General features: G+C 28.5%; 5 protein-coding genes and 1 long non-coding RNA gene across 9 annotated transcripts; all 6 read left to right on the forward strand.

Annotated features, from left to right (window-relative positions):
- Nucleotides 1–11588: 11588 nt before the first annotated feature.
- On the forward strand, nucleotides 11589–12728 carry LOC100207247 (basic proline-rich protein). The gene is made up of 3 exons (XM_065809835.1): nucleotides 11589–11700; nucleotides 11955–12031; nucleotides 12134–12728. Exons 2-3 carry the CDS (start codon nucleotides 11962–11964, stop codon nucleotides 12511–12513), a joined length of 450 nt encoding a protein of 149 aa, XP_065665907.1. The 5' UTR covers nucleotides 11589–11700; nucleotides 11955–11961; the 3' UTR covers nucleotides 12514–12728.
- A 37276-nt stretch (nucleotides 12729–50004) lies between these two features.
- LOC136086792 (uncharacterized) lies at nucleotides 50005–55034 on the forward strand. The gene is made up of 4 exons (XM_065809281.1): nucleotides 50005–50150; nucleotides 51736–51785; nucleotides 54319–54459; nucleotides 54583–55034. The coding sequence occupies exons 1-4, from the start codon at nucleotides 50005–50007 to the stop codon at nucleotides 55032–55034; spliced, it is 789 nt and encodes a 262-aa protein (XP_065665353.1).
- A 17011-nt stretch (nucleotides 55035–72045) lies between these two features.
- Nucleotides 72046–73977, forward strand: LOC136087170 (uncharacterized). The gene is made up of 3 exons (XR_010641596.1): nucleotides 72046–72118; nucleotides 72233–72492; nucleotides 72675–73977. It is a non-coding gene; the product is annotated as an uncharacterized LOC136087170 (long non-coding RNA).
- Nucleotides 73978–85077: 11100 nt separating this feature from the next.
- Nucleotides 85078–189672, forward strand: LOC101234272 (cytoplasmic dynein 2 intermediate chain 1). 4 transcript variants are annotated; one of them, XM_065809836.1, is made up of 31 exons: nucleotides 85078–85386; nucleotides 113508–113555; nucleotides 123334–123377; nucleotides 124385–124418; nucleotides 125113–125592; nucleotides 125774–125950; nucleotides 139111–139131; nucleotides 139232–139282; nucleotides 141898–141937; nucleotides 145578–145741; nucleotides 145818–145931; nucleotides 147928–148036; nucleotides 148170–148258; nucleotides 149210–149336; nucleotides 157141–157220; nucleotides 157310–157380; nucleotides 157642–157717; nucleotides 158071–158179; nucleotides 162604–162667; nucleotides 163502–163527; nucleotides 163619–163677; nucleotides 164004–164061; nucleotides 166878–166941; nucleotides 170512–170596; nucleotides 173972–174038; nucleotides 174115–174173; nucleotides 174262–174307; nucleotides 174386–174506; nucleotides 180071–180133; nucleotides 180358–180430; nucleotides 189445–189672. In XM_065809836.1, exons 1-31 carry the CDS (start codon nucleotides 85372–85374, stop codon nucleotides 189565–189567), a joined length of 2757 nt encoding a protein of 918 aa, XP_065665908.1. In that variant the 5' UTR covers nucleotides 85078–85371; the 3' UTR covers nucleotides 189568–189672. The 4 variants fall into 4 exon arrangements, 3 of the variants coding, with proteins under 3 accessions (XP_065665908.1, XP_065665910.1, XP_065665909.1); XM_065809838.1 differs by lacking the exon at nucleotides 139232–139282; XM_065809837.1 differs by lacking the exon at nucleotides 113508–113555 and having other exon boundaries at nucleotides 85237–85386.
- Nucleotides 127464–130941, forward strand: LOC136087427 (uncharacterized). The gene is made up of 6 exons (XM_065810193.1): nucleotides 127464–127523; nucleotides 127821–127924; nucleotides 128016–128372; nucleotides 128507–130096; nucleotides 130255–130507; nucleotides 130717–130941. The coding sequence occupies exons 1-6, from the start codon at nucleotides 127464–127466 to the stop codon at nucleotides 130939–130941; spliced, it is 2589 nt and encodes an 862-aa protein (XP_065666265.1).
- A 1920-nt stretch (nucleotides 189673–191592) lies between the features above and the next one.
- On the forward strand, nucleotides 191593–192297 carry LOC100209495 (cilia- and flagella-associated protein 300). The gene has a single exon (XM_065809282.1). The coding sequence runs from the start codon at nucleotides 191593–191595 to the stop codon at nucleotides 192295–192297; it is 705 nt and encodes a 234-aa protein (XP_065665354.1).
- Nucleotides 192298–210000: the final 17703 nt, after the last annotated feature.

A 210000-nucleotide genomic window follows, 5' to 3' on the forward strand; every position in this document is an offset into this window, starting at 1 on the left:
TTTTTACTTCTTTCTTGTTGTACTTTAAATATTCAATCAGATATTTCAAGAATTGAAACATTTTTTGATATTATAGTACTAAAACATCATCAACATATCTACTGTGAGTTTTACATTAACCTCCCATATTTGGTGGTTGTCTGGTATGAATTTGTTTTTTAATTTATTTCCAATTTTTTAATTAATTTTTTAAATTTATTGTTCAAATTTTGAAAAAAAAATTTTTTTTTTAGGTTGGGTGGAGAGGTGGGGGGTAGGGGGTAGGCAGGTGGTGGGCATACGCCCTTTCGTAATAGAAACACCACTTTTATACGTAAGATTGTATAACATAATTTTATATTGTTTACTAATTTTACTCATTATAGTAAAGATATAAATATTTATAAAATCAAGTCGTTTTTGATCCTAGGGTGTGATACACCAATCGCCACCACACCCACCTCTATTGCTAACATTCACCTCTCGTATATTTTAGTGGTTTACTATAAATTTAAAACAACTTTTTTGTGTATTTATATTGCTTATGTTCAGTTTTATACGGGCGAGGTGGTTGTTTGGTGCCCCTCTGTCCATCCGATACACCCGGTGGTTAGAGTTTAACATAAAGTTGTAACCCACTCTTACACCTATCTTTTGACACCAAGATATTTGTATTTCGATAAGAATTGGCAAAGTTATGACAATTTAAGTGAAGAAAAACATTATTTTGACCACAGTTTCTTCAACAAATCCATATATAGAAAAATCGCTACTTAAACCGTCATAACTCTTGAACCAATTGTTCGACTTTAATAATTTTTTCACCTTTAAAATACTGTAATAATCTTCTTTCTAATGATATATAACATTATAGTATTCAAACAATTTGAAATTTTTTACTCACGTACCTAATAATATAGTATTACTAATGATATATAATAACTATATACGATACGTTATAATAACTATAAACGATATAGATATAAATATTATAGATTAATATACACGACTAATTTATAATAATATGTTATAATTTATAATATATTTCTACTAAAATAATATTAATAATATATATAATAACTATATATGTTACGTTATAACAACTATAAACAATATAGATATAAATATTATAGATTAATATATACGACTAATTTATAATAATATTATATAATTGTTATATACTTATAATATAATATTACTAATGATATATAATAACTATCTATGATACGTTATAACAACTATAAACGTTATAGATATAAATATTATAGATTAATATATACGACTAATTTATAATAATATTATATAATTTTTAATATATGTAATATATTTCTAATAAAATAATACTAATAATATATATAACTAGTAATTATTTCAAATAAATTGTAAAATAGGCTTTTTACAAAACTATAACCTTTCCTTTTTCAAGGTAAACAAGCAATGGAAAAGTCTCATAGTCTCATAGACCACATCAAACAAAGTTTTTTTTAAGTTAGGACTTGTTTACTCGAAGAACTTCACCTGTACACCAAAAGTATTTTTTAGTGTCGATTTTCATTATTTTATGTTGAATAAATTTCCCAACAAGATAATTAAAACATCATTTAGAATGACAGCCAAGATGTTTGTTTTTTGTTGATTTGCTAACTGAGACAGACTTGCATTCTTTAATTTTTCACTTAACTCTTTTTTCTGTTTTGCAATCAAAATAACGGGTGATGCGGAAGTTATCGGACAAAATAAAAACGTCAATAACTTATTTATAAATAAAAAAACAAACTACTATTATATTTTTTTTAATTAAAGCATTTATCTTTTAATAAAAATATATTATTTTTTATATGAAAAAACACCACCATCTGCAATTGATCTCAATTTTGCTCTGACGCCTTTCATATGCAACTGTAAAAAGTTTAAATCAATTTCTTGTAGTTTTAGTTTAATGCGATCAATCAAAACTTGCTCTGTTAAAGCTTGCCAATTTCCCTCGTAAACCTTCTGTGCCAAATGTCCCCAAAAATTTTCAATTGGTCGTGCTTGAGGCACATTTGGGGATTGGATTCTTTATCAACGTATTAGACATATTGGTCCATCCAATTTAGAGAATCTTTAGAATAATGAGAACTTGCTAAATCTGGCCAAAATAAATAGTTAAAGTCTCCATGATACTTGTGAATAAATGAAAGAAGTCGTTTTTCTAAACATTCATTAATATAGATTGATGAATTGATCGCTACAGCCTTGAAAGTGCGAAACAATTGTTCGGACATACCACGGTCAGATATGGCTATCCACATTAATAATGTTTTTGGAAATTTTTCTTTTCCTATAAAACGAAAACTTTCTGGGCATGTCTTTTTGCAGTTTGTGTAGTATCCAGAATCTCCAGGCATGTTGTCCCCTGCAAAACAAAAGTATTTTTCGTCATCGATGACTATCTTTGTTGTTCTATAGTGTATTTTGGAGTCTTTTCACGTTTTCTATATTTAATATTCATTTTTTTTAACTGACGACCAATTGTCGATTGATTTACACCGAAATTAATACCTATTTTTCTCTTACTGACCCCTTTTCGATTGTTGAAAAGTCTCGTTAATTCGGCTTTTTTTTCTCTAGTCCAGGATGTCGGACGACCAGGGTGCTTTCTATCAGAAAACGATTGAACAGTTTCAAGTCTTTTTAGGTTATCATATATTGTACTTCGAGCAAATCTTTTCTTTTCAAAATGATTTACGATTTTTTTTTTTTTTATATTAGGTTTATTTACAAAAAACATTTTTAGTCGCTTTCGAAAAGATTCTCGTTCAGCTGCATTTAACCTCATTTTAAATAATTGTGTTTCAAATAATAAAGTTTATATTTTATAGAACGTTTATGCCTACGCATAAAACCACAAAAACTAATTATTATGCTCAAATAATGAAATTAGGATTTGTCCGATAACTTCCGCATCACCCGTTATCTTGTTCTTTTCTTTCAGTAAGAATAACTATTCTCTCAATGGGCTCTGGAAAAGTTCTAATAACTGATTGTAAATTACTGAACAGCTCATAGTTTATTAAGTCTATTCGCTTACTACCATGCATTTTAGTTTTGTAAAAATATTTAGGTTCACATTTAACTTCCATAACAAACCTATAAAAATCCAACTGTGCTCTTAATATTTTTTTGCTTTCAAATGTGTCAACTAACAAAACATATTCATCATCTGCTTCTTTTGAGGTCAACCACATCTTCGTCCTCAATTCTAACAATTCATTAATCGATTTAGCTTTTTTTAAGAAGGCTTTATCTTCAGCTGATTTTTTAGCTTTATGCTTTTCAGACAAACTTTCCCTCATTTCAAACTTTAATTCTTAATGACGTTGTTTGTATTTATCTTTCCTTTTATTAAAGTTTGTTGAAGCTTTTTTTTAACAATGAGTCACGCTTATCTAAAGTCTTTTTATCCAACAAGTCTAGTGTTTTGTTTTTATACCAGATAGTATAAGCTCGTATAGTTTGTATTTTGGCATTTGGCTTTGTACGAATTAAAAAATCCAATACCGCCAAGTCACTTTCTGACGCTTTGTTTGTTGTTGGAACATTCTCTGCAGCCTTACTAATATTATCAGAAGGATGCCAATATTTACCTCCAGGAAGTTGATCAGCAGATTGTCTTTCCCGAACAACTAACAAAGAATGACAAATTACTTCTAATGTCTGCTGTGTTAAAATATTTAAATCAGTGTCATTAGTCTCTTCAAATAATTTATCATACAAAATATCTTTATGAATATTAACATCACTTTCACTGAATATAGGTGTTTTCGAGATCATAATCGATGATGCATTTTTACACAAATCTGAAAGTTTCATTTTTAGGGTTAACAAAAATGGATTCGTATCAAGAATACTCTTTTGTGATTCAATTATCTGCCAAAGTGGACCTGTAATTATTCTATCTACTATTCCAAGAGCCTACACTTCTGCTAAATATAATTTGTTGCTAATATCTTCTTTAACTGCAAGTAAAAGATTATTTTGATTTGGCCAATTTTGAAGAAACTCTAAAATATCTTTTGAATGAAAATACAAAGCTGCAGCATTATAATATAATATATTAAATCTGTTACCAACAAAGGGTGCAAGCATACACTTACTTTGTCCTTTACCAGCAAGAAATGCATTTAAATACCAAGCAACTCCAGCTTCATCACTTCCCCTTACATGAAAAGCTTTACATACAATTCTTTTCAATCTAGTGGCACCTGATTCAGCAGAATGCAAAAATATTTTTATAACTACTACTTAAAACTTTTCAAATGAAGTGTTTTATTAGTTTCTGTTGCAAAGTTAGATAATAAATGCAATTTACAAAAAAAATAAGACATTTCAATGAAATCTGCTTGCTCGCCTTTTTTTAAACCTTCCCAGTTCTTTATAACTTTAGACAGTAACTTTTTCCTCATATCTTTAAGCTTTGAATTAAACAGTGGATTAACTGACCCAAGATCAGACATGGTAGTTTTAAAAGAACATACAAGGTTAGAAAAATCGTTTTCCTTGCTGCTACTTTCTAAAATGTCACATATATCATCTAATGTTTTGGTTAACGCATTAATAGTATAATCTGCATCACTGCCAGCCATTTCACATAATCCAAAAGATAAAGTACTTCCATTTGTGGTAGTAACTTGAAATTTTGAAAATGTCTATGATGTTTAGTGGTACCGTTACTGTCAAGACAATTGCCTGAATTAATTTCTACAGTGTTTATCATTTCTTCTGCAACTTGAAGTTGAGCAAGTGCTAAAAACTCAGTCATAAATCGAGATTTTGTACCAATTGAGGGAAGCTTATCTATATCTATCTTGCTAGTTTTTTTAAAATAATTGTGATAACTTCATTAACTTTGTTCATGCTGACATTCAAAGAAACTAACTCCATAATGACTTCTCTTATATCATTAGAATGCCTTCCGTTTTGAAATGTTATTATTCTGCGATCATGGAGAAGAGAACTTAAATTAAAATCTTTATTTTCTTTGCTTAATACTCTAGTGTTAGGAGAGTCGGTATCCTTTTTAGGATTATTTAAACTGTTAGAAGACAAATTTTCATGTTTATTTACTACCATGCTAAACTTCTTGTTTACATAATACAATTTTTTGCATGTAATTCTTTTTTTCTCATGAAGGAGTGCAACTTTATTGTCACTTTATTCAAGCTTAACTGACAAAAGTTTAACTCTTTTATTAAGATTTTTAATAACTTTATTATAAAAATCTTTTAATTCTTTTATTTCCTTATTTTGTTTCTTTTTTAATTGATGAATCTTTGCTTTATTACTTGCATGTAATAGTTTATATGTCCTTCTAGGGTCGTTAGATGTAAATTTTTTTTTTCATATTACTTATACGAACATTAGCAGATTTGAACTTATTTAAACAACCAGATGAAGCAAGATTCAATTTGTTTAAACAGTTTTTTGAGGTTTATTGGTTCAATTTTCCTTTTTTACCCTTCGTTTTATTTTTTTCACTTGATATGCATAATTCACAACTAGTTTCCGAAATAGGTGGTTTAAAGAGCATCAGGTTATATATATCTCTTCTTTTACTTTTTTTTTTTTAACAATTTAAATTTATTTACAACAATTTTAATTTTGTTGTACAAGCTCAAATTATTGTCAGTTACTGAAAACAAATTGGATAATCGGCTTCTGAAATTCGAGCACACCATTTTCAAAGAATTATCACTCAAGCATAGATACCAATAATATAATTCTTTATTATTCATTATGATAAGGCTAATTTTATACAAATACTGTGTTATACAATTGAATTATTATATTGTTTTTCCAAATTAGTTACCGAAATAATTTTTGAAACAATATAAGGACGGACTGAAAGGGAGAAGAGGACGGGATTTAGTAGGTTTTAACTTAAATTTAAAAATTAAGCTGAATAACCGAATATTAGCATAAAGTTTTTTTAAAGTTATTTTAGACCAACTTATTCGTCACAAAAACTTCATCACAAAACCAAAAACAAAACAAAACAAAAAAATAGAAACAAAGAAAAATAGTTATATATTATTTTAAAGAATACTAGAACGCAAATAAAATAACTTTAAGCTAAAATAGTTACAAAAACTTAATTAAAATCGCTCCTACAGCCAGATAAATTGATATTGAAAGTTCTAGCAGATATTTTATGAAAGATTAATCATTTTACTTTTCATAAAACGTTTTACTATGGCATAATAAATTAAAAAAATCGGTCTAAATTTAATCCGAAAAAGTCTTTTTTTATATAAAAAACTTCGCAAATTTTGTCAACGGAATTTGTCACGTGACTGAAGTGCCTACTATTATTCCCCGCTTTTACATTATCTTTGTCTACTACATATTCTATTTTTTATTGTTTTTACACCTCGCAAAATTATAACACGGAAAACCCAGTAACCCAAATGAATGACTTTGTTTTTACTATCATTTTTACTCCTTCAAAATATTTAAACAAAACATTTTTCTTTTTCTATAAAATACGCATATCATCAGAATAGAAAAAATAAATAAATTCAGTTTTTATAACAAATCGCTTTTGATTTTATATATACATTGGCGTAGCAAAGGTCATTATCGCACAGGACAAAAATGGGTCTAAAAAGTATTGAATGGTTATTAAGCTCTTAAACTTTATTATTCTCAGACGCACTTGGTACTTTATTCTACAGTGGATTATCCTTAGTTTAGCTTTCCAATGCTTAGAAAGAGTAGAAAGAGAGGGTGCTTTTATTTTTTGAATATCAGCAATTCCATGACACGCCTAATGCGTTTTTAATCGAGAAAACAAAAGTTTGCGGTATTTAGAATTTTAAAATAAAAAACAAACTTTATTATAAAGTTGAAATAGCCTTAATACCAGACTGAAATATCAAAACTAAACTTTTCATAATCCTTTTTTATATTTTTACAGATAAAAAAATAAAAAAGCTAAAAATACGCGCGTCACCACGTTTCATCGATTTGTCACTTCGTGACGCTCTTAATTGTGTAATAACTTTTAAAAATTGTAAGTAAAAAATAAATAAAAAATTGTCCGAAAGAACATATATTTTTTTACCAAAATAATATAAATTTAAGATATTTTTTATACACATAGATATTTTAAAACTGCATTTCCTCGATAAAAGCAAAACATCGAGGCATGTGGAATTGCTGATATGATTTATTTGAATAAGATGTTTCATAGATGAATCACCTTAACAAGAAACTCAGAAGTTCACTTTATTTCTGAGTCTTCTTTTCTCCATCTTGGTATATTCTTGGAGAAAAGTCTTAAACACAGTTCTTTCAAGACATCTTGTCATCTGTTAATATCAGTGTGCACAAGCTAGCAATAACTAACAGAGCTTAAAGATTTGTGCTGACAGAGTTAGATTTGTGCTGAGTTTCACAGAAAAACACATTAGAAAGCCAGTGTACAAGACTGGTGATGGTTTTAGCAACCGCGAAAAGTTTCTAAACATGTCAATAAACAAAACTTAAAAAAATATTAGATAATGAAACTTTTTTTTTACATTTTTTTTGTTTTTGCACTTTTTTCAAAAATAAAAGTTAATAATTCTTGCGCTCCTTAATTGAAGAATAATATTTAATTGCAATTAGTTAATAAAAGAAAATCTGAAAACGATGCAATAATAATAATGCAATAATAAAGAATGTGAAAATCATTAAATCAAACGTGAAATTTTATAAAAGTTATATTAAATCATTTCATCAAAATTAGCGCATTGGATAAAGATGGATTTCCGCTTACAGGAAATTTCGCGGAACGGAAAGGAAAAGAAAATCATCCAATCATGTTACAAAAAAATTTAATGCACAGCTTTTATTCTGCTTGACTGGATAATTTTCCGTTCTGTTCCGCTTAAAATTTCTTGTAAACGGATATCCGCCTTAATGTACATTAAATTATTTCAATTATTTAATATTTGATATAAACTTTTATTCAAAAGTTGATAAAACTTTTGATAAAACTTTTATTAAAAAAGTTTTTAACTTCTGTTTATTATTGAAAGACAGGAGGAGGAGGGGGTAGGGGGGCGGGGAAAGAGAGTGAAAAGGAGCACACACTTTTACCCTAAACGACGTATCCACAACTAAAATATATTGTTATCCATCTAAAATATATCTTTATTTTTACACTGATTTCCATCATTTATATAAGATTTTGATAAAGATATTTATAAGAAGGAAACATTTTCGATACTAGGATGTATCAACCCAATCACATCTATTCTCAATTTGAGTTAATAAAAACTGAATTTTTTTCATCATTAAAATTTTTTACTTAAATCTTCAGACTTTTGACCACAGTTTATTCAACTTTTAAAATTTGTTATTCAAAACTATTTGTAGAATAGAAATCGCTAAACTTATATATTTTATTCACATTAAAATACTTTGTCTAAACCGTTTTAATTAAACAACCTTGTCATTAACTAATTTTAAAATTCTAAAATACTAAAAACTTTTAAAATAAATAGAGTACAAATGAATAATAAATAAATGAAAGAGACAAAAAATGTTTTTAAAATCTTATTCTGCATTATATTTGCATTAATGAAACCCTCTTATTTACCTAGCCGTTATGCATTTCTTATTACCGCAATCATTAATGACTCATTTTACGGCTAACTATCAATGCAAAGCTTTTGCTTAAGTTATTTTTTGTAAGTTTTTAAAAAAAAACAGTTTACATGTAAACGTTTATTAACCCTGTATTTAAAATAGTTCATTTAATAAGTTTTGTTTTCGTAACAAAAGAGCCTAATCACAACAGTATCAAAAGAAAAATTCTTATCTCACAGCTAATTTAAAGCACTCAGTAAACACATTAGTAGTTATTAGTAAGTACACAAGTAATTTAAAGCAGGTGTTACAGTCTGATAATTTTTTTAATCTTATTTAAACTTAATGTACTGAAAATTATAGTTGTATTTAAGAAAAGAGTTTTAGCCTAGATTTATTAAGCTAAATATTAAAGTTATTTTATATATACAGCTTACTTACCATATCCTTTTCCCTCCTCTAATTCTCAATATATATAACTAATTTGATTTTTTATTTTCCAAATATTTAGTACATTTAAATGAGATAATATCTAAATAATCGTATATATATATATATATATATATATATATATATATATATAAACAACTTTAAAATACATTTTAAAGTTGTTTATATATATATATATATAAACAACTTTAAAATGTATTCTACTAAATAGAGTGCTTAATGTTCTTAAAAGAACAGTAGTAGAAAAATTAGTAGAAAATCACTTAACAAAAATTTTTTTATTTAACACTGTGTTTCATCATAAAGACTGATCAGAAAATTTCTGATGAGTCTTTATTAATGAAACACAGCGTTAAATGAAAAATATTTTTATTAAGTGATTTTCTACTAATTAAGACATATATATATATATATATATATATATATATATATATATATATATATATATATATATATATATATATATATATATATATATATATATATATATATATATATATATATATATATGTATATATATATATATTAATATATATATATATATATATATATATATATATATATATATATATATATATATATATATATATATATATATATATATATGTATGTATGTATATATGAAAGTATCGCCAGTTGTTGCTCAAAATACCATCAGTTAATGCTCTCGTTAATGCGCGATTGTGAAGACCGTACATCAAGGAAGTAGAAAGAGTTAAAAGTTTGCTTACCATACCCCTCCCCATCATATTGTAAATGTTTGTGAGCCTAACACAGTTAGGGTAATCCGGCAAGTTAATATTGTATAAAATAACAACAATATAAACACAATATAAATTTTACAGAGAAGAAAGTTTTCACGATATTTTATGTTTTTTCTTCCCATTCTCTTATTTTTTTTCAATTCAATCAAGATTCAAACATATATTCAAAATATTAATTTCATAAATGAATTATACCTGTAATATTAACTTAATTTCTTGTAAAACCTCTCAACATTATTAATTCTATCGAATTCTAATACGTATGTAATGTAAAAGTTGTATTCCACTTTTTCCGTTACTCAGTTTTTTTACTTTATTTATTAATTTTTATCATCGTTCCTGCTGTCTTATGCTTAAAATTTTTTTATTTTAACTCTTACAGCTAAGTTATTTCTCTTTGTTCAGTTATCTTTACTTTTATAATTTATGTTTCAGTTTTTTGATTTTTGGCGAAATAGTTTTTTTATTTTTTGATGACATTTTTTTTATTATTAATAAAAACTATCAAACGTGACACTATTTTTTTAAAGGAAATAACAATTATAAATAATACAAATATGAATACACAAAAATATAATATTATTAAAAATAAGTATAAACATAAAAAAAGTAAATTATGAATAGGAGAATTATGAAAATTCACGAAACATGAGTTTTTTTTTGTTTTTTTGTTTATCTAAATATTTTACAGACCCATAGGTTGTTGCCCTAGCAACAAGCAATTTGATCGATCCTAATCTTGATTGTAAATTATTCGCACACCGTGATCTAATTGAAATATTTTTGTACTATCGAATTTTATTTATTAATTGTTTGCCATATTTATACCCAAAATAATCATTAAAATTGACATCATTTTGATAAAAATCTTCTTATTGATAACTTCACCGAGACCGACACCGACGATGATTGATAATATCAATCATCTTTCTATTCTCGCTTTTTTTTTCTTCATAAGAATTTTTTCACTTCCAGTTACCTTTCGACAGTTTTACTTGCAGTTATGTTATCAAATGAGAAATAATCTAACAATGAACAATCTCAAAATTGTATAGCTTTAAATCAAATATTTTTAAGATAAATATGTTTACTTCCCTTCCTTGTCCTTTTTTTCTCAATAAAAGCCCTTGCAAAACTTTACCAATATAAGCAATTCAATTCTTTTTAATTTACGAATATATTCATTATTGCTACTTTCAAGCAATAAAAGAACGCAGATCTAAAAAAACTGCTGCAAAGTCCTACAGAGGTTTGCTCATATTCGGTTAGATTTGACCTTCAGTCAATTTTTCGCAAAAAAAAATTTCTTTATTAAACAATTAAGCAAAGTTATTGGAATTATTTTAGATATTTTTTCAAGTTAAATAAAATTTAAAAATTGAATTAAGCTTTGTTTATTTTTGAATTTTTGAGTTTTTCTTTTTTTTTCCTTACTGATTTTTTTTCATTATTTTTCCGATTTCATTTTAACTATTGCCGATAATAAATTTTTAAACCATAATAAATTTTTACTGCTTTGTGTTGTTTTCAATTGACTAATCAAATGTAACGAAAAAATCAAATTTAACCAATCAAATATAACAAAAAGATTAAATGCATTTACAACCAATCAAATGCAACCAAAAAATCAGACTCAACTACAATTGCCTGTGCGTTTAATCTTTCGACAAAATCACGCAAGATCGGTGCTGAGTTTGTATGCATGACCAGACATCCTCTATGGTTGATCACATTTAAATGGATAACCAATGGCACTATTTTGAATCTAAATTTTGACCAATCAAAAAACTGTGGATGATTGGGTTGTTTTCACAGTAGATGAGCATTCCTAAACTTAAAAATGTAATCCAAATTGCAAGAATCATTAAGAGCTTTTGTGACCAAGCGAAAGGTAGGAAAAAAAAAAAAGTTTCTTCTAACTATTTTTTTAAATTTTCTAAAATATTTTATTTTTGCTAAAAACTTTTTGGCACTTACTTTTCTTTTAATACAATTTTATTTTGTATCAATTCAATCTGTAATAAAATATTATTGAACTTTTTTTTACTCAACCTCAAGTAAAATATTATTTAACTTTTCTTTACTTTTACTTTGTATTTTATTAATTATTATGTATTAATTTTATTTTATTATTACTTTTTTTAGATTCATAATGGCTATGCGACTTGTCTTGGCATGCCTCGTTTTGGGGGTGGCTGCTACTCAGGCCAAAACTTTACACGGTAAAATATTTTTTATATATATAAAATAGCACATCATTATTATATATTTGTATATATTTATATTTTATGTAAGTGTATTTATTCAAAAACTTTGTCGTTTAGAAATGTTGAAACGTGATGCCAATCCATGCGGTAGTTATTGCCCATCTGTATGTGCTCCTGCTTGTGCACCAGTTTGTTGTTATCCACCACCTCCTCCACCCCCACCCCCACCACCACCACCACCACCACCACCTCCACCACCACCACCACCAGCACCACTTCCAGGTAATCCAGGACCTCCAGGACGACCAGGACCACCAGGAGCACCAGGACCAGCTGGACCACCAGGACTTCCAGGACCTCCAGGACCACCAGGAGCACCAGGACAAGGAGGACTTCCAGGACAACCTGCACCACCACCACCACCCTGCCCACCAGTTTGCGTTGCTCAATGTGTTCCAACATGCCCACAATATTGTTGTCCCGCAAAGAGAAAGTAAACTATTCATTTTAGCTAGCACATTTTCTAATTCAAATATATTCCTGACTCAGACGTTTTGAAAAAATGTCCACGATAGCAATTGAAGCGATTCAAAGTAGACCACGGGCGGAGAGATTTTGTTTATTGATGAAAATGGTAGAAGAGATACGAAATGAAATATATTATACATACATATAATGTAAAACGTTAAACTAATATCATTTTCTTTAATAATATTGTTGTTTTTTTTATACATTTTGTTCATTTTACTCAACAGGTTTTTCATATTTATTATACAGAGCTAAAATTTTCTTGAAAATATGCATAATATGTTAATAATTTTAGATAAGTTTTAATAAGTTTTCATGGTTTCTATAATTATCATGGTCAATGATTGTAACATTTAAAAACGAGCAAAAAAGTTAGTAAAAGTACATTCATTCTTAATGAATTTACTTAAAAAGTGCCTGAAGCTTTTATTTTAAGACATTTAAACTAATGAGCAAAGATCATTAAAGTGTTCTTAGTCCTAGCAGTTCTAAAAAAATGAGTTATTGAAAAATATATGTGTTATTGAAGAAAAAAATTGTAGTATAACAAACTGACAACTGTTTACACAAATATTTTGAACACAATATGTGTTAGAGTAAAAGTGCTCAGTAATATGTAATACAAATCTGAAAAGTTGTTAAAAACAAAGTAAGAAAGCTTAATGATGAATTTATTCTAGTGCTTGCAGTGAGGGTAGCTCAGCTTTCAAAACCTTTTAATTTTTCAGTGCATAATATTGAGCTGCTAGCAACCTGAGCTTATATGGATTACAAAGGGTTTGCGTAAGTCTTCAAAAATTAAACAAAAATTATACATTAATTACTTAAAATGTAAAGCAAATGAAAATAAAATTATATATAAAAATTACGCTAAACTTTTTGAAAGCCTCAAAAAAAAAAAAAAAAAAAAATATTATTTACATATACTAGATGAATATAAATTAAATTTTAAGCGTACTTGGTTTATAATAAAAGAAATTACTGGCAGCAAAAAAAGTACATCTCAACCTTTGCCAAACATAGTTAAACATAATAATGAATTTTTATATGATAAAAGACAAATTACGGAAGAGTTTAATAAATATTTTGTGTCTGTAGGACCAAATCTTGCAAAAAACATTCCTATAGCAAACAGTTTAATGATTGATCTATGTTTCCCTCAAAACTCTTACTTAAACTCTTTTGAATTATCTTTTGGAGAGTTTGAAATTGCATTTAAAATGTTGAAATCTAACAAAGCAGCAGGCCCTGATGGTATTAAAAAGGGCAACATTATTATAAGTTCATTTAATGTTTTAAAAGATATACTCTTTAAGATTTTTTCAATATCAATTAAACAGGGAATTTTTCCACAAGCTCTAAAATTAGCAAAAGTCATACCAATATTAAAAGGTGGGGACATTGAGAATATAAGTAACTATCGTCCAATTTCACTACTTTTTGTATTCTCTAATGTTTTAGAAAGAATTTTGTACAATAAAATTTATAATCATCTTACTATAAACAATTTATTATACAGCAATCAATATGGATTCCAAAAAAACAATTCCACTGAACATGCCATTTTACAATTTACAAGAAATATATCTGACTCATTTGAAAATTCTCAATTTACTTTAGGTGTTTTCATTGACTTGGCAAAAGCTTTTGATACTATTGATTACAAAATTCTTTTTAAAAAGTTGGAGTTGTACGGAATTATTGGAAATATATTAATTTAGTTTAAAAGTTACCTAAATAATCGGAATTTGCTTATGCGGATGATAACGTATCATCTAATTTGTGAAATATTTCATGTGGAGTTCCTCAAGGATCCGTATTAGGACCCCTCCTATTTCTTATATATATTAATGATCTACCAAAAGCTTCTAACCTAATGAAAATTATGTTTGCTGATGATTCTAACTTATTTGTTTCTCATAAAAATATTTTTACACTTTTTAGCAACATGAACATTGAACTAGACAAAATTTCCGAATGGTTTAGAGTAAACAAACTATCATTAAATATTGATAAAACTAAATGGATTCTTTTTCATCCTTATGGTAAAAAGCACCAGCTGCCTTGCAGCTTACCCTATCTTTTTATCGATAGCATAATTATTAAAAGAGTTCTAGTGACAAGATTTTTAAGTGTATATATCAATGAAAATCGTAATTGGAAAAGCCACATTGCTAACTTGTGATTGCAATAAAATTTCAAAGAGTATAGGTATTTTATACAAAATAAGAAACTTTCTAGATAAACATACCTTAATTCAGTTATATTATTCGCTAATTCATTGCCATATTAATTATGCAAAAATTGCTTGGGGTAGCACTTATAAAAGTAAACTTAAACCTCTCTATCGGCAACAGAAACATGTAGCACGCCTTATAAATTTTAAGGACCGTTTTGCTCACGCCAAGCCTCTTTTACATGATATGAAAGCACTCAATATATATGAGTTAAATGTTTTTAATATTCTTTGTTTTATGTATAAATGCAAGACCCACCTATCACCCGTTTCTTTTCGTAACTTGCATTTTCAAAGAGATTGAAATAAATACATTTTAAGGAACGATAATTTAATTCGACAACCTTTTTCTCAAACTAATTTTGGAAAAATTTCATTTTATGGTCTGCGAAATGAAAATTTTCATTCAATGGTCTGCGAAATTTCATTTCGCAGACCATTTTTATGGAATAAGTATAGTTCTAAATACTTCGAAAGATTTTTCTAAAGAATGTAATTTTGATTCTTTTAAACAAAATCTTAAAAAACTCATTTTTTCAACTGAAAATATACCAATCTACTTTTAAATTTTAAATTTTTTGAAAATCCCTTATCTATATTAGTATATGTATATATTTAATAAGGTTTTTGTTCTTACGTTTTTACTCCCTTTTTATTTAGTTTAGTTTGTTTCGCCGGAAAAAAATCTATAAAAAAAAAATAACAAATAGCTGGAGTAAGAAGAAAGCATAAATTAGCCTTATCACCGAGCCCCATTAAAAACGCTTCTAAATATCCGTGTCATATAAAAAGCAACATAAAAAAAAGATGGTATACAATTATTTCTTATCTTATGTTATTAATTTATTTAAACAAAGAAAACCAGTATAAAAGATATTATAAAATTTTAATAAACAGTTCTGATAAAAACAAAATCTTTAACTCTTCATTATGGGATACCATTTAAATTAAGAGTAGTATTTGTTATGTTTGTATATTTCTATAAACTTTTGAAACATATGGCCGATAGAACTTCTATAGAAATCTATAAAGTTCTATAGAATCTCTGTTAATTTCTATAGAACTTTTTTTTCTTCTATTTTTTCTATAGAAAATATTTTTTATAGGAATTTCTATAGAAAATTAATAGACATTCTATAGAAATTCTATAGAAATTTTATAGAATTTCTATAGGCTATATGTTTCAAAAGTTTATAAAAATTCAATAGAACTTTTTTTCCTGGGTGTGTCGTAGTAATGAAATAAACCTTGAAATCTTTAAGAACGGATTCTTTTAATTCTTTAAGAACTAATAGAATCCGAATTATGGTTTTCAGTATAAAATTCCAAAAGCTATTGAAAATAAATAGAAATATAGACATATTATTATAATATAGAAATTATTATTAAATAAATTAATAAATATTAAATTTATGCATTTTTTTCTTTAGGTAAATAAATATAATTAAAATCAAAATATACGATTTTTTCATTTATGGTAGTTGAGGAATCAGTTACAGTAGACGGTGCCATATTACGGTAGGTGAAGAATCGTACTAGATCTTAAAATTGAATTAAAAATAACATTAAAAAAAAATTTTTTTTACTCATATTTGAATAATATAATTTAGTTAATAATTGAGTATAAATTATTAATCCGAAAACAATAAATCTAAATCTGTTTTGGTTATGAAGTTTTAAAGTTAAAAGTTTTCTTAAAATCACGGTAGTGGAAGACATGACCCTACTTTATAAAAATATTTACAGTAGAAGATTAAGAAAATAATAATAATAATAATAATACTAATAATAATAATAGTAATAATAATAGTTTTTAAGTAATTAATAATAATAATAAAAAAAGAAATTTTAAAGAAACATAAGTTACTTTTAAGTTATTGTTATAAAATCAATTATATCTTTGAATACTAAGTCGATTCAAATAGATGTTATGGCTTCAGTATTTTATCTATTAGTATTGCAATACGACGTTTTATAGATAATTAAGCGACAAAATAAAATTTAAATTACACAATTTGCTTTTAAAAACGGCATATTGTTCAGAAGTATACCAACACCAATGTATTAAATTGTATTTAGGTTCATTGTCAAACATGTTAATACGACAACTTTTTTACGTTTTTTTAAAACTTTACTTACCTTTTAAATTTTATTTACAACTTATATACATAAAAAAAATGCTCGAGGGCAAACAAATATTCAAAAATATTACTAGCGGTAATTATACCAATTATACCAATTAACTATTAGTTATGCCAATTAACTATTAGCAATAGTTATTAATATAAATATTATTAATATTATTAATATAAATATTATTAATATAAATTTATTATATTAATAATATTTAATATAATAATAATATAATATTTAATATAATAATAATATTTAATATAATAATAATATAATAATAATTAATATAAATATATATATAAATATTATTAATATAAATATTAGCAATTAACAATTAACAATTAATTATACCAATTAACTATTAGCGGTAATTATACCAAATATACCAATTAACATTATACCAATTAACTATCATAAAAAGTATAACTATAAACTATAATATCAGTTATTCATTATTACATCTCTTCAAAAAATATAGTTCTTAAGTAACATTTAAGTCATTGGCTTTCTTTGTTCTCTGGTTGACCGTCCGAGCGATGGTAATAAGTTATCGGCAATTTCTCTAATTAAAAATTAGAGAAACTGCCGTAAATTTCCTCCTCAGCATCAGCAGTTCTATCTTTAATTTCTTCTTTTTTTAGTAATAGTAGTAAATGTACTTAAACCTTCTAATACACTTTCTTCACTCTCATTATCTTCACTAATAATAATTTCACTTGAGGCGTTTGTAGAGTTTGATGCGGAAGCTAATTTTCATATTCCAATATTTATGTTTGAGAGTATGACGGTTACAGTACCGATTCTAAAAGTTGCCGCAAGTGGTTGTGATATTACCTGAATTTCTATTTTTTTCTGCTCTTGAAGGGTAGACCCCAGACGCTTTTATTTTTTCGAAAAGCAGGTGCAGACACTTCTTGGTTTCCAACGTTGGTGCTGCGTTGTACTAAAATAACGCTAGTGACAAACATATTTGTGCCTTTGCAGCTGTTTATTTTACTGTGTAATCATTACGTCCCACAATTCCATTTCCTGATGGTCTATATGCAATCGATCTTTCTCCAAACTGCAAATCGACTTGGTCCACATTCAATCATTGTTAAATATGGTAACCTTTTGTAGGGAGTCACACCACATGCGATAAGGTATGGCATATCTGGTATATCTGGCACTCTATTTTCCCATTTTATTAGTGCTGGAATAATTAAATTACATTGAAAACATTTGCGCACACATTCTTCAACATCTTTCAACGTGCAAGATTCTTTGTTGCACTGTAAAAGTTGTCAAACCAACGCCGCTCAAAGTGACTCTTATAAATTTCTTCTTCAATATTTACTCCATTTGTTCTTTAAAATTTCTTCGTCAAATTTCATTTAAGCAGAAATTTTGAACTCTTGTCAACACGTCAGCTTTGTTTTTGGAGGACGAATTCCACTTCAACGCAATGTTCATATTATATTTTTTAATTAAGTTATGTAATTGAGAATGTCTTTGTAAATAAGCATTTTTGATAATCCTTTTGATTGAACCCTATGACTTTCAACCAACACACTTTTTAACCATCCATAAACAGTTACTGAATTGGTGAATACTGATAGATTCTTCAAACTCCACTTAGCAGCTAGGTTTATCTATCTAGGTACAATGCACAACAGCATCTCATTCAGCAATAATAATGTGCATGGCATCATTAATACTTCGAAGGCAGGCTGCATCCGTAATTATTAAGCTATCATATTCTACCATTGCAATGCTAATTGCATCACATCACATTGTGGTGTGATGCAAGCATTTTTTTAATTCCTTAAATTAATACTTGCATAAGTCTATTTTTAATCTCTTTAATATTTTATTTTTCTCTTACAGGATCACTAGCTTTCAATCGGTGCAATATTTCAACCAACCTTGACTGAGCTTGATTTCCAATTAGATTATCCCAAACATCTCCTTGGCTTTAACTCTTTGTAAAACTGAAGGCAATTCTGAGCCAGTTTCTAGCAAGATAGTGTCTTAAAAAGTGACGGCATGCTGAAAGAAGTTTCCCACGTGTTATTTATTCATTTTTAACAACTTGTGAATTTGAAATGATGTCTCCACGTTTCCTACAAAGATTTTTATTTTTATTTCTAAATAAATGCAAACTCAACAACTGAGTAGCATCACCTTGCTATGCTTCTTTGGTTACCAATCCATACCACGCTAAATGATTTTTAGCGTGACGACATTTCCAACTTATGTTTTTTTCAAATTAAGAATTATGCCGTTGATGTAGTGATCAATTGTTTCACTAATGCGTGCATTAAAATTCAGCAATCTGCCTAGGATTGAAGACATAATTTTTGCGGCAGAATCTAACCGAAAACTAAGACATGTAAGAATTTTACTTCTTTGTATAATTTCCTCTGATGCTTCCACAAAATTGGATCAATGTGTTTTGCATATAGATGCATCTGAGATCAAGCATTAAAAATTTGTCACCAACAATTCTCCATCTTCTCACTATTTTAACAAAAGAGGAACTATGCTCTGATTCAACTTGCAAGAGTCCAAAAACGGTCGTATTTTCCCTTTATTTTCCGGTGGTTGTATCTTTTCTTTATTTTCTTAAGTGCTATTAACAGGACAATCCCTTCTGTTTTTTTTTCACCTTCGTTTTATGTTGCAAATTTTCCACCCATGAGTCCATCTCTTCATTACTTTTATGCATCAACTGGGATTTTACCCTATTCTGCCAGAGAAAATTCGTTTTGGTTCACCTTGTTTCCATATGTATTTATGAGTCTACTTTGTACTGTCAAAATAAGCATCAAAATCCTTGTCCTTTATGCCAACAAATTTGTTTTTCTACAAAGCCATATTCAATTTTTTCATTACACAAATACAATTATCCATAAAGATTAATGACATCCATACCAATAAATATATCAATATCTTTGACTACATTTTTAGAATCTTTACTGATGTTTTTAGTTGTTTTTCTTCAATGATCAATTTTACTGTAGATTTTTCCACTGTTTTCACAAGTTTACACTTACACCACGAGTTTGTTACTGATATGAACACCGGCTTTCTGAGCCATTTTGTTTTAAATAATAGTTTGAGAACATCCGATGTTATTATTTTCCTGCAAAAGTGTTCACCTGCACAATGCATATTGGAAGCGTCGTTAGTTGTTTAGAAAGGTGTGAACAGAACAGAACAGCTGGCGCTTACCATATTTGATTTTCCCTGATGCAATGAGAAAAATCTCGCAATGTGCCCAGTTTTTGTCTACATAGAAAGCATTTTATTGCATCATTAAGAGTTTATTTCTTGAAAAAACAGATTCGGGCAACATCTCCTGGCTTACCGCAATGTGACAGTTAAAATTGGTAGCGGATGGTTTCTTAACGTTTTTATAAAATCTAGATATTGTTACTTTTCTGTTGTTTTTTCCGCCAGAAGTAATCTAGCATGGTTTAATGCATCCTGCAAATTGATTTTGAATATTTTTACTTGTGCTCGTGGCTGCTTTGAAACTTCACCGGAAAATCCAGTTATAAATGCTCTCTGTGATATTTCTTTGCTTTCAAAATTGGCTAGCCTCATAAGTTGATGCCAACTAGCCAAATACAAATTGATGAACTCGCCTCCATTCTATCTCTGATTTCTGATTAGAAATAGGCTTCTAAAAAATTAACACAAATGCACCTTATTGAGCCTTTTCAATATCCACAGCGGAAATATTCTTAGTTCTCCTCAAGTTACTCGTATAATGCAAATGCAAACTACTTTTAAAGAACAACGGAATAATCAAAGACAGCGCATTTTTGCAGCTCTCCAAACAGTTTGACTATATCAAACCACATTAAAACATCTCCAGACCCATAAAAATTTTCAATAATTGTTGTCATGCTACTAGGATAGTTTGGTAATACGACAAATTAGTTTAGGTTTTCGAGGGTGTCCTTGTATATAAAAATAGCTTACGGCTATCGCTAATAAATAACATCAATAAATAACTTGTGTAATTATAACAAGTGTAGCAATAAATTTATTCTTGTATTGATAAGAAGCCCACACTATCTTATTGCTTTTAACTCAGATAAACGTTAACTCAGATAAAACTCAAATTTTTCACATAATTGTTATTGCAATTATCTAGATCTTCCTATATTAATGAACGGAAATGTACTCGATGAGTTATCTACTCTTTATCTTTTAGAATTAACTCTTACTTCCAGTCTTAATGCCCTTTCTCTTTTAGACAAGGTGCAAAAACGCATTGAAAAGCTGCTTTTGCAGCCAACTTAAAACCATTATTACACCGTCGTAATGTCGCTTTGCTTTTTCTTTTCTACAAATACTATAATGGGCGCAGCCTCTCTTGTGTCATCTACTAAAGTTTAATCTCGTGTTACTCTCTATTCAATTAAGTTTCATCCTTTTACTGCGGCTGTTCCTAAGTGCTCCAACGATTCTTATTTGTCTAGTTTTTTCCCTCGAAAATCAGTTCTTTGGAACTCGCTTAATCGTGTACTTGCTCTATAAATTTCATTTTTTTTCTTCCAGTAACTTCCAGCTCTAGTAATGGTTGCTTGCAGCCATGTTGGAAGTAAAGGTGTTGAAAAAAAATTAAAAAAATAAACAATGAAAAAATTATAAATCTCAAAACTCCGTAATAAGCCACACAGAATGAGAGGCCCTCCGGTTTAAATCTTAACAAAAAAAAAATTTATTTGTTTTTATACAGTATGCAAAAAAAAAAAAAAAATCGTTCACTGTAAGAAATTTAATTTTAAAGATTGCATTAAAAATAATGAGTTGTCCGTTAAATTATTTGAAATATTTTTTAGATATCTTATCAAGTATTGCTAAAAGGTTTTGTTTGTGTACTGTAGTTATTTGTACTTAGTGTATTGGTAAATTAATTGCTTTTCAAACGTATTAAATATTACACAATCGAATCGGTGAGAAGAAGAGTACTAGTCCATTTTTTATTATTAGCACTATTTTTCATAATTTCATTTAACTTATGTCGATCTCTGGGCAGGGTTGGAAAGTAATGTTTTTGTCACGGAAGGAAATGGATACACTTAATTGTAAATTAAAAAGAAAAGAAAAACGCGTAGATGGTTCTGATAATATTTTAGAAACTACCTATAAAACAATAGTAATTGGAATTAAGGACATTACTTGTAGAATTCTAAAGTTTCTGCTATAGGCCTTCAAAACTTGCGTCACGGAAGGAACGATAGAAAGGCTGTAAAATTAACTTTCTACTTAGGGTTTAAATTCTATCAAACTTAATAGAGATACAGCAAAAAAAAATTTTTTTAAAAAGGTGTAAGACCTTTAATTTAAATTTACAAAAGTGTTCTTGGCAAGTATTAAAGTTTTTTTTTATTCCAAATCAATTAAAGTCAATTAATGTCATGGAAGGACATGTCATGGAAGGACAAAAAGTACACAACAATGAAGTTATCATATAATTCTTTTTTAAGCAAACAAAAAAATTTTCATAGACTTTATATATTTTTTTATCATTGTCAATAACTTTTTTCTCTTTCAGCTTCCCTATTCTTTTTTTCCCATGACAACGATTTAAAAACATCTGATGATTTTTTAAAGGTGCTGTTTAAGTCAATTGAATTTAGATTTAATCTTCTAACATGGTGAACCTTAAAAGTTCCAGGAGTGTAAATGCTATCATTTAAATTTGGTGACTCAATGTCTTTTGCGTCTAAGTAGACTACTGTAATGTCACGCAGCCGATCAGCTACTTCAAAAAACTGTTTAGCATTTTCAATTACAACTTTAGTTGACAAAACTTCCCTGTAAACTTGATTTTTGATAGTTCCACCAATTCCATCATGGGGTCCTTTTAAAAGGATGTGCCTCACCATAACTCCAAGTCAATGTAATATTTTCAGGGTAATAAGAGAAGGATCGAAAGACAAATTGAGATTGGAACTGAGCAGCACATCCGTCACTCCAGAAATGGAAAGTGGAAACTGATGGAGCTATACCTTTGATCATGCTTATAAGCCGGTTGTTGTTTATAAATGCAACATTGCGATCATGTTTCATTTCATTTGATATGATTGCTACTGGAAACTTCACCAAATTAAAATTTTTAGCCATTTTAACTCTGAAAACTGACGGAAAATATTATACTTATGCATTCTCATTTTGTTACCACCAACCATTTCTGATAAAAGCATTGCAGCTTCTTCACCAATAGCTTTTTCTTGAACTTTGCAAATAACTTTATTTGAGGTTATCCAACGGTAATATAAAAAAACATCAATTTTTTTAAATTCTTGACACAAATCAGATATTATGGTTCTTCCAGGACATTTTAAACAATTGCCTTTCATGCATATAAGTGACTTGACAGAGCATAAATCAAGTTCAACAAGATCCAGTGGTTCAGCTGAAAGATTTTCAACAAATCCATTTTTTTTCTTTGATGAAATATTATTTTATTTCCTGTCGCAAAAGTTGGCTATTTTCACAAGTCTCACACCGACAATCCTTTTCTGGTGTTTTACTTAGCATAAACAGGTTATTTTCAGCATTGATAACTTCTCGCAACTGATGATAAGTGATTTTAATGTCATTCTCTTTGTCAAATAAGTAAACAAGTACTCTGTATGTAAATAGCATGCAATGCTTTGAACGATAGACTTTGACACCATCAGATTTCCCACAGTAAACAGTATCTTTCCTACTTGGGGAACAATAGCTTATGTCTGGTTGTTCCAAAAATTGAACTTTTTTTTCTTTGTTTACCTGTATCATTGATGGCTTTCTAATTTTAAAAGATAGCTTTCTTCTATAATTAAAAAAAATGTTGCTTTTTTTTTTCGGTGATAAACTTTGCACAAGAGCAGATAAAACTTAAACTTGAAGTCGACTTTTTTTTAGCATAGCTCGTTTTAATTTGGCTAATGAACGATATCCCTTTTGATTAGTTGTTCCATATTTGTGTAATGTTTCCATCTGAAAATAAGATAATGCTTATCCAAAGAGAAAAAATGAGTAAAAATAAACGTATTAATAAAATACATAAGGAATTATAATAAATCATATAATAACATACAAAAATCAAAGAATAAATCTATTGCGGCGGTGAATACCACCACCTCAAGCTGAGAATTTCGCTAGAGTGGCGGTAATTTTTTTAAGATGTGGCAAGCGACTTAAAACGAGGCAAAACTGAAAAAACACAACAAAAGCTTGTGAAAAAATGGATTTACTTAAGGGACAATGCTTTCAAACAGCAACTGAAGCTCAAGAATTTATTACACAATTTGCAGAAGCTCATTGGCATCCTCGGCGCCAAAGAAATAATGTTACAGCTTTATTATATAATAAGAAAGTAAGTATGTCACATTTTATGTAAGGTCACATTTTATGTAAGGTCACATTTACGCATCTTTAGAAAAACATTTTTTTATTTTTCTGTGACAAACTAAATTTTGTATGCAATAGTTCTATGTGTTTACCAATATTAATTCTTCAAAATGATAAAAAGTATTATTAGTTATCTCATATTATTAATAGATAATTGATTTTTGTTGTTAGAGTTCACCTGTTAATGTTAATGTTTTTGTAAATGCAATGCATTTAAGTGAAGCTGCACCGAGCAGTGAACGCCTTAGAGATGAGTAATAAGTTAAAAAAAGTTTAGCAGAGTAAGCTCTTTGTGAGACTAATTTGAGTTCAGCTGTCTCATCTTGGGATCTTAGTGTTGATGGTTATCTTCCTTTAATTTGTAAAGACTCCAATAGTCACATGCTTGGCCTGGGCATTTACATTCGTAAGAATTCACTCATTTGTCGTGAAACTAGGTTTGAATCTACAGACTATTCTTTTATGTGCTTTCGTTTAGCACCACTTCACTTTATCGCCTTTCTCCTTGTTCTATATCGCTCTCCTTCATCTCAAGACTGCACTCTTTTTGATGTTATTTCTGATCCTATTGACCAAGCCCTCTCTCTTTATCCATCAGCTAATATAGTTGTTGTCGGTTATATATATATATATATATATATATATATATATATATATATATATATATATATATATATATATATATATATATATATATATATATACATAAAAAATTGAGACAATTTTAATTTTTTCAAGGATACTATATATAGTTTCCGATTGCTCTAATGTTAAATTTATTAAGGTGGTAGGTCCCCATTCAATCTACTATCTTTAAAAAGTACCATAGAAAGTTTTCTATTATTTAATTAATTTTCTTTGTATTAAAAAAACTATAAAATAAATTAAAAATAATAAAAAAATTAATACGGCATTAATTATCGGGGTAAAAAGGCAAAAAACGACCCTACAATGGTACAAGGACAACTCTATGTTGCATAATCCGATCGCTATCAATTTTGCAGGTAGCATTCATACATGCATGTTTACAAAATGTAATAAGAAAATTTATTATTTAAATTTTATGGTATTTTTTATAAAAAAATATATTTAACTATCAATAACTGACTTTGCCTTTGCAGATTAATGCTGATTTTGGTACATTTTGTTGACACTAGTGTATTAAACATATTGTGAAAAATTCAAGTCAATTAGAGTTATAAAACTTGAGATATCTTTGTACCAAGTATGAAAATGTAAATTCAGAAAAAGCGATTGTTTAAAATTTTGTATAAAAATATAAGTAGTTTTGCGTTATACAAATCCAATAAGCTCTAGGTGCGTTGCGTGATGGAAACAAGAAGTATTTTAGCAGTTAGAAGCAGAAAAATGCACAATAAGATATCTAAGGAAAAGAAGAGATACTTGAATATCAGAAAACGTTTTTTCGTAAAAATATTATTTACAAAAAAGTTTAATTTTTTTTTTATATTAACACAAAAATTGAGTGTTTTGCAACAAAAAATAGTTGTTTTAGATGTAAAATTGAAGTTCCTTGATAAATTTTTCATAAGAATCAATAAAAAATTTTTTTTTTTGAGAAAATCTCAAAAAAAAGGGGTTGTACCACCTTCATATTAGTTTCCATTCTATGTTTGAATATAAACAAAATATTTTAATTTATATTGATTTGGGAAATGTTTAAAGCATTCATCTGTTTTAGAAATGGGTTTGCATAGGTAAGCTTGTTTTTATGAAGTATAAGTCTTGAAGCAAGGATCTGCCGTCTATAGAGGAAACCTAATTTAATTTTACTTGCCCATGCTATATTGGCGTATCATAGATAACTGTGTATAAAGAAAAAATAAAAAAATTTTAAACTTTTAAACTATAGATAAAGTCTTGCTTTATAGAGTAGACCAACGTTTTTTGAAATTTTTGTGTTAATGGCATTTATATAAGAGTTCCATCGTAAGTTCTCGTCAATAAGCACACCAAGAAACTTAGATGATTGGGCTCGTTTAATAATTGTGTTATCTAAACCAAGAGTTAATAAAATTGATGGAAAAGCTCTTTGGTTGCAGTGAAATAAAATGTATTTAATTTTGTTTGAGTTTAATGACAATTCGTGAGCTTTGAGCCATTTCTTAAGTTTTATAAGTTCTCAGCTTGTGATTATAAAATGATCACTGATTGAGCTAGAAGAATTAAACAGATTGGTATCGTCTGCAAAAATTATGCAATTTAACTTGGACGAAACATTTGGAAGGTTGTTGACAAAAGTTAAAAACAAAAGAAGGAGCTAAAATAGGTCCATGAGGAACCCCACATTTGATTTTCAAATGATTTGAGTGGTCATAGTGATTTATAGTAACACATTGTTGTTTATTTTCTAGTTTATTAGCCATTTTATTAACCATTTTATAGTTTGATTTTTATGCCATATTTTTCCATTTTTCAAAGTAGTATTGCTTGGTCTACTGTGTCAAACGTTTTTGTCAGATCAATAAAGACTCCAAAATACAAATTTTTTACCATTGAAGGAAGTGCTAATGTTATTGATAAAATCTAGGATCGCATATTCCGGTAAATGTTGGGTTTAAAATCTGTATTGACTTTCACTTAAGATTCTGTGTTCTATTAAATATTTATACAGTCTGTTGTAAATTAATTTTTCAATGAGTTTAGAAAATATGGGGAGATTTAAAATTGGTCTTTATTGCTCATAGCAAATATATTTAAAAATATAGGTACAATTTTTGGTATTTTTAATTTATATGAGATAATCCCGTTTTTAATTAAAGAACTGAAGATATTAAAAATAGGTCTTTTATAGCAGGAAAAAAAAGCACAACATTGCTAATAATGTTGTTAATACCCGGAGTCTTATTCTGTTAATTGATTACTGTTTTTAGCTCATCTAAGTATATAACCTTAAAATCTGGCAAGGAACACTCTTAGTCATTAAAATAATTTTGAAATAATTTTTTTGAGCCTTTTATTTTTGATGCAAGGTTTAGACCAGTGTTAACAAACAAATGAACTTTTACTACTTTGTCTTTGTAATCAATACCGTTTTCCATTATTCTGGAGGGTAAAATCTCACAAACTATTTAATTTTACCATAGTTTCTTTCGTTACATCCCACGTTTTATTTTTTTCTTTTTTTAAATAGTTTTTTATATTCTTATTAAACATTATGAATAGATTCGTCAACAGTAAAATTATTAGAAGTAAATCTTTAATTGCTAAAACACTTAATCAGCATTTTGTCAGTTTAGGTTCAAATTTAGAGTCAAAAATAGAAACTAATGAAATAAAGTCATACCTTACTCTTAATATGACCTTCAAGATGGATAGTTATGAAACTGAAAAGGAACTCTTAGATGCAGTATATCTTTTAAAAGTAAACAAAAGTGTTGGGTTTAATAGTATTAGTGGTAATGTTATTAAAACGTAGATAAAATACTTAACAATCCCTCTTTTAAATATTTTTAATCTCTCTATAAAACTAGGTGTTTATCCAGAAAAACCTAAATTTGCGGGGGTCATACCGATTTTCAAATCAGGAGAAATTTATGATCTTGAAAATTACATACCAATTTCAATTATCCCTTGCTTCTCTTAAATCTTAGAGCGAATTATTTATAATCAAATTTTGACTTTTCGAAATATAAATAATATTCTATATAATAAACAATTTGATTTCAGCTAGGGTATTCAACTGATCATGCCATTATTAATATTGTTCACGATATATTTAAAGCATTTGACAAAAGTAAGTTTACTTTCGGAGATCTTAGAAAAGCTTTTGTTACAGTAGACTATAACATTCTTTTAAAAAAACTCAAAAACTATGGTATTAAAAGCACATATTTAGAATGTTTCAAAAGTTTTCTAAACAACAGAAAACAATACATATCACATGAAAAAGGAAAATCTAATTACATGACTATAACTAGCGGTGTTCCGCAAGGCTCAATTCTGGGTCTACTTTTATTTCTTATTTATGTAAATGGTTTCCTTAAGTTTTCAAACATTTTAATTTCAGTTTTATTTGCAGATGATACGAATTTATTTTATTTTAATGAAGACGTCAACCTTTTATTTAAAATAGTAAACAAGGAATTATTAAATCTAGCGGAATGATTTAAGGCAAACAAGTTGTCCTTAAATTTAAATAAAACTAAAAATACTTTTTCATAGACTTTACGATAAAGAAAATATTCCATTAAAACTTCCTGATATTTATATTGGCAACTCTAAAGAATTTAGAGTCATCATTTAAGTTTTTAGGAGTGATACTTGACGAAAACGTGACATGGAGAGAACACATAAGAACAATAGAAGATAAAATTTTAAAATATATTGGCATACTATACAAAGCTAAGCATTTATTAAACCAAAACTGCTCAAAAACCTTATATGTCTTCCTCATACATCGTTATATTAACTATGCAAATGTTGCATGGTGCAGCTCTAATGTAAGTAAAATTAAAAAACTGCTCAGTAGACAAAAACACGCAGTCAGAATTATTACAAGTGCAGGTTTATTCGCACATTCTAAAGAATTATTTAAAAATCATCGCATACTCAATGCTTTTCAGTTAAATATTTATCAAATTCTTATATTTATGTACAAACTTCATAATAAAATAACTCCTTTAAAATTTTGTACTCAAGATTTTCAAACTACATTTATGAGCAACCTAAAATACACTATTTAATTACCAAGTTTTTTATTGCCCTCAGAGGTCCTAAATTATGGAACACTTTATTAAATAACGAGCTGAAAAATTGTTCTTTTCTTTCTCTATTCAAACAAAAACTCAAACAAAAACTTATTTACGATGTTAAGGAATTAAATTCTTTTTGAAATTTTTTTTTTCTTTTTTCTTTTGGGGTTTGACTAAAATAAATTTATACTAAGAATGTAATCTTGGACACACAAATTCTGCTTATAACCTATTTCTTGACATCTTTCTTGAATATTATAATAAACGAATATTATAATAAAATGGTAATTTAAATTTTAAAGAAAATTTAAATTATCCTATTAACTTATCTTTAGTTAAAAGGTGCGATTATTTTTTATTTTATTTTTACGATTTTCTTTTGATTACAGATAAGTAACTGATCTTAACATACTGGCATTTAAAATTTATTTATTTTAATTTCAGTTTCTTGTTTTGAGAAATGTTTATTATAATACTCAAGAAAGATGTCAAGAAATGTTTTCCATTTATAGTCGTTTTTTTTTAAATTTAGTCGGCCAGTCGGGTATTTGTCACATTTATGTTAAGTGATTTTTTTTGAGAACCTTTTTTTATTATAAAAAGTCAACACTTTTTTAGGAATTCGCGCCCCCATCCCCTTATTTTATTCCTAGAATCAAACATTTAAATATTTTCTTGATTTAAATTTTGCAATCTGAGTTTGTTTTTTTCCGTTCCGTTTGAATTTTATTATTATTATGTCCTTAATTTAGCATATTGTTATACATCAATAACTTTTCTAGATTAAATACTTTCCAAAAGTTTTGAAAAATAGTATATATTATTTAATCATAATTTTTTAAAAAGGCATGCAAAAATATACATTATTAAAAAAAAATAAACAAATCATATTTTAATTAGATAAATTCTTCTCTCCTTATTGCCTTTTCCAACCATCTTCTTATATTTATATAAAAGGCATTACACTGTTGGCTATAATTATTATCAGGTGATGAAATATATTCTAGAGTTTCTTTAACAGTCATATCGGAATAAGCATTTCTTGTTGGATTTTAACATTGATAAGAACTCTTCAGTTGGGTTCAACTCAGGAGAATGTGGTAATAAAAACCTGTGAGAAATATTTTTTTCTCTTGGTAATTGAAGTACTGCAGCTGCTTTATGAAATTTTGCATTTATTATAAGAATTTTATTTAGATTTGCTGCAAAGAATGATACTAGTTTGTTATTGATGAAATCAATAAATGATTGTGTATCGTATGCGCCGCTTTTGTGGAAGCATTCAACTCCTACATCGGAAATTAAGCCCACGAGGCTAACATTCTGTTCTTTATGTGCAGGAGCTGTCAAGTATGCTTTTGTATCTTTTGGAGAATATTTTGAAGAACAATGAGCACACTGTATGTTTATTGAATCCGGTTTCGTCTAAACCAAATTTGAATAAGCCATTCTAGCAATTTCCGCCGCAAAAATTGATCTCTGCTTTCTTCTTCAAAAATTAATCTCTGATTTATTCTTTCCATGGTGTTTCGTTCTTGAGGAATAATTGCTAATCTTTTTCGTGTCAAATTTAATTTCTTTAATATACCTACGGGAAACAAACGAGATCAAAACGTTTTTATCATGTTGTTTTCAAATTTGCGTTTGAATTTTTTTGAATGACGGCGTTATTACAGAACACGGAATTAAAAAATATTGTCTGTTCAATGTTTTTTTTTACAGAACTTTTGATTTTATACGTTTCTTTTTACTGTTGATGACGTGAAGGGTATATTATTATCACTACTTTTTTTAACACGAATAGCAGCATTTCGATTTAAATTACAAGCTTTAGATATTTCCTTGATTGAATATTTTTTACAACTTCTCATTGAAATAATCGTATTTTTAGTTTCTTCTGTAATTGCTTTCCGTACTTTTCTTTATATTGGTATCTAAAATATAAGGATTAAAATTAATTTTATAAATGCACTTATAACTTTGCAAGCGTGCACTTATAACTTTGAAAACGTGCACTTATAACTTTGCAAATGAGCACTTATAACTTTGCAAAACCCTGTATATAAACTACATGTCTAACTTCTATCCGAAAAGTGAAGCCGCTTTTTGCCTTTTTTACAAATGGCGGATTAAATTTGTAAACAAATATTTTTAACTTTTCTTTTCTTAAATGAAGTAAAAATATTTTAAATTTAAATTCTATTTATGTAAAAGTGTTAAGCGGAAATTAGAATACTTGTAAAATAATAATTTATGGTTCCTTAAATTATTTTCGATTAAAAGAAATAAAAGTTTAAATTGAAAAGTAAAACAACAGACGCTTTTGAAGCATTTTTATAAATTAAACACGCTCCGGACAAACAGTAACACGCTCCGGACAAACAGTAAGGCCCCCACAAAGATTAGACCAATGATATATTATATAAACTAGATGTCTAACTTGCTGGATTTTACTGGAAAAAAAATGAAGCCGCTTTTTTTTGTTTATAACAATAGTCCGCCATTTGTAAAAAGGGCAAAAGCTGAAGCCGAAGTGTGGAATAAACGTTAAAAACGCAAGTCCAAAGCTCCCAATAAATTAAAGATAATTCAAAAAGTAAGTTTTAATAATTATAAAAAGTATTTTAATTCAATAATGAAAATGTTTCAAAAGCATTTTTATGAATTAAAATATAGCACTATTTGTAAAAAAGCAGAAAGCGGCTTTACTTTTCGGATCAAAGTTAGACATCTAGTTTATATAGTACATCATTGCTTTGCAGTACGTTATGCCTTTGAGAATCATTTTTAACTTGAGCGATATCATTGCTATATCTTCCTTTACCATTATCATTGCTATATCTTCCTTTACCATTATCTTTTAGTCAATTAAAAAACATCGTTGACTGATTCATTTAAACTCTGTAAGTCTGTACGGCAACGCAGGTGGGAAATGTGACGCGGATATAACCAATTTGCAGTTTCGACGTCAAGCGACAAGGTATTATGCTTTTTCACTACACCTGGTATCCACGACTGGTCCCATTTTTTACCCAAACATTGTCACCCCCTTTGAATTTCGTGTTTACGCCTTTCTCATCTACCTTCCTTTGAGTATCGACACTTGGGATAAAACAAGTTGGTTTTTCTTGAATTGCTTAGATGGACTTTTAGTACAACTAAATATTGTCTTGTTGTACAGAGTGATTGAAAAATGTAAGCGAGCAACTGTTCTTTTTATCGTTCTGTGTATGCGTTCAACTATACCGTTATTGTGAGCTCGTGCTCACAATAACGGTATAGTTGAACGTCATGTGCTGCTCAATATTCCAAATTAACATACTATTCTTCAGCAAAACTTGTTAATGTGTTAGAACAAAATTCGTTGTCCATTAGAAGACAAACTGGCGGTCCAAATAAAGAGAATATTTCTTTAGGCTTCCGACAACTTTAATAGCTGTTTTAGTTTCTAGTTTACGCCATATCGTATACCGCGACGGATCACCGTCAATTGTTGACAAGTACAGTTCAGCACCTGCATGCCTCACATCAATGGCAACCCAATTCCAATTTTGTTTACTCTTAGTTGACCATGCTTCCACCTTACGGAGTAAGGATCAGTGGAGATGAGCAAGGATGTTTTGTTACATTTTTGCAGTTTCCACACTTTCATCCACAAATATATCATCAATGCAGTTATCTTATGCTTTTTTTATGGTTGGATTTAAATTGAGCACATGCTGAAGAATTGTGGTAATTATTGTTAGAGCCACATTGATGCCAAAACAAATTCTGGTAAAACAGAACCGTTTCCTATTTACAATCACCGTTTAATATGGCCAAAGTTTTTTTATCGGCTTTTATAGGCTTTTTAATGATCAAGAACTTTTGCGTTTTTTACTTTTCTATAACGACGCAGTTTTTCTTGACAAAAGTCCACATTTGCTGTGTGACAGTTTAAGAATTTGTTGAGAGCTCGGAAATTTCCGACTGGACGTTTTGTTGTTGTTTTCTCACACAACGCACATTAGCGGACTTTTGGTGGTCCCAATGTTAGTTCGTTATACGGTACAAGAATGCCATAGTTTATCAATTCACTTATTTCTTTGCGGTAACTATGTTCGTGCTCTTCTTCTGGTTTATCTTGTATTCACAAGTGGCGCTATTAGTTACAGGCTCATTGATCCAGTTTTATGACGTCATCCACTTTTTTCCGTCGAACTTTGCTGTGAAGTTCTGATGTTTTATTTCTTTCATTTCGTTCTCTTCATTCCTTTTTGTATTAATGACATCACGTTTTATTTTGTTTTTTTTATTTTCGTTTTTTCTTGTTGTAGTAACGACGCCGTATTTTATTTCGTTTATCTTGTTCTCTTTATTTCTTGTCGTATTAATGACACGACAAGAAATAAAGAGAACAATGATAAAATAGTGGTTCATATTTATATTCAGGTTTCCAAGTAAGATTAACACATTCATGTTTTAATCATACTCGTCAATAGATATAATAAGCTTAATAGATATTGCAACACACATTTTTAAAATTTTGCATTGAGGAGACAATGAAAAGAATTTATACCATCTTTAAAGAACTTCAAAATAAGAAGCTGCGCTTATGGATGACACAAAGAACATAAAATGTTTTAGGATTCATTTCAAAAAGCCTCGCTATAACAGCTTTTTATTTTTTTGTTTTTTGTTAGCCCATAAGATAGAACTTGATAGTCAAGAATATATAAATTTGGTTTTTTTCCTGATTTAAAAACGCGTATGAAAGTCTTTTTATAAGGTATCGTTTATTGTGAGAAAAGAAAATTTCGGAATTGTCGATACCTATTTCAGGAGTTCATCTTACTGGTTGTATAAATATGTTTATTTATTCTTTGAAAAATACGTCTGTAGTACAACATGAAATAATTGAATTGTATTTTGCTTTTTTTCCAGTATCCTTTGCAAAAGAGCTCGCCAGAACAGCCTCTCTTTAGGAACCAACATTTATTGTTGCTTGTGTACGGTAGCTTAATTTTGTCTTCCTGTAATATCAAAATTAAAAAATAATAATAAGTTAACAATAACAAAATTACTTCTTTACCATTCCTTGTCGGAATGGTAAAGAAGTAATTGTAAAATTGTTTGCAACAGAAAAAAATATTTCATTGCTATTCTAATACACAAGTCACGTACTTTCAAATGGTTCTTAATTCATCATCTTGCAGTTATAATAAGTCGCCTTAAAAGCGTCTTTTTTCTGAACTGTACATAAAATCAATTTCAATCTTTTAAAAACTTCTCTGTGTGTCAAAAATGTCATCAAGCTAATCAGTTTTTATTTAGGATCATCACTGAGAAAAACAAGCGAAGTTTTTGTGGCATTTGATATAGACTCACAAAATAACCCATTTGAGTCTAGCTTAGCATTCAAAAAACAGAAATATTTCTATTATGTTGCTATAGAAAGACTGTCAGCCTTGATTGCTCGTTTCAAAAATTTGTTAGGGTAATAATAGTTTCCTATTTAACTGGAGCTTTTTCACTACTTTTAGTGGTACCTCTTATCAGCTTATTATACCAATAACTATACTAACTACATAAAATAACTATATAAAAGAACCTGCTAAAGTTATCCTGTATATTGAAACAAATAATTGTATAAACGATTTGTCTGTAACTGCCATGGAAAAGTTAAAAAATCTTCTTTCCTTCATTTTGAAATCTTTCTTGTTCAATAATCATACCTACACCAATCCGATTCGATAATGTAGGATCAAATTAGGGGTCATGTATAGATTACGTCACGCTCTAGGGAGATTAGTGGTTTTTGACATCTCATACGCAACTTGTAATTAAAGTGTTACGATGTTGCGACGGAAGTGGAAAGGAAGGGGGGAGAGAAAGGGGTCAAAAACTGTTGAAAAATGAATGATATAATTTATGGACGATCTCATACGACAATACGTTTAGCCAATAAATTAAAAATGAGTAATTATAATATTAATGGTAACTCAAATTTGTTTAATGAACACTTGAACTGCATGGTCTCCACCTTCATACGCAAGGATCTGGTAGGTTAGCCATGAGAGTCTGACATGATAAAGTTAAAGAAAATTTTAATTCCGAAAGTGTGCTAAATGGCATATTCTTAATTATGCAGTCACTACACTACCAGTCAGAAAAGTCTTTGACAAGAACGTCGTACAAAAACTTGTTGATTAAGTTGCATTTAGCATAAATCTAAAAAAAATAACTATCCCATAAAATGCCTATTCGACTATTGGCCACTGCTTTATTCCAGCACTTGCAATGGTACTTAATTGCCATGTAAAAATATAAGTTAAAAATAAAACAATAGTATAAAAAAGTATGGAATAAATAAAAAATAATAATAAACAATTTAAATTATTCAGTAAATATAAAAAGTGTATAGTATTAAAAACTTTAAATAGATAATCTAATTATAAATAATATAATAATAAGATAAATAATATAATAGATAATCTAATTATAAATAATTTAATAATAAGATAAATAATATAATATAATAGATAATCTAATTATAAATAATATAATAATAAGATAAATAATATAATATAATAGATAATCTAATTATAAATAATATAATAATAAGATAAATAATATAATATAATAGATAATCTAATTATAAATAATATAATAATAAGATAAATAATATAATATAATAGATAATCTAATTATAAATAATATAATAATAAGATAAATAATATAATATAATAGATAATCTAATTATAAATAATATAATAGCGGATAACATACGTAACTAAATAATAATAAAAGATAAAGTAACTAAGAAAAATCATCGAAAAAAAAACTACAGTTTAAAGATGATTTAACTATGATTGAAAGGAGCTTAGTCAGTGTCTTTTAATTTACACTCCACTCACTACTAGTTTTATGCATGCCAAGCGTCAAATTTAAGTGCAAAACTCTAAACTCGCACCAAAAGATACCAAACACTACTTTTTCGATTTTGTAAATTATGTGACAAAATCTTTTCAGCATTTCAGCAGAACTAATTCGAATATATGTTAACTTGATTAGCATGAAAGAATTTAAATATATGTCAACTTATATTATTATGTACTGTTCTTTGTGTTTAAACGTAAAACTTGCACATTTCCAATTTCTTTTCACAATTTGTAATTCTTGAAAGATTTTTCTTTTAAGAAATATAATATGCAATTTACAAAATGAAAACTATTACTTTTTTATTATGATTTAAATTTATAACTTTATTAAACGAATTTATATCATCGTGTTCCAATTGACAAGACTATATGATCTTATGCCTCCTCCCTCCTCCAAAAAAATAAATGAATTAAAAAATGATTTATTGATCACAAAATTTATCACATCAAGTGTAAAGTACAAGTTGTCATAAATGTTGCACATACAAGTTCACTTTTCTGACTTTTTTGTGTGAAAATTTACTAATGATGTCATCAAAATCAAGTGTGTCGGCCATTTCATGTTTAATTAAAGTTATACCCAGACTTGACAAACGTTCTTGGCCTATAGTAGTTCTCGTCTAGCTTTTATTAAAATGAGTTTACTGGAATTTTTTTCTCACGAAGCAACTGTGACTAGTATTGTGAGGAAAATGCGAATAGCAATTAACGTTTTAGGATAAACATCAGTTAATGAATATTTATAAATAGGTGCAAAATATCAATTTGGGTAGATTTTTATATTTTATCAATTTGGGTAGGAGTTTTCCATTATTGCCGCAGTTAGATATTTAAAACTTGCCATTTCTGACTAAAAATTAGAAGAATCTAAATCTGCCATGTAAATTTGTGATAAATTTTTGGGTTTTGTCTTAAGTTCATCCACTGAACTTTAAGAGATTGAATGCCCACAGAGGAAGTCAAAATTGGAGGATACTGCAGATGCAGTCTCCAACCGCCACTAAATTCGTATAATAATGCTGTGAAGCAAAAGTTTACTCTGGTATACGAATTCTGTTTCAGCTGTGAGGAGGTAAATGTTGTTTTCAGTTTTATAAAGTGTTTTACTTTATGAATCTGAAAGCAACTTTTACCTCCTCACAGCTGTAAAACAGAATTCGAATCCCAGAGTTACCTTGTGATTTTACATTCTCTTTACTTTGCGTACCTTCAATTCCGTTCTGGTTGGCTGTTTCTCCGGCATCTTTGTTAATGCTGTCCACTCCTACATCTCTCGAATTTTGAATGAAAGCTTTCAAACGTTTTATTTTTTTTGTTGCAATGTCGATTGAAATAGTGTCATACTTGAGCAGTTTGTTTTTCAGTTAAAGAAAGAATTTGACACCAGAAATCAAACAAACACAAAAAAATGAAATCAATTTGAATGACAAGATCTCTTCAACTGCAAACTGTAATAACTGTCATGAGATTGTGGATAATGAGTTTTTAAACTTGGAGAATTTCTTTACTTTGTCTGTGCAATGGTTTTATTGCTTCTTTTTTTGGCAGATTGCCTTGTGTCGCTGTTTTCTTTTAATGAAAAGGTCAATATTTTTGTCAGTTTTTCCCATCTTAATGTAGAATTAAAAAAAAAAGTTTAAAATAGCTTGAACTATTTCAAAAAATATAATCATGAATGGGGAAACCATAGTTGCATGGACACTAGCAAGATTTAAAGTGTGAGCTGCACATAAAAAACAAATTTTGATGACTCACAGAGAGAATGGATGTGAGCTTGGATGTCATTGCATTTTTTAGACATATTGGCTCCATTGTTACAACCTTGGCTGTAGCAATCAAAAAACCATCTTTTTTAGTTTTTCAGTGACCTCTGTTGATCTCTGATGAACATTTAACTGTTTTTTGATGAAGTCCACAAATAATTTCCTGAATTGTACAGGTTTCATCATTGATGTGGACAGAGTTGATTATTTGAACCATCTGCATCTTGTATGAAGCATCTGTAGTGCAGTGAAACAGAAAGAAGTAGTATTTAGCTTCTTTTTTGTTTGACAGTATTTTGTCTCCGACAATCTGCCCGAGTAACTCATTTAACTCCTTTTAAATTTAAGGAGAAAAGTAGGACGTTGAGGGTGTTTTTTCTATACCAGAGATGTGACGTGTCCCGCCACTAAAAGATAATAATGGCTTATCAACTCAATCAAGTTCAAAAAAGTTTTATTGTTTTGTTTACCGATGAAAAAATTGTACATTGAATGGGAAGATGATTGGGAAGACAAATGTAACTTCCTTTTTGTTAAGTGATTAATTAATGCGGATAAGATCACAGAAGATGCAGATGATTTTTTTAATAATAATTAGGAATCAGGAGCTAAGTAGTCAATGTGACCAATTAACTAATGTGGAGCAAATAGATAATTAAAAATGCAGATGTTACAGCTGGGAACTGAGTTTACAGATCTCCAAACGCAATTTAACTTATTAGGCTCTCATTTAGAAAAAGTAAATAGTATGCTAAAACAAGAGGAGCAGTTCTAACTTTTTTGAAAAAAAAAATTAAAAACAGTACAACGTAAATTTGCATCTGCTCGTGCTCAAAATGCAAGGTTGCTAAAAAATATGAAACAAAAAAAATTGCCAAATTTTGTTATATAAAACAAAACGGTTGCCAAACTTGCAAATGTTTTGTTAGCGGTCATAAAGATTTAATTGTTGTTTGTTCTTATTTATACTATGCAATATTGGTTCTTCTGAAATGTTCTGTGGATTTAAGTGTAGTAAACTTGATACTATATAAGTTGATAGCAGAGCCGTAACCGCCGGGGGGGCCAGGAGGCATAGGCCCCCCAATAATTAAAAAAAAAATATTTTTTTTCAACGTCATGCCTTAAAAAAATACTTTTTTTCAATCCAAGAAACCCCAGGCTCCTCCCAATATCAAAATTGTGATTACGGCTCTGGATAGACAATTAGTTAAGCAATATATTTATATTAAGTTATGTTGTAAAAAACTTTATTCTAAGTTAAGCTGGCGTAGTACTGCAAGACGATCTAAAGTTGCTTTTATTTACCATCAATTGTTAGCTCGTTCAGATTTAAAAATAGATTAGTCTAAGTTAGGTTTTGTTGTGCAGTTAAGTGTTTCTGATGCTTCGGGGTAAGGGTTAGTTAGACTAAATATAGAAGGCTAAGACATATTTTGTGTAATCTCGGTGCAAAGATTCTCTCATTTGAGTCCAAGATGAGACAAGAACAAGAAACGCGAATCATGCAAGTTAGTAAAAAACATACTGCTGTTAAGTCCATGTTACTTTATCCATCTGTAAATGATGCACCTTGCTCAGTCCCTGCATTAATGATTAAGATCTTGAAAATATATATTGAAGAAGTTTTTAATAATCTTCAAATTTGGGACCATCTCAATTTTGATGTTGGTTTCGGTAATGATTATGGCTCTTTTTTGCTGGGGATTAGGGTGGTAAATATATAAAATTTTATTTTGAAGTTATTAATTCGAAATTATCTGGATTTATGGTGTTCATTTATTTTGTATCAAGGTTCAGGTTGTTGAAAATTTATTGCCTTTATTATTGGGCATTATACCAACAACATTAAAAGAATTCCTTTGTCAGATTTTAAATTATAAGGCAAAAAAATTAAGTTGTTCTTAGGAGGGTATTTTGATTTCATTAATGATGTTCTAAGACATCATGGTTCAGCTGTTAGCATTTCGTGTTCTGCATACCTAGTTGAGTTAAAACAGAAGAAGTCATGCACCTATGCCTCACACACCTGTTAATTGTAATACACTTGGTAGAACAATACAATCTTTTGAAAGGGCTTACAAAACTAACTTGTGTGAAGATAGACAAAAACTTTAGGTAAATTTAATTGTTCAATTTTGTTTTTGCTCCTGGGATTTTTCCAATAATAACTTTAAAAAATATATAATATGCCTACTGCTTTGCATACTATGTTAGGAATAGAGTTAAATCTGTATAAATTATTGTTAAAGGAATGTAAGAAATTAGATTGCTAGGCTAGTTTATTACTATCTAATATTGAAGATGTGAGCAAGAGTGAGAAGTGGGTTGCTAAAAGCTTTGAATATTCTAATACAGCTGAAATCTTACACTTATTAGGTTATTATGTAGCTAATTTGAAGACATAACAAATCTACAGGCTCGATGTACAGCCAGTAAATATTTCTTAATAAGAACACATTTACCAAAACTCCTCTGATAAAAAAAAACTTTTGCAAGCATTAGGTGTTTAATTACAAAACACAACTATAGTACTGATTCGGTGCAGTGTGGTATGTGCCTAGGGTGGTTTCGTCAACACTTTCAAACTTTTGATGATTCTGAAAAAAGTTTAGTGTGTGATATAGAGAGCTACAAGTGTTTAAGATGTCAGGGTGAAAATATAGAAAGTCTTGATATTTATATATTCGGAAAAAATTAGATTTATAAAAGCGGAACTCAAAGTTTTAGGGGCCGACTATAATTGATTGCAGATAGAGTAAAAGGATCATGAAAAAAAAAATACAAAACTAAACTTGGGCATATATAGAAAAATACAGATTCTGACACATTTCACATTTAAACCATAATCCTAACCATAATCTCATATCATATTTCAAGTATAATACTATCCATAATTTCTTAACTCATTTCAAACATAATCTTTACCATAATCTCATAACATATTTCGGTCATAATCCTAACCGTAATTTCATATCATATTTTAACTATGATCTTAACCATAATTTCTTTACTTATTTCAACTATTATGTTTACTATAATCTCATATCATATTTCAACTATAATACTATCCATAATTTCTAAACTTGTTTCAACCATAGTCTTAACCATGATCTCATATCATATTTCAACCATTATTCCATCCATAATTTCTGAGCTAATAGCAAAAAGGAAAAAAATAAAACAAATAGGAAATAACGTAATATAAAAAAAAATTTCAAAACTACAAAATTAGTATTATAATTTTTTTGGCTTACTTGTTCTTATAGGTGGATAATATAGCTCAAGAGTAAATGTAATATTGCTCAAGCGTAATAGAAAATCACACCTATTAAAGCAGAAAAACTTCCAGATTGTCCAATTTGTGCATCTTTAGAGTTTAATGTCTACTTTGTATAGGCTTATCAATTTTTTATTGTCAACCCATAAGTTGAACGACTCAGGATATCCATACCACTTAACCAATGACTTGTTTTTTAGTTTGCGATTAACTTTTTCAATCTTAAATACTTTTTGATCAGTTTTTTGCAGTTCCTGTTCATAAAAAGTACCTTGTATTTCTTCACCATTATTGTCAGTTATTTTATATGTTGGCAGATCTGTGAACTGAATCTGTGACACAATAAAAACTTCCTCAGTCCATCTCGGTGTGTATCCTTTTTCAAACGCTGTCTTCTTTTTAGTTATCCTAACTCTATCACTAATTAAAAACTTTAGTTTAGCAGGCTCTGATCGTACATTTCCATTTAGATTTAACCTAAAAATATTCTCATTCTTTTTATTGCCTGCTGAAACTGGTGTCATTTTAATTTAAGAATGTCTTGTGTTGTTGTATTTATTTACCATTTCATCTAAAACGTTGATATATTTTCTAGTAGAATTAGCTGAAAAGTACTCGAACATTTTCTCTTTCATTGTTCTATTCCAACATTCAACTGCACAACTTTTTTCTTCATATTCAGTTGAAAATAACTCAACACCTAACGCTTTAACATGCTTATTATAAAATTCTAAGCCTTTATTAACCCATATTTTTTGACTCTTTATTTCTTTAAAGATTTTATTTAAAGCATCAGCAACATCAACTCCAGTTTTACTCTTCAATGGAGCAATACATCCATACTTTTAAAATACATCTATCACCATTAATAAGTATTTTATACCGTCATTGAATTCGGAGAAAGATTTCATGTCGACCAAATCACTAGCCCATATTTCATCAATTCCATTTACAATAACTTTTCTTTTTCTCAAATGTTTTATAACAGACTCATGAAGTTCGTTTACAAGTTTGTTAGTCCATTTTAGTTCTTTATCCTTGTCTTTTTTACTGATCGTTAGTAGTTTTTTTGAACACCTAATCCAAACTTTGCTTTGGTTGATATGATAGGCTTTATAATACTTCGTTCAATTTTTTCATGTATCGTTGGATTTTTTATAGCATCTATTTCTTCGAGCCAGTGACGGATTTACCATATGCGAGGCCATAGGCAAGTTTTCTATTATATTAGTTGAGTTTTTAATTCTTGTGTTCTATTGTGTTTTGGATATTTATTAGAACGTAACGAAGCAAAAAACGCACATAGGTTTTAAATGTACATTAAGTATTTTTTTTATTTTGGATGAAGATGCACTAATAAGACTACTCAAAATGCGATACCATTTATTTTTTTCGCAGATTTTAGGAGGATCGATTACATTGACTTAAAACTTAACCTTTCTGACTTTTAAAGACGCAAACTCATCAATTAAATCAGAACAGTCCAAAGACCGATTTATTTTATTTTCAATGGAAATTAAAGCTAATGCAGATAAGCGGTCTTGACCCATAGTGGAACGTAAATAGTTTTTTATGAGTTTTAATTTGGAAAATGACCTCTCTGCGCTTGCCACTGAAATAGGGGAAGTTAGTAAAATTCGTAGGGCAATAAATAAATTTGGAAAAATTCGATTAAAGAATTTGCCGTAATATACTTCAAAATTTCCAGTGCATCTTTCGATTCCGCCAAAGCTTCCATTCTTAAAAATGTATTTATTTCCGAGTATAACTCTTCATGGTTCACGTCCGATTCTTCTGTACTAGGATTTCTCAGTGATATTTCTAAATTTTTACAATCATTCAACAATTCATTTGCATCTAAACTTTGCATTTTTTCGGTACGGGTTAAAAAACCTAATATTTTGTTGTATGAATCAAGCATTTTGAATCTTTCATTTAAGCTTACTAATGCAACATCAATTATTGCATTAAAAAAATCTACTTTATATTTAGAATTTCCATTTAGAGGTGTATCAGTTCCTTCATATTCAAAAAAACGTCGTTTTCGGCTAAGCCGCACTTGAGGGAATACTGGCTCAGTACTTAATTTTATAGCTATTTCTTCAGATTTTTTAATAATCGCTTTAAATGATTCATCACTTCTGAATGATTCTAAAAAAATTTTCAAATCTAATCAAAAGTCTAATCAAAAGCCAGCGTAAGGAGTGTATATAAAAGCCACAACAATAATAAGGGAAGTACCAGTCGTAAATCAAAGAACCCAAGATGGCTTTAACAGCAATGCAAGGAGAGTCTCCAACTTTAGACTTCACCAACTCACCAAGGATATTCCCAGGGTGGGGGCAGTAACAGTATGGCTACATTTGCTAACAGATGAAGTATGGCTGAATATATAGGTGTTTAATCCATTGTGGATTCGATGAAGTATGGCTACATTTGCTAACAGTTATTGACTATTGTCAATAAATGTTAGCAAATGTAGCCATACTTCATCGAATCCACAATGGATAAAACACCTATACATGGAATAAACACTGATTTATGGCTCAAAGAGAAACCGCTACAACAAATACCCGGAACCAGCATAACATCCCATCACTGCTCAGATTATGTCTTGTGCAACAGTAAAAATGTAAAGACAATATTATATAAAATAAATAAACAAACAAACAAAAAGTCATTCAGTTAGGAGGATGGAAAAACAGAAAAAGCCTTTGAGACGTGTAGGTGTATATGGGCAAAGATATATTTGTCACAGTCATTGTCAATGTATATGAGACTAGAAACCTCATACTCTTTCATATGGTTGCCAGGCATTATGTATAACGCAAAAAAAAATTGCTACATACATAATAATGTATGTAGCAATTTTGTATATGTAAAGTTGAATATTTTATAAAAATACTGTTTATAAAAATACTGTACGCATACATTATATTGAATTTTAATAAATGAGTTTCGTTGTTTATATTTATTGTACTAAGAAAATTTTGTTATATTACTTGTACTAAGAAAAAAAAATGCGAGGCCACCTGAGCGCGAGGCCACCGGCAAATGCCTGCTTTGCCTGTGCTTAAAACCGCCGCTGCTTCGAGCATAATTTTATCAGCTTCATTCCTTCTTGCTATATCTGTAAAGCAAGATCATAATGATAAACTGCATTATCAACTCTATCTACAGGTTTACTCTATTCTTAATATGTGTCAGTAGAAGTTAATCGTTCATCTAAATTAGTACCAGGACCAGCAACGTTTATACCTGGTATATGCATTTCACCTGGTAAATTCGACCTAGGTAGTTTTATTTTATTTGTTATTGAATTAATTGAACTAACTAAATTACCTCCTGTTTTTGCAGATACAAATTGATTTTTTGTTGTTCCGCAAATAGCATAAATTCCACGTAACATATTTCTATTGTTTTTACTCACGACGCTTCGCGGATTTAGTGTACTTTTTTTATTTTTACATGTGAAACAGTACATTTTTTTATGTAAAGTAAATAAAAAATGGACATTATAGATTTATCATGGATAATAAGATGTTACCAAAAAGTATAAGAGGAATTATTGTTGGAAAGTCAGGTTGTGAAAAAACTAGTTTATTATTAAATTTACTTCAAGACCTGGTTAGTTAGATTATAATAATTTACAAATTTTTGGAAAGTTTTTAAACCAGAATACAAAATATTAAAAAGATCTTTTGATTTTGATCAAAATATTAAAAAGATCTTTTGATTTTGATCAAAATATTAAAAAGATCTTTTGATTTTGATCAAAATATTAAAAAGATCTTTTGATTTTGATCAAAATATTAAAAAAATCTTTTGATTATTTAATCTCAAGACAAAATAGAAAAATTAAATTTAAAGCCAGAATTTATTTATTGATGACATTTCAAAAATTTTAAATGAGAAAACAGATATAGAGTGTAATTTTTTTAAAACAGCAAGTGTGATGTATCAGATCCTGAAGATCTTGATATTCATAAAAATAATTTGATGATATTTGATGATTAACAATTAACGAAACAAAATAAGTATGAAAAAAATTATATAAGAGGAAGACATAGTAATGTAGATTGTTTCTATCTTGCACAAAATTATTTTATGTTACGTAGACAAACTATACAAGAAAATACAAATTTTTTTTGGTTATTTCAACAAGGTTCGAAGAATTTAAATCATATTTATAAAGATCATGTTTTAAGTGACATGAAAAAGGAAGAGTTTACAAGATTTTCTATTGTGCTGGTCAATGCCTCATGGACTTGTTGTCATAGATCTATCTTCTAAAATAGATTATGAAAATTATAAAAGTGGTTAAATACTTTTTATATATCAACTTGTGAATGTTTTTAATAAAATTATAATGTATATATAAAAAAAAAAATGTTGTCTTTTTATATATTATTAAATGAGAAAAGTACTTGTATAATAACTAGTTTTGCTCTTATTATACAACTAAGTAGAGATAAAGATTATGAAATGGCATTAGTTAGTCTTGATAAATACTACAGTTTTCGAAATGTCGAATCTTCAAAAAACGATTTTAGATATAGTTCAGATAATGTGGCAACTTGAATTGATATATACCTTCCAGAAGGCAGTTATCAGATTGAAGATATAAATAAATATATTGAAAAAAGTATTGTTGCAAATAGTAAGTATAGTGTTGGAGCTGAAACTAATATTATAATTGTAGCAGATAATAACTCATTTAAAACCACTTTAAATATTAAGGCAATTTACAAAGTTGATTTTACGCCTGCAACTTCAATTGGACCTAATCTTGGTTTTAACAGTCAAGTATATTTAACGGGATCTCATGAATTTGATATGTTTATTATTAACAATATAAGTTTAATAAATGATATAATAGAACCTCATATGTAAATGGAACAACAGGAAACATATATTCATTTTTCCCAAATGTAGGTCCTGGATTTAAAATTATTTAAGAACCGTTAAACCTAATTTACATACCAATAACACTAGAAATAATTTCAAAAATAAAGACTAAATTGGTTGATGAAGATGGAAGTCCGATGAATTTCCGATGAAGAAGAAGAATTGGCTATTAGATTTCATATAAGAAAAAAAAAATAAGAGAAAAAATTTTTTTTTTTTATAATATATGTAAAAACAAAATGGGTAAATATACTAATATTAAAGTAAATATTTCAAAGAGGCAATTAAAAAAAATTAAAAAGCAGTTGATGAAGATGGTTATGGAGCTAATATTAAATTATCGCATTCAGATCTTAATGTTGAACATGTATTAGCTGTAAATAATAGACAATGGGATACAATTAGAAAAGCATATGAAGAAGGTACTTAGCGTAATACTTAATTTATGTAAATCACAACTCTTACACAATTCTAAGACAGAGGGAGGATTTATTGGTGCTCTTTTACCTTTACTTTCTACAGCTAGAAGATTTTTAGCATCAAGTGTTATACCTTCACTTGCAACAGGACTACTTACAGGAGTAGGTTCAGCAGCTGGATCAACAATGCTTAATAAAATTGCTGGAAACGGTACAATGTACATGAAAAAGAATGGACACGGAGTTAAATTAACATCTGCAAGATCCAGTTTATATTTAAGACCATGGAGTAAAGGAGGTTCTTTAGGTAATAGTTTGTACTTACGTGCTAGAAATGGTTATACACCGGCAGGTTCAGGTTTATTATTAGGACCAAATTCTCCATTTGCTAATATTCCATTTTTGAATATGATTCTTTGATTTTCTTGAAATAACTCATTATAAAAAATATTTTTTAAATAAATAAGATATTTAAATAAAAAAAATATTTAATAAAAAACTCATTAAAAAATATTTTTATATATAATAAAATGCCAAGAAACAGCATGACAGTGCATAATTTCATAAATAAATATAAAAAACCTAAACCTTCTCAAATACTTTTTAAACCACATAAGGACTTACAGCATCCTGCAATATTAATAAATGGAAGATATGACGTATTTGCACAACAAGACATTAATATAAAATTTTTATCACAGCAAAATGTTTTTTAAAACTTGGCTTATTTGTAAGAAAAGGAGTTGCATTAGTTTCATTAAAACATGAACTTAGATTAAAAATGTTAAATTTACAAGATTGTATAATAACAAAGTCTGTTGATGATATTGTAGTAGCTATTGTAAATAATTCTTATTCTGATGTGTTAATAAAAAAAGGAGGTTGTTTTTGTTCTGTTAATCGATTGTGTTAATTTTTTAATTTTTTTTCATTAAAATGGAATATAATTGTAATAACATGTATAATGATATTTATTCAGCTATACCAATTGTACCTGTTGAAAATAATAATTCTGAAAAACAAGTTCTTTTTGAAAACCAAGCTCCCATTAAAAACCAAGCTCATTTATAATAAAAGAAAATTCGAACATAGATTTTAACTTAAGAAAAAAAGAAAAACAAAAAAGAAAGAAAAAAAAAAAAAGATAATTTTTATAGTTTTTATTTTTGTTATTGTTGTATTTGTTATTTTTATATTTTAAAAATTAAATTTTTTTTTTTTTTATGTTACTACAATTTATTATTAGATTACTTATTTTGATGTATAGTATTGGGTGTTTATTTTTATTATTGTTTTTATATTTTTAATTTACATTTCTCTTAACTTTGATTAGTTTTTTACTTATTTATTTGATTTGACAACTTTCTTCAATATTTTTGTTTTTGTTATAAATTACCGTTTGTTTGGCTGCATTATTGTTTAACTTCCATTATTATTATTATTTATTATAACTGTTAGTTTTTTCAATGTTGTAATCAGTTGTTCCTAATAATCTATTCATACGCATTATTTTATTTTAACAACTATTAATAACATAACTATTTACTTCCTACTTATTGTTTCTTTCATTCTCTCTAATATTGCGGTTCCACTATGGCTTTAAAATGCCATTTGTGTAAAAAATTAGTTAGCCAAAATTGCCGCTCATCTCAATTTATTATTTGTTTATATTGGACTCATACAAAATGTTACTGGCTTAATGATACTAAGTTCAGTTTACTAAAATTAAGTCGCTCATTGCGGAACTGTGTAAACTGTATTAAAAGTGTCTTTCACAGATGTACAAGATAATGAATTTAAATTGCTATTTTTTTCTGATAAAATTCTTAAAACTGATGATCTATCTCTGTCTACAAACCTTTTCCCGTCTTTTCATTTAAATAAGTCTCTAATCAAATTAATAATTATGTTTCATCTCGTGTTTTAGATTCTGAGGAAGAAATTTCTACTTTGTTAGACATAGTTTGTAAATATTATGACACAAACGAATTATGTACACTTGATTTTAATAAAATAAGCGCTCTCTCCTTTTTCATCTTAACATATCATCGTTACAAAAACGCAAAAAAGATTTAAATATAATACTATACTTATTGGTATAACTGAAACAAGGTTAAAATAAGGAACATCCTCTATTCATCCAATTCTCATTGATAATTACAATACTGAACGCACACCAAAGGAATCCTCTTGTGGTGGTGCATTATTATATTTATCAAAAATCTAATTTACTCAAGAAGAGCTGATTTAATGATTTGCACACCTAATTGTTTAGAATCCACATTTGTTGGAGTTATTTTTTCTGAAAAGTCTAATATTATTGTTAGTTGCATTTATAGACAACCTTGCATGGATATTAATATTTTTAATAATATCATGTTTGTCTTGCTTCAAAAAGTATATGCTGAAAATAAACCTATTTGCTTACTTGGTGATCATAATATTGATCTGATGCAATCAAATAATGACGTTGCGACGTCTGATTTTTTTAACTTATTTTCTTTTTATAATATTCTTCCTTTTATTACTTTGTCAAATAGAATTACTGATCACTCTACTACAATTACTGGTCACTCTGCTACAATTACTGATCACTCTGCTACAATTACTGATCACTCTGCTACAATTATTGATCACTCTGCTACAATTACTGATCACTCTGCTACAATTATTTCATTACTGATCACTCTGCTACAATTATTTCATTATTTCAATTATTACGATCCATTCCAAACACACATGGCAAACTCCAAGAAAAATTAATGGTAAGGGGCCATCCATAAAGGACGCCATGCTAATAGGGGAAGGAGGGGGGAGGTTTAAAGATAAAAGAAAAAAAAATGACAAGGAGGAGGTGGTCATCAGAGTAAGACGTCACGTTGTAGAATTTTTTTATTTTAGTTTTAATAGCATGGAAAACTATGTAAACATGTGCTTTTATGAAGCCAACGGTAGGGAATGTAATATATATATATATACATATATATATATAAATATATATATATATATATATATATATATATATATATATATATATATATGTATATATATATGTGTATATATATATATATATATATATATATATATATATATATATATATATATATATACATATATGTATATATATATATATGTATAAATATCATATATATATATATATATATATATATATATATATATATATATATATATATATATTTTGACTATATATATATATTTTGACTAGAGATGCAGAGCTCAATGCTCCGCACCTCTAGTCAAAAATTTGGGAAGGGTTTGCCACTCTTGTGCCAATATCTCACGCAAATTGTGAAATGTGAAAGTCTTGAATGTTGCTTCTTGAAAAGGAGCTCTTATTTTCATGTATCCCTTGTCGAAATCTGCATCTACCTACTCCAATCTGCTGGTCAGAAAATGTTTTGAAAGCTGTCGCTAGCAAAAATTATCCTCCTTATTTGTAGCCTTTTTTGTTGCCTCTAATATTCAGAACCCCAATCCTCAATGATTAAAATTATTTAAACTTCCTTTATACAACTTGTTTTGTCCCTCTGTGCAATCAAATTTGTCTCAGAGAATCTGCAAGCATTGTTACTTGTACTTTGCCTCCCAGGTCATGTTAAAAAAGCATCTCACCACACTTTTGCGAGTTAAACCTGTTTGCATTGCAGCCAAGGGCAAATGAGAGTTAATGGCTATAATTGCGGTAGAAGAGAACACAGCCTTTGCTGAATGGTTTGATGAGGACGAAATTAAAACCAAGGGCCTTAATATTCCAAATGATGCGATTATTTCAGACGAATTGGATTGCCCTATTCCAATCATATCAATTGACAAGTATTTAAAAAATCCTTGGATGGACAAAGAGCTGCGCACGTCCCATAGCACACTTTGATAAAATTTAATATATAATGGTAATAAATAATGGTAATAAAACAAAAAACTTTTTTCACGAAGGCCTACACGAACAAACGTGGAAATATCCATTAAGCTGCTGAATAATATTTAAACACAGAAAAATGTTATTTATATGAAAAATTTCAATAAAAATGTGTGAATTTAGAACGGATTTTATTTTTAATAATAAAGGCAGGGGGTCCCATTTTTATGAAACCCTTTTTAATGAGGGTATCGGAAAAAAAATAAAATCGTCAAGAAAGGAGGAGGAGGGGATTAAAAATTGTCTAAAATGGTGACGGCCTTTAACACCAAATCCGAACAATGCGCTTAAAAGATGTGGCATTACAATTTATAACGGAATGATATATGGTTTTGATAAAATAGCAATTGAAGTAAACAAGTATTTTATCTGATCTTGACCTAATTTAACAACAAAAAATAATTTATATCTGGTCGATTGCAACATCTAATCTTGATTATTTCAAATGATCATTTGAGGAATTTGAAACTGCTTTTAGTATGCTAAAATCAAACAAAAATTCATACGGAATTATTAAAGAGATTCTTTTTAAGATTTTTTCATCTTAAATTTTTTTTTTCGGATCAGTTTAAAGTAGCAAAAGTTAGACCGATATTCAAAGGAGGAGATCTAACAAATGTTAATAAATATCGCCCAATAACTCTTCTTCCAGTTTTTTCAAAATTCTACAAAGAACTATGTATAACAGAATTTAATGTATCATTAAGATACATTAAATTCTGTTATTGAAATTTATGTATCATTAAGATTTCATTAAGATGTATAACATACATCTTAATGAAAACCATTTTGTTATTTAACCATCAGTATGGATTTATAAAAAATAACTCTACGGAACACGCAATTCTCCAGTTAACACGTAGTATCACTGAATCGCTTGAAAAATCTAAGTATACCTTAGGCATCTTCATTGACTTATCTAAAGCCTTATACAATAGACCACAAAGTTCTTTTTAAAAAACTCAAACATTACGAAATAACTAGAAATGTTCTTAGATGTATTTTTACAGGTCAAATCAGCTAGTTTTAATTATTATTTTTATTTACTATTTAGTATTATTGAATTTGACAGGTTTATATTAGTACTTTATATTAGTACTTATTATTCCTTGCAAATATTTTTTTTTTTTTTTTTTTTTTAAATATTTTGCCGTTTAAAAATATTACAATAACCAATTATATTTTACAATTTTTACATTAGTAACGACAGGACTTCTAGAAGATCATGTGGATCTTGTCATGAAGCCCTTTACAATATATGGTTAATTTTTGATAAAAATACAATGTCTTAAGTGAAATAATAATAATAATACAACTTTATGCAAAAACATGTAAAAACCAAGATAAAATTTTAAAAAGCCAAGATTAAAAAATAAATAAAATATACAAAATAGAACAACAACGAATAAACAAACAAACAAAACAAAAAAACAATTAAAAGTAAATCAAAATATTTTCAATTAAAAATATAATTCTTTTAAGTTTTTGTTTGAATGAGGCAAAAGTCAGTTGGGTAGAAAAATCAAAATTTGGTAAGACTATTTTGTTCCAGAGATAAGGACCTCGATAAGAAACAAAAAACTGGTCTTTGCTTTTATGGCAAAAAAGGGCAATAAGATTGTTATTAATTCGAAGATTATATTTGTTTTTAGGTTTCATACAATAAAGATTTTGTAATACGTTTGGCAACAAATTTTCTCTACATTTATACATGAAACATAAAATGTTAAAGACATTTTGTTGATATACATTTAAAATATTCATAAAATATTGATGTAACAATTTTATTGAAAATATATTTGATTTGATTCGCTTTGTATTGGATTCGCGCATGGTCATAGGAGATATTGAGACGTTTTGGAACATTGCTTTAATTTTACTTTAAGTAGAAAAGAGTAGGTTAAATGAGAAAAAGTTATCTCTAAAAATTTGAGCAGAGTAGTGACTTCGCTACCACCCCCCCCCCCCAAAGAAAGTGGATATGGGGTAGCCTAAGGGCCTTTTTGCGAAGTTGTGGATCTTTTTTTTTATGTAATAGCAAGTGAAAAAGTTGCCGTTTTTCAAGATCTATAAATTGTTTTTTGAATAAATGGCTCACGGTGTAAGTTAACTTAAGTTTCGCGGGGCTAGCTTTTATGGAAAAAAAATTTTTTTTTAATTAATTAAATATTTTCACTATTGAATAAATGTTTTTTTACAAAATTATTATTATTAGTTTAAATCTTATAACAATATTTAGAAAAACTAATTGTAAAAAAAATTTAAGTTAGGCATGATGTATTGCTCAAGATATGAAAACAACTAATCACACTTTTCATTTTAGGTGTTCAACCTTTTTCAGAAAATTTTAGGTGTTCAACCTTTTTCAGAAAATTTTAGGTGTTCAACCTTTTTCAGAAAATTTTAGGTGTTCAACCTTTTTCAGAAAATTTTAGGTGTTCAACCTTTTTCAGAAAATTTTAGGTGTTCAACCTTTTTCAGAAAATTTTAGGTGTTCAACCTTTTTCAGAAAATTTTAGGTGTTCAACCTTTTTCAGAAAATTTTAGGTGTTCAACCTTTTTCAGAAAATTTTAGGTGTTCAACCTTTTTCAGAAAATTTTAGGTGTTCAACCTTTTTCAGAAAATTTGTTTTTACTTGAAAAACTACTTCGTGAAATTCAACATTTTTTCTTACAAGATGAAAATAAAAAAACTTTGGTATTATTTGGATTGTCGAGTGTCGGAAAAACACATGTTGCCAGAAGATATTGTCAAACTTATTATAACTTCTATTAAAACTTTGTTTGGATAGACGCAGCATTTGGAAAGTTGCAAACTTCTATGAGAAACCAATGTCAAATATTAGGACTTGAAGTCCATGATTCAAATGGTGATTAATGAATATAGAAGTGATTGTTGAAAAAGTTCATTACTGTTATAAAAATGAAAAGACTTTGTATATTTTCGACAAAGTCGACTATAAAAGCATTAAAAATTTTTCAATGTACTTTTCTAGAAAACCGAATTCATTTACATCTCAATGGAGAACATGGTCAAATAAAGTAAATAAAATGTTTGTAGATGTTTTTTCTTCTGACGAAGCATTCGCTTATGTAAAAAATACTGCTAAAGAAAACACAAATGAAAACATAAAAAACTAAATTATCGAACTTGGTTATCATCCGTTTGCCATTACTCAGGCAGTAAAATACATGCACGATATTTCGATTGAAAAATACATAGATTGATATAGACTAAATCTTTCGGAAATATTAGACAATAATAGCTTTCCTACTGAAGAAGAATCAAAATCTGTAATAAAAGCAATTAATTTAGTTTTATTAAAATTACAAATATCAAAACCTCTTCCATTTAAACTATTAAACTGTTTATCTCGTTGCGATTGTCAAAACATCAGTAAACAATTTATATTCCAAATTTCAAATGGAAATAAACGATGAACATTTAATAAATGAAGCAATTTGATTACTAATGAGTTATTCTTTACTAAACTGCTGCGATGAAAAAAAATATTCATTGTACGAACTAACACAGTTGACATGCAAATGAAAAAATTCAAGCACAGATACGTATTTTAATCTACTCGAAAATTATTATACATTTAAGTTAAACGAAGCAAAAAACCACTTGGATGACGGAAACCATTCTGTTTTTCATTTTATCTATATGTTTTGCGATAACAGAAATAGATTTTCAAAAACTTTTCATCATAAGACAACTTCTATTGAAAAATTATTAGTATGTAAAGGTTTATTTGAAGAAGCAATCGAAATATTGAAAAATATTTCGAAGTTTTAATGAAGAAACCTATGGTGAAAAAAATAAACTCACACTTTATACAAAACTTAGTATCGCAAGTTGTTTTTGCCACATGGGAAAATATAACGAAGCTTAAGAAAACTATTATTCTGTTAATAAAAAATAAACTGAAATTTTAGGTATTAATCATTCAACTACAAAGATAAAAAAGCATAATACCGCACTCTGCTTGTGCTATCTGTGAAAAAATAAGGAAGCTTTAGAAATTTATTATTCTCTTGATAAATTAAAAACTAAAATTTTAGTTATTAACCACCCATCTTTAATGACAAGGAAACATAATATTGCACACTGTTTGTACGCACTCTGTTTATGGGATATGGGAAAATATAACGAAGCTTTAGAAATTTATCATTCTGTTGATGAAATACGAACTAAAATTTTAGGTATGTACCATCCATCTACAATGGCAACAAAACATAATATTGCAAGGTGTTTGCTAGATATGTGAAAATATAACAAAGCTTTAGAAATATGTTATTCTCTTGGTAAAATAAATGAAATTTTAGGTATCAACCATTCAGACACAATGGCAACAAAGCATAATATCGCACACTGTTTGTACGATATGGGAAAATATAACAAAACTTTAGAAATTTGTTACTCTGTTAATAAAATAGACATCAAAACTTTAGGTAACAACCATCCAAATACAATGACAACAAATTGTAATATCGCACTCTGTTTAAACTTCGTTACCTCATATCACAGGCATACTGTGAAGCGTCTGTCTTTAGATATGAGGTCACGAGTTTTTCTCGTTAAAACAGAAAGTTCTTCATTAAATAGGCTAGTAAATTTGGCAGAGGCAGGCATTGAAAATTTAGAACCAAAGGTATTAACATATTTTCAAAAACATTCAATACCCACTAATGTTGCTGGATTATATGTTGCAATTATCAATAAGGGAGTTAGTCAAAATTTATACGCGTGTAAATTAGTAGGCCAAGTCTGGTTCTGATTTGTGGACGATTCTAATAGATTGAGCTCACCATCATCCACTAATTTTCTCTTTATCTATGTATGTTTTTTTTCACTTAAATTATTTAATTCTAACTCTTTTAGCTCAACGTGTACAGACTTATGATGTGTACAGACTTGTGGTTTTTCAGAAGTTTTGTCTTACATGATGGTAAAACTGAGAAAATGTAACATGATTTGCTTGTTCAGGATTATGCACCAATTGATTGTGCCAACCAACATTAACTATCTGAAAAAAAGTGGATAAACCATAGGATCAAAGTTAACTGAGTTACTCGATATAACTTTTATAGGACGACCTCTCGAGAAAATAACAGCTTTCCTGGAAACAGGTGGAGCACCATTCTCACCAAAGAATACAACTGCAATTTCATTATGTGAAGACAGATTATAACAAAGTTTATCCTGTCCTTCAAGTAAAGAAATTTTTCTACTGAGACTGAATGCCCTTCTATAGCTGCCTGATGAATTTCTTTATCTTCTACTTCAGTTTGCAAATGAAATATTAAAACATGCCAGCTAAGATCATTGTCACGTTGTTGCGTTCTAAGATTTACTGCAGCAAGAGAATCATAGATATATAGTTGGCAATGTGTTGGGGAAATATCTTGATCTGGCCTAAGATTACCTAAACAATGAAAAGCTTTACCACATATTCTAAAACATGGTGGCCCATGGTTCCTAGGATGAACCACATTAGCTGTAAATGAAGCAAAAGAAAGTCACACATTATAATTTCTAATACATTTAAAAAAAGTTCATATTGGAACTATGATCTCTATATATCATTGTCGATCTTAATCTTTTTAGTAGTGTTAGTAGTGCTCTTTCGAGCGTGTTTGACGCGGTATCCTTTGCAGCCGTTGCAACCGAGGTAGTGACGAGAAAGCGTCACAGTTCATTTTTCTGTAAGCAAACATGAGCGAAAGCGTATGAAAATATCTAACGTACGTAAACTTCAAATTAAGTAATGTTAAAACATACTAAAACATTTATCAAGTTTTAAAGTTTGACTTTCAGTTGTAAATTGCATTGCGTCAAGCTGTTCTTAAATTTGATCTATAGCATTTATTTTCGTTAAAAAAATTATATAGTTTTAAAAATTTTCGGTTATCAAAGTGTTATCATGGCCGAGTGGATAGCGCGCCAAGCAGGCTTCTGAACAAATAAACCGTATTCGAGTCCTACCACTGTTGACTTTCTTCTTTTTTTTTTAATTTTTTTTTATTATTTTAAAATACAAAATACTTTTGAAGTTTTATAGAGATTAAATACAAACATATGTAGCGATATTATACACTTTAACAATCTTTATAAGACAGACCTGCTACTCCAGAAGGTGCTGCTGTGGAGGCAAAAAAAAAAAAAGCATAAAGCTGGAAAAAACTTTAAAACTTTCTTTTGACAAAAGTTTTTTTTACTAGATTTTATTTTTTACAACAAACTTATGCTGCAGTCGTTTTTGGAAAAGCCCTAATATGTTTATTACGTATTTCGAGAAAAACAAAAAAAAAATCATTTGGAGAAACTCTTTGTAAAACGCTTTTTGAAACGAATAATTTTTATCAATTTTTTCTGAACTCTTTGAAAATATGTATTCAATAACGTTTGTAGACATCTAAACTAGCTTATTTTGTAAAAAAGTCAAAATTTTTTTTTTTTTTTACTTTGCAGTATGGATAACACAACGAATATGTTGAAATGAGATAATTAGACGCAAAATTTAAAAGCTCTTAACAAAAGTCACTACAGTACACTACTTGTAGTACACTACTTGTAGTACACTACTTGTAGTACACTACTTGTAAACCAAAAAAATTAAAATTACAGTTCAGTGCACTTAAAAATTTAAGTATAGTTTATTGTTGTTTGCAAAGAAACAATAATTCGTTTTTTAAATAAAAATTAATTTTTTTAAAACTTTGATGTATAGGCAGGTTTGGCACTTAACAATCCCTATATAAACAATATATATAAACAAGTATGTTGTTTGTTTATGTGCATTGTTTATAAAAATTAAAAAATCCACTTATATAACGTTTTATTCCAGATCATATGTAATATAAGTAAACTTTTCTAATAATTACAAATCTTTTTTGCTCAAGCTGTTTTGGTTTGATTTTTTATATGTATGTTATAGAGTTTTCCCGTTGACAAGTGACTTTGAAAATTTTGCCATTATGAGAGGATAAATATGTAAACAAACTGCGATTTGTAATTGTTTTAATTTGATTTTGGTATTAGCGTAGTTTAATAATAAACTTTCCATTAGAATAAACCTTTTTTTAATTTAAATAAAATAAATAACAAGTTTAAAAACTTAAATATCTACTGTAAAGAAATGTCTTATTATAAAATACTTGATCTGCCTTCCAAAAGCAGATTTGATAAAAAAATTCTAATTATAAATGGCATAGATCCTTACTCAATACCAGACAGCGAATTCAAACACAGTTAAGAAACTTCTCCAGCTGTAACTTACGCTGATATAGTAAACTAAATTGTGTTTTCACCAAGTTCTTATACAGCTGAGAATACGAAGGATGAAAAATGACTATCTTTCACAAGTTCAACCACAGCACATAAGGTGTTATAATCTTGTAAACCAGTGAAGTATATGACTGCTTGAGCATTATTTTTAAAAAAATGTTCAGAAATTAATGCTTCTGTTGCATCATTTAAATTTTTTTGATTTTGATCAATTAAAGATTCATGTTTCTTATTTAACATCCTGATTTCATCATTCAATTTATCAACTATATTTTTTTTACTAACTTCTGATGAACTTTCTTGGCATAAATTGATTTCAACTTCTTCAATATCTAAAACAATAACAAACAAAAAAGATATTCGTACTTTTTAAAGTAACAAAAATTGAAATTTGATTTATTAGTTCCCTTAAGAACTCATTAACGAAAGAGTACCTTTGTCAAATTTACTTCTTTTATTATCAATAACTTCAGGAACTTGCATTGTTTTTTTTTTTTTTTTACGTCGTTTTAATCAATCTGCTTTTAATTCTAAATCATATTTCAATTTCATTGACAAAAATTGCAAAATCTTTTTCAAATAGTTTTGCTGGTTTTCCTAAAATACAAAATACGTAATAAATATAACACAACATAAAAGATAAAAAAATAACTAGAACAGATTTTATACTAATTTTATTGTAAATTTAAACTACAACCTATTTGAAGACTTATATACACAGTATATACAGTATCTCACCGTTGATAAAGTGTTTTCCACAAACTAGTAAAGTTGAAACAATTGTTGACAACTGTTTTTGAGATAAGTTCTGTTTAATGAAGCTAACCATCTCCTTTTACGTTCCTCTGAAAGAGAGCGCGACTCTTCGTCATAATTAGTAATTCCAGGAAGCCTGAAAAATCTGATGTCTAATAGCTCTTTTTGAGTTAATGAGCAACCAAACACTCCACAAGAAGAAACCATATCAATATTTAACATATGTAATACCTATTATGTAACAAAAATAATATTTTATAATGTTTTATAAATAAAAAAATGCTCGCAATTAAAATCAATTTAAAATACTGCACAATTATTTTTTTTATATCGGCTTTGTTTACATTTTTATCTTCTCATAATGGCAAAATTTTCAAAGTCGCGTGTCTACGGGAACAATCTATAGAGTGTTCCCGTTGCAACCAGATTTCAGATTTTTCAGGCTTTCTATACCTTTTATAAGTAGAGTTTTTTTATCATATCTGCTTTTGGAAGGCAGATCAAGTGTTTTGTAATAAGACATTTCTTTACAGTAGATATTTAAGTTTTTAAACTTGATATTTATTTAAATAAAAAAGGTTAAACTAATGCAAAGTTGATTATTAAGCCACGCTGATACCAAAATCAAATTAAAACAATTACAAATCACTTTTAAAATGAATACCGCTAACAGTTTGTTTACAGTTTTATCCTCTCATAATGGCAAAATTTTCAAAGTCACGTGTATACGGAAACACTCTATATTTAAAAAAATTGACAAGGTTGAAAAAATCCTCGCAGTCGGAAAGTCACGTAATTTTGCAAAATAAAAATAGCGTAAGTTGTTACCATCTTGGATGGGGAAAACAAATAGTTTAGTTAATAAAGCTGGAGAATAAGTGAATTAAAAAGTTTAAAAAAAGAAATTTCGGTTTATGAATACTTTAAAAAATTAGATTTTAACGCCGCAGAAAGGTATCCAAACAAACTTGCAATCCTTGAAATCAACCAATGTCCATACGAGTTCATTGCAAATACTTGTAAAGATGATTCCAACTGAATAGCAATGAGTTCAAAACAATGATGTTTATAATTATTTAATAAAAAAACCACCGGGGGGGGGGGGAGGGGGTCATGGGGCTTTGCTTCTCCCCCTATTCCAGAAAAAATTTTTAAAATTATAATTATCAGAGAAAAACATATATGTAAAATATTTTTAATTGTAACACGTTTTCAAAATGAACAAATTAATAATAATAAAAATAATAAAAAGCCAATTAGTTATAATAATTATTTTAAAATTGATAGCAGCTTTAAAACAAGTCTTGTTCAATAAAGACCTTTCCTGCTCGGTCAGGATCTAGGTCGTGCAATCTTTACATTAGGAACAACAAGTTTGATAAACATTTTTCTAATTTAATTTAATAATTATAAAATATGAATTCATCATAACTAGCATAAAAAAATGATTGACTATAAAATATGGAATATTTTAGTAAAACTATAATAAAGTTTTACTAAAATATTCTATATTTAAATTTCTAAGGGAAATCTCATTCATTGGTTCACTTTTTAATTATACTTATAGTATTATTGTATTTAGAATATCATCTTTGCTTTTAAAATACTTTAGACCAAAAGTTAAAATACTTTAGAATTACAATTACAATTTATAGATTATAAACATTTTATATATAAAATTATTAACTGCAATGAATAATAGGGTCGGACCAAGCCAACTTTGCGCTTCAGCCAAACAAAGAAAACTGCGCCCCATTTACCCACCTCTCCTCCAAAAAAAAACTTAAATTAAGAAGTGGTTTATTGATCACAAAATTTATCATATCAAGTGTGAAGTACAAATTCGGATGAATGTTGCACAAATTTCAGTTCAAGTTCATTTTCCTGGTTTTTTTTAAGGTAAATTTACTAACTAATGTCATCAAAATCAAGGATGTCAGTCATTTCATGCTTAACTAAAACTATAGCCAGACTTGACAAACGTTCTTGGTCTATAGTGGATCTCGTGTAGCTTTTTATAAGCTTAAGTTTACTGAAATTTCTTTCACACATAACAACTGTGATTGTTGTGAGGAAAATGTGAATAGCAATTATAGTGTTAGGATAAACATCATTCAATGAATATTTATAACTAGGTGCAAAATGTTAATTTGGCTAGATTTCGAAGTTTTAAATATCAAGTTGCTGCAATGATTGAAGTTTTCCATCATAGCAGCAACTTGATATTTAAAACTTGCCATTTCTGACTAAAAATTAGAAGAATCTAAATATGCCTCGTAAATTTGAGATAAATTTTTGGCTTTTGTCCTTATCCACTGAACTTTTAGAAATTGAATGAACACAGAGAAAGTCAAAATTAGCGGATACTGCAGGTACAGTTGCAAACCACCAATCAACTTGTATAATAATACTGTGAAGCACAAGGTTACACTGGGATCCAAATTCTGTTGTGAGAAGCAGTGAGGAGGTGAAAGTTGTTTTCAGATTCATAAAGAGTCATTCTCATTATTATGCGTACCTTCAATTTAATTCTGATTGGCTGTTTCTCTAATATCTTTAATAATTTTGTTCTCGTTTTGGTATGTTTTTCTTTTTCTTTTTGGTATTTTTTTTGTTCTCTTTTTGGTTTTGGTATCTTTAATAATTTTGTTCACTCCTACATCTCTCAAATTTTAAATGAAAGCCTTCAAACGTTACATTTTTTTTGTTGCAATGCCAATTGAAATGTTTTTATACTTGAGCAGTTTGTTTTCCCCGTCAATTAAAGAAAGAATTTGACACCAGAAATCAAACAGACACAAAAAAATGAAATCAATTGAAAGATCTTCTTGTAAAAGAGATCCCGATTTTTCGATTGATTTTGAGATTCAATGAAGTCCACAAAGCTTTCTTCAATTGCACAGGTTTTCATTATTGATGTGGACATACTTGATTATTTGGATCTTTGTGCTCCTAGTGGGAGGCATCTGTAGTGCAGTCAAGCAGAACGGAGTAGTATTTAGCTTCTGTGATTTTTTACATTATTTCATTTTTGACTTTTTGCCCGAGTAACTCAATCAGCTCATTTTAAATTTGAGAAGAAAAGTAGGACGTTGTGGTTTTATTTGCTTTAACAGATGCAATGTGTTCAGCCACTAAAGGATAATAATGGCTTGTCAACTCAATCAAGTTCAGAAAAAATTCACAGTTTTGTTGACCGATGATTTCTGTTGTAACAAAATGGCATCAACAATTACTATCAAAATATCTCTCTACTTTTTTATCTCTCCTGAGATAACTCTCTGCATATCAGAATCCATGAAACCTCTTTCTTTAAGGTTTTTTCCAATTAGACTACTATATCCGGTGATCATTGTTCATTCGTGTTCAGGAGTTCTTGAGTTTAGTTTTTTCAGTCACAAAATCCTTTTGAATTTTCTGAATAAACTGTTGGTTTTTGTAGTTAAAAATAATAAACATCATAAACAAAACAATTAATCTTTTTTTATTATATTTTTGGATTATTTGTGAAAAATTCGTCTTGATTTTGGCTGATAAAAATCTCCTCTTCACTTAATTTTAAATGATAATCTGAACTTAAGTCACTAATGTGAGCTGTTTAAAAAACTTTATCTGTTGAATTTTCATTAGCTTCAATACAAATAGTCTCTAAAATAATTAGTTTTTCCATTGCAGGATTTGTTTCAGCACTTCTTAAACCAATTGTGTAGATTCTCATCACTTTCTAGGCACTGTTTTCTTTTCTTTTTAAATTAAGCACCAGATTTTTGGCGTGATTTATTATAAAACCCTAATGTTTAGAAGTTATCAGCTATGTTATAGCTAAGTTTTGGAAAGCAATGATGCTTGTAGCTAGCTTATGCAGGTTTTTTCTGCAAATGAGTTTTTGAAAATTGGATTTCTGCAAGGAGGCGCAATTTAAATTTTCTGGTCAACATCAAAGAGACGCCATAAAAATTTATTTTTATTTTCAAGTGATAATCATTTTTTTAATTTATTTTTTGGGGAACTTTTTTTATTATTATAAACTTAGTTATTTATCTAAATATAAATACTCCAATTTTATGTTTAACGTTTAATGCGCTGAGTTACTGTTTAATGCGCTTACTTACATTTGTTATAACGAATGTAATTGAGTAAAATAGAATCTGCTAACGTGTGATTGGCTATATATTGTTCTTTTTAATTGTTGTTAATAACATGAAGTTTTTTGATATTATGTAAAAATTAATAAAGGAGGTGGGGGGGGGGGGGAAGAATCATGATAAGCTTGGGGTGGGAAAGGTTTTTTCCAAGAGATGATGCTGGTTGGCATAATCTATTGGTGCACAACCCTAAACATGCAACACTGATTAGAAATTATGTTAATGTTTATTAAATAAAAAATCTGAATTAATTTCTAAATGTAGGCACGAAAATAAATACCTCTTAAAAAATTATAAAAACAAATGACCAAATTAAACTATCCCCATTCCAAAGAAAATTATTTCATAATTACTTCCCGTTAACAAAAAAATATAATAATTAAAAATTTTTTATAATAATTTGTAACTTCCTGTAAAATATTTTTTTCTATAAATTGAATTTTTTTTGAGACTTAGTAACTCTTCCTGATGATCCAGCAATGGTGAAACTTCAAGTCGAAGATAAAAGTTAGATAAGTGTTTTTTACTAATTTATATATATATATATATATATATATATATATATATATATATATATATATATATATATATATATATATATATACATATATATATAATAAATAAAACTACATATTTTTTATAACTATTAGCTTGATGCTAAATGCAATAATCTGGTAAAAAATCTGATTTTTTATTGTGGAAAAACAATTACAAAACAAGTACAAAAAAAAATGCGTTAAAAAATGGCAACACTTGGATATTAGTTCGCTTTTTTTGTATAATAATTCTTTGGGATTTTTACATCATAAAAGTATTAGTTTTTCGTAAAAGCATTATAGGCTTTTTTAGTTATGTTGTTGTAGGCGGAGTGCTTTTTAGGATAGACCATTTTGAATTGGGTGTTGTTTTTAACTTATCCATTGTTTCCCATTAGTATTTTAAAAGCGTGGTTGAATTTTTAAGTTTTTTATTTTTAAACGACTGCTTGTGGTTTGCCCATCAAGCAGTCATATGGTGGGTTAAACCAGATTCTATTTCTTGTTCTTTTTCGTTTGGTAGCTACTCTGGTATTGTATTCTGCCTTTGACGAGTTAAATATTTTTTTATCAGAAGAATTTTGAGAGTTGTCTCGATAAAGACCCCGATCGCTGATGGTAACAGTTTACGAATTTGAATATATTTAATGAATTTAATAATGAATTTAATATATTTAAATATACAGATCAACCTCAGGTCCATCATAGCAGCCTATTGTGACGTCGAAACTGTCGTTAGTTGACTTCTTTTTCCAAGTTTCATTGTTGAAAAATAACAATGACAGTGGAATTTTTTTAAATTTTATAGATTTTACTAAGCCATATATATATATATATATATATATATATATATATATATATATATATATATATATATATATATATATATATATATATATATATATATATATATATATATATATATATATATAATAGTACTAGAAATTTCGGACCCATAAAATAGGTTATGATAGGTCTGATTCACACCTCCTACTTATATTTTACTCATTTTTAATATGTTACAGAAAATAGTAGAAAGTAATGATTTTAGCTTCATTAGAGATCTGATTTAACATTTCCTTTTACGTTGTTTGAGCATTTTATGCATATACAATGCTCAAACAAGGTTGAGCATTGTATATGCATATCAAAAAAATCGTTACAACGTTGATATATATAAAAGTTGACTTAAATCTTTTGACCTATAACATCAAAGCCTTTGTTTCCATGTGTGTGTGTGTGTATGTGTGTGTGTGTTTTAACTATAAGCTTTTAAACTTGGTTCTGTTTTATTATTTATCTTTATTTAATAATGCAGAAGAAATTAAAAAAAATCGATACGGTAAGCGAATCGACCTAGCTAAAAAGCTGATAAAATATGCCGACAATTTATTTCAGCACTCACCCGAGTCATATTTTACAAATGCGGAAAATATTTAGCAAAAAGTATCTGGAATATATTTAGCCTTTATTGAAAGGTTACAAAAAAGATATCTCTTATAAATAAATTTTTTTAAATATAAATAGATATCTCAAATAAATATATATTTAAACTTATGAAAAAACTTTCAACAAAATCATAAAAAAGGCTTTAACTTATATATCTTTTAAACAAATTTATTTAAAATGATACATAGTTAAATATTTAGTAAAATAACAAAAACAAAAACAAACAAACCATAATATTTGTCAATTTTCTTAGAAAACAATTAACGTAGATGAAAGCACAACTTTTGTAATGAACTTACTTATCTAATCCAGTTATAATAGCCACCATTTACAGGACTGAGGCCTAGCACAGCCTATAATAAAAAAAACAATTTTATAACAATTAAAAATATTTATTACAGATAGAGACGGTTTAATATTTATAAAAAAATTAAGTAGCTACATTGTGGGAAATTATTAATTGAAAAAATAAAGAAAACATCATACATGCCTATAAAAGAAACACAGTTTTTTTAGATGAATGCCTATTCTATCAATTATTTGACTTTGACTTTTATCAATTGTCATTGAATAAGCCAATCTGACCGGAAACTGACAAATTTTCAGAACAAAAGGGGAAATAGAATCTAATGGAGGCAACTGAATTCGAGGAACAAAGACCGGTTTACCACCAAAATAGGTGTCCATACCTCTGCATCAATACAATTGTTTTGAAGAGAACAAACTTTATTTTTTAATTATTTTTTGATTATTTTGTTAATTATTTTAAAGAGATGTATAACCCAGCTTATGTGCAAAATAAAGTGAAATGAAGTATATGTGGCAAACCACGCTTTTGAAATTCAATAACCTGAATCTGAGTTACAACTTTCTCTAATGCACCATGCTTGAAAATATCATTTAGGAGATTATTTCATCTAATTTTAAATACTCTAGTAACTAAGTCAGTTTTATCATTTACATTCTGTCCTGGATATAAATTTTAAGTAGTCTCGCGCCATTTGGGGTTACAGGTAAAGGTAATAAAAAGATCTGGTTTACCATACTTTTTAATCATAGCCATGGCATTTCAAAAGTTTCCTTTTAAAGCTATAAGATTTTTTACATCAGTTGACGGCAAAACTAAAATACACCCTAAAATTATGATTATTTCCGAGATTGTTTACATGTTCACGTTAGGCATCATACTGCTCCCTTCCTAATGCGTTTTGGTTATTACGGGTGAAAGCAAGACTTTGTCCTTTAATTTTGACACATGCATCAACAGCATATTGCTGAAATAGTTTCTTGCTATAAAATATTAAACAGAAGCTTTATCTTCCTGAATGTCTATAAATGTAAAATTAAAATAATTCAACATGATTTCTAACCAATGTTGCATGTTCAGGGTTGTGCAGCAATAAATTATACAAACCAGCATCACCTCTTCGAAAAAAAAGTGGATAAACCATAAAATCTAAGTTGACTAACATGTTCGATATAATTTTCAGAGGATGGACTCTTATATATATTTTTTCTAACAGCTTTCCTGAAAACAGGTGGAGCACCACCTTCACTAACAAATACAACTGCAACTTTATTATGTGAAGGCAGATTATAACCACGTTTATTTCGCCCTTCAGATAAAGACATTTGTACAACTCAGGCTGAGTGACCTACTATAGCTGTTTAATGAACTTCTTCATCTTCTACTTCAGTCATGTTTTTAAATGCAAGAGCGCTTTATTGACTATAGTTTGCAATGAAACATTAAATCACGTAAACAAAGATCATTGCCACGTTGATGCATTATAAAACTTACTGCTGCTAGTGGGTCATATATAAACAGTTGATTATATGTTGTGGGAACATCTTGATATGGCCTAAGAATACCTAAATAACTGACCTTAGCTTGCCCACATATTCTAAACCTTTCTAAATCTAGAGCAGCAATAATTTCCCCTGGTTGTTTTGCAACTAGTTTAGTAGTGGCAATCCGAGCTGAACACCTAGTAACTGAAAGCTTACAAAAAGAGATTCCTGTTGGTTATTTTAAAATCTTTCACCTAGCCGGACTGCATCTAAAGAATACTTTAAGAGCTAGGATATTACCAAAAAAATTCTTGATCTTGGCGCAAGATTTAACTGCATATACTCAAGCTAAATCAATGCCATGGGGGGTACAAGAAATATATATGTCTAATCTGTAAAAATAGAGCTTGCACCTTGATATAAATAGCAGAAATATCACATCACAAATCAGATTCGCAATTTCCACTCTCTTTTTTTCTTGGTGTCTTCAATACAAAGAAAGCTTTATTTTACCTCCTAGCCATTTTTGTTGAAATTAATGTTTACTAAGCGAAGAATAAGTTGTTATAACTTATATATATGCAATGTATAAGTTCTATATATTTTATATTTATTCAGGTTAACCGGGATATGCTCCGTGTTTTCAAGGACCATTTTTTTTTCTATTTGAAATAAAAAAATAAAAATTAAATTCAAACTTTAAATGTTTTTAAGTTATAGACAGTACATATTTCTTTATTTACAAAAGCTTAAATCAACAAAATTTTATATAATAAAAAAAAAAAATTTAATTTTGCTTAATGGGGCATTTAGCTCCAGCATGCTAAACATATACTTTTACATTGTTTGTAGGCTATACTCACCAAATGCTTTAAATGGCATTTACTGTAAATGTTCAGTAAATGACATTTACTGAAGATTTGACAGTGTCACACAAAAATAAATTGTGACTATGACATGCACTTGGTTACAAAAAAAGGTTCTTGGATTTATGTTAGAACCATTATCATAGCCTTGCTCTCTGATGTAAGCTATAGATAATTCCAAGTGTTGCATTTTATCCAAAACTGATCGAAAAATTTTATGAACGGAAGTGCCATCAATTTAAATAAACGTAATAAACGATTCTTGAAAGATTTTTTTTTTTGTTGATATTATAACAACAAAAGAGTCTTCTGCGTTAAAATTTGAATACAGCAACAAAGTAGAAAATGCGCAACATTTAAGAAAAATGTTTTAAGAGAACTAAAAACAGAGAAAAAAATCAAATAAATATCTGACAATAGAACAAAGGACAGCTTTTAGAAAAATAAAAACTGATAAAGACGTTGCTATATACCAGTTTGACAGACAACAGGTTTTTTAAGAATTGAACATTCTAAAGTTTTGTGTAAAAATTTGTGAACGAATTGGTCCGACATAAATTTTAAATGAAGACCCTACTACAAGTTACGCGACAAAAATTAAAAGATATTTTTCAAAACTAAACAAAAAAAATGTTGTTCTAAAGAGGAATGCAATAAAATATATCTAAGTGATTCTATCCGACCTTGTATGTTTGAGTAATCGAGCCTCGTATTACTGAGTAATCAAAGCTCATAAACGTGAAAAATTCTTTGAGATAATTATTTCTACAGTTGGCACACCAAACTATGGACTAATAGAGTACTTAGTTAAGCAATAACACCAGTCTTAAACATAAAACTACTTTGACTTTGAATAAAATAGAAGAAACTTGGAATATTGAGCCAACAATGAGATTCAAGTGTTTTTTGATGTTGTACTCGTTAGTTTCGTAAAAAGAAGTATTTTTGTATTTTTAGAACAATTAAATTACAATTTATCATATAAAAACTGAATAAAACTTAGTATACCTAAAACAAAACAACTCATAGATTTTTGCTTATTTCAATGTTATTTTCATTGGAAAATTCTTGTAATGGAGAACTCAAGCCTAATTAGACTCTCTTTCACGGTGATTCTCTTTTCCAGAATTTCATTAAAATAATGCGACTAAAATGGCATTGACAATGAATCTTGCACTTAAACTAAAATCATTTTTAAGATACGTTAATGATAGTAATGCAAGATTTTCTTACATCAAACAAGCAAAATAATTCCAAGACATTTTAAATTGATAACATCCTGGTATACAACATACACAAAAAAAGTTGAAAACGAGAAAAAAAAACTTAAATTTTTTTAAATTGATATAACCATTATAAATAGCACCATAGGAAAACATGAATACAAAGTATATTTAAAAGAAGCAATCACTAACTTTCAGATAAAACCGCATTTATTGCAAAGTAAATATTTTAACCGCCATATTTGAAGGATTTCTCCACAGAGCTTACTAAATCTATAATAAATCTTATTTTCAAAACAAACTAAGTTTTTTTACTGACATGTTTATTAAAAATGGGTAGATGAAAAGCAATTGAGGAGTATTACAGACCAATTACATCAAAAAAAGTCTGATTGAAAACACAATTCCATTAGAGTGCAATAATTTTTTTGTACTGATGTGGGTACCAGACCTTTCACCAACTTTGAAAAATATTCCCAATTTACGTAAATTTTACTTCTATACATAAAAAGAAAGATCACCTTATATTATACAAAGTACATAAACCTGAATATATTTTTAAAGAAATAATTGATTCTAAAAGAAAAAATGCAGTTGTTGGTTGTACCTATTATCACCCTTCCATGTAAATTCATAATTTTCAAAATCAAAATTTTGTTATTAATTTATTGTAAAAACTTACTAAAAGAAAATAAAACGTTATGCTAATGGGAGACTTTAACATTAATCTTCTTAATTATGAAAACTCACCTCAAATATCAATTTTCATTTACAATATGAGCTCAAATGCTTTTTTTCTTTACATTTTATTGATATTATCAAAAACTCTTATCAATAACATTTTTGTTAACTTTTGCTCTAGCAACATTATATCAGATAATTTAATAATTTTTATCTCAGATAATTTAGCACAATTTATACAAATCCCTAGTTTTCACTCCAAATATATAACAGAAAAGGTATAATATAAGGTATAGTATAATATAATATAGTATAATATATAACGGAATGCGCTACCAAAGATTCACTATTAATCCTTTTCTAGATGATGTTAAAAGTAGTCATTGATCCCATTTAATAAACGACTAAGACCATCTAATCAATCTGTTAAATTGTTTATGCAAAAGTTTGAAAATGTTCTAGACATAGTATTACATATACTCCATTAAACCTCTTACAAAAAGCAGTCTATTAAACCTGTTTGTTACAGTTTTTTTTCCAACTGTAACAATCAGGTAGAGGGAACCTGAGCATCAATACATGCATAAATACAGTTGTCATCAAATACAGTTCATTTTCTGAACTATCTTTTCAAGAGTTTGAAAGATCTTTCAAAACTCTAAAAAAAAAAAATCAACTCAGGTTCCTTCTCCCAGGTTGTTATAGATAGTAAAAAACATATATGTCAAATATATATATGACATCAGTCTTAAATTAGCAAAAAAAACTCCTTATACTAATGCTACATTTAGAGATATTTTATTTACCAAATAATGAATGAAATTAGTGATAGATAAAATATTTTGTCTAGTGCCTTTTGAGTTATTTTTAGGTTTTTCTATGAGTCTTGAGTAGTAATTTTTTTCAAGTTTTTACAATAGATTTTTGTATTCTTTATATTTTTTATCATTTTCAGATTTTGTTTTAAGATATTTTATTAAATGCTTATGCTTTACCTTTGATAATTTTTTAAATCCCGCGGTCACCCAAGAGTTGTTTATATTTTTTGGATCTATTGTTTTTTCATTGATATGAATGTTTTTGTCATATACCGTAAAACGAGGTGATTTAAAACACTGGGGTGAGTTGATACAGATTATATGTTTTGTATTTTTGAGGTCTCTACCAAAACTATTTGGATAAAAAAATATAAACATTTGATAATTTTTAACCTTAGGTAGGGTGACTTGATACATGTATCAGCTCACCCCAGAACCTCATATATGCATCAAATCACACCAGAAAAAGTGTGGTACTTCTCATTGCTACTTTATTATTTATTTATTTATTATAATATATATTTATTATAATATTCAAGCTATGAGTTATTCTTTTTTTTTTTCTCCTCAGATAAGATTGTTTAACTGACTGAGTGGGGATTCCCGTTAATTTACATGGACGTTCGACGTTTAATTAAAGGCTATCTAAATAAAGCAGGACGAAATGTGTCAAAGTTTATAATAATATACCATGTGAGGATTGGGATTTTTAAAGAGATATAAAAATCCTCTTAGTACAAGAATATCACCGTTAAAAGAAATCGTGCAGCTGCATATCTATTTTGATAATTGGGAGTGCACTCTTGAAAGAGTGTACCCTTTCAGTATTTTCAACTATAAATAGTTGAACAAATTTGACAAACATCCAGGTACGGACTGACAATCCAGGTTCGTTGCAGACAATTCAAGTTTCTAGAAAACGTTACTTGAACTTTTATTATTCATGTAAAATATTCAACTGATTTTTTTTGTGTTATTTTCATTAATAAAATTTTTTGAAAAACTTCAACATTGTCTGAATTGACTCCTTTATCCTTTTAAAGTGATACTCAATGAAAACTGTTTGGTGTATCAACTCACCCCCTATCCTGACATGATATAATGGGTTTTAAAAATAATAATAATAAAGGAAATAAAAATATAAAAAAAACAAGTACATATTGTTGTTAAACACATAGTCACAAGGAGTATAACAAAAAAATGGAGATACTGAATGTTAACTTTTGCATCTGTTTTAAGTAATCCCGTTTTACGGTATGGAGTAAATGTTTCAAAAGAATTATTGTATATTATGTCTGTATTATCATTAAAGTAAATATGCTTCCAGTGCAGGAGAGATAATTGGTTTTTAAATTGTTTTCTGGGTAATTCCGCATCAAATCACCCAAAAATTAGAAAATTTTGAAACATGGGTCTTCAAATTTTTTAAAAACCTCTTTGGCTGTTGCATCTTAAAAAGAAAAGTTAACATATAAAATTTTAGCTAAAAATGTTGAGAGGTTGACAAGATACTGCAATTTTAATACTGACCTGGTTTCCTAAAATGACCCAGTTTTTATAACACTCTGAAAAAACATTTTTCTAAAAATAATAAGAAATAAAAATGGCAAAAACATGAAAATAAACATATATAATGTTTTTTTTGATGCTGAATTCAATTAATGTACTTAAAATGCTAAAATATAAAATAAACATGCTTAAAAATTAATAAAACAACTAGTTTCTATAAAACAACTTTGGGGCCCAATATCTCAAAACAACCCCATCAAAAAAAATTTTTTTTTGCTGTTTATATTTTCAGCTGCTTATAATCTTACTAGGCACAAAAAATCTAACTGGAAAAACGACTGAAACATACGGAACTTTAATTTCAAAGATGTATCAAATTTTCAATAAGCTATTTTAAAAAACTTTCAAATAGAATTCTGTAAAATATTATATTTAGTTAAAAGACTCCTTAAAAAAAAAAACAATTTTGTTATATTTAAGGAAGTCTTAATTATATGATAACTTAGTTATTTGAACTTAACAACTGAAAAAAACATCCTGCTTTGTTTTCTATAAAAACTGAATTAGTGTGATGTGGATGTGCATTTGTTTTTAAAATTTTGACAACTTTTGTAAAAGTTTATAATAACTAGTTTATAAAAAGTTTAGTTAAAAAACAGCATTCGTAAATTTTATTTAAATTTTAACAAATTAACAATTTAATATATATATAAATTGTATATATATATAAATATATCTATAAAGAAAATTAACAATATCTATCAGTGTAAAAAATTATACAACAGTGGGATTCTGAAAAGGTTTGAATTATTTCTATATTAAATTTTTTTTTTTACTAAAAATTAAGTAGGAAAATTCTTTTATTTAAGTAGGAGAATTCTTTTAATTAAGTAGGAGAATTCTCTTTTTTTTAGGAAATACATTTATACAAAGTAGTTTATTATAAGATGTGTTCTATTGGGTTAATGACATCAGATGCATGCAAAGGCCAACAAAATGTTATTGGAACTTTAAGCAACGAAGAAAAAATAGCTATATCATTACGCTGTAACATTGAACTATCAAACTTAACAAAATTATGTGAAAAACATGCTACAAATTATTTGAAAATGTATCCTATATGGCAGAAAGCATGCTGTGATCCATTCAAAAAAACATACAAAGAAAATTACAAGTAAGTAAAAGTGGAATTTAAGTATTTTAATATATATATTTTTTTAATTTGTGTTTTCCAAAACATAAACAATGTTTTAAACAATTGTGAAGATAAGCTATATACAACTATACATACAATTATACTATATACAAAATACATAAAGCTATATCCAGTTATATATACAATTCAATTACTTTTAGAAAATCTTAGAGTAGTTAAGATAAATGAGTCACAAGACATGATGAGAAGTAGCTTAAATATTGCTCCTGGGAAGAAACTTTGCAAACCCTGTAAGCAAAAGATTGCCAAAAAAGCAGATCTTAAAGAAGAAAAGCAAAGTCAGGGTGAACAAGATGAAGATTTTCTAATATCATTATTCAAATCAAAAAGACAGGAGATCAATGAAGAACTTGAAAATTTTAATATATCTCCTCTAAAATCTCATTCAAAGTCATCAAAACATATACTTTCAGAAGGAAAGCGAAAAGTTGCGCTCATCAACGAAATGGTAAGTAACCTTTCTAGAAAAACTGAAAGTCAATTCAATGTTTCCTCAAAACTGTGTTATGAACCAAATGACATTAAAAAGAAGGCTGAAAACTTTGATAAAAATTATGAGCTTGATAAAAGAAAAAATTCTATGTTCTGACAAAACCCAGTGGGCACAGGACCTAAATAAGACGTCCTTTGAACGTTCAAAAGACGTCCGAAACGTTCAATAGACGTTTAAAAGACGTCTTTTTTACGTCTTGTGCCCACTGGGAAGAACTATTGTTGAACTTCTAACACTGGCACCCTCAAGTTGGTCAATATTAGAAGTACAAAATAACTTTGCAGTTACAGAATAACAAGCAAAAAAGGCTAGACAACTTTTTAATAAAAAAGGATTGTTATCTATCTCACCTTTGTATAAAGGGAAAGTCTTACAAAAAGAAATAGAAGATTCTGTTAAACTTTTTTATGATTCAAGTGATTTATGTAGAACTATGGTTTAGAACTTTAGGTTGTTATGTCGCTGTAGTCTCTGATGATAAGTGGTGGATCAGCATTGTAACTAAAACCAACTTAGAAGAAGTTGATGCTAAAGTTAAGTTTCTTCATCCAAATGGTCCATCAATCTGTTTTAACTGGCCTGAAAGAGACGACTACTGTTTTATTCCAAACACCAACATATTGATAAAAACTATCTGTTCCACAAGCTTGCTCTAGTTCTGGAGAAACTATGTGTTTGAAAATGCTGAAATAGAGGAAGTACAAGTAAAATGGGAGCAATATTGTAAACTATTACAAACACAGTCCAAATAACTTTCATCTTTGATACCTCTACAAATCTTGTATATTTAAGTAACTTTTTAAATTACGATTAACTTTATTTTATTTACAAATATTTTTTGGGAATTTCTTGAAAAAGTAATACATCTTTGAAATTAAAGTTCCGTATGTTTTAGTTGTTTTTCCAGTTAGATTTTTTGTGCCTATTAAGATTATAAACAGCTGAAAATATTAACAGCAAAAAAAAAAATTTTTTGATGGGGGTGTTTTGAGATATTGAGCCCCAAAGTTGGTTTATAGAAACTAGTTGTTTTATTAATTTTTATGCATGTTCTTTTTATATTTAAGCATTTTAAGTACATTTATTGAATTCAGCATCAAAAAAACATTATGTATGTTCATTTTCATGTTTTTGCCATTTTTATTTCTTATTATTTTAAGGAAAATGTTTTTTCAGAGTGTTATGAAAACCGGGTCATTTTGGGAAACCAGGTAAGTATTAAAATTGCAACATCTTGTCAACCGCTAAACTTTTTTAGCTGAAATTTTGCATGCAATATTTTTTTATAATTAGGAATAATGTGTCAAAATATAACACAAAAGGAAGACACATGGTTCAATGGACTGGGTGATTTGATGTGGAATTGCCCTTCTGTTGGTTTAGTTAAAAGAGCCTATTTTAATTTTATTTGATTTAGTCTTATTTTCAGAGTTTGAGTTAATTGACAAAAATATTGGAAAATGATGAGATATATCCGATTTGCGGATACCTGTTTGGGTATAAAAAGATATTATCAATCAAAGACGCTGAGTTTTTTGTTACACTGTTTGGACGATTAATCAAGGGAATAGTTCCAGTTTTAAATAGAGCCGTAGAAATTTTTATTTTTATTTTCTCCATTGTATAGAAAACAATCCTATTTAGGTCTTCAATCAATTGATGAAACCAAAATGGTCAAGTCTTGCTCACGCCATCAGGCGATTGATAACAACAGCTTAATAAAATATTTTTTTATTATTATATAATTTATATAGTATACAATTTCAATGGTTAGAATTTCTTTATTGCCATCAGACGCACTTAAATCATTCCAAACATAACAAACAATATTTCGTTCACATGTATAAGAACTTCTCACCGTTTATTTATTCAAATTTAATTTAAGATGAGAAATATAAAAGTTTGAAGGATTTAAATCATTCGAAATCCACGTTTTAGTAAAGTAAACTATATTAAAACAATTTTTTGTTTTCTCTAACAGATTGAAAAGTTTTTCAAAATTGTTAATAAGGTTTCAAATGTTTATTTGGAGAATTCTAATTTTATTTGAATTTTTCTCACCACTCTCACCAAAAAGAAATCCTTCTAATTCCCTTGGGAATTTGAATTATTTGTAGCAGAATTTTTCTACAAATAATCAAACATAGGGAGTGATATAAGCAATCCGTAGGCGTGCCGTGGAAAAAAACTATATCGGGGTTAATATTTTTTTTTACTATTAATTTTAGGAAAATTGAAACTTAGGAATTCAAAACCACTTGTTTCAGCCTTGCCTTTTTTTAGGAGCAATTAGTTTTAAAAAATTTATTTTTATGTTTAGAAACTCCACCCCATCAATTTAATGTTTGGGATGGGCTTCTAAATTCTCAGCAAGAAGTTCTAACATTTTATAACAGTATACTTGTCTTCACTGCGTAGTTTTTTAACTTCCTCCCATAATTTTTTACGAATCTCGATGTTTCCTTCGAAAATTCTTCGTTTATAAACATACCATTTAAACGCTAGTTTTTCACAACGTTTTGAATTTTGTTTTTTTCCGGGTAGTTTAAGAGCTTCAGAACTATTTTTCTAGGTAGTTTATTATTTCTAGGTAGTTAATTATCTCTGTTATGTTGCTTTGTCCACTCGATGCGTTCTTTTCGCAAACACTTTGCTGTCAATTTTTAATTGCTTTTTCAATATTTTTTTACTGTATTTTCACACTCACTCTTGGTTTTAGAAGGATTTCTTCAATTCATACTATTTGTCGATTATTTCGACTAGGTTTATTTTCTGAGCCAGTTACCTATTACTTTTTTTTTTATTACGATTGTTTCTTGAAAACTTAGACTTATTTTTCTTTTTTTTTTTAATTTTATTTTTAGGTGCCCCAAGAAGACCTAACGTTCTTGTCACAGAGCACCGCAAAATATGCTCAGAGCTCGTTTTAAACCCTGGATCTCTTGCTTCTCAAGCCAGCGCTCTAACCACTTTGCTAGAACCGCGTTAACATTGCCTAAATAAATATTCAAAAATATTCAGGCGGTGAGTTCAATAGGGACTGTTCAAACAATACACTTTTTATTGGTGTTCCCTTCCTTCCTCTATGTGACATTTTGTGGCATTTTAAAAAAAATTCATAAGTGTATATTTTATATGTAACAGTTCATGTTTGTAACAATTAAGAACACAGCAAGCATTGTTTTAGTGAATTTGCAGTGGACCTATATAGGCGTTTTTTTAGCGTTCATTGGAGTTTCGCTCATCGGTTACTTAGTAGATCATATAAGGCAGCCGCTATAAATGGCTAGCCGATAACTTTTCGACATGTTTATTGTGGCTAGTTATCGGCTAAATACTTTTGGCAACTTTTTGGTTTGAGTAATCAGTGAGCGAAACTGCAGTGGTCCGCTCAAAATGCTTATACAGGTCTATTGAAATTCTGTACACATTTTTCACTGTTTGGTTCTTTTTACTTGTCCATAACTTTTAAACAATTTGATGGCTTTTAAAATGATTAAATGAAAGTATAATTCCTGCTTGGTCATAACTTATTGGAACCATTCCTCTACCATGTTAAAGGCACTTCTGAATTATTGGTGGCCACAAAAATACCATCAAGATTATGCTCTTTGAAATAACTCTTGGCACAATGAATTGTTTTCTTATCTTGGATTTTTGTCTGGTCCATAAAATCATGATCAGCTAAAGTTATCTTGTACTGGCAATTATAAAATCATGATCAGTTAAAGTCATCTTGTACTGCATATGCATCATGATTGGTGTTTGTTTGTTTGTTTGCAGCTCTCAATTAAATTGGCCTCCTGGCTTTATCACCCTTGGAGTAAAACGTCGCTTCTTTAGGACCCAAGACTGCAGCAAGTTCTTCAAGAGCACTGATGAATGATTTGGTAAGTTTTGTGTCTCTCATTAACCTATTTGGTGCAATTTTAACAAGTCTTTTTTTTTCTGTGTTTAGTGATCTTCTTGAAAGTAATCTCATGTAAACTCCTAATCTGATTTTTTTAAATTTTTCAACCAAGTTATTTAATATTTTTACAGTTCGAACAATTTCATTCTTCTCCTGTCATAAGAAGCAGACCCTTTCATGGCAATATCTAGAATTTTTTTAAGTTAACTGTCCTAATCGCATGCTTGGGGTTGACTTTTTAATACTGTATTTTTAATTTCAAACAACTCTTTTTTAATATCCCGATCTAAAGCCTGGACGTTCACTGGCTTTTTGATAAAGTACAAGATCTTATTTTTTTGAAATATGCAGTGATAAAAATTTTAGTTTGAAATTTTTTTTGTCATGCCACACTAAAGCAAACCACCCCCTCCCCATGTAATATTTGGTGACACTTTCCAATATCCCTTCCTCCCCTCCCCCCTAAGATAGTCATGTATTGTTTGAACAGCCCCAAATTTGAAAATATTAAACCTAAAAATATTATAAGAGTTTTAGGTTAACAAGAAGAAATATTAAGAACATAAAACAGATTTTGCATTAATATTCAGGGCCGTCACAAGGGATGAGAGAAGGGGATTGTAAAATGTGTTTTATTTAAAAATTAGTTGGCAAATTTGGATCTTTAGTTGGCAGTCAGCAAATATCAGCTAAGGAGGACCTTTTTTGTTGTTTTAAGGTCTCAGCCGGCAAAAATCATATACATCTTCTCTCCGCCGATTTTAGGATCCAAACCTTTTTTTTTAACAACTTCTCTGTTGCTTTGAGTATAGACTTTTTTGGTTTCTCTAATTTGTTGGTTTTTTTATTTTTTCGAGGTTTTTAATCGAAGTTTCTATATTTATAAAACAAATATGGAAACTTCGATTAAACTGTTGAAAAAAACGCGTCTGTTTGTATTAAAATTTTGCTTCACGCCTCATTTCTTACCGATGATGCTTATTGGGCTAGAGCGGTAATTGAACTTTGAATCTTTTGGGTCTAATCCAGAACTCTAACCTTTACGTCACGGTTGCTTTCAAATCATTTAAATATTTTAAATTTTAAGCTTCTTAAACAATTGCATTGCAAAGATCATCTGCTAAACATTTTCAACATCATAAAAGCTTTTAACAACTAAACCAATTCTCAGCAATAACAGCAGTATTGTCTAAAAGATTCTTATAAACTTCAGGTTTTATATTGCTTTTGGTTATCGGGTTTGCAATTACTCTCGCAATATTTATTGCTAATAAAGTTTCTTTTATTTTATATTACTTTTTCTTATTCAATGTAAAGTTTTTTAATTAAAATTTTTTATTTCAACACGTGTTTTACTTCAACAGTGTGATTCATTGGAACTTAGTCCTTCAGTCAGTACTAGTCAAACTTAGGTTATTTAAAAATATATTTAAAACTAACAAAAGCGCACAAACACATATAGGGCATCCAGTAGGTGCTTAAAGGCAAAATTATCATTAAAATATTTAGTATCTGAAGCAAATGTATTCTCTTTGTCCTCACTAAAAATGATTGAAAAAGTTTTATCGATTGCGACGTGTTAATTAAGGTTGTTAATCCATGGAATTTTATACTGCTTTTAAAAAAGCACATCAAAAAAATTTTATACATAAAAGTTTATCTCTCTGTATTAAATTTATATGTTCAACTTTTATACTAAATTTAGAAGAACTTTTTTGTTATTTATCATTGCAAGCTTTTCTTCCATGTTTATTTATTGCGTCCCTTTCTCCTCCAATTCTCACCATTACGTGACTAGTTTTATTATTACTACACATTGCAATTCGCCATTTCATGCAAATTGATCTAAAACAAACTTATATATTGCTCAAACTATAAGTTTCTATCTTTTAATATACATCCAATAAATGCGGTTTTTCAATAAGGTATATTGGGTTGAACTGTAAACTTCATGACAATGAGGTTTACCACTACTAAGTTTCAGTTTATGCTCAACAGCTTCTTTAAACAAGGAAAGAAATTAAAGAATTAATCAAAAGTAATAAATTAACACAAATGTTATTTTAAAGTTTAGAAATATTTTTTATAAAGCAATGAAATATTAAACAAAAATTAACAGACCCTTTAAAGGGTATTCAATAGGTGCTAAGAGTCAAAATCATTATTAAAAAAATGAGCATTTTAAGCAACCGTGACCTTTTTGTTCTTGCTAAAAATCATTAAATGACTTTTAGCGATTGCGACGTGCTAATCTAGGTGTTTTATACTGCTTTTAAAAAAGCATATAACATTTTTTTTAAATATTAATATTAACAAACTCTGAATTAAATTTATACATTCAATTTTTAGACTAAGTTTAAAAGAACACTTTTTTTATTTGTGGTAGAAATCTTTTATACAGCTTTTTTTTTTTTTTTTTTTCGGTTTATTAGATTTCTTATTTGCTTCATAAACTGCAAGCCGTTTCATAAATTGCAATTTAACACCGTCTTGGTGTTAAATTACACTGTTTGGTGTATTCTATGCTGCACACCATTTTAGTGTTAATTTACACCGTTTTGGTATTAAATTATAACGTTTTGGTGTATTTCATGCTGCACACCTTTTTAGTTTTAATTCACACCGTTTTAGTGTTTATTTAGACTGTTTTCATTATTTTAGACTAGTTTTAAACAAACAAAAAAAACATAAAATATGTTCCTCTTTATGTTCTACTTATTAAAACAGTTCTTCAAAATTGTCTTCATCGTTGATTTAAAGTTAATAATTTCAATAGTTGACCTATTGATAAAAGAAGACTTTTTTAATACAGACTGCCAACATTTCCCAAAATGATTGGATACTCTAGGTTAAATGTGTAAAAAAAAACCATAGTTTGGCATGTATAATGTCATTAAGCTTTTTTAGGAGGCAACTACAACAACAAGATATTCGCTGCGTGTAAGCGACGTCTGGGTTTGGTTATTAATAGTTGAGCAAGGATTTAAATAAAAGACAATAGCCATTAAAAGGATGTCATCATCGTAATCCTAAAAAAAAAAAATCATGATTTTTTATCTTTATTATCGATATAGGAAAGTCCAACTAAACAAGTTTAACTTCTTACTAAGCTGAAAAAAAATTATTATAATACACTACCATGTTATACTAGTAGCATTTTCAGCGCCACAAGTATGCCATGATATACATATATATATATATATATATATATATATATATATATATATATATATATATATATATATATATATATATATATATATATATATATATATATATATATATATATATATATATACATCATATAAATACACAAACACACATACATTTATATATAAAAGGAAAACGATGGATAAAATGGCCATAACTATTTAATGGCTACGTTTATTAAATTCATAAAATAAACTCTTTCTTGATAAAACATAAAATTTGAAAATTAATTTATTCTCACATTTCTCATTTCTAAAACTTAACATAACCACATTTATAAATGGATAAAAGGTTATGATTTTTAAAGTCGCATATTTGTTTCAATTTTCTATTTTGATAGGGAAAATTTTTTTTTTTTAACAATACTTTTTTTTTCTTTCTCAATATATATTTCATAAAAAACTGATTTTACAATAGGGCTAGTTTTACAATATAAGGGGGGGGGGGGGTTCGTAGTATATATTTACAATACAAGGATTTAGTATCGTTATAAATACAATACCGTGAAGTTAATAAGTTCTTCAAAATTACTTTATAAAGTTAATAAGATTTCAAAGAAAGTTTCTTTTTAAAAAAAAATAAAAATATAAGTTTCAGTTGTCAAATTGAAAGTGAAAATTATTATTAAATTTTTTAAAACCTTAATATAACGTAAGGCAAAGTTACAAGTTTAAATGTATAAAATCGTTATTCTAGTAACATTAAAACAAAACATCTATTGGGCTTGCGCAATTACAAAATATAGAAATAAAACAAGCTATACAGTTGCATATATATATATATATATATATATATATATATATATATATATATATATATATATATATATATATATATATATATATATAAAAACATATTTATGCCTTCGTACATATTCGTGGTTTAAATAATAAAATCGTGGCGATTAACCCACGACCTTAAAAAATATACACACAACCTTCACCATCTCTGGATGGCTAGGGTCATGCACACATTCCGTTTTAACGCTGGTTTAATATCCAATTGTTTTTATTTTGTATATGTTATTGTAATCAAGACCTATACTTACCTATATTCACCATACTTAAATGGTGAATGTTAAGTCTTGATTATTACTATTGCTTAGGGGTCGTCCATAAAGTACGTACGCCAAAAATTTTGAAATTTGACCCCCCCTCCCCCCTGTTGCCATGCGTACTTTTATATCTCCACCCCTCCTTAAAAGTACGTACGTTTCTCAAATACCTACCCCCTCAAATATCCCCCCCCCATCCCTCCTTTATTTTTTTTCTCAATAAAAAAATTTATTAAAAAAAAAAAAATTTATTAAAAAAAAAAAAAGAGGGTACCTTAGATACTTTATACGACCCCAAAGTCCTTTGTTTGCGCATTTTAAAAACTTCTGTAAGTATATATGCAAATAATAATTTAAATAAATTTAAAATACATCGAAGGTTCTGGCCCACTGTGCAGCGCACAGTGGGCCAGAATGCACTTTTACTGGACAAATTCATAACTAATTTGATATTAGAGCTATATTCACTAAAATTAGTATGAGTACTAATATGATGTCTGCGCTTTTTGTGAAGGTAATATTTTTTTATTTCGTTGCTATGGATACCTTTATTTTGCTTAGCAACAATCTACTTTTGTTATCTGCAGATATTTTATAAGTGCTATATTCACTAAATTTGGCATGAGTACCAATATGAGATCACACTTCTTACAAAAGTGATAATTTTTTAAATTTAGTTGTTATGGATACTTATATTGCTTAGTTACCGGATACTTTCCTTAGTTACAAAGTGGTAAATTGATATTTGAATATCTTATCGGATTTTTGACCCACCTATATTGAATAAAAATTGAGTATTTAGGTAAATAATGTTTTAGGAATAATAAAAGCAAAAAATAGTGCAAGAAAACGTTATCAATTTTAAATTACATCAAAAAAATATAAAACAATAATATCGTTTGAAGATTGTTTAAGTAATTGTTAAACATCTGAAGGAAATGCTTTATGATTTGTTTGGTGTGATGTTGATTTACGCAATGATGAAATAACAGGATCACTGGAAACTAGGAGTCTATTGATAAGATCAGTATTTGTTGCTTTTCTGGATGTTTTTCGGCTGAAATTTTCGCGATAAGATTTAAAGTCTTTATTTCTAGCCTCTTGAGCTTCCTCTGACATAAGTCCGATGGGTAATATAAGGCTTTTAATTATGTCATGTCCATGTCTCAATACTTTGTAAACTGATTGAGCCATGTAATACCATGGATAAAGGGACACATATAGTCTAAAAGTGTCAAAACAATAATCCTTGAACTTTAAGCAGTCTATTTCATATCCTGAAGAAAGCGTTACCAAGATAATGTAAAATCTGAATATAAGGTTTTGGTCAATACCCAGAATTTCAGCTGTTTGTTCATATGCTGCAAAAGCACGCCTTAAGGTATTGTCATCATTACTTGTTCCAGAACCACCACTTTTAGGGAAATCAACAACAAGTCCCATTTTGTTCATAAAATCAGTCTGAATCTTTTGTTTAGCTACAGATGCCTTTTCTTTGTGTTTTTTAGATCTTGCTTGCCACTTTCTTGTTTCTTTTTTATATGCAATGTGCAATAACATCTCAAAAAATCGAATCCATGCATGAAGACTGGAAAGAACATATTTGAACTCTCTGTTAGTATAATCTATATAAAGGATATCAAGACTATTTATATTTTTTGGAGAGACACCACACACTGAACAGCATTGGTATGAGTTATTTTTTTCAAATAATATTGTTTGAACCTTCCCATCAATCATTGTAAGTTCAATAATACAATTCACTTCAATAGAAGATCCGCAAACCTCTAATAAAATCATACTTAAGCTTTCTATCTCACTTTTAATGTACTGATCTTCTTCAATCACAGATTCCTTGGATTCCATTTTGTATGCAAATCTTATGGGTCTACAATAGGCTGTGGAGGACGACTTTTGATTTCTCCAAATAGGCACCTTTTCGTTGCTGTTGTTAAATCCAGTCAAATCCAATGGGACAAGACAAGTAATAAATAATGGTTCTTCACGCTTTAAATCTCTGTCAATGTCGGGTTCTGATAAAACTTGTTTATAAATGCTTTGGCCAGTAGCACCATCAAAACCAGCCTTACACGTTAGTGTCATTGTTTTTATTGCTTTGTCGTTCAATATCAAGTGCCTTAGCACAGGCTCCTGAACTGCACAGATTCTTTGCAAAGTATGAGTCATTAAATCTTTTAAAGGAACTGAAGCTGAATAGTCCTCCACTGTTATGTTTGCAGGATAACATTTCAATTTTGCATCTCTGACATCATTGTAAGCGGGGTAGATGTTATATTCTTTCTCCAAGGCTCCGCTTCTAATCAATTGATAGGAAGCTTTTGTCAGACTTGCATCAATTATTAAAGCCAGTGCTTCGTCTGCTGAATATTTAGTTGCTTTATCTGTATTTGATATATTTAAAACATTCTTGGCAGCAATAACAACAGATTCATCTCTAAATTTTTTATTAGCAGCAAAAAATAATTCATTGGATGAATGAGATTCAATTAAACAAGATACACGCCGTTTTTTAGTTTTATTAGAACTATTATCAAATGCAACTGGTTTTCGACCACGTCTACTTGCAGTTGGTTCATTGTCTTTTTTTCTGACAATTAAATATTCATTAAGCCAGTTCACAAACTTCTTTTCAAAATTTTTCACAGTATAGTTTGCAGATTTCCACTTTTTTTTACACAAGTAAACAAATCGTTGAACAGCATGTCTAAAATCAACGTCTTTAAAATCAGCAAATTTTGGCTGAATAAATTTTAATATATCTTCAGTAATATTTTGTTTTGAAATACTAAGATTGTTTTTTTGGAGAAAATTATGAATGTCTAAGTTTAACAAAACCATATCTAAATAAATATTGTAACAAGTATTTTGTATTTAAAAGTAAAATGTTATAATATATATGCCGCCTGGACTACTAATACTTGTTAGTAATTAAGTTACTACAAGTGTTAGTAATTAAAATTAAAAGTAATTAAATTACTGTCAGTGTTAGTAATTAAATTACTAACAACTACCGAAAATATGTTGTTGCTATGTTATGCAAAGTAAGGTATCCATAGTAACCAAAAAAAGTTAACCTCATAAGAATTCTGAATCTCATTTTAATACATACCCCCAATATTGTGTATTTAGCGCAAGTAAAATACTGTTAAAACAAAGTTAATGTAAAAATGAGTTGTTGCTATGCAAAATTTAGTACCATAGCAACCAAGTTAGAACATACATAAAATCTGAACGGGGATTTAAGGGGACGAGAAATCAATTAAAACTCGATTGAAGCATCATATAGATCAAATAAATATAAGACAACACGTGACAAATTGTGGTAATTATTAGTTATTGTGCGGCAAAAAATAAGTTTCTTAAGAAATTTTTTTTTTTAATCTGTGATTTTCAAAGTATAACTGAGATAACATGCTATGACAAATTTATTTCACACATTGGTTTTTTTTATCTCTAAATACTCTAGAATAACATGTACTAATTTTTTGTTTCAAAAACGCAGATGTAATTGAAATATAACACAACGTTGATGTCACCGTTAATTATTTATTTATAATTTTTTTTATTTTTTATTTTATCTCAATATTCAAATGCTTAGAGTCCTGGTAACTAAGGGTTTAATATAAATAAATTATCAATAGATTTCTCCTATTATATGTAGATACTAAAATTAAATAGGTTTTCAAGATTAGACAACTAAAATTTTTCCCATTTTGTCCACCTACTGGCCCACTGTGCGCTGGTTTAAACTAATAACCGACTGACGGCAATTTTTTTACGCACTACACGAAAATGTGTAGTGAATCTTAAACCTAAGCTTTTTTATCTTCGCAACCGAATAATAAAACCGCGCTTAACACTTCTTACTTTTAAACTTGTAAACAATCTTTTTTTAAGGTTTTAAAAAGTAAACATTTTTTATTAAATGAAATTATTTAGTACTAAATGAAAAAAAGAAGAATGGTAATTAAAATTTTTTTTTGTAGCATACTTAATTTTAAATAAACTAGCAAATTTTTAATAAGTAAATGACATACAAAAAAACGAAAACAAAAGTTATTAATTCAATACTGGTACGTCAAAAAATTGTGTATAAAGACTCGTGCAACCATCATTTAAATAAAAAAAGAAAAAACATTAGCTATTGGTATGTCTTCAGAAAAAGTAAGCAATTTCTTTTGTCTATTATTTTATATCATTAAAAATCTATATATTACTATGTTAAACTTTATAAGGCTATAGAACTATATACTAGCTGATTAAGAGAGTTTAGTATAGTCAATATATCAAAACAAGCATACTATGAATATAGAAAGTTTTTTTTAATTTGATAAAACAATGTGTTAATAAAATATGTAAAATATAAAAAATTCAGGAGTTTAGAAACCTTTTTAAGAAAATTAAAGGCACTTAAAGGCAGAAAATTAGGTATATGGACTGATTTTTTTTAAATAATCAAAGACTAAAATATTTAACATTATTGGAAAGCCCTTTAATACAGTATTTTAATGGTGAAAAATTATGCAAATTGAATAATTCTTCAAAAATTTATGATGGTAGCTAATTTTTGATATATGGATTTGTTAATAAAATTGTGGTCAAAAAATTTTTGTTTTTACAAAATATTGTAACTTTGTCAATTCTTATCTAAAAAGAAATAGCTTGGTATCAAAAGATAGGTGTAAGAATCATTCTTAATGGGCTACAAAATTTATTTGGTCTCCAGATATAGGGCGTACTAAGATGGGAGAAGGATGTACTGAACCACCATCTTCGCATTAAATAAATGCAATTTATTTTCATAAAAGAGTATTTTTTTGAAATGATATTGGTAATTTTTATACACAATAGTTATTATAATTTGCTTCCAGACCGCCGTCATTTATTAGACATGTATCTTGGAGTTAGGTTGTACATGGTCGTGATGGTATAACACAGCCTTGAAATAAATATTATACTTTTGAGTATAAAGTTTAAATCAAATTAGTACAGACAAAAATATTAGAGGTTTATATAAGGGGTCGTCCATAAATTACATCACGCATTTTTGATATTTTTTCACCACCTTGTAACGCATCCATAACACTGACCCCACCCCACCCCTAATATTATGCAACAATTTTGTACCCCCTCCCCTAATTTTTTTTTTTTTTTCAGGAAGGGGGGTACAAAATTTTACAAAATACATAACCATTTTAAATATAATAATGTCTATAATTTTCTGAACTTTTGAGTTAATTAATTAGTACTTTTTAGTCTGTTTAATGTTTTTTTTTAACCCCAATAATTCTGTGAAGTTGTATAAATTAATATCGTAATCTTAAACATGATACCAATTTTGAAAACCTATCCTTCCAATATATATTACATGCAAAATATTATATATATAAAGGTTATATATATATATGCAAAATATTATATACATGCAAAATATTATATAATACATAATAATACATAATAATATATTATATACACAAAAATAATATTTTATAAATACAATTTTCTTACAACTTGCAACGTTAGCGTGGTCGAGTGGATTCTGCATCAGTCCAGCAAAACGAGGGTTCCATGTTCACCTCTTGGTATTGTAATTTTTTTTTATTAATTAGGGAAAAAAGGTTGTTTTTTTGTTGCTGCACACTATTGCGCACTAACTAAATAAAGTTCTTACCATAAAAAGATAAAGCGCAGAATGTGCACTGCACATAGACTGTTACAGCTGTAACAGTCCGTTAACAGGCTGTAACTACTCCATTAACGGAGTGCACACATCAACTAAGTAAGATTTAGGCATAGTTGATTTTACAATCAACATTTAGATACATCAACTGAGGGTTTTGATTTGATCAGATACTCTTTTAATTGAAAGAAAATCTTCTCTAGATTTGAATTAAAAAAAAAAATATTGCACTATAAAATCGAGACCCCCCTCCCCTCGTAACAAATTGTCACAAAATTGTCTACTTCCCTTCCTAAACTGTGACATAATTTATGCACGACCCCTGAGTTTCAAGAAATGTTTCTGTTAAATTTTAAGTATAAAATTTGAATTCTTTTAGGGTAGACAAAAATTTATATAAATTCAAAAATATTTTTCTAACAACAATGAACCCACTTGTCACGCCCTGAAAATCTGGGACCATAATGCTGAAAAACTATCCCATCAAAATCTTTTTAACCAATCATTGTGTATGTTATAATGATCTCATAACACTAAAAATTGAAATCATGGTTTGAAATCAAAGAGAGATAATATAATTTGGATATTTTGTGCAGAGTTAAATTTGACTGTTATTTAACAATAGATATCATCTCTTAAAAATGAAGCAATTTACAAATTTTTAATTATCAAAGTGATAGTTGATCACACAATTGAAATTTAATTGATTTTTTTGAGCTAAGAGAATTTACTCAGCTTATCCCTATCATGTACTTATTGTTTATGTCCATGCAAAAAATATTTTATTTCCGCGTACCTAAAATGTGTTTTCCATTGTCTACGTTTGTTAAAAACCATGAAGACTGCAGAGAATCTGTTTGTTTAATCTGTATGAAAAAGCAGACAGGTAATTGACTGAATTGTACCAGGAGAAAATTCACCAGATTATCTCAAATTAACTTCAGTGATGATCTTGTGCCTTCTGGAATTTCCATGACTTGTCGATTTAAGGTCCATCAGTTAAGTGACAAAAATATTCCAGACTTGTTCAATTTTAACTCCATTGTTTGTAAAAGCCATCACAAGGCAAACAGCACAGTGTGATAGTACACTATCAAGCTAGTACACTAACTCCTGCAGCTGAAAAAAGGTGCACAACTTGCTTATCTGTACTTGCTTGTGGACATCCTTATCATTGTACACAAGGAAAACATCATGAAAACCTCAGAGAACATGCATTAGCAGACCCAATAGGTGCAGAGCAGATAGCATTCTCTATGATTTCATACAAAGATGCATCACCAAGAGGAACAGTTCAGATCAGCAGACCACAAGGAATGCCATTGGCTTTGAGAAAGGTAAATGTACAATAATAATTTTCCTAATTATTATTTTAATCTGATTGGCATTACAAAATGTAAATAATATAGTTCTAATTTATAATGTAGTTTTCAGGGTCAGCAGCTGCACAGCAACTCTTTCCTGGTTCTTTGAGTATTATAATCAAAATATGGTTTCAATCCAAGAGAATATGGGTTTTTCAAATATTGAAATGAGGAAACTTGGATCTGCACTTAACCAGATTAGTGGCAAGGCTTTGAGAGACTACTTCACAATGAGCTCCCTAAAACTTGCTCCCAGCTCAGAAGATCACCAAGATGTTCATTGCCAGGAACTGCATCAGCTGAAAGAAAAAGTTGTACCATCAAGAGAACTTGAAAGCAAGGCTTTTCTAAAGCTTAGAATAGATGGTGGTGGCTCTTTTTTGAAAGTGAGCTTAAGCATAATTGACTCAAAGTTCGATGAGTCTGAGCCACATAGTCCTCTTCAAAAATCAGTCAAACTTTGGTCACAAGAGGGCCACAAAAGCACAGGGGTTAAGAAGCAAATGATTGTGGCGATTGCAAAAAATACCCCAGAAAACTTTGAATATGTCAAGACAATTTTTCAAATCATTGATGTTGACAAGGCTTGCTCAAAATTTGAATAAAAAGAATGTTGAAAATGTTGTGTTGCTAGAATTATTTGTTGAGACACATTTTTACCACCAATATGTTTTTTAATAAGAAAAAAAGAGGAACAAAATGATTCAGGAATAAATTCTGTGTACTTCTTTTTAATATTTAGACTTTTTTGGGTGAAATAATTTTTATAGTTATTTCACCCAAAACTTATTTCAAAAAATTATTATTTTTTGAAATAAGTTGTTATAACTTGAGATAAATATCGGTTGTAGAAAAATGATAATAACTCTGTTGGATTTCAATGCAAGGTTTTGAAATAACTCATTATAGATAATTTATGGTATACAGTATCACCACTTCAAAGGATTTTGATGGGATTTTTGTCAGCATTAGGGACTCATATGGTTTGTATTAATTAATAGATAAAAAAAGTAATTTCTGAAAAAATTATTTATTTTATATTGAAAAAAATAATAAAGTAATTCTATTTTGAAAAAAAAAGTAAACTTAATTAATTTATGTTGTTTATAGCCTAAAGACAACTTTTGAAAGAATTAAGAAGAGTTACTAAGTTATAACGGCTGACAACTAAAATTCTCCGGAATGAGAAGAAATGTTAATTTTGATGAAACAATTTATTCATAACAATTTTATATGGTCGATACATGGCCTACTATATAACACGGCCGGATTTGTTGCCTTGAACGCAAAAAATTAGTGGGCCGAAAAAACATGAGTTTGAAGTTTACAATGAACCGATTTAACAATCTTAAATTAAACTTTTTTTAATTCAAGTAATACTTTATTTTGCAATGCCAAAAAAGTGTTGTGTTGTTGGTTGTAGAAGTAATTATAAGCGAAAGATTGAAGAATGTTCCAGTAACAGCAACCACGTAACATACAAAACTGTGTTTAGTTTTCCTGATAGCAATCAGTTAGATCTTCGAAATTGTTGGATTAAGTTTGTCAACCGAGCTGATTGGAGCCCCACAGAAAACTCAGTTATATGTATCGATCATTTTGAAGATAAATATTTGAAAAGAGGTAAACTTATAACATTGAATTAAAAAATCCTATACCAACAGTTATTACCAACCAAAACATCCTATCAAAGCCATCTTTAATTCAATCAACCTCAGCTTTACGTAAGCCCCCTGCAGTTCGTATATATTCTCATCCTTTTCTCGATGAAACATACGATTTTAGAAAACATGATACAATTAAAAGCATTATAGATCTTAATGAAAGTTTTTGTCCAGCAGGATTTTCATTTAAACTAGTTGATAACCGTGTGTTATTTCTTCGAATTTATTTCGATGACGGGGATGTTACTCCTAACATTGAGAGTATTACTATTGATAAAGACTTACATGTAAAGCTGCATATGAAAGGTATCCCAGTTCCATTGCCTAAATGGTTTAGAGAAGGCAGTGTTTGTAAATTGACCAGTGCCAGTATGCTTGTTAATTTTGTTTCTTATATGCATGAAGTTGCAAAGAACGTATTAAAAAGTGTATTATCAGATTTATATAAATTATCTCTTTATAAACCACAAGGACGTCCAATCTACACAAATGAAATCATTAGATTTTCTCTAATGCACAGATATACATCAAAACAGGCTTATACTTTGCTATTAGAAGAGTTTCCACTTCCTTCGTTGTCTTATTTAAAATCACTTTCAAAGGGTGGCATTGATCCATTATCAGGATTAATATTACTTTTGGAAAATGGTAGTATTAGTGCTGACTGTGTTGTTTTAATTGATGAGATGTATTTACAAAAAGGTGTCCAATATCATGGAGGAAGTTTAATTGGTGCTGATGATGATGGTAATTTCTATTCTGGTATAGTTGTGTTCATGGTGGTTAGCTTGAAAGAATATATCCCCTTTGTAATTAAGGCCTGTCCAGAATTTCAAATTTCTGGTTCTATGATTAGTTCACATATAGAAGAAACGTTAGATACTTTATATAAAGCATCTTTTAATGTACGAGCTATAATAACTGACAATCATGCAACAAATGTTTCAGCATTTAAAATTCTACGTTTAAAGTTTGGTGAACAAGATAATGAAATATATTTTACTTTTATGGGACACCGGGTTTACAATTTATATGACAGTGTTCATTTACTGAAAAACATTAGAAATAGTTTATTAAATTCAAAACGGTTTGTATTTCCACCTTTTGATTTTATTGAGTTTGATGATATTATTCATGTTGAAGCTGGAGAAATTTCTTGGAGTTTATTGCATAATGTTTATGAGAAAGATGAATTGTTACCTGCTAACTTAAAAAAAGCTTTCAAATTGTCTGCCCAAACTTTACATCCAGGAAACAACAAACAAAGTGTTCCTTTAGCTTTAAATATTTTTGATGAAACCACCTCTGCTGCAATCATCAGCTATTTTCCAAACGAAACTGCAGCTGCTGGATTTCTAAGGCTTATTAATATTTGGTGGACTATTTCTAATTCAAAGGTAATGTTTAATACAAACAATAGGATTGGTAATGCAGCTATTCCAGGTGACAAAAAGTCACAATTTTTTCGAGTTTTTGCAACATGGATTAATGAATGGAAAAACTTGCAGTTTCAAAGATGTAATAAGTATACTTTATCTGCTCAAACAACTAATGCATTAATTACAACACTGAAGGGTACTGCAAGTCTGATTGAAGATTTATTTTCAGAAGGATATAAATATGTTTTAACTAGCAGGTTTCAAACTGATCCATTAGAAAGACATTTCAGTAAATATCGACAAATGAGTGGTGGAAGATTTTTAGTCAGTTTTCGTGAAGTTCAAAGGTCTGAAAAGATATTATGCATGAAATCCTTAATTAAAGCCAATATCAATTGTTGGATGAGCAATCTTAAACTTGATACAAAAATTGACAAAAATGAACTTTTAATAAAATTGGAAAAATATAGCAATGAAATTCAAGAGAATGAGCTTTGTCATGACTCTTACGAAGTTGCAATCAATATATCTGGTTACATCACGAAAAAGATTGGGGATAAATATAACTGTTCTAACTGTCTGAAATCATTAAGTTTCAATAAAGTCTCAACAGAATATCTGGAAATTCTTTCACCTGGTGGTTTAACAAAACCTTCCAAAGAATTAGCTAACTATGTTTGTAATGGGTTTATAATTCTGGACACTGTAAAGAAAATGTTATTAAAGTATTCCCATGATATAAAAAATGCATCCTTGCTAGCGCTAGAAAAATATCAACCAAGTGATAGTGATTTTATGTGTATTGAACATGAGGAATGGGGAAGGCATTTGGTAAACACAATTATTACCAACATATATTTTAACAATGAGCAACAAATTAAAAATGGAAACATAAGAAAAAATGAAGTTGGTGCCTTTAAAGTTCGACAAACCAAAAAAGACAAATGAATAAACCCATAACAACATAGTATATGTATATTGTTTTTTTGAGAAACAAAAGAAACTTGACTTGATTAATCTTTTTGTAATATATGTAAATGCTTTCAGTAAATGTGTACATTTAAAAATTATGCTAGTTTTACTAACATTTTTGTTAATTTTAGTTGTTTGAACCAATAATTTGAGTTGTTTGAACCAATAAATAAGACTAAGATTTTGTAGATTAAAATTGATGGCTAAAGTAGATAGTTCATTCGGCTTAATGCAATCATGATTTATTATTAGCTAACTGTTTTAGTGTTTGAAGGTTAAGAATTTTGGTAATAGTAATAATTATAGCTAAGAGCAAATTATTTAAATATTATTAATGTCTTTATAGAATTACCTTCAGGTTTTGATTCAAAAGCTAAAAACCTAAAATCAGCCCACTAATTTTTTGCGTTCAAGGCAACAAATCTGGCCGTGTTATATAGTAGGCCATGGTCGATATATAATTGATGACAACTTAAAGTATACAATAAAATTAATAGTTTTCCACAAAAGGGTCTGCTACTCTGCGCAACTTTGTTTTAATGTTTGCGCAAGCTGTTTGTACACCAGTTGTGTCCATTTCATTCAAGGATTTTTTAATTCTATGCTTGAGTTGTGAAATATTTGGAGCTTTCCAACTACCCTTGTACACTAAAGAACTTTGTTCTCCAAAAAAATCTTCAATTGGTCTACATTGAGAAAGATTGGTGGGGTTAACATTCTTCGGTACAAAAGGAATATTTTCACTTTGGAGGAACTCAGTAACACTTTTCGCATAGTGTGGGGATACTTTATCGGGCCAAAATATGTAATCATCATCTGAATGACATTTATTAATAAATGGGATTAAAATTTTAGTTAAGCATTGGTTTTTGTAAACTTCTTGGTTGACAGCTAGACCACTTTCCTTGAAAAATGGCTCTGAAATTCCTCTGTCGGAGACAACAATATGTAACATTACTTTTTTCTCAAATTTGCTTTTTATTTTGAATTTAACATCAGGTGGTGTAACAGAAGAGTCGTCTGTGTAATAAATTCTGTTACCAGGCATTTGGGGCTTACTTAAAGTAAAATAACTTTCATCATCCAAAATGAAATTTTTGTTTGATGTCATAATCTTGTGAGACCAAAATGTATCACAAGATAGCAGCAATCTTTTTTTACTTTAGTAATTTGACTTTTGGTGTAGGATGGCGATTTCTGCTTTTTCCTTGGTTTAACTTGAAGTTTTTTAGTGCCCTACTGATATATATGCTGGGAACACTCAAATATTCTAGCAGCATTGCGCTGGCTAATGCCATCTTTGTTGTTAAATCGAGTTTTTAACTTCTTCACATTTTTCTTGGTCATTATTGTGGGCTTTCGTCTGGATCCTTACTTTCTTTCAACAGTACCATGTTTTAAAATATCGTAAATTGTACTTTTTGATATACCTTCTTTCAAAAAATGTTTTACAGTAAACATTTTGCCAACACTTTTATGGCGTTCATAAAAATATGTACAACACGTTCTTGAAGAAGCTTCTCTTTAGATGACATTTTATGACAACTAAATTGACAATTATCAAACAAAAACTATGTAAAATTATTACTAGAATCATACACTACTTGATAATGTAGCGAAGTGGCAAAGTTAAACAACTGAATATGACTTGCACACAATTTCTTTTTGTCCGGATTTTTAGTTGTCACCCGTTAAAAGTAGTTGGATTTAAAGTATCTAGCTATCTCAATATAAAAATGCAAATTAACTAGTGATGATGATGATTACCAGTGATATGAATGACATTACCAGTGTAACAGATTTTTTGCAGACATCTCTTTGCAAATGATATTTAAGTATGCATAGAAGAAAAAAACTACTATAAAACATGGCATAAGCTTAACAATGATTTGGCCTTTTCAAATGATTAATTCAAAATGATTTTAAAATTTAAATGTGAGTAAGTCAATATCAATTTTTATTAAATTTTCTAAAATAAAAAAAAAACATTTAACTCAAGCTTTCCCTAACCAAAACATTGTATTGGATGGGATGGTATATTAACTTTATTTAAAAGTGTAATATCTTGGTATGGTAATAAATGACTTTTAAATATCATATTCAATTATAGGAAAAAAATGTTAAAAAACTTTTGTAAGTAATTCTCCATCAAATCCATTTTCTTTTTAACATCTTCTCTTCTAACAAGGCTGCAAGCAACCAATATAAGAATTGGAAGTTACTGGAAGAGAGAAGATGAAGTTTATTGTGCAAGATAATAATTAACAGGAGACTAAAAGATTGCAAATTATATGAATCAGGAAAACAAGATAATGGAAGCAAATTCCAAAGAACTGATGTTCATAGAAAAAAACTAGAGGAATATATAAGAGTTTTTAAAGAACTTAGGAACAGTCACAGAAAAAGGATGAGATTTAATTGGTTGACAAATAACATGAAAATAAATTTTAGCAGATGGCACAAGAGACACTAGCTCTTTAGAAAGAGAAGCAACATTACGCCGATGTGATAATGGTTGGAGGTTGGCTGTAAGAGCATATCTCTATATTTACAATGCATTTTTGCACTTTGTCTAAAAGAGAAAGGGCATCATTAGAAGATCTGCCCCAGATATGGCAACAGTATTCTATTTAAGGACAGATTTGAGATATGTAGAGATAAAGAATAGAATCTGGAGTAAGAAAGTGTCAAGCATGATAAAAAGACGCAACCTTAGCAGATGCTAATTTTGCAATGGATTTGATATATGGTTTTCAAGAAAGATTGGAAGTAAGAGGCATTCCCTAGAAGATGAAGGTTAGATGACTCATCAAGTACATTACTGTTCATAAATATAGGAAAATCTAAATTATTGCAATAACATTAGGCTGAAAAAGATTGGGTTTTATCTGAATTAAAGTTCACCAGCCACTATGAGCCCCGTGCTGTCGCGAAAGTGAGATCCTTTTCAAGCTCAAATACCCCCTCCAAGCATTCAGAGAGTGTTGGCTTCTTATCATGACAAGAATAAATGGTAGTTGTAAAGAATAACCAAATTAATTATGTTGGCTCAAAAGAGCTATAATAATACTAGCCTATAACAAAATAACAAAATACATAAAGTATATATATAGTGTAATACAAAACATATATGTATACATAAATCGCATTAACACAACATTCACCCTCCTCTTAAAAGTGTTCAGGGGTATTTATAAGTTAAGTTTTTCTGGTGCTTTAGAAATTCGTGAAGATCTACGAGGCATAGTGTTAATTTGTTCTATAGGATTCACTTTGTTTTCTAGTCCCTTTTTGGACATTAAAGGAGTTTCATTACTATCATTAGGGGTTGGGTGATAGTTATCGATGGTTGTTACTTCTAAATTGTTGTTGGATGTCTGTATTATAGGAGTTGTTCCAATGGGAGCCAGCTGTTTAGTAGACACTGTTGTCTCATGACCATTAGGAAATCTCACATGAGCATAATGAGGATTTGCTTCGATGAGTTGAACCTCATTCACTGAATCTTCATATTTACTTTGCATCGCATTTCTTCTTATAAGTACAGGTCCCGGGTTGACAAGCCATGAAGGAATTGAGGACCCAGATGATGATCTTCGTTGAAAATTGAAAAGACGTTCATGTGGACTACAGTTAGTAGAAGTACATAATAGGGATCTTGTAGCATGAAGTGCATCAGGTAGAACTCTTTTCCATGATGATATAGGCAGATTTTGAGATTTAAGAGTGAGTAATATTGATTTCCAAATAATTCCATTGTATCTTTCAACTTGCCCATTTCCAGTCGGGTTGTAAGGGGTTGTTCTGCTAGTTGCAATCCCTTTTGATAAGAACCAGTGCTTTAATTCAGAAGATATTAATGAAGATCCACGATCAGAATGAACATAACTAGGCATACCAAACATAGAAAAAAGATCAGCTAAACAGTTTATTATTGTCTGAGTTGTCATATCTTTTACAGGATAAGCAAAAGGAAAACGTGAGTATTCGTCTACAATTGTTAGCATATATTGTTCAGGGGTAGAAGAAGGTAATGGACCTTTGAAGTCAATAGATATACGTTCGAATGGCTGGGTTGCTTTAATTAGGTGCACATCATTTGGGCGATAGTACTTGGGTTTTATTTCTTTGCATATTCTACAATCTTTACATATTTGTTTTACATCTTCTACTGAATAAGAGAGATTTCTTGATCGAATAAAATGATGGAGGCGAGTAACACCAGGATGGCAAAGTGCAACATGCAAATCATGTAATGATTCTGAACTTATTGCTGCACATCTAATACAAGTAAATGTATCTGGACCACTATTACATTGGCCAGGGCGATAGTGGATATCATAAGAATATGGAGACAAGGCTATTCTCAAACGCATTATTTTATCATTCTTTATTTTACTGCTTGATTTATAATCATACATAAATGCCACAGATCGTTGGTCAGTGATGAGAATAAAATGTCGACCCAAAAGAAAATGGCGCCAATGATTTATGGCTTCGACTATCGCTTGAGCTTCTTTCTCCACTGATGAATAGTACTGTTCACTCCCTTGAAGGGTTTGTGAATGGAAGGCAACAGGCCTTCCATCTTGGTTAAGCGTAGCGGATATGGCAAAATCAGAAGCATCAGTCTCTACCGTAAAAGGTATATTCTCATCAATGGTATGCATGGAAGATTGAACAAGCTCATTTTTTAATGTTTCAAAAGCTGATATTTGCTGCTGATTGAGTGGGAATTGGGTAACAGGGTTCAAAGGTCTAATTTTATCTGAAAACTTTCTTATCCATTTTGCATAGTATGAGAACATTCCAATAATACGCTGTAAAGACTTTGCATTATCAGGTGGAGGTAATTTAATGAGAGGAGTAAGTCTCTGAGGATCTGGTTTCAAGGACCCATAAGATATACGGTAACATAAAACATCTAAGGTCTCAGTTGATAATACACACTTCTCTTCATTAATTGTAATCCCAGCATCAATAGCAGCTAATCTGAATTTAAGTAGATTTTCATCATGTTCTTTCTGACTATTACCACATATTGTAATGTTATCAAAGAAAGAAAAGCAGTCAGTTAGTTTATATGTTCTAACAAAGTTATCTATTTTGCGTTGAAAACATGCAGATCCATTAATAACTCCAAAAGGCATTTTAGTATATTGCCACAACTTATTGTCAGCTTCAAAGGCAGTATATGGTCGATCTTTTTTTGATAAAGGTATTTGGTAGTATGCTGAGCGAAGATCGAGAGTACTATAAATTTTGTATTTGGAAATTATGCTTACAATCGTTTTAATCTTAGGTAGAGAATATGCGTCCAATTGAGTATACTTATTAATAGTTTCAGAATAATCAACAACCATACGACGTTTAGTCTTCTCATTTACTACTAGGACCTGGGCACGCCAGAGTGAATTACTAGGCTCTATTATTCCTGCTTGGACCAGGCGATGGATTTCAGATTTAATAAATTCTTTATCTCTTTGAGAATAATTTCTAGATCTAGTGGCAATTGGTCGACAATCTTTCGTGAGATTAGCAAACAATTCAGCAGGTTCAGTTTTCATTGTTGTTAAAGCTGCGAATGCTATGGGTGGTCTTTTCCCACCATACTTAATGGTAATACTTTCATGCAACTCTTGAAAATCTGTGCCAAAAATAATATCTATACATAAGTTATCTAGCACATGCAACTTGACTTTGTTATAGATTTTGTTTTGAAGAGTTATTGAAACATAGCAATATCCATCTGATTTTGCTGATAAAAAAGCTGATGCCATTCCGATTATACTCTGTTCATAAATAACATCTAGATTGAGTAGAGCCACTAGTTTATTATTAATGAAACTTTTATTTGTACTCCCACTATCAATTAAAGCTTCTGCTTTATACTTATCATTAATAATGGTGTTATGACAGACTCTGAAGGGAGAGTTTGCCGAAGCTGATATGGTGGCACAGAAATAATCATCATCAATTTTAGGAACGGCAGCAGAAACACTAGATGATCTGCAAAGTTTCTCAAAATGACCAACTTTTTTACATTTGTGACAGATAGCTTCCCGAGCAGGACATTTAGTACGTGGATGTCTGATATTTCCACAAAACCAGCACAGTTGTTTGATTTTACTATAGCAGCTAAGTGATTATCAATCATGGATTGATTTTGCAAAGATGATTTGATTTCCTGAATAGAGGCAGAGATAGGTATAGTTGGTTGTGAGTATAAGTTTGAATTTTGTTGGGCGACGTCTAAAGATCTAGCTTGGTCAAAGGCTGATGAAAGGTCTAATGTTTTGTTTTCTAGTAAGCTTTGGCGTATAACATTTAGGAATTTAACTTTGGCGTATAACAGTTCATTTAGGAATTGATCTATTGATTCACTCGGTTTTTGCTTCCGTGTTGATAAAATGTGTCTGGCAAATATTTCATTCTTTGGTTTTAAGTAGATAGACTCGAGAATACTTGTTGCTTGTTCAAAATCATCACACTCTGATATGAATTCATAGACATTAGGTTCAATATGGTTTATTAGAAGATTAAGCTTAATGGAGTTATCATCAACTGTACTTACAAAATTGTAAAATGTTCTTAACCAGTGGTTGTATGTTTTTTCTGCATCTGTTGAGTTCGGATCTATACCAAGTCTATCAGGTTTCATGAATCGCTCCATCTTTCTTTTATTTCATAATAATATTAGCTCTTTTGATTGTAAAGAATAACCAAATTAATTATGTTGGCTCAAAAGAGCTATAATAATACTAGCCTATAACAAAATAACAAAATACATAAAGTATATATATAGTGTAATACAAAACATATATGTATACATAAATCGCATTAACACAACTGTAGTATCATCAGCAAACAATGCCACCTGTGAGAATATCTGGAAGATTGTTAATGTAAATTTAAAGGAGTATAGGGTCAAGGATAGAACCTTGAGGAACCCTTGAAGCTACAGAATAAGAAGAAGAGTGCTGTTCATCAAGGACAACTTTTATACTATGATTGGAAAGGAAGGACTCAATAATCTTAAAGATGTTACCAAATACACTGTAAGAAGAAAGCTTATGGAGAAAACCAACATGCCAAACTTTATCAAAAGCTTTAGAAATGTCAAGAGCAATAGCCTTAACCTCTCCACCTCTATCTAATGCACGATAAAACCTATCGATTATTACTGTTAGCAAATCAGCTGTAGAACGAGAAGATCGAAATCCATATCAATGGTCAGAAAGTAAGTTATTAGATTCAAGATGAGAGATTAAGTGTTTGTCAATTAAAGATTCAAAAACCTTGCTCTCCAAAATTTTTTAAAATAGGGATAACAGACGCCGCTTTCCAACATGCCGGAAAACAAGACTCTGATAAGCACTTGTTAAATAGTTTTGAAAGTATGGATGACAGCTTTGGAGAACACTTCTACAAGCCTTATTTTTGTAATAAAATAGGATATTTCATGACCTGAGAAGAGCGGGCTTTTGCGTTAGACAAAACCTTTTTACAATGGTTTTTAGCAATAGTAAACAGACCTCTGTTTTTTGGAGAATTTTTTTGCTGATAGCTATGGAAGTAACAGTTTCGATTGGCAATCGCACCAGCAGGAAGACAAAAAATTCCTACCCAAAGGCCATCACAAAGAAAATCACAAAAAGAGTCCCAGTCAGCTTTAAAGTAGTTTTAAGAGGTGCAATGATAGGAAGATTCTGATGATGAAAAAAATGAGATAATAGTTTTAGAGAGATCAAACCGTGATCAGAAGCACCTTAGGGTGAATATTAAGAATCTGAGTACTGACTAGTATCAGAAACAAGACATAGATTGAGTAGAGAAGGTAAATGATTCGGGTTTTCTGTAAAGCAAGTTGGAAAGTTGACTATTTGAGTTAGAGATCAGGAAAGGCAAAAGTTGAGGGCCTTAAAGGGATCACAAAGTGCAGAGACAAGTTGTGTTCATTTTAAATAGAATGATTTAAAAAAATGTTCAGGCAGAATTTTTTTAAGTAAAACAAAGTAATAAATGTATACCAAGAAAAACAAACTTAGTTGTTTTACTCGAAGCTCACCGTCTCCATGTGAGCCAATCTCGCAAGGTCTTTAAAATATACAACGCAATCTACAGACTTAATAATTTATTCAAGTGCGTTTAATTCCAAAGAGTTTCAGTAAATGACGTCATTGCAGAATTTCGATAAGAAGTCTGAAAATTCTTTTGTTTTTATCAAATTATAGAATTTTTGTTGTTTAGTTACTTATTTTATATAAGAGTTTTTTTTTTCATCATAACTATCTGTAGAAATTCTTTAGTTATTTTGTTTTTTAAATTTTGCATTAAAAATATAAATAAAATATCTCAGATATTTTTAGCTATATTATTGCTATAACTTATTTTTTGTGTTATATTTATTGTTATTAAATGATTATTATCCTTATTAAGATTTTCTTAAAAAAATTATTTTGTATCATTTAACACTACGGCAAGCTGCTGACAGTGGCTTTTGATTTTTTCAAATTTTGACCACAAGCCGCTGGTAGTAGCTTTCAAGTATGCTTCACAATTTATCTTATTTTGTACATAAATTTTCACTCTAGACACATAATTTGTTTGTTCTTTAGGTTTAATGAATTCTCTACATAATCAAGAATAAATAAGAGCCATATTGTATTATTATAAAAAGTTATTGCTTGACAAAGTTTAAAAATCTTGGTTAATCCTTGATTAAAAAAAACTTTATTAAATTTAGTTCTAAAATAAACCAGTTTTAAAACTGTAAAATTTAACTTGTAGAAGTGTATAAGTATTTAGTTAAGTAATTAAAAATGTCTTTTTTTTGTGTCGAAAAACATTCGTTTTATACATTAAGTGAGTTTTGCTTTGGACTTAATGTATTAATTACTATTTATAAAACAATGGTTTTAAACACTTTACATTTCTTATTGTTCAATGATGCGTGTTAAAAACTTATATAATCAAAAAGTTCATTTGTTTAGCTTTCTATTGATGTATAGTTTGTTATGCTTTTAAAGAGATTTACTATTCAAATTTTAATTAGTTGTCAATGTTATGCCAATTTTTATTCAAAAAAATGTGTAGTTGCTACGTAAAGGTTTTTGTTAAAATGGTTGGTAGCAAAAGATCTAGCCTTATGGAAGTTTAATTTACAGCATTTATTTGCTAAACTTTTTGTCGGATACAATTATTCTCAAAATTCTTATTTAATCATACAAGAATATATTTAATGAAATTTATTCTGTTAAACATGTATTGCTTATTTTATTTTTAAAATTAAACAATTATTGGTCAAGATTGCAAAAAAGTGTAGTATTATTGAGTTAATTTTAAAATTGAAATCGTTTAATGAAAAACTTTTTATTGCCAATTTTGGTAGTTCTTTGATTTGTAATTTTAGGAGACAGGTTTTAATGTAAAATACTTGCCAAATACAACATAAATTGGGAAGTATTAAATATACTGTTTTTTAACGCGCACTGCAACACATTGACTATTTTAATCGCCATCTGTCTTGAATTATTGCCATAGAACATTAATTATGGCTTTAATTAATAAAAAGCTGTCTGTAAATTTGTTAAGTGTAAAATCTATAAATATTTTCTAACTAAAATTTAAGAATTCAACAAATATCTCTAATAAATGATGTCGTTTACCAAAATTCTTTATTAATTAAAAAAATTTAAGAATTTGTAAAATGTCATTACGATAAGAGAACAAAAACGTCATAGTGATAAAGGGCTTCGAGAAAAAGTTCACATTATTTACATAAAAAGGAAAAAGTTTCAGAATATTTAACAAGGTGATCAATGTCTTTTTTGAATATTTATTATATTTTAACATAAAAATCTTAAATTTATTTGGTTCTTGCGCACTCTATAAAAAAACGTTCTTTTGTTTAGGTTCTTATAATATTTATAGGAAAGTCATACAACTGATAATATGCGCTTATTTTAAAAAACAAATAATATTGATTCAAAAGAAAAAAATTCTACAATGATGTCATTTACTAAATCTCTTTGGAATTACACGCGCTTAAATAAAATATAAAGTCTGTAGGTTGCGGCATATATTTTAAAGACTTTGAGAGATTGGCTAACATGAAGATGGCAAGCTTCGAGTAAAACAACAAAGTTTGTTTTTCTTGGTATACATTTATTATTTTGTTTTACTTAAAAAAAATTCTGCCCAAATATTTTTTTTTAATCATTCTCTTTAAAACGAACACAACTTGTCTTGGGATCCCTTTAATGCCAGCAGAGTCACTGACATTAGAGTCAAGCCATTGAGTACGCTGAGCATTAAAGTCATCAACAACAACCATATTGGCTGTAGTAAATGACCAGGTTTGATATTTGACTGGGGCCGGGGCCGGGTTTGATAAAATATAGCCGGGGCTGAGTTTGTGACCAGGACTGCATAAACATTTATACATCCTATAGTACGTTTTTTTTTTCAAAATTTATGTTTGATTTTGTATATATATATGCATTTATAACATCATCATGATCAACATGATCATCATTATCATTATGATCATCATTATAATCGTCATCATCATTATTATCATCATCATCATTATTACCAGCAGTAGAGTGTCTCAAAAAAAAAATTTTTTCAAAAATTAAAATGTGGAAAAATTCAATCGTTATCATTATTCGTTAGTAGCTTATAGTGAAAATTTCAGCCTCCCAAATCAACTAAGGTAAAGAAGGTTTTAGATAATTTCTATATAATAGAATTTTTTCTGAACATTATATTTTAAAGTTTCGAATATAGATAGTTTTAAATTTGAAACACTTACAAAACACTGGTTTCAATTTAAAATATTTCTAATAGAATAAGGAGGATACAGGTTTTGTGACAATTTTATTTCAGATAATAGTACTAAATTGAGTTGAAAAGCAACAAAAACGTGATGTGATACTTATTAGATGTTCTGCAGGTACTTCTTGGTAACTTTCTTGGATACTTGCTGTCTGTTTTATGGACAACCTAGAAAATGATAAATAAACTTAAAAGGGCAGTTTATTTTGTAATATAATTAAATAATCCAAGCATTAAAATTCCAAGTATTTGAAATTAGTAGTTTAGTTTATTAAATAAAATGATATTCGAATACTTTAAACAGTTTTACGGACATTATTGTATAGTATGCACGTACATTGGGTGGGATAAGGGGTTGTTAGGTGTAAATTATTAGGTGCAATTGACTTCCTTTTTTGGTTATTAAAAATGAGCATGATATGTGTTTGCTATTCTAAATTGCCTAATTTTTCATAAATGGCCCTCTCTCATTTACCACTGCAAGCTGATTTGCACAAGCAGAGAACTTGACAAATGACTTATGGGCTCTCTCACTTTTGCAAGCCGCTATACCTTTCTCCCTCCACAGTAAAAGCTTTTTCTTAGTGATTTCTAGGAGAAAAAAGAGAAGATAACTTTACTCAGTGATAAAATCATCAAGACATGACGTTGGAACAACGGCTGGCTGGATTCCAGGTTTCTCAAGCACCATATATTCTTTTTCTGGAGTGGCAAAATACAGCAATTTGTTAAGGATGTTGTTCTTAACGTCGGCATCAAGATCTCTGTCAGCAAGAGACAGAGCTACAAGCTGGGGAGCTAGATATCAAGTGTGCCGTAGAAAGCTTTTGTTGAGAACTTTGCTAATCTTTGCATAGATTTTGTAATCATCTGACATTAAGTAAACTATCTTAAAAGCTCTTTTGAAGGAACTTGAGTTGCCATTCAAGTTTGACAATTCTTTCGAGTTTATTAACTTCTCTATGTATTTGCGGCCATTGCTTCTAAAGCAAAACATAGAGGTGTTTGCTTGGACTTTTTATTGTATCAAAAGCAAGTTGCATGACATGAGACACATGTCTCTCATATATGTGATACCTGCACATTAGCCAGAGAACAGGCCTCCCCAAAGCATAAACAATCATCTGAGAGTAGAACATGGATAAGTAAGCCTCTTACTTTATCCATGTTCTGCTCTCAGATGACCTGGGCTTCTAACTCTACTAGAGTGTGGGCTTTCTTGATCAGTGTTGATCTTAAGATCTTCAGCTACTCAATGTTTATACCTCTTTATAAAGAGAAGTCAATAAACAGGTTCCTGGTCAAACACCAATACCATATCTTGTCATGATTGGAATCCAATTGTTTAGGAGTTTATCCTTAGCTGAACACTAACTTTTACTTCATCTGAAATCTTTTGGGTCTTTGTAGGAGGCATAAAAGCTTCGTCAGAGTCTGGAAGGCTATCACTGTCTGTGCACCAGGAAACTTCAAACTCTCTTTGTTCTAATTCTTCTACCTTCTTTTTATTATTTTTTTCTTGATTTCTGAGCTTTTCATCTTGTGAGCGCATTTTTTTCTCCATTATTCTTATTTTCTCTGAAGCCAAACAAGCATTTTTTTGAAATGTGTTATCAATACCCGCCATTTTGACCATGTGTACTTTGAGGCAGTGTTTTAGGAATTCAATGTCCTTATTTCAAGCCTCTTTGTTTCTCATTGGATCACTCTTTATCAAGTTAAAGATGTTGACCTTATAAATCGGGAATAAAAAGTAGCTTTCATTAAGAAAATTGTTTTCTTTCTTGCAGTAGCTTCCTTCTGGTAGACTTAGAGTCTAGAGTCTTTTTAGGGATTGGCACTAATAGATCTTGTTGGTAATTTTGTTTCGGACTTGCAGCTCTGTGAGTATGAAATTGTTGTCGAATCCAGCTATGCCCCACAAGTTTACGAGTTCTTTCAAAATGCAAACACCTCTGATTGTCTGTCACCAATTCTCTTCACACATTCCTTTCTGCATTTCAGATAACTTTTTTGAGAAGCAAGGGCACATCTAACTTTACAGTTCATCTTGGCAGTGCTAAAAAAATGTTCAAATACAAATAAACAGATAAAGTTCAGAAATTTTTCAGATATTACCTAGTTTCTTTTCTAATGCCGAGCCAGTAAAACCTTCTCAGGATTTCTCCAGTTGTTAGAAGTCGATTTGAAGCAAAGCTTTGCACTGGGAAGCCTAACAAATAAAACTGTCTACGCTTTTTTGCAGCCTGTCTCAAATATTCAGCTGGCTCTAATACTGTATTGTGGTATTTTTTTCCTGAAGCCATTGCCTGAAAATATAGCTAACAGTACAGTTTATAAATTTATATATATTTATAAATTTATAGTATGAAATATAGCTTACATTACAGTAGTTTGTTTTGTAACTGCAAATAATATTATCAAAAAATACTTTTTTTGCCAAGCAAAAAAAAATGTGTATCATACATATCTATATGTGTTGTTTTTTATTATAATTATTTGCAATTAACTAATTATTTAAAAAAAGGTCTATGTAACAATTGAAAAATAAACTTTAATGAAATGAAAACTTACTTATTATGTAAAACTTTTATATCTGCACGCAATTTTAATATGTAAATAAATAAAATATGTAAATAAATAAAAAATATTTATATAAATAATTTTAATAGAACATTTAAATAAATTAAAAAAATGTGTTTACTAAATTCTCCTAATATAAAAAAAGTTATTACAAAATAATAAATTCGCAATATAATATTCTATTATATAGAATTTGTCTAAAACCACCTTATTTACCTTAGAGTTGATTTGGAAGGCTGAAATTTTTACTATAAGCTACTTATACATAATGATAACGATTGAACTTTTCCACATTTTTATTTTCGAAAAAAATTTTTTTTTTGAAACACCCTAATCAGCAGTCTTTAGCCTTCCTCTTTTATGCTGTTTTTCTAATCATGGTCAATGCTCAAACGAGCTATCATCTCTATTACAATAAACCAAAACTCATTCTTGCTAGCTTCTTATTCAATAAGTTACATCATTTTACTGTATCTGTCCCTATTTACTAAATACTTGCATAAATATATGCCAAAATTTAATAAATAGTAAATGTAAGTATAAAGTTATAATATATAAAGAATTATAAATTTATTTCTTGCCCCGGCTATCAACCCCTGCTAAATCTTACAATTTTGTTAGGATCCATGCAGGATTTGCAAAAGGTCTCATTTTTAGCAGGGGCTGGGGCCCCTATTGTTTACTAATTGGCTGATGAATAAAGAGAGACGGCTTGGTCAATTTGATCAGAAATAACATCGAAAAGAGTGCAGTCTTGAGACAAAGGAGAGCGATATAGAACAAAGAGAGAGGTGATAGAGTGAAGTGATGCTAAACAAAAGCACATAAAAGAATAGTCTGTGGATTCAAATCTAGTTTCCCAACAAATGGGTGAATTCTTACGAATGTAAATCCCCAGGCCAAACATGTGACTATTGGAGTCTTTACAAATTAAAGGAAGATAACCATCAACACTAAGATCATAAAATGAGACAGCTGAACTCAAATTAGTCTCACAAAGAGCAAGTAGGTCTGGTGAACTTTGTAAGAGATAAGACTCAACAGAAGAAAAGTTACTTTGAAGACCACGAATATTAGTGAATGATAGGTTTAGAGAACTTGGTGATAATGATGGTTTTTTGTGTTTTATAGTTTTTAGTACTTAAGTCATTTTAAATTTGTTTAAGAACTTAACTCAAAGCATAGATAGTACTCAGTATACTATTTAATACTTCAAGCAACTGTCTCATTACTATTTATAAACCCTAAGCCGTAAGAAAGGGCTCCAAATGTGGCCTCGACAATGCACACCGAAAGTACGAACAGGGACACTATCCATGCGCAAGATGGCACTGTTAGTAGTAAGAGACCGGGGCCCAAGCCCTGTCCCCGACTGAAAATGAGACTTTTTGCTAACCCGGCTCCGGTCCCCGGCCAAATTATAAGATTTAGCAGGGGTTGATAGCCGGGGATAGAAAATTTTTTTTAATACTTTATATATTATAATTTTATGCTTACATTTACTATTTATTAAATACTGGCATATATTTATATATTTTTAAACTCTAATTTACTTCCAAAGATTGCAAACAACCACTATTAAGTTGTGAGTCACATTAAATAGAGAATAAGTTAAAGTACTAGGAAACGGCTACCAAAGACTTAACTAGACTTAACTGAAGACTTAAAAAGTTGTAGATTGTATAAAAAAGGAAAACATGAAGATAGGCAAGAGTTATAAGGGTTTTTTGATGTGCAAGGAGAAATACTGGGTTGATAAAAGTTTTTATAGCATGAAGAGACAGATACAGTAAAAGAATGTAACTTGTTGAATAAGAAGCTAAATAAGATTAAGTTTGGGTTTAACGTATTAGAGATTTGAGCATTCACCATGATAGTATTAGTAGAAAAAAGAAAGAAATGCAACCTTACAACAATGGGAGAGTGGCGAAGCTTGGCAGATAAAGCAGGTCTAATTTCATTTACAATGTGCTTTGTCTGAGAGTATAAGAGTTGTTATTCATTGATATAGGAATGCTAACATTATTGCAATATTTTTTTGCAGTAAATAAATGACTTTCGTTGTTTAACAAAAATAGTGAATTTTAAGTCCAGAATTCAAATCTATAAGCCACTGTAAGCCTTAGGCTGTTACAAAAGAGAGATCAAATTAAAAATTGGCTGCTTGTTCTAAGCAAAAAATAGAGCCACTTTAGATATAAAATTTTCATGAAGATTGATATTGTAGATTAGAAACAATACAGGAGCAAAGATAGAACCTTGTGGTACCCTTAAAGTTACTTGAAATAAAGAAAAGTGAAGGCCTTCAAGAATAACGTTAATGCTGCAGTTAGAAATAAATAAATTAATCTCAAAACCTTTATATAAAAAAACTATCAACAGAGTGAAGACTATTCGTAGTATATTTAGAGAGGTCAAAGTGTTTTCAAGAGTTTTGAAAAATTGGAATCTTTTAGTTAGCACTTTCTAAAAATTTAGCAAAAATTAAAAAAAGTTCTGGAGAACACTTTTTTAAGACTATGATGGAAATCTTGTCTGGAGCACAAACTGGAGAAGTTTTTAACTAAGAATTAACTTTAGCATTGAAAGCCAGAGTGATTTGGATGTTTAACAATGGGTTAACCTGTTTAACTGGCAGTAAGAGTATGGCTATTAGATTCAAGAGTCAAATTAGAGTAAGATTTCTTTGCAAATAACTCTGCTTTATTCTGGGGAGAAGTAAAAAGATTAGACCCATGAATTAGAGATTAAATGTTAGACTTACTTTAGTTAATGACACTGATGAAGACTAACCAAAAGTCCCTAGAAACTAACATCTGAGATAAGATACAAGATTTAGTAAACTGAGAATAACAGAGCTTAACATTAGTTAAGACCTTTTTACATTGACTTCTTAGAATTATAAAAAGACATATGTTCTTAAGAGAGATGTTCTGTTGAAAATATTTAAAAAGTGATTAAAGTTTAATAAAGAAACTGGTCAAGACGGTGAAAAATGTGTTGTAGAATGTGGCTTGACTTAAAATCAAAGAGAAGGAAAAGAAAAAGCTTGTAAATTTTTATTCCAGAAGAAATAAAAGCTTCCAAGATGCACTTTATGCATACATATTATGGATGTGAATGTACATGTTTGTTGTTTACTTAGATGCTGTTATACAATATCCTTACATATTTATATAAACTTTAGTATTTATATGGTGTGGTATTTGCCGAAAGAGAAGATGATCAGATGATGATCATGATTATAATAATAATGATGGTAATGATGATTATGATGATCATGTTAATCATAATGATATTTATATATGCATATATATACAAAATATAACATGAATTTTGAATTAAAAAAATATACTTTAGGATGTATAAATGATTATTCAGCCTCGGTCACAAACCCCACCCCGGCCCCTGCCCTTGCCTTGGCTATATTTTATCAAAACCCGGCCCAGTCAAACATCAACCCCGGTTGTTTACTAACTGTTAGTACTCTGATATTTTTCAGCTGTTGATGGAATCAGCCTCTCTGAGAGCTACCACAGAGTTCGGGAAACCTCACTACCAGCTGGCCTCAGAACCATAAAACTGAGTTTTAGAGCTGTACCCTTCATTAGGAGATAATAAGTTGTTGATAATGAGTTGCCTAGTCATAAAACAGAGACACAAGCACAACTCATGCATTGAGTCAAGAAGATCCAGCATTCAACATCTTAAACTGGAAACAATGTATTTAAAGTATCTCCGCGCCAGCCTAATAGATGAAGTAGGAGTGCGAGGCTGGTCAACAGATAGAATCTGTTTACACCTTAAGTCTTTGCCTAGGAGGCTTTCTACAAGACAGTAGCCGGGTGCATTTAACATCTGCCCAAGATGAGTATTTTCATCTAGACACCATCTCTAGCCTTTACTTAACCAAGAGCCCCAAGGCAGGGGGTGTTTTAAATCAGAGTTGGCTCCTCCTAACCTTTGCCTAAAAAAGAGTATCCTACAAGGCAGCAGGACATGAAGATATAACATATATTGGAACTTTAATTTTGACATGACATATATTGGAACTTTAATTTTGACATGGTTTCCTAAAATGACCCGGTTTTTATACGATTTTTAAAAAGCCCTTTTTTTAATTAAATGAAAAATAACCTTTGCAAAATTATGCAAATTTTTAATGCTTTTTTAATGCAGAATTCATAAAATACAGTTAGAATGCTAAAATATGAAACAAACATGCTTGAAAATTATGACAACTAATTTATTTAACTCGACTTTGGGCCCTATATCTCAAAGAAATGGCATATGATTTTTTTTTATTATTATTAAGTATTTATAATTTTATTCGTATCAAAAAATCTGTCAATCTTTATACTGTATTGCCTGTCAAAAAAAAATTAATTTAGATTGAAGGCCAAAATCACTCTCTAGTTGATATGTTAAAAATTCACTGACTAGTTGACATTGTTAAAGCTTTTACATTTTTTGTACTGTCCTGAAATAAATAAATGTAGTTTGAACAAACTTGAAATTTATGTTTTTAATATAGGTATAGTTAGTTTAAATTTTTTCTGCGCAAAGGTTACATCATGTGTAATATTTAGTGATGTAAAGCAGTGCCAAATTTGTTTCAGTACAATTTCCCTGTTTTTATATAGTATGTCATTAATGTAAATAACATTTTTGGGTGTTCCAATAATAGCTCTATGTATTACAATGGACCACCAGAGATTAATTTTTTCAAAGTTACTAATAATGGTAATATTACCAAAGTAATATTATCATAGTAATAATAGTAATATACCATTATTAATGCTTGGTTGATACAAATTTTGTTTTAGTTGATTAAGGTTCTGTGATTTGACAGTTTTGCTGGATTTGCAGTATACCATTAATTGTATTTTGTCTCACAATCAACTTCATATTTTCTAAAAATCTTATACAAATGATGAAATTTTTTTTTATTAGGACACTTATCACACTGTTCTTTATTTTCCATTAAGCAGATTTAGAAAGTAAATCATTAAAAAATCACCAACATTAAATGCATCCACTAGCAATTAGGCATTTTGGTGATAAGGAAAATTTCAAACAGAATGTGTGCCAAATGGCAAAATGCACTACTTTAGTCTAAATTAAGCAAGTTTTAGTAGCTTGTTTGAATATCTTAATTTTTTTCTTTGTATGACACAAATAGTTCCTTTAAATTACACATTGACTTTTTTTATTTGTGGATATTCTTTTTTGATGCTTACATAATTTTTTCCTACCAGAGTTAGCAAAAATCAATTGAGTTTTAAAACGTTTAACTATAATCTTACACATCTTTAAACTTAACCTTTATACAAAAAAGAAATAGCTTAAAATCTTTTCATCTTAAAAATCTGTCTAGATTTCTTTACCTGGTATTCTGTAACTGCTGTGTTTATATTGATATATATATATATATACTTTCTTTACCAACACTCTGGGGTACAGCAATGTTCTGTGTTGTTTCTTATCTACATTAATGTCCTTTTAAATTTTTATTCAATTTCAACTTCTCATGGAAACCACAATCCATTGCAAAGTTAGCATCTGGCAAGGTTGCTTCTCTTTATTGTGCTCGCCATTTTCTTATTATGACTCCATTCTCTACTGTTGTCATATTTGGGCTGGTTCTTCTAATGATGCTATTTCTCTATTAGACAAGATTTAAAAGTGCATTGTAGAAGTAGTTATATGTGCTTTATCTGCCAAGCTTGAGCCACTCTCACATCGTCATAAGGTTGTATTGCTTTCTCTTTTCTACAAATACATGCTCGCTGCACAAATAAGCTATCATCTTTAGTTCCATCAGCCAAAACTCATTTTGGCTAGTCTTGTCATTGAACAAAGTTGCATCCTTCTACTGTATCTTGTCTATTCATGCTCTAAAAGCTTTTATTTGTCTAGTTTTTTTCCCTGCACTTCAATGCTTTGGAACTCTCTCCCATCTTCATGTTTTCCTGACTCATACAACCTACAACTTTTTAAGTCTACTGCCTACTGGTTTTCTTGCTTTTTTCTTTGTTTTCTAGGAATTTCTAACTAATTAGTTGTATAGTTGATTCTTTTGCTCTACAGCTGACTTGCAAACTGCTGTGACTGAAATATTTTATTGTGCAGACGATGAAGGCAGAGAACTAAGGCTTTCTACAAAGTCTTCTCCATAAGTTTGCTTTATATGGTGTATCTGGGAGTTTTTGAGTTTTTTTTTTTTTCTAAACATCTTCGCTTTCAACAAGGCTGCAAGCAACCACTAATTAAAATTGGAAGTTACTGGAAGCGAAAAGATAAAGATTATAGAGCAAGATGACGATTGACAGACAACTTAAAGGATTACAAATTATATAAATCAGGAAAGCGATAAGAAGGAAGCGAATTCCAAAGAGCTGATGTTTGAGGAAAAAAACTAGACAGATAAGAGTTTTTGGAGCACTTAGTAACAGTCACAGAAAAAGGATGAGACTTAATTAAATGACAAATAATGCGAGAATGAATTTTAATATTTGGAACAAGAGACGCTAGCTCTTTAGAGCAGTGCCCATTATAGTATTTGTAGAAAAGGGAAAGAGAAGCAACATTAGGACGATGTGATAATGGTTGAGGTACCCCAGTTGTTGGTACCCTCTTGAGGTACCCCAGTTGTTGGCCTCAAAGGCCAACAACTGGGGTACCTCAAGATTCTATCCTTGGTCCTGTTTTGTTTCTTATCTACATTAATGATCTTCCCAACAACCTTACATCTAAAGAAGCTCTTTTTGTTGATGACTCAACTTCATACTCCTGTCTTAACAAAAAGTCCTCTCTTTTTGATTGCTAAGGACAGGCATCCGATCTTAAATCTGATCTCACTTCTGTAACAGATTGGGGCTCACAGTGGTTTGCAAATTTTAACTTCACAGTACTGTCAACATTCCTATATGAATGAATGGGAATCCTCTTACTGAGTCCTCTTCTTTGCGCCTTCTTGGATTATTATTTACTGCTGACCTTTCATGGAAACTATATATACAAGGAATTGCTATATTATCATCTGCTAAAGTTGCTTCTCCTTATCGGGCTTGCCATTTTCTCTCTCCTGATTTTATTATCTACCTCTACAAATCTCCTATTCGTCCCTGTATGGAATACTGTTGTCATATTTGGGCTGGTTCTTCTAATGATGCTCTTTTTCTTTTAGGCAAACTCCAAAAATGCATTGTAAATGTAGTTGAACCCACTCTATCTTCTAAGCTTGAGTCACTTTCCAATTGTCATAAAGTTGCATCTCTTTTTTCTATAAACACTATCATGGTGGCTGCTCAAAGGTGCTATCATCAAAGTCTCATTTTTTTTACTGTATCTGTCCCTGCATGCTCTAAAAAAATTTTATTTGTCTGGTTTTTTTCCCTGCACTTCAACCCTTTGAAACTTTCTCCTATTTTAATGTTTTCCCAACTCATACAACCTTCAACTTTTTATGTTTTCTGTCAATCGTTTCCTTGTTTGTTTTTTTCTATTAACTCCCAACTTAATAGTGGTTGCTTGCAGTCTTGTTGGGAGTGAATCAGAATAAAATTTAAAAAAATTAAAACATTTGAAAAAAATAATAACATATTTGAAAAAAGTATTGTGAAACTGGAATCTAGGTGAATTATAATGTTGCAATATGTCAGAGAACCATTCATTATATACTATTTATGTTATACCACTATTTATACTGCACTTTTTTTTATGCTGATTATTCAAAAATTTGACCTTGAAATTTATAAACAATTTTTACATCATTTTTACATTATACAAATTACATATCTAGAACAAAAACTTAACATGGACTGAAAAAGAACTAGCTGGTGTTATTCAGGTAGTAATTTTTATAAATAATTTTTGATATATTGATCATTATATGCTTATTAATATTGTTAATACCTTTAATAAATCAAAATGTCATTATTAGTATTTGAAAAAACATATCACCTTAAACATATTTATAAAAAAGTTAACAAGTAGTTGTTATGGTTTTTTTTTCAATTTACTGCAAAAATTAAAGACTCAGCTGATCCCACCAAATAAATCCTCTGCTTTACATCTTCTTGTTTTAACTTTCACTATTTTCACCTCTCATGGAAATGGTTTACTAATAACCTCTCATGGGATGAGAATCCAAGAAATGGAAACCAATCAATTACAAAATCAACATCTGGTAATGTTTAATCTTTTTATTGTGCTCACCTTTCTTATACTCCTGATTCGATTTTTCACCTCGTTGTAATTTCATGTAAAAGCATTAAATTTTTTTTAGAAGTCTTCTAATAAACTTCTGAATAAATAAATTTCAATTTATTTTTTCAAAAGTTCTCTTAAATAATTTAGTTAAAGATATCACAATGATTGTAATCTTTCCAAAAAGAAAATTTAAAAACGTTATCTAATGTATTTAAATTTATTACTTATGAAACATAAATTATATATTTTTCAAGCTAAGACAAATAAACTAGAAGAAAAATAAAGAACTTAAGAAACTTAAAAAAAAATAAATATTAAAGTCAAAAAAATTTCAAGCTCTACAAATTTATTAGTTATACTAATATTTTTTTTGTTTCCTCACTTTAAGCTTATATCATCATTTGTAGTAATATCTATCTCTGTAACCATGCCTACCACCAAAAAGAATCATAATTACATGCATCAAAATCATTTATATTTGGTACAAACACAACATTAGATACTGCTACTTTTGAAATCTGTCTGCACATTGATTTTTACTTGGTCTTTTAAAATATTGATTTTCACTTGTTCTTTTAAAACCAATTTCAAAGTTTATAGGTATGTAATATTGGTAACTTCTAGGCTCTGGACAAATTTTCCCATATCAAATTGTTCCCTTAGTTGACTTACTTATGTTGACTTACTTTTGCTGTTTCTTTGTTAATTTTATAAAATATGATTGTTTTTGTATTGGCATTACAAAACTCAAACATATTATCAACTGTCAATAAAGATTTTTGATACCACATCACAAGGAGATTTTTCATGGCTGGCTGCAAAAAACATCCATTCAGCAACTATCTGGAAATCTTTTTTATAATGGCAAAGATTTAAATTTTTTTAATAGTTTCATCCATCAAAGAAATGATAAATTTTATTGATATCCACAAAATATTCTTTAATTTACTTTGTAAATTTTTTTTTGAAACTGAGTAAATGGTATGAAAATTTCATTGAAATAATTGGATTTAATGTTAGTATTTCTTCCTTACCAACATATATTATTGGACGTATTTGTATTTGAAGAAACAAAATAATCCTAAACTTGAAAGCTCTTTTTCATCGTCTGTTAGGACGTGTTTTTATCTATTTGTTAATTATATATAAAAATATAATAAATATTATAAATAAAAATGTTACTGTTATAACAACTGGATTTAAAGTACACTGTTAGTATTTCATCCTGTATTAAAAGCTTATAGTTCTCTACAAAATCTTCCAGTATAATACATTCAATGTAACCTAAACTATTTTTAAGCAATTTTAAATAATGAATTTAGGCATTTTGCAATATATGAATGCGAAGTAAGTTGATTAATGTATGAAATAACTTATTCTTTTTATTCTAAAAGGTAACTTCCTGAGTAATTAATTGTGATCTATCAGTACTTTCCTATTGATCAAATTAAATTTCTTCTTCACTAATCTTACTTACTTCCTCACCTAAAAATACCTTTAAGCTATCAAAACCTGGACACATCTATGAGCCATGCATTCATTATTGTTTGTATCGCATTATAATTTTGGCATTAAATCTTTGTATATAACAATCTATTGGATAGCATTTACAATCAATATTTAGTGATGTATGATGATGTATACAAACACATACACAGTGTGTACCACTTGGGTCCACACTAATACACAGATATGAACCCAAACTACAAAATTTTGCAAGTTTTTTTATTTAATTAGGGTATTTACCTTTAAAATCATTATAAAGTTCATGAAAGTTGCATAACAATAATCTTTTGTTATGGAGGACCAGTTTTCAACCTTAATCTTTTTTACCAGGCTTCTGCTCTGGAATATTCATCTTGTTGCAATCTTGAACCCAAGATGAAAGAAAGTCAGATATTTTTTTACTTTTTTTCTTTTACTAGATATAGCAAGAATATATAATTATATATATATATATATATATATATATATATATATATATATATATATATATATATATATATATATATATATATATATATATATATATATATATATGTATGTATATATATATATATATATATATATATATATATATATATATATATATGTATATATGTTAGGGTGGTGCTAAAAACAACTTTTTTTGAAAATGTCAGCTAACAACCCCTAAATGTATTTTATATGATAAAATAATACTGGATTTAAAAAAATTTTTGAATAAAAAATATTTTTACGGGTGCCACAAGGCCCTTATACATCAAACAGGTCCCTAATAATATAAAAAAAAAAAGTTTTTCAAAAGTATGTCATGTTGGGTCTCAAACGAAGCAAAATCATATACAAATTTCAAAAATAATATTCATTTTATAAAAAAACATAGATAAAAAAAATTATAATCAAAAAATCTTGTTAAATTCCCTATTTTCATTTTTAGTTAAAAAACGTAACTTTTTGTTTACTAAAATTTAAATAAAAATTTAATTATAAAATGATTCATATTTTTGAAATTTTTATATATTTTTGCATCATTTGAGACCCAACATGACATACTTTTGAAAAAAATTTTTTTTTATATTATTAGGGACCTGTTTGATGTATAAGGGCCTTGTGGCACCCGTAAAAATATTTTTTATTCAAAAGTTTTTTAAATCCAGTATTATTTTTTTATATAAAACACATTTAGGGGTTGTCAGCTGACATTTTCAAAAAAAGTTGTTTTTACCACCACCCTAATATATATATATATATATATATATATATATATATATATATATATATATATATATATATATATATATATATATATATATATATATATATATATATATATATATATATATATATATATATTTATATATATATATATATATATATATATATGTATATATATATACATATATATACATATATATGTATATGTATATATATTCTTGCTATGTATATAATCTACTATATAAGATTATTTAATATATTACGCATTATATAAGATATTCAAACATAAAGTATGCTGCACCATATTTTCGAGACCAAGGTTCAGGTGTTAGAGTTAATATTTGGGCTTTACTTTTTAATGTTTTTAATGTTTAATGTTTTTAATGTTTTTAAAATTTGGGTTTTAATTTTTAATTTTGGGGCTCTTGGTTGAGTAAAGGCTAGGGATGGTGTCTTGATGAAAATACTCATCTTGGGCAGATGTTAAATGCACCCGGCTACTGTCTTATAGAAGGCCTTCTAGGCAAAGACTAAAGGGGTAAACAGATTCTATTTGTTGACCAGCCTCGCACCCCTTCTTCATCTATTAGGCTGGTGCAGATCTATTTTTAATACATTGTTTCCAGTTTAGGATGTTGAATGCTGGATCTTCTTGACTCAATGCATGGGTTTTGCTTGTGTCTCTGTTTTTATGACTAGGCAACTCATTCTATTATCTCCTAATGAGGGTACAGCTCTAAAACTCAGTTTTATGGTTCTGAGGCCGCCTGGTAGTCAGGTTTACCGAACTCTGTGGTAGCTCTCAGAGAGGCTGATTCCATTAACAGCTGAAAAATATCAAAGTGTTAACAGTGCCATGTTGCGCATGGATGGTGTCCCTGTTTGTACTTTTGGTATGCATTGCGGAGGCCACATTTGGAGCCTTTTGTTACGGCCTAAGGTTTATTAGTAGTAATAAGGCAATTGCTTGGGCTATTAAACAGTGTTCTGAGTACTATCTATGCTTTGAGTCAAGTTCTTCATTATAAGTCACAAAAACTATAAAACACAAAAAACCATCATCATCACCAAGTTCTCTAAACCATTCATCGATATTCGTGGTCTTCGAAGTAACTTTTCTTCTGTTGAGTCTTATCTCTTGCAAAGTTCACCAGACCTACTTGCTCTTTGTGAGACTAATTTGAGTTCAGCTGTCTCATCTTGTGATCTTAGTGTTGATGGTTATCTTCCTTTAATTCGTAAACACTCTAATAGTCACATGCTTGGCCTGGGCATTTACATTCGTAAGAATTCACCCATTTGTCGTGAAACTAGATTTGAATCCACAGACTATTCTTTCATTTGCTTTCGTTTAGTACCACTTCACTCTATAGCCTTTCTCTTTGTTCTATATCCCTCTCATTCATCTCAAGACTACACTCTTTTTGATGTTATTTCTGATCATATTGACCAAGCCCTCTCTCTTTATCCATCAGCTAATATAGTTGTTGTTGGTGACTTTAATGCTCACCACTCTGAATGGCTTGGCTCTAGTGTCAGTGATTCGACAGGCATTAAAGCCCACAACTGGTAGTACCGCGCTCAACTTGTTTCTCCGCGCAGCGGCCTTGTTTGTCAAGGTTCGTATTTCGGAGCTATAGAGTTGAGAGAGGGTTATTAACCACTAATAAGTAGCCTCCTCATCTGTAGTGGCCTTCTCGGCCTTGAGGAGGTGAATAAAAAATAAAAAAATAAAAAACTTTTGCCTTTCTCAATCCCTAACTCAAATAGTCAACTTTCCAACTCGCTTTCCTGACAACCCAAATCATTTACCTTCTCTACTCGACTTATGTCTTGTTTCTGATCCTAGTCAGTGCTCAGTTTCTCCACACTCGCCCTTAGGTGCTTCTAATACAGTTTGATCTCTTTAAAACTAATATCTCATTCTTCTTCATCACCTGAATCCCCCTATTATCGAACCTATTACAACTACCTTAACGCTGACTGGGATTCTTTCCGTGATTTTCTTCGTGATGGCCCTTGGGTGGAAATCTTTCAACTTCCTGTCGACAAATGTGCTTCTTACATAACTTCGTGGATTCAGGCTGGCATGGAATCTTTTGTTCCCTCTCGACGATTCCAGGTCAAACCTCACTCTCCTCCATAGTTTTCCTCACGCTGTGCTGCTGCAATTGCCAATTGAAACTGCTACTTCCATATTTATCAGCAAAAAATTCTCCAGAAAACGGATGTCTGTTTATTACTGCTAGAAACAATTGTAAAAAGTTTTGTCTAACGCCAAAAACCGCTATTCTCAGGTCATGAAATCTCGTATCTCATCTCAAAAATTAGGTTCTCGTGACTTCTGGAGAATCTTTAATAGTATCAATAATAAAGGAAAATCTTTAATTCCACCTCTCTTGTATGGTTCAGACTTTGTCACCTCACCTAAAGACAAAGCTGAGTTGTTTGCTAAGAACTTTTCATCAGTATCATCTCTTGATTCCACTAGTTGCGTTCTACCTGCTATTGCCAACAAACAGGTTGATCCATTGCTTGACATTCATATCACTCCAGCTTCTGTATCTAAAGTGATTTCCTGCCTAGACTCTTCTACAGCTTGTGGCCCGGACAACATACCTGTTATTGTCTTGCAGAAGTGTTCTCCGGAGCTGTCGTCTATACTCTCAAAACTGTTCAACAAGTGCTTATCAGGGTCTTATTTTCCAGCCTGCTGGAAACGACATCTGTTATTCCTATTTTCAAAAATTCTGGAAAGCGATCTGGTTTGTCAAACTACCATCCCATTAGTCTTCTTCCTATCATAAGCAAGGTTTTTGAATCTTTAATTAACAAACACTTAATTTCTCATCTTGAATCGAATAACTTACTTTCTGACCATCAATATGGATTTCGATCTTCTCGTTCTACAGCTGATTTGCTAACAGTAATAACTGACAGGTTTTATCGTGCATTAAATGAAGGTGGAGAGGTTAAGGCCATCGCTCATGACATTTCAAAAGCTTTTGATAAAGTTTGGCATGCTGGTCTTCTCCATAAGCTTTCTTCTTATGGTGTATCCGGCAACATCTTTAAGATTATTGAATCCTTTCTTTCCAATCGTAGTATAAAAGTTGTCCTCGATGGACAGCACTCTTCTTCTTATTCTGTAACTTTAGGGGTCGCTCAAGGTTCTATTCTTGGCCCTATACGCTTTTTAATTTACATTAACGATCTTCCAGATATTCTCACATCTCAGGTGGCATTGTTTGCTGATGATACTACCATTTATTCTTGTTGTGATAAGAAACCAACACCCTCTGAATGCTTGGAGGGGACATTTGAGCTTGAAAAGGATCTCACTTCTGCTACAGCATGGGGCTAACAGTGGCTGGTGAACTTAAATTCAGATAAAACTTTTTTTCAGCCAATCGTTATCGCAATAATCTAGATCTTCCTATATTTATGAACGGTGATGTACTCGATGAGTCATCTACTCTTCATCTTTTAGGATTAACTCTTACTTCCAATCTTTATTAAAAACCATATATCAAATCAGTTGCAAAATTAGCATCTGCTAAGGTTGCATCTCTTTATCGAGCTTGTCACTTTCTTACTTTAGATTCTATTCTCTATCTCTATAAATCTCAAATCTGGCCTTGTATGGAATACTGTTGCCATATCTGGGGCGGTTCTTCTAATGATACCCTTTCTCTTGTAGACAAGGTGCAAAAACGCATTGTAAACATAGTTGGACCTGTTTTTGCAGCCTACCTCCAACCATTGTCACATCGTTGTAATGTTGCTTCTCTTTCTCTTTTCTACAAATACTATAATGGGCACTGCTCTAAAAAGCTAAAAAGCAAGTGTCTCTTGTGCCATCTACTAAAATTTATTCTCGTGTTACTTGTCATTCAATTAAGTGTCATCCTCTTTTTGTGACTGTTCCTAAGTGCTCCAAAAACACTTATTCGTCTAGTTTTTTTCCTCAAACATCAGCTCTTTGGAATTCGCTTCCTTCATATCGCTTTCCTGATTCATATAATTTGTAATCCTTCAAGTCATCTGTCAATTGTTATCTTGCTCTACAATCTTTATCTTTTTTCTTTCAGTAACTTCCAACTTTAATTAGTGGCTGCCTGCAGCCTTGTTGGAAGCGAGGATGTTTAAAAAAAAAAAATTGTTTAACTTTAAGCTTTTCTTTCATCAAAATTGTAATTTAATCAAACTCATTTGCTTTTTTTTCATCAGTAGGATGACTTAAAAAATTTGGGGTTAGAACTGTTACCTATATTTACTCCATAAACACATGTTGCTCCTTTCATTTATGTGTAGGCTTATTTTTTTTTTGCTGTTATAACTCGTTGATGTTTTGCAACTCTGTGAACTTTAATTGGTGAGACTCCAATTGAAGATAACTAATTGTTTAACTGTTGTTTAGATTTGACAAATGCTACAGAATTGATTACAAGCTCTATTTCATTATCAGAAACCTCCTCAGAGTTTGTCAGAAATTGGGAGAAATACAGGAGCAACAAAATTTCCATCCAAACTAAATTTTTTAATATATTATTTTATTTCTGTTATCTTTAACCTTTTTTTTTGTATCTTTTTAAAACATCGCAATAGTTATTATTCTTAAAAATAAATATTGGTCTTAAAAACCTGCTTGTAATGATAACAAATTATCTCTTTGTATGATATTGTCTCAAGTAAGCTCCAGACCTCCAAATCTAAGATTCATAAAAATCTTTTAATATATACATATATGTGTGTGTGTGTGTGTGTGTGTGCGTGTGTGTGTGTGTGAGTGTGTGTGTGTGTGTGTGTGTGTGTGTGTGTGTATAATTGTTTTAACATAAGTTAAATGATTAGGTATTCAGTAAGTTAAATTATATATTGTTTTATTGTTCAATTAATTGTCATACAAAAAGAAAACTCTCCAATTTAATTTTATAAGGTTAGATTGATCATTTAGAAAGATTTCTAGAAAAAAAAATTTGGTATTTTAATTCGCCTCCGGTGGAATTACAATAAATTTTTAAAATTTAGGATCAAATTTTATTAAAACTACCAACGAAACAGAATCAGAAAGTTAACAACAACTAAAGGAACTAAAACTCTAACTAAACTGTTCAAGATGACAACTAAAATAAAAAAGTCAAGTTATGTTGGCAATTTTGTAATTAAACTCACCCCAGTAAAACTGAATAAAGGTTTAGTTTTTAGGTGTTATGTTTATATTGATATATTTTTAGTTGTTTTATCAAAATCCTCACCCTAAATAAGTATATCAAAATCCTTGCCCTGTAATGTAAGTGTATATTTTCAGCTTTCCATTTCACACAGAATAGAAACAAGAACCCAAACTTTTCTAAAATGGCAGAATTTTATTGGTTTAAGGCAAAGTTAAAATAGTTTTATCTTTGAAACCGGTCAGAATTAGATGATGAAGTTTTGTGGACTGATTTTGACACCACTCAAAATTTAAATAAATTATGTTAAAAATAAGCAAAATCTGAGCATCAAGGTTGCATGCCCTGGATGTTTTCTTATGCAATTACCCTGTATAGAGCTCTGTTGTCATATTTAGGCTGATTCTATTAATGTCCTTCATCTTTTGGACAATGCCCATATTATCTATTAAATGTTGTTGGGCCTGCTCTCACTGCCTAGGTCGTGCCTCTGTAACATTGTCGTAAGACAGCATTTCTTTCTTTTCTTTTTCTACCAAAACACAATATTATGTGGCATTGTTTAGCAAAGTTACAACTTTTACTGTAATATTTTGACTTTGTTTCGAAAACTTTTATTCACCTAGTTTTACACATCAGTGCTATGAAATTCTCTTTTGCCATCATATTTTTCTGACTTGGAAAGTGCTTTGAAAATCACTTTATTCTTATCATGCTTATTAGACTACTCAAATATTGCAAAGTACCATTGTCTTAGACTAAGCACATGTAAAGAAGTTTGCAACATACTAAAGTCAATGTTCACTAGCCTCCAAGCTTGCACTTCAATGTCCAATATATTGCATATTTTGTTAAGGATGTCCAGCAATTATAATTTGGGGTGCAATTCTTGGCAACTATTGTTCAGCTTTACACCTTTTACAAAATGGCGTAAACCAGAACAATGTCAATTTCACAAACTTGCATGACTTGCAACTTGCCATTGGCCAAAAATTGTTAAGACAATCTTGCTCCAAGAAAATATAATTAATATTTTTTGCCCTGTGGCCAGCCATTAAATCCCATCAAAAATTGTTGGGTCAATATGAAAGCAAGAGTTTATAAACAGACCCCGCCCTGGCTAGCAAATCAGAGAAAAGCCATATTAAAAGCATGGTGTCATAAAATAGCTTTAGAGTATTATGAGTTTCTTGTTTCCTCAATACAGCAAAGATCCTGTTCTAAAAATTTAAGCAACTCATTTAAAGTACTTATACTGTGACTTTAATTTATTATCTTTACTTTGTTTTTGAATTGAAAAATTTTCTAGCAATAAATGCGTACACCATACATTCACACAGTACAAATGCTGTTTTCACTATAAATATTGGGTGGTCAAAACCTTTTGACCATAGTTGTATATATAAATAAATAGCTTCGTCTCTATTTCTTTTATTACATTAAGATTACAAATTTATAAAATGATTCCAGTTTACATAGTATTACACAATGTTTATGCATATTACATAATGATTATGCTTAATATATAATTTTGTATATTTTTAGAATAAAGATGATAGAAAACACAGATCTTCTAAAGATAAAACAAGGTTATAAAAAGTTTCGTTGTAACAGTAACAGATTTGTATATATTATATATAAGATAAGTATATATTTTATATATTATAGATAAGTATATATTTTAAAGCATTATACAATTAGGTAAATAACATTTGTAAAAATCCTAACAAAGCTTTTTACTTTTTAATTTTTGTTTTATTGACTAAATTATTTAGAGCTGAGTACAGCAGAGTGTATGTCAATTGATTGACAGCAGAGTGTACACTCTGATTGCAACTGATTGACAGCAGAGAGTACACTCTGATTGTAACTGATTGACACCAGAGTGAACATACATCAACTGATTGAAAGCAAAATATTTATACATCAACTGATTAATAGCAAGGTGTACATACATCAACTGATTGAGTGTTAGGCTCGATTTGGTTTGTTAATTAAATACCAGTTTGATTAGTTAAATAAATTGTAAATTTACACATTATAAATGTTGTTGAACCTGCTCTAGCTGCTAGGTTTGTGCCCTTGTTCCATCATTGTTAGGTTGCATCTCTTTCAATTTTATGCAAATACATAGCTGCTGTTCAAGCAAACTATTTTCACTTGTTCCATCAACCAAAATTCAATGTTGTATGATTTATCATTCGGATGATTCGCATCTACAAACTGTTACTGTTCCTTCAAAAAAAAAGTTGTATTAATCTAGTTAATTTGCCATGAACATTTTGTTACAAGCTGCATGTGTTTTCTTGACACATACAGCTTGTTGTTTTTTAAATTTCTTGTTAATTGCTTTCTTGCTCTTTATTTTCTTTTTTTCTGACCTTATTGATTAGTTATTATGTTTTGCCAAATTATCAATTGTTATGTTTTCTGATTCTTTAACTCCCAACTTAATTTGTAGTTACTTGCAGCCTTATTAGGAGACGGTTTTAAAAAAATCTCTGTTTAATTAGTTTATTAAATATCAGTTTGATTAACATGTAACATGTGATATGTGTTATATCTTGAATGATTATTTCTTTTTAAATTTTTCTAGAGAAAAGTTAAGTACTAAAGAAGAACCCTCAAAGGTTACATATTTTACTATCATTGTAGTTTTTTTTAATTATATATTCATAAAGAAAATTCAAGTTTTTATATCTCAGTTGTTTAAATAAACTTAATTCAGTATAAAGATTTATTGTTTATAAAAAATATTCATTTTCAATGTTGTTGCTTTTTTTTTATCTTTGAAATAATAATTTTTATTACCTAGTAACTGTTTAATATAATTAACTGTTTATGAACAAGAAATAGAACTGAGTTAGTGTTTGGCAAGTTTCATATGATGCAATATTTCATAAGATTTTATTACTAGTATATTTAGTATAATCTCTTCAAAATAAATATTTAATAAAATTATTAAAATTAATATTTATTAAAAGTTATTTGTTTGTGAAAAAGCTTTTTTTTATATCATTTATATATAACATTGGTAAAGTTGCAGGAATATATACTTTCATTAGGAATATATAACATAAAACAAAGTGGTTTCCAAGTGTTTTTTTTTAAAGTTTTTCTTTTTTTTCCATTCTTATTTCAATAAGACCCAGTCTGTTCTTTTTTCAATAAAACTTTATTCTATTGTGGCTTATTGTGGCTTATTGTGGCTTGTGTATTATTGGCATTGTGGCTTGTGTATTATTGTAATGTGGCATTGTGGCTTTTGGTGCCACTTTTAAACTAAAGTAAAATTATAATGATATTTAATATCCTAATATTTAGAAAAAGAGTGATAAAGATCAATCATCAACTTCCTCAACATCTAAACAAAAATCAAGCAGAGATAGTGCCGATTCTAGTCAGTCAAGAAAATCAGATAGTAAAACAGGAAGTGAAAGAAGAAGCCATTCAAAACCTGATCACAGGACTAAAGATAATGACCACAAATCTTTACAAAGAAGTCTTGTTGATGAAACAAGTCATAGAAAAAAACAAGATGAAAAAGAAGATGCAAAGCATCGTAAACAAAAAAATGAAGCAAAAAGTCACAGGGACTCCAAACAAAAGGAAATTAATCATGAAACTGTAAAAATAGAAGATCCCTCTCAAAGAAATTCAAAAAAACATCACAAATCACGTGAAAGCGCAATAGTACAGTCTAGTAACAAATCTAATAGTGATGATAATCACCATAGAAATAAAGACGACAAAAATTTAAAAGAAAAAACAAAACACAAAGAAGAAGTAGAAACTCCAGTAGAGGTACAATATTAGAATTATTATACTAAGTTTTTCAAACTTATTTTGAATACATTGTAGCTAATGGAATTCTGTTAATGTCATTACGTATATATTTTTAAATATCAATGAGTATTTAGTATTCATATTAAATGAATGCATATTTGACATTTAACATTAAAGATCAATAATTATTCCCTTAAAGGAAAACAACGTTGATGATTACAATTATGATGATGATGAGTTTGATGAATATGATGATAACGATTTTGAAGAAGATGATAGTGATGATATAGATAAGAGTGACGATGAAGCAAAGAGTGAAGATATTGATGATTCAATAAAAAACAATGGAAATAACTCAAAAATGTTGCTTAAATCTGTAAGTATTTTTTTAAATAGTTTTTACACAAATGTTTTAAAGAAGTTTTGTACTAAGTATTGCCACATCTTTTTGGGTCTGACAACATTCTTAGTGGTATTGTACTCATATGTGTTTATGGACATATACAAATATAAGTGTATATATACATATATATATATATATATATATATATATATATATATATATATATATATATATATATATATATATATATATATATACACATATACAAATATACACACATATACAAATATACACTTATACACATATACACATACACACATACACACATATACACATATACACATATACACATATACACATATACACATATATATATATATATATATATATATATATATGTATATATATATATATATATATATATATATATATATATATATATATATATATATATATATATATATATATATATATATATATATGTTGCCGACCTCAAATTGTTAGAGGTTGGCATCAGATCGGTAAATAAATTTCACATAAAAGGATTACCACAAAACATAGAAATGAGGTCTGCCATTTTTTGCCAACCTTAAACCTTCTAGATCGGCATATAAGTTGGCATTGCTAAATGCCAACTCTAATTCAAGGGCTGTATAAATATTCACATATGTGTATACATACATTAAAAAAAAGCAAAAAAGGTATGAAAGCATTTTAAACTCTATAACTTTTTTTTTAAACTGTTTAAAAATACTTTGAAGCGAAAAAGTTATTTAAAAAAATTGTTTTATTATACCTTAGCATGGTTTTAAAGTTGTAAGGGTTGTATAAATGTGTTTAGACGCTTATTTAAAAATCCTATCGTATATCCATAATTTGGTTTTTAATAATCATTTATACTTTTTTTCTTACATCATTGATTGCATTGTTTTATTTGTTGTTCTTAAGAGTCATTTTTTGTAAGAATCAGGCAGTCAATGGAAGTGACCTCCTCCAAATTGCTTGAATTTTTTATATATTGATCAGAATATAGAAAAAACCTGTTGGGGAAAAAAAAAATTTTCAAAAATGTTTCGTTCACTCGGAATCTGGGCTTAAATTTTTGAGATTTTTTTATAAATTTTTAGAAATTTAGTTTTTGCCGCCTTTGAACCCATTTTTTTGGCAAGGCAAAAAGTTGCACATAGCTTTTGTAGTTAATATCAGACGTAACCCAAAAGCTCTCTCCAAAAAATATAAAAAAGTTGCGTGACACTGTGCGGTTGGCTAATTATCGTAGTTCAAAAGTACAAAATCAATCAGTTTTGTCAATTTTTAATCGGAGTTAATTCTAGCGGCGAAGTGTTGCACACAATTTTTCTTTTAGGATTTGAAATTTTGCATAAATAGAGTAGATATTTTATCATTGCTATTGAGAAATAGGTACTGCATAAATAGAACTTGTTTTTAGTTGAGTATGAAACAAAACAAATATTTTTATGAAAACTGTTGTTGCTTTTCAAAAGGAAATTGTGGATCATTCAAAAAACATAAAATTATAAACAAAATGTTCTACATTCATCAGCTGGGAGATGTTGATGTTAAGAAACACCTCATCAACTTAAAGGTAATTATGTATTTTAAATTTACGCAGACTGTAATATAATTTTTATAATTACATACTTTATAACTTCTCTGCAATAAGATTTTGAGACTAAGTTCTTTAAACAAAAAAAAATAGCTCTTTTAATTAATTCCTCACTCTTTTAATAAATAATCACTAAATTAATCACATTCTTGCAATATTGTATTTTAATAATAACAACAATGTATTTCAAACTTGTAAACATTTTTCGTGAAGAGTCAGATTATAAACAATGCTTTAAATGACACATTTAATAATTGTTTAAAAAATTGTTTTTAGGTCATGCGATTAAACGATAATAATATTTGGGAAGAAAATGGACTTATTGCAAATAGACTTAAAAGAAATCTTGAAAAGGATGAACAAATATGTGCTTTTCACCGGTACACGTTTGGTATTGCATGGAGTCCTCCAAAAACATGCTTTCATCCTCACCATCTAAATATAAAAGGAAAAAAAATCTCCCGCTTTAAGGGCGTCACCAATACATGTCGTCATATCAATGTCAAAGCGATACAATCAAGTATTTTCAGTTGGTGCAATGCTGTGTTTTACCCATTTAAAGCAAGAAACTGCTTTATCTAGAGTCAACGAAAACACCAATTTATGTACAGAAACACAAACACAACAAGAACAAACATATATGACACCTGCTACTCCAGATGAAGAATTTGATCCCGGTGAAATTAATGTTTCACAGGAGATTTTGGACGAATCTCTAAGAAGCCGTGAGAGTGTAACTGAGGTTCTTAATGCAAGTCCAATAAAATTTAGATTAAAAAGGAAGTTTGAATATCTGGAAGATACTACTAAAGATAAGTTAAAACGCAGGTATGTTCGCCTAGAAAACTTATTAAAGAAAAAATTTGCGGAAGCTGTTGCTCCTGGACAAGAGGAAATACTTATAGATTTTCTTAACAGTAAAAATGTGATGGTTTTCAAACATTACAAAAATTGGCACAAAGATTTAGTTCTAAATCTCTCAAAGCTGCCCTTGAAAAAGGAAAAAGGTATTTGAAAACAAGTTATCAAACCAATTGTAGTGTCAATGACTCAAACATTTCTTCTCATAGCTCAAAACATGCCTTATCAGATCCATCTGAAAAAAATCTTCAATCCAACACAGAGATATCAGAAGTGGTATGTGCCGATTGCTATGATTTGTGCAAAGCTATCGAGATGATCAAAGAACTAACAATTCAAAATTCTGACGATGCTGATTCTATTTATGATTTGGAAATTGCTGTAAAGGATGTATTCAACTACATAAAACACCTGATGAGAGATTCTCAACAGAAAAAGGCAAAAATCGAAGCTTTTAAGCAATTAAACGATGAAACTGCTTTCTGGCTTAAAGATTTTTGTCAAAAAATTCTTCCGGTTCGATACAGAGAGGGCCAAAGAGAGTATTTTGGCAAGAAAGGAATCAGTTTACATGTGGATATATTCTTCATAAAAATAGCAGGAAAGTTATTCAAACGTGTTTACTTTACTTCAATGTATAGGTATTATCAGGGAATAGGTGATGTTGTTTCGTTAGCCACTGCAGTTTTAGACCAATTCAGAATTGATCAACCGCATATCAAGAAAATGTTTACCAAATCTGATAATGCCGGCTGCTATCAGGGAAATCTTTCAGCTGAAGCAATCTACAATGTATGCAAAGAGAGAGATATAAAGTTGCTGAGATATGATTATAATGAACCCTGTTGTGGAAAAGATCAATGTGACAGGGAGAGTGCAGTTGTAAAGACAATTTTAAGGAGTTACGTTGACTCTGGTAATAATCTTTTGACTGCTGAAGATATACACAAGGCTATGCATTATAGTTTTGGCGCTAAAGATGCAAAAGTAGCAGTTGCTCAAATTAGCAATGATAAAACTGTAGTTACTGGACCAAAGATTAAGAACATTAGCAACTATCACTCATTTGAGTTTGGTGAGAAAAGTATGAAGATGTGGCGTTATTTCAATATCGGTGAGGGAATTGAACAAGAGTATGGAAATCTTAAAATTCAACCCTCGATTAAGTTGTTGTTGCCATATAGCAAAACAGATAATTCAATTAAGCGTAACAAGTCACTTAAGGAAAAACAGAAAAGAAGTGACAGGCAATTATATTCATTAAGATTTTGCACTGAAATGAATTGTACTTTATCATTTGAAAGCGATGCTGAGTTAGAAGAACACATGCTATCCGGTCTTCATACAGTTCCGAAATCATTAACATCATTGGATAAAGTTCGCAACTCGTTTGTTCATAAGATGAAAATTACTTCACAACTAAATATGCCAATTTCTTCATCCTCTAACAGTGCTTCCGTAAAAGACAAACCACATTGCATGAACATTTTTCTATTGCAAGGTTGGGCATTACCAGTTCGAAGTTCTTTTAGATTTTCAAATCAGCAGAAAGAACTGTTGTATAAATACTTTACTCGTGGAGAAGAATCAGGTAATAAAATGAGCCCTGAGCAGGTTCACATGCAGCTGAGGAGAGAACTTCCGCCTGATCAATATGTAACTAGCCAACAGATAAGATCTTTATTTTCAAGGTAGGCATTGTTGCTATCAAAACTTTTGCAAATTAGATTATGTTTCTGACTGTTAAATAGTTCTTTTACAAATATGAAATTAAAATTTAGGTGAAAGTTATAATTTTGTGTGTTTGTTTACATATGTTTAAAAATATGTACAATTGATATTGTTATAGATTTAGTAACCTGAAAAGAAAAGGTAAGCTGGTAGAACCGACAACAGAAAATAATGAAAATAGTCAGGTTAACGATAACAAAGAAGTTTATGGCGAAAATGATGACTTTAATCTGACAGGAGACAATGAAGATGATAATAAATATGAGGAAGACATCGCCAATCTTGCAAAAGAAATTTGTCTTGTATGGAAAGTGAATGATTGGGTTGCTGTTGCATATGAAAAACAATGGAATATTGGATATATTTTGGAGGTAATATTATTTAAAGTATATATTAGTTTCAAGTTTTTATTTTGCTTTACAAAACAGTGCTCTAAAATAAAAGGAATATAAATAAAATGTAAAAATAATTTCAGAATGACATTATATAAGACTTTACAAGTTTTATTGAATGTAAGCAAAATTAAACAAATCATAAACTCTTTATTATATCATTTTAAATGTTGCGCTAATACTTTTAGGTATCTATAACTGGGATCAGAGTTAATTGTATGATTAACGGGCAAGAGAAGAATACTTTTCGCTGGCCAGTTACTACCGAGGAGATAAATAACCAAACTGATAAAATTATCTGTTTAGTAAATGCTCCTTTTCTAATCAGTGGTTGTGGCGATTATTCATTATCCGAAGAAGACTATAATACAGTCATATCATTATTCTTAGAGAAACTTACTGCAGCAGAGTAGAAATTATGTGTGATGTGATGGATAATGTGTGTAAATGACTCTATTAATAAATGAAAAACTAATTTTTAAATGGAAAAACATTTAAATGTTTGATTTATGTTTTATTTAATTAGCAATATAGTTATCTTGATGTTAGATTTTTGTTCAGTTTTTAATTCATGTTATATCATGCGTGTGACAAAGTCACACGAATTTTTTTTTATTATTATGTTAGGACCTTTTTGTATTGACAGTTGGATATGTTTACATTTTTACAAAACTAAGCGCCTCTGCCGTAATGGTTCATTTTGTAAGTATACTAAAACATTTTTTTCCAATTTCAAGCCTTAATATATTAATAGGTCTTAGGTATCACATAACTTTCTTTGCATTTTTAGACTCAATACCTTTGATAATTTCAAATCCTAAAAGAAAAATTGTGTGCAACACTTTGCCGCTAGAATTAACTCCGATTAAAAATTGACAAAAGTGATTGATTTTGTACTTTTGAACTATGATAATTAGCCAACCGCACAGTGTCACGCAACTTTTTTATATTTTTTGGAGAGAGCTTTTGGGTTTCGTCTGATATTAACTACAAAAGCTATGTGCAACTTTTTGCCTTGCCAAAAAAATGGGTTCAAAGGTGGCAAAAACTAAATTTCTAAAAATTTTTAAAAAAATCTCAAAAATTTAAGCCCAGATTCCGAGTGAACGAAACATTTATGAAAATTTTTTTTTTTCCCCAACAGGTTTTCTCTATATTCTGATCAATATATAAAAAATTCAAGCAATTTGGAGGAGGTCACTTCCACAGTTTCAGGAATTTGCCTGATTCTTAGAAAAAATGGCTCTTAAGCATTGGATTTTTCATTAAAATTGTCACAATTATGATTGTCACAACAATAAAAACATAAAAGTTCTTGTAAAACTTCAAGTAGAAACTATAAAACTCAGCACATAATAACATCAATATGTGCTAAATACACACCAAATGATTTTTTTTTACCGTGTTGTTTGCTGCATTAAGTCTGACAAAGTTGTTTTGTTCAGACGTGGTAAAAAGTAAGTGTTACGACCGACATGCTATGAGTGTTAGTTTTTGAAAAAAGTTTAAGACTTTAATGCTGTAATTTTTACATACTAAATTATATGGTAGTATTTCACATTTCTGAAAAGTTTCAAGTCATTTCCATTTTAGGTTCATTTTTAATGGCTTAAAGAGTGTCAAATGTTAAGACCGCCACTCTCGCAGAATTGCCCATATATACATGTATATATATATATATATATATATATATATATATATATATATATATATATATATATATATATATACATGTATATATATATATATATATATATATATATATATATATATATATTTATATATGTATGCATATATATATATATATATATATATGTATGTATGTATGTATGTATGTATGTATGTATGTATGTATGTATGTATGTATGTATGTATGTATGTATGTATATAGATATATACATACATACATACATACATACATACATACATACATACATACATACATACATACATACATACATACATACATACATACATACATACATACATACATACATATATATATATACATATACAGGCATGACAGAAATAAATGAGTGTGAGAGTGGCAAATGGCTCGTCTAAAATGGATATGGCAGGCAACAACTTTTTTCGTGGGCTTTTTTGATATTAAGATAAAAAAGCTCATGGATAAATAAAAATCAATTACGTTTTAGTAATAGTTTTTTAAGCTGTAATGTTTTGTATTATAAATACATTAGAAAAACTATTGTCACAACCGCTGTTTTTCTGATTTTTTTTTATTCAAGCATCATAAAGTTTACTAGAAAAATTGTTAAAAACAATATTTCATTTGACCAAGTTTGTTAAACTCTCAGTTTTTATTTGAAATTAACTTTAATAGAGTTTATCTAGAGTAAAGTTTAAAAATTTATTAGAAAGTATTAGATTGTTTTTTTATTTTATAAATATTATTTTGTGTCGCGTTTCTTCTTATTTTCATATTTGAAAAGTTCCTTCATTATTCTTCTTCATTGAGAAACATTTTTTTCTAATTAGAAAAGTTTTAAAATTGCACTGAAATAATTCCAAGCAAGAAAGCAAGTAATTATAAGAAAATACTTTTGTAATTAAAATTTGCGTGAGTTCGATACTTTTAAAATTGTATTTGTGTTATATAATTCAAATTAAAACAAACAATTTTTTATTATTGTTTTAAAAAAATCTAATTTTTAACTAAGTGTGTAACTATTATTTTCACTTTGATTAAGTCATATTTTAGATTATAAATTAAAAACCAACTATAAAAATATTGTGTATTAAGAAATATATTTTATTTTTTAAAAGCTTTTTAAAAACTACTAAAGCTCTTTAGTTCCTTATTGTTATTCTTTTTTACAGTTTTTTTAAGATGTTTTTTAATGAAATTTTTACACTGGTCATTTGAACTTATCAAGTTTATATAGTAAGAAATTATGTGAAAAAATTTTTAAAAAATCTTTAGTTATGAACTTTTTTATGACATTCACAAAATTGTAAGAATGAATAAACATTTTTTTGCTTTTTTTTTATCATTGCGTAATACTTATTAAAGTGATATTTTAAATGCACAAGATGTTTTTTATTTTTGTTTATGTAAGTAAGATACGACTCAACCTAAAAAACATTTTAATTTTTGCTGATTAAAAAAAAAATTGTATATTCCCACAAGCCATAATTCATCTGTGTAAACTGACTTATAAAGGTGTGGAAGCAAAAAAAAAAAGAAGAATAATGAAAGAAAAAATTGCTGCCCTATACCAAACCCTCAGCCAATATAGCGACACTTCTTTCAGATGCAGGTTATATGATAATACATCAACTATCTTATTACCTGCATCTGTACTGAAGCCCCTAGCAGCATGCTATATCAGTGTGAAGTCACAGTCCTTATGCATTCTAATTGTATATATACATATACATTAGGGTCGGCATTCAGCAATGCCGACCTAACTGCTGACCTGAAAGTGTTTGAGGTCGGCAAAAAATTGCCGATCACATTTCTATGTTTTATGTTAAGGCCTTTGTATCAAATAATTTTTGCCAAGCTGATGCTGACCTCTAAAAGATTGAGGTCGGCAAATTATTGCCGACCACATCTTTCCTAATTCAGAGGGTTGTGTATATATATAAAAATATATAAATGTATATATACAGTATGCAAAAAATAGAATCATACAATTAAAAAAAAAATCATAATTTTAAAGATTGCATCAAAAAAATGAGTTCGCCGATAAAATATTTGAATTTTTTTTTTAGATATCTTATTAAGTATTGTTTTAAGAATTTATTTGTGTATTGGTCAATTAATTGCTTTTCAAACCCATTGAATTTTACACAATTGATCTAATGATGCATACAATTGGCTGCAAAAAAAATAATCGTACAGTTCAAAAATAATGTCAAATTGATTAAAATCCATGGAAATTAGAATCGAGTGGGACCTTCTTTAGCCTTGATGGCCTCATCTAGATGATTTGGCATTAAGTTGATCAAATTTTGGGTCTTTTGTTGTTATATTATCCCATGCCCTCATTATAGCTTCTTTCAAGCTGTCTTTGCTTCTTAATGCTCGGTCGCCAATTTTTCTGTCCTAAAAATACCACCAATTTTCTATTCGGTTCAAGTTTGGAGTTTGAGATGACCATTCCAAAACAATGATGTTATTTGTGTCAAAGCATAACTTCATTTTCTCAATTGTTAAGAAGCATAATCTGATTGGAACTGTCGCCAGTGTGGCTGGTAGAGAACGAAAACACAAGACCACTAGTGCAATTGATCGAAATATCGTTAATGACATCATTAATGTGAAGAAAAATAGATTTGTTTTGGCAGCTAAATTAGCTTTAAAAATTCAAGAAGATCTTAACATCACAGTGACTCCACAAACAATCAGAAATTGTATAAGAGAACAAGGATATAGATGTAGAGTGCTTGGAAATAAACCTTTTTTAACTTCTAAACAAATGAAACGTCAATTGGAATTTGCATCAAAGTACTTAAAAATGCTGATATTATATTGGGAAAAAATTTTGTGGTCAGATGAGTCAAAATACAATCTCGTCTCATCGGTTGGAGTCCAAAAAGTGTGGCGAAAAAAAGGAAAAGTTTGTAAATTGTGTTGTTTGCGAGGTAGTGTAATGCATGGAGGAGGAAATGTGATGGTTTGGGGTAGTATGAGTTGAAAAGGAGTGGGAAAATTTACATTTATTGATGACAAAATGGATGCTTCAATGTATTGTGAAATTCTCAAAGCTAACTTGCAACCATATACTTAAAAATTGAGAATGGGATGCGATTTTATCCTCCAGCAGGATAACAATCCAAAACATACCGCTAAGAAAATGAAAGTATACTTTGACATAAATAACATCAATGTTTTGGAATGGTCATCTCAAAGGACTTGAATTCAATATAAAATTTGTGGTATATTTTGGATAGAAAAATAGGACACAAATAACATCATTGTTTTTAAGTGTACGATTACTTTTTTTGCATACTGTATATATAATATATATACATACATATATATATATATATATATATATATATTTATTTATATGTATATATATAATATATATATGTATATATAATATATATATGTATATATATAATATATATATATGTATATATATATATATAATATATATATGTATATATATAATATATATATGTATATATATATATAATATATATATGTATATATAATATATATATATGTAATTTATATATGTATATATATATATAATATATATATATATATATATATATATATATATATATATATATATATATATATATATATATATATATAATATGTATATGCCTTGTAAGATACCTCTACAAATCTCTTATTTGTCCCTGTATGGAATATTTTAGTCATATTTGGGCTGGTTATTCTAATGATACTCTTTCTCTTTTAGACAAGGTTAAAAAATGCATCATAAACATAGCTTGACCTGCTTTATCTGCTAAGCTTTAGTCTCTCTCCTGTTGTCGTAAAGTTGCATCTCTTTACTACAAACTCTAAATCATGGTCCCTGCTCAATAGAGCTATCATTTCTAATCCCATCAACCAAAACTCATTCTTGGTTAACTTATCATTCAGTAATGTGGCATTCTTTTACTGTATTTTTCTCTGCATGCTCTGAAAACTTTTATTCATCTAGTTTTTTCCCTGCTCTTCAACCCTTTGGAACTCTCTCCCATCTTTATATTTTCCTAACACATACAACCTACAACTTTTCAAGTCTTTAGTCAACTGTTTCCTTGCTCTTTAACTCTATACTGTGTTTTCTAGTAGCTTCCAACTTAATAGTGGTTGTTTGCAGTCTTGTTGGAAGTGAGTCAGAATTAAAAATATATATCTGTGTGCGTATATATAAAATAATAAATTATTATTTATATATGGACTTTTTATTTTGAAAGTGATGTAAGTCCATTTTTTCTGCTTTCGAGAAATTTAAAAATTAGCATTTTAGTCGATTAAAAAATATGCATAAATTGTACTAAGTTTAGCAATGTCTCTATGAATTTAGAAATGTGTATTTTGATTACATAAATGACTTGCATGTGAATTTAACTAAAATAAAATATTCTTTCAGGGTCGTAAATGAACTTACACCACTTTCATAATTATTGAATTGTAAAAATCAATAAATTTCAATAATCAAAAATTAATTTTCACTTTGTGAAAAATTAATTTTAATTGTTTTGTTCTGCTTTTCTTTATAAAAAAAATAATAACAAGAAATAAAATAGTGTCTTTTTAATTCTCGACATTAAATGAGCTTAACATTAGTTACTGGTTTTTATGTAGGCTCATTATATGGAAGTGTTTTGAAATATTTATGATGCACAGGAGGTATGTAAGGCAATAACTGCATCATATCCTTATATTTTTTTATGTGTAATGGGTCTGGCATTTATATACAAAGACTTTAGCGCGATTCTTTCAGATTTTGGTGGTCTCCCTCGAATGGTTGGTGATAAGTCTAAAGTCCTAAATTTCGTATCCTCTATCGATGTTTTATATGAAATAGTATATAGTGCACTTTTACAAAACCTCAGCCAACATATTTTCAGCCATATTTTACCCTTTCTCCTTCAGTATTTTTTTTTTCTTTTTTGAATTGCATTTTCTAGATATTTTGTTGAAATAAAATTCTCACGTTTCATTTTGCACAAATTAAACTTATTATTTCGTCGACATTGTTTTATAATCTCATAATAATCCACAGGATTGTACAAGAAATTCTTTTTTCGTAATACCATTTCTATAACACCAAAATCTGCATTGTTTGGTAAATACGAATGCCCAGAAAGCAAAAATTTATGGTCAATGATTTCAATGTTATTTTCCGAGGACTGAACAACTCTTAACCACATCAATGCCATTTGAATATTTCAATTTTGCCCAGTGCACATATCACTGTAAGCTATAACATGATTTTGGGTCGTTACATTTTGTAAATATCTCAGGCAACAAGATGCAATTTCCTGCGATCCCCTAGAAGCAGTAATTTCGTCCCACACATACATAAAAACTATACTGTCGTGAAAATTATAGAATCCCTCATTTAAAACATACATATTCCGCTTATAATATGCGATCAAAACAGATAATTTTGGATATGGTAAGGCTTTTTGTAAATCGAAAGAAAAGACAAAATACCTTTCTGGATTTTCTGTTGCTAGAATTTTATCTTCTTGTAAAGCTTTTCTTCCTAATTCGGCATTTTTTAAGTGAACATCATTTCTTTGTACAAGAGTTGCCTTTTTTTTGTCACTGTTTGTTGTCTAAATTTTCATGTTAAAGAAATCACATCTTTCACATGTGTCTTTGTGTGGTTGATGGAAATATAACTTAAAATCTCTTTTAAAAATTTTCCTGTATGTCCATTTATTAACTGCAATTTCATTAATTTCTGCACATTTTTCTAAGTATAAATTAAACATTTTGTTTATGTTCGATTCAGGGTTCAAATACTTTCGTTCTGGATTTGGGGATCAAGTGTAATGACTCTCAAAAGCCGGAAAACTTTTTATGTGTTCTCTAACAAATATTATCGCGAGTTCACTAGTTCTCTTGCAAGAACCATCCATTCTCCCACGCATGTCTTTTGGAATATCTTTTGCTTTTAAGATGCGATCAATCTGTCCCATAGATATATTAAAAGTATTTATAAAAAATTTCTTACATACTAAAATGTTTTCATGAGGAGTGCTCAAGTGAAATTTATACACATTAGTCCTCAAAGTTCCTGCATAATTTTTTGGCCTCCTTCTTTTTACAGGATAACTATGAACACTTTCATAGAGAAATAAGTTTTGTTTGTCAAAGTCGCTCATATTCCAAAATTGTTGAAAAATTATTTTACGTTCTGCTTCATTTATACGTTCTACACATTTTTTCAAACAGTTACAATTTTTATTTTCAAATTTTTTATAATGGTTTTTTAATAATGATTTATTATTACTTCTTACCTGTACCACAATCTGATGTTAACATGAAATTATCCATTTTTTATAGAATAATAAAGTAAATAATTGTAAAAAATATATTAATTTTAAATATCGGAACTACACTTTGATACTGCCAAACTAATACTTATAACAATGCATTTCAGACAAACATTTTGCTGATTTGCAATTTCTCGCAAATTCTCGGGGCATGTTAGAACATGCAATATTAAGCACTTCTGTGGCTAAAGGTTTTTTCATTCCATCCTATCTGTCAAATTACGCTTTTGCGTAATTTGACGGATAAACTTTTTATAAGTGCTTAATGAGTAATTCTAAAGAAAATGGACTTACACCATTTTCATAATCAATTGTTATGCAATTTCATTTATTAACAAATTTTAAATTGATCAAAGCATATGGATATGTTTAAATACTAACTGTAAATTGTTTATAAATAAAAAGTGCACACTAAGTTAAATGTAAGTTATGTGATTTCTAACTTTTTTTTAAAAATGGACTTACACCACTTTCAAAATAAACGGTTCATATATACATACAAAAAAACTTGATATTATTTTTATTTACTGTTTTTATCATTTTATTTTGTTTTAACTAAAATTTTTGTTTCGAATTTATAGGATCAAAATGATATTGATGAGGTAAGAAATTTTTTTAATTTTAATTACTTGTATATACAATATATTGATAAACTATGTTATAAAATAAATAAATGCGTTTTCAAATAATACTGTCTTTAAGATATCAAAAGCAATAATTGCAGAAAATGAGCGGACAAAAATGAAAAGCAAGGTTGTTAATTTTGTTATCATTGTTCTTTTAAGTGTTTTTTTTTTTAACTTTTTGATGTTGGTAAACTTGATAAAGTTTCAACCTTTAGTTAGAAATGATAATTGTTTCTAGTAAAATGAAAATTTAATTTTTAACTAAAAATAGGAATAATAATCATAAAAATAGGAATAATTAACATATAATATGTAATTACAGTCAGTTAGACTACATAACACAATTTTTGTCCTTAGATTCAGTGTTTTATTTTGCTTACATCTTAAAACAAATTTTGATTTAATGACTACAGCACAAACAAAGTTAATTTTTGTTGAGATACAGTGGTGAACACTGGATTTTTAGATGTTTGAGTTTTGACATTTACAGGCAATTGTGCAAACTCCAAACTTTCGTATGTTTATGCTTATATCAAGAAGTAATGTTTTGCAAAGAATTAGGGTGATTGGAGCTTGGGAATAAAAAAACTCTAATTTTTGGACCCACCCAGCCCTTGATGTGGGAGCAATGAGTTTATAAAATATTTTCTTTACTCTTTTCTTATCTAAATTTATATTCATCAACAAATTTCAAATTTCATGCAATAATCTCTTTTTTCAAAAACTATAATCATATAAAGTTTTAACCCCCTCAATTTGAGGGGGCTGTAAACATTGCAAGGTCATAAAAACTGAACACTAATAGATTAGTGCATGAAACTTGAAATTCGTTGATGAATATGAATTAAGATAAAAATAGTAGAGAAAATATTTTATAAACTACTTGCTCCCACGTTAAGGGCTGGGTGGGCCCAAAAATTAGGGTTTATTTGTTCCCAAGCTCCAACCACCCCAATTATTTGCAAAACATTCTTTTTTGATATAAGCATAAACATACTAAAGTTAGGGGTTTGCACAATGCCTGTAAGTGTCAAAACACAAACATCTAAAAATCCAGTGAACACCACTGAGATCAAACAAGAAATATTTCACATTTTTGTTCATTCTGTCAAGAAACAAAGTCAGTAAAAAGGCACTCTAAAAGATTCTCTTGTATAAACTGTATAACAAATATTACGAGTTATATCAATTTGAATGCAAGAAATTTCATACATCTCTTAACACAAGGTATGATATTAACACATTTTCATAAAGTACATTAATATATATGGAAAGTTTGTCACTTGCAACTTCTTAAAATGAACTACATTTATCTAAATCATTGAAATTCTAAATGCGTAGTTAATTTCTACACAGCAGTTCTGCAATTCTACACAGCACATTTAAAAAAAGTTTTTCTTGAAAGAAAAATTTTCTTGAAAGTTCTCGAATACTCTTGAAAGTTCTCGTAACTTCTGAACAATCTAATATTTCAGAAATATTCTAGAAGATCAATCAAACACTTTTTTCTTAAGACCTTTTAGTTATGACTTTTAAATTTTCTCCTTAGAAATAAAAGTTTTTGCTTTTATTTTATTCAACAAAAATTTAGGATTGTTTACAGAAATGCATTCGTTTGTGCTTGTTCAATATTTCAGTGTCAAATTTAATCTTCCTAATCTTCAAAGAAAATATTTCTGAAAATAACTAGTTAATCTTTTATCTCTCAACAATCTCATTTTATTTGAACCACATTCAGAGTTAGGGGAGTCAGTGATTTCACAATCTCATTTTTTTAACCTATTCAGAGCTAGAGGGGTGATTTCTTAACACAATCTAATTTTTTTAAACTCATTTAAAGTTAGAGGAGTGATCTCTTAACACAATCTCATTTTATTTTAACCCCTTCAGGATATTTAAAAAGTTTTAAATACCTTGTTTTCTAGTTTTCAAGTAGAAAGTTAACCACTTACATTTTTAATATAGATATTTTTTAGGGTTTAATTTAATTTTCCAAGAAAACTACAATGGATAAGAAAAAAGGGGGTGAAAAAAAAAGGGTTGGTGAAAAGGTTGCTTTTACATAAAATGGAGTGATAAAAGAATTAGCATAGAATATTTGAAATTAGATCAAATAATTTTTCTGTTTTATAATGGGATGTAAAAAGAACTTATTTTTCTATTAGTGTATTACATTACAAAATTCAATATTTTAAAATGTTTAAATATTTTTGATTGAAACTATTATAGTTTATAGCAAATAATTTACGAGGTTTTTGTACACTATTACACAGTTATACAGTATTGATATAATTTACGAGGTTTTCGTACACTATTACACAGTTATACAGTATTGATATAATTTACGAGGTTTTCGTACACTATTACACAGTTATACAGTATTGATATAATTTACGTTATACAGTATTGATATTATTTACGAGGTTTTTGTACACTATTACACAGTTATACAGTATTGATATTATTAACACTCTGTTAACTTTAGTGTAAGAATTAAAATTAATATCTAAACTGTTTTCACATTTATATATATATATACTAATATTTAAACTGTTGGTTAAAGTTCAAATATCAGCATTCAGTTTTTTTACCATCATAATAACAATTTATAATTTTTTTTTTTTTAATAATAAATATAAAAATTTATTAAAATGATTATATAGAATGGTGGATGTGAATAGAAGATGTAAGTAGTAAAAATAAATAAAATAGTAAATAGAAATGGAAGATTATTTCATTTAGATTTTAGCTGTTAATGAGACAAGTCAAGTTCGACATGAAGGTTAATAATATTTTTGTTTTTTATTTCATTTTTTTTAGATTTTATTAATTATGTTGTTTAAAAAAAACAAGACTGTGAAAAGAAATTAAATAAACAACAATAGTATATACTTTTCTAAAATCCAAAGGTTTTTTCAATTTAAAGCTATATTATTAGTATTGCGATAAGAATATTAATTTGTTATAGTACAATCTATTGATCCATATGCTGTAATTCATCCACTAAGTTGCCATCCATTTAATATGTTGTCACCAATCTAGTATATTGCTATCCATCCAGTATTTTGCCTTCCATCCTGTATGTTGCTATCCATCCAGTATATTGCTATCCATCCAGTATTTTGCCACCCATCCAGTATGTTGCCATCCATCCATTATGTTGCTATCCATCCAGTATGTTGCCGCCTATCGATGGTTTAGAAGCACGTCTTACCCTTACTCACAATTAAGTTGAGTTTTTTATTAAGTTTGTCTAGACAATATCTAGATAATACTAGATAAATCACTTCTTAACTTTTAGTTAACAGGTGATCAAAGAGTTGGTATTTTAATTTAGTTTAATAATTAATCTTTTCTTTTTTTTATTAAACTTTTTAAAGTTGATAATATTTTGTATAAAATGAAGTTTTTAAATAATATTTTTTTCTTTTGAACCAAGGTCCACTAACTAAAGAAAAACCAAAAAAACATAAATAAAAAATTTAAATAACTATTTAGAAATTTAAAAAACCCGGTTAATAAAATAAATCTCGCTTTAAAAAATCACAATTAGGAATTTTTTTTTTCTTACAATTAGTATATGGGTTTTTTTTAATTTTCTTTTTAGAAAAGTTGCTTAACTATCATTATTTTTTTAATACCTTGTAGCAATCCAAAATTTTAGCAATTAGTTTTAAATGGGTCGACCGCAAAGCTGGTTTAATATTTGAAGCATCAACATTAAATTTTTAAATATTTTGCGCGATATAAGCAAATTAGTTTTTTAAATAATCACGTTAAGTAGCTGACTGCTAGTCAAAAAAGTTAGTTTTTTCAATCAATTTTAATTTTTTTTTTTATTCTTGTCAATTATTTACTAATTGACTAATTATTAAACTAATTGGCCATTTTAAAGTTTTGTTAAAATAAAAAAAAATTGGTATCAAATAGTCAAAAAAATCCACTAAACTTGCATAGCTGACTGCCTGTTGCATAGCTGACTGGCAAAACTAAATAGTTAAATGTTGTAAACTTTGTTTTTTTTTTTTATATGCAATAAAATTTTCTGCCAAATATATTTTTGACTTCAAAATATTTTATATTCAATGAGAAATTATTTGAAACTTCAAAACATAGTTATATAGTCAATTTAAAAATGTGGAATCATTCCAAGAACCAGTTGCTTGCACATCTAATGAAACAAAAAAGGTGTGCATTGTGTAAACATTATAGAGCTTTTAAATTATTTTAAAATTTACATGTATTTGTATTTAAAATTTATTTGTAGTTTGCTTTTTTTATTACAGCCGTCAAGATAAAAAATAGAAAAGCACTGAATCAAAGGAATTACATGAGTTGAAATTATGACAAAAAGAAATACAAAGCTAAAAAAAATTCTAGACTTCAAAGACAAAGGTGGAAAAAAGATTTTCGAAAAATTGCAGCTGAAAGAAAGTATCTTCATCTGTAGAATCAAATCACTCATCATTTGCAAATGTGCGAGTTAAAGGAAAGTATATGAAAAAATTGAATTGCTCTCTTCCCAAAAGTCCTGTCCAGAAGAAGGAACTGTTGTGTTGTTTACTCAATGAAACTTTTGTTGTGTTGTTTACTTGATGAACCAATAACTTACTCAATTCAAAAATCAACAAACAATCTCAGAGAGAAAGACATATTATATACACTAAAAGAAGATTTCAAAGAGTTTAAGCTAAACCATACAGGTATTAAATTAGGTCTGTCAAAATTTTGTCGGTTAAGACCAATTTGTGATTGATGCGTATCATCAATTTCTCAAATCGTATCATCAATTTCTCAAATCGTATGTGTTTGCATGTTACTTAAAAATATTGGTTATCCTCTTGACTCACTTTTGCGGTGTTCAGATGTATTTTCTACAATTAAAACGAGAAACTTTATGATTCTAAATTTTATTTGTGAAAAACCAACAAAACAATGTTTCAATATTGTTTGCAAGAAATGTACCGTTTATAGTCTTTTTGATAAACTATAACTTCTGTTCAAACAATTTGAGTTGGACATTTCGTGGAATCAGTGGCAAAAACCTCAAGCAAAATTGTATATTAAAGTAGAAAAGGTTAACAAAAAAGGAACAATTGCAATTTTGTTATCACTTATTAGTTTATTATTCTTAGTAATGTCAAAACCAGTCACTCATCAGTATTTAAATTAATTATAGAACCAGTGATTCAAAAAGACTCAAAAAAGGCTGTTATTCAAGTGACTGGGCAGAAAACTATACTTGTTTTTACCAAAACAAAACGCGAGCAGCTTATTTTGGTCAAAATCAGATTTCTATTTTTACATGTGCAGTTTGGCATTGTCAAATTATATCTTTTGCGCTAGTTTCTCATTCAAGCAACCATATAAAATTATCTGTTGTTCCAAACATAAATAGAATTATCGAGCTTCTATCAGACGATATTACAGAAGTTCATATTTTCAATGACAGCACAATATCTCAAAAAATTAGTATGTTTTAGCATCAATGAAAATTTTAGAAGAAAAGCATACAATTAAAATGCACTGGCATTTTTTTTGCTGCAATGCATGGAAAAGGAGTTGCATATGGAATTGGAGCCACTGTAAAATGTGTTGCCAGAAAAAATGTTTTAATAGAAAAATATATAATTTCTTGCACTAGCGACATGGCAATTGTTACAAACAGTTTAAAAATTAATGTTATATTACTGAATGATAAAGAAATGCTACAAATAAACAACTCTCTTGGTTTGAGCATCTTTTTTAAGAAAACAAAAAAAATAAAAGAATTGTGTAAATGCCATTACTTTCAAGTTTTAGATGGAAGCGATGCTGGTGAGCAGTTTTCGCCAAAAATTGCATGATATCAAAGGAATAAATACTTATAAATTTACATTTAGCGTCTAGATATTTAGAAGTGACCAGGTATCTTAAAAATGACCTTTATAAACAAGAAAGTAGAAACAATTTTTATCATTTCTAAATAATAGCTATAAATATAGTCTGAAATTTTTTTTATGTTTTAATCTTAATTATAATAAAAATTTGCATGTTGCGTAGATAGCTGATTGTTGTGTAGCTGATAGTTGTGTAGCTGATAGTTGCGTAGCTGATAGTTGCGTAGATAACTTCATGGTTTTTAAAAAACTTTTTTTTTTTTTGACTTAATCATTATTATATTTTAAAAGTTTTATAAATGCATTGTGTAGGTGACCACTGTCTTTTAGATATGCGTTTGTCAAACTTTCTAATTATCTTGTGTTTTTTTTTGAATAACAATAAAAAATGATATTTAACATATAAAAGGAAAAAAAGAAGAAATTTATAATCAGTTAAATTTACTTGTAGCACACGCTGTGTTGCTGACCAAAAAACTCTGAATTTGTCAAAGTACTTTTACACCTAATAATTTTGACATTAATTTAAATTTTATTTTTTAGTTATAAAAGATCAACCACAAATTATAAAGGATACTGGTAAGATGAATTTTAATGCTGCAAATCAACCACAAGTTACCAAGGTTTCTGGTAAAATGAATTTTACAGCTGCAAATCAGAAACAAATTACTAGTAAAAAGTCTGAAAAAACTAAACAAAGGGCAGAGGTAAGCAGCTGTTAAAATATGCCAAATCTTCTATATTTTTATGTTTTTTTAAAACTTCATTTAAATTTTCATCTAGGTTTTATTAAAGCTTATTCAACTTGATGTTCGTGAATTTGATTTGTTTGAAATGGCTTCGTTGACAGAATATGAGCTTTACATGAAGAAGTTTGGTCAATCAGATGCAAAACAAGTGAGTTACTTTTTTTTTGTCAATTATCTTTATATATATATGTGTGTGTGTGTGTGTGTGTGTGTGTGTGTGTGTGTGTGTGTGTGTGTGTGTGTGTGTGTGTGTATATATATTTATATATATATATATATTTATATATATATATATATTTATATATATATATATATATATATATATATATATATCTATTATTTTAAAATATCAAATACAGTTTCTCTCAAAACTAATAATTTTGTTATATAAGAAATTTTCACTGGTTTATGGATACCAGCATCATTAGCTTGTAAAATATTACAATAATATTTAACCATTATAGTTTATATAAAATTGTTACTATTGACATCAGCAGTTGAATGGCTTTTTTTGTTTTTAAATTTAAAAAATGGCATTCAAAACATAGTTGTGACATATTGGCTTTCATCAAGATTAATCCCACCATTTCGTTCAAAGCACATTTTATTTTGTATTTCTACTGCTTCCCTAATTTTTCTTTCAAATTTTTTATTTTCTGCCTTTAATGCTCTTGTTTCTTCCAAAATAATATCTTCTTTGCAATAGGCTTTTGAAATGCTAATGCAGATTGGTTAGGTTTCTTTTTGTTAATGCTCCTCTGATGTTGATGCATCCGCGCATTTACCTGCATTTTTGTTTCAACTATAAAAACTTTGGAACAGTTACATTTTATTATATAGGTTCCAGGCTGGCTGTTACAAGGTAGTTTTGATTTATTTTTTGATGTTAATCAAGATCTTAAATTTGGTTTTAATTTAAATACTGCTCTGTATCCTGCTTTTTGGAATATTTTTTTCGAAGTTTTGGTGAAAAGCCTGGTACCCATGGTAAAGACACTACAGGAAGATTATTGCATTCTGATAGAATTGTACTTTTATTTTGTCTTTTTTGATGAAATTGGTGTGTAATATTCCTCAATAGCTTTTCATCGTACCTATTTTCAATAAACATGTCAGTTAAAAAATTTTATTTCATTTTGCAAATGAAGTAATCTCTGTGGAGAAATCCTTTAAAAATAGAATTAAATATTCGGATCATGATGCAGTTTAATTCTATTTTTCTATTATGTTATTTATAATGGTTCAATCAAGAAAGTTAAGCATTTTTGTCTCGTTTTCAACTTGAATGAGATATAATCTATAAAAACTTTTGTAGACTAGCTTAACTTACATACATCACGGTTGCCACCAAATAAGGGAAATCAGGGAAATTCAGGGAAGTTTAGATACAATCAGGGAAAATCATGGGGAAATAGTTGATTTAGGAAAAAGTCAAGGAAAATCAGAGAATTTTTTTTAATTTTTCTTTAATGTTTTGAAATGCTTTCAATAAAAATTTTCCTTTTCCAGCGTACCAGGGTTAATGTTTAACATTTTTAAAGAAAATTAATCACATTGTGTTTACATTTTTTTTAAAGAATAATTTTATGTGTTGATTGAAGTATTTGATTATGTATTTTAATTTTCAAACAAATAGATTGGTTCATTACTCATTGAGAGATTATAATATCTATTTTTTTAGAGTTAAAAATGCTCTGGGGTCAATGGAGAAGTTTTAATGTTAAGTTTGGGTGTTTGAATGCTGGAAATATTAGGGGGAAATAAGCAAAATTTAAGGGTAAAAATCAGGAAAATTCAGGTAGAAAAAAGCAAAATTTTAGCGAAAAATCAGGGAGAAAAAAGCAAAATTTAAGAGAAAAAATCAGGGAATTTTGTTCTTAAATAACGGTGGCAACCCTGATACATACTAAAACTTCTGTGATCCTTAAGCAATTTCAAACATGGTTAATTTTTCTAAGCAATTGAAATGTGCTGACTTTCTTTAAAGAATCCATTGTTGTATCATGAAATTATATTTTGTCGAAATGGCAGTTTGATTTGATTTTTATCAAAATTATTTTATTTGAAATTTAATTAAAATTTTATATTTAAAGACAACAAAAGTAGTTTTTACTTACTTTTTTACTTTGTTTTTTAATTACTAGATATATACACAAACAAATGATGATGATGCTACACAAGAAGTTCAAACTGATGACATTGAATTTGAAACAAGATGGTGTCAACACTCTCATGATCTCAAAGCTTGTGGAAGTAAGATTTTTTTTATTAACTGTTATTAATTTTTATTAACTTTTTGTTTTTCATATTGTTTTGCTAAAACTTTTTCAAATACTATTTAAAGAGTGAATTTACTATTTATAGAGTGAATGGATTTTAATTTTAGTTGAAGGTGTGAAACAGTTTGATTCTGGAAATTCTATGATATCAACAGATTCTGTTCGCCTAAATAAGTTTCTTATTAAAGCTTCTAAGGTAACTTTAGATAATTATATTATAAAAGTCTAATAATAAGGTAGTTATTTTTTTATTATTATTATTAGCAAAATGACTTTATTCTACTTTTGTTGAGTTTTGCTGACCATTGTTTATTATCCAACAGTCTGGTAGAGTTTTTATTCAGGGTTTTAGCCTGACTATGGTTTAAGTATCTCAAATATAAAGATTTTTAGCTGAAAGCTTATGTCAACATTAAAGTTCACTTTGATATACTATCTTGAATCTGTCTTAAGTAGTAAAAATAATTTTTACCCATGTCTCTTTTAGTTCAGTTTTTTAGATTAGAAAAGGCGAGGATAACTTTATGTGGATGAAGTATGAATAAAGGATGATATATGGATCTAGATAACAAATGTGATAAAGCTATAATGTTTTTATTGCTACAACACTGATTTATACAGCTAAAAAATTTTTTAGTTGTATAACTCAAATTCTGTCAAAGATTTTTCTTATCATATCAAAATAATAGTGTAATGTTATAAATTATAATGCTTTATAAAAAATATATATATCAATAAAATAATTGTTTTTTTTTTTTATATATTTATAATTTCATCAGTTATGATTTTAAAAAATCAGTTATGATTTTAAAAGGCAAACTATTGTGATTTAAAAAAACAATATTTATATATGGTCTTGCTCTTCACCGTATGTACAAAAACTGAAAGTTTGATATTATGAGGCCTCTAAGACTCAGTCGTTTAAGACTGTAATAGTAGTTGTTTTTTAATTATTTTCTAAAGTTGTATATCAAAAGGAACTAGAAAATTTATTGTTGTATTTTATTAGATAACTTTCATGTTTTATACTCTACCCTTATATATATGCTTATTTAAGTTTGAATAAACTCTGCATGGTGATTATATATTCTGCTCACTTTTTTTTTTTTTTTTGAAATGTTGATTTTAATTCGAATTAACTTTTCAGGTTTGTCTATCGTTGTTAGAAGAATTGGAAGCTGGGATAGAGCTTCCTCAGCTGAGATATACAGAGATGAGAACACCATATAGTGAAGGTTATGTGACTCTTTCTAGCTCTGACTTCTTGATACTAGGTAAGTTGTTTTTATTTATTTAAAATCCTTATTCAATTCGTAATTTTTTTTATTTAGGTTTAAAATTATTTAATACAATTATAATATTTTATATATACTAGAGTAAAATTGAAGCAAATTGATTAATGAACAATAAAAACTAAGAAATAACTTTTTAATGAATTAGTTTTAATAAATGTTTGTTTTATATAAAATTGACCATGAGCGTGACCATTGACCATGAGCGTATAAGAAATAAATATGCTAACTATTGTTTTACATCAAAGGGACCACTAAATTCAACGAACCATTTTTTTTTTAATGATGTTTTAAAAATGTTCAATCATGAACAAAAAAAGAGTTTAAAAATGGCTGTATAAAACAAAATGACTGTATTAAACAAATTCTAATTTGAATGTTCTCTGTAAAGTACTCAGATTAAAATATCTCATTTATGTTTATATTATATTTATTCAAATTATTGTTTAAACCAGACTTAAATACTGTTTATTACGAGTACATAATAACAGGTTTTTTGAGATACTTAGACAAATATTTCCTGTTTTTAAGTATACTTCAACAATAAAATTAACATGCTAGACAGCTTTTTAAAAAAATTTGTTTGAAAATTTAAGTTTGTATTTTACTGAGTTCTTTTACCATTCTTCATTTGTTTTGTTTCAACAAGATTTGCCTTTGTTTTCTCAGTCATATTGCCATATTTTGCCTTATTGTTATATATTTATATTATTTATTATACTATTATTAAATTATATTATTTACTCAAATACAAAGAAAATATGGATATTGTTATCTTTACTATTAAACACTTAAAAATTTTTTTTTTTGTCTTGGTCCAAAAGATATGTCGCCTAGCTTATGATTGAGCAGTTAAGTATGATTTTCAATTTCCACAAACATGGAGTGAAACAATACATCGTGGAAAAAAATTGGTTTATTTGTTTTAAAAAAGAAATCAAACAAAAACAAAAAATATAATACATGTTTTTGTATGAAAATGTCTTGAAACTTTTTCTTCAAATTTTATTGCAAGTAAAGTTCAAATTGATCTACAAAATCACTGTATATTTTTTTAATGTATCTATAATTTTACTAACTATGCTGTGAAGTGTTTAAAAACAAATGAAAAATTCTGTGAGTTTTTTTTACAATTGTTCTAAAGCTGCCAACATCTATTGAATCAATATACACATCTATTGAATCAATATAAAGCTGCCAACATCTATTAAATCAATATACGCATCTATTGAATCAGTATAAAGCTGCCAACATCTATTGAATCAATATACGCATCTATTGAATCAATATAAAGCTGTCAACATCTATTGAATCAATATACGCATCTATTGAATCAATATAAAGCTGCCAACATCTATTGAATCAATATGGATGTGAGCAAAAATAAAAAATAGAATAAATCTTTAATATTTTAAAAACAATCAAATGTGAACCATAAAGGGTTAGGCACTCACCTAAACCTTAAATGACGCTTGAGCTTGCTTAACCCTTGTATGATGTTTGAACTCACTTAATCTTTTAATAACTTGCTTAACCCATGAAAGATGTTTGCTTTAATTATATTTTAAGTTAAAAATTGTTAATAAACATCAGTTTGATTTAACATAATTAATATCATTTGTTTAAAATAATAGATTTGTAATAATGTGTACTTATAATTATTGAGCACGGCTCACAAAAACAACAATAAGTTGCACATCTCTTATATGACCAAACATTTTATAAACTAAAATTTATGGATAGATAACACATAATTATATTTTAAAAAATAAACACATCATTATATTAAAAAAACAGTAATTAAAAAAAATGTATTTAAGAATATGAACACATTGTTGGCAAACATGTTTAGTTGTTTGTAAACATATTTAGTTGTTCTTCAAATTTAATTTTTTCTACATTTTTGTATTTAATAACTTTTTTTCTTTTGGGTGTAGGTGATTTAAATTGTTCTTTATTATCAGTATCTTTTTTAGCAAGATTTTGTGCCGGAATCATGAACTTCTTTTTTGAGCTGCTATATTTCTCCCTTTTGGTTAATAAGATTTTGTTCTATAATACTTTAGTCAGCAACTTTTAGAACATTTAAACAACTTTTCAGAACACTAATTCAACTTTTAAAACAGAGCAACTTTTAGAACATTAGAACAACTTAAAACAGAGCAACTTTTAGAACATTAGAACAACTTAAAACAGAGCAACTTTTAGAACATTAGAACAACGTTTAGAACATTATAACAACTTTCAGAAAATTAGAACAACTTTTAGAACATTAGACTGTCTAGATTTTATGACTTCCTGATACTAGGTAAATGTTTGTAGATTAAACATTTCTGAGAAAGCTGATGCTTATTGATTGATGCTTTGTCAAATAAGAATCTACTACTCTTATTCTTCTCACATGCATCTTGTTCATACATCCTCCTGTTAGAGAAACATACATCTTGTTCATACATCCTCCTTTTAGAGCAACATTTTTGAGTTAAGTTTGTTTAACTTAATTTATATAAAAAAAGATTATTCATTTGAATTTCAGTTTTATTGTAGCAATTTTTAATTTCATTTTTTTAATATTTTGCTTCATATTTTTCAAAATTAATACAATGAAAAATCAAAATTAATCTATAACTTATAGTTTATTTAATTTTCATTGCAATTTCTTATAAGATAGTTTTGAAATTACTTTTTTAATTTGTTTTTTTTGTTTTTTTCGCTTTTTTGTTACCAAAATAAAATATTAAGCAAAGTTTTAAATTTTTTTTTTTTTTTTTTTTTATTGAAATAAAAAATTAGCAAAACTAAAATTATTTTGATCCCAACAAATGTAATATGTATCTTTAATTCAAATTTTTTTTTCCTATTTTTTTATTATTTATGTTATAACCAAAAAATGGTGGTTAAAAAGTTATGATTCAACATTTTTAAAAACTTGATTAAAACAAGATTTAGTTTTAACATATTAAGTTTTAATTTAAACATTAGTTAAATAGTTATATATAATAATAATAGAGAGTAAATGAAAAAAATTCAGTGAAAAATTTTTTTAAGATGGCAAGTTTAAGTGAGAAATAATTTTTTTCAGAGGATTTGGAGCTTTGGTTGTCTAACAGCGGGATCTGTTTCTTTAGATGGCAAGCAAAGTGTGTTTATTAGATTTAAGAGATAAATTATAGAAAAAGTTTTTTGCAAAAAGTTTTTATAAAGTTTTAATTTTTGAAGAGTTAATAGCGTCAGCCTCGTGTACAAAGCAATGAATTTTAAGTTTGTCTTTTTTTATTACATTTTCAATGTCTTGTGGAAAATGACATTATCATTATCTTAATTGACTTAATTGACCAAAAGTCTCTAGAACCTTTGAAATGAAATATCAGATTAACTTAGCATCAAGCGATGACTTTTTTCATTAATTTCTTGCAAAAAAAAGCATTTGATCTCCAAAATTAAGGGAATGATTACAATTAAAAATAGCAGTTGCACAAGAAAGAGAAAACCTTGATTGAGGCTTCACATTAAATTAACAATAAAGAAAAAAAGTTTTCATGTCCACCTGATACCAGGAAATTATTAAGATAATGCAATTTTTAATGAGATGAAAAACATGAGACCCAGAACCTTCACAAGAAAAATCACTAAAAGAATCCAGTCAGCCTTGACTTAGAAGTGTGATGATAGAGTGAACCTGACTTAAAATGAATACAAAATTTATAGAGATCATTGCATGGTCGCAACTATCTAACGGAGAACAGGGAGAAACTGAACACAAGCTACAGTCAGAGACAAGTCACTTGTTTACTATCTTAGTTTACTATCATAAAATAATATTCAAATAATTCAAACCTAATTTCATAACAGTGTTTTTATGTGTAAATATATGATCATGTCACTTTTAGAGATGTTATTTAAGATAATAGCTATCAAGTTCCAAAGATAAAAATAGTTGAATTTAAATAAGTTTTTTTAAAGAGCAAATAAAGTGAAGGGCAAGTGAAGTGAAGTCAACTTGTGTCTCCGCGCAGCGGCCTTGTTTGTCAAGGTTTGTGTTTCGGAGTTATAGAGTTGAGAGAGGGTTACAGACACAATTAAGTAGCCTCCTCGGCCTTGGGGAGTTGAATTAACAAAAAAAAAAGTGGAGGGCAAGTGAAGTGAAGGGCAAGTAGGTCTGGTGAATTTTGCAAAGATTATAGTGATAGATAAAAAAAAATTTTAGTTTAAAAACTTGAATATTTATAAAAAGGATAGGCTAAAGCATTTAGTGGGAGTTATGGTTTTTTTGTTTAGCATTTTTAGTTACTTTATTTATGTTTTTAAATAATAGAGAACTTGATTCAATAATATATTGTGTATTGCACTCTAAACAATAAGCCTCATTTCTGCCTATCAACCCAAAAGTAATAACAAAGGGCTTCTTATGTGACCTCAACAACCCACACATAAGCACTTACCTAGACACCTTTTAAGCACAACTGTTAATACTTTAATACTTAAGCTGTTGATGGAATCAGTCTTTCTTTGCTACCACAAAGCTCGGAAACCTTACTGCAAGTCAGCCTCAGAACAATTAAACTGATTTTATTCTGTACCGTTAATTATATGTATTACCAAGGGGACACAAACCAAAACCAATGAGTTGAGTACAAGATCCAAAGTTTTATCATCCTAAACAAGAAACAATGTAAAACAGTTTTATATCTTGGCCAGGTTATTGGATGAAGGTGTATGAAGCTGTATGAACATGTGACTTTATCAGAATTATTGTTCTAATTGAATTATTTGAGCAATAATTTAATTTTATGAAAATCAAAACATTAAAACATGAAAAGATATAGAAAAATTGATCCTTAATGTTAAATAACAGTAGTATAAACTTTTATTTTTTAAACAGTAGTATAAACTTTTAAATTACATGAAAGTGATTTAAATAAATTTACAAAACTACAAAATAAAATCATTTTAAAAGCTCATAAATTCAGTCAAATTCATAATAAGTATATTTTTGATTTTATTTTTTTCAAATAAATTTACTTACGAAAATTCATTACTCTTGACAAGGAACACAAAAGTTTTATTTGAGCAGTTGCAGTTTTTAATTTGATATGAAGAATAGATTACCAATAAAAGGTGCAGTTTTTTTCTGATTTGTGATCACCTGCTTTTTTTTTTTTTTTAACATCTTCACTCCCAACAAGGCTGCAAGCAACCACTAATTAGAAGAGGAAGTTACTGGAAGAGAAAAGATGACGATTTCAGAGCAAGATAACAATTGACAGACAACTTAAAAGGTTGCAAGTTATACGAATCAGGAAAGCAAGCTGAAGCACTTAGGAACAGTCACAGAAAAAGGATGAGACTTAATTAAATGACGCGTAACAATCAGAGAGTGTTGGCTTCTTATCATGACAAGAATAAATGGTAGTATCATCAGCGAACAATGCCATCTTTGATGAGAATTTTTGAAAATAAGGATAACAGATGCAGCTTTCCAGCAGACTGGAAAACAAACCTCTGATAAGCATTTGTTGAATAGTTTTGAAAGTATAGACAACAGCTCCGGAAAACACTTCTGCAAGACTATAACAGGTATATTGTCTGCTGTAGAAGAGCAGGTATATTGTCTGCTGTATATAACAGGTATATTGTCTGCTGTAGGAGAGCAGACTATAACAGATATATTGTAAGCTGTAGAAGAGCAGGAAATCACTTTAGATACAGAAACTTGAGTGGTAAGAATGTTAAGAAATGGATCAACCTGTTTGATGGCTATATCAGGTAGATTGCAACTAACGGAATCAAGAGATAATATTGACGAAAAGTTTTTAGCAAACAATTCAGCTTTGTCTTAAGTTGAGGTGACAAAACCTGAACTATACAAGAGAGGTAGAATAACAGATTTCCCCTTATTATTGATATTATTAAAGATTCTCCAGAAGTTACAAGAGCCTAATTTTTGTGATGAAATACAAGATTTCATAACCTGAGAATAGCGGGCTTTGGCGTTAGACAAAACCTTTTTACAATGGTTTCTAGCAGTAATAAACAGACGTCTGTTTTCTGGATAATTTGTTTTGCTGATAATTGTTTTGCTGATAGATATGGAAGTAACGGCTTCAATTGGAAATTGAAGCAGCGCAATGTGAGGAAAACCATAGAGAAGAGTGAGGCATGATCTGGAATTGTTGAAAAAGAATAAAAGATTCCATGCCAGTCTAAATCCAGGAAATTATGTAAGAAGCACATTTGTCTGCAGGAAGACAAAAAATTTCTACCCAAGAGCCATCACAAAGAAAATCACAGAAATAATCTCAGTCAGCTTCAAAGTAGTTGTAAGAGGTACGATGATAGGGGGACTCTGATAAAAAAGAATAATTGTTTTAGAGAGATCAAACTGTGATCAGAAGCACCTTAGGGTGAATGGGGAGAAACTGAGCACTAGGGTCAGAAACAAGACATTAGTTGCGTAGAGAAGGTAAATGATTTGTGTTGTCTCGAAAGCGAGTTTTAAAGTCTACTATTTGAGTTAGGGATTGAGAAAGGCAAAAGTTGTGGGTTTTAATGCCTGCAGAGTCACTGACACTAAAGCCATGTCATTCTGTGTGATGAGCTTTAAAGTCACCAACAACAACTATATTAGCTGATGGATAAAGAGAGAGGGCTTGGTCAATGTGATCAGAAATAACATCAAAAAGAGTGCAATCTTGAGATGAAGGAGAGGGATATAGAACAAAGAGAAAGGCAATAGAGTGAAGTGGTGCTAAACGAAAGCACATGAAAGAATAGTCTGTGGATTCAAATCTTGTTTCACGACAAATGGGTGAATTCTTACGAATGTAAATGCCCAGGCCAAGCATGTGTCTATTAGAGTCTTTACGAGTTAAAGGAAGATAACCATCAACACTAAGATCACAAGATGAGACAGCTGAACTCAAATTAGTTTCACAAAGAGCAAGTAGGTCTGGTGAACTTTGCAAGAGATAAGACTCAACAGAAGAAAAGTTACTTCGAAGACCACGAATATTAGTGAATGATAGGTTTAGAGAACTTGGTGATGATGATGGTTTTTTGTGTTTTATAGTTTTTGGTACTTTATTCATTTTTAAATTTGTTAAAGAACTTGACTCAAAGCATAGATATTACTCAGTACACTATTTAATAGCCCAAGCAATTGCCTCATTACTATTAATAAACCCTAAGCCGTAACAAAGGGCTCTTAATGTGGCCTTGACAATGCACACCAATAGTACAAACAGGGACACCATCTACGCACAACATGTCAGGTTTCCTGAACTCTGTGGCAGTTTTATGGTTCTAAGACCAGCCGGCCTTAGAACCATAAAACTGAGTTTTAGAGCTGTACCTTCATTAGGAGATAATAGAATGAGTTGCCTAGTCATAAAAACAGAGACACAAGCAAAACCCATGTATTGAGTCATAAAAATCCAGCATTCAACTTCGCATAATTACAAAAAAATAAGTTTAACTTGTTAATTACAACCATTATGAAAACCAAGTCTGCATAAGGGAAAACTATGTAATGCCTGGTCTTACTAGTAATGTTATGAGTTTATCTTCTAAACCTCATCTCCAAACCTCTTCTGAAAAATGATTAGCAGTTTTTTAACTTAATTTAAGTTTTATTTCTTTAATACTTTTTATTTTAAGTTCACTCAGATTAAGAGATTATTTTTTATACTTGTTAAAAACTTGTTTTCAAAATTTTTTTATTTTTTGTTTTATGTTATTTTTTAAACAAACATAAAAATGTTTCCAAGTGTATATATTTCTTTTATAGGAAGAAACTTTTGTGATATTTCATACTCGCCTACCCAAACAAATCTAATGCTAACTGCGTATGGACCAAGTAATGTTGTGGTAAACATTTTTATGTGTTAAATAATTTTTTAAATTACGCTTATCAATCAGCATTTTTTTAATAAAATTTAATAATACTTTTACATTAGAAAAAAGGACACAAGTCTCCAAAAGGTTTGCTTTGTGTTTGGAATTCCAATGAACCAAACAAAGCATTTATGTAAGTAGTTTAAATTAATGATTTTAATAATTACAATGATTTATGTAAGAAGTTTTAATAATTTTAATTTTAAAATTTTAATAATTTCAGTGATTTAAGTAAGTAATTTTGATAATTTTAATAATTTCAAAAGTTTTATAAATAATTTTAATAATTTTATAGTTAAAAGTTTAACATTTACAAATCACAATAAAATTAAATATCAAATATAATTACTTTAAAAAATGAATAAAAATTAACAAGTTAAAATTATTTTTGCAGGCTGTTGACATGTGAATCAAAACCTAATTCATGTTGTTTTAGCACAGAAAAGGCACATTTAGCATTTGCTGGAATGGTATGAAATATCTTGTTATAAGTACTTGTTGTAAGTTCTATATATTATAATATCTTAAGTAGTACCATGTGTATTCTAGAATTAAGTAAATGCATGCAGTACAGGTCACATCATTACACATTTTTAGTTATATATTATTTAAAAAAATAGTGATTGTGTTATTTTATCTATAATTGATTCTCACTTAATGCAAGTTATTCACATTACAAAATTAATTTATATTTTAAAAAAGATATTTAGTGCTTGCTGATATGATAAAAATATTTATTATCTAATATTTCTTTATAAATGACTGTATAATAATTTATCAGTTTTAAGTAGCCTTGTTTGTTTTATTGCTTTTTAAATTTTAGGAAGATGGTGTATTAGCTGTTTGGGATCTTCGAGAACCTGAGAGTTATCATAACACAGTATTAGTAGGAAATACTCCTCAAGTTTTTCGCAATGCCACATTTACAACAGGTATTGATGCTCATAAATCATCTATTTACTTTTGTAAAAAATTAAATGTATACAACCCTCACAATTAGAAAAATTGAGGTCGGCAATTATTTGCCGACCTTATTCTTTTAGAGGTCTGCATCAGGTTGGCAAATAAAATTTAATATAAAGGTCTTACCGTAAAACATAGAAATGAGTTCGGCAGTTTTTTGCTGACCTCCTACACTTTAAGGTTGGCATTGCCGAATGCCAACCCTATTTCCGAGGGCTGTGTATAGTATGACATTAAGAGTAATTATATTTTAGATAATTATTATAATTATTTTAAATTTAATTTTTCAAAAATTTTTATACTTCCATGTACCCTTTAAATTTGAACATTACTTTTAAATTCAATAAGTTTTTAATTTTTCTTTTTCCACTAGTAAAAACTAGTGAAAAAAAAGTCTTTTTTTTTAATTTTCAAAATACTTCTAGTTTATAGCTATTCAAATGTAATTACAAATTTTGATAACAGCTGAGAAGCTATAGTTCTTTTAACATAACGTATTGAATATGGTACTTCAGGGTTATGGTTAAAAAGTGATTGATAAAGTTTTCTTCAATGAGAAAAGAAAATGATAAAGTTTTTTTCAGTGACCTGCAAGATAAAACATGAAAATTCATCTTTTTAATGTTGAAAGTATTGTTTTTAAAGGGGTTCTCAAATGCCAAGGTAGTTTGTCCATATCTTAAACAAACCTCAGGAAATAAGTTAAAAGACAATTAAACTTATCAAAACAAATTGCTTGTGACATTAATTTCATCATAAAAATTTTTTATAAAAAATTTTCTTATTTTTAATGCCATGTGGATATTCACTATGAAAATTTTTGGCTTGTTGGTTCTTGCTTTTGAAAAAATCTGGTCTCATTAATGCATTTGACGTCAATAAAAATAAGTGTTGTAGTTAAATTATTTTGAATTTTTTTTCTTTTTTAATCTGTTAAGTACAAAAGCTATTTTCTAAGGAACTTCAATTAAAGCTTATTTTAAAAAATCGTGCATTAGATGGAGGCAGCGAGGTTAGGGCTATTGCTCTTGACATATCTAAAACTTTTGACTAGGTTTGGCATGCTTCATTTTGGCATATCTCCATACGCTTGCTTCTTATGGTGTATCTGGTAAAGTTTTTGAGATTTTCAAATCATTTCTTTCTAACCGCTTTATTAAAGTCATACTCAAAGACCAACACTCTTCTTCATTTCCAGTAACTTCTGTGGTACTTCAAGGTTCTATCCTAATCTTGTTTTGTCTTCCTTTTTATGATCCTATTATATTCCTATTATTATCCTATTATATTCCTATTTATGATCTTCCTATCAACTTTCCATCTAAAAAGGCTCTATTTGTCATATAAAAGTTGCTGTGAACAGGCAGCTGATCTTAAATCTGACCTCACTTCTGTAACAGCTTGGGGCTTGCAGTCGCTTGTGAAAACTCAGTTATTTACTGCAAATACTATCGCAATACTGTTGGCATTTTTATATTGATGAATGGCAACCCTCTCACTGAGTCCTCTTCTTTATGTCTTCTTGGCTTATTGATCACTACTGACCTCTTATGGAAAACTTATATACAATCCTTATATATGATTGCTAAAATGGCTATCATTGCTTCTCTTTATTTTGCTCACCATTTTCTTACTCCTGATTCCATTCTCTACCTCTACAAATCTCTTATTCGGCCCTGTTTGAAATACTCCTATCATAATTGGGTTGATTCTTTCTCTTCTAGAAACATAGGAGGACCTCTATCTGCCAAGCTTGAGCCTCTATCCCTTTGTCATTAAGTTTCATCTGTTTGTCTTTACTACAAATACTATCATGGTCACTGCTCAAAGTAGCTATCATCTTTGATTCAATCAGCCAAAACTAATTCTTGCTTGACTTGTCATTCAGCAGTGTCATTTTTTTACTGTATCTGTTATGACATCTAAATGAACAAAATTTAATTAAATTTTGTTAATTTAAATTTAATTTCAATATTAAATTGAATTAAATCAGCATAGTCAATAAACCTCATATTTATTTTTTAAACTAATAATTCATAAATATGTATTGATAGGGAAATAAAATATCACATCAATAAATAGGTAAGAAAAAATTTAAAAAATTTCACATTAATTAAATAAACATATTATATAAAATAAAATACAGAATATGTAAGTGATCAATGTCCTCATTTATAAGAACACAATAAAAATTTTAATTTTACTTAGCTTTTGAACAGTGTTCTCTTATGCAAATGGGAGGGCATTATTCTTATATATAAAATTCTATAAAATGTATAAAAATCATTAAGTCTTTTGCACATTTGTTTTATTTTAAAGACAAAAAAAAATAAAGTGCTATTTAAAAAAAAAATTTAAAAACAAAATAAAAGTGCTATACAAATCTAATTTTGGTCAATAAGTCGAATTTTTCTTTTAAAATCAAAATATAAGTACTATACAAATCATTAAGTCTTCTGCACATTTGTTTTCTTTTAAAATCAAAATATAAGTACTATACAAATCTACTATAAGGAACATATATAAGATTAAAAATTATTGAGGCATTTGTTTAAAACAAATTGCTCTCTTAAAATTTTAAAACTAATAATAATATTTTATTTTTAAAATTGAATTTAATGAAAAATAATACATACGAAATACTGTGTATTAAAATTTGATAAAAACTTCATGAAAGTTTAATTATACTTTTATTTTGTCTTCAGTGACTTCATAATTTTCACAATGTGTCTTCAGTGACTTCATAATTTTCACAATGTGTCTTCAGTGACTTCATATTTTTCAAAATGTGTCTTCAGTGACTTCATAATTTTCACAATGTTTTTTCAGTGACTTCATAGTTTTCAAAATGTGTCTTCAGTGACTTCAAAATTTTCACAATGTGTCTTCAGTGACTTCATAATTTAATGTTTCATAAACTGAAATGTAATGCAAACGTTCTATTATAATTACTGAATTAAAACATTTTTTATAAAGTTTTATAACCAAACAAGTTGAAAAAAGGAAAACCTAAGGTTTTAGCCACCGGTTGGGGACCAGACCTAAGCTCCTGTGTAAATTAAATTGTTTAAGAATATCACAATGTTGAAACATGCATTCATTAATCAAGCCTAATGTTTTTTTTCACATAAAAAACTAAGCCATGAAATAGCTTTTATCTTCAATTACTTTTCATTAAAAAGTTTACATAAAAAAGTTAAATGTAAAAAGCAATATTTTTAATAAGTATTTATAAATTTATTGATTTCAACAAGACTTTGGTGCAGAAAAACAAGTCAAGAGCTGTATTTTCAGAGGCGTAGTTTAAGTGAACCTTGAACTTCCGGACTGTGAGCCGAACCCTCTACGACTAGTTTACTACTGCATTAAGCTTGTACGACAAGCACACTTGTATTATGGCCAGCACACTTATGCTAGTATGACCACACCTATGATCCAATAGCATTAAGTATCTATTTTCATACTTTCTGACAATTATTATCGTTTTTAATTTTTTTTTAATTTTTTTTTATTTCTGCTGCTGATTTATTAACAGAAATATCTGAGAGGTTTTACCATGGAAAAAATTAAAATTCTAATAAATAAATAAAAATAATTCACATTTTTAATTAATATTTATGAAAAAATGGGGTTGGGAATCTCTGCTCTAATAGTTAAATAATAAATGAATAAGTAATAAAATGTTGTTTGAAAAATAACTTGCAGTTTTGAATCTGAAAATGTTTTTTAATTTCCAAAAATTCTGCTTCTTTTTTGATTTTAAAATTTTTTTTATTTATTTTTAGTTATGTTTATTTTGTTTTACTTTTTTATTTATACAGAATAATCATAGGACTTTATAATCATAGGACTTCATAATTTATATTTGAATATTATATATCATACTTATACTTAAATTACTTCAGTAATTATTACTTTTAGTGCAAGTCCTGTTTAAAATAAAAAAAGTTAAAATCAATAAAAGTAAAAAATCATATAAAAAAAGCCATTAAAAAATCTAATAAAAATAATTATTTAAAATAAATTTTGAACTAATTAATTCAAGAGTTTAAGAATAAAATAAACTTATTTTCAAATTCAGTCAAATTAATTTTCCTAAGTTTTAGTCGTCAATTCTTATACACTCTAGCACCAGAGTAGTAGAAAGAACTTCTAGTATATTTCAGTTGGATTCATGGAACTTTAATTAGGTGGTTGTTTTATGCATAGTATTATTTATTTTACTTTAAATTGAAATTTTTTTAAAATATTTTTACATAAAGTTATCAAAAATAATAATATTCAATCATTAGTGAAATTGTTTACTATTCTCATTATTAGCATAATTCCTTATTATATACTTAATTGCTTATTATTTACTTAATTGCTTATTGTTTACTTTATTAAATTTTAGCAGCTTCAAGTGATGCTAATTGCTTTCCAATAGTGAAATGCATGCCACTTGTTTCTTATGCAAGGTAATATTAATTATTTGTTATTCAATGTTTTTACTTTAATCATAAAGTTTTTAAATGAATCTTAATCATGGGGAAACCTGATGACCATAGTTAGGGTTGATGACTTGTGAATTTTAGTTTTATTAAATTTAGTAAACAAAAAAAAAAAGTTAATAAACAAAAAATTTTCGTGATTTTTATGAATAGTTAACACTATCAAAATTTGAAAATATGTTGGATGTTTATTTTTTGAAAAAATTTCTTTTTTTCAAAAATTTATTTTCCAAGTTACCTGAAACTGTGTTATAAAAATACATTCAGAGCGGAACTTTTAAAGTTATTAAAAAACTGTATATTTAAGCTTCATTGAAATTTTATGAGTTAATTACACATTATACATATTCTTTATAAATAAAATTTAGGTAAATTAGGAAAAAACTATTTTTTAAATAGTTAACATTTTTATTTTGCTTTTTTTTTTGCTCAAAAAATGGCAAAACATAACAGTTGGTGTTGCAAAAAATATTATCTCCTATTATTACCTTTATTAGAGTATTTACGCTAAATGATAAACAGATACTCCAAACTCAGGGTTCAAAATTAATAGATTCCAGGGCTCTCAAAGTCTTAAAACTTTCTTATTTTTAATTTTTTCTTTTTATGAGTTTTTGGAGTTTTTTAATTTATTTGTGTTCTCTATTTTTGTTGTCAGTTTTTTAAACAGTAAGCATACATAGATAGTACCACTTTTTTATAGTATTTTTTCTAATTATAAAAGATTTTATTTTAATTATCTAGTTTTTTTTAATATCATGATTTATTATTAAAGTTAATACATAATACTTATTTTTTTAGTTTAAAAGCTGCATCAAATGGAGAAGGTTTTTAGTTTTTCTCTTTTTTTTGTCTAAATATTTCAAAGAGCTTTAGGAAAAAAAAAGTTATTATTCAGACTGTTTTGTTCTATAATAGGAGGCAATATATCATTTCAGCTAGCATCTTTAGATGAAACTGGTTCTGTCTCAATATGGGTAAGTTTGTGGGCATGTATTAGAGTGGGTAAGTTGAGTGTATATCAGCTTTTGAGTACTAATAAATCTTTAAAAACTAATTAAACATGGAAACAAATAATTATAAATGTTTTTTAAGCTAATTAGATTGTATTTTACTATCATTATCGTCATCACCATCATCAACAGCAGTATCGTCATCATTAAAACTTATAAACCTTACACTTTTTTTTTTGTTGCACTTTTTTTTACTCTAGTGTGTTTGTTTTTATGTTTAATAATTGTATGATTGTTTTCAAATTTGTGTTTATTGATTGTGTGAGTAACATTTTTAAATTGTGTTTTAGATAGTTGTTGAAGTTGAAAATAATATATATGATCTATCCAATATAAAGGAAGACTTAGGTGAGATAAATAAAATAGTTGTTAATGTTGAGAAAAGTAAAACTTTATTGAATATTAATTAGTCTTTACTATAGATTCACCATTGTTTCTTTTTAGAGATTTTTAATTAAAGTTATTTTTACTTCCGGTATTTTTAACCACTTTTTCGAACTGAGATAGAAACTATTAAAATGAATTAAAAACTGGATTTTTTTTTACTATTTGACTTTTTCTAAAATTGTAAAATGTGCAAAAAATTAGTAGTTTATTACAAACTTTTCCAACAAACGTATTACAAACTCCTTTAACTTAAAAACGTATTTACCAACTCCTTTAACTTAATCAAAGTTTACCTTTACTAGTCTCTGACATCAAACTCGTTAACATCGTTTGAATATCAACTAGTTTTTTTCTTTCCTTTTTTTTGGTTGTTAAAGTGCTCCCAGAAATCCTTACAGTCTTTGTTCTGTCTACAGTCTGTTTGCTCTGATGGAACACTGCAGAAGAGCTTTTAACTAAGAAGTTCACCTTCCTTACAGATGTCACTAGTTGGGCTAGATCCAGTGTCAAACCTCAGACCTCTTGGTTCTAGGCCAGAACTGTAACCACTGTGCCATTGCAGCACTTGATAAGTAAATAGTTATACTTGGTGTTCCATCAGACCAAACATCTAAACCAGCACATAAAAACTTAAACTAGACAAAACAAAGTTTGTTTTTTTCTGAGAAAAGTATCCATCATGGTGAGAAATTTAAAGCTATGGTTGCAGAATAAAGTTCAACAACATTTTAAAAAAATTTCAAGGATATATTAAAAAATAAAAATATTGCTTTTGAAAATTTATCTTTTGAACATAAATCTGTGTAAACCAATCGGTTTCACAATTACAGATTCCTAAAATCTGCGGACAGGCTAAATAAAGTTGAATTTTACTAATATTTCAGCACTTGCTTCACTAAATCCAACATATTATATACCAACTAGGTTTCTATGTTTACTATTATGTTTTAAACAAGTATTGATTATTTTGTTGATATATTTTAAATACATTGATTATTCAAATATATTGTTTATTTAAATAACATACTTTTATTGATATAAATAATGATTTTTAATGACTTCAAAAACTTGTGGACATTCTGAAGCTTTTCCCTAATAATTAATTTATTGTTATTGTAAACAAATTCTTAATGGAATAATTAAAAAGTGTTATTTATAAGTGATTGAGATCACAGAGTATATGAAATGTATAACATCTCCAGTAAAAAAGTTGATAGCAAGATTCAAATGGAAATTCATTTTGTAAGACAGCACAGCTTTATGGAGCTGGAAAGACTGCTGATGGACAAGTTGAGAAGAGATATGAACTTACTTGATCCACTAAGATTCGAAAGAAATTGGCAATTAGCAAGTATTCTATTTTCCATTGGTGCATCTGTCAAGAGCAATCTGTCAATAGAGCCTTGTATGGACATCTTAAACAAAATCAATCAGAAAATTTTTTTTTAATTTTTGACATATAAATGTTCAATAATTGACATATCTCTTATTGTTAAAAATACTCTATTATACTTTTTGTTGTTATTACAAAAATTATTGATCAGAGCTCTGTATGCTTTGTGTATATTATATTTATTACTTTCTGGTGCTAATTAAATTTGGTAATCTTCTTTTTGTGTTTGGCTCTCTAAATAAAAATTCTTAATCTTCCATAACCAGCATTTTCACAAAAAGTAAAACCTATTACATTTATATGCCACTTGAAGTTATATAACGATAAACTTAATGAACCATCTCATGAAACTTAATGTACCATCTCATGAAACTTAATGTACCATCTCATCAAACTTAATGTACCATCTTACAAAACTTAATGTACCATCTCATGAAACTTAATGTACCATCTCACAAAACTTAATGTGCCATCTCATGAAACTTAATGTGCCATCTCATGAAACTTGATGTACCATCTCATAAAACTTAATGTACCATCTCATGAAACTTAATGTACTATCTCATGAAACTTAATGTACCATCTCATGAAACTTAATGTACCATCTCACAAAACTTAATGTGCCATCTCATGAAACTTAATGTGCCATCTCATGAAACTTGATGTACCATCTCATGAAACTTAATGTACCATCTCACAAAACTCAAAAGTATGATAAGTATTCTATTAGCATCTGTGAATGGAGCAGTGAACCTTGTATGGATTGTGAATGACTTAAAAAAGTATTTGTATACCCTTATCCTCCTTTTTTTTCTTCTTAAACAAAATCAATGTGAATTTTTTTTTTTTAATTTTTGACAATATTGAAAAAAATTATACTCTCTTATATAAAATTACAAAGATTGATCAGAGCTTTGTATGATCAGATTTTTGTTTGAGCTATCTTTATAACTTTATTAGCTATAAAACATATACAACATATTTTAATATAAATGTAAAATATTATTAAACTTATTATTTCAAAATAAATGATTATGAAAAGAAAATAAATAGTTGTTGCTGCTGTTGTTGTTGTTATGGCTTCTCTTATATTTTCTTTTTACAATTATATACTATATTTTATACAGTTTTTAACATATTATAAGAAGGGTATAATTTTTAGTTTGTTTTTAACTGTTTTTTTTTAACTGTTCGTATTCAACTGTTTTATCTCATTGTCAACCTATTGAAAAAGTGGTGTAAAAAATCTTGAAGTAAATTAGTTTTAACTGAAAAACTTCTATAAGTTTTGGAAATAACTTGATATGAAATAACTATGGTTTGTATATTTTATTTGATTAATTGATATGGTATGGATATAATTGAATTAATAACAATTTTTCAGGACTATCGCCTAAAGGAAAAGTAAAACTTGTAAAAACCACTGTAATAAACTCACATAAAACAAGGTTTTACTTCTTTCTTCTTTTTTTTTTTCAATAATGTTGTTTTATATATATATTTATACAGTGCTAGAAGTGGAGAAAAAAATGTAATAGGTATTTGGTAAATTGAAAATACTATCCTTCATAATCATTGTTACGTATAGAGGTTTATAAAAAGGTGGTGAGATGGTTTAAACTTTATAAAAAAAGGTGACAGGATAGCATCCCATCGTATCCTGCCCCACTTCAAGCACTATATATATATATATACATATATATATATATTATATATATATACATATATATATATATATATTTCTATTTTTACACTTTATAAAAAGGTGACACGATAGCATCCCGTCGTATCCTGCCCCACTTTAAGCTGTATATATATATATATATATATATATATATATATATATATATATATATATATATATATATAATATATATATATATATAAATATATATATATATATATATATATATATATATATATATGTATATATATATTATATATATATATATTATATATATATATATATCTATCATTATATATATACGTGTATATATATATATATATATATATATATATATATATATATATATATATATATATATATATATATATATATATTATCAACTCATACAACAAAAATATTTTATATGGTAATGTAAATTTACCAAAAAATCCTGAAAGAGCATTAAAAAATCTCTTTGTCCACTGAACAACAATTGCTTGTCTAACAACATTGTTTACCAAGCCACCGTAAGCTCAAATAAACCTCAATACAACGATAAAGTATACATTGGGATAAGCGAAACCTCTTTTAAGCTACGTTATACAAATCATCTAAAATCCTTTAACATAAAAAAAGTACGAAAGCGACACTGAGTTGTCTAATGAAGTATGGGATTTAAAAGAAATTTTACTTCTTCAATCAAATGGAATATTATTAAATGCTTTAAATCATACAATCCAGGCACAAAAATAAATTTCTTCTTTCATTATTTGATAGCAGAGATTAGTTTTCCATTACGTCTTCTTGTACTATAACTTCAGAACTCATTCTATGGTAGTTTGTAATTTTTAAAAGGTTTTTTATATTTTTGATTTTGTACTTCATGGCTGATGATTGCCAATAGGCATGAAACTTCAAGTTCCATTAAAAGTTGTTTTTTCTAAATTTAAGTAAAAAACACTCTGTTTTTGAAAAAATATATATTTCTTAAATATTGAGCACTCAACAACGATCAAGAGTTTAGTATTTTTAATACTAACTCAAACAACAGCAATTATGTATATATATATATATATATATATATATATATATATATATATATATATATATATATATATATATATATATATATATATATATATATAAATATATATTTATATATATATATATATATATATATATATATATATATATATATATATATATATATTTATATATATATATATATTTATTGATAAATGTTGTATACTGCTGGAAATACAACTCTTGTCTGTTTAAGAGTGATCAATATCTTTTTGAAAAAAATAGATCAAATAATATTAAAATATTTTAAATGAAAAAATACAACTTTATAATGGAACTTGAAGTTTCATGCCATTCGACAATCATCAATAATAAGGAATAATATGGCTGATGATTGCCAAATGGCGTGAAACTTCAAGTTCCATTATAAAGTTGTGTTTTTTCATTTAAAATATTTTAATATATATATATATATATATATATATATATATATATATATATATATATATATATATATATATATATATATATATATATATATATATATATATAGATTTACACATATATATATTTGTGTTGTACCGATTAATCGGCATCTGCCTAATTGGCCACTTTTTGCACAATCGGTATCAGCATCAGTCTTATTTTCCGATTTGCGTGTTTTAATTTTCCGATCTTATTTTCCGATGGTGTTTTAATATTTTCATCCTGCATTGTGATGATAATAAATAAACTAAACTTTATGCATTACTTAGAATTTTTTTTGATAAATTTTTTATTTGACTTTGTTTACAGGCAATATTATGTATTCTTAAGATATGTTTATAAGCTTTAATTTAACAGCTGAAAGTACTTATACTTTTACTACCATTGTGCTGTTTTTAGAATTATTTTATTTTGTGTTGTTCTATTGTTATACTTAAAAGTAACCTATTTAAGCATTTTTATCTATATGTGTTCAAGTATAGCCTACTATATTTCTATATTTTTATTTGTTTAAAACCAAACTAACACTTATTGATATACATGATCAAACTCTGCCTCAATCATTGTTATTTTTATACAAAAATGAAATATGATCTATACCTCTGTTTAAAAGAACTACTAAAAAAATTAAATCAAATATTATTTACTAATTTTATATTTACGTTTTTTTGTAATCATTTAATGTAATTTTTTAATGTTTTGACATTTTTATGTAATATTTGTAACTATTTTTGTAATTATATTTTATGTCTGATGATGATCTGCGTTAAAACATGCCAATGTATTACAATGAAAAATTTAGTACACAGCTGTTATTTATGTTTTATACTATAACTTTATACTATAAATATATATACACAGGCCTATATATACTATAAATATATATACAGGCCTATATATACTATAAATATATATACACAATATATATATATATACTATAAGCTTTATACTATAAATATATATACACAGACCTGGGAATTAGGAAAAAAGGTCGGCAATAATTTGCCGACCTCAATCTGGAGTAAGTTGGCATCAGGTTGGCAAAAAAAATGTAAAAAATGATTTGACCATAAAACATAGGAACAAGGTCAGTGACTTTATACCGACCTCAAACACTTCTAGGTTGGCAGTTAGGTTGGCTAACTTATATATAATTTATATTTATACATAAATATAAATGATATATAAATGAAATGGTCTTAAGTGTTGAATATTTATGTATTTTATTGATATGCATTATATAAAATAATTGACATTTTTAAAAGACATTTTTCAAGTAGTACATTTTAACAAAAGTGATACATTGAAAAAAAATTTTTATCACTTGTGTATCATTTATATCAATTGACAAATCTATCAAAGTTAAAAATAAAGTAAAAAAAAAAAAATTTCAATTATTTCAAATGTTTATATTTAAATTGAATATTTTTATTTAATTTGAGGTTTGATATAATAATTATTACCTTTATTTGAGATTTGATTTGATTCAAGAGTAAAGTAATCTTTCAATGGGTGGAGTATGTCGGATAGAGGGATATACTTGAGTGTATTTGGGATAGAGGGGTTCAATTGGTGGAGTATGTGGGATAGAGGGGTTTTATTTTATTGTTTTCACTTATTTTGTATATTAATTTTTATTCATAATTTAAATGTTTGGTTTTTTAATATATCAGTTTCTATTAAAGTTTTTTAATATGTCAGTTTCTATAACTCATCTTATACTAAACTATAATTTCTTGAAAAAAAGATTTTTCAAGAAATTATAAATAAAAAGATATTATTGTATATTATTGTAAAAATTGATAATAAATATAATGAAGTTTGTTTAACATTATTTATTTAGCTCTTCTTTTGAAAATCTATTTTTTGTGACATCTATGGAGGTAGACCCATCAAATCCGAATCATATTTATACTGGAACAGAACAAGTAAAAAAAATTTTCAGTATTAAAAAGTTGTTTATTTCATGTGCTTTTATCAGAAACAAATTCAGGATCTGTTAGTTAAGCAGGTACAGATCCAGGATCCATATCTCAATTTTTTATTAAAAAATCGGAATCCAAGTATTGATCCTAATTTTTTTTTTTTAATCTTAGATTAAAAAAAATAATTAGGATCAACTTGGTCTAGGTCTACAACTCATTTAACTCAATTGATCGCAATCAGTTGATTTAAATAGATCCACATTAGTGCAGTCAATTGGTGACAAATTTATATGTTTTTGTGCTATTTGGGGTAAAAGCATGAAACTTGGCCTATATGTTGATTATATTGTAATAATCATTTCAAGACTCAGACCCACTTCCAAAATAGCTCCACCTGTCTCAATGGTAACAGAATCATGTCCGAAGCAAAAAAAAATCTTAAAAAACGGTCATTTGTGCATCAATCGAAAGCTTATTAAAAACACAGCAAAATATAAAAACACAATATGTTAAAAATAAATTGGTAACAAGAGGGAGGGCTTTAAAAGGCTATAAGTAAGGAGGTTAAAGCGTAATATTTTTGTACCAAATCATATTTTTTAATTATAATTAAATGTTCTTATGATACAAATTGTTTAACCTTAATAAAAATTAAAATATAATTTATAAATAATACTAAAATATTTAATTTTAATATTTAATAAATAGTTAAAAACACCATGTTATAGATCAAAAATTATCCCCTAAAATTTTAAATAAACTTTAAAAACCCGTTATATTTAAAACATTGGGTAAATTATGAATTTAATGCTCACATTCACCACCACATTCGCAAAGTGCAGTACATGGAAGTATTGCTTTTACACATATAAAAAGACCTCTACAGCCTTTCTCTGTTTTGCAGCCACATCGTATAAGTTCACTGTACATTTTGAAAGCTTCTGAAATTGTCGTCCATACAATTTTATAAATATTGTCTTCCATAATCAAACCCCAGTCACATGGATTAAGTAATGATGGATTTTTACTCAATGATTGTGCCCAGCAATTCAAAGCCTGGTAAACAGCTCTTTCTGTTTTGGACCAAGACATTTTACAAGATTGTGCAGTAAAACTTGGTTTTTGCCAGTACCAAACCACATCCATAATTCTTCTAAATGTAGCTCATAAAAAAGTCCTAAAACTAAAATTAGAAAACTATGATCATGTGGTTTTAATAAAATCATTTTCTTGACATGAAATGTTTTCTGACTTAAAGATAATCTAAAGTATAAATAATAAGTTTTACCAATGACAACAACATCAGTACTACAGTTCTGATCATGGTCTTTTTGAGCCACAATTTATAGCAGTATCATATGTGTGAAGAAATATATGAGTGTCTGCTTCTTCATGTTTGCAAGGCTCAAGATTGAATTTGTTGATATTTTGGTTTGATATCCTTATAGGTCACAACAATCAATCTATCTTTTTGAAGACAAGATACTTGGACTGAAAGCAACTTAATTCGTTTTTGTTCTGATCGATGCAAAGAAATGACTGCCAATTACTTGGAATCTTTGATTCAGGCAAGACAGGACAACAAATACCTTGTCCTCTTTTGACTCTTGCTGATTCTTTAAGGCTGTTCTTTTTGTAAAATATTATCATATCTTGCATAATGAATTTCTGGAACACCTTGGTCGAATAATCTTTGAAAGTTTCACAAAGTTACACTTGGGTGATAAAATATTTACAACTACAGCTCTATCAATAATCAAACATTCAACTATGGGTTTATCTTTAAGTGCACTGTACAAATCATTGAAACAAGTTAAAAGATCATTTACATATCGAGCTAACTCAGGTCCACAAATCATCCAGCAGAGTAGTTCTTGGGAAACATCCGTCAATTCGATTGCACCTTAATAAAGTTTGAAAATTTTTATTTTTAATACATGGGTGTTTCACTTATAAATAAGAAAAAAATTATTACCAAAACAGCTTCAATCAGTTTCATATTTTCACAAAAGCTTTTTAAATGGATATTTTATTGTTACTGTAATAATAAAAAAAAAACCTCCTTCTCCTTTGATGCCTTTGTTATTTTGCTCTTGAGCATGGTCTAACCCAATTGAAGAAAACTTTTCCTTTGTTTTGTGTACAACAAATATGCCATTCTGAAATAGTCTTGCAATTTCCGGATTTGTCTCTTCTAGTTGAATCATATCTGCTAAATGTACGGATAACCAGCACAAGTAATATGTATGATCCAGTGTAAAAAACCAAGGCAGCAGTTGTCGAATGCACTGCCTATACAAATCAAAAACTCCAGTCTATATTGATCCACAAAAGCTAATATAATCAGCTCAAATCTGAGTGTTATTGACCAAAATTTAAATTGGGGATAAACCTGTTCACAATCCAATCATCAAAAGGTTTTTCACATCTTTCATTTCGAATCATGTAGTCTTGATAAGCTCGTTTCATCAAAATATGAAGAACAGTAGCAGTTACCTATTATGAAATTATTTTTTTTACTTTGAGTGTTTATAACTCAAAATTTTCTGAACAATGATGTTTAGTAATTGTTTGTATATCACTAAATCAAACTCATCCTTACTAAATAAAAAAACAGACTTTAAAATTTATCTGATTCACACTTCTTGTTTTTGATACATGAGATACATTAAGGTATGGTTCAGCTTTCCCTGCTGACGAAATCTCTGCTTCAACTAAAGCAGAGCACCACCCAAAATTTGTCAACCAATCTCCAATTGTTTTAAGTGCTGTCATTTCAATATAAAGTGGCCCTATCATAATGACAAAAGCTTTTTCTAAGTAGTATTCTTTCCAACTCCACTGTTTATTCAATTTTTTACTAATTTCAAGGGAAAAGTACTATGGGCTTGATTGTCTTATCAAAGTGTATTTTTTTATAAGGAAAAGTAAAAAAATAAACTTATTTTATATTTTAAATAAATAAAAATCTTTCAAAATTTTTGTACATTGTCATTTAAAAAAAAAATAATTGTAATTTATTTTGGCACCCAATACTTTATATTTTATGAACCCCTTGGATTTATAGCATTCTAAAGCCCTCTAGCTTGTTATCAGTTACTTTTTTCCATATATTGTTTTTATATGTTTTGCTTCATTTTTATTGAGCTTTCAATTGGTGTATAAATTATTAAATTTTGAAAAAATAAAAATTTGTTGCTTTAAAAAAGTGCTAGTTTCCATTTTGAAACTGGGTCTGAGTCTTAAAACGAATGTTTTAACCTTATCAACATGTCCACCAAGTTTCATGCTTTTAACCTAAATAGCACAAAGTTTGCACCAATTGACTGCACTACATCTATACATTTAAGTCAATGTAATATTTCATATTTATTAAAGGGAGAAGTTCTCCATCTGAGCAGATTTGGTAAAAGACCTACTCCAAAGCAATTTGTACATAAAGAGGGTAAAAAAAATTTATTAGGAAGATTTTGTAAAAATAGTTTTGATTAATTTTACATTTATTTTATTTACATTCTTAGATTCAGCAGTGCGTGTAAATGCAATTAATATTTCACCATGGAGAATTCCTTATATTTTGGTATGATAAAACTTTAATAATTTATTTATTTATTAAGTTTCATGGCTAATAAATTAACTTTAACTTTCTACTTGTTTTCTTGTGGTAGGTATGCTATAAAAATGGATCAGTTCGACTCTACAACAGCAAATATGGTAGTTGAAATTAGTAGTAACATGAGTAGTAAGCTGTTAAATGATTATAACAACATTCTTTTGATATATCAATTTTAGAAAAGTCTATTTTGAGTTGGAGTTCATTTAACAACGGTATTGAAATTATTGATGTTCAATGGTCACGGAGTAAACCTAGCATCTTTTTTGCTATGGATGCAAATTCTTTTTTATTTATCTGGTAATTTTAAAACAAATGATTTAATATCTGGTATTTAAAAATAATTTAAAAAAGTAAAGAAAAATAGTTAAAGTCTTGTAACTTTAACTTAAAAAATAAAAATTATTATTCATGATATCTTTTGTATATGTATATATTCATGATATCTTTTGTATATATTGTTAGATAATTTTTATTTTTTGTACCATAGACCTGAAATAAAATACATACTATTGAAAATAAATTATATATATATGCTTTTGTAAATTATTTGTTTGTGCTTTATATTTATTTTTATGTAATTTACTACATATTATATATGTGTGTGTGTGTGTGTCTATATATATATATATATATATATATATATATATATATATATATATATATATATATATATATATATATATATATTATATATATATATATATATATATATATATATATGTATATATATAAATATATATATATATATATATATATATATATATATATATATATAAATGATGAGCATTTTCCTAATAATAACAAAGCCTTTGTCATCAAGTAACTTAAATAAAAACTTTCAACTCTTACATTTAATCTACGTAATAAAAAATGATTTGTTAATCTCATTGTAAACCAAACAGAGATTACAACTAATTTTTATTGATAAACTTGATATTTAATTATTACAAAATATATTGTACTAAGTATACCATTTAATTGTTACCGATATTAAAATTAACAAACCATTACTTTTTAACTGCATTAAAAAGTAATGGTTTTCCCTTAATTTCCAATATTGAAAAAAAGAACTTTAAAAGAGTAAAAAAAAAAAAAATGGCTACAAAATAAAAATAATAAGATCAAGTTTGTTACATTTTAAAAAATTGTATTTTAAAGACATTTTTTATTGCAAAATTATTTAAGAAAAATAAATTGAATTTGTTCATTTTATTTTTTATTTAAAAATATAGCTTCTTTGCTTATTAATATTCTTCCAAAGATTATTTTTAATATTTAAGAAAATCTAAAAGTTTTATTTTTAAAGTTATGCACACCAGCCCAACAATGACTACATCAATAAACAAAGCACACTAGCACAACAATAAACAATGCACACTAGCCCAACAATGACCATAACAATGAATATCTGATCCCATAAATAGAGAAAACTTCTTGACAAAAAGAAACTTGTCATATCTTTTATTAAAATTTCAAAAAAGAGGATTGAGTTTCAAAAATATTTCACTAAGAAAAGTTGCAAAAAAGTGAGATTGTAGCCATCAAACCATTCAGAAAATATTTTGGAATATAAATAAGCCAATTTTATGCTATAAGCATACTAAATGACTGAACGGAATGAACTTACATACAGTAACTAGTGTTACATACAGTAACTACAGTAACTACATACTAGTGTTACATACAGTAACTACAGTAACTTACATACAGTAACTAGTGGTAACAAAACTACAAAAAGGTGGATACTAGACATTATAAAAATTCCTATTTTATTGTTGATGGTAAGACTTTACCATTCTCTCCCAACAGGGCTGAAAACAACCAATATTTAAGTTAGATTTGACAGAAAGCATAATAGAGAGTTGAAGTGCAAAAATGAGGTTGACAGAATTTAAAAAAATAATATGAGTTAAAAAACATAATGAAATGAGAGAACTGCATCGATGTTTAAGAAAAAAACTATAAGAAAAAAAAAAGTTTTTTGACCATGAAAGAATAGTTAGAGTAAAAGGATTTTGCTTAATAACAAGCAAAATTGAGTTTTGGTTGGTGGAACAATCAATGATTGTTTTTTTGATAATTTCGTTGGTTGATGGAACAATCAATAATTATTTATTTGTAGAATTAAACAAAATATAACTCTATGATGATGCAATAAAGCCTCATGCTTGACAGCTATAGAAGGTCCAAGAACATTTACAATTCATTATAGGATCTTGTCTAAAAATGAGAGGGCTTCAAGGAAAGATCCAGCACAAATGCACACATCCTTGTATGGAGTGCAACAATATTCCATACTAGGATTAACTGGTCTGCACAAAAAAAGAAAGGTAACATCAGCAAATGTTAACTTCGCATACAGTTTCCATAAGACACCTGCAGTGAAGATTTTTTTTTTTTTTTGTTATTCACCTCCTCAAGGCCAAGAAGACCACTACAGATGAGGAGGCTACTTTATAGTGGTTATAACCCTCTCTCAACTCTATAACTCCGAAACACGAACCTCAACGAACAAGGCCGCTGCGCGAAGAAACAAGTTGAGTGCGGTACTACCAGAGGCGTGGTGGGGATCGAACTCCGAACCTCTCGCTTATGAAGCAAGCGCTTTACCACAACACCACTATCGCAAAAGATCATAGAATACATAAAGCATAGGTCTTGGTAAGAATGTTGCCATTTATTGATGTATATTAACAATATTAGATTATTAGCATGAAACAACTGAGTATTGTTTGGGTTAAAATTCACCAGCCACTGCAAGCACTAAGTGATCACAGAAGAGAGATTTAAGATCTGCTGCTTGTTCCGAGTGATAAAAAAGTGATAAATCAGCAAATCTTTTTTAGTGGTAAGATTATCAGGATGATTATTGATATAGATAAAGAGATTAGGAGCAGAAAATCAGCTAGATAAAGGGATGTGGAGCAGAACATCAGCTAGATAAAGGGATAATGAGCGGAACATTAGCTAGATAAAGGGATGATGAGCAGAATATCAGTTAGTATGAAACCCTGAGTTACACCAACAGTTTATGAAAATAAACTTGTCAAGGACAACTTTGTTAATGTGGTTAAAAAGTAATGGTTCATTAATCTTAAATTTTTCCAAGATACACATTATATGAAGCAAGCTATTGGAGAAGACCAACATACCAGGATTTATTGAAAGTCTTTGTTATGTTAAGAGTTCTTGTCTTACCTGTAATATGCTATAAATCTTTCTGTTATAATAGTTAATAATTCAGCAGTAGAATGAGAGAATCGAAATCCGTATTAAGTAAACAAACTCTAAATGAAATATTAAACATTTTAAGACTATTAATAATAGTAAGAACACTGAGGGGGCTGTTTGAGGCGTCAGAGGAATTATCAAAGTATTTAAAATTGGATTCATAAATGCTATTTTCCAGCAGGTAGGAAAACAAGAGTTAAGTATTTTCCAGCAGATAGGAAAACAAGAGTTAAGTATTTGTTAAGAGAGTATTAAGGAGAGTTTTTTGTTAAATATTTTGTAAATATTTTGTAAACACTTTTGTAAACAAGCTGTAGAAGAGTTTATGTAAGAAATAACTTTAGCAATGGAAACCAGAGTGATTTGGGTTTCAACCAATGGATATTTTTCTCTGGATTGCCAGGAGTTATCATTAGATTTAAAATTAGAGGAATTATTGTTTGAAAATAGTCTTAGGAGTGGTAATAAGATCAGACCTTTGTTGGAGAGATGGAATGTTAGACGTACCTTTGTTAATGAGTTTATTGAGAATTTTCAAAAAAGTCTCTACAAAAAAAATTGCAATAGAAATTCCAGTAAGCTTAGAAGTCATGTAATAAGGTAAAATTTTAGTGAGATCCTAGCATGATACAAACCACCTGAGCATAATCTAAGGTCAGAGACATTAAACAAAACTTTTAGTAATGGTAAGTGAGATGGTTTGTAGGGTAAGTGAGTCATAATGATCTGAATAAGAGAAAGATAAAATCTTAAGATTTAATAGCAACAAGGTTAGTGGTACTAGATCCAAGCTATTCAATGTGATTAACATCTAAGTCACCAATAATAACAACCAATAATGGCTGATGGATAAAGAGAACAAATAAGATTAAAACAAGTGCAGTCTTGAAGAACATTTAAAAACAAAAAGAGAATAACATTGGAAAACAAAAGGTGACATTGAAAAATAGGTGGCATTGAGTAAAAGGTGACATTAAACATGTAAAGTTATTAGTTAGCTTAGTGACTTAAAACTTTTTCTACAAAGGAAAAGTTTTTATAACTAATATAAACATTTTATTTGTTAATAATATGCAATATATATATTTTTTAATTGTCTTTAGTAACGAGCTGTAGTTTTTAGTTTCTGAAATTTTAAAATTAATATAAGTATTCATAGATATTATTAGAATATTTTGAAGATATAAAGATAAAAACACATTTGTTTTAGTTTTTAATGAAACAAAATTCAATTAAATATTTTTAAGTATTTTTATTGTAAAATGATAAAGACACATTGTCTTAGTATTATTACAACATTTTATATGTATGCTATGCAAAGTATAATTACAGCATTTTATATATAGATGCTATGCAAAGTATAATTACAGCATTTTATATATATATGCTATGCAAATTATTATTACAACATTTTATATGCTATGAAAAGCTTCGGAGGTTGTTACACGCTAGATGAACATTTTTACTTAATCAATTTTTTTAAGTTTATCTATATGTGCTACTTGCTAACTGTACTTCTTGCTATTGTATATTTATATACCTGCTATTTTGTACTCTCTACTAAAGCTATCCTCAATGTATTAATTTTAAAGTAAATTTTTCTGTCAATGAAGCAAAGGATTTCATGTTTAGTCTTGAAACATTCAGTTGAACTTCCTACTTTATTGGATCCAATGTTGTGTGGTTTTAATTAAATCATACGCAAACTTTTGTCATTGATGTTTCATCATTAAGATTATTAGACACTACTAACAGTATTGTAGCAAATCATTACTAATGGTATAACAATTTTGTAAATTAATTTTTTTAGTGTTTCAAATAAACCTAAAGAAGCTAATTGATTAACTCTTAAGTTATAAAACAAACTCTAAATTTGTGTATGTTCATAAATATTAGGGTTGTAAAAGTCAACAACAGTTAAATTTAATGTGTACGATAGCAGCACTAATTCAGACTCAGATTCCGAAAGCAAAAAAAATTTACGCAGAGTTCCTTTTAACACTCAGAATAACTCAAAGTCACTTTTAATTCTTAAGACTAAATCAACACATCAGGTTCATGAAGAAGAAATGTGTGTTAATGGCACAGCTAAAAGTAGTACACAAAAAACTGGGAATAACATTGACTCTAGGTAAAGTGATGCATTGAGCATACATAAAAAAAGTTCATATTTTCTTTTATGATGTTTGGATTTAAACTGTGCATTGTCTTCTATAGTTGTTGTCAATGTATATAAGTTGAGGGTATAAGTTCAGTTTTAAAGTAAATTTTTTGTTTATGAAAAAAGGAATTAATTTTAGTAATGAAACTTTTACCATGGCTCCATCTTACTTCTGCGACAGTTAAACTGATAAATGATTAAAATTTTGTTTACTATTTTTTGTTTATTTGTTTAGTATTTTTTCTTAGCCAAAAAACTTATTAAAATTTAAATATAAAAGTGTGCCGGCCCTACACCCGCATGTTTCACTGTATTGGAGTGCAGGCTAAGTTGGAATCTTACATAGTCTGCACTCTAGGTCACCTATAAAAAGATATGAATTTAACAAATGCAAGATAAAGTTATTCTAATGAAGATTTTGGAATAATTCTTAAACAAAAAAATTGACAAAACATTTTTTTTTCTTTAGGGATTTGTTAGTGGATGATTCTTTTCCTATCCAACAGCATCAGCTAAAAAGAAAAGACAAAAGGTCTTATATTAGGGATATTATTTTCTTTTCTATTTTTATTTTTTATTTTCAATATATTTTAATTTAGTTTAATTAATTTTTAATATTTTTTAAATATATTTTTCTCTTGAAGATTGTTAATTTTTTTTTTTTTTCTGTTACATTTTTTTTCATAATATTTTTTTTATTAAAAATATTGATTGTAAAATTAGAAAATGAATAACATTTAAATACCTAATTTCTAGAGCCATTGGATTTAAATTTGCCAATAATTACTCAGCAATAGGTATTGGTACACCAGGTCGTGCTCCAGAAATGGTATATATGCTTTGTGGTTTTTTTTACTAAGTTTTTAGTTTTATATGCTGAGTTTTTGCATTATAATAATAATAGCAATATATTTTGGTTGTAACAATAACTATTTAATTGTGATACTTGTAAGCTACAATAAACAGAAAGGCACCAATTGCAACAGTACTTAGTGAAGTTGTAAATTTGTGTGACATAATATTTGCCACCTGTTTATTATTTTAATGATTATACATAATATAATGATTATTTATATTAGGCATTTTAAGTAGAAATATTGGAATTTTAATGCCTAAAATGGGAAAAACTAAAGATATACTGAAATAGGAAAAATTAGAGATCTATGTAAAAAAACTAGAGATGTACTAAAAGAAAACTAGAGATGTACTAAAAGAAAAACTAAAGATATACTAAAAGAAAAAATTTCAAAAAAATCTGCTTTATTAAAGCATTCGCTTACAAAAAAAAATTACTTTTTATTACAATTTTATTAAGAAAATACCCCTACAAAGTGAAAAAGTGAAAAAATGTAGAAAACATATCACTAGGCTGAGGGGTTAACAATAATTTATATCAATTGGGTTGAAATTAAAGGAAAAGTACCAAACACTTACTAAATTCAGCAAATAGTTGGCATGTAGGTTTGTTGTGTAATAGTTTCTCACAAAACGACAAGGTTTTTATAGGAAAAACTGGGATTAAAATGCTCCAGACCCACAAAAAAACTTAAACTCACTCTAGAAATAAAATCAAAACATTTAAATTGACATGGACACATGTCAGCTAAAGATTGATAAAATGTAAGTAAATACTTATTTAATTATTTATTGGCACAATGAAACTGATTAAAACATTAATATGGGCTTTTATATTATTTTTTAAATTTTATTTCAGGTGTGTTTCTCAGATAAAGCTGTACTGAGTTTTTCAATGGTTTTGCTGCCTTTCATCAGTACAACCATTCTTCATGTTCTTCTAGTACAGAGGAAAACTTGAAATTTTAAATATCAGCTAAAAGCAACAGAATGGCTAAAATTACAAATGTTACATAGCAAACCAAAACTCTAATTTTAATGAAGTAACTCATTGTGTATCATTTAATCTCCCTTCTTATAATTATGAATATTTGGTTTCTGATTATGCTAATTATTCATATTGTTAAAACTTTAAGTAATTTAGAAGTTCAGTTTTTAACTCAATTTCACAATTATTACACTCGAAAAGTAATAGTTGATGGTCTTAATCTTATTCAAGTGTTAAAGTTTTTGGTTTGAAGTTTTGTTGATTAACATCTGATTAATATATGATTAAAATCTTATGAAGTAAATGACCATGATAATGCAAAACATGGTCATGCATTATCTAAATAATATCTAATAACAATAAAGTTCATCATATATGAAGTATGTCGAATAACATATGAAATATGTTGAACAACATACATGAAATATGTTGAACAACATACAGTATCGGACAAAACATGGTGGACAAACTCAAATTTAGAACAAAAGTTGGTCAAAAACTTAAAAAATAGTAAAACAATTGAACATATTATTTTTTATTTAGTTTATTATGTTGTTAACAAAACTTAAAAATTTTGAATCAGACTAAAAATCACTAAAAAAGTTTTAAAACACATTTTCCCTAACAAACTACATTTTTCTATGGACAAAACAAGGTTTACATTCAAAAAATCGACTGAAAATTCAAAAAAGTTCAAAAATTAACTTATTATTTTTCAAAAAACTTTAAAAATTAACTTAATATTTGGTAGGACCTCCTTTACTTTTAATTACTGCTTTCATTCTTTGAGGCATAGACTCAATTAATGAGTCAACAATCCTCATATCAATCTCTCGCCAGGCCTTCTCGATTTTTTCAAATAATTCCTCACTGGTCTTTTGCACGCTCAATCTTATTGTCAATTATTTCCCACAAATTTTCTATGGGATTCAAGTCAGGGCTTTGTGCAGGCCACTCCGTTATGGTGATATTCTTGTCCTTGAACCATTGTTTTACAATTTTTGACGTATGTTTGGGATCATTGTCCTGTTGAAAAATCCATTTTAGGGGCATCTCCCATTCAGCATGTGATAACATAACATCTTCCATTATATCTTTGTAAACAAAGTGGTCCATAATTCCATTAATTTTGTGAATAGGACCAGTTCCTAGTGCTGAGAAGCATCCCCAAACCATAGGAGACGTTCCATGCTTAACACTCTTCTTGCTATATTTAGTATTAAATCTGGTGTTCTTTGGTCTCCAGACTCGCTTCTTTGGTCTCCGTCGCACAGTGATTCAAAACAACAAAAAAATGGTAACAAAATCCCTCACAACTTTTCTCTAAATTAAGTGCCCTTTTTTAAATAATATTAAATTGCAATAATTTTTTATTTCAAAAGTATAAATAAATTTTTAATAAAACTTTTATTTTGTATTTTATAGTAAAAAGAAGTGAAAAAATTTGTTATTATTTTCAAAAAAATCTGAAAAATGTGAGATTTTTATTTAACTAAAAAAGAGTAGTTTTATTTTAAATAAAAGTGTATATTTATTTTGAAGATAATCTCTTGGCTCTATAAATTTCAAATTTACTAAAAAGAAAAAAAAAGTCTGATTTTTTTGTTTAAGTTTAAAGACTTTTTGATAAAAAAGGCAGCAAGTAATTGTATTTTTTTGGTTTATATATCAGCTAAAAAAATGTTCCACTGAGTTCCAAAAATATATTTTTTTTAGTTAATTAACATTTCTACTTTTAAAATATCAAGGGATTACTGCGGTCTCCTGCGGTATTGAAAGTTATAAAAGAAATACAAATGTTGTTAAACACTTAAAAACCTTGTTTTCTGCCATTTTTGAAAGTATTTTGTTATAATCTAAACAAATGAAAATGGCGGGAAATTTAAATTTAAATTTTTTACTTGTATTACTTGCTCTAATATAGTTTTTAAATCATAAATATTAAATATAGTTTTAAAAAACGTGCTTTTGTCCTTATATACTATTTAAAAGATTGTTAAAATATTTATTGACGATTTTAAAAAACGATTTATTATTCGATAAGTACAACATGTTTGAAAAAGCTTAACTGAACAACTTTATTATTTCCTGTAATATAAAGATAACTTAGTAATATAGTGTTTTTACAGGATGTAACAATGTGACAATTGTTAAAGCCATAACAAAATAAAATTTTAAACAGTGTAAAGTAAAAGAATGTATAATGTAATTTAAAATGTTTCTGATATATTAGTTTTATTATATTGATGGTTCTTAAAAACAATAGCAATGAAAAGATTAGATCTTATCCCAAATATACATGAATTAGGAGTGGATAAATTAAGATTATGGAAGGATTTACTTAATAAAATAAAAAATACTGAAGAAATTCGCAAAGAAAACTTAAATAAAGTAAAGGTTGCTTTAGTTATATTTATTTCAAAGGTGAAGAAAAAACTAAAACAATGTGGACGAAAATATGATACATTTATACAAAAAGAAAATCGTTGGCTTCAAAAAATTCTTATGAACAATAAAAATAGCCATTTTGGCTCTGGAAGGCCCCATAAACAATGGAGTGTTCTTGGAGAGCGAAGCAAAAGAAAAAAAGAAAAGAACTAGCCACTGAACATCATGAAGCTCTATTTTTAGCTTCTGCAAAAAGTGCAAATGCTGCTGGAGAAAAAAAAAAAGCCTCCATTATAAAAAACAATATTTCTAATGTTATAGAGATAGAAAAAGTTGATGAAACTTTGGATAAAACCTTTCCCATTAATATGAGTGTAGAGGAAGCGCTTGCGTTAAAAATGAACACTGATCTCAGCATTAAACAATACCAAATGATCAAAAACTCAGCTCTTGTACACAATGTGCATATTTATCCTACCTTGCACGATATTTTCGAGGAAAAATTGAAATGCTATCCTGAGAATATACACTTTTCTGAAATTTCTGCAAAGTGTACTCTTCAAAGCATGTTAGACCACACTGTGAGTAGAATAACTGAAATGATTGATATGCCTAATTGTGGTCAAGGTAACAAAATATTTGGAGTTTTATATGGAAAGATTGGTTTTGATGGAGCATCAAGCCAAAGTATTTATAAACAGAAATACGAGACAAGCAACACAAGTATAGAACTTAAAAGTGAAGAAAATCTTTTTAGTACAGCTTTTGTGCCTCTATTGCTCAAAGTAGAAGATGTAGAAGTTTGGATAAATGGAAATCCTTCAAGTTGTCACTTTTGTAGACCTCTTCATCTACAATATAAAAAAGAGAGTCCAATTTTATCAAGAGAAAAAGAATCAGATCTAAAAAATCAAATAAATACCTTAAAGACGTTTCGCAAAGTTTTTGATATTCCAGGAAGAAAGGTGACCTTTAATATCAACTATAGAATTGATCTTACAATGTTTGATAATAAAGTAGTTAACGCACTTACAGAGACAAAATCCACTCAATCCTGCAATGTGTGCAATGCTAAACCCAACGAAATGAACAATATTGATTTATTAAAAGCAAAAACTGAGAATGAGTCTATGTATCAACATCCTTTAAAAACCTTTTTTTTTAATATCAAGTAGAGTAATATATCAAGATAATGTGTTTGTCTTGAAAACTCCAAAACTTTAGGAAAAAATTTTTTGTACGCGTATTAATGCGTGCATACGCGCATTATACGCGTTGAAGCTGCGCGTAAAAAAAATTTTTATCAACAAATTTGAAATCTTTGACCCAAAAATTATTATTTTGGTATATAACATTTATTTACAATTTATGTCAAATTTTATTTAATTTTTGCCGTTTTTTGATCATCCTGAGTCACTGTGCGTCGCCTCCAAAAAGGTTATATTTTGATTCATCACTAAAAAGTATGTTTTTCCACTGGTCTACAGTCCAATTTTGGTGTGCTTTGGCAAACGCAAGTCTTAGCTTTCTATTTTTAAAAGAAGTTAGTAGTTTCTTGGCAGGCATTCAAGAAAACAATTTTACTTCGTTAGCTCTTCGTCGCACAGTGCGATTAGAGATTTATAGTTTAAGTTTTTCGGTTAATTTTGTGGATGACAAAAATGAATCTTTTTAAAGCTCTTTAACAATAACTTGATCTAGTCTTTGCGATGTTTTTTTTTTTACATTCGCCCGGATGGTTTGTTTTATAGCAGTCACGAGATCCAAATGATTTGACAGTTTTGCTTACAGTCGCTTTAGCTATATTATATTTTCTACAAATTTCAGCTTGACGTTTTCCGCTTTTAAAATCTTTAATAATAATATTTTCACGTAAAACACTTCCTAATTTGTCGTAAGCCATTTTAAGTTACAATTTACGCCATATATCACAAGTTAAATCTATTTTTAGTTTAATTGAAAAAATAATTGGCCAGACGTTCCAAAATCTATTTTATTATTTTATAGTGATGTTATGATAAAAGTGAAAACAAAAAAATACGGTAAATTGAATAAAGACAATGAAATCTTATAAAAAATGCTTCGTTTTGATTTGTCCACGTTGTTTTGTCCAAGGAAAAATGTAGTTTGTTGAGAAAAATGTGTTATAAATTTTTTTTGTGATTTTTAGTATGATTCAAACGTTTTAAATTTTGTTAAGAACATAATAAACTATTTAAAAGTTAATATGTACAATTATTTTACTAGTTCTTTTTAGTTTTTGATCAACTTTTGTTCTAAATTTGAGTTTGTCCACCATGTTTTGTCCGATACTGTATATTAAATATGTTGAACAACATATGCAGAGTTCTTTGGTCAGCTTGCGAACCCAATTGTATTTTAATTATTATTTTAAATAATAATTAAAATACAATTGGGTTTGCAACGGAAAATTTTATCGGAAAAAGTGGTTTTAAGCCAAAAAAATAGACCGAAAATCAAATTGAGAAATGTTAACATGGTTTCAAAGTCTGTTAATTAACATTGGTGGCCATCAAAATAAAGATATTAAGAAAATTTAATATAAGCCTCAGCGCAACAACAACTTTCAATTGCCTCAATGATTGTTTTCATTAAAAAACTGCGCAAGAAATCTTTTTCTTATTTTATTATCAATTATTATATAAAATAATAATTTTTGTTTGTTTTCAATAATGAAAACAAACAAAAAAGAGCTGAATATTTTAGAAACATCAATGAGCATATCACAAATGGTCAGCAGATATTTTGATGAAACAAATTTTAACCTTTTTTTGTTGAAGAATTCAAGGTCAAGGTGGATATGTTTTACCAGTGAGTTACACCCAGAAATCGTTTAGAGGATTTAGTCGTCATAGCAGATAATGCTCCTTGACTTGTTCATTTGGAAAGAGTGTTTGAAAATTTACCAGCTTAGTTGTTACGTTTGCAACCTTACAGTTCAATGTTAAACCTGGTGGAAACATTCTGTTCTAAATAAAATTAAAAATAACGGTAAATATGTAAATCGCGTTCCAGTATTAGGTGCTGGGATTGTGGAACATCGAATGCAATATTTAGAAAGTATTGTTACCGCTACAAAAAAATATAATAATGAGAGGTAATTGTGCACGTGCTGTGCACAGGGTTTATATGGTCAGGGAAAGTCAGAGGCAAAAGTGTCTTTTTTAACTGGGTCAGGGAAAGTTAGGGAATTCACTTAGTGGTCAGGGAAAACAATTGGTTGTTTTCTTAGTCAGGGAACAATAAAATATTTCAAATTCAAAATTTTTTTTATACTAAAATATTTAACTTAGTAATTTTAAATATAAATTATTTTATGGACTGTTTAATACTTTTTATTTTTGAATTTTTTTTTTATAAAGTTTAATAATTTACTAACTAATGTTCGTCAAAGTTTTTTGTCAACCATTTTAAAATCAGTATTTTAAATGATAAGTTCTAAATTATTACCTCTTACTTCCTATTTTACCCCCTATTTTTAATATTTATCTCAATTTATAAGTTATATTATGAATCTTTTGCAGTCTTCTATCTTAGAAAATATAAAACAGATGATTCAATGTTGCCTTTTCTGGGCAAGAATCTGGAGATACTGCATCCCTTATGCAGTTGGTTGTTAAAACTGATATTCTCCTTAAATTCGGCTCTGTTGTTGACTTGCTAGAGCTTAATCTTACTGATGAAAGTATTTATCTTAAGATAAATTATATGTATTTTGGATTTTAAACTGAAGAAGAACTAGGGTATTTATTACGTAAATATAAAGTAAAATCTGTAGATTTTTTTATCTTTACGTACAAAATTTAAATAGAAAGCTTCAATTATGGTAATTGTTATATTAGAGAAAGTGACTCAAAAAAGTTTATTACATCATGGCGTGGTAAGAAATGCAAACGTATTTGATTCAAGTTTAATATCCTTTATACAACCGGTCAAATTCTGAAGCAAGATGAAACACCTCTAAACTCATCTACTATTGTTTATATAATTTTTTGCGACTCTAGCAGAGAGAGTTTTTCCACATTCAGTTCTGTTGGGAGTGTTATCTCAAGATTTAGAAAAGACAGCGAGATCACTAGATTAGATAAATTATTTGTTCATAAATCTTCTACCAATATACCAAAGGAGTTGAAATCTTTTCTAACATAGGTTCTAGTTACAAGTCATGGTCAACCATGTGTAGAGAGACGATTTAATGTTAATAAGATAGTATCCAAAGTTTATTTAAAAAAAAGATAGATAATATCAAGAAAGATGATAATAGACTATCATCAACAATAGAACTAACAGTTAAGTTTATAAAGTCTTATAAGATATCAGCTAGACCTTGAACAAGAGAGAAAGCAAAATAAACGCAATTATCAGTTAAAAATTGTAACCAGAGAAATCAGTGATGTAGTAAAGAGAAAATTTTCTTATTAGATTCCTGCAATAATTTAGAATTGAGTTTGGTGAAGATGATATTGGAATAATAATTAAAGGAAATGGTTTTCAAAGGAAGATTTAATAATAGAAAGAAAATAATGTGAAATTTCTTTTTTTTAAATTTCTTTATTCTAGCTATTCTTCTTCTTTACAAAAACATTTTTTTTTACTTAATCTTTATAAAATAGCAAAAAGATACTTGATAATAACAACTCTTGCTTGTGAAACTTTGAGAAAACTCATAAAAAAGAGTATTTTTTCAAATAGTTTAATATGATCGAATCGTGTAAATAAATAAAAGCCTTTAATTAAAGAACATATGATCAGTATATATACTCTTTTATTACATATGTGAGTGTCAATGCTTCTCTACGTGAGTATTTTATTTTCTATATGCGAGTGTCAATGTAACTCAATTTTTTTCTGGAAACAATTTATAATTATTACTATATATAGTTAATGAGTTAGGGTAAAAGAGTAGTTTTTTTTTAATGAGTCATGGGAAACAAGTGGGTTTTTAGGAAAAAAAAGTCAGGGAAATTACTTATGTTTTTGAGTTAATTCAGGGAAATCTTTTATTGAGAACCTGTATAAACCCTGTGTGCAACCGCACATTACGCAACAATTTTAAAAATGGAAGACGTTCAAGTTGCTGTTAAATTTAACATGGCGGTGATTTTTAATGACATTGTTTAAATTTAATTTAAATCTCACATTTTTTGTAAATAAATTATTTATGTTTTATTTATTATTTATCTGAATTCTCAATCAAATTTCTCTCATTGACATCCGTTTAGATTTTTTACCACCATATTGCCAAAATCTATTTCATGACTTTTTTATCTTATTGGAATTCATTCTTATTTATTGAAAACTTACACATTTAGCCAGCTTGCTCCAGCATTTGACCAGAGGCGGATCTAGCCTTAAATTACAAAATGAATTACATCTTACTTTTCTTAATTACAACTCTCATGTTCTCAATTACATCTTAAAGTATGTAATATTTGTATAAATGTTTAAAATTTGTCAAGATGGCTGATGTAAAATTTTTACATGAATATTTTTTGTATACTATAAATCAATTTTATCAACTGTTCATAGAATAAAGGTTAGTTGTTTTACTATCATCAATAATTCATAGTATAAATAACTGTTATTTTTAGGCAGTTGTGTATGGTGATGGATCAATTGAAGTTCATCGCTTATCAAGACAAATTTCAAATATGTCAGCCGAAGATTTCGATAAAACAGAAGAATACTTAGCGCAATTTACAGCAGGCCTATAAATAAATTTTTACTCATAAATTTAAAATATTTTTTATCATAGGTGTAATATATTGTTATGAATTCATAGATGTAATATATATGCTACAATAAATTTGTGTGTAGAATTTATTATTTTTATTGCGTATGGAAATTTCATACTATTAGTTTTAGATTTTTTTTATTATTTTGTTTATTACTAAAATTTTAATCAGTAAATAATTTGGATGCGTTATAAAAATAACTTATTGCGCGTAATCTCGCGTGTATATTAGTTTTAGTTCTTTTTTTTTTTTTTTTTACTTATTGTTATAATTTCTTGTTTTTCAGGATTATATGTTTAATATACGCAAAACTTGTTGTTGTTGTTGAGAACTTGTTGATAAATGCTTCAGAGAACTAATAGTTTATTTCCATTTTAAAGATCAAATTCTTGAGAGAATTAAAATGATAAATGCTTCAGAGACTAGACTTAAATGATAAATTCTTGAGAGAATTGGTTAAAAGTTTCCACTTCAAAGATGTATAACATCAAACGTGTCTATCTTCTATTAAAAAACCATTGAATTTTTTGAACCGAGCACTAAAAGAAACTGGTTACCATTGAAATAAGAAAGTCACAGAGAAGTTTTTCAAGTATTTATATGAAATCTATTGAGAAAAAAATTGAAACGATATAAAAAAACAAAATATCTTTAAAAAACTCATAAAATGCGAGAATGCTATGTGTTTGGAATAAATAAAATTTGTTCTTGATTGATATCACTAACAAGTCATTGAACTCAGTAGTAAAGATAATAAATTATATGTTGTTGTTTTATATAACTTTCGCATACAAAATAAACAATTTTCCAATTAGCAGCTCATTTGCGTCAGAAGATAGTCATTTGGATTTAAATAAGTGTAAATCATTTTAAGTTATCGAGAAAGAATGCTTACATCCGAATAAGTTTAGCATTATGTTATATAAATATTTTTAAAAGTTTATATTAAAAAGACAGTATTAAAAATATAGCGATAAATATGGCAAAAATATAGCGAGTAACTCAAGCCAAACATATGGCGATAAACAAGGGGGAAAAAACAAATATAAAATAGTACGTGAAAAATTTTTTTGCATGCAGTTTTAATGGTGTAGTAGTAAAAAAAAATTGCAAATTGATTTAAATGCAAATCAGATTTTACAATACCACAACATTTTGTGTGTATATAAATATTACCCACAAGTCCTGGTTTCAAACATTGAAATAGTTAATCTAATATTATGCAAATCTTGAATATATAAATATTTATATATATGCATACGTAAGTGTAAATACTACTTTTGTTTTAAAGAATGCTTAATAGATAAACTAGGGTTATATAGTGTATTTGTTACTGTTCCCTCAGTACCAGGAAATAACTAATTGCTAATATTTATAATAGAACATTGCTACTCAAATTTTTATGTTACCACAATCATCAGGCAAGCAGTAAAACTTTTATTTTTTAACAGTATGTTTTGTAGAAGATATGGTTAATATTTGTGTTTTAAATCGTTTAGGGTCGGAAATTGTTTAGTGGTTAAACTTAATGTTGTTATAATTTTTTATTAGTTTTTTTTCTGTTAATAATTATTAAATAGTTTGATATTTTAATGGTTTTATATTGAAATTAACTTTGTTGAAAAAATGTTTAAAACTTTTTTTACAACATTTTATTTAACTTGCTTTCTTGTCGGTTTGTTTATATATATATATATATATATATATATATATATATATATATATATATATATATATATATATATATATATATACATATATATATATATATATATATATATATATATATATATATATATATATATATATATATATATATATGTAAAAAGAGGCAAAGCCATGGGTGTATGTTAATGTTTATAATATATACTTAGATATTTTTTGTTTCATTTGTATTCACATTCTTGTTTGTATATACATTCTTGTTTACATATATTTAAATGTGTGTTTGTCTGTATGCATATATAAAACAATTAACTTTGTATTTTGTATAAATAGAACAATATGGTTAAAGATAATCTCTATGTTTTGTCAATCAGACGTTTAGGATCATTTGAAGCTCAAAGCAGCAAAGAATTATTTACAAAATGGGGTCTTATTTCTATGGCTTATCACGTTTTTGATTACTCAGAGTTTATAGATCTTTCAAATCCCAAAGAATTTGTGCAACATTTTTTTAAATTTCTCAACAGTAACACGTTGTTGAATAATGTTGATCTTTTTAAATTAAAAGATATTAGTGTTGTTAAGCTGAGAGCTACTGCTATGAGTATCTCTTTTTTTGATCGCTTGGAAACTTCAGGTCTTGTGCATAAAAGTGGGTACATCACAAAGTGTTATGATGAAATGATTAATGATATACTAATATCAGATGAATTACGTAAAATGATTTTATCGAAAGAATCAGGCTACGGAAATCTTTTCTGCAACGATGAACGTTTAGAATTTATTTTCCATATTTTTAAGTGCCTTGTTATCGGAGGAAACTGCTGTCAGTTTGAAGACAGCGTGAAGTCATATATAGATTTAACAAAAGTTATTTACAAGGACCTAATGAGCGTTCGAAAAAATCTGTCTACTCAAAGTATATCAATAAAATCTATTATTTTTATGATCGTTTGGCCGACAATGAAAGAAAATGACTTTTGTTACATTATTTTAGATGAAGAGAAAAGGCAACTTATTTTGTGGTACTTTTTAAACAATTGAATTTTATGTAATTATTATATATCATTTTTTTTAAATTACTTTTGAGTAAGCAGAGCACATTCAACGGTTCATTGCCTAAAAGACTTCTTATTTGTGTTGCAAAATGCCCATCCGCAGAAAAAGCACGTTCAAAATCTACGATTCATTGTCATCTCTGGCCCAAACCCTAACCCTGTCCCAAATCATGTGCGTTTAATCGCGCCAATCCCTATTTGTCAATCGATGTATGTACATTTATTTGCGCCAATCCCTATTTGTCAGTCGATTTATGCGCATTCAAAAAGCAAAATCTTAAATTAATTTGTAAAAAATTAATTAAAAATGTATAAAATATATTCATAAAAACATTTAATTATTATTTAATTTTGACGACAATAAAAACCAGGTCGCGTAATTAAAAAAAGATTTTCTAAACGATTGATTACAAAATATAAACTTTGATGTAAAAAGTTTTTTAAAAAATGGCGAATATTAGTGTAATCTTTTAAAGTTCAATAGCGAATTAGAGCACTTTCTGTTGATTTTCAGACCTCTGTTTTTATACGGTTCTTAATCAGCATAAAGTTCTCTATCATAATCAGCACAAAAAAAAAAGGGGGGGGGTCCAGTCCAGATCTAATAAATAAAAGTTTTAAAAATCTAATAAATAAAAAAAAGATCTAAAAAATAAATAAAAAAGGAGGGGGGGTCCAGTCCAGATCTAATAAAATAAGTTTAAAATATTAAACTTATTTTATTAGATCTGGACTGAAATTCCTACCCACTCTCTACTTTTATTCCCTCCCCCATGTATTAAGAATGTGTATTAATAGCTAAAGTGCGAGTAACATACAAAGTTAATAATCTTCCTCAATGCCAATTATGAAAAGCAATGTGAGGCCAAATCTTTGTTCTCTAAAAATCGTGCTTTATTCATCAAGTTCATGTTCTGCGACCTTTTATTCTAATAGATCAATTCACTCATCTTCATGCATTAATCCTGTTACACAAAATAAACCTCCATTTATTGCTCTCAAAATATTTTGAAAACTTTTTTTTAAGCTATAAATACTATAAGATCGTTGTTTTGTAGTCATTTGGTTGAGTTTCAACAATTGCTGGTGAAAACTCGACAGTGCTCTTGAAGATTTAGTGTGTTTTTAAAAGTTGCACTTTTATTTACAATGGCGAAAGGATACTCGTCACGTACAAAGCGATGCAAAGCTGTTACATTAGGTGGAGAAGGTTATTCGTACATGGAAATCACCAAAAAGTTGGGAAATGGAGTAAAAAAATCTGGAGTGAGGAAGGTGTGCGAAAGGTTTAAGGCAACTAATACCTTCAAAAATATACCAAAAAATGGAAAAATTAAGAAGACAACTGCCAAAGATGACAGAATGATAATGAGGCTTGCACTTAAGAACCGAAGAGCAACTTCAGCTGCAATTAAAAATGATTTAGAGGCCACCGGAGTTTCGGTTAGTTCAAGAACAATTCGCCGAAGGCATTTGGAAATGGTTTAAAAGCAAGAAGACCCAGAAAAAAACTATATCTAAACAAAAAATAACAAAAGAATTGTTTGATTTGAGCAAAAGAACACAAGGAGTGGACAAAGGAAGATATGACAAAAGTTATTTGGAGTGATGAAAGCAAGATTTCCATTTTTGGAAGTGATAAAATCAATTATGTGAGAAGAAGGCCCGGTGAAGATCTTTTACCTGAGTGCACATTGGTTACAATTAAGCATCCCATAAGTGCAATGGTGTGGGGATGCATGACCAGAGATGCTGTGAGTCGTATCCACATTGTTGATGGTATTAGAGAAAGAAAACATATTAGAAACCAAATTACTCCCATCGATTGTTGATTTGTTTGAGGGCAAAACAGAAACCTGTGTGTTCCAACAGGACAGTGCTACATGCCACACCGCAAAAACTGTCAAAAATTGGTTTAAAGCCAAAATGATAAACGTTTTAAAGTGGCCTGGAAACAGTCCGGACCTGAATCCGATAGAAAACCTGTGGTCTCGACTGAAAAAATTTGTTAGGAACGAAAAACCTGGGAACAAGCGACAATTAATAGAGGCCATAATCAAGTCCTGGTTTCACGTGATCGGCACTAAAGATTTGGGCAATTTAGTAGACTCAATGCCTCGTAGGATTGCTGCAGTAATAAAAAATTATGGATATCCAACAAACTATTAAGTTTTTTTTTTATAAGCCATTTTTTTAATAACATGTTTTGTAAGCTGTAAATCGTAACTTTACCATAATTTGCAAATTTCATTAAATTGTTATATTTTTATATTAAAATTATGAATTTTAATCAAAATTTTAGTTTTTTTTTAATCTAAACACATCAAAAAATAATAATCAATACAGAAAACCGCGTAAATATGGTTATTTTCTTTTAAAAAACACACTAAAGTGAAGTTTTTATGTATTTTGAAGGGGTGTTTGTTCCTATGGCCACAAGTGTATGAAAATTTTCAAATTTTTTTAAATATTCTTATACTATGCGAAACGACCTGCGCGTATCTGAATGCAGTGGTGAATTTGTGTTAATTGAAATAATTAATAACAAGTTTAAAAATATTTTTGTAACGTGTTTCTATAAACCGCCAAATACGTCAACTGAAAAATATTCAATTCACTAACAAAATATTGTTGTTCAAAAGGTTCTCGAAAAAAAAAAAAAGAGGCTTTTCCTTAAAACCTTAAAACAAAATTTCTTTAATCCTTAAAACAAAATTTTTTTTGAAAAAAAAAATTTTGCTTCAAGGATTTAAAAATATTAACGCATTAAATTATGATAATGATATAGAAACTTTCAAAATGATTTCAATGTGGTCATGTGTCAATGTTTTAATTTGTTCGAAGGAAAACTACGCATGCTCAGTTTTTCCTTCCCTATCCCGTTTCCATCGAAAAACGGATGAGTGGAAACTCACCTTTAATGTTACATTTACAAATCGGATTATGTCATTAAATAATCAAATTGCTTTTCAAAATAAATTAGGAAATGTGGACTGGTCTCCATTAAAATCCGTAAACTATGCAAATTCTATGTTTAACGATTTCCATTACAAGTTTTTAAACTTGTACGAAAAACACTTACAAAGGGAAACATAAACTATTAAAAAAAAACTTGAATTCACCATGGTTACTCACCATGGTTATTTACATAGTTTAGTAAAAGTTTAAAAATATCGATAAAAATCTAAAACAAAAGAAAAAAATAAAAACTTTAGGAATTTTTTTGAGAAAGTTTAACAAATTTTAAAATCAAACTATTATAAAGAACAATTAGAAAAGTGTCAATTAAATTCTAGAAAAGCTTAGCAAATTCTAAATGAAATAGTTGGCAAATCAATAATGTTAAATCATGTTTTCGTAAAATTCTAAATATTAAAAATAAAAATGAAACAACTTTTTTGTGAATATAGGACCTAAAATAGCCACAAAAATTCCCAATTACATAAATCATTCATGGAATACCTCCATACATTCATGGAATACCTCCATACATTCATGGAATACCTCGAATTTAATAAAAATGAACTTAAACTTTAAGTTCAAATACTTTAAATGTTAAAATTCTTTATTTTTAAGTTAAAAATGAAGAATTTACATTTAAAGAATTTGAAACAGCTTTTAGAAGCTTAAAACTAAACAAATCTTCTGAAATTGATGACCACATGGCATAACTTATTTGCATTCCTGGTATACCCAACCATCCTAAAAAAGTAAAAACTTACAGACGATGCTTCAAAAAGTTTAAAAAGTATATTTATTAATGAAATTTCTGATATCAACTTGGAACTCTCCATTAAAAAAAAAGATGGTGTTAATAAATCCATGAATTTTATTTTAAAAACATTTGATGAAATCTTAGACTGACAAATACAGAAAAAAAATCTTGGTCCTAATAGCATACCTACATTCCTCCTTAAACTTGTCCCACACATTATTTAAAAGTGCCTATGTACTAAATGTTATAAATGTTAAACTCTGTTATAAATAACTTATTTAAAAGTAATATTTTCCCAGATATTTTTAAAGTTGCCAAAGTCATAACAATATTTAAAAAAGACTCTCTACTAGATTTCACAAATGATCGATCCGTCTCCCTGCTTTCTAATATAGGTAAACTCTTTCAGAAACCAATGCATAATAGGCTCTATGCTTTTCTTAAAAAATTTAAATGCCTTAACACCCATCAGTATCTATTTTGTGCCAATCACTCTACAACTCACACTCTTATTGAAATGACGGAATCGATTAGAAAAGCAATCGATGATAAATATTTTGCACGTGTTGTATTTGTCAACTTACAGAAAACTTTTGATACAGTAGATTATTCAATTTTGTTTTAAAAATTAGGATACTATGGGATCAGAGGCATACCCCTTAATGGTTTGCTACATATTTAAACAAAAGAACATAATTTGTTTCTATCAATGACTCGAAAACTACTCTTGTAAAATGTTCTAATGGTGTTCCTCAGAGTTCAGTATTAGGACCACTGCTTTTCCTTTTTTATATGAATGATCTTCATACATCCATTAAACTTGCTAATGTTGACCACTTTGTTGATGATACTAATCTAATGCAAATTAATAAATCCCTTAAAAAAGTTAACAAACACATTAACCATAATCTTGCCTATCTAGTTCAGTGGCTTCGCTCTAATAAACTTTTTATAATTTCTAATAAAACTGAATCCGTTATCTTTAAATCAAATAAAACAAAAAATCTATAAACATATGAACTTTAGATTAATTGGCAAGAAATTTAAACCTGTTAAAAATTAATATCTTGGTATAAAATTTGATTAAAATCTTTCTTTTTTATCTCACTGTAAAGGCTTAGATCAATGAAACTAAATAAATCTAATGGCATGATGGTCGAAATTCGCCATTATGTTAATCTTGAAACACTCTTGAACATATACCATGCTATTTTTATAGATATCAAGGCCGTAGACAACTTTTTTTGATGTTTGAGCTAAGCAACTTTGAAACTTGAAGAAAACTTCATATTTAAGTATATATGAGGAATGAGGACGTTAAGCAAAAAATTGCAGTGTTTGGAAATTGGGAACAATAAAAACCCTTAAACCTAAGCCACCCCCTACCCCTCCCACCTACCTCAGAATAGAAGGACAGTGAGTCAAGTTTTTTTTTTTTTTAATCTTAAACTTAATTTTTATTTATCGACGAATTTCAAATTTGTAACAATAATCTCTTGTTGTTCTGCTTTTATGAACTTATAAAGTTTACAGCCCCCTAAATTTGACGAGGCTGTAAACTTTTATAAGGTAGTTTGAAACAGTGGATTACAAAATTCTTGTAAAATTATTTAAGATATTTGGTACAAGAGGCATATCAAACAGGTGGATAGCAGGCTATATAATTAAACGTACGCCATCTATATATTATGGAAATAATAAACAAACATGTTCATCTTTGATTTCTTGTGAAGTGCCCCAAGGGTATATACTTGGGTCTCTTGTTTTCCTTATATATGTGAATGATCTCTGGAGAGCCTCAAATATATCAACAATTAAGTTTGCTGACGATAGTAACATTTTATCTCAGGAAAAGATATATCTCAACTCTTTGTTCAAATGAATGATGAGTTAGAAAATATTTCAACATGGGTCAAAGCAAACAAACTTTCTATTAAGTCTTAAAAAAATTTTCGTTTTTCCATCCTTTAAATGAAACAAAAAGAATTTCTATTTCTTTTCGAAAACTAATTAATGAAAACACTGAAATTAGTCGCGAAAGAGTAACAAAATTTCTTGGTTTCTCATCGACGAAAATATTATCTGGAATAAACATATTGTTTATATTGGCAAAAAAATATCAAGAATTATTTTCATTTTATACCAATCAAGGGATCAACTAAATAAACATAATTTAAAACAAATTCAGTTTTGAATAAAGTTACTTAAATGACGCAAATATCGCATGGAGTAGTACTTCTAAAGGCAAGTAGAAACTGGATAAAAAACAGAAACATGCTTTAAGAATAATGAATTTTAGAAATAAAAAAGAACATTCAAAACCACTTTTTGAAAGTATGAATATTTATACAATGTATGAGCTAAACAAACTTTATGTTTCATGTACAAAAGTAAGTTTCAACAATGTCCTTCACTTTTTCACGATCTCTCTGAAGTAAAACTTAACTTTAAATATACTTTGCGCACAACAAACACTTTAATTGAACCTTTATGCAAAACTATGCAGGAACAATTTAAAATTACATATCAATTATAAATTAAAATCTTAGCAAAAGATAACATTATAACACGTGTGGAAAATATAAATTGCTTTCAAAAATTAATTAAAAAGACTATTTTAGACTATATAAGTAAAATGAATATTTAGAGTATATATCTTATAAATGACTTTTTTTTTAATTATTATTACTATATTTTCTCTTTTCCATCTAGTAAATGAAATTACAGGTAAAATACACTATATATATATATTTTTGTAGTTATTTAGGTGCTCCCAGATGTCCTTACGGACTTATCACAGAGCACCGCGGGAGAGCATTTAACAGGAAGTTCACGCCTCCTTCCGTACCAATGTCGCTTGTTGGGCTAGAAATGGCGTCGAACCTGGGACCTCTGGGTTCTGAGCCAGAACTCTAACCACTGCGTCACGGCTGCTCTAATTAAAGTTACTTTATAAAATTACAACCAGTAAAACAACACGGCTTTCAAAGTTGCAAGCCTTAAGTGCTAACAACTAGATAATATGTTTTCCACACTTAATTGGTTTAGTGTTTTTGGGATATTTTCCTCCATCAGTTTTGAAAATCACCGCTGGCAGTTCTTCCATACTCGGTGTAGCTAAGGCAATTTTAAACTATTCAAATTCTTTTATTTAGAGTTAGAATGATTTTGTCAGCGTATTATGTCCAGACAAGACCTTTTGCTAAAATTTTTTCTGCTTCAAGTTTTTATAATGGTTATAAAAACTTTTCTTAATTTAATGTAATTTTCAAACTTTTTATTGCCCCTAATTGTGAATCTAAAGAACATCATTTTAATCATGTTAATCCTAGAAGATGAAGGGTAGACGAGAATAAATGGTAGTATCATCAGCGAACAATGCCACCTTAGATGTGAGAATATCTGGAAGATTGTTAATGTAAGTTAAAAAGAGTATAGGACCAAGGATAGAACCTTGAGGAACCCTTAAAGCTACAGAACGTAAAGAAGAGTGCTGTCTATTAAGGACAACTTTTATACTACGATTGGAAAGGAAGGATTCAATAATCTTAAGGATATTACCTCGTTCACCATAAGAAGAAAGCTTATGGAGAAGACCAGCATGCCAAACTTCATTAAAAGCTTTAAAAATTTCAAAAGCAATAGCCTTAACCTCTCCGCCTTTATCAAGTGCACGATAAAACTTATCAATTATTACTGTTTGCAAATCAGCTGTAAAACGAGAAGATCGAAACCAATATTGATGATCAGAAAGTATGCTGTTAGATTCAAGATAAGAGATTAGGTGTTTGTTAATTAAAGATTCGAAAACCTAGCTTATGATAGGAAGAAGACTAATGGGACGATAGTTAGACAAGTCAGATCGCTCTCCAGAATTTTTGAAAATAGGGATAAAAGACGCCATTTTCCAGCAGTTTAAAAAAAAAATTCAAAACTGCTGGAATGCGGCACATGGATGACAGCTCCGGAGACTATAACAGGTATGCTATACGGGATATAAGGTGTAAAAAAGTCTAAGCAGGATATCACTTTAGGTACAGAAGCTGTAGTGATGCGAATGTCAATCAATGAATCAACCTGATTGTTGGCTATATCAGGTAGAATACAACTAGCGGAATCAAGAGATGATATTGATGAAAAGTTCTTAGCGAACAATTCAGCTTTGTCTTTAGGTGATGCGACAAAACCTGAACTATACAAGAAAGGTGGAATAACAGATTTGCCCTTATTATCGATACTGTTAAAGATTCTCCAGAAGTCACGAGAGCCTAATTATTGAGATGAAATACGAGATTTCATGACCTGAGAATAGCGGGCTTTGGCGTAAGACAAAATCTTTTTACAATGGTTTTTAGCAATGGTAAACAGACCTCTATTTCCTGGAAAATTGTTTTACTGATAGGTATGAAAGTAATGGTTTCCATTGGAAATTGTAGCAGCACAATGCTAGGAAAGCCATGGAGAAGAGTGAGTTTGACTTTGAATTGTCGAGAGGGAATAAAAGGTTCCATGCCAGTCTGAATCCAGAAGATATGTAAGAAACACATTTGTCAGCAAGAAAACAAAAAATTTTTACCCAAGGGCCATCATGAAGAAAATCACGGAAAGAGTCCCAGTCAGTCAAGGTAGTTGCAGGATATTGGATGATAAAGGGATTCTGATGATGAAGAAGAATGAGATAATAGTTTTAGAGAGATCAAACTGTGATCAGAAGTACCTAAGGGTGAATATGGAGAAACTGAGCACTGGCTAGGATCAGAAACAAGACATAAGTTGAGTAGAGAAAGTAAATGATTCGAGTTGTCAGAAAAGCGAGTTGTAAAGTTTTCTATTTGAGTTAGAGATTGAGAAAGACAAAGTCACCAACAACAACAATATTGGCTGATGGATAAAGAGAGAGAGAATTTGTTCAGAAATACATCGAAAAGAGTGCATTCTTGAGGTAAAGGAGAGTGTTGTAGAACAAAGAGAAAGACAATAGAGTGAAGTAATGTTAAACAAAAGCACATAAAAGAATAGTCAGTGGATTCAAATCTAGTTTCCCAACAAATGGGTAAATTCTTACGAATTTAAATGCCCAGGCTAAGGATGACTATTGGAGTCTATACGAATTAAAGGAAAATAACTATAAACACTAAGATCACAAGATAAGACAATTAAACTCAAATAGGTTTCACAAAGAGCAAGTAGGTCTAGTAAACTTTGCAAGAGATAAGGCTCAACAGAAGAAAATTTACTTTGAAGACCACAAATATTTGTGAATGGTAGGTTTAGAGAACTTGGTGATGGCGATGGTTTTTTGAGTTTTTGATACTTTAGTTATTTCTAAGTTTGTTAAAGAACTTGAGTCAAAGCATAGATAGAACTCTGTATACATAGATCGTAGCTCTATTTTGTTCTAGTACATATTAATTTAATATAACTGTCAAAACACAAAATTTCTATCAATTTTTACAAAAAATATTAGAACTCCAACCAAGACAGAGCGTATAATTTAGAAAAATTGCCAATAAACAATTAGAACAGATCTAAGGCTTCCAGTTGGAACTTGTTCAAGTTCGAACGTTCGAATTTTCGTCATTTTTCAGAGGTTCAAGTTTGAACTTTTTCTCTCTAAAAATTCTAACATGTATATATATGAAAACAAGGTTTCTTTATTATCAATATTAACAGTTAAATTAAAATCATTTTAAAACTGTGGCTGTTTTAGACAGTTTTTGTTGCTCTTTATTTTTATTGTGCATTATTTTTTTGTTAAAAGTAATACTTTCAAAGATTAAGTCACAAATGGAATATGTAAACAAATGATTAAGAACGTTTTAAAATTAAAACAGTTACGTGCGTTATTTATTTTTAATTGATAAGAAGTACCATGGTGAAATAAATCGTTAAAATTTCTAAATTTAAAAAAAAAAAAAAAAGACGAGTTAATATAGCTTAATAATAATATAGCTTTGACAAGCTCATAAATGTTTAAGTTGTACGAAATAAAAAATTTAATTTTAAAGATGTAAGCACAACTAAAAGAGCTGAGGCATGGGGCTATTTCGAATTTTCAGAAGAATTACAGAGTTCAAAGTGTAAAATCTGTAAAACTATTTTTATAACGCCTGGTTCAACAACAGCAATTACAAGGCATTGAAAAACAAAACATAAAACTGAAATTTTTAAATGCAACAATTCTGCGACTGAGGCAGCAGCAAACATTCCTGCTGCTAAAATACCGCAAATTGAAAGTTTTTTCAAGGATGACCATAAAACTATACTTTAAATTTTGAGTTGACTATCAGGTATTGATGGAATCAACTTTCACACTATTGCTAAAAGTGAGAACGATCAGCATTTCATGCCCAGGGATTTCAAGTCCCTCAAACAATTCACAATCTTGACATTAAATAATTCAGGTTAGTCAAGAAACAAGTTATAAGTTCTTTGAAATTGAAACTTAAAGATATGCGTAAATATAGTCTTACATTTGATGAGTACGTTTATGTAAAAAATAGAAGGTATACAAACTTAAATCGACATCATAATGAAGGATTTTATTCGCTTGGATTGTTAAGAATCCAAGGTTTAATGCCAGCAACAAAAGCCATTAAATTGATCAGTGATAATATTAATTCATTTAATTTGAATTCGGACAAGGCCATTGTAGCTTCTGTTACTGATGGAGCTAGCTTAATGAAAAAAGTTGGTCGTCACACTTAACCTGAACATCAAATGTATTCCAACCATGCTATTCATCTATGTGTAACTGATGTGCTCTTTACAAAAAACAAAGTTGATGCACATGGTTCTGATAATAACCCTGTTGATGGTGATATAGAAGCTGTAGATTATGATCACGGGTACAGATGATGATGAAGATGGGACTGAAGTTGGTGATGGTATTCAAACTGTTCATGCAGTTAGTGAAGATTCTATTCCATTATTAGAACTTGGATATCAAAAAACTGTGGCAAAAATAAGAAAATTGGTTAAAAAGTTTCCTAGATCACCAATGAGCAATGATGAAGAACTTCAACTAAATGTAATTAAAAAGTTTGGAAAAGAAAAAGCTTTGGTTTGTAATTCAATGACAAGATGGAGCAATACTCTTATTATGCTTGAACGATTTTTGGAGGTGCAAACAGAAGTAAAAATAGCTCTGATTGGTATGAATATTAATTCCTCTAAATAAAAATGAGCTTGATGTCAGGAACTTTGTGTTGCTTTAAAACTAAAATTCGCTATTAATACTCTTTCAAAAGGAGATGCTGATCTTTTGCATTCTAAAATTGTGATTAAATTTACAAGAAAAAAACTTTATGAATTTAATACACCTATAAGTCAACTTGTTATACAGATGTTTGAATGTTGAATAATTGAAAGAAGAAGCATTCATTTAATTCATCTCATTAAGTACTTGTCAAATCAGAATGTCCTAAATAGGGTTACCAGATGTCCTCTTTTTACGAAAGAGCGCGGGCTAAAATATGTTTTTGCTCCTAGTTGTCAATTACATTTAGTTCTTAATTTTGACCTTTGCCGCCGTGATTAAATTCTAGTATGATTGGCTGTCATGTTGTTTAGTAAACTCTCCAACGGAAAAAAAGAACGTATGGTCGTATGGACGTATAGTCTTAAATAAGATGACCAATTTTGCAACAAGATTAAAAAAAGGCGGTTACTAATCTTGCTGCTAATCTTATTGAGCGATTATTTCAGCCATCCGACGTTAGCTCTGTTGACGAAAAGGAAGTAAATATTGACAGTATAATTGATAACGTAAAAAGTATCAAAAACGAATTGAATTTAGCTCAACAACTCAAACTTTTTATTGAACAATCAGACACTGAAATGAAACTTGACCATCAGGAAATTGGAACAAACCTCGTTTAAAAGGAAATGGCTGTTTTTAAATTATCTAAGCTAGGCCCAAGTATTTAAATTTACTTTTCAAAGCTCTTCAAACAATTCCTTCTATATCTGTAGAAACTGAGAGAGCTTTTTCTAGTCTTGGACTTTTTGCAACTAAAGTAAGAAGTTCTTTAAATGACGAACTTTAGATGCACTTACTTTTTTAAAGCAAACTATAAAGAGTACTCTTTGATATAATTTACTTTTGTCCTAATTAATGATGATAAACGAATAAATACTTTTAGGCATACTTTGTATTATTTTTGTGTGTTTTAACATAACTAAAATAAAGTTCAAAATAGTTCGAACTTTTTTCCGTAATAGTTCTAAGATATTCAGGTTCGAACTTGTAAAAAAATCTTTTAACTGAAAGCCCTAAACAGATCATATTATGATGTTCATTTCACCTTAACAACCTATTTATTTAAAATCTTTATCAAATTTAGACAAGTAATCGTAATTTTAAGAAGTTTTTTTTTTTTTTTTTTGAAAAGAATTTTCGTTTTTTTTGCTACTATTATTTTTATTTTATGTTAAGGCAAAATTTATTATTTTTAATTTTTCGTCGTATTATAATTCACAGACCTGACACAGACCATCTAACCAAAATATGTCGTAGTCGGCAAAATATCATACAGACTTAAATATTATTTATTTATTTTCATTAATTTTTATTTTTAAACTAGTTTTTTTAAATTTCTTATTGTATTTTTATTTTAATTACAACGTTGATTTTTTTATTCTTAATACTATTTATTTTATATAACGCTCATTTTTTAACTTTTGTTTTTAACACTATTATAATAACTTACTATGGTAAAAACACGAATGCTATACAGCGGTTCTTGAAAGTAAGACCTTCTGGTCTTCTGCGAGTTTCTCGAGTGTTTTTTTTTTTTTTTTATGTATTGCTTTTTAATCGTTTTTTTAACTACAACACTGTTATCTTATGAAAACTTGTAATATTTAACTTTTATACGTTAAATTTCTTTTTCCTTACATATATAAGGAGTAAACCTGCAAAACCAGACAAGCCCAATTGAAAAAATTATGAGAAAATGAGAAAAATAAAAAACATGGTTTCAAAGAAGATCTGAATGATGATTGATTGCATTATACTTATGTATTATTGACCATACTATACAGTAGTATGTATTATTGACCATACTACGCAGTAGAAGGTTTACACATATTAGTACACTTATTCCCTGCCCACAGACTTTACAATTGGGACTTATCTGCTTTTGCATGCTTATCGTTTATTTCGTAAAGTTACTTTTGTCCAAAATTAACACTTATTTTTATCTTTCAATCAGAATGAAAGCCAAATCAACACTTAAAGTAATCTTTTCATAATGTATCTTTTTTTTTATTTCCAAAAAGGAAAATTATGATAAAAATAGTAACTTTATAGTAACTTTTTCCAAAAAATCACTTTTTAAAATTTCCATGTCTGGAATATTGTCCATCAATAACATCAGAAATTTGTGATAATGAACAATTTGTTTTACAATTCTAAAAAATAATGTAACTATGAAAAATCAAAGTTGAAAATGTCCATTATTTTTAACACAGATCCCTTACTAAACTGCCCATTTTAACACAACCTATTACTGTTTACATCCGAAATGCAATGTCATTATCCACACAGTTGCACTCATTTCCTGGCCTTGTATCACCGACTGCATTAGCAGATGTCTAAATTTAGATATACTTTGACACCTGGAAGATCTTGTATTTTGCACCGTAAGCTACATGAAGAAGTTTATGAATATCCTTCAACTTCTTAGGGTTGATCGGCCTGGATGATGGCAAACGGTTAAGTCCGATGTTTGAATGTTTTTTCCCTTTCCTTAAGAGATTGACTGGAGTTTCCACGTCACATCTGTAGCTGGATTCACATCAAACATTAATCACAGGCACTTTATTTCCACTATTTATTCTTGTTTCAATAATTCTTTTTCCTTCTAGAATGTTTTTCACCGGTTTGTAGATAGCACTTGTTGCTGTCTTCCAGTCATCACAAAACCAGTCGTTTCCAATATGGAAAACCTTGTCACAATAATGGCTAAATATTTCATGAAATCCTTTAGGTTCCTGCCATACCAACCACAATGTTGTTTTTATTCTGCCCTCCACAGCCATCACTCACCAAGCGAACAGTCTTAATCCCACTTTCAAATAATTCACTTTCCTGAACAATGTTTTTCAAATAATGGAAAACAGCGCTAGAAATTTAGTTTGAACCACGAGATGCTATGTTTTCCATCCATGTATAAGAAAAATTCTTAAGAGATACCTGATCATGAAACTCAAAGTTGTATAACGACAACTTTGAATTACATGATCAATGAAAATAAAATGCTTCCTGACATGTCACGCGTGGCAAATATTGAACTTACTGCAAATCAAACACGATACTGTATGTCTTTTTTGTTATGTTCTTAAGTGATACATAAAATGTTTTTTCTCGTAATTTATGCACTCTCAGTTGCATTAGAAGAACAACTTTATCTTTTGTTGAGTAATCTTGTAGCTAATTTCTAAGGCTGTTACAAGTTTTACAGGTATCACAAGCAGGCGAGGATAATCTTGTATTGAACTCTTTTTTGAAAATCCTACTGAAAAAACTATATCCAACTTTTAGGTCTGCAGCTGAGATAGTTGAATTGTAGATTTTGCATAAATTGGTTATGTTTTTCAATTTAACTAGAAAATATAATCTTACACTTTTCTTTCTCCCATAGTACCTTTCTGTTGCTCGAAGTTTTTTGAGAAATTGGCGAACACTCATTTCTCGAGATTTGTTCTTGTCACCTATACGATCCCCACCACGGCCTTCAGTGGCACATCCTTAATTTTCAACATGACGTTTAATTACACCATTCAGACGGTTTCTACCGATTGAATAATGTAATTAAACGAATGATTCTTTGAAAGGTACATTAAAACATACACAATTTGCTTTAATGAAATAGTTAGTCGAGTAAGTCTTGTTATATACCCTTTTGCAAAATCTCGTCTGCATTCTTTTTGCACTGGTCACGTCGACATTTATTAGAAGATGGTTGTTCAGCAGCACCTTATTATTTGTTTGGAAAAGCTCAAGATGGAATGATAAAACATCATCACGGCGAACATATGAACATCCAAAAACAGAGCATTTCTTGGCATTCTGACCCTCGGGAGTAGATTTTGTCTTTGGTTGCTTTTTGACTTTATGTTTATGTTTACAAGTCAATGTTACATCAATCAAATTCTCATTCAAATTCACTTGATGCCTACAAAAAAATATATATTAATAAAGTACTACAAAATAAAATTTAATAAAAGCATTTTTATAATCAGGTGAGGATTATGGTGAGGTTAAGAGTGGTGATGGCTTGATTAGAGTAAGTTATTACTGTTCGCTTAGGGTTAGGTTAAAGTTTGGTTAGGGTTAAATCAGGATTTGCTTGTCATGTTAGGGTTTGATTAGGGTTATGTTATAGTAATGTTATCCCTGAGCGGTTTACTGTGAAGTCCTAGATGCAATTATTGGAGAGGGGACCGAGGAGGTGGGGAGGGAAGAACTTTTCAAACAATTTAGTCATAGCTCTCTGCTGCATTGCATTTCTTAGCTCAAAAAACTGCAAAGACTCGCACTCTGCGCATATATATATATATATATATATATATATATATATATATATATATATATATATATATATATATATATATATATATATATACATACATAAGTGTATATATAAATACAGTTAATTACAGATATCTTGACCGTCCAGGGGACTAAAGAAAATAGTTTGATTAAATGAGTGTTTGACTTAACCAATGAAATAACTACGTCCAAGGTTTGTGTTATGTGTGTTTATGCGTTGGTATATGATGTTGATGTATGATGTTTCTCTATCCAAAAAGGTTGATATCTTGCTCAATAATGAAGTAAACTAGACATGGATCAGTATTGAGTTTTTTTCCCACTATTGATCACTTAATGTTCACATTCGCTTGTGAACAATGTGAAGTATAATAATACTTGTAAAATGTACAAATGTACCTTACTTTAAAGATGTTTTTATTTAGATGCGGTTACCCGATGTTCTTAAATAAAGAAGACACAATGCACAAAGATATAATTTAGACTGTTTGAAGTTTGCACCATATTGATTGGATCGTGGAAAACATGCATCAAATTAAAATTAGTCTGATGACAAAAGGGGATAAAAATACATATGAATTTGATATTGATGATGAAGATAACGGTATCATGATTTTTTCAAAATTGTTTTAAAAATAATTTTAATTTTGCATAAGTTTTTGTTCTGAAAATGTATAAATTAAATTTTTAGCTTTATATGCTTTCAATAATTGCTTTTTAATTTCTTTAATTTAGTTACCTGTGTTAAAAAAATGGTACATGACAAAATATTTGTTATACTATAATAACAATTAGTATTACAATAAATAAATTATATATTATAATACTAATTGTTATTATAGTATAACAAATATTTTGTCATGTACCATTTTTAATTATTAATTAATTAATAATACTAACAGACCCCTCCTCCTGTTGCCGTAAGTTCTTTTATGTACCCACCCTCTTTGCTAATTTAAGGAGCTTTTTTATTTAGCAAAACCTAGTAGTAAAATTTGGAAAATTTTGAGACAAATTTACACTCCCCTCATTTTGAGGGATTGGAAAATTTGCATAGTCATAAGTTTGAGCAGAGGAGGGGGGGGGGGGGGAAGAAGGAGAAAACGATTTAGGACTATTTTGTTCCAAGGCTTCCACCATCCCAACTTTTTGCAAGGCCTTCTCATTTGGCATAGGGATAAACATACATAAGTTTGGAGTTAGCACAATGTGTTAAAGTGTCTTATCTAGAATAACAAAAAGTCCTGCGGGCGCCCATGTATGTGTGTGCAGAGAGGGAACTATACCCTCTACTCCCTATACCATACATCTTTTTATGTTGGCAAACTAGGATCTTTAGTAAGAATTTTAACTTTTCTATTGATTAGTTGGTTAATTGTGATAAATTAGAAAATCGATGTACGTACTTTTAAATTAAACCCCCCCTCCCCCAATACGCTTCAGTACGCTTTTTGAAGACCTCTTCCCTCCCCCTATGAGCGTACATATTTTATGGACAACCCCTACCGTTGATTTTTGGTGTGTATGTATGTAAACTCATAGCTAACCTATTTTGGTGTCTTCACAGCTAACCTGTACATACTACTAAGTCGAAAAACGAAATGATGGACGAGAAAGCACTTTTAAGGCAAACCAAATCAGTTCAAACAGACAAGTACTTTCATTTATATGAGATTCAATTTTTGATATTAATGTTTACCCACAAAATAGAAAGACTGTATACATAATTGTGTAATATGCAAGAAGAAGAAGTGTGCCAACAATAAAATAAAATAAAAAGCGATGGTAATATGACCAAAAAATGAAAATTCCGTAAAACGGAATAAACGAGTAAAAAGTAAAGAAAAATCATTAATCTAAAAAACTTTGGACACGGATAAACAAGAAAATCTATAAACTTAACTCAACCATTAGATTACTACAAGCACCTAAATCATAAAAAATTTAAAATAGTTTAATATTAAAAGTTTCAATTCTCTGCAACAAGACATCACCGTCTTCTTTGAGTTTCCGTATTCTTTATTTATTTTTTATTGATATATTCAACTATACATATATATATATATATATATATATATATATATATATATATATATATATATATATATATATATATATATATATATATTATATATATATATATATATATATATATATATATATATATATATATATATATATATATATATATATATATATATATTATATATATATATATATATATATTTATATTTTTATATATTGTATAAATATAAAAAAAAAACAAAAAAAACATAGTTATATAACTGCAAAAAAGCAGTGATTTAGGAACAACCTTATTTGTTTTATTGTTGAAGTCGCCACAAATTGGCAAGTTTTGTTAAGTGATCGCAGCTTAAGAAAGGAAATCGCTGGGAATCCTTGTATTGTAAAAGTTC

This window comes from Hydra vulgaris, chromosome 11, assembly GCF_038396675.1.
Source record: "Hydra vulgaris chromosome 11, alternate assembly HydraT2T_AEP".
NCBI classification, from domain to species: domain Eukaryota; kingdom Metazoa; phylum Cnidaria; class Hydrozoa; order Anthoathecata; family Hydridae; genus Hydra; species Hydra vulgaris.

Coding starts and splice junctions, on each gene's coding strand:
- LOC100207247 (XM_065809835.1), top strand. CDS start 11,962: ATGGCTATGCGACTTGTCTTGGCATGCCTCGTTTTGGGGGTGGCTGCT. Junction 12,032..12,133: donor TCAGGCCAAAACTTTACACG/GTAAAATATTTT, acceptor TTTGTCGTTTAG/AAATGTTGAAACGTGATGCC.
- LOC136086792 (XM_065809281.1), top strand. CDS start 50,005: ATGGCTATAATTGCGGTAGAAGAGAACACAGCCTTTGCTGAATGGTTT. Junction 50,151..51,735: donor CCAATCATATCAATTGACAA/GTATTTAAAAAA, acceptor AATTCTTTTAAG/TTTTTGTTTGAATGAGGCAA. Junction 54,460..54,582: donor AATACGAACTAAAATTTTAG/GTATGTACCATC, acceptor ATGAAATTTTAG/GTATCAACCATTCAGACACA.
- LOC101234272 (XM_065809836.1), top strand. Junction 139,132..139,231: donor ATCAAAATGATATTGATGAG/GTAAGAAATTTT, acceptor ACTGTCTTTAAG/ATATCAAAAGCAATAATTGC. Junction 163,678..164,003: donor CTGGTTCTGTCTCAATATGG/GTAAGTTTGTGG, acceptor ATTGTGTTTTAG/ATAGTTGTTGAAGTTGAAAA.
- LOC136087427 (XM_065810193.1), top strand. CDS start 127,464: ATGTTCTACATTCATCAGCTGGGAGATGTTGATGTTAAGAAACACCTC. Junction 127,925..128,015: donor CAAATATGTGCTTTTCACCG/GTACACGTTTGG, acceptor TCCCGCTTTAAG/GGCGTCACCAATACATGTCG. Junction 130,508..130,716: donor ATATTGGATATATTTTGGAG/GTAATATTATTT, acceptor TAATACTTTTAG/GTATCTATAACTGGGATCAG.
- LOC100209495 (XM_065809282.1), top strand. CDS start 191,593: ATGGTTAAAGATAATCTCTATGTTTTGTCAATCAGACGTTTAGGATCA.